Raw genomic sequence first — 224,000 nt, 5'->3', positions numbered from 1 at the left:
GGTCTGGTTGTGGGCCACATGGACCTGTTATGTAGGCATTCGGGTCCAGTCCCTGGGAACTTGTCTAAGGTCTTAACCACAAATGAATGACTGCAGGAAAGAGTGTGTGACCAAGCTAAGTGAGAGAGAGAGGCTGTTTCTGTGACTGACTGTGATGACCAAGCATACTGCCCCAGTCACAGAGTTAGTTCATCAGTTGGGGGGTGGAGGACATAGGCAAGAGCTCACAGCAGGGAGACAAAACATAGTCGTGCATACTCAAAATTTCACAGAGACCTTGCGAGGCACCTATAGGGGGTCCTCCCAGCAGATTGCAGAGTCAGAGGTAGTTCATTGGGTATTATTGATTGATGCAGGGGTTCTCAGATCACCTCTGGATTCCAAGTTTATGGAAAGTCAGTGGTCAAAGAATATTCTAACCATTGGGGGGGGCAGTAGAAAGGGAGAGTAGATGGTATCAAACACAAGCTTCCTTATCTATTTCCTTAAATATATTCAGGATCACAAATCCTTTGAGGTAGACCAGAAGTTCTAAGATGAATTAAAATGGCACTTTTGAGTTCAGTACTGAATAGCAACCTAACAATACAGTTGCCACCTCGGTGTCCTTGGGGGTCTGTCCCAGGTTCCCTCTGGGTTACCAAATTCTGAAGATGCATCAAACTGTCACATAAAATGTAGTGTTCACATCAAACCTGTACACATCCTCCTTAATACCTCAAGACAACTGGGAATGCACTTAGAGCATGTAATACAAAGGAAGCCCGTGAAAATAGCTGTGCCACTGTATTCTTGGGGAATGGCAGCTAGAGAATGGTCTCTACAAGTTCTGTACGGATGGAGGGCTTACTCAAATGTTTACAGTGTCATAATGGTTGAATCTGAGGGCATGCACTGACTATATTTTAATACAAAGAAAAGTTCAAAATTACATTATACCGGGAGTCAAAGACTAATACAGTAACCACTGATACCTGTTAGAAGAAATATTCTTTCCAGAATCTGAGTTCTAGCTTTATCTCCACTACTGTGATAAAAAAAAAAAAAACACTTAAACTAAACATGGGAGAAAAGAGTTTATGTAGCTTACCCTTCAGGTCGCCATCCATCCTTGAGGGAAGTCGGGTCAGGAACTGAAGCAGAAACCACAGAGGAAAGTTGCTGACTGGCCACTCTCGGGCTGATGCTCAGCCAACTTTCATACACAGCGAGGCTGACCTGCCCAGAGATGGTTCTGTCCACAGTGGGCTGTGCCATCCCACACCAGTCAAAATAATTTCTACAGACCTGGCACAGCAAAGTCTAATCAGGTGAATCTCAATTGATGTTCCCCTTTTACAAGTGAGTCTATGGCAGTGGTTCTCACCTTCCTAATACTGTGAACCTTTGATATGCTTCTCATGTTGTGGTGACTCATTCTACTTCATAACTGTAATTTTTCTACTGTTATGAATCATAATGTAAATATCTGTAGCACGAATCTTAAAAGGTCTTATTAACAAAAACAAACCAGAGCCAGGTATTGGGGTGAGTACTGAAAGATCAGAGAAGCAGAATAAGCCACAGCCATCCTCCCCTTACCAACTTCTCAGCTGTTCCTGTTTCCTCAAACTGGAATCCTCTGAGTCCACGTCCAAATGGATTCAACTGAACTGCTGCTAAAAGCCTAAAAGCTTAAAAGTCTCTAGTTCCTGGTTTTCATGCCTTATATACCTTTCTGCTTCCTGTCATCACTTCCTGGGATTAAAGGTGTATGTCACCATGCTTGGCTGTTTCCAGTGTGGCCATGAACTCACAGAGATCGATGGATCTCTGCCTCTGGAATGCTAGGATTAAAGGTGTGTGCTACCACTGCCTAACCTCTATGTTTAATATTATGGCTGTTCTGTTCTCTGACCCCAGATAAGTTATTAGGGTATACATATATCAACCACAAACATCTGTGTTTCCTGATGGTGTTAAGTGACCCTGTGAAAGTTGAAAGGGTTGTTTGAACCCCAAAGAGGGTTGTGACCCAAGGTTGAAACCACTGTTTTGTGGTGTCAATTTAGCAATAAAAGTTAACCATGACAATGTTGCGGTTGCACCCACGCTAACACCACCCGTTCATCATGTCCCAGTGAGGGGCTGTGGATTAAAAACATAGAGACAAGAAACAGCGAGTCATTCGCCGCAGCAGAATGCCGAATGCCCTTTATTGAAGGAGGGAGGAAACTTAAATACAGGCTTACAGCACAATGGAGGATCCTGGAGGGCACAAGTTTGCTACCCAATGTTCTACATTCTTGCATCTAAGCTGTTTACACCAAATGCAGGATACACAAACAAACAATCTTGGTCAGGAAGAAGGAAACCAGCAGGGAATCAGCATAGGTCAAGGTCAGCAAGCAGGCAACAGTTACTCAAATGGGGAGGCCAGGGCCCTACAGCACAACCACCTCTTGTCAACTTGATATGTGAGTTTTATATGTTCAATACAAATGAAATTATTTCCCCAATAATTTTAATCTGAGAATGGTTGAATCTGAGGGCCTGAACAGAATCTATGTTTAACACACACACAAAAAAAAAAAAAAAATAAGAGGGGAAATTTAAAAATCACACATAATACTAAGAATCAGAAGACAAGTGTAGAGAACAGTAATATGCATTGTATGGTATAGTATTACTCCAGTGTTTGGTCATTTACATATCTCAAAATAGCAGAATCTTAAAATAGATCAAAGCATATTAATTTCAAAACTGGCCTCTTTGTTCTTGTCCTGTACTATGGGGTGCTAACTTCTGGGGTGACTATCATATACATAACTAAGCTATTTCCCTTATCAGAGAATTATTTTTAAAATACAAGTAACAGATAATCCAGATTATTGACCCCTATTAGTCAAAAATAGATATTCACTGGGCTCAGTATATACTAGACTCTATCATGCATATGAAATAAAGAACATTTTCCTGAGGTAACAATGCTTATTTCTTTGTCATAAAACAAAATGTGCTTTTAACAAAGCATATAAAATACTGCTAAAGCTAATTAAGTCTTGATATATTCATTTAAAGATTAGTCTTTCAGAATATGAATGATATGAAATCCAATCTTTTTATCATCTTGAATAAATAAGTTAGAAGGGGAATTATTTTATGTTCTCAATTGCATTCAGTTTGTACTGAGAGAGGAGGCCTGGTAATTAGTCTTCTCTTATTCTAATCTAGAATGAGCAATGTATCCATTAAGAAAACAGGAGTCTTTGAAGCTTTGTCTTATGGAAGTTATTAGGATGTCATAGTCCTCTGGAATTTATTTTGTATGGAAATGTGTACAGTGGTAAGCTAATAACATCCTAAGTCATTTTAAGGTTTCTATTTAATCGGATTCTGCTATTTCTGCAAACATCATTTGCCAGATCTGTCTGTATATAGAATACCTGGCTATCCATCACACTTTAGTGAGACTTCCACATAGATCAAAATTTTTAGGTGACAGATTTTGAAACAGGAAGGAACTGAGCCTCTGAAAATGTAACTTCACAGGAAGAGCATCTTTTAAAATTTGTATCAAAGATAAATCAGATGGAAGAGGAGTGAATAGATTTCTACAGCTTTAGGAAAATAATTGGTTAGACACAGTGATGAGCCTTGTACATTTTCAAATTGCAAATAGAAAATTAGAATTTACCTCCTCAGCTACTCTGGGACTTTATGCCTCTTCCTCTCTCCATGCTTATATTTTGTCTGGCTGGGGCTCAGGTCTTACACATACTGCCACAATCCCTGTGGGTTCATGCATCCAGCTGCCAGCTGTATCTAGAAGAACTCTTTCCTTAGAGGCATCATCCGCCCCTGGCTCTTACACCCTTTTGCCCTTCCTGTTGGAATGATTTCTGAGCCTTGGGAGGAACAGATGTGGTGAAGATGCCCATTTAGGGTTGAACATTCTGCAGTCTGATGCTCTGCACCCTGACCAGTGCTAGGTCTCTGGGTTAGTTACCATCTTCTGAAAAGAGAAGTTTCTCTACCGAGGGTTGAGAGCACTGATCATGGCTATAATAAGTCACTGGGAGTCAGTTTGATGCTGTGGATACTGTGTCTGGTTAACAGGATAATTGTAGAATGTTCTTCACTAGCGCCTATGACCTTTCTTGCCACAGGTTTCTGATAGAACCCTTTTCTTAAAGTGTGTAGTAGATATGAATTCTGACTCTGTCCTTGGAAACCGTTGAGTCATTTAGAAACCTAAAGAGTTACCTACTGTTGATTTCTGTCTTCTGATTTGATATAAAGCATGGGCTGTGCAGGCTCTGCAGGCTGTTTGTTAACTTCAGTTGGCACATAGGGATCAGCCTCTTAAATCTTCACCCATTGAAGATCAGTGACAGAACCGACTGGAAATTAAGGCTGTAAAATTTCAGGAGGGAATTTGGTGTTCCTGCAATCAATACTTTGCAGATAGCGCTACCAGTTTCTTTTTCCATGAAATATGCTGGCAAGCAGGTGGAAAATCATACCTGGGGATGAAAAACAGGTGTCAGATTTGATAGGGACATCATGCATTTGATGTTTGCAGGCCAGAGGGTCCTGTCAACAGACAGCAGTAACTCTGTCAGGTGTAATATGTGGGGAATTAATGAAAATGCCAGAAACAAAGCGGTTTGGACAGCAAGCTGGTTCAACATAAACAAATAGATAGATAGACAGATAAAAATAAAACTAAGGGCAACATGGTTTCTTCCTCTTGCATCACAAGTGGATGTCTTACAGGAAGACCATGTAGTACAGACAGAGTAAGGTGTATTTGCGCACCGCACCGTCCTCTCTGATAGGAAGAGTGCACAGACCAGGGGGAAGGGGTAGTTGTGCTCCTTGGTTAAAGGGACTCCACTGAGGGTCTGGCGGGGACACGGGAATGTGTAGAGCAGTGCGATGATGCTATGACTCCACTGGAAACATGACCAAGGGCATGTATATGCCTTGCGAAGCACTTAAGAGAAAAAAGAAAAAAGAAGCCCACCTATGTTCTAATATGAAAAAGAAATGGATTCCCAGCCAATCCATATTAGGGAACTGATTGCTAATTCAAGAAGTTAGAGGAAAAGTAAGTATATTGAGGAAGGTCAACAAAATTGTTAGACTGTTGTATTCCTGGAAAAAGCCACAGGAAATAAATTAACACTGTTATGAGGCTAGAGACATACTAAACTAAAATAGATAAAGATAAAAACTAAAATATGGAAAATCGAAAATCAACAAAGCTGAAGCCGCATTGCTTGGATTGCTTGGATTCAAATGATGCCTCTATTGCCTATCCACCCGCTGTCTGAACTTGGGCAGGTCCATCCACATTTGGACTCAGTTGCTTCATCTGTATCATGGGAGTAAAACTAAATTACTCCATGCAAAGCCCAAAAAAGTACAAGCTACACAGCTAAGCACTGTGGGTGTGTGGCCTACCTGTTGTTACTCCTGGCTTTCCTATAACTGCACATAAAATGAAGACAGTCCCACTTACAGTGATAATAAAGTACACACACTTTTGCCAAAACGCACTAAGTTGTGGTACAATAAATGATGGTCATCTTCACACTTTAAAGATGTCAGTTCTCCAAAACATAAATGTAAACTATGAATGTAAAGTAGCTTCCATTAAAATTTCAATAAGGACTAAATATTTTTAAACTGTATTTGAAGATTATAACAATGTAAAACTAATTTAAAAATTGAAACAGAAGCTTTCAGAAGAGAGTGTTTATTCCCTAACATGTATTTCAACATGTCATGTAGTTACTCTGTTAAAAAAAAAATGCAGTGTGTATAAATTAAAAATATAACACATGAGCCATATAAAAAGTATTTCAAACCTAGGTGCACAATAATGTATTCCTATTTAATAAAGGGCTTGGGAGTCATAAGATTATCACTTGGAAAAAATACAGTTAGATCTTCAACTTCCGTATGCTCACGTATATTTAAGATAGATTGGGGGAGGGCCTGGAGAGCTGGCTCAGCATTAAGAGCACTAGCTGCTCAAGCATGAGAACATGACTTCTGTTCTTAGCATCTATGCAGCTGGCTCAGAAATACCTGTAACGTCAGTTCCAAGGGACCCAGTGCCCTCTTCTGGGCTGCATGGATACACCACATCCGCGTGTACATGAATGCACACAATTGTATGTTTATGCAAGGGGATGTTATTCTCTTACAACCCAGGGGCCGAAAGTCTGAAATCAAGACATTAGCATGGCTGTGTTCCCTTCCAAGACCCCCGGAGAGGATTTTTATTCTTCATTGCTGTGCTTTGTCTAAGGCTGTCTGCATTCCTTGCTTGTAACATCATTTTCAATCTCTGCCTCTGTCTTCACATGTTCTTTTCCTCATCTGTACTTCAGATCTCCTTTGTAAATTCTATAAAGGCACAGATCACTGGATTGGGCAGATGCCCATATAATCTAAGATGTTCTCTTTAGATTTCTAAGTTAATTACATCTGTGAAGCCTGTTCTTCTAAATCCTATCACTATTATCAGTCTGAGATACAGACATCTTTAGGAGTCAAAGAACCAAAGAGTAGCCCAAAACATTCATGGTCCTTCTGTATGCGGAATACATTTACCATAAGAGAACATCTGACAGAATCAGCCCTTATTCTGCACTATTCCTGGTCATAAGATATGGAGTCAACATGTGGCTCATAAAATAGTAGGATATTACTCAATGAGAGAAATGTAAGAAATCTTGTCATGTTTTTTAGCATCAAGAATACAAGAGAGGGGCAGTATATTAGAGGGGTGGGGGAAGCCAAACATAGAATCAGCAAGGATGACATATTTTCACTCACTTGGAGCAGCCAAAACCTTGATTTCACAGATGTAGATGCTAGATGAGTCATCCTAGAGGCTGCAGATGGTGGAAGGTTAGATAACCTTCATCACAGGCTTGAGCCCATTTAGTAATAATTTGAAAATTGGCGCTATACACCGTGTGTGAGAGAGAGAAATTCCAAGAGTTTTAACTGAGGTGTCTGTGGGGAATGATCTGTCCTGAACAGCAGTAGCATCCCATGACCTGGGATTGAGACAGAAGCAAAAGAAGAAAGAGAGAATGCCAGCTCAGTGCCAGCATTTCCTATGCTCTGCTTCCAATTGGCCAGATACATTACTCAGGTTTCTCTAGAGGAATAGAGAGGATGAATAGATATTAAATGGACCTTTACTAGATTGGCTCCTGAGAAGCAGTCCATATGAGGCCACGTGCTCTACAGTCCCATCAATGCTCAACATCTGGAAGATTCATGTAGGACTGCTGTTCTTCAACTCAAAAAAGCCAGGTTGTAATGTCAGAAAAGAAAAGACAGCAAGATGCCAACAGAGTAGATGAACTTGCCAGCACAGCATGAAGACAAGCAGGCAAAATCAAAGTTTCTTTTACCCTTTTTTATCCTGGTTGCACTGGAAAGTGCCAGACATATTTAGAGTGGGTCTTTGTGGGGTGGGGGGGGGTCTCTGCAAACACCATGGCCAGCATTGTCCAAGTAGGAGAATCAGAAGGAGATTCGGTTCAACATGACTTAATACCTGGTATTGGTTCAAATTTTGAGAATCTGCACTGAGTAGTTTTATTTTAGGTATATTTAAGCACAGCACAATTTGGAAAGAAGTTTTCTGGTGATAATTACCTTAATCTCATGTGTACAATAGAGCTTAAGACATGATTACATTGAAACTCTTGTAAAGTTCAGGTAACATCTTCCATAAAGATAGGTTCTACAAGATTAACTGAGTAAGAAGGCTTAAGGTAATCAATACTCATGATAAGGATCTCATGGAGGATAGCACTATATATTGACCAAGATAAACGTAAGAGTCTGGGGGAGCCAGTATGGCCTGACTATACAAATAGTACAGAGGTTACCAGGCTATTAGTCACATCCATTCCAGCCTTCTCGGCTGAAAACAGGTTATACATTTCTCTCTTTGAAGAGAGAAATGCATGGCTAACATTCCTGGTTTACCTAGAGTTATCTGTGAGCACAAGCACCCACATGCCTCCTACAGGTCTTCCATATCACATAAGCGACTGAAGGGAACCCTTCACAAGTGAGCCCAGCAGCTTGTTCTAAGTTGTCTCCAGATGTGGACAAGTTGACGACCAAGACCACCCATCACAGCCATGAACTGCATGAAGTCCCTCTAAATACTAGAAGTAGAACCACCATGTGATCCACTCACCACTCCTGGAGAGATGGCCAAGGAAGTAAATATGTCAGATACATAGCTGGCCGTGTCATCCACACAGCTCTTCATGGCATGCTTTCTTGGGACCAAGGGACCATAGGCTGAACCCTCCTCTGAATGGTGAATGAAGGGAATTCCTCCCTGAGTCCTTCTGCCCTTCTGTCATGTCACAGCAACAATGGTGAGTAACAGAGAGGAAGAGAGGAATTGTGTACAGTGGGTCTCAGAAATCTAGTTCAACAGGAATTAGTTTCTTAGGTACCACAGCACAATAAGATGTGTAGAGTCTACAGCTTATTGTATGTCTTGGAGGTAGAAAAGAGGGAGTCAGAGATCTTGATATACAGAATTGGTAAAAGTTTAAGAAAATAGAAAATGCCAGTTACCCCGGTATAATAGTCACACACTGTATACATATATCAAATTATCATGCTAGACACTGTAATGTGTCATTTAACATTTAGAGAATTTTAAAACTTATGAGCAGGAAAGTTAAAGATGCCTACGAATAATTAGATCTTTCTTAGTGACATTCCCCTGAGAATGGTGTTTTCCTTATTTTCTCTAAAATAGGAGCACTAGAAATAATAGTGTTAGAAATAAGAGCCCATGAGTCACAATCTGGGATAAACAGGGATATATCAAAAAAATGAAAACTTAAACAATAAAGGAGTCAGACTCTTAAATTTCTCTATTAAAGAAAAGCACCTGTGAGTCATGCAGAGAAAAATACCCATGAAAGGAGACTAGTTCTCATGCCAAGTGTTCTCAGCCATCCTTCCCCTCCAACAAAAAGGGGGGACACACCCGCACACACACACAAATGAGTGCAGAGACACTTTGGGGGGTAAAGGATGGATACACACATCTGCATACACTCAAGTTTATCATATTGTATAAAATATGCTGGTTTTGTGCCTTGGCTATCACTCAAAATGTCTGTTTCCAAAACGAAGCAGGGGTTCAAGGTAAGTGGATAACTGAGCTCTTTGAGAGGGTTTTAGCATCTTGGTGTCTTTATCCCCTCGGTGTTTATCCTGCTGGGTAACTGAGAAGGTATCCACGGCTTAATGACAAGGAGATGCCTAATGGGATGAATTATTCAACTATTACTGAAATACTGCTCACAGCAGAATGAGGTCATCTAGCCTATCAACTGAAGTTGGCTTTAACCCGTAGGCTTTAGCCTCAAGGATAATGGACTTCGTGAGGAAGAGAGGGGTGACTCTGATACGTGTCAGGATGCCTCCAGGATGCAGAAGAATAAAAACTATGTGTTCTCGCCTTGGAGGGAGAGTGGTTGATCTCATGGGGCTGTAGTGAAGGAACAAGGAAAGGGATGTTCTAAACTTTAGAATTTCAGCAAACAGAAACTGGCTGCCTGAGGTCATAGAACTTCTAGAGGCTTTTTAGGGGAGACTTGTGGCTTAGGTAGATTGTACTAACTCCTAATCCCCCCCAACACACACAAACCTTTTTTTAAAATACTAATAGAGCCAATCCAAGCTCTCAGCTCAATGAAGACTTTGCCCTCATTTAGTTTCTGTATTCATAGTAATCAGTTGGGTTTTTTTGGTTGGGTGGCTGGTTGGGTGGGTGGGTGGTTGATGATTTTGGTTTTTTTTGGCCTTTTTTTTTTCCCTCAGGAGAGGAAGTTAAGCTTGGGTTCAAAGTTACACAGAAAAGGCAAATGAATACTATTTGTTAGACTTTGCGATTGTAAGTCCATCACAGGTGGCTTTCTGTAGACAGACCCTGAGTGCTGACACTCACTCCAGTTGGCACAGACTTGCCTCTCAGACAGGTTGGTGATGGTGGCCAGGCTTCCTCTTTGATACCACCAAACTCTGCCTATCCCCGCCCACTGTCACCTGGGCTCCAGAGCATGGGAGGATTGTTCTCACTGCTTGAATACACTTAGGATGAACTGTATATATGCTATAATCAGATACTGATTTATTATATGGACAGTATGAAGATAGAGTTATCCTGCAGTATTACAATTCTAAGTTACAAGAACAGTTCTCTGGCTGGCAAGGACTGGTGCTTGAAGAATGGTCTGTTATCTTAAAGAACTAGGACAGTGGCCCCACTTCCGGCTTTATGAAAATATCCTGCGTAAAAAGAGTGAGACTTGGGACAAGAGCGATGGCACTAGGGTTAAGAGCACTTATTGCTCTTGCTCAGGATGTGAATTTGTTCTCAACACCCACACAGTGCTCACAGCTGTCCCTAGCTCCAGTTCCAGGGGATCCGGTGCCACCTTCTGACCTCTTCAGGCATCAGGCATGCATGTGATACCCCTACATCCATGCAGGCAAAACACTTACATATATAAAATAAAATAAATATAAAATAAGAAAACTTTTAGCCAAAAAAGGGAATAACCTGGACAAAATATGGAAGTACTATGTAAGTAAAACATGATGCTAAATCAAACATCTGGAAAAAACAGAGAGCTTCTTCTTCGGGGCTCTCTTCTTGGAATACAGGCTCTGTCAAAGTCCGTGTGTTTCTTATTCTGGAAGCTTTGTATGCTCTCCTGTTTGATACCTTCATTAGTTGAAATTATCACATCTCGTCTCATCTACTTCATAAGAAATAAATTCTTACATCTTTACTAATTTTCCCAGCTCTCAGAAATGTACTTATTAAGAAAAATATTTCATGCCTTAGATAATGGCTTCCTTAGATGTTTGAAAAGTTCCCTCTTTGCTTTTCAGTCATGATTTTACTATTTAATTTCTAAGGCAGCAAATGTCATTTTTTTTTCTATTGCTGATCCAACATCTGAAGTTTGAGAAGCCTAAATTGACTTAAAATGCAATTATTGAAAAATACCCATTTCTCTTGAGGAACTCGATGTCTCGTTTTGAGATATGAATTAAATGTGTATGTGAATAAAATAGTGAGTCCTCCACCCTTGTCACGGTTTCACTAATCTTTTAAGTTCTGAATCTCTGGTTACTTTTACTTTTCATCCCCAACTCACATTTCTGACACTTGCAAGTGGTGTTTGGCTATCCATCGGTGAGAAAAAGAACACCAGAGAAACCAACTGACAAAGAGTTGGCTCATGGTTTCAGAAACTTCTGTCCACGTTTGTGTGGTTCTATTCCTTTGGGCCTCTGACAAGACAAGATATCACATAGCAAGGACCATGGGACAGAGCAGTTCGGCTCACATCATGACAACCGAGAAGCAAGGACAGACAAGGACAGGGCCTGAGGCTGGTAGCTCCTCCTTGACACACTGCCAGCTACCCCCGCTTCCTCCCAGGAGGTACACTTGTAAGGTCCCACCACCTCCCCAAAGTGCCTCAGCCATAAGGACTTTGGAGACATCCAAATCAAGCTGTTAGCAGTTTCCTTAAGTTAGTACTGAGACATTCTTTAGGGACCAGTTTTAATGTTCTACTCCAAGGCAGGAGTAAGAGGATTGCACACTCCCAACCCCTTGCAGCATGTGGAGGTGAGAATGGGTTTTCATGTGCAATTCCTGCTCACTCACATTTCTTTGTTAATACTTTTTCTTCTTTCCTCCTCTTTATGTATCTTCATCAGACCTGGAACTTGATTCCTCTTTGGAAATTGTAGGATGGCTTCCACAAGCTCCAAGCTGCTGCTTTTCTTATTTGTATTCCCTGTGAGGGCCATGCTTAGCTGTCCACTGGCCCTTGGTATTGTTCTGTGTTCCAGCTGGAGTGTGTTTAGATTCACTTTGGAGACAGAACATATCACTGCGATTGGAGAATGAAGTCAGTTGTCGCACTAATCAGGATTTCTTTGGGTTCAGCAGGAAGCAAACAGCTGATGGGATAGGAGGAAACAAAGGCCCACATGCTTTTAAAAATAGCTCCCAGCTTTCTGGAATTCGGTTTTCAGTTAGTGCCTTGAGGTTTTAACAGGCACCCATATTTTTAATCATATTATAGATGGCAATAGCATAACATTTCCAGTAGCCCCTTAGCTTCCTGATTTATATTGTTTGAGTCTTCCTCCTTCCACTTCAATCCTGGGAAATTTCAGAATGACCAGTGCTGTGCTCATAGCTAGAACTAGGCTATCTAATAGGGTTAGTTCTAGAATATCCATGGAGAAGCATGCCTTGACCTCTTGAACAAGTCTAGATTTCTAACAAGGACCTTCTTCTAGGTTTTTTTTTTTTCTGTCAGAATTAAGAAACCCTGATATGTGTTACAATTTTGTGCAGCTCGGAAGTAGTTCCCAGATTCATAATTCTCTATCCAGTTGATTTCTAATATCTCCATTATGAGAATCCACTAGGTTTATGGTCTAGAAGCCAGCCTTGGAAGTTAATAAAATGTAGCTGTCTGTGTTGCAAAGCCTGGTAAAGCCTGAGTATTGTGTGCGTGTACAGGAAGTAGAAGAAGTTCAAAGTTCTGAGAACTTTTGCAGATGATCACATCTCTCTCCTCAATAGTATGATGCTTATACAGTCTGTACTTCCACTTAAAGTGAAGGAGAGGGTTGAGTGCACAGCATGCATTTGGTGTACACGATGCCTGGGGTCCATCACACCACCACAAAATATTCACTAAACAACACAAGGAGGCTGCATCTTCATCATAGAGTGAAGCAATTGTTTTGCATGATTTTTCTCTTTTCTTGGTTTTTAACAAGGTTTCCCAATGGAGCTTAGGCTGCCCTTGAGCCTAGTGTTCTCCTGTCTTGGGCTCCCAAATGCTAGGGGCCAGGTACCCCAGTGCCCAACTTAAAGGAAGCCCTTGCTGCAATTTTAGAATTATTACTTTTGTGCTTAATAAATCACTTTGCATAAGCATATGCTGTATGTGTGACTGTGTGTGTATGCATACATACGCAATATGGCACTTGCTATATAAGTATACAAAAATAATACTATCTTTAATGTTATTTAAAAATTAAGTACTTAATGCATGGTGAGACATGTTATTCAGCTTGCCCTCTTACTTTTCTTAAATTGAATTTTGCTTACTTTTCTTAAATTGAAAAGTAAGAGGGCAAGCTGAATAACATGTCTCACCATGCATGTTTCCAATTAAACAACAACTAGAGAGCTGGTGAGGCTGCTTAATAAGTAAAGGCACCTACCCTCCACCAAGCCTGATAACTTGAGTTCAATCCCCAGAACTCACATGGTACAGAGAACTGACCCCGCAAGTTGACTTCTGACCTCTACAGCTGCATTGTGGCACACTTGCACTCATGCATGCACACAAAAATAAAACAAAATGTATTTTTTTAAATGAAAACTAGGCATTGAGTCACCTGGTTATGGTCCCAACTACTCAATAGGTTGAGGCAGGAGGATCACTAAGAGCCCTGGAATTGAAGACCAGTCTGGGGTACCATAATGTGACTCAACCTGAAACAAAAAACAAAACATTTGGGCTTGGGTGTGGCTCAGGGATAGCGTCCTTGCCCAGCTTTGGTGCAGGCCTGGATTCAGTCTTTTCTCCATTGCAAAAACATGCAGCTGAGCAAACGAAGCAAAAATTCTTTAGGCTGTATCACAAACTACATGTACTGGATAGGACAAGTTAGGCTCCATCATTAAACATGGTTTTCACTCTCGGCTTTCCTGAAAGGAGGTCATTTTTATGAGGTAGAGGAAGTCACTGCAGGAGGATTTGATGAGTATGGCCCCAGAGCATCTCCTGTGCGGTGAGCAGTCACCCTAGCTCTGGTACCTCTCTACTCAGTTCCCACTCTCGCCCAAACGTGGGCCTCTAGAACCTCGGTGAGTGACGATGCATCAGATGTCTCTACTCCTCACTGCTGGTGCTTGTTTCCGTCTCAAGAGTGACCTGTTCCAAACCTCTGTGCACATGCCGCCTGTTTGGCATTTTTAGTGCGAATATTTTTGTTCAGTGATATTGAGGATTGAACCCATGATCTTCAACATGCTAGGCACATGCCCTACCACTGAGCCACATGGACCAGTTTTGTATCGTTGATACTGCAAGGCATGAATCCTGCAGCCCTTATTCTCTCCCAAGTGATCCTCCTATTCACCATTGTTTCCATATGTGAGCCATCCGTCACTCAGGATCTAGAGCCAGCTGGTCTATCTGCCTGTGTCATGGTTGAGTAAGAGGACAGGTGAGTGACACTGGGCTAGTGGTATATGTACACCATCAGTGTCATGTAGCATCACTTGATACAGATGCAACATTAAAGATTCTGTTCCCGCCAGGTGGCAGTGGTGCACGCCTTTAATCCCAGCACTCAGGAGGCAGAGGCAGGCGGATCTCTGTGAGTTGAAGGCCAGCCTGGGCTACAGAGTGAGTTCCAGGACAGGTTCCAAAGCTACACAGAGACACTCTGTCTCAAAAAACAAAACAAACAAACAAAAAGATTCAGTTCCAGTCCTAGTGGTGGGGTTTTTAGGAAGAAGAGCCCCTGAAATGTCTGAGACTAGTGGTCCATATTTCGTGTGGGGAATTAGAAAAGGAAGGTTTAGGCAAATGAGAATTTGAATCATTTGTGTGTCTGTTGCTGTGTAATCTCATGCTCTCAGTGTTCACTCCATGATTATTTTCTATCTTGTTGCCAGATGTTAGAAATGGTTAATATATAGCTGCTTGGTAAAAAGAACTGCCATTCATGCAGGGCCTGCATGCATGACAGAGTTAAGAGTTTATCTTACCATCTGCAAAATGTTGTTCATTTATCAGTTCCTGCATCCCAGAGTTAACTTGCCAAAATGGGTTTCATTTCGTGTTCTTGCTCAGGCTGATTATATTTACCCGAATCAGCCGTTTAGAGGAAAAATTAACTTTGCTGTTGCATTCTCTGGCAATATTTCCTTAGGGTGGATTGATAGGAGTAGGGAGCCTTAGCTTGATCAGAGCTTCAGCTGACGTCACTTGTGTTAATGCAATTTGTCAGGAGGTTGAACTGCTGCGATGGCCAGAAAGTCCCTCCCCATCTCTTCTGACTGATGTATCAAATACTCCATTTATTTCTGTATGGTGGTATGAACAACATCCATGCTTGTGCTTTCCTGGCAAAGACAGGACTGCCAAGTTCTGTGAAGATTCAGACCACACTTTATCATTGTACCAGGTGATTTTCATGGCAATCTTAGAAGCTTACACCAGGAGCATGAAGTATTTCTCAGGTGCACATCATAGGTGGGATTCAATAATGCCTGTTTCACCGTTTCACTCTTTCAAATCTTCAGTGCTAAATGGATATTATACATGTGGCACTTATTCAGGTTTGGGATTTGATTGGACACATCATTAAAGGCCTGGCCTCGAGTCCTTCTGCACTGAAATGCACTTTCATGACAGGACATGTGTCTGCCATTTCCCATATAGCACAGAGGGATCTCTTGCCTTATGAGCCCTGGGAGCCGACGCCTGCATTATGTCCTAGAGCAGCTAGTCCGGGGACTTCTGATGGAAAGTCAGTTGTGGCATTCCAAAGCCCGAAGTAGGAGCCTCAGCAACAAGCAGAGGAGGAATTGTGAGACTTCTCTTGACTCAGAGGTGTTCGGTGTCACCTGGGGTGCAATCCGGGCCATCTGTCACTGACACAGGATGAAGTGAAAAGTGTATGTCGGGATTCTTTTTATCTTTCATTTATCAGCTAGACGCATGTTTCTTTCATGCAAAGGGAAGAAAATCACAAGGACCCATGGCTTGTCTCTCTTTAGAACTCTCTAGAATTAGCTTGTCATGAAATGTAAAACTAATGTGCGGTTGTAGGAACTGCTGCCAGCTCCTTTCTCATTGCCGCCTGATGGCTAAGTAGATTTGGAAATGAAGGGTGTTATTATAAAGTGATTACCGAATAGCTAGGTATGTCATTTGGAACCAGCAGCTGAAGTCTCCCCGTTAGACAGGCAGTCTGTAGTCTTGTTTTGTATCATTCATATTTAAGACGTGATTTTGATTGTGGAGGAGTAATCAAGCACTAGGGGTAATTTAAGAAAAAAATATACTGGGTGATATTTTCTTTCATTCCTTATTAAAATACATTAGAATTTAAATGAGACATTCTGTGAAGTATACAACTAGTACATACATTCCAGACATAAAATATGAATACCAGTTGCTTTTACTTCAGAGTGGAAAATCCTGCACTTGATTTAAAATTTATGTGTTTTCCTTTAAAATTCAGGTAAGACTATTGGAAAATAATATATTGAGAGTGGCGTATAGCAAAGAAGGAATGGCCTAAAATTATAACCCTTAATATACGCTACTCTCAGCTCTATGAGAGGGCAGACATCTTCAAGAATCTTAAAAAGAAACAAAATCCAGACTAAAGATAAAATGAAATACAGCTCAGAGAGCCCTGCCGATGTGCCCCTTCTCTTTCTCAGTGTCTTCCTGGGATTGTCACCCATGTGGATGGCCTGAAACATTGTCCCACACCCTCTAAATTCACTTCCTCTCACTGTGCTTCCTCTCAAATAAACGGCATGTTGGATCTGGACATGGATGTCACGGTTTTTCCCAGGCACGACTTGAATCCATCTCTGCTAACTGGTCCCCTTCCATTGTCTTGACAACGCTGCCTTCAGCATGACTTGGATTTTTATTGGTCTTTTTTCCTGTTCCATGTCACTCACACCCTTACCCCATTGGACTTAGTCAAACAGGTCCTGTGCTGTCTGTTTCCAAACTGTTTGCCATGTCGCCAGTGGCCTGGCCCATGCTCCAACTCCGTTTGCCAGGAGAGTCTTAACAGGGAGAGAGGCCAGCCTTCCCTTTGATGTTGACTTTCTCTCTCCACTCCATCTCTGCCTCTGAAGCTCATCACCTCATCTAGTTCCCTGGAGCTCCCACCTTTTCTTCTTTCTGTGGCATTCTTCTGTCCATGTATGTGTGCTCCAATGCCGTCTCCAGCCTTGTACTGACCTCAGACTGGGAATACTTGATGAAGACCTATAACCTAGCACCTTCTACGCAATTGATGGATAGATCTGAACCCAGCTTATCCCTAGACCAAGCAACCTGACATGCAACCAGGTGCTAATCTGTTGGAGTCATTGACCATCTCCTCTTGCCCTGTGCTTCAGGTTGTCCTTAGATGTCATTCTAAGGCCGAGGGCAGTCACTGGTAAAATCCCTCAATGTTAACCTCAAGGTCTTCTGGTGTGACCTGCTGAACAGATTTCTGCACAATCACTGCCACCGTGTTCTCCGATGCAGTCTTCACACCTAGCTCAACTCTCCCTCTTCCTGCTATTTGATCGTGTGGGTAGGAGCTTTGGAATTCCTTCTCTCTTTGCTGCGTTGACTTTAGGGAAAAGTTGGTAGGAACTACAATTAATCTTTTTTAGTTGTGCTACTCAGGTGGAAATATTTTGAGTGTTATTTGCCTCTTGATCCATGCTGAGAAGAAAGCTTTTCCTACACTTAGGTGTCTGTAGAAAGTAAGAAGCCCTCCCCGGCCCCTGCCTCTCATCCTTGGCCATCTAATGAGATAAACAAAAGTGATAGGGATGCATTCTAATCAGCAATAACTGCAGCTGGGACTGTTTATAGCATTCACAGGACATTTTAAGAAGAATGGAGGTGTTAAGGGAGGGAACAAGGATTCTGGAGGGCCAGAGAAGTGGAACATGGTGGAAACTCGCCTCTGCTAATGCTCTCCTCAAAAGACCCTCCCTCTAAACTGGGAGATAGCAGAGCCTTTGGGTGGGTGCTTGATGTGACCAACAGCAAACTCTTTACAACCTTCAGTTTTTCGAGAAAGGGAACTAAAGGAGGTTGGGATCATGTCAGATAAATAGCCTTGAGGTATTATAAACCAAGTCAGCATCTGTTCAAATCTGTATAGGTTGAGGCAGAGACCCAGTCTAGAGAGCCCAAAGGGGCCTGGTAGAGTGTGGTGCAGGAGGACATCTTCCTCAACTCTCTTTGCTTCCCAAGAGCAAGGCAATTAGAACTGATGGCATCTGAGAAATGAATGGAAAGTGTTTTATTAACTTCTGGGCACTGCTGGAAAGGTACAAGTGCTCTTTTGTCTGTCCCAGGTATACTGGCCTACTTGAAGCAGAAGCAGGGGATGATCAGTTCTCTCAGTGAATAGACTTTAACCCAAGAGTACATTCACTGCACAGATGCAGTAATCGAGACTCTGTGATATGGCAGTGACTTGAAACTTTAGAAATAATTTTTCTATTACATTTTGGCCAATTGATTTTCACCGAGGGTTTCAAAAACTTTGAATGGGAAAGAATGGTCCTACCAAAAAAAATGGTGCAAAGAAGTTGATCCCCTACCCCCACACCACATGCAGACTCAAACTCAGAATGCAAGCAACAGCTAAAGGCAAGAGCTGTGAGTAGACACTTATCAGAAGAAAACCTAGGCATGAATCTTTGTGATCTTTGATTGGACAATACTTTTCCACATAAGACATCAGAAACACAATTGACAAAATGACAGACAAATTGAATGTAACTAAATTTGAAGTGTTGCAATTCAAGCCAAAGAATAGAAGAAATATTTTTTAAGATTATATATTTGGCAAAATAACGGATAGCCAACATATATAAAGAACCTTCTAATCAATAAGGCAAAGACAATTCCATGAAGAAGGACAAAGGTTTGAGCAGACACTTTTCTATAGTAGATACACAAGTGCCCTTGTAAGTACAGCAACAGAATCATAACATCTTTCTAACATTTCTATTAGAAAAAGGGGATTCTTTATTTCTAAAAGATAGAAAAATAAGAAACAGAAGTAACAGAGGTAAAAAGGACGGAGAAATTGGATCCCTTATACATTGTTGGTGGAATATAAAATAGTATCACCAATTTGAAAATCAAATGGCTAATATGTAGTCATTGCACTTCAAGTATGTGTTGTTAAGGATTGGCCACAACTTAGGAAAACGTATCTACACAAAGCATGTACATGAATGTTCATATCAACACTGTTTACGAAAGCCGAATAGGAAGAGCTCGGAGGTCCCTATCTGCTGATGAATGGCTGAAAGAAAGCCATGGAGTGTGTCTGTTGAGCACAGTATTATCTGGCAGTAAAAGAGAGTGGAGGCTGAGATGTGCCACAGCAGAATGAGCGTTCGAAGTATGCTAAATATATGGAAGGCAGTCACAGCAGCCCACTTACTGTGTGATTCCAGTTTTAGGAACTGTTCTGCTCAGGCAAGTCTATAGGAAAGGGAAATAAATTAGTGGTTGTCAAGGCTTGGGGTGTGTGGGATGAGGGCAGCCCTGGAAAATGGGAAGAGGTAGTGGTAGATGTGAAGACGTTCTCTGAGGTGTTGAAATTATTTTAAACTCAGGGCACGTTTGGTGATGAGCTAGGGACTTGGTGAATGTACCAAACACTACCAAATTCTGCACTTTCAGAGGGTGGGTTTTGCGGTCTATAAATTCCAACCCAAAGTGATGTTGAGAAGAATGGGAATCTGTAAAAATGAAAATGACTGTCATAGGAAGCTTCCACAGATCGAAGCCTCATTGTCTTCAACCACCTTTATTGGCAATGTGGTGGTTTGAATGTCACTGACCCCCATGAGCTCATAGGGTGTGGCACTATTAGGAGCTATGGCTTTGTTGGTGTGGGTATAGCCTTGCTGGAGGAAGTGGGTCACTGTGCAGACAAGCTTTGATGTTTCCTATGCCCAGAGTACCACCCAGTGTCTCAGTTGACTTCCTGTTTGGGGTAAGATGTAGGACTCTCAGCTGCTTCTCCAGTATCGTGTCTCCCGCGTGCTGCCATACTTCCTGCATATGATAGTACACTGAACCTCCGAAACTGTAAGCGTGTCCCCTCAATGAAATGTTTTCCTTTCTAAGAGTTGTTGTGGTCATGGGTTCTTCACAGCAATAGAAACCCTAAGACAAGATGACAAGTCTGGTGATCACATATTCTAACCTGGTGCTAACCACACTCAGTGAGAAGCAGCCTATTACCTCAGTGTGCTGAACCTCCTTTTCTTGGGACAGAGCTAACAGTACTTCCCTGATTCTCATCTGTCTTGCGTTTATTTTCTCTCCGGTATCAATCTACACCAGCACAATTGGTATTTATTTTTATTAGTTATCCCCAACTTAGGAAGGGAACCTGTTGGGGATAAAGTGGGTTATTTATCACCACCTCCCTCCCCCAGCCCTCTCTGTGACTGTTGGTCTTATTTGCCCATCTGGATGTAGTTTCCTTACTTGAATCTATCATCCTTGACTACACCTACCTTTCAGCCTTCTGCTTCCCACACCCTAGAAGGAGACACCTTCCAATATTCACAGTGTGGGTGAGAGGTTTGATCAGGGAGGTCATTAAAAGATAGGTCTGGCTGATAGTATTTATCAGTACTCTGTGCGATCAATCCCTGTTCCTAGGCAGTGGGGTCAAAGCTAAGCCACACCCCTTCTCCCATCTGCCCCGGCACAAGTACTCCTCAACCAGATGCCCACAAGCCTTTGCCACCAACTCTACAGGAAGTGTCTGCAGATTCATTCCCCCCTGCACACGCCAAGCAAAGATGGGAAGCCTGCATCTTTACAGAGAAGGAGACACACAGGATGAAAACAGCCGTGTCGTTTGGAAGATGTTTTGTTGTGTTTTATGGTGCCAGCACCCCAATATAATTGTTAGCTGTGGATATGGATGAAAATTTAAACTTTTCGCAATTGTATGAATGATGACCATTTTAAGCAGGAGTCAGCAGGAGTCACCAAGTGAATGTTACAGCAAATGGTGTGTCATACAGACTTCGGCTACTCTCAAATAAGCAGAATTAGCAGACAGGAGGACTGTACACTAAGGAAGTGAGGAATTAGCTGTGCACCAGCCCTTACCTGCGGCAGCTTCATAAAAGTTGGCAAGACTGTGAAAGAAAAGTACCACACAAGAGCAAAAATGTCTGTGACCGCCTGCATGTCCTCTGGAGCAGAGAACCAGGTACCCTTCCTCCAGTTATAACTGCTGAATGCCGGGATATAGGGGCGAGACAAGGAAGGTATCTGGGTGACAAGACAAGGACTGACTCTTTTGTGTCATGTGACTTCCTGCTTTCTTCATGCTTCTGGGATATGAGATGAAGAAGTCAGGAAGCTTTTCCAATGGAGTTTATAAGACCAGATAAGCTTTTATTTGAAGGAAAAGGTTGGGCAGCCATTTGTAAGTAAATGGAATAGGCCACTCTTGAAGGGATATGAAACAGAAGACAAGCACCTCGGTGGAATCAATGACTGTGAAACAGGAGCATTTCTTCCATAAATAATAGCTTTCTGGGATTCAGAGGAAACAATTGACAAAAATTCCCCATTGCCTTTCTACAGATGAGGTCAGGAAATTGAACTGTCTCCCATCACACTTCAGCTTAATGATAGGAGAGAAAAGCAACAGTATGCGCGAGTCTTCTGTCCATGGTGGATGCGTTGACATCAGACAAGCTTTAGGGAGGACAGTGGCAGGAAAAGACGGAGACCATGCCGAGCAGTCAACCAGTCTTTAAAAGGACTGAGCTTGAGGGCTTCGATGTTCTGTTGGAAAAAGCAGAAGCCATTTCAGGTTGCCCCTTTTCTCAGCCTTTGAAAGAAGAGAGCCTTTATTTCCTCCAGGGTTTCCCCCTTGCCCTCCTCCTGAGAACAGTGCTCAGCTGGATGCGCCACTGTGTCTTATCCTCTCTCATTCTCAAGTTCCTCTGAAAGATGATCCAGGCAGAACAGACAGATTTGGGCAGAGGATTCTTGTCTTTGGAGGGTGAGGTACTGAAGATTGAGGAGCAGGCCATGGAGTGTGTCAATCTCATACTCTACCACTAAGATGTAGGCCCAGCCCTCAAACCAGGGTTTCAACTAAAACCAATGTGTCAATCATTTTCTGTTTGAAACTGAGGAAGTCTTTGTTCAACAAGCTGTTTGATGGAAACACAGAAGACTAATTACAGTATAGCCGTCATTCCAGCAGACTTGAGTGTGATTTGTTGTAAAAATCCATTTGTCCAGATCTGTAAACAACTTCAAACAGAAAACTCTGTAATCACAAAAAGATTTTAAATACCAACACCGGAGAGTCTGAACATGGTAAATATTTAAATAACATCTATCTGCGTCGGAGTAACTAGAGAGGATGGTTTACCTATGGACAAAACTTAGAAGTAACTAGAGAGGATGGGTTACCTATGGGCAAAGCTGGAATGTCTTTGTCGATTCTCTGTCATTATCCACATTAACTTGAATTGAAAAACCTGAGTATTTTTGGTCCTCCTTTGCCACAGGCTAAATATCAGTTCCAAACATCTAAGGTTTTCTGTAGGCACCACAGCTTTATGAGGGTTAGAAAGGGTCAAAACCTATTCCAATCCAATTTCTGACAGTTCTGAAAATCATTTTGCCTCCTCCTGTGTTATATAGTCTGAAATAAATACCCAGGAAATCTTCTACCGAGTCTTGCTTTATTTTATACAGCAGTTTCCATGTAAAGTTGATCTATAGGATGAAATGTGGTTTGTCCATCCCATCACACCAGAACAATTCAAGATTCTCAATGAGTAGAATTTCAACTGTTCCTTTTATACTGTGAATGCAGACTTTGGTAATGCCCCAAGGATCCTCGGGCAAGATGAAGTTGTGGATGGTTGGGGCCACGTTTATAGTGCCTGGATGATTCCTTCAAAGCACTTAGCCAAACAGAGCTAGGAGGCACAACACAAAAAGCAGAAAACACCCTGGATGCTCTCTTTGCTGTTGCCAGTGATGGGAATGCATTGTGTTTCTACAGCGGACTCATATCCCAGTAAGCATGTAGCACATTTTAGTTAGCTGCCCATCCACAAGTCAGTGGTTCGTTTGGTGACCTCCCCTAGCAGGACTGGCTGGATGTCTCAGCCTGTGAACATGCTTGTAGTACAAGCCTGATAACCTGAGTGCATGCTCCAGAAGCCACATCAGAAGCAAGAAGCAGTGGCATGTGTCTGCAATTTTAATACTGCAATGGCAAGATGGAAGGTCACACAGAAGACTCGGGCAGAGGCTCATGGGCCAGTGAACACGGAGCGCAGCTCACCGAAAACGAGAGACTTGCCTCTTAAAGGTAAAGGAGAGAACCAACTCCCAGTTAGCTCTCCTCTGACTTCCACACTCAGTATTGGCCATGGCACATGCATACTCACACTTGCGTACAAACAACTCGTTTATAATAATAATTACCTTTAAAAAAAAACCAAACCGCCCATTTTGCCTATTGCAAATGATGCCTCAAAGCACTTGGGAGTACAGATGGTTCTTTGACACGGTGATTTAATTTCCTCTGGGTATAGATGCTGGAGGGGTATGGTGGCATGCACCTGTCATCCAAGCTCTCAGAAGGTTGAGGTAGAAGGACCACAAATTGGAACCAGCCTAAGCTACATAGGCCAGCCTCAGCTATGTGTATGTAGCACGACACTCTTATCAATGAAGAGACAAACAATAAAAGTAAAGATGGTAAATGTGGAAGAATTAAGGTTTTTTTTTTTTTCCCCAAAAATCAATTCATTAAAACCAAGTAACAGCAATATACTCATCATTATATTCTGTGTTGATGCTTGTTTGAAAAACAGGTCAGTTGACAAAGAGGCATTTTTCGAGGATAATGCGTGCTTTTAGTTGTGGAGTGAGACATGTAACTTGATCCTTCTCGAAACAATAAAGCCTATATAGAATCATGGTCGACATACTCAGAGATTTGAGCCATGTGACTATATAAATTATCTCTAGTTTCCGGTCATCTGCTAGAAGCTGGAATGGAATTGAAGGCTGTCGTTTCTTAGATTAAAGGGCAACTCTCTCTGCACGTGCGTGGGTCAGTCTGAGCAGAGATGAGAATTTTCCAGAGAAAGCTGTGCTTGAAGCACAGCAGACAGGTACCCTGGCTGGTATGAGAACAAGCTGCATTATACGATCAGTTCATTTCTATGACATTCTTGTGGAAACTTTATTTTTAATTTGGTTCATATGAATTTAAAAAATCAATTAGGAGTCCTTTGATTGATATAGCAGAAACAGTCTCTAAAGATTGTAGAGTATGTGGTATATGGATCTAAGTATAATATATATAGTATATATATTATATATATATATATATACATATGCTCAGGTATATATATATACATGTATATCAAGGTGCCTCTTTGATCATATTATGTGCACATTTTTAAAGCATATGGACATGCACTGGTACACACTGACTCATATTGTATTCAGATGTGCAGGTTTATACATGACATAAATATAATAAACATATTGTGCCCATTTATGGCATAGACATTGTATATGTATGCCTTTTGTGGTAGGTTCCTAACAGATGAAGCTAAACAGGGATTCAAGGAAGCTGATTTTTTTTTTTTTTTTTGGTGGGGTAGGTATTGCTAAATGGCACAAAAATACTGTGTGGACTAATCATTATCTTAGGCAGTTACCTGCTGGAGTAGTTTCTCCTTCCTGAGACAAATATCTGGAGTCCCCTTTAGCATCTGGCCATAAGTACCCTGAGAGATAACGAGATTCCCTCCTGTGTGGTCTAAGCATTAGAGTTGGGTTGTGCCCAGACCTGAGTCTCAGCTTTCACAGCTAGCTCAGCATTTGGATGTGAGATGATAAGGCTGTGGATATGAAACTGCTGTGCCTCTCAGAGACGCCTTTCTGTGGCTTTCAAGTCAGTGCATCCGAGCTCATGGCTACATCCCCGAATAGTGCAGGCCTCTGTGGCCTGTGAGCACTCCTCTTCCTAGCATAAGCCAGTATCTTTCTCTCATAAGAACTAATGGTGATGTGTCCAAGAGTTAACAATGTCTCTCACATACCCATGCCTTTCTAGAATAATAACCAACTAATACTGTGTAAAGTAATAATAAATATAAACAAAATAATACCTGTAACCTACATAACTTGGCAGCACAGTAATTGACTTGGAAAACATGTATTTCCAGAGCCTTTGCATGATCTTTATGGATCCCCCATCTTATCCTCTGCCCCCAGGCTGATACGCCAGTATCCTGAGTTCTCCTGTAGTGTTTGCCTTGCTCCTGTCTTAAATTTCTGCTTTTTTTTTTGTATTGTGTATGCCTGTGTTAATTCCCTTCTGTGTGTTTTCAGGTTTATAAAATTGCATCATCCTTGTCTTTGGAGACTTGCATTTTTTATTTAGTGTATGTGGTTTGGGATTCATGTTTGTTTCATTTGTCTGCTGGTCTCTGGAGCAGCCTATGTCTGAGCACTTTATATCATCTGTCCCTGTAGTAAAGGAAAAGAAATTTTTAGTTTCTGTTTGTTATTAATATGTCCAAATACAGAGAATTAGGATAGGAATCTCATATTTGGCCACCTTGCTGAACATCTGCTACTTTTTATACTTTGTGGAGCCCCTGTGTGTACTAAAACTCACACACACTGCCTGTATTCTATATAGTTCTGCAGATACAAAGTTGCATTTCATCCTTTTTTCATTCCCGCTCCTTTTACTATTTACTGAGTAGAATGACGGGGAAGCACTGCATATAAACAGAGGGCTGTTCGGCTTATGTTGCAGCCCAACTTGTTAATACAACGAACAATGCTTGCTAATCATGGTTGGGAAAGTAAGTACATTTTTTTTCTTAATTTTCTAATGCCTTTTAAATTGTGAATATTTTAGTGAACACTCTTTCTGGACCAATTGAATGGTGTGATGAATTACATTAATAGATTTTTTTTAAATGGTAAATCATTATAATTACTTTTGCCATGTACTGTTTCATGTGGTTAAGGATGGCTTTGAATATTATGTGTGTAATGTTAATGTCTGTGCTGGAGAATGAAGTACATTGCTCACACAGTCATTCATTGATGGTTTTGGTATCATGATCATCAATTACATGGGGCTGGAAAGATGGCTCAGAGCTTAAGAGCACTGACCGCTCCTGCAGAAGACCCAGATTGGGTTCCCAGCCCCCACATGGCTGCTCATGCAGCTAAGATCATACAGTCTGTAACTCTACTTCCAATGAATCTGATGCCCTCTCCTGCCCATGCATGCACAGGGTATACTAACATGCATGCAGGTAAACACTCATGTACAGAAAATAAAAAAAAAACTTTTTAAAAAGATGGTCACTTACTTTAGAGTGTCTAACACAGTATTATTATGTTCCTAAGAAATACCCGTCCTATGTCTTGATGAATCCATACTTTTGTCATCATATACTCAGTGTTTCTTTTGGTTAATATTTACTTTCAACTTTCTGTTTACCTATGGCTGAAAAGTATTATTTGCAAACACAGTATCAAGATATTGATTTTATATTGATTTTGCACATGTGTCTTTCTCTTGGGAAGAAATGCATCTACTAAATTGTCATTACTAACAGATCAGTTTTTTAATTTCTGCTACTTATTTATATTTTTTTAGATTTTTATTTTTATATTCCTATATTTTAGTCCTTGTTTTGTGTCCTATTATGCAATCAATTTTGGAGAAAGTTTCATGAGGTGATAAGAAGGTATATTCTTTAGTGCTTAGGTGGAATGTTCTGTACATATATGTTAGATCCATTTGATTTATGATACCAGTGAGCCGCAGCATTTCTCTGTTTAGTTTTTGTCTGGATGACATGTCTGTTGGCAAGAGCAGGGTATTGGGGTCTTCCACTATTAGTGTGTGAGGGCCAACATGTGATTTACACTGTAGTAATGTTTCTGTTATAAAGTTGGGAATCCTTGCATTCAGTTTGTAAGTGTTTAGAATCACAGTATCCTCTTAGTGGGTTTTCCTTAATGAGTATATCTCCCATATCTCTACTGATTTGTTCTGGTTTGAAGTCTGTTTCATGAGATATTGAAATAGCATGGGGACCTTTCCTTGGTCTTCACCTTGCCCTGTCTTGCCTCTATTCTTCCCATGGCCATGGACTGAAGATACGCTCTCATTTATATAGACTTTTGTGTGGGCTGGTTTGATGGGCAGGTCTTGTTCGAAATCACCACAGCTGCCGTGAGTTGCATAGGCTTGTGGGAAAAACAGTCATGTGCATAAAATTAAAGATCTGCCTTAGATACACATGTGACAAACACGTGCATGCACGCACACAAAACAGTCATACACCAAGATAAAGATCTATCCTTAGAAATACATGGTCTACGGGGGAAGTATAGCAACTGTGCATTGTTTTTCTTTGGAGAGCAATTTGACTTGGTGTATTATACTGAAAACATCAACAAATCATCAGAAAACTTCCTAAGTTCAACCTGAGAAAACGGTGGTCAAGACAACATGTGTAGAAGGATACTTTCTGTGGCACCGTTACTCACTAAAGGTTTGCCGCTACTAATCTCAAACTAGGGAGATGGATCCTTTACCATGTATTCTTTTAGTTCATGTATTTCAATGTACTTTAAAGGCTTCTTATTTAAATTTTTAAAAACTTTTTATAAAAACTCACAGAGGAATACTTCATGTTTAAAAGAACCATGGCTGTTTTCAAATTAATGCAATTCTGTTTCACAGTTAAAACTCTGTGTGTGTGTGCGCGTGTGTCTGTCTGTCTGTCTGTCTCTGTCTCTGTGTGTGTGTTTCTATGTCTGTGTCTCTCTGTGTATCTGTGTGTGTGTGTCTGTCTCTGTCTGTGTGTGTGTGTATTTCTATGTCTGTGTCTCTCTGTGTATCTGTGTGTGTGTATCTGTGTCTGTGTCTTTCTGTGTGTATGTATATGCATGCATGCTGCTTCATCTCACCTGTATTGAGTTAAACCTCAAGTTGTCAATAAGGGTAACATATGTACAAATATTCAAGAATTCTAGATAGTACAGCAAAAGCAGAAGGAAGGTAGAAAGAGTCTATGTGCTTTCTTTTTGGTTGTGTTCCTTTCTTGTGGTTCTCACATAGCCTAGGCCGTCCTTGATCTCCAGAGTATGGTATTTCATCCACGAGTCACTACACCCAGCCTGTAATGTTTTGTTTTTATTTCTTTATTTAAAAATTATTGGAAACAAACACAAACTATTAGCACTTGATTTTAATAGGCATAGTAGATGGCTAGGGAATTCTTTTAGTTCATGTATTTCAATGTACTTTAAAGCTTCTTATTTTAAATTTTTAAAAACTTTTTATAAAAACTCACAGAGGAATACTTCATGTTTAAAAGAAAAATATCTTCCAACTGATAAAGTTTATCTGGGCAGAAGAAAATCTAGTGACTACTCTTAGGGTTCAGTCTGTCCTCAGTGCCCACACTGCTTTCTTTAAAGAGCCTCAGTGGTACATTTTGTTTGCTCTTTCTTTTCTCAGTTCTCTTCCTCAAACCCATCACTTTAGAAATAAGTAACCGTAAAAACAAAAAAGGATTAAGAGAATTTACCATAGGATGTGTGCTGTGGGATGGTCTTTCTGTACGCTGTGAATATGTGTTATTATTTAGTTAATAAAGAAGCTGTTTTGGCCTATGGTAAGGCAGGATAAGGGCCAGGCGGGAAATTCAAGAAGAGATGCAGGGAGAAGAGGGTAGAGTCAGGGCAGACGCCATCAGCTAAGGAAAGAGCAACATGGGCAGAGCACTACCAGTGAACCACCAGCCACGTGGCAAAATACAGATGAATAGAAATGGGTTAATTTAAGATGCAAGAGCTAGCTAGTAAGAAGGCTGAGCCATAGACCAAACAGTTTGTAATTAATATATATGCCTCTGAGGAATTGTTTTATAAGTGGCTGCAGGACTGTGGGGTGCGAGAGATTTGTCTGGACTGTGGGCCCAGACAGGACCAAGAAACTTCCCTCTACAGACATGTATTAAGCATTGCCCAGGACCTAAGTTTTTTTTTTTTAAACTATCCAGCCTAAACCACCACCCAAAGTAAACACTCCATGGGCCACACCCTTCTCCCAGGGTCTCCTAACTCTGCTGGAAAAGACCCTCTAGTGAAGCGTAAATCTATTTAGTCTTAACACTAAAAACCCAGAGTCAGATATTAGGGTGAAAGCTGAAAGGTCAGAGACGCAGAACAGCCAGCACTAGAGACTTCTCACCTCTATATAATCTCAGACTGAACGGGGGTCGTCCTGTCTCTATGAGTCCCTCAGATTGAATGGGGTTGATATCCTGTCTCCACTCGCCTTATATTTCTGTCTCCAACTCTGGATTGTGGTAGGATTAAAGGTCTGGGCCTCCCATTGTGCTGGGATCAAAGGCATGAGCCTTCCAAGTGCTGGGATCAAAGGTGTGAGCCACCACCACCTGGCTCTGTTTCTTTTTTAAACTAGTTCAATCTCATGTAGCCCAGGGTAGCCTTGAACTCCTGATCTTCCTGCTTCGTCCTCGCAAGTGCTAGATTAAAGGTATGTGCCACACTGCCTGGCCTCTATGGTTAACTAGTGGCTAGCTGTGCCCTCTGATCTTCAGGTAAGCTTTATTTGTCAGGCTTCGCTTGTGGGCTGATATTGGAAGTTCTTAGGCATTGTTTAGTCCTTTGTCTAAGAAAGCCTCTGTTCCCAGCAGAAGGGTACATCCTAATCATATTCTATGTAATAATCATATTGCTATGTACATTCCCTAATCATATTGCTATGTAAAGGTAATTCTTCAAGTGTCTCATAAATATGAGTAAAAAATCCCAACTCTCTGTTTGCAGTTGAAATGAGAATGGCCAAAGTGACTGACACACGGACAGCCACCCGGGCATTAGACTAGTCACCTTACCAATCAAATGCTGGACATTGGCACAATGCCCAGCTGAGCCAAGGAATCGAACAAAATATTTGAGCCCGTGTGCACTTTCACCATTTATTCCTGCAGACAGCTGTTCCTGCTGTTGATGTTCTTCAGTCTCTACCATTACCCCCCTGTGAGCTTGCTCAGGCTGGCCTTGAACTCATCCTGGATCCCTAAAAGATCTTGAACTTGAGATCCCTCTTACCCCAGCCTCCAGGCAGCTGAAATTGCAGGCTGCATGCCCAGGCTGGACCTAAAACTAGGACCTTTGAAGCTCCGTTTGTTCCTTAGAAAACGGAATTAGTCTTCCTTTATGTGGGATGTTCATACGCTTTTAAAAACGTCACTTCAGGAGCATGTCTTCTCCCTGATGCTTGATTTCTCGTTATATTTGAGGACTTGATCATGCCATGCAGTGCAGGCTGGACCATGAACGGAGGCTCTTCCTGCCTCTCGAGCCCACAGGTGCTCTCCCGGTGTTCCACGGTTCTAATTGTGATGAACTGTAGCAGGTATTGATGTAGCATCTGTTAGTAAAAAAAAAAAAAAAAAATTCTAGCAGAAAAGATTGTTCTGAGTATAAAGTAAGTATAAAACAAGCTTGAATGCATCACATTGGCAAAATTGCATCCCAGGATACAGATGTCCATAGGGGAGTGTCAAGTTTAATTTATTTCAGAATTTTCAGCTTGTCTGGTAAAGATGCATTTTAACACTTTAAAGTACTTTGGTCCCAGAACCATGGCCATGCCACTTGCAGACTGTGCCATGGGCCTGGAATGGTGGCTGCTTAGGAATACTGAACCGCAGGGTAGGGCCAAAGTAGCAGGGGCTAATGGGACTTTGCTCTGATTTAGCTGAATAGTGAAGTAAATGAAGCGGCAGCTTTATTATGTTGGTTGCTCTCCTTTGTGAGACTCATGAGTAGAAACAAAGAGCTGGAGGTCCTAAGGGGGCTGTCCTACATGCCGGTGTTATTCCTGGTCTTGTAATAGACCCTGTGTGGTTCACGAAGAGGTAGGAAAGGAAACCTGTTAGCGGGAGCGTTGGTTGTAATCTATGTTTTTGATTATCGATGACAGGATCCTAAAATTACACCCAATATCTCTCTCACCGGTTCTTGAAATTGAGTTTCTGAAAAAGCACGGCAGAAGTAATAGGAGGTAAAGTGCAGAGTTCCAGAGAAATGAGCCTGCGAATTGAGCCTGCGATGGAAATTGATCCTATCAGTCAGCTTCTGCCCTTATTCGGAGAGAAGGGATGAGGGAGAAGGAGGCAGGGTGGCTGATTAAATAGGATACTAAGAGCTGGAGGCTAGAACTCGGGCTTGCTGGTCCTTGGGTCAGGAATGTAACTGTCAGGCTTCTCTGCTGGAAGCCGGGCTCAATCTGCTAGAAAAAGAAGGAAATGAAAAATGCCCTGGGCCAGTGTGGGAGTCACCTGAGCTTCCTAAGTTTCCTGCAGTGGCTGCTTGGTGTGCACCGGGACGCCTCTCTGGTTGCTCATCTTGAGCCAATGATCTCCTCATCGAAGAGCTGGCCATGCTTCACACCAATGGGGATCATCACGATGCCCTCTCAAGAAGGCAGGGTGTGTCCGTGAGTCCTGAGGGTTGGAGTGCAAAGAGAAATGGCCTCCGAATCGATTCCTGTTCTCAGCCCTGTCTTTGGGATTCGAGAGGAATGAGGAGCAAATATCCTGTAACTACTGGTCTTGGGTATATCGTTTATTACCTGTTATCTAACTGGAGGAGATCTATATTACTCCCATAGAATGGCACTAATGGCATGCTGAGGGAACTTGGTGGGTGCGGGTGCTATTCTACTGTACTCTCAGGAATGCAGTATATGTTCCAATTAGCCTTGCTGAAGCCCCACATTCCTGGTTATGGAGTTGCTACTGTGTGATCCGTTTCTCCAATGATGCCCTTCCGAGTCTTGAGTGATCATCAGTGTAACTCACTGGTTTCAGTGTCCCCTTGGAACAGCTTGTTCACAGTTAGCAAATATTTCTGCAGAAACTTTGAAACTGAAGGTGTCATAAAATGCTAACTTAAGATGCAAGCCTTTTTAAAGCATGGCTGGTTCAGATTAAATTTTACAGACTGGAGGGAGAAAGAGAAGAAGGTTACTGGGGGATGAATTGCCAAAGGCTCAGTCACTGGACTTGACCTAGCCACAATGTCATTAAGGAGAGAAAGCTTTCACAGGTGCTTGACAGCACACGGGATGCCATTCACATTCTGGGGTGTATCTGTCCTTTAATATTCGTTGTTCCTGTTCAGTTTAAATTTGCATATGGTTTTTGGTTTGGAGATTGCCCTTGGATCATCAGGTGTATATTCTAATACTTAGATCCTCTTACAGCTGCTGATGTGTTAGTATTTTTGTTTGGTTGGTTGTTTTATGTTTGTTTGATTGATTGATTGATTGATTAACTACCTCACCTTACTTAACTTTGCCTCTGGGCCCTAGCAAGAGAAAAGGAGAGTATCCCACAACAGTAGACCATTCAGTCATTAATTTGTTGATTCAAACTCTGTCTCTAGTTTTTTAACCAGTAAGAGAAGTGGCTGGGAATTAGAGTCAAGGTGACTTTTATAATGATGCCCTGTAGATAGGGTTCAAAGTTACCTCCATTGGCATTGACCTTGCCACAATGGTGTCAACATCTCTGTAGATACAACAGAGCTACACACCACTGATAAAAGCCTACAGAGAGTGTACAAGGAAATAGATGTGTCGTGACTTCTGATAGAATTGCTTCTCCATAAGCTGCAACTCTGAATCCATCTAACCTGCCGAGCACCACACATTAGCGACAGTACCCTATGGAGTAGCTGTGGACTCTCCTTCTGGTCACTGAGTTGACTGGAAGCTTTGCTTGATTGCTCTGCAAATAGGTACCCTGGGAAAGGACCAAAGTTCTAAATGCAGTTTCTCTATATAATGTGTGCCTGCTTTTGTTTCAACATGAAGTTAAAAAGTTACAAGGGGAGAGTTCTTTTTAAAAATATTTTTATTGGAGTTTTTTCAAGATTTCATTCAGAGAATTCTGCATTTTGATCATATTGACTCTCAACTCCTCCCTCTAACTCCTTCCAGTACATTCCTACTTCCCCACATCTTCCCATCCCCATGTCATCTTTTGCTGTTACTGTTTTTAATAACAATAATAATGTTTTAATGACTGAATCCAATCTGTTCTGCTCATATACTTCTAGGTGTTGCTCCTTTCAGGAGTGTGAGAGATATCCTTAATCAGGGAGAGTCCACTCTATTGAGATGCTTGAATACAATAGCTTTGTATTGGATTGATCTGGAACTTGATGAGGCTGAGCAGTGAGGACCAGCCTCCTCATCCAGGAGCTGGGGCAACACACCTATTGACTGTCAATTATGACTCTCATGACAATACTGCTTTTAGATACTTGGTCATGGAGATGTTTGATTTCCACTAGTGTACCAGTTTTCTTGGCAGATGAATGAAAAGCTTGAAACTTCATTTTGCCTTGCTGCAGTTCTACAGGGCACTAACAAAGGAAAGCATTCATTCTGTGAAAACTTTACCAGTAGACAGACAAAAAAAAAAAAAAAAACAACCCACAAACAAACAAACAAAAAACCACTTACCTTTATAATCCTGAGGCTTTGTGTATTTTCTTAGGTAAGGCATGAAATATGTACTGCATAATAGTTTTCCATTCAGATCAAATTAGAACTACACTGCTTATTTAATATCTAGGCAATCGGTCATTTAGTGCAGTGATGGAAACCTTGGGAAAGCACTTTAGGACAGTTCTTGTGGAGACGTAATAGAGCAGGAAGATGATGAAGAGATGCCTGCTCATTGTAAGAGATCTTGGGTTTCTTGAAAGGTTCCATAAACATCTGAGTGATGAAGCATCAAATAAAATGCAACATTTCCTTCACATTAGAAAAAGTTACTAATCCGGAAGAAGCCTCAGTGTTATTTCTAAGTATCTTATTGATGATATTTTCCTAACATCTGTAATTTTTAAAAGTGTAGCTGGAGTTTTCCTGGTCCTGCCTGGCCCACAGTCAGGACAAATCTCTCTCATCTGCCAGACCCAACCAAGTAAACACACAGAGACTTATATTTTTTATAAACTGTATGGCCATGGCAGGCTTCTTGCTAACTGTTCTTTTATCTTAAATCAACCCATTTCTATTAATCAATAAGTTGCCACATAGCTCGTGGCTTACCGGTATCTTAACATCTGCTTCTCATCATGGTGGTTGGCAGTGTTCTCTCTGTGCAGCCTTCCACTTCCCAGAATTCTCCTCTCTCCTTGTCCCGCTTATACTTCCTACCTGGCTACTGTCCAATCAGCATTTTATTTATACAGAGCAATATCCACACCATAAAAGTTGGTTTATAATTCTTATAATTTAAATATTTTAAAAAATAGTTCATCCATAAGGAATGTTCCATACGAATGCCACTTGGTTACCTGGGGCTGTTGTGGTCTTCTTTCCTTGGTCTCCACACAGGGAAGTTGCCATCTTCAGACACATACATTTCTGGCTCCCTCCAGTGAGGGTGGTTGTTATGCCAAGCCATGAGAGTCTGTTAAAGGATCTCGGGAATTTACTAAGTTATAAAATGGGGATAATGCACTCACAGATATGGAACAAAATAAACACCTCCACTCATTCAGCTGTTGTCATCCTCTACTCCACCTAAGGTGATGGGAACCCACCGTCCTGTTTCAGACCACCCAAGAGAGTACCAAAGCACCTCCTCCTCAGTTTTTAACCAGTCATGTATCCAGAAAGGGCCACTCCCATCAGGCTAGATAGCCCAAAGGTCATTGGTTGAACAGAATGAATGAATACCCACAGCACTTCCCCTTTTTTGTCTAAAAAAAGGGTTCTAAACCTAATACAAAACTATATACAATATAACAATTATCAAGTATTGTCCAGGAGATAAAAGCATAATAACATAACAAAAGTGGAACTACAATCAACAAGAACATCAAGTAAGAAACATAGGAAATGTCCAGAACATAGGTAAATAGCAAATTACAGAGATTACTCCAATAGCTGTCCCATCCTGAAGAATCTAACTCTAATACCTAATATGTTCTTAGTTAAGATACGAGAGGATTGTAACTATAGCTATCTAGTCTTCAACCCCATCAAAGACCTGAGGGGGGGAAAATATTACCTGAGTAAGCAGGAAGTGCAAGCAAGCAACTTCCAAAGTATGCAAGAAATGATAGACCAGCTGACTGCCTGAATAGTCACCCATTGTTTCTCTGCATTGTTGGGGCATCATCCTCTATTGGCTATAGGCTAGAATATCTTTTTTTTAATTGTCCTAACACTTTCTAAAGACAATATAGCACCTAAAGCTGGTTTGTCATTGAGGTGAGGTTGGCTGCTTCTGCTTGATGGCCACTAAGTAACCCATTTAAAGTTTGCAGTGTTGCAAAATGTAAGTTTTTTTTTCTTTAAGCTCTCAAGTCACAGTGAGAGAGAAATTGCATGTATTGAAGCTTAGTGCATGAAAAATGTAATAGCCTAGGCTAGAATATCTTACAGATCATTTTCAGAAGCAGGAAAATTTGAAAGACTGCCCTACCCTATCTTGGCAAGGTTCAGCAGTCGCTTTTCCTTGTGTCCTGCTTGTACAGATTAGACAGTATGCTTACTGTCAGCAGTCAAGGCATGGTGCAGTACTTTGCCCTACAGGACATATTTACCAAGAAGAACACAAACTCCATGTGGAGTGTCTTTGATGCCCATCATCCTTTCAGGAGTAGATCTGTGCTGCTAGGAGCAATAATGTCTCATGTCAACAGAATTCTAAGTTATTAAAACATTCAAATTCTATCTCCCATAGATTTATGAAGTGTTTGAAGATTATCTATCCATCTGAAATATATCTCTGTTTATCTAGAAAACCTAACTAACATGACTATAAGTTTAACAAGCATGGGTGACTATTAACCTGTAACTCTTATCAACCTACATAGCTTAAAGACTAAGGTTTCACATAATAAAATTAAACAGTCTGTAAACAGATGTACAGTATAAGGACAATGACCTTGAGTTTGGACAATATACAAAAATATCTTAGAGGTAGAAATGTACAGTGCAACATGGCAAAAATATCCTTTTGAATCAATCTACAAAATATCCTAAACAGAAGTAGAACATGCATACAGTCATACAATATGACATACAGTATGTCAAATATAATTTTACATTTGTATCATACAAAAATATTTTAAACAGAAGTAGGGACATATATCCAATATGACAAATATAGTTTTGACTTTGTATCAATATACAAATTATCTTAAATAGGAATAGAAAAATAATGTTACATTTGTAAATATATACAAAAATCCATGCTAATGCAAATTATCTAAAACTGAAAGTTGCTAATTTAGTTTACAAGTGAATACAATCATCTGCTTTATTTCCTATTCTACCTATCCCCCTTTTTTCTACTCCAAATGAGATTCCTGAGTCTAACTTTATTGTTCTGTCCCCAACCCTATAACAATTTATGTCCAACTCCTAACAGCTGATAATTATCCATAACCCTGAGAAAACAAAAGCCTGTTGGGAGGGGGGTGTCAATTTCTTAGATTTTCTTCCTGCTGTCCGGGGGCAAAGGTCTCCCTGTGGGATCCTGTAAAAATTAGAACAATGGTTAAGTCTCATGAAGACTAGCTGTAACATTTGTAACCAGTCTCAGAGTAATGGGTAAAGCTTATCTGAAGTTATGACTAGAGGTGTAAGATGGGGGACCATTCAGCTAGCCACCTTGGAACTGTCCGGAACAGTTTGCAGTCCAAAGTCAATCTTTGTGTGGTGTTTTTCAGCTCGTTGGCATTGTTGTAAACCAGGTAGAATCATTGTTTTGGGGCCCAATCATCTTTCTGGAGACTTTAGAAATGGCAGTTAGAAAAATTTACTGTTCGCTGTGGAAAACTTAAACATTATTAATATCAAGACAGAAAGTTTTAAATTTTAAGATAGTAATGTATCTAAAGAAGGTTCCAAAGAGTTGAACATAAGTGTGAATAGAAAGAGAATTGTGACAATAGTCCCTACATTTTTGGTTTTCTTCTGTCCACACACAGGGTGACTCTTACGATACGAGACAAAAACTCTTAGGTTTTTTTTTTAACAACATACTTAGACTTAGAGAAGGAGAGAGCCAAACTCCAACTCTAAAGCCAGCTTTGACTAGGACTTCAACTTTTTTGAGAAGTAAAAAGATAATGATGTTTAGGTAGTGAGCTTTTACCCCAATTAGAGTATTTGTACCATTAGGTCAGATTTTTCTTTGCTTGGTAATTTTTTTTTTTTTTTTGGATAGCTTTCCCTTCTTTCGATGGGCTAGTTGTCCAAGGTCTTTTGACTTCTTGTATTTCTGTTTTCCTGTAAAGACAGAAACAGACCCTTGCCCTGGCGCTTGTTTGGTGAGTTTTCCTTACAGCTTGTAGAGATGTCACATCAGTGGATGAACTATCACTTCTCCTTATTAAGAAATTTCTCCTGTTCAAATTGAATCTTTATTAATTTTGATGGTACCCATAGAGAGTTTTGAATTGAATCTTATTAATTTCAACGGTATCCATGGAGAACTGAACAGGAGACTGTGCCCAGGGCCTCTTCCCGCACAGGTTAGGAAGTAAAGGAGGAGATGTCTTCCTAGTACCCTGTCTCAAAATGAAACACACGGGATTGCTGTTACACATAGCATTCTTCCATCATGTTTAGAAATCATTAATATCCTGAAGCACTGTTTCCTTGTCCCATCAGAATCATAGTGCCACAGTCTAGCCTTGACTCTGACTAAGTCATCAAGACACAGAACTTAGATTTATGCATTGGGGATGGAAGCATCCAGTTCATCAAATTGTTTTAAATACCTAGTGAATCCTATCATTTCTTAAGTTTTCTAATTTCCTTACCAATTGTCATTCTCTTGCATTCACTATGGCAACCACACTTAAGGAAAAATAAAACTTGAAATTATCAATGAACCATAGCTCTAGCAAAGCAGAGCATTCTAGCTTAGTCTTTGCCTAACCCTGAAAGGGCCACCCTTGCAACATGGCGGGGCTCATGGTGTATTCAATAATGGTTGTATGGTTTGTCTTAGTGCCATCATTTCCAAAGCAAGCTTACTCTTTCTTTATATGTTTTAATTCATATTATTCAAAATACACATATTTCTTTGCATGTGTTTTAAGTTTCTCTGATGTACAGACTCCACCTTGTTAATTCTTTTCCCATGTGTCTTTCTACTCTTTCAAAATAGATCCCATGCGTGGCCCGAGAAAACTGGAAGTTGTAGAGGTCAAGTCTCGACAAATCACCATCCGCTGGGAGCCATTTGGATACAATGTAACTCGTTGCCATAGTTATAATCTCACGGTGCACTACTGTTACCAGGTGGGAGGACAGGAGCAGGTGCGAGAAGAAGTGAGCTGGGATACGGATAATTCACACCCTCAGCATACAATCACCAACCTGTCCCCGTACACCAATGTCAGCGTGAAGCTCATCCTCATGAACCCCGAGGGGCGCAAGGAAAGTCAGGAACTCATTGTACAGACGGATGAAGACCGTGAGTGCTTTTAACTGATATGTCTATGTGAAATATGTTCTTCCAAAACAACTTTGGTGTCTTTGACTTTTAGAGCTGCATGTTGAAAACAGGTGGCAGGTCGCCTTCGTGGAGCTTAATATGTCTGTGCCCCTACTCCGAAGCACTAATTAGGAGAGAAGGGACAGAGACCGAGGTTTCTCGTTTTTTATATAATTCAGTTTCACAGTGTCACACGTAGACACAATTTGTATTGACCATTCTCATCTCCCACAGCCCTGTCACTCTGTCCACCCTCCACGGTCCCTCACAGTTCTCTCCCTCACATCTATCTCAATTTGTTTTATCCATGATCCACTGAGATTAACCAGGGCAAATCTGTGGGACCTTGTGTTAGATGTCCATTGGAGCCTGGTGGCCTCAGCCCTGGACATATAACTAAAGATAGCAATTTCTCCTCTCCAGGAATCTTTCATTCTGAGAGTGTATATAGCTCTATCCCCCCTGCCTTCTTTGACTGAGTATTGAGCTCGTCTTGTGGTCTGCTATAGGGAACTACAACTTTGAATTAATGATTGCAATAGTTCTGTGAGTCCAGACGGTGCTATTGTATGACCCCTGACCTTATCCTCCTGACCCCTTCTGGAATGTTCCCCAATCTTTAGAGGAGATGGCATGGGCTTCTATTTAGTGCTAGGCCCATAGTCAGTGCTTACTCTCCAAATCTTATTTTGACTAATAAGTGGCACTTTTCTATATGGAAATTCTATAGTATTCTAAGTAGTTCTTAACATTTTCATTATCATGTTGGATTGAGATATTACATCAGTTCCACAAACTACTATCTGAACATCTTTACATGGCATTTGTTCTCATCGTTCCAATCAAATCCATCACAGACCCACCAGAGCCAGAGTTCCACCTGCATGAGCCTGTGATCACATGCCTGTGGCTTGCCCGGAAGATCTCCCTGACTTCTGGCTCTTACAGTCTTCCCACCCCTTCTCTGTGGTGTTGCTTGACGTCTAGAGAGCGTGCTATAAATTTCGTTTGTATGCTGTAACATATTATTATAATATGTTATCATTTACTTTTGTATAAACCGCCTTTAAGAATAAACCATTATTTTTCATCTGTAGCAATAATCATGCCCCACGATAACGTCCAAAAATACAAAATCAGTCCTTGCATGACATGAGAGAATGTTACTGATAAACACATAATTCCTGTTTTAACTAACACTGTTGTTGAGTCAACAGGACTCAATGTAGCCATTTCATCAAGACCAGATATGACTGGCAGAGAAAAGAAGTTGCCCAACTCCTTTGGAGTTTCAAAGTGAGAACCAAGTTAGGAATTCTTTGGAATCCTGTCAAAATGTCAGACTCGCTAATTTTGGATGTTTGTTTATTTAAATTATCTCACTAGTCTCAGGAATTAAGCCTTGTGTTATTTGCAAATAAAAACCTATTGTTTTGTAGCTCAGCAGCATTCAGCTAATTAGAAAAAACTATTATTGCAAATTACATTTTCTCAATAACCAACCAAACAAAAACCCACTTCAAAGAAGATGGGGAGAAGAAAGACAAACAGAATAATTGTCAAACAATACCAAGTTTGAAGAGAAAAGCAACAGTTCTTGTGACTCTAGTTTACCCAACATCATTTTGTTCTGGAATCACATGTTTATTGAAATGTTTAGTAATAGGAAGTGCATGGAAATTATCTTTTGATCATCATTAGCAGTATCACTGGACAGCATAGGTGATATGGCTACTTCCATAAAATCCAGAATTCTAGAATATCTAAAGCAAATCTTCAACCTAAATTCATTCGACATTTTATTTTCTCTATTAAGTCTTCTTGATTTAAAAAAAAAAAAAGCCAACTGTATTTTCCTGTTCTAAGCCTTAATTTTTTTTGGATGGGTCCACTTCAAACATTCTTTTTTATTACATCATTTATTGATTTTTGCATGTATCTACGTGACTGTATGTGTTGGTTCACATGTGCCATGGTGTGCATGTGCATTTCGATGAAAACTGGTAGGAGCTGATGCTATTGTTGCATTACATAAATCCCTGGTGTGGAGCTCTGTCAGCTTGGTGGCAGGTGCCTTCATCCACTGAGTCATTGAGTCATTTCGTCAGCCCCATGTAAGGTGCTTCTTCTACAATACCTTCACTTACCATGTCTCTTCCAAGGCATTTTAAAAGTTTGCTTTTTTTTTCCAATCAAGATGTCCTTCAAATCAACATAATTTGAATATATCCCATTCAATTTTAGGTTGATTTCTTGTTTCCTTTCTTCATTCTTGAACCTACATAAATATTTTCAAATGTAAACTATCATGCAGTAAAACATCCACCCATACAGCTGTGCTGATGCTGAGAAAGGGTGATGTCATAGGAAACACTTTGAAGGCAGAGAGGACAGGATTGGTAGCATTTCCTCAGGCTTGAACCAGCTGAAGCCTGGTTCAGCTTCTGGTTGTGATGAGCAGTCAAAGCCAGAGTCTGGAGTCGTGTTTCCTGGGAACTTACTTCTTAATACTATGTATACTTTGTTTCAACATAATCTTCTATTGATTTCTTCAGCCCAGAATGAGTGATTACTACCATATTATATATTATTCAGATGCTATACATTAGAAATTGACTTAAATCCAACATCATTTTAGAAATGAAGCAAGTGAAATCCAAGTAGGACCAGCAGCTGTCTAAACTGCATATTTTTAATTATTGGAGAGTCTTAAATAGAAGTCACCCCCACCCCATGCACATCAATAAAAAGCTTTTCTGTTAAATACTTGGCTCCATTTGGATTAAATACAAAAGCTCTCATTCTACCAATAAGCATGCCTTCAAATAAAAATGAGTTTCAAATTTGAAATCCTTCACTTTCTTTTGAAATTCCAGGCATCCGTCCAGTCTGAGACAGACTTGGTGACAATTAGAAGGCTATTCATATCCTTGCACAGTCTAAAACATCTCTCCAGCCTCCTTTTTAAAATCTTTATTGAAATGTTTATCCATTCATGTGTTGATGAACATTTGGGTAGTTCCAGTTAAGAATAATGCTACTGTGATATTTGGTACAGTCTTCTGAGTTGACCTGTTCTCAGTTATCTTGAATAATCAGTAGATATATTAGAGGGTGAATGGGTAGGTGGATGGGTGGGTGAGTGGGTGGTGGGTGGGTGGGGTGGATGGATGAATGGATTAATGGATGGAACAAATGAAGTGAGATAGATAGATAGGTAGGTAGATAGATAGATAGATAGATAGATAGATAGATAGATAGATAGATAGATAGATAGAGATAGACAGCAATGATAGATGACAGTAGAATGGCTGGGTCACATTGTGTATCTTTGTATATTGACTAATTTGAAGAACTGCCATGTGATTGTTAGAGTTACTGAATGCCTTCACATTTGCCAGTACTGCATTTGGGCTAGAATATTGTTTTGATTGACAGTTTTCAGCCAGCTAATGATGTTGAGGATCTTTTCATGTGCAACTCTGGCTGGTTTTAAACTCTCTGTCCTCCTGCCTCAGCCTCTTTAGTGCTTGATTTACAGGTCTGTGCCACCATTCCCATTCTCTGCATTCTGCGAGCTGGCACTACCACCCACCACTCCTTCCAGAACTCCTGGGAAGCCCTTGTGGCTACACATCCTCCTTCCTTCCTTCTGGAAAAATGGAAACAATTCATACAAAGGAAAATAAGTGAGCTTCGTGTAACTGACTCACACCTTACAGGGGAAAAACTGATTCAGTCATTTCACAAGAGCAGTACAGTTTAAATGGCTTTAGATTCCAGATTTTGAAAAGAAATGCAAATGTTATCTATAGACCATTAGGATCTGCAACGTCCATGAGTAGCTATGACTCCTTGGGAGGTTGGTTTATGACCCACCCATTCATCTCTCAACGTCTTCTTCAGTCCAGGTGCTGTTCCCACTGAATCCATCCAAGAAGTACCTTTGAGGAGAAGATATTTCTTCAATGGAGAGAGCCAACAAAAACATACGTGTCATCACTTTATATGAGGTACCTTACTTATTTGTTGGTAACTTACTTTTTAAGCATAATGTCTTGTGATGATCTGAGCTCTCTGGCATTTTAAGGAACATAATTTCATGTTTCTTTTGGAGAGTTTATATAGTCATAATAATTGTTATATTAGAAACAAAAGATGAAAAATGAGTTTTTTCAACTCCATAATTTCAAGATGCATATTTAAAATAAGTCAGATAATTGTGTATTATGTGTTACATATTAAAATACAGTATAACATCTTTTAGAAGTCACTTTTATTGAAAGTAATAAATACTTTGAAACATACATTGATTAGGAAGCAATCACTGAGTCACATTATTTCCTAGCTATGAACTATTTTTCCATTGATTGTAAAACAGCACTGATTATCCAATTATAAAGTCAATAAAAAATTGTCTACACAGTAACCGTGGAATAATCTTTTGGGGGTCCCTTCCCATCAGTGCACACTCCTTAGATTCACTGACACCATTTTGTCTGCTGAGGCAAATCAAACAGTTGAGTGATGATAGCAAAAGAGAATTTGATAAATTGTTCAAGGAAAAAAAATCATAGCAATAATTGGCGTGACAGCCATCTTCATGTCACTGTGAGCATCATTTCATTTGTGCCTGTTGTCATAGAAACAAGCAGGTACACTTCTTTTTTTTTAAAGTAGCATTTTGTTTGAATCAAATTCAACAAAATTATATGTTGTAAGCGTGCTAAAAATTCTGGCCGATCTGCATATGGATCTGCTTGAATTGCCTCTCAGCAGCCCTGACAGGAGCCTGAGCCAGGAGCTGTCAGCGATGATCGCCACCAGCCCTCTTGCTGACCCCACAGCCTCACACTGCTGCTTCCCACACCTTCCCAAAATTGGTATTGAAATGCAAAACAACAATAACAATAATAATCACCATCATCATCTAAATCAAAGTGAAGAAAGCCAAAAGAAAAATGTTGCATTTAGTGTCTGTTTTATTGTAAAAACATAAAGTTGCAGAAATCCATGGCTCAGTTTCTACGGAGGTGTTTTATAGTCAAGTCAGGAAGGGTCGATTTTCTTTTCCTCCACGGATGAAAATATTTCATATTTTGGTCCCTCTAACCATGTTTGGACATTGCTTTTGCAGATTCTAATCTAAGAATATCAGGACTTTTTACTGGAAAAGCTACTCTTTTGAAGTTCATTTTAAGACCCAAGAGTCTGCCCTGCCTGCCTGTCCCCAAAGCCACCGGCTGCTACTAGACAAACAGAAAACAGATAGCGAGTTTCTTCCTTTCTAATCCCACCAGACATTTATCTTTTGTGTGATAAGTAACTTCAGCATGAAAACAACAGGGAAGATGATAATTCAAAGGAAGACCCCATTAATCTCTCTGACTTAGTAACCAGGCTGTCTAGGCTGAACACTGATCTAAATGCAGCTACAGTACGGGATGTGTGGATATGCCATAAATCAAGGTTCTGGCAATCAGCTATTTGCAAGTAGAGCAGGTTGGCTCATTTTTCTGCAAATCCAAAGGGAAAATGTCAAATTTTTGAATTGGGTCTAAATGACTCAGTATGTTTTCTGGGTACCAAACCAGTCTTTCTCATTCCTGCCTAGTTTCTACATATAGGAAGGAAGAGTAGTTCCAGGTTCCTCAGAGCAGAGCTTGGGTGGCATCCCAGGAGGGGCTCTTCCTTTCCTGGGACCTCAGTGCTCATGAGGCATGGTTCACTTGCCTTATGTGAGTGCCCGGTTTCCTGCTGCAGCAGATGATCAGTGTGGTGCCAGCCTGTGTCCCCTCTCTCAGGATCAGACTCGTGTGAAACAGATGCCGCCATGCTATGAAAGCTAAGCAGTTGCCCCTAAAGAAGCAGGGACTCTCACAACAGCTGGCTGGTGACATTTTGAGTCTAGATTACCAGCGTTTGGTGAATGCTTATTCCCTGTGGGCTGTTAACATACTTAGATGATTTGAGGATAAAAAGAAATTAGATTGTCTGCTATAGATAAGAATACGGGATGCTGGGTTTGGTTGGGTTTTTTTTTTGGGGGGGGGGGCGTTCTTTTGTACCTTCTAAAATTACAACTAAAGCATTGGTGTTTGAAAAGCCCTAACAGCATTGTTTTTCTAAACTTGACAGCAGTACATGGTCTCCCATCCTTCTGTTCATTGTAACTTCCCCCATCCCCTCACTAATCTGCCCTTCTCCTTCTGTTTGCCTTGCCATTCATTCTGATCTAACCTCATAACCGCATTTCACTTTAGCCATTTCATTTTGTCAATTATTCTTCCGAAAAATCCAGGTTTGGTAATTATGTCCATCCTCAATGGCTCTCCTGTCAAATTAATACTGTTCTCCTGCTGAACCTGTTAAGGATGCCAGTGTTCAAAGTAGAATAAGCATCCCAGTTTTCTTTTAGAGTTAGCCACTGTTAGAACTGGAGGCAAGTTCAAATTTTTATAAGTCAGAAACTGCAGTGCAGTTTTTATTTATCAATTTAGATGGATGTCATTTAGTGTTAGCAAAAGCATGTTCGATTGTAATTGCACACACCCTGTGAAGTCACCAGCTTCCATAATGCAAAAGTAAATACAAGACACTTTCATGATTGATATGCAAAGTTAATCTCATGAGAACTCTCTAACAAAAAATTAGAGGAATGTTTGTATTACATCTTTCCAAACATGGACAAAAAGCCTTGGGAGACATGTGAACAAAGATCAGTGAATTTTGTTTGCATAAGGCTTTAAACTACATAATTATGAAAGACATGAAAAAAGTCTCAGTGTCAACAGAATGCTTGGAGTGTTCGTTTCCAACACTCATGGCATAAGATGGCTGATAGCTATGGTCTATACAGATTTAAGAGAGATTGATGAGCATGATACAAAGAGCCCATCAGAGGGAGACATGCAATGAGGAAGAGGATGCAGCTCAGAAGGAACTCTAACCGGCCTAGAAGCATGTGATAGCATCTTTGCTAAATGTAAATAATAATTGGAGAAACTTAAATAGGAAATAAATTGTTTTAATTTTGTATAATCTCAATTAAAAGTTTATCTGGCTTTATATGATTTCTATAATGTATAACTTGACCAATGGCATGGAGAAATGCGGACATATATAGACTGTTGGTGGAAAATATATGCTGCCTTTTCCGTAGGCAATGTGAGACTGCCTACAACAATTTAAACTTGATATTGTACCTATTTCTAAAGATCTATCAGTGAATAATACTCCCAAATGCATAACATATAGATACCGCATCTCACTAATTTTTTCTCTCAGTTGTCTGTAGTAATTCTAGACCTATGGCCAAGAGACTTACACATCTATAGGTTTTTTATCAGTATGTATAAGATCTCAGAAGAAGATAAAAAACCACAAAATGAAGCTCACCTTCTCTGCCTGAGAACTGTGAAAAAAAATTTAATCTGTGCCGTCCCCAGACTCTCAGTTGCATGTGAGACTTGCACAGAAAGTTAAGTTTGACACAGAGTAAAGCAGAATAGTCCCAAAGTTGCCTGCTGGTGGGGCCAGTCATATGTTAAGGGTTGAAATAGCTCAAGATCATGAGCCTGGATAACTGAGTGCACTTAGTTACCATTGTCTGAGCTTGGTAACCCTGAAGAAGAGCTGGAATTGAGGGGCCATGTTAGGAAGCTTAGCTTCAATGTTAAGTACCTGGTCAGGTTGTAACTGTAATAAATAATGCTTTCAGAATAAATGTAAGTTACAAAAGTATTCAAAGTAAAGCAACCTTCCCACTTTTTCTTCTAAGTGGTAACTACTAGGTGCTATAGAGATAGCCCAGTGGTTAAGAGCACTGCTTTTTCTTCCAGAGGAGCTGAGTTCAATTCCTAGTACCCACAAGGTAGCTCACAACCATCTGGGAACTCCCATCCCCGAACTGATCCCTCTTCCAATTCTGTGGGCACTGCATGCATGTGGTGCATGGACATATAATCAAACACTCATGCCGATACACACAAAATAAAAATAAATAACTCTTCAAGAAATCAAAGGAACTACAGCTACCCTGGATCTTATCCCAATTATTATTTATTAGTAGTACTTCTTGCATTTTTTTCTCCTGGATTTAATGGGCCATGGTCCTCAGGGTTTGGTTTTCCTCCAAAAGCCTTCTGAATTTTTCACACCCACTCTACTTTTTGCTCATGTGCCCCTGCCCTCCTTCAGCACTCACCCTACCCCCTCCTATAGTATACTCCTGCTGTTCTTTTAGTATTTCTTCAAATACTGTAGTTGCCTGTGAAGTACCTTGGCCCTTCTCACCCCTGAAATCAAATTTAATTATCCATTCCTTTGTGTTCACAGAGTAAATTGCTCAGACCCAATTAAAGACCTGTATTTTATGCTGGCTGCAATTACCATCAACTCATGCTCCCTATAAGATTTCAGCCCCCTAAAGGCTATTCCATTGGCTCTCTGTGAAACTGGCACCGTTAGAGTTGGAGCCTTTAAGGAGAAAGGGGAAGATAATTTTAGAAGATTCCAGGCACTTAACTGCAATCAGAAATCATCCAATATAAGCAAGTGCCCATTCCATCTCACCAGTTTAACACCTTTCGTCCCCACCACTTCATTCAGGTGTCACTTTGCTTTTGTCTGGGGGCATCCCATAAAATTACTGGACCCACCAGAGGGCAATCGGTGTTCTTTATAGTGGCTTCTATTAAAACGTTTTTCTGCCCTCAGCCAGCAATGTAGTACTGGTGTAAGAGCTTGCCCAAACTTTTCTTCTGGGAGTCCTCCCTCTGCTTTCTCTACTGCCTAGTGCCTAATAGTACTTAGTATGTACTAGCTGAATGACCAGCTGAAAGTATGAAATGCTGGAAGGAAGTATTATGTTCTGGCCTGAGCCTGGCGGGATACTGTAGTACATTGAATAATGATGCCCAGGCCAACAACCGCTCCACTGCTTTCAACCTCGGTGTGCAGGAGGCAGTTGTGGAGTTTGGCCACCTCCTAGTCCTGGGAAGCTTTGTAATTTCTGATGTTCAGAGTCCTATAAGTTTTAGGCGATAGGACATATGAACTTTCTGACCCCTTAATGCATATTTTTGTCTTCAGAAGTAGATAGGATAATTCATAATTTCGAGGAAGGCATGAATTAGAATTTACTTGTATTTTTATAAGGAAAGAGGAGCAGGGTCTGTAATTTTTACCAAATTATTAAAGGGTTGAAGCTAAAACACAGTTACAAATCCCTATCTGACTCCAGTTTGGTATAGCTGGAAGTTTTCCTGTGCCCCGCCCAGTCTTACAGCCACTCAGAAAATAAACACACAGAGGCTTATATTATTTTACAAACCATATAGTCTATGGCAGGCCTCTTGCTAGCTAGCTCTTATATCTTAAATTAACCCGCAACTATTAATCTATGTATCACAATATGTTCTGTGGCTTTACCTTGCCTCCCATTACATGTTGCTCCTTGGGCGGCTATCTTGAGTCTCTTCCCTCTGCCTTTCTTCTTCCAGTCTACCTGCTTGTATTTCCTGCCTTCCTCTAAGCTGCCCTGTCATAGGCCACACGGCTGTATTTATTAACCAATCGGAACAACATATATTCACAGTGTACAGAAAGACATCCCACAGCAGTTTGGGGCCACCTGGCGGTGGCCATTGAGCCCCTTGGTGAAGCCTTTGCTTAGTATGTGCTAGTAGAGCCAGGACCCTGCTTTGCCAGGATGTGAATGCTCACATGCTCTCAGCACACCTCTGTGCTCTCCAGTAGTCTCTTTTGGAAAATATACCAAGTACCAAATGATGACAGATCACAGTGGGACCCGAAAAGAACATTAAGACATCACTCGGTCCTCCAAAAGGCAATGCAATTACAGGAAATGTTCCTCTGCCTATGGCATATTTAAATCATGGTTTAAAACTAAACAGGTTCACAGCATCCAAGACTTTCACCATGTAAGGCTTATGGGCCAGCCTCAACAGATGGCTTTGCTGCTCTATGATTGGAAAACAAGACTTAGGACACTTAACAAATATGTAGATTTGAGGTTCTGGCCTGAGCACAGATAGACACAATTCTTAACTAATGTCACCTGAATTCTCATTAGAATCGTCATCCCCCTGTACCATCTTCATATCTATTCCCCAATTTCTATCCCAGCCTAGACCTCTCTCATACCCTACTTCCGTCATGTCCACAAGAGCATTTCAAATGTCTACATTCATCCTTAAATGCATCCTCATCCATCCCGTTCCCTTTCAGTGAGGAGATGATCCTTTGACCAAAATGGGTGGCTCCTCGGCTCCACCATGCTGGCAGTCCATCACTGTCTGCTGTCTAATTTGTTCCTGTTATCATTTTCTTCTTTTCTTGATGCCTCCCTCTCCTACTTTAGTCTGAGACATTGACTATATTCTATCACCCACACCACAGCTTTAGCCACTGATCCGACAACACTTCCAAGTGGTTTCTCTACTCCCTTTATTAACCCCTACAATAAAATTAAAGTCCTACCTGCCCGTCAAGAGGGTATTTTATTAAACCAATCAAATGTTTTGTTTCCATGCCCAAAATATTCAGTTTCCTTGTTGTATATATCCAAGTCCTTCATCTCAATGTACAGAATCAAGCACAAAGAGCCATGCCCCTACCCCCCTAACCTCCAGAGACCTCACAGGCCTTCTGTCTATTCATTTTTTGGGTCCCCAGCACTCCCGCTACAGGACTTAAGTCAGGTTCTACCCCCAAATTCAGGCCCGACTGTTTCTTTATAGAGTTCGGGCCCTCTCAGGTTTCTTAGCATCTCTTGCCTTGGAATTTTGAAAGGTTTGTGGAACTTTCTCCCCGACAAAGTTTCTTATATTAGCATGTGTTTGTTGCTTCCATAGTTAGTGTTTTTTAGCTGGTATGTTTTTATCGTTGAGTTCCTCAGTTCTACCACACCCAGTCCTAAAATCAGTTTCCGGTCCATCTGCTAGCCACAGCACATCATTCAATCACCATTCACGAAACCAGCAGGTGGGGATGTGTAGAGAACCCAGCACAGAGGCAACTCAGTCCTGTTCTAGGCAGGTTGGCAAGAGCAGTGTCCAAAAGGCCCTGTAAGTATCCTTGGGACCCTGCAGACATGTCACCTCACAGAACAGAGGACAGCATGATTGTCATGTCTTCACAAGTGCAGCTGGATAGGCAGGTGACCACAGAACTGAGGGAAGAAGCAAAGGGTCTGGGATTTTTCACATTTGCTTGCTGAAGTCTAGATGGTAGAGTTTACAGGAAGATGAACTTGTCCTTTGTACACTGTACTCATCCTTATAATTACATTCATCATAACTGAGATTGCCGTTATGTACCACCCTGCTTACCCTATACAGGGTAGTCCAGCATCTGAGTTACCAAGAAGAACCCCCAGAACACAGTGCTGGGCATGGTCGGAAGCACCCTACAAATGTTTCAAGTCTGTAAATGAATGAATAGATGAATGTTGGGGAGCGGATACACCTGCCACCTTCCACTCTGGAGGGGTTCAGGATGGAGAGCTAAGCTAGGAGGCAGGTGCAGAGGAGGCTCCCCCACAGTCCTCCGAGCTGCTGGGAGTGGAGCTGGTTTCTTGTCTTCTCAAAGTCCTCAGCCTCTGAAGAGCCATCAGGGAGAGGGTTAACAACAGAACTGCCTGACTTGGGTGGCACCACCCACTGCAGTGATTAATACACATGGCAAACATTCCTTGCCATAGCTCAGGTGACTCGATCTAAATATTCTTTCAAAGATCTTCTTAATTATAATGACATGGTGTAAATATAAGGAAAAAAAAGAATGTCAATTATCACTCCGCATAATAACAGTGTCAGTGTTCTTGCACATAAATTACAAGTAGGTTTACCTATTTAGAAGCGTGAAAAGTGCTCAGTTTGCAATTTAAAACTTCTGAATATGCCACATTTAAAAATTATGTCATTACAACCAGTAGAAGTTAGTAATCACCACTAAAGTGTGTGCTCTTGAGTAACTGATGAACTATCATACTGAAATCCTTTTTAAAAATCACTTGAAAAGGCAAAATTTAAAGGCACCTATGTTCCGTTTATTTTCAAACATTCCAGCCTCATCCAGAGCGAGAATGTCTATTCCATGGCAAGAGTTGTAAAAATACCTAGAGTCATACTCACTGGGGACAGCTGCTAGTCACTCATAGCAATTTAAATCTCAATTTTATTTGATTAAAAGTAAATGAAATTTTCAATTCCTAGTGTCAGTAGCCGTATTTCACATTCTCAATGGCCCCATATAGCATGTGGCCACTCTGTTTAATAGGAATAGAACATTTCCATCATGACAGACAGTTCTGTTGGACAATATTGCTCTGAAAAATGTCAATGACTCTGACCCATAATAGCTGTCCATTTGCAGCACCAAGACTTACTGGCATGCATCTCAGATCTATTTTTGGAGCAGACATTGTCAGTCACATGGATGGAAATACTTCAATGGGGCCTTGTTTGGGAAATACAAGTATCCTATCATGGCCAAATCAGATAATGGCCAAAGATTAGAGATGAGGCCTCTATTCTTGCCAATGCCTATCAGTCTGAGCCAGTTGCCAATTTGGATATGTTGTATTTTTTTTTTTCTAAATCAGCTCTTAGGACATATCGAAATCAAACAATTCCACTGTATCAGATTATGCTGAACCCATCGTTCATGTTCTAACCTATTGACTTTAAGCCCCTCCCTCTAGACAGGTAACAACTCAGAAGCTCGGGCTGAGTTGCTATGGGTCTTCATTGGACGTGAGGTTGGAAGTAACTAGAGAAGAACTTATCCGGACAAGTCCGACAATGCCCCCATCAGATAAAGATATTGTCGGATAAAGATGAGATCGACATCCAGCTTCTCGAGAGTCACCATCATGTTCTTATTCCTTGGCAGATCACCTACAAGGCAGTCAGTTCCTTTGACCCGGAAAATAGATCTATCCAACCAAAGCGAGAAGAGTCTCAAAACTAGGAAATGAAACCCATTTTCTCTTCTTTGGCCTGTATCCTTGAACCACATACTCCTTCACCATCAGAGCCAGCACAGTGAAGGGATTCGGACCTCCGGCAACAAACCAGTTCACCAACCAAAATATCAGGTATTGAACAGTGACGACTTAATGCCTTTCACCAGAAGTGGCATTTTGTGCCTTTTGTTGTTATTGTCAAAAAAGCAAAGATGAAACATAATGATAAATTTTATTATCACAGCTCTGGTGCCTAAAACAGACTCGGAGGCTAAAAATAAAATGCTATGTGTATTTAGCATTTGATGGCTTGGCCCTCCTATATTAGTGCATGGCCAGTGTTTTAGCAGTTTGCCTTGAAGGACTGGATTATAAGGCAGAAGTTTCTGGTGAGGTCCTCTAGTCCCCTCGGCAACCCTGGGTCACCAGAGCAGCTGTGTTGGAGAAACTCTGACGTAAACCATGAACTGGGCAGAAACAGTGTCTGTGTTCTGCTGTCCATAGGATCTATATTGTTGGTGGTTTTCTATCCTGCATGGAGATGGAAATAGATAGCATCCAACACTCGGGGGCTCCAGCTGTTTACAGACCCAGTTCCATCACCCAGCAAAAGATACAATTTGAAGACTAGATCTGGCATGTGCATCTGTGCAGAAAATGCCTGCGTTCCTCAGACAGGAGGAAATGAAGTTGCCATCTGGTATAGGATGTGTAACCACAATAAACAGAATTCCATGAACACTATCTTTTTTCTTCCTCCCCTGGCTATGAGTGGCGAAATATTTGGCCTTGAAGTTTCTGTAATGTGTTTTGTTAGTCATCCTTCTGTCGCTGTGACAAAAATACTGGAGAGAGAGGGGGAAAGAGTGGTGGACTTTATTTTAGCTCACAGTTTGGAGGTCTCGGGCATGGTTGGCTGGCCCTCATTGCTCTGGGCCTGAGAAGATACTGGGCATCCTAGGGAGAAGTATGTGATAGAACATAGCTGTGCATCCCATGGTGACTGGGAATCAGAGAGAATAAAAGGGAGATGCTGGGACAAAATGGACCCTTCCAAACCTCTCCCTCTGTGACTTCTCAGTCTGAAAAGGGCTTGCTGCTGCCTCCTAGTAGTCCATTCAGATTTGAACTCATCTGTCATTGATAAGATTTGCAGGCTTACTCAGAATCAGTAGTACCATATACCAAGAACCAAACTTTTAACATTTCAGCCTTCTGGTGACATTTTTTATATCTAAGCATAACAGCTATGAAGACGTAGGGGGGACAGCAGACAGGTTAACCAGCTCCAGGGCTACTTCAGTCATAGTCACCATGATTTCTATATGTATTACCCTTCATCGTTGGCTTTGTAAAAGTTTTGTTTGAAACAGAAGGAAATCAGGTGTCCAAAATAGAGTATTTTAAATGTTCTAGTAGCTTGAAGGAAGGGTTTTTAAGAAATTATAACTTGAGGGATATTTTATACACCATGAGGTGTTTTTGTGCACAAATTTGACTCGAAGTTTAATATACATGATATAAAGGACAGTGCAGAGAAAATAAGTTTTTTCCTGTGAGGTTAAAAAATGGCATAGATGGACAAACATATTCATAGTGTTATTGGGATTGGCTAAGAAAGTCTTCATGCTGGGATGATTTAATGTATTTTCTCTGATCTTAAGTGAATATATCCCTATTAATATGATACTACCTATTGTATCAATTTCTCATGGTGACTCAAAGAGGAACAATATGCCAATATGTATTACTTCTGAGTAAGTTTTATTATTTTTCCCCAGTAGAGATCATATTTCTATGAGTATTATTTAAGGAGAAGTTTCCATCAGAAAAAATAATTAAGCTTTCCATGTATTATATAAAAAATTCCAATGAATATGAGTCTGGCCACGTCAAGTTCATATAATTCTATCCCAAAGCAAAGAAACTTGACATTTCAGTTGCCCTATACAAGCTCATCAAAAGTAATGATTGACTTTTATGGTATTTAAACCACACTCCTATGCTCCCAGCTACTTGGGAGGCCTTGGCAGGTTTAGGTGGGATTTCAGGGCCAGCCTCAGCAAAAGAGCAAGATCCCGTTCAGGGCAGAGGAGATGGGAAGGGAGTAGGTTATATAGTTCCTGAGCCCTGCTCTCTGTTTTTATGAACCTAAGAGAGGAGAGAGCTACGCTTGCATAACCAACACACATGCATTTTGTTGTGAAGAGTTAATTCTTAGTGGAATTAGAGTTGTTTTGAATGCTTAGGAAAACTTAACAGATGTAGCTGATAAATAACTCACCATTTTTTACATAAAAGCTTTTTTCCTGTGTAAGACAACTGAGAAGTCTGCTCACACAGAAGGGGATCTCTAGCTGTCACATGGGGCACCTCTGCCACAATGTGGTTGAGACTGGTGGCTCCCTCGTCGTAGTTCCCTGCCAAGGGAAGTCTGTGAATCTGTCTGGAGGGGAATTACTGAAGTGTACAGTTGCTAGGCTATGCTGAGACACCAGTTTCTAGAAAAGAGAGATTGTCAGAAATGACTAAGCGAGTACATTACTGAGAACTGTTGATAGTTGATAGCTGGAGAGGAAGAATCATTCTTTTTGATTTATTTTTTTTTAGCCTGTGGCCATCAATAGATTTCCTGTGCTCTTGTGGATGGGCCTACACCCATACATGTATGGCCAGCACTAACTGAACTTAGTAGGTGTTGCTGTGAAGGAGGAGGAGAGTGAGGAGGAGGAGGAGAGGAGGAGGAGGAAAAGGAGGAAGGAAGGAAAAAAGAACATGAAGATGGGAAAGAAGGAGAAAAGGGAGGGAGGAAGGGATGGAGGGAGGAGGGGGAAAGGTGACATGAAGTTGGGAAGGATTTGTGAGGAGTTGGAGAGGGAAATACTGAAGTAGATATGGCCATGTTTCATTGTATAAAAGTGTGAAGTTCTCAAGAATAAGAAAAAAAAAAAAACTCTTCAAACATTTTCCCTGTTAGGAAGAACTCAAAAGTTTTTGGACTGTCTGGAGATCTGTCCTTTTGAACTGTCATAATTAGTTGCCCCTATTTTAAGAGATGCCAAACTAAAGCTTTCCAATTGGATTAATATACTTCCTTTTCCTTCGCTATTTTTTTTTAAACTCAAAGTCTATGTAGCCCAGACTGGCCTCAAATTCACTATAGAGCTGAGGATGGCCATGATCCTCTTGCCCTGCCTGATTACAGGCCTGTGTCACTGTGCCCCATTTTTGTGATGCTGGGGATTGAACTTGGTACTTTGTGTATGATGGGCAAGCATTCTACCTACTGAATTACAACTGTAGAAAATGAACCCTGAGAGGAAGTCAGGCCCACGCTGTTTGTTCTGCCTTCGTTTCTCATGCATTTCCCACTGCCAAGCTTTCCCAAGAGTCCACAAGTCATCACTAATTCACTGCAACAAGTCCCTCTGGCTCCCAGCATCCTCTTTAAACCCTTGGATGGATGGGTCTTTGGGACATGGAAAAACTCGACTTTAGTGGAGAAACCATGGCATTCGGTTTTTATGGTGCTGGTGACTACGCCAAAGATTCCATATGTGCCTTTAAGGCACATTGTATATTTCCATCACAGTACACATATTCCAAGATGGTTTGTTGATTTAAATAAAAAAAAAAAACAGCCTGCAAGCAGGTAACCAGAACAGAAATGGAAAAATTGAGGCTCACTAACATGTCATCAGTCCCTTCTGCCCCTTCCCATCTGCAGCTCAGGTCAGAGAGGTTGTATGACTTGAGCAAAATGTCCCTGTCACTTTGTGTCTGGACTCTATGGATGTAAACCTCAGGTGTGATCGATTGATAGCTATGATTTGATCTGTGTCCTTTGTAAAAAGAAGGGAAAAATCACTAAAAGAGCTAATGAGTCTCCCATCTAATCTTTTTTCCTAGCACCGTCCATGCCAGCGTATGAATTTGAGACACCTTTGAATCAGACTGATAACACGGTGACAGTGATGTTGAAACCTGCCCAAAGCAGAGGGGCACCTGTCAGGTAAGGGACAGAGGGAGGGCCACGCTGGCTCGAAGAGAAGGAAGCTCCAGTCATGTTCGCTGATTTTTCAAGTGTTTTCTAGGCTTTGCCATGCTGTTTCCTCTTTAGTTCTCCTTAAAAGAAACGACCGCGGAGGATGAAGGGGCCTCTCTGGAAGGTGTAGAAATACCGGGTAGTCTTTGGATGGTGGGGAAAAGCTCCAGCCTCCTGGCCAGGTGGCTTGACTCTCAATGGTAATATAATAGCCTACTGTGGTTCAGGCACCCAGGGGCAGAGGACATGTCTTCCTGAGCTTTAAATGGCTGGGGTTTTTAAAAAATATATTTAATTGACCCATTTCTCAAGTGTATATTTAATGTATGATTTTTTGAAAGGAAAGAAAATTATTAGGAAAAATCATAAAGTCTTTATTTGAAATTAAGATTATTACCAACATCTAGGCCCAATTAGTCATTCCATTATGTTTTATGTAAATAAGAAACTACAAAGTAGGATCCTCACAGTAAATGAATAAAAACAAGTCATTTATTCTTCCTAGGAAAGATACAAAATAATTCCAGGAGTGGACCTGTCCTTTGATCATGGGTCTCTATAGATGTAATGTCTTCTCCTTGCTTCAGTGGGATTTGGAGATTTTACCTCTCCCTATCTGAGCAGATACCATTCCATCAGTCTCTTATTCTGGATAGAATACCCCACCCCTATTGAAGCATCTCATCCCCATCATAGTACAGGCTGTGTGCAGTTTGTCACTGGCTCCTTTCGGAGAAATTGACCTGATAAGCCTTTTAAAACCTGACTATATGTGATCACATTTCTGCTTCCATATTACAAAGCAAATAGTTGGACTTTGTTCTGCTTGGCAATGCACACACAGGTCTATGGAGACAAAAGGTCACAATGAGAATAGTATTAGATTATTAGAATTATGGAAGTTTATGTTCAAAACAGCTTGAGAATTCTGTAAAAACAATTGGTGTTCTATTCTGTTGAATTACATGTCATAATCCCTCTTTGAGTCCTTTATGCTAATTCAAAGGAACGGCTAGCTAGTACAGTGAATGCAGACACACTCTCCTCAGCATGTATGCTGTTGCCACCGAGAAGGGTGACTTGACGCTCTATGGCTCCCTGAGCTGATTTTTGCACAGGGTGGAGGTCTGAATTTGATGGGCCCAAAGCACACATCATCTCAGGTACTGTCCAGGACACATGTGTTCTTATAACCATGGTCAGGCATTTTTCATTTCAAAAAGCTGGATTTCCATTAAATGAAAATGTATGCTCTGACTCAGCTTGGGAGCATCACTTATTCTGACCAAGCTAATTGATTTTTCCAGACTCAGCAATAATGAGCACATTTATTGTTCATTCTGTGAAGTATCACGGTCAGAGAGTCAGTGGTCACCAAGGTTCATGCCACAAATGGAAAGAAGCAAGGATGCTAAGGGTCCCTCCAAACCAGCTATCGCTTTCCCTTGTGTCCTACAAAGGCCTTTTACACATTTCCCATTATTGCTTTCTACCTTCAAACCTCTCACTCAGATTCCTACCCACATCACCACATGGATCTTTCCAAATCTATGCTTTGAAGTAGTTTCTCTTTGATCCTCCTATCTTTTTTCCTCTCTATTTTCTATTATTTTCCTCACTAAGTTCTTGTTCCATTCTTTATTTTTATATATTTTGTTCTGCTTTTGGAGACCTTAATGGTTAGTTCTAGATAACATATGCTTCTATTCTTATGTCTGTAAAACACACACACACACACACACACACACCACACACACACACACACACACACACACAACAATACTTATCAGAGTCCAACACACAGCTTATCCCTCAGACCTCATGTCACCTTCATGAAACCCAACTCTCTGACATACAGGAAGATTTGGGTTTCTACAGTGGTTCTCAAAATCATCAAGTTCAAAAGTGCTCTGACCACTGTGGAAACCTAAATCGTTTCTCCAAATTGACTGGGAGGATGCTGTCTTCAAAGGGGCAGATTGTCTTGGCACATATTTGAAAGAGGAAATGATCGCAGCCTCACCTGTCAAGGTTTTTATTCTTTGTTCTTTTATAACAGCAAATGTTCCCTTCAAGAGACTCATTGTATAGAACAACATAGTGGACTGATTATCCATTGAAAAGAGAGAAGACCCATATATCTGCAAAGACTGCTTTGGAAGAAAATTTCTGCAGTTCCCTCAAAATGAATAGGGTTTGTTAAGCTCTCCATTTCCCTTAATGTTTCGAGAAATAAGAACTCTGATTGAGAAATCATATGGACCCACAATATAAAGCCATTGTGTAGATTAAAACACTGAACACATCTGGAAATTTGCAAAATGCACATGAAATCATCAAGCTGCCATCCAAAAATCACCTCCCAAATGGTAAAACAAAAGCTAGAATGAAGAGAGGAAAGGGGGTGGGTAAACATCTGTTTGCTTTCCTGGGTTTTGAACAGTATTTGTGTTTCAAAAATACTATCATCGTGTGATTTCCAAAGTGCATTCTTTCCATTGATTTGATTTTTCTTGGATCCATATTCATCAGCGTTGGAATTCATTCCTCCTTCGTTGTGTACTTCACTGGGTGAGTTCATGGAGTATTGATTCCATCAACTCTCAGCTGGTTTAAGACAGATTCCCAAAATTGCACATAGCTCTTCGTGTAAATGATGGTTGTCTTTTTATTGACCGACACATCAGCTCTGTCACAGGAAATTATTTAAATCCAGAGATGGCGAAGAACATCCCATCACTCCAGCCAGTAAACTAGCACCCCAGATAGAATTAAAATGTCTATATATGGATTCAGTTTTTTCCTCAACCAGACAGGGAATGGCTTAATTTTCTTTTACTTGGTTAGAGTGGTCTCGTTTCTGCCTTCTCTCCATCATTCATTCTGTATAGGCATGATCTAGTAGAAAACAACTCTTGGAATTTGGCAGGAAGGAAGCAACTAAATAAAGGATAAATTGCATGTTTTCTTGTGCTAACAAGAATGCTTTATGGGTGTGTGTGTGTGTGTGTGTGTGTGTGTATGTGTGTGATGTGTGTGTGCATGTCAGTGCACACATATGTGTGTGCATGTATGCATGTGTGTGTACACATGCATGTGTTCATGTTTCAGGAAAGTAGGCAGTGAAGGAACTCTATGTACTTTCAGAAAACATGTCACACTTCCTGAAACTGTTTGATGTTGGCACTGTATGAAGAATGTCTCTCTGACTCCTTCTGCACGCCCACCAGCTAGTCAACAGATGTTGGTATCTGGTAAGGAAAGTCAGCACAAGCATGTCTGTGAACCTGGCTCACCTCAGAGAAGAGGTTCCAGGGCATGGCTATTGGAAGACAAAAGACAGGCAGGCACCTCACTTGAAGATGCTTCCCATGTTAGAAGTGATGCTGTTGACATGCGGGTGATGGTGGTTGAAAACTTGAAAGTTGGAAGTATGAACAGAGTGTTTTTAAAACAGTTTTCTGGCAGGAATAGCCCATGTGTGTAGTATGTCTCTCTGCCTGTGGCTCTGAAAGAATCTTTTTGTTCCATCAATACTATCTTTTTGGTGCCTGTAAGTGTATGAACTTCATGGGGTTCTTCGGAGGGTTAAGTGAGCTAGTGTGTTATAAAGCACTTCAACCATAGTCTGTCCATACTAACTGCCCCATAGTGTTTGTGCCTGTTGAGCATCTTCAGAACAATGGTCGCAGGCGCTTAGACTGGCCCTGGTTCTCTAGCCCTTTCTTCTGTCTCATTCAATCCTGAAATCAGAAAAATAGAATTTACATAACATTGAACAACTGACCATTGTGTCCATCAGCAAAATTATAAACACAATTTCTGTGCTTCTCACTTCTGTGATGCATCTTAATATTTGATGGCACGTGGCTCTTTGTGCATGGACAAGTGATTGGGACTTGATCTCATAAGGAACAAGTTCTCTTGTGTGAGACAAATTGCTAAATGGTCTTCTTAATAAAAAAAACTCAGAGTCAGATATTAGGGTAAAAACTGAGAGATCAGAGGAATAGGACAAGCCACAGCCAACCTGACCTTGCCAACTCCTCAGCCTCCACGGAGAGCTACTTCCTGCATTTTCACACCTATATGCCTTTCTGTCCCTGCCTCTTTCTTCTTCTTTCCACCCAGCTACATCACTTTCCTCTTTCAGCCCAGCTCTGTCACTTCCTGTCTGTCTGTACAGACCTCCAGACCTGTGGTTAGTGGTGGGATTTAAAGGCATGTGCCACCGTGCCTGGCTCTGTTCCCTGTGTGGCCTTAAACTCACAGACATCCAGACAGATCCCTGCTCCCACATGCTAGGATTAAAGGCATGTGCTACCACTGCCTGACTTCTATGTTTAATATAGTTTTAATATAGTGGCTGGCTTTTTCCTCTGATCCTCAGCTACGCTTTACTAGGTGCACCAATACAATATCACCACACTTCTTGACTCCATCTTTACATAGCAGCTCTTAAGGAAAGGCAGTCGCTGCTCCTGTTTCCCCTGAGCCACTACGGAGCTGCGGCTGTCATCTGCTCTGTTACGTGAACTCAGCTCTAGAGCAAGGGAAGCTGTTTCTTGGCTCTGCAGGACAGTAGACTCTGGATGAGGAGTGCCTGGGGAGATGACTCTGGAGCAGCTGGTATTCTTCTCCACCACAGTCATTCAGTTCCTGCTTCTTAAAGTGGGAATGTGTGCATTGCATCCCACTGAGCACCTTTTCTAGTGACATTGAAATCCATTCCCTACATCCTACAGTTTGTCTTTCATCAGTCTTGAGTTAAGCTCTAGTGTGAGCACCAGCTAAAGGAGACTGTTAGTGTTTTATTACTACAACTGACTCACCATAGTGTGCATCTCTGGTTGCACTTCTTGCTGAGTCAGCAGGTCTACAATCATCCTCACCTGTGGCCACAATTCTCCAAAACGCTCGTTCTGCTTGTGAGATACTTACATGTAGACGAATTTCTAAAAAATCTTATTAAATAAGAAACACAGAGCCAAATACAGGGTGAACGCTGTAGAGATCAGAGAAATAATGACAGCCACCAGCTAACCTTAGCTCACCTCACCATCATAGCTTCCAAGAGAACCAGCTTCTTCCTGTCTAACCTGTGCCTTTATTACCTTGCTGTTCTGCCTTCTCATTGGCTTTTAGCCTAGCCACCTCACTTCCTTGTCACTGCCCATCTGTACAGACTCAGGTCTCTATGGTTGGTACTGGATTAAAGGCGTGTTCATCACGCTTGACTGTTCCCTAGTGTGTCCTTGAACATACAGAGACCTGCTTGCCAAGTGATTAGATTAAGGGCACGTGATACACTGCCTGACTTTTATTATGGTTGGCTATGACCTCTGATCTCAGGCAAACTTTATTTATTAACATACAGATAAATATCACCACATTTCAGCACAAATAAAATATCACCACACTTACAAGTCAGAGTCTTCTGAAGATAGATCCCAGTGGCTCAGAGAGAGTAGAGTGTACATTCATGTCATTAGTATGAACTCTGCCACTGAGGTCAGACTGAGTCATGGTTTAAACCTCATAGAAAGGTTCTGTCTCTGGCTAAGATGATGCATGAAAGGACTCCACCTTCCAGTCTGCTCATCAGGGTGCATACTCACAAAGATCAAAAAGCCATTCTCTCATCAAACCTCACTTTTCAGATGCCAGAATTATCCTGTTTGATCATCATCCACTGTAGCTGAATCTCCTCAGCATGTGATCCGAAACTGATAATCCCCCACTGCCTACCACTTCCCTCCATGCATTTTTGGGGAGTCTACTTATATTAAAGACAAAACTCTAGATTCCTGTGTGCTGTCAGGATCAAAGGTCACTTTTATTAATGATGCTTTTTGGATGGCCATGTGAGTCACTTTTTTGAACTTTAGAAACAGTTCAGTCTTCAAGAGTCCTTTGTAAGAAGCTTTAAAAACAGCAGGGAAGAGATAGTAATAACAACAACAATAATTAATAACAATAATAATCAACAATCATAATAACAATGCAGATGTGTTGTGGCATTTTATACAATGAAATTTAAATTACCTCTGCCTCCAACTCTTATTTAATCGTGCCTTTATACATAAAAATATACCACAACCATTCCCTTTTCCAAGTTCCTTTTCTTCTACATAATCTTCCACATGGGGGGCGTCTGTGTATTTGATCCAAGATCCTGTCCCTCTGCCATGGCCTTCCTCACACCACAAGTCACCAGTACACATACTGTTTTGAGTTGGCCTTTACAATTTGAATGGATATTGAACCATATGCTAAATTATGAGGAATTATAGCCCCTAGGAGTTATTATGTGGGCAGGAATGATTCCCAGTTTGCCTGCAATGCTTCAGAGAGAAGATGGAGGCCAGCCCAGAGCACAGGCCTGATGGCAGGCCCTTCCCCCTACGTTTTCCAAAAACCATTCTATTCTTCAATTCGGGCAGTTTGAGTGTCTTCTATCTGGATTTCATACTCTTACAGAGTAGTTTCTGCCTGCAGTAGGCACTCTAAGAACTGAGTGAGAAAACCGTTGTCACTTTGAAGGCTACCTCATGTGACTGTAGGCTTCTTAGAGCAAATCTAGAATAGGCCCAGTCACCACTTTCCATCTGCCAAACTGACAAGGCTTCTCATGAATGACTAGTGTGAATGGATAATATATTTGCTACCCAAAGGCTTTGAATTCTGTGTTTGATGCTGGTTTGGCTGGGTGGCTGGCTGGCTGGGTGGCTGGCTGGCTGGGTGGCTGGCTAGCTGGATGGCTGGCTAGCTGGATGGTGGCTTGGTTGTTAGTTTTTAGAGGCAATTTCTCACTGTGTTTCCTAGGCTAGCCTCTAAATCCTGTGTCCAAGCCGGGCGGTGGTGGCATACGCCTTTAATCCCAGCACTCGGGAGGCAGAGCCAGGCGGATCTCTGTGAGTTCGAGGCCAGCCTGGGCTACCAAGTGAGTTCCAGGAGAGGCGCAAAGCTACACAGAGAAACCCTGTCTCGGAAAAAAAAAAAATCCTGTGTCCAAGAGATTCTTTTGCCTCAGTCTCTGAGTAGCTAAGATTACAGTTGTGTGCCATCATGTCCATTTCTGTTCTGTTTGTTTTGTTTTTATCAGAATTTTGGAGACATAGACAATGTATAAACAGCCTTTGAGTGTTATCAACAGATACAATGGCTAGACACTAGGTTCTGTCACAAGTCTTTAATGCACTAGTTGCTTCAAGATACCTTGATGGTTGGTAAACATTGACACCCCTGTGGGTCCTGTGAACTTTGTACTCTGTGCAAGCCCTTTTCAGATTCTTGTGTAAGAGTTCTTTCTGGTATTATCTGTTCCTAACTCCTTTAGACTGACCTACCAAGGACAGACAGGCCATGTCTAATCCTTCTCTATAGTCATTCCAGTGCCTGCATAAAACGAATGCATGGTGTATACTATGGAAAGAAAAGATGGCAGGAACGTGAGTTTCCCTCTCATTTACTGACATCACAGTTTGTCCAGTCTTGTGCTAGGAATAATGAAATGTTAGGCTTGAAAGGTACTCCATAGGCAACTGGTGATTTAGTGGCAAAGCTGGATTGGGTTTCCTATGGTTACTGGCTTCAGTGTTTTCTCAGGGACACCCTTGGGTTCATCTCTTCCTTTGGTGTCACATCTGAATTTCTGCTCATCTGACCCCAAACAGTGAAGCTCTTCAGAGCTGAAAAGAATCTAAATTGAGTATTATATAAGGTGCTGGGAGAGTATCCCTTCTTTAAAACATTTAGGACAAGCAAGGTTTCAGGATTTCGAATTTGAACAAATTTAGAGCTATGTGTTTAGAATACTGGTTGAGGACCCCTGAAATCCAAGATGCTGCAAAATTCAAAACTTTTAATACTTTCAGATTAAGAACACTCTCAACTTCACTTGGTATATATCTTCCTTAGTATTGTTTCTGTCCTGTACATGTCACTGGAGGTGTTTACTTATGTTCACTATGGCAACTGACCTTGAATTTTAATTTTTATATCATGTCTTGTTATGGAGTCATAATGATTGAATTAAGATAGCTTAGCTAAAGTAGGAAATTCGAAGGAAGATATCTTTGTTGTTCAAAGCACTGGAAAGTTACTCCAAAAGATGTTCTATCTAGGGCTCATTTACTCAGAATGTGGCTCCTGGGGTGAAGATTAATGGCAGGTGCCCTTTACAGAGCTTTGCAGCCTGCATCTAATGTGCTGGTGGCTTTTTATTATTATCTTTATCGAAACTTGCATAACTACAGGACTTCTCTACCCTGCCTTTGTTCACGATATGTGTCTGTAATTGGGTTCATAGTTTTCCTCCAACCTTTTAGCTGTAATTAATATTTTATTGTAGCAGATCTTATCCAAGTCCACAGAGCAGCAGGGCATTGGACTGTAAGCATGCGTGAGTGGGCACACTCACACCCAGAGCATGAGTGACTTACTAATAGCAGGGATATCATGAGTTATGGCCAAGAGATCATAAAACATGCACATGGAGGCCTGCAAAGCTCCACAGCAAACTGGAGCCAGCCTTCAGCTCCCAGCAGGACAAAGAGAAATTAGCACTGCTAACAGAAATCATACAACCCTTAGGCCCGTGTGCTACTTGCTGTCCACTGTCTGGAAAAAACTACCTGTCAGGTATCATTCTCATTGGACAATCAAGTTGATGTTAGTTAGATCAGTTGCTCCTGATGCCCGTTCTGCTTGAAGGAGCAAGGAATCCTAGTCAGAGTGACAGCAGGTTCAATTCTGATTCCCAGTTCTTCATTTCAAACTGGTGAAATAAATTTAAAACCCTTCACTACATCTTACCAGGTTGTGGAGAGTGCTTTTGTTCATTGTTAAATTTAGGAGAAAGTTATATCTGAACAAAAACAAATGGGATGAATGTAATTTATTGAAGTTGTGTGACAATAAACCTACATTATTTACTTACTATACACGATGTGCTTGTTTTGTGGAGAATGAAAAATTAGACTTCAGAAAGCTATTGATACATCGTTCCTCTTAAAAGTTTATATTGTGTTGTGTGTGTGTGCGCGCGCGTGCGTGCACACACATGCCCACAGAAGTAAAAAAAAAAAAATGGTGTTGGGTCCCCTGAGATGGAATTAGAGATGGTTGTAAGCTAGCCCTATGGGTGCTGGGAGCTAAACTCAGGTCTTCTGCAAGCATATCAAGAGCTCTAACCACAGTACCTTCTCCCAGCTCCTCTCTCCCTTTTCACATGTATAGTGTATATGCTCTGTGCCCTGACCTGCAAATGAGGGCAAACTCACTATTAGACACCCAAGAATGGTATCAGTAAGCCTCTGAAATGATCATAAGTGTCTTTTTTTAAGGACTCGGTCAAGGACACAATGAAAGGGTCATGACATCTCTTTGATCCCTGTCCTCTGCATCCCTCCTCCTTCTATTGACCAGCAGGGTCACCCCATAATGTTTTACAACAGGTCACCCACTAATGTTTCATGCTATAAGAAATAGAATCAGCAAATAAGAAAAAAGACTTCACAGCCAGGTGTTTAATTGTGAAATGAACTGGGTCAAAATTTAAAGTCAACTTCAAGGCTAAGGTGAGCTTCCTCTGAAAGGCCTCAGAGTTAGGGGACAGCTGAAAACATTGCATCACATTTGAACTCTCTAGCTTAAGGAAGCACATGAAAGACGTTCAGATGTTCTTCTCTGTGTTTCATTTCATGTGATATTCTATATAAATGCAGATTTCTTCTCCTTCTAAAGGCCTTAGAGTTTTGTTACAGAAAAGCCTGGCATAAATTAAATTTTTAAATTAAGTCTCTTTCCATTGGTAAGTTCTGATGCAATGATGTCACATCTTGGCAGATTCATTCTCACTGTGGGTTATACTTTAATATTGCAAATACTGTCGGAGGCTTTTTCGTTACTTTGAATTCCGGATGCATAGCGCTAGGAATGATGTGGCTTTAATAAACAAAAGGAAACTGAGTAATACATTAAAAGATAATAGAATTTTAATTCAGCTCGCTGAGCCTAGAAACTTCTGATCGACTTTCCAGCCTTGAGAATTTGCTGTCTTTAATCTTTTCAGAAAACCCATTTGAACAGTGAGATTTTTCAAAGCTAGATTCAAGATTATGATTAGGGATGGAAAGACGTTATGAAATTCATAAGTAACTTGATGTTATTCATACAAATTAGAAAATAGACCAGCGTGGTCAAGGTACCATTGACCTGGGACTAATGACATGTTAATTCCCATCAGGGACTGTAGTAGGCGGCAGTTTTGGCAGCCCAGAGGACTTGGCTGTTTTTCATTAGCACGAAGACGTTGATAAAGGGGAATAGAAAAGAGCTGTTTGACCTATGAGTGCTTAAATTATTAAAGAGCAAATAGATTTGAGGTCTGGCTGCTTGGAAATCTAATGTGTCTTGTGGACCAAGGATGAAAAGGCATTTGGGGTTTGAAATTGCTCCAGTCAACTTAATTCCTTCTTTAATATTTTTTAGAGATGAGTAGATGGTAGCCATTTAAGTGTGATGTACCTGGAGGAGAGTATTTGATGTAAGGTAGCCGCTAGCTGGCTAAAAGGGAGGCCCATTAAATGGTTGTTTAATTGTCAAATGTTCATCTAACCTCCATTCAATTGTTGCCTGAAAAAAAAAATTACCTTTTTGTTAACGTTCATGTAGGTGTTCGTCACACAAAAAAACTTAGTTTCATTAAGGAATGCTTCATTGGAGAATAATGAATTTGATTGTTAAAGAGAGGTAGTGCCTAGCACACAAGGGGCGGCACCTAAAACAGTTCATAAATGAGTGACTGCGCCCACACAGCACACGCCCTAAAGTGGGGAGTAAGATGGGTAAATGGCGGCGCAGGAAACATGCAGAGCTGAGTGCCTTGGGCTCTTTAATTGTGGGTGACCCAAGAAAGCTGACACTTAGCCCCATCTTTGCGCACAACTTTTTTCCTCTTGGTCACATCTGGTTCTTTTCACTTTTAGGTATTCAAGAAATGAATAAAAGTAGGATTGATAGAAAAGTTAAGTAAGGCAGAGAATGCCTTCAAATGGCAGTGATCCAACTATCAATCACAAACAACGTGTATTATGCTCACCCACATAACCTGGGAATCACTGCTGGATTATAGTATGCCTTCAAATAGCAGTGATCCAACTGTCAATCACAAACAATGTGTACTATGCTCACCCACATAACCTGGGAATCACTGCTGGATGATAGTATGCCTTCAAATAGCAGTGATCCAACTGTCACACATAACCTAGAAATCACTTCTGGGTTATATTACACCTTTAAAAATATGCACTTCTAAGACCGAAAAAAAAAAAATGACCAAGCAGTGGCCATCTTCACCCAGGATCTTCCAAGACTTGAAGGTAATGATCCAGGGGCACCAATGACTCCAACTCTTCACTGAAACATACTTTTGTGAATTTGGAGCTGAGTCAGGGCAGATGAAAACAACAGACTGGTCATAAGCCACAGGAGGAAGTGACAGAGGCCCTCTTTTAGGAGACACACTTCCCAGCCCCGCATGTTAGGCAGAATAGCATCAAATGTCAGACCTGACCCAGGCTAAGGAAAGGATAGAGACAAACTGGTTGTATCAGGTGAATTCAGGATCAGGATTTTAGAGACATGCAAAGTCAGAAGCATTCTGCTTGCTTTTCACAATAGGCTTTTCAGAATCAAGGGGAGCCCCTGAGATGGCTCAGTGGGTAAAGGGGTTTACCATGCAAGTGTGGAAACCTGAATTAGATGCCCAGAGTCCATGTGAAATGGAAACGAAGAATCAATTGCACAAAATTGTCCTTAGACCAACACACACATGCACTCCATAGCCAGTGTGTTTGCACACACACTCATCATGAACACATCATCATCATCTAATGACTTTCATAGTTCAACCTCATCTTCACCTTCATAGAGAGTTTGAGGTCATCTTGAGATACACAAGCCCTGTCTCAGTAAAAGGGGGAGTACTGTGGATAACTCGGAGGGGAAACATACTGCATACTTACTTGTAGCTAGAGTTTTTCTCACCGGGTCCCGCCAAGCCCCAGCAGTCCCATAGCCCACTTATAAAGTAAACATACAGATGCTTATATTATTTAAACTGCCATTAGCTCAGGCCTACCATTGTCTAGCTCTTACCCTTATACTCAGCCCATTTCTGTTAATCTATATGTCGCCACGTGTTCCGTGGCTTTACCTGTTGCCTCTACATGATACTCCCTGGATGGCAGGCTGGCATCTCCTCCTCTCCACCCTCCTGTTCCCTCAGTTCTCCTCTCTGCTAGTCCCGCCTATACTTCCTGCCTGGCTACCGGTCTTCAGGGTCCTCTCTCAGCCCCACCTTGTAGGCGTGACGATTACCGAAGCCTCAGTGGGGGTTGGAACTTCCAGGTCAAAGCTGGAATGGCTACCCACTACACTTACTACCAAAGGTAATGGCCTGAATTTTGATGCCACATGGTAGAACCGGCCCTCACAAGTGTCCCTCTGCTCTGCACACAGGCGCTGTGGCACAAATGTCCAAAAAAATAAATAATTTTTATGTGAAGGGTTTTATGTAAGAGAAATGAGGAGGCAGCAGCCTGGTTATTGAAGTCAGGGCAGAGTCCAGGAGAGTGCCTCCCTGGAGGTTGTTTTGTGGTACAATCCAGATGGAGGAAGGAGTGAGGTATATATATATATCCCTTGATGTAATAAAAGAGAAGGGATCTCCGTACAGTACTCAAAGCACTTTACTTTTGAACATAGAAGCCAGCTTGTATAATGCCTATGTCTGTAGGAACCAGGAAAAATCCTGTATTGGGCAGCTGGTTCACATGAGTCCTCCAGTAGGACGAAGTGAGCAAGGGCAGCAAGCATCCCTTGGCCCATAACTGATGAAGAGGGCTGGCTGTAGAGTCACCTTCCTGCCTACCCTTGGGTAGACTGGCACTTGGCATCTGAACCTGTTACACATCAGTAAGACAGGAAAGCGTGGGCTGAGGGTCCTCGAGCAGATGTCAGGTGAACTGATTTCAACCACATTTTCTTCAGCTGTGTCTTCGCGGTTCTGCTTCGTCTTGTCTATGATGCTTCCAGAAGCTGCCTTTAAATGGCGACCTTGGCTATCGTGTCATATAACAAATGAGCTGGAAAAGCTGATTCGGAAGGAAGATAGTGTTAGAATCCATTCTGTTGAGTGGAGAGGCCCTTTGTGACACGAGAATTATTATGTCCATTTTATAAGAGCAATTGTTATATGTGGATAAAATTTTAAATGTATACAATAAACATTAGAAATCCACCTACTTTTTCATAGAAAAGCCTAAGATTCCTCAAATTAATTTAAAACCTCAGATACTATCAGTGGTAGAATTAAAGTTTAGCCCAATTTACTTTCTCAATTCTCATCAAAAGCTGTCCAAGGAAAAGGAGAAACTTTCTCAGTGCTGTTTGCTAAAGAGAACACTGGGTTAAATTTCCTCCACAGCTGTCGTCTGCTACAGAGCAGGTGACATTTAGTATTTCACTTTGACCTTGACCCTCACTCTTGCTACTGTGTTCTTTGATGGGCCTGACCCACTTATCTGCAGTAGAGATAGATGTTCCAAGTCCTTCAGTGGCCTCCCCGAAACTTTGATTACTACTACCAGACCTGAGTGGATTATGTTTTTCCCTGTATACACAGTTATGATATAATTTCATTTACCAACTCAACTAGTAAAAAAATAGAACAGTGATAGCAATATATATATATATATACACATATATATGTATATATGTTAATATGCTTTCTCTATCCATCTTTCCTGTACTGACTGATTTTGTGTGTCAACTTGACACAAGCTGAAGTCATCAGAGGAAGGAGCCTCAGCTGAGGAAATGCCTCCATGAGATCCAGATGTTAGACATTTCTCATTTAGTGATCAATAGGGAGGGCCCAGCCCATGGTGGGTTGGTGCTGTCCCTGGGCTGCTGGTCCTAGGTTTTATTAGAAAGCAGGCTGAGCAAGCCATGGGAAGCAAGCCAGTAAGCAGCACCCTCCATGACCTCTGCATCAGCTCCTGCCTCTGGGATCCAGCCCTGTTTGAGCTCCTGTCCTGACTTCCTTCAGTGATGAACAGCAATGCTGAAGTGTAAGCCAAATAAACCCTTTCCTCCCCAAGTTGCTTTTTGGTCATGGCGTTTCATCGCAGCAACAGACACCCTAAGACATCTCTCTCTCTTTGAGAATCAAGACAGATAATGGGTGGGGATTATAGTTGGGGGAAGGAAACTAAGCCACCATAAGCAAACTTTAGCTAACAGATCTGCCTACTCAGTTTGATGTGGATCAGACCACTGAAAGATTTAGAAGCTGCAAACAATTGTGTTGTGCTGCACTGTTAGATCTGCACAGAGTGGGCTGGGATGCTCCTTCTCGGAGTCTCCCAGAACCCCCACACGTCTGAAGGCACAGCCAAGTGGCTTTTTGAGGTGTCTCACACAGTGTGCCCCATGACATTGCCTGTTGACTGGAACACCTCTGTGTGTCCCGTCAGCACCAGATTCAAGTTCCTTGACCCTATTACCTGGTAGCTGGCTTCCCAGAAAACAGGCGGCGAGTGTACACACTGTATTCCTTCCACATTCTCTTGGCCCCATGGGTCATTAGCAGGGCAACCCTCTCAACAAAGAAGTGTCAATGTGTCGACATTCACATATGTTTGTAAATCGGTGTGTGCACAAAGGTTTATAGGTGTAAGAAGTCAGGAAAAAGAGAGGGATGCAGGTTGGCCTTCTAGCCTTCTACTCTGTGTCCTGGCTTTAACACAAGGCTTGAGACCTACTTCCTTTAATATTGCCTCTATCACTCAGGCAATCTATGACATTTGGTAATGCCTTGTACCTAACAAGACCCAGTGGGAAGTCTTTTATGTGAAGAAGAGTTGACTCCTTCCCCTTCTCTTTTTTATCTGGTTTACATCACTGGTAAGAATCTACATCATCATCGCACCGTACCGCTGGGACCACCAGTAGGCACAGCATCACTCCGATGCTCTAAAATAATTGATTTTTAGTTAGACAGAATTGCAGGCTGATGGCAGCATGCGTTTTTATGACTGTAATAGAGTGTGTTAAGTGGTTGTGTTCCCAGAGGTACACAGATTGGCTGGCTGCAGACTCAGAGGCCACCAGGTGAGACCAGCAGAGGCTGCCCCCAGGAAAGTGGGGTGGCAAGCATTCTCCGGATGCTTCCCTCAGCATTCATGATCATGTTGTTCTGAGCACCTCATGATTATCTTGTTACTCTAAGGAATCACCATACCTTTCTAATACCACAAGAAAAAGGTGTGTCTCTTTGCCTGGAAGGTTTTTTTTTTCCATCTAATTTTGATTTGGTTTGTGAAACCTGTTCTCTCTCTCTCTCTCTCTCTCTCTCTCTCTCTCTCTCTCTATCTCTCTCTCTTCTCTCTCTCTCTCTCTCTCTCCTTCTCCCCCCCTCTCATTTTTTCTCAAGAGGAAATACTTTTCCCTTCATAAAACTGCTTCATATGTTCATCGTTCTAGAGGCTACAAATACCTTAATTTTTCAAAAATGCATCATTTCAAGATCCTCCATTCTCCTAAAGTTACTTCAATATTTGGGGCTCTCCAAGGGGTGCCCTGTTACAAGGGGTCTCTCATTCACATCATCTGGTCTTTACGTGTAACTCAGATGGTATTGTTGATGGTTTCTCTTAGAGATCATTTCAATAGCGCAGCCTCAGCTTAGGAGATTCTGACCCCTAGTCTTCTTTAGACTTATCTTTCCACTGATGGCCAGGGCATGGGATGTAAGAACAGATGGGAAGGAAGATCTTCGTCAGTATTGATCACTTCGCCTTGTGTTTTGTGACATGTAAAAACTTCACCCACATTTTATACAGATATAATTCAGGGGAATGATGGAATGATGTGTTAGTTTTTTTTTTTCTTTACAAACCTAGAGTTAATGTCATTTCATTTATCTGAGTTAATTCTGAGCAAACTGATCTTCAGTTACACATGAGACAATGACAATCGAAATTGTCCAGTTACTTTTTAAAGTTTTCAGTTTTGTTCCTCTCAATAAGTGTGTGGTGGGGGGAGGGGGGGAAGTCTGTAAAGTCCTTGCCGCATGTACACCAAGATTTGAGTCCAGCCCTGAGACACCTTGTGAAACGCTCGGAGAGGTGACTCACACTTGTAATAGCAGTGCTGGGGAGACAGGAACAACCATCCAGGCCCAGGTCCCGGTGAGAGGCCCTGTCTCAAAAAATTTAGGTGGAAAACTCATGAGGAATGGCAACCAGGGCTGATACCTGGCCTCCAGAAGTGTACACACACGTGTGCACAGGTGCCTGCACATGCACACGTGCCCCCACACATTAGTTCATTCACTGTGTTAGAGGAACGGCTAAGGAAGAGCATTGAGCAAGGGCCGCCATGTTCTTTGTCCAGATGTGCCCGAATTCCTGGCAATCGAAGACCAAGTGGATCGGTTTAGCGACGTGAAGTATCATGGATGCTTCTCTTTGCTTTTTTTCTAGTGTCTATCAAATAGTGGTTGAGGAAGAGCGCCCTCGGAGGACCAAGAAGACAACAGAGATCTTGAAGTGTTACCCAGTGCCGATTCACTTCCAGAACGCTTCCGTGCTGAACTCGCAATACTACTTCGCGGCGGAGTTTCCTGCAGACAGCCTCCAAGCGGCACAGCCCTTTACCATTGGTGACAATAAGACATACAATGGCTACTGGAACACCCCCCTTCTCCCCCATAAAAGCTACAGAATTTATTACCAAGCCGCTAGTAGAGCAATGGGGTAAGTGTGGAAGATGGCCATGTGTTGTTAGGCTCTTGCGTTATTCATGTAAACACAGGTTAAACGAAACAACAACAGTGAAAACAAAAACCAGCCACGTTTTTGTATGCTTCAGTTAGAAACATTTTTTTTAATATTTTTAAAAATCATTTTATCAAGAGAAACTTATGGAAGGAAATGAGTATGTATGGTTTTTATTTGTGGTTTAGGAAAGCATATTGTCAACATGATAGTTATTATTTTCCAATTTCCTTATTACCGAAAGTTGGCTAGTCATTCTGCTTAGCTGACTATTTTGCACGAAAATGATGTAGCTACAACACATACATTCAGCTCATTTAAAATGTTGTGAGATGCGCAGCATCTGTCTCTGAAGCATATTCTGTCCTGTTGCCTCAGCTCCGAGACTCCATGCATCCTGTAGCTGACTAAATTAGGCATCTTGTTTTTCTCAAGAGAAAAGAGCTTTAGAAAGATGAGATGGGAGCAAAGAAAAAACAAAAAAACTATTATTGGGTCAATCCTGAAATTGCCTGTTTTTCCTGTTCAGACCAGCCTAGGGCGCAGAGAAGATTGCAAGCCTGAGCTGGAAGGCAATGCTTCTAGCTTCCGACCCACGCTCGCTGCTTCACAGCTTAGGTCCAGGTCTCAGGGCCACTGACCTTTGCCAGTGTGAGGCAGGGAAGCCTGGGATGCGCAGGAGCAGGGACAGGGCTGGGAGTCAAGGGCAACCAGGTAGAGAGATTGAAAGCATCACTTCTCCTTTTGTGGCCCAGAATGTCTACTGTCTCAATCCTCATAGCAGAAAGCGCATCTGGTCATACCTCAGTGAGAAAAATCCACACTTGACATGGTGAGATGTTTCCTTAGTAGAGCTCACTGACTGAGCTACATTTCCTTGATTTAAATACAATCTGGATAATAATTTCTCCCTCTTCATTTGATACAGGAAACCAAAATTGACTGTGTCCGAGTGGCCACAAAAGGTAGGTTGAAACTTTGAGATAGTCTACTTGTTTGTGTTCCTGAAGTTGATTTTATACTGTGTTTGAAAACATCTGAAAAATATATTGAGAACTTTACTAAAATAAGTTTATGCATGTGTATCAAGTATGCACATACATGCATGTGTGTAGGCATTAGGATCCTATGGTAATGATACCACTTCATGTAGATACCTTTTAAAATAAGTTACACTGGTAGAGCCCAAGTAGTTTTCAATGGTTATCTTTATTAAAGTTATTTTAAGAATATTAATTTTCTGTGATGTCAATATACATGTTTTAAATTTAAGCATATGGTAACTGGTAGATATATATGCAGTGAATCTTCATATGTAAAGGAGCAAAATACCACACACACACACGCCTTTTTTTAGATGGATCATCACTATGATGCCCAGACTAGATCCAAACACCCAGGCTCAAGTGGCCCTCCCGAGTAGCTGAGGCTATAGGTTCAGGCTGCTGCTCTTGCCATGACACCCACTTTTTAGTGACGTGGTTGTAATGTCCTTGTAAGGCCTGGGCTGTGTTCGCTGATGAACCCAGGAGCCAGAGGATGCCACAGTGGGTCTTCTGTTTCTTGGTCCTGATGGTGGCTAGAGCTCCTCCCAGCACACATTCCTCACAGTCAGCCTCCTGAAGAAGGTTCAGACATGTGTCCTGGCACTTGTGTGGCAGGGCTCTTCAGCCTCATGTTCCAGCCACCATATACAGGAGTGTCTGGGAACATACTCCGAGACATACAAACGCTGCACTCAAATGAGGCCTTATACATTAACCCTTGTCATCAAGCACACTCTTTCAGACCACCAGAGGAACCATGAGGCGATAAAGAGGTTTGGATGATTTCGTTAGACAGGAAAAGAAGACGGTGCCCTTGGGCCTGTGGCTTCAGATCTAATCAGATCAGAGTGGATGAGTTCTTTGGATAAAAGTACTGTGATACTAGCATTGTCCAACCTTAGGAGACAGTTCGAACATGCTGAGATGTTCCTGAATATTTTCCTACTCCTCATGCATTCTTATTTTGTGAATACCCATGGCCAATCTAGAGTTAACCAATGCTTCCTGGTTGCACATGATGTAACAAGCTTTAGGTAGAAGGCTCAGCTCCCCATTGGTATTTTGTTTGTCCACAGGGGTCTGTAATTTCTATTCCCACCAATCTGTTTATAGAGATTTTTTTAGGGACTTTATTTTTTTATGGTGTCTTACCTGATTGACACTATAATAGATTAGTAGTAAATGAAATTATGGTTTTCAGTATATCTGGCAACTGCCATATGCTTTCAGCAGATAATTTACCATAGTATTGCAAGGCCCTTGAATCAGGCAGCCACCATACTCTAAGGTATATAGCCCCTGCTCAAGAGGAGTCCTCTGGAGAACCACATTATTACATTCCACTTAGCCTTGTGGTCTGAAAAAGTAAATCCATTTCAGGTGGCAATCTATAATACCTTGTGTTCACAGTCACGGTCACACCTTTCACAAGACCTTTTGAATATTCCCTCTCAGCCATTTCATTACCATTGTATCAAGAAGAAAACAGAGGCAATTGCTTCTCTAATAATTAAGGTGAAGAATGTGTGGGCTTGGATGGAGGTGAACTGACTGACGGGGACCACGCCTCTAACTGTGTGAAGGGTTGACCTGCAGCTTCTACACTCCTTCCCTAGAACCCCTTCCAATGCCCTGCTAGTTTTCTACCCAGCAGAGAATCTGATGGATGGTACTTGAATAAAAATGTCATCGTCTGACCTTCTCTTTACCAGAATTGGGTCACTGCCCAATCTAATGTGTTCATTCGCATCATTAAACAATTATATAAGCAACATCCTAGGAAATATGGAAACCTAACAAGTTTGCTGTCTTCACAATAGATTGAATTAGATGGTGATTTGATCATTTTCTCCCATCAGCTAGATTTCATCAATATTGTAATTTGTTTTTCAATTCGCCAAAGGGTGATTAGGCAATCAGATGACCTGATTGGCTAAATATTCCCACTCATATTTTCTGATCATTTGCAAAACATTTACACAGCAGCAAACTCTATCCAAATGTCCTTACGGGGGGTGGGGGGAGGGAGGGAAACACAGTTGACTATTCACTATCTGACGTATCACTGCTGTCTCCTGAAAGCACAGTCCAGTACACACTCAGGAGACAGTCTCCCTCAGGCGCATGGCATGGTTTTATGTTACTTCAAGACCTGTCAACATGACTTCAGTAACTCCCTTCCGGGACCAAACTGATGAGTCAGCTCTTCCACAAGGAGAGCCATTTCCTTCTTTTACACTAAAATATCCTTTTGTAGCCCAGGGTTCCATCTGAACTGTTAGGTCAAAACAGAGAAGTCAGTGACTTGGTAACTTTAGTGTCATGGATAAAGATGTTTGAAATTTAAGAGTTCTAACCCCGCAAGGGTGCTTTCCCACACATTGCTGATGGGATGGTTCACACTGCTTTCCTCAGTGAGCTTGTGAGTGTACAGAGAACTTCAAGCTCCCAGGAAACCACTGCTGACAAGTGTCTTCACGGAGGAGGTCTGGAGGTGGATTTTGTTTTCCCAAAGAGCTAGTTTTGTAACGTCGAGTAAGAGGGGGTGTCTCTTAAGACTAGATTTCATACCATTTATAAGTTTAATGCTGTGATTATTTTAATCATGTCCGAAGATGTATTTTGACATTCATCATCTCGGATATAAAGACTTATAAAAATCAGACACAGGGAAAACAAAGCTAAGGTGTGTTACCACAGACACCCCTGTTTAGACAGTTGCACATTTTTTTATGCCTCTTCCTTTACTTTGTGGATCCAGGGAAGAGTTGTGTTGGTATGACCTTAGTTTGATTGTTGATTATAGATAAATGCATTACAGACTCTCCTCTCTTGAATATTAAAGAAGGTGCCAGGTAACAGGATCTGCACGACATTTGCATATAACCCTGCCAATTCCAGTATGTACCATGGGATGATAGAAGAGTTTCTAACTATCTTTACTTCTCCAAATGTTTATTATGTTTCACAAATCATACTCAAATTTTTATTAGTCCAGTTCTTTTGAATCTCATTTGATTCACATCTGAATAACTATAATGTATGTGCTTTCTTTAACTTTTCTATACTGTACGCTCCTTTATAAGAACAATAACCGTTAGAACCTAGACCTTCCCACATGACTTTAGAAGGGTTTGTAGATGAACAGCCCTGAACTGACAAAGCACACTTAAAAATCAAAGTCTGTCTTATAAATAAATTGTTCTTCTGAGTTAAATGAGGCATATTCATTCTAATTGATGCAACGTCCAGCTTAAGCTGCACATATTAATCTTCCATAAGATAAAATTTTCCATACTGGAATGCAATTATGTCTCTCCTCGATGATATGGTCATTGGAGCTTTGCTGTTTTCTACTTCTTTTAAGAATTATCTGCTGCTTTCTGTGTGTTGCCTATAGAGTAGTCTGTAAGCTCTGAAGACTAGACACACAGACATAGCAATTTGTGAGGTTTTTGAGCTGATAAGAGTTTAGAGATTCTTAGGTATTGGGCTTTGATGCATGGGGAAGGTCATAAATGTTAACTTTTTCCTCTCCTTGCAGTGCCCTCGCTAACAACAGGGCAGCTAGGAATCAAAGCCAAGTCTGCATAGGCAAACACATGCTAAATTCTTTCCTAAGCAGCTAGAGAAGTCAGGCTGTCACCCTTAGACGTGAGGAGAACAAATTATTATTCTGAGATTCAGTTTTTAAGGTGAATGTTCTATGGGGGAAATGCTTCGCTGTTTGTAAGTTTGGTGTTTTGTTTGACCTGAATTTATACCGAATGTGAATGTGAATGTGCTTTGCTGGGAGACCTTGAAAAAACTGAAGGATTTCTATTGTTTTGATACAGTTTCCAACTGTATTCAGAAATGTGAATGTTTTCTTTTTCTTTTTTTTTTAAATCACTAGGCTGTTGGAGAAGTTTCTCCAACACTCTTTTTCTTTTCATTTTTGTTCAAAGAAATGCCATCCTTTCTAGGCCATCATGCTACAGAATGGAAGTGTGCTGATAAAAAGAACCCAGAGGAATGTCTGTTGAGATGTAAAGCTAATTAAGATTCTTTTTAATTACTCACATTCATTTCAGGAGCAAACAAAAGATAGAGCAGGGCACTTGCATCTGCTAATCCACCATTGTTCGGGCTCAGGCTATGGGTTTAGCACTTGCAACATTCAGCATTTTGTGAAGAAATATTTTCATTTCTTGATCTAAAATTGTCTTCATAATATAAATCAGGAGTGTCTTAACCCCTGAAAGGTTCTAAAAGATAAGAAGCTCAACAATCCCATGTGTCCCAAATTCCTCAGTCTCCATACTCATTCTTCATAAGTCATAGAAAATGAAGTATGGGAAGCAGTGGTCCAGCAAATTCCAGGTCACTTTGCATGCGACCTCAGTGGCTCTTCAGAGACCTAAGCCTTTGTTGTCTCTATGTCCCTGTGCACATCCACACCTTCAGCAGAGCCCACAATAACCATCTAGTGTTTCTCTTCAAAGGATTGGATTGCAATTTCTGGCTTAATTTTGCCAAATTTAATAATAATCTCTTTTATAAATTAATCTTACTGGTATGTTAAGGTGGAGTCAGAAAGCTTTTAGGATCCAAGGTCAGATAATACAGATTTTAGGCTGGGACTTATATAAACTCAAGAATAGAATACTTTCTTTGCACATGCTAGACCCTGAGTTAATCTCCAACACTGAAGATAAATTAAAATATTAATTATTGAGTAGCTAACTAATCAAGAATAAATATTTTTTAGGTTTCATAGATGTGACTTTTCTGTCACAAGTAGTCTCAGCTCTGTCTTGGTGGAAAGAGTGGCCGCAGGTGACGCCTGAATAATTGAATTTGGCTGTGTTCTGATAAAACTTGTCAAAGCAAGTGCTAATCCTACTGAGAGCAGTCAGATGCTTTTACTGAACTAAATCCAGCAATCACAAATATACTCTACAAATCAGGAAACAGACCAGAGAGCTATTCCCCAGTGCTCATAATGTACATTTTGCATAAATGAGCCTTGTGTCGGATTATAGTTTTAATTCTTCTTGAATTATGAATATCTGCTGTTCACAGCTACTTCCAAGTGTATTTGTTTCTTAGAGTCACTTTTTTGATAATAGATAAGTGTTCTGTTAAATCATCTTTTCTTTTAACAAACATAAAGCAGGTCAGATGTTCCTATAAGTAATCCAAAATGTATGAGAAGTGTACCAGTGGTCTATGCCCAAACAAAAACGCCAAGTATCTAGCACCCCAACTGGTGCCAGTGTTGCTAGAAGCCCCAGAAATAGCGTTTTAGAGTATGCAACTACCTACAGCTATCTTCCAAGATGCTGCATGGGTCAGGCCCGGGAAATGATCTTGGAATGCTTTGAGAAACTGTGACCCAATAGTTTGTTTATCTCAGAGGGTACAGCTAGAATGCAGTCACTGGTGGTGTGAGAACAGCTCTCCAGCCTTGTCCCAGCTCAGTCACTATAGTCGTCTAGCTGTAAGGAGCAGCGCCATTTGAGTGTTACAGAGGGATAGCTGGAAATATTATGCAGCCGCAGTTTGGGGTTTAATTGTCTGCAGATGGTGGATGATCTATTTCCCTTATTCGCTGTCACATTTCTGATAGTACCCAAGCTGCTCCATGTAAATTAGTAATCTTTCATGCAAGCCTATTCTTAATTTTCCAATATTTTTTCCCTGCATCATTTTCCAGCTGTATCATGTTACAACTGATGTTTTAATTTTCTATTTTTTTTCTTCAATATCTGTGTGTTATAAATGTTAACTGCTTAAACACAACTGCTAAGCTGTGTAGGCACACCAAGAGGCCAGTGTGGTCCACTTCAAAAATCTTAAATATTTCTTTGGGCACATATTAACTGTGACAGTGACAGCAAAGGCAAGTGGGAACTTTATTGTGTCCTTGAGACAGGTGATTTTATTCTTTGGGGATGGGGATGTTAAAAAGGGGTCCTCATAGAAAGCTACGTGAAACTTGGTTGTCAGAGAAATTACATAAAAACGTGTTTCGTGAAAGAATGTGGTTTTCTATACCATGGTGGTTATGGGGCAAGGGGAAACACTGTGGCACAGCCACCTAGTTTTAAGTGACCTAATAAGATTGAAAGATCCAGAAGGGTTAGCAAGGAACTCTCTCACACAGTCAGTTTGGACTGGATTCAACTGTCAGCCTTCCGTCCAGTGCAGAATGCACATTTCGGAGTGGAGAGGGGGTGTGGCCTTACTCGTTTTCTATTCGGTTGATCTATCCAGGGTCTCAGGCAAAGCATCACTTAAGCCGACCACACGGCTTAAGAGAAGAGAATTCAGAAGATGAAAACCTTGCTCTGTGTGTGTGTGTGGTTTTTTCTTTCTTTCTTTTCTTTCTTTTCTTTTTTGCTGTTTTCGGAACAAAGTTGAGATGGTTTGCTGTACTGATGGGAATTCTTCTTGCTAGCCTAGCTTCAGTCTGGCTTTTTTTTCCCTCATGCATGCTGACCTGGGAATCCTCCTTTGCCTTAGCTGCGATAATCGTGACTCAGCTTACAACACCATACATTCGCATCGCCCCTGCTGCAGGCGACGGCCAACTAACAGGTCAGATGTTCAAGTATAGATGAGTCATCTTGCCCATTTCCTGCTCATTCTTCTCAGCTTCCTTTCCCCTCTACATTTCCTCCTTTGCTTAAGGCCTGTTTAGAATGTTCTAGACCCTTGGTGCAGACCTTTGCTCGCATTAGCTTAAGTGACATGCTTGGCCTCTTCTGTGTGCACATTTATACCCATGCATTAAGTCCAACCCTACTGCATGCTTCCATTGTGTGTTTGGTCTGTTGGTATGTTCCTTTCTATCCTAATGTTAAATAGAAATGAAATTTTGGACTTGGAATAGCAGTGACATCAGTTGATAGGATTTCAAGGAAAACACTGGAAAAAAAAAGTATTTCCATTTTTCCAAATTAATTTAAAAAGGCACTGAGATGAGAACTAGAAAGGCCTATTTTTTCATCTTTCGGGATTGAGTTTGCACATACGTTAGCAATACGCAATCTCATCTGCCAGCATTATAAAGCAGAGCCACCCTGAAGCTGTTTAAGGATGCCATTCAAGCAGTCCTTTGTGGATGTGCCATTGTTGCTGAGCTGATTGCATTCTTTCCATCCTTGTTGCAAAGCAAAGCACTTATATAGAACAGGTCACATCTGCAAGTGAAGTGTGCTAAATAATTCAGCAAAGTTGAAGAAAATTTGAACGGCTTAGAGTCCTGGATCCCAACCTGGTGCTTACCTCTAGCATAAGGAAGTAGCTTGTTCACACTCACTAGCTCCAAATTCAAGTGAGTATCCCTGTATGATGATATAGAAAAGTCCAGTAAATTACTCCAGATGAAGGTGAGTGCTTAGTGAGTTCTAGAATGCTTCACCCTGCAACAATGCAAGTCATGGTCAAGATTGCTAATCAAGTCATGTGGTCAGGACTCCACCATCTGTTTTCAAAGGGCCCAGATACTGTAGGCAATTGTTTGTGTGCAGGCATTACTAAAGCTGACTAGGAAACTCACAGCGACTCCTCATCTAATTTCCACTTCAGCATTTGTTTTTATAGATCCAGAAGAATCAGTAACATTTATTGAAGAAACATGCTGCACTTAACTCATCATGAGAAATCACAACTGCCTAGGTGGTTGTATTTTGAAAACATCAAGCAGCTGATATTCCAGAAAAAATATTGATTGATAAGATAAAGACATGTAGACTAATTCTGCCTTCTTCTGTATTAGAAGTCTAAATGTATTTTCAGCTTTCTGTTCTAGAGCCCAGAGCTCTAGGCTTATTGGGCATTTCTCTTTCTTTCAGGTTGCTTTTAAGACTATTTCTCTTACCCACTCAAGTTCTGCTTAGTAAGACTCTCCCTTCTCCAACTCTTCTGATGTGCCCTCCCACCAATCAAGTGACTGAAGGACAGACAGCATCTTTCTTAGCATGGCTCCTCTCCTCTCCAGCCCTTACATTTAGGGATTGACTAGGGTGGTTCCAGTTAGATGTCAAACAGAGGGCTATCTGGAATCCCCGAGGAAATCGAACCTCCTTTCCCTGCGACATATGACCAGGCACCAGCCTTGTATGCAAGTCATTAAAAATGAGTTGACTCCAAACTAAAAGGGAAACCCAGTTATGTTGCCCCATTCTCTATCTTTCCTGCACTCTTCCACCATCCAGTGAAAGGTGGCATTTACTAACCATGAAGTCAGTGACACTGCACAGCAGAGCTCCCTCTGGGAAATCTGTGATTAACAGGACACCCAACAAAGCCACTCTCAGAAGTAGTGCCTGTTATCATGAATTGTGGTAGGAAGGACACACATCACTGCAGTGTCCGGCCACCATCCCTCTCGTGGCTGCAGGGGGACTGCCTACATCGTTTACTTCATGAAGATTTAAAGCAATAGTGGGTCAGGATAGCTCAAAAACCAGGAAGAAACAAAAAAACTCTGTATTTGTTGCTGATCTAATGGCGATTTGGCTTATCCAGAAATGTATCTCACTGATGATTCATTTCCCATTTGTAACAGCTATCAGACTTCGCCAGTAGCCACACTAAGTTTTCCTGTAGATTTATTCCCAAGCCCAAGGCTTCATTCAATCATTTTATGACAGGTATGGAGCCCTTCAAGGTGCCAACTGTAGTCAGACAGTTTCTCTGGTCCCACTCGGCCCCACAGTCCCCTAGCCGCTTATAAAATAATCAATTACTCAGAGGCTTAATATTATTTACAAATTGTATGGCCTATGGCTTCTTGCTAGCTAGCTATTGTAACTTAATCCATTTCTATTTACCTATAAGTTGCCATGTAGCCATGGCTTACCGGTACTTTTACATCTTGCTTCTCCTGGCATTGCTGGTGTCTCTCTAGACTCTGCCTTTCTCCTTCCTGTTTCTCTTCTTGGATTTCCTGCCTGCCTCTAAGCTGCCTTGCCATAGGCCAAAGTAGATTATTTATTAACCAATGGGAACAACACATATTCACAACTTTCAGAAAAACATCCATCATCATTTCCCCTTTTCTATCTAATAGAAAAGGAAGGTTTTAGCTTTAATATAGTAAAATTATATATAATAGAACAGTTATCAAATAAGAATTACAGTTACAATATCTAGTCTATTTCTATTTGGCAAAATTAAAGAAAATATTTTATCTATCCTATATTTGTGAGTCTAAGGTTTCATATCTAATTTATCTTTCATCATGACTAAGGAAAACTATAATTTATAATTATCTAGTCTTCAACTCTATCAAAGATCCCAGAAGGATATATTACCTAAGTAAATAGGAAGTGCATTGTAAGCAACTTCCAAGAATCTAGAGTAACAGAGACAGCTGGCTGCCTGGACAGTCACCCAAAGTTCCTTTGCAACATTGGGGCATCCATCTTCAGCCTATAGGCCTAGAGTTTCTTAGTTGCTTCTCCCTGTGTCCTGCAGATTTTCTGGCAGTCTCCTCTATGAAGCAGAAACCTAATCTTGCCTTGTTTTGGCTAAATTTAGTGTTCATTTTTCCATGGGTTCTGCATATCCAGTCGATAGAACATTGTGTCAAGCAGTCCAGGCAAGAATAGTTTCTTGCCGGGCGGTGGTGGCACACGCCTTTAATCCCAGCACTCGGGAGGCAGAGGCAGGCGGATCTCTGTGAGTTCGAGGCCAGCCTGGGCTACCAAGTGAGTTCCAGGAAAGGCACAAAGCTACACAAGAGTTTCTTGACCAAATGGCTAACTTTTGCAATAAAGAAAGCAAACTGCATAAGGAGTTTTTTTTTTGATGCCCATCATCTTCTTTGAAGTAAATAGGGTGCTGCCAGGAGCAGACATGTCTCATTGTCCAGAAAAATCTAAGTTTTTAAAACATTTTAAATGCCATATTCTGGAGGTCTTTGAAGTGTTTGAAGATTACCTACCTAATTGAAGTGTATCTTTCTATATCTAAAAAATTTAATTATTATGACTATAAATTTGATTATCATAGATGACTAAATATTAATCTCTTTCTTAATTATATACTACAATTTTTAAATGAGCTATACAAACATAATACCTTAAACAAGAGTAGAAATATACATACAGTATAACAAAATTAACTTTAAATTTGTATCAATAAACTAAAATCCATAGCAACAAGTTGTTGTTCTTTAAAAGTAGATTCAATAATCTACCCTTTTATCCTATCATATCTATACTATCCCTTTTTCTTTCTTAGAAAGAGATTGCATTTATAATTAACCCCTTTTAAATAAAAATAAACATTTATAAACAATATTTTGGGAATTTGGGCACAGCTTTTCACACTACTGTTGGGGGTACTAGCCATCTTATGGGGATCTTGAGAAAATTAAGAATTATAGTTAAATCTTGCCTGTAGTCTGTGAGGATAGATGGTCTCAGCCAGTTGCTTTGAAGCTGATTCTGGATGTTGGGTCATCTAGGCCATGGTGTCATTGGAGACCTTTCAGAGGGTCTTGGCTGATCAAGCCATATTAGCCCGGATGCAATCCACAGGTTCTCATCTTCTGTGGAAACAAAAGCAGAACCTCTTTTCCAAAGCAATGTATTCTTAGACATACATTTTGAAGTTAAGATACCTTTAAATATACATATTGGTTTAACTCAGCAGCTTTTACAATCAAATGTTTCTCTCCAGTTAAAAATCTCAAAACAGTATAATACTATGCAGTATCCAAATTCTTTGTGTGATTTCTATCTTATGTGGCTTATTTTTATATTGCTTTTACTATCTCTTAAAAGACTTTATTTTTTAAAATTATCTACTTCTGTATATAACTGTCTATCCTCTTTTCCTCTCTCTTCCAAGCCTGTGTACATTTTTACATATAATGTAAAGCATTTGGAGGTTTATTCCATTTGAATCTGTCTTTTTGTGAATCTGTTGCTTTAAAATGCAGCATGGCCAGGACTGAGCCGGCAGCCTTGGCTGCTGACTCTGCCCACTTCAGGTTCCCAACATGGTGGCAGTAATTCACCGCCAGCTCTGGGAGCCATGCTCTCCACTGACTCTGGGAGGCAATAGGTCTATGCCTCTATCAAAGATCATGTAGCCCAGAAACCTTTTTTGTTTGTTTGTTTGTTTTGTTTTGTTTTGTCTGTACTAGCAAAGGCTAAATCCACCATGCAGTGTGCTGCATGGCTTGGAGACACCTCTGTGCACGGCAGTGGGAACCCGCCATACTGTAGCTCACTACTTACCTGAGACACACAACTAGGAAGCTGCTCTTGGCTCCATTTTAGAACCCTTTTTTCAATTCTCTCAGGTTTGGGGTGCAAACTCCTTGCTCCACATTGGGCAGCCAAATGTAGCCAGAAGTTTCTCCAGGCCTGCCTGACCCCTCGCAGTCCAGACAAATCTCTCTCACCCATAATCCTGCAGATGCTCCGACCCAAGTAAACATAGACTCCATCTTTCTCCTTCCTGTCTCTTCTTGGACTTCCTGCCTGCCTCTAAGCTGCCTTGCCATAGGCCAAAGCAGCTTATTTATTAAAACAATGAGAACAACATATATTCACAGCATATGGAAAGATATCCCCCAGCAGCCCAGGATGGTTCCACACACTTAGTCGTACTTTATGTGTTTGCCAGGGCATCTTGGCACCAGGGTTTGTTGTATTAGTAGCAACAAAAATATTTCCTACGCACATTTGTGAAAGGAACATGAGCCTCCTACAGGTCAGGAAGCAAGAGTGAGAGTTAGACGGCAGGTCGGGGAGACACGTTTCTGCACCCTCCTGTGAGGTTAACGGCTTAGCAGTGAATGCTTAGGAAGCCGTCACTCTAATTTTCCTATCTGTGAACAATTGTTCTGTTCACTCTGTCAGTCCTGACTCTTCCTGAAGCCAACAAACCTCAGCGGACAGTTGCCCTCTGAAGCGCCTTCTGCCTCCCTGTTGTCCATTTTGCTCTACCATGCTGACATTGTACCCCTAGACATCCTGGTCAGTGCTGAAAGCCTACTGGGAAGCTCTCACGAGGACGCAGCCTCTGACCCTTGGGTCTTACTGTACCAGTGTGCATAGCATGTCAGATATGCCTTGGTTTATGCAGGGCCGTCTTGCTCACGTAACACCAGAGGAAACAAACCTGTTAGTGTCCTGACCCCAGCACTGGGCACTGAGTTGGAGACATTAATCTTGCTCCTTGATTGGACATATTGAGTGAGTGACACAGAGACCAGGACCATCCAGAAAGGGGGCTGGGATTATAGACTTGGATGGTGTGCCATAAACAATTGTGGCGTTGCACTAAGGAGAGTATCTTAAGCCTCTGTCCTCAGCCCTAAGAACATGTCATCAGCCAGTACACTTGTACATACACACATACACACACTCGCAGTCACATACACGCACACAGCCACATATATGCACACACACATATATACACTCACAATCACATACATACATACACACACAAACACACATATTCATAGCCATACATACACACACATACAATTACACACACTTCACAGCCACATACATATGCACATACACCCAGCCACACACAATTACATACATACACACACTCACACACATACATACTCACAGCCACACACATACACACTCATAGCTATATACATACACACTCACACACATGTATATACACACACATACACACTCACAGCCACATACATACACACACTCACAAGTTTAGTTGAAATGAATAGAAAACTATTTTCCAACGCCACTCACTGCCTAAGATACAGGCAGAGCATTTACAGTCTATTCTTCCTGGTTTATTCTTTTAATCTATTAAATTAAATTCATCTCCTACTGGTGGGTTATAAACCCTAGGAATATAGAACTGTGTTTGGAAGAATACAGAAAATTAAACATGCTAGAAATTTTCTGTAAGAACTTAGAATTAATTAACTAATACGGTTAGACTGTTTATATGAAGATTTGATTTATGATTTAATTACCTACACAACTCTGAGGTGCTGTGGAGAATGATTTCCTTGAGCAAATTTTTATCATCCATTTGCTTTGTTCATACATCTAATACAGTAAGGCCTGTGGCCTAAAATACTTCCAAACAAAATGACTTCTGGGGCCAGAGGACAAATGAGATGTGTGTGGGAACATAGGACAGCAGTGTGGGAGGGAGAGGGGATTTTTGTTCTAGTAACTTCTCTCACTGTGTGAGAAACACCTGACTTTAGCAAGAGTCTGCTTTGACTGATGGCATGAGGGTCCCGCCCCTCACAGTGAAGGAGTCATGGAGGCAGGTGCGGAAGGTTCTGGTCCCATTGCATCTGCAGTCAGGCACCACGGTGGATAATGCTGGTGCTCAGCTCCCTTCTCCTCCTCCTTCACCCTGGGACCTGGTCCACGGCATGGCACTATCCTTAAATCTTTACCAGAACCACCCTGAGACAGACCAAGTTGATTCACTGCTGGGTGTAAGTCCGGTCAAGTTGGCAGTGAAGGTTAGTGATCAGAAGGGAAGGGGCATAAGAGCGTGAACTAGACAGTAGTTACTTCCACACAGTCTCAAGTTCTGAAACCTGTATGGGGCTCACGTGTAAAGTCAAAGACTAAACACGGCCAGATGTTAGAGCAGCGAAGATAGATTTTACCCAGTGGCTACAGATGTTCTGATTTGCAAGGTGACTAGCCCTTTAAAGAGAGATCAACGAAACAAGGAAAGGTGGTGGGGTGGGGGACTATGAGGAGTAGGAGATTGAGAAAAGGCCTGGAGACAGGTTGGTCCATGAGAAACCCATCTGAATTGTTGACTAGACCCAATTGGATTGCTACCCCTCAGGCTCTGTCCTGGGGTATTGGGAGAAAGAAATTAAATCCTTCTGGAAGCCTTGCCTTTTCTCAGGCAAGCATGTTAAGGGGCTTAAGCTATTGGAACCCAGGTGGCACTGACTCACATCTTTGTACACCATGGTGGAGACCCAGTAGAGAAGAAGGCCCACAAAAGCCCCGCTTGAGTTTGGTCGGAGAGGAAACTCGTCTGTATAGAGAAAAGCTATCTTGGATTTGGCTCTTCAAATCAGTACAAATATTTTAAACAAAATGAAGCAAAACACCCCAAGTTTGAGACTCATAGCCACTGAATTAGGTGTTTACTGAGGAGAAACTCTTGTGCTGTGATGTAGAGCTGGAACCTTCTACCGGCATTGTTCACCAATGCCTTCCTATAACCTCACGAGGGAAAAATACCGCCATATCTTACGCTGGGACTCAGAAGCGCAAGGGGATGACACTCACAGGCACAGACTCCAGAAGCCGCCCCCTGTAGGCAGTCAAGTCAGGAACTTGGACTTGACCCCAGGCTTTGTGAATGGATGCCTCGGGTCCTTCAGGCTCCTGCCAAGTCTCACTTGGTTCTCACCCACCACTGACACTGTCAGCCTTTTCCCTCAGGTTCTCACTGCTCCCTGGCCACCTAGACTCCCTGCCACCTTGGCCTTCTGCTGCCCTTCACGCTTATCCACAACCCGAGGAACTACCATCACCTGCTCCCTCTGCATTTTTTACTCTAGCTGGAGAAATGGCAGACTGATTCATGCTGTGGACTCCCTTATGCTCAGCCCAAACTAGGTGCCTCCCGCTGATCACCACATGTCTTTTGGGATAGACTTCCAAGCCTGCTCTCAGTTCCCAGGGTATGCACCAACACTCTGAGGTCACCTGGCCCACCTTCCTTTTCTTCTTTCCTGGCACAATATCTCTGGGAACCTTGGAACTTTAGACCTTCCTTCTGATCCAGGGGCGTGGCAGCTACTGGGTCCTAGATGAGGACAGCTTTTCCCAAAGAACAACACAAAACACCAGTGAAATACAAGACCTGTAAGACCGAGGAAGTTCCTGGAAATGATGCTAATGAGTGTGTCCTTATCAAATTTCAAGCATAATCAGGCTCTGAAACCAGCACTCTCTCTCTAAAGCCCAAGTTTGTTGCTGTCTTTACAGCTGAGGCCAAGTATCCAGCCAACCCCAGGCAAACACTGGCACTAAGCTGGGAGAGGAAACTGGGCCCTCTCAGTGAAGTGGTGATTTGAAATTTGGTGTAGAGAGAAGGTCACCTGGCACATTGTGGAAACAAGAATCTCAGGTCCCTCAGCCCATAAACGCACAACATCTACCAGACCATAATCCTTCAGAAGTGCCTTGGAGCGGTGTGCTGGGCTGGCTCAGAACATCTGTGGCTAGCAGGGGCAGTCATTGGGCTTCAGAACCAAGCTGCTCCAGTTCGAATCCCAGCCCTGTCACCCAACAGCACAGTGACCTTGGGAAGGGATCTAGTATCCCAGCAGCTCACCAGTTTGAGATGTGGGAGTCATACTGGTCTCTGCTCATGAAGCTGGTGTCAGGATTCAATATGCAATTTGAACATCTAGTAAACCTTCAATAAGTAGTAGTTGTGGTTAGGTTTCTACCTTAGTCTGTTTTATCTTAATTAGGGGAAATTTCAAACTGTTTCTGTCCATCCTGGCCCACTGACCACACCTGTTCTTTGCCTTCTTCATGCTAAACATTCAATAGGCTGCTGGTCTTAACAGTGACCCAAGGAGGGGAGGATCAGTTAGGGAAAGTTTACCCTGTGTCTATACTAACACCATCACCAAAGTCTAACCAGAACAATTTCAGACCTGCCACAGCTTTCCATGAATGTGAAAATGTACACACAGAGGGAAGCTTTTCACTCTTCTTTACCGGCATAGCTCTCTGAGACATTTCCCACTTATAATATGCCATGCAGTGACCAAGCCAATATACATCCAAGTTGGTCATTGTACTGCTTAGCTGTCTGTCCATCTGTTGGGTATATTAGGATCTGCCCTTGCCCCTTGATGATGAGCAGATACTCAGTTCTCCTTTTACTAACAAGCTGGAACAAACAGTCTTCCACATAAACTTTCAGTGAAGATTTCTATTTCTGGACAGTTCCCAGATGTGGGTCAAGGACCAAGCCCTCTTCTTGTGTGTAGAACTTGGTTGTCCTGTTGTAGCTGGTGACCCTGGAACCCAAGGTCCAAGTGCCCCATTGTCTGAAGTGCCACCTTCACTGCCTGTGAAAAACCCGGGTTTCCAGGAGAAGGCTGGAGATGGTGTTCAGCCACGTGTCCTGAATCTGAGTGTCTTTACCTGCGTACATGCTGTTTCCATTTCATCATAACTTTTTTCTCCAGTTTCCTTACCCATCTGCATGTTTATTATCATTTTCAGTATAAAGAAGTTTCTGTTTGTTGATGGTCAAATATTCTGAGTTTCCCCAAGTTCTTTTTTCCTGCCCCAACCACGCCGAGTCTCAGGTTATTTGACTGTAGATTTCTTCCATCTTCACAGTCTTCTCTACATGTCTCTCTTGAATTTCCTCTAGAAGTTACTGTTGATAGAATGCGAGGTATCACTTGGCAACAGATCTAACTTTGGCCCACACAGATGATAATCCACCAGAACAGCATTTCACATTCATGGAAAGCAGTGGCAGGTTTGGAAAAACTGTTAACTGCTGTAGGGTTTGATGATGAGATTACTGTAGACACAGGTTGAATAACTAACTTTTTCTTTGCTTTTATGGCTGAAATGCCCAGGAGCCGAGTATGTATTGGTGGTCTTTATCGAATGACCAGTTCTTCCCACAGAACCATGATGGCTGCAGTGTCACATGTGAGGCTCTCGTGTGTGAGGATTGCTCACTTGGGATTGCTGATGACACTTTGTCCGGAGTCCCCTGTGCATGGATCGCATCCTCAATTGCAGAGGCTTCTCAATTATATTTTGCTATATGATACAATTAGAATTCTCTTATTCTTTGTCAGAAGCCATAACTGTTTATTTCATCATCATACGTATCGTCTTTACAGGGGCCATGATCCTTCCTCCACAGTCACCACTTCTGAAATCCCTCTCATTCCTCTCCCTCTGCTTCATTCCTTACCATTACACTCCCCTCTCCTGGGATTCTTTGAAAGTATCAATTTCTTGTCACTGTTCATTACTATTGCAAACTACCTAAGATAATCACCTAATGAGGAGGAAGGATTGCTCTAGCTTTTAGAACGTACAGACACTTGTCTTGTGCTTTGGACCTGTGATAGCAAAGTAAATAATGACGGAAACTAATGATGTAGGAGGCCTGTTCAACTCATCGGGTCAAAAAGCGAGAGTGGGAAGTGGGGTGGAGCCCTGCTAATCCCCTTGAAGAACATGTCCTGAGATAAGGCAGTTACTGAAGTCTTTCAAGAGTTTGGTCTGTAGACTCATGAGCAGCTGTACCAAAGGAGATTGTTAACTGCATTGCTGTGTATGTAGAAACAATTTAGAAATAGTTTTAGGTTGTATTTTTATAAGAGACATATTGTATATATCATTAAACTTCTCATAGCCTGTCTCTCGGGACTGGAAAAATAAGACACTTGGGTACCAGCGATTATTTTCTAATGGAATGAAGTAGTTTATAGAGGAATAATGTCCTTGAAGGCCTATACTAAATTCCAAACTAATTTTTTTTTTTAGTTTTAGTTTTATTTTCTGTGCATGAGTGTTTTATCTGCAGGCATGTATATGTACCATGTGCATGCAGTACCTGTGGATGCCTGAAGAAGGCATTGGATGCCCCGGAATTGGAGTTACAGATGGTTGTAGCTGCATTGGGTGCTGGAATAAAACAAGGTCCTCTAGAAGAGCAGCTGTGCTCTTAACTGCTGAGCATCTCTCTAGTCTCTACTTTTATTCATTTATTTTTAAGTAACATCCTGCCTAGAGTGCTTACCACAGTGACTGTAGGGGATGGATCGGATTCTGGAATGTTCCCTAGGCTAGGGTTCTATCGGCACCTCCTGCCTGCTTCCCATCCCATATTTTTCTGACATGTATATCATTCTGTTGAGCAAAAGTAAAATGTGGTGTGTTTACTCCTGAAATAAGTAGCTAAAGAGGATAAAGACACTCATAGAAGTGTGATGTGATGTGTGCTCTTGGCTCTCAAGGAAGCTGTCTTTCTGGCTGCCATTAAGATCAATGTAAACAGTTTAGTAAGTTTATTGCAGTGGTTCCTCAATAGTTTGAATGTTGTCATGTTGTCGCTGTTCTGACGAAGGGCCTCTTTATATAGACCAGGCTGACCTTGAATTCATGGGATCTACTTGCCTATCCCACGGGCTTGGATTAAAGGTGTGTGCCACCACACCTGCCCTGTTTTGAGCTGTTAATGATCATGAGTGGATAATGGAAGAAGGGAACATGCTGCCTGGAGTTGACCCCTAAATCTTGATTTCTGTATGATGCTGGGGTTGTTTTCAGTGTGAGAAACTTCAATCTGGTGTTTTGAAAAAAATGGAGTAAAAGTCAGAAGGCTGTGTCTCCTCTCTGTTAGTAAAGTGGCTGAACTTCTTCATTTGTACTGACCAACAATTGGAAATGGTCACTGTATTTAGAACTATCATTGACCACTAAATTTTGTTAGATGCAACATCATGTAAATATGGGTGATCCAGGCCTTACACAGCCCCTGTACATTTCATATTAAATAGCAAAGGGTGGGATGATGTCCGGTCTTTGGCCACAGAGGCCATCATAGACTATGGGGCAGGATTTGATTGGTATTTCTGGTTTTTTTTACCAAGTTTGCCGGAGGATTTTGAGACTTCCTTTCTACCTAGAAAGAAAGTAATATGAGGGGACATTCTTCTTCATGTGACTTGGCTTTAATGGGCTAGTGTCACAGTTGACTAAGTGCTCCTTTTTTTTCTTTTTTGTGTTGTGTTTGTCATTCTGCTTTTGGCAGTTTCCTCTAAGACAGCACAGTTACACAGAACATGGAGAGAGGATGCCGGGGTGCTATGGGAGACTCGGTTCCTTTTGCCTTGACTCTGGGTAACTACTGAGTCAAATGTCAAGCATTTGCTTTTAGAAAGAGTGTGTTTTAAGAGATGTAGATCACACTGAAAACATTTCTTTTTACATTTTTATTACATGAACTTAAGAATTTTTCTGTAAAATATCTTCAGTATAGAAAAGTTTAATTTTTCAAGTTGTTCCTCCTGTCAGCAGTGTGGTAAAGAAAAAAGCCACACCATATATTCAGTTTGTCTTTCACTTGCTTGGTGCACAGAGTTTTCTGGCTTATGAAGCATGGGTTGAAAATCTGTGTCTTAAGAGCGTTTCCCTTCCTGTTAATATTAATCTGGTACATGGTGCTTCTCCACAAAGAATGTAGAAAGGGAATCTTTGAGTTCACAATAGCCACCTTTGGTTAATGAACAAAATAGCAGCATTTTACCTTGATAGAGTTAGAGTTAGGGTTAAGGTTATGTTGTCAATCAGGAGATATACGTCTATCTGATAATGGGATTAATGCTTCCTTCATAGCAAGACAAAATGAGCAAGAGTGGAGCATTCTCTGGATCTTGATTAAGGCTGAGTGACAATCTTCTGTCCCCAATGACTGACAGGTCTCATCCACACCTATCAACAGACACTGTTGTGTTAGTTTTACATTCATCCCTTTATTACTTAGGGGGAAAAAGTATTGCTACAATTGAAAATCTAAAGTCTGCAGATTAACCCTGACATTTTTATGTCTAAGCATGAATTTCACTCAGGATTTATGGTCCAAGGGTTATGCTGATTAAATTTTGAGTTGACCTTGGCCTACCCTAGCCTCTCTTGTCCATATATTTTAAGTGACTACAAAATAACTAGCATTTAGGAGAGTGCTTTGGGCTTGGTCCAATCTGTTTAATTTAATGAGGATGGAAAGTGAGTCAGAATTCCCTTCATCATCTTAAGATGGTAAAAATGGAGGGATATGGCAAAAATATGCAGGATGGATCTGGATAATTGGGGTTCCTTTCCAAAGGGCTGTTATTTTAAAACTTCCACCGAGCTTAGGAATGAATGGGGGAAGGGAGGCCTAGAGAGTGGGGAGGTAAAAGCCCAGGCCTTCTTGGTGAGGCCTCATTTGCTCAAAGCCAGTTCATTAAGCCGGGTCTGGTTTCACAAACCTGCAACCACGGTTCAGTTCCTTTGGGCTGAGGCCAGCGGATTTTTATGAGTTTGAGACCAGCCTGGACTTCTTCCTTTACCTGGAATATGCTCTAAGTGCAAAGAAAGGGGAAGCGTGCCCTCCACCGTTGCACTATGCCACCTTGCCATCATCGATGATGGGAACTGTAAGGAGGAGGAGGGATCCTCCTTTCCCTGAGGATCAGTGATAGGAGCTGATAGGAAGTAGAAATAGAAAACACTATTTTTATTTATTTATTTATTTATTTATTTATTTATTTATTTATTTATTTATTTATTTTTGGTTTTTCGAGACAGGGTTTCTCTGTGTAGCTTTGTGCCTCTCCTGGAACTCACTTGGTAGCCCAGGCTGCCTCGAACTCACAGAGATCCACCTGCTCTGCCTCCGAGTGCTGGATTAAAGGCGTGCACCACCACCGCCTGGCTTGAAAACACTATTTTATTTCAAAGAAAATGTATTATGGAGTTCAAATGCAACGTCGTTCTTGTCTGAAAAATCTCAAACATCAGATTTCAAAAGCATGTCAAGTTTGCGGTGGTCTCCATGGGCTCTTATCCTTTCCATCCCTCCTCGTGGGATATGTGAGGAAGACATGGAGGGCTATGGCCTCCATTCCACCAGCTTTTAGAGAAGTTCAGGTTCATAGGTGGAATCTGCACTACTTTCAAACACCCATGGCCCGTTTCCTGGGCGGATTTCAAATGTGTCAGATAGGCTTCTGCACCTAAAAATAGTGTCCTTGGTTTGGTATTTTTATCCGGTTGGTGGTGATATGCATCAAACTCAAGGTCCTGCCTCATACTTGGCAATTGCTCTAGCATAAATCCATGCCTAGCTCTAGGTTTGTTAGCTTTCATTTGGGGTGTTTCTTTGTTTGTTTGTTGTTTTTGTTTGTTTGTGGATTCTTGAGACATGTCTCATGTAAGCCTAGGCTGCTGTGGAACTCGCTCTGTACCCAAGGATACCTCCATCTCTGTCTTTCTGCCTGCATTGCCCAGGTGCTGGAATTGCATGGATAAGCCACTACAAGCAGCTTCGGCACATGAGTGTTTTGTTTTTAAGACTGAGCTCTTTATGTAGCTCAGGTTGGCCTTGAATTTATGAAGCATTCCTGGCTAGTCTCAGCTTATGGATCCCCCTGCCTCCATCAGCCAGGTACTGGGTTACCATGCACACTGCCATGCCATGATCTTCTGGTTTTAATTGATTGTTCACTCAGAAGTCCATAGAGAACATAATTTAGGATTTTGTTCTTGAGAATAAATGGTAGTACATTTAAGTCAGGCTCCTGTGTAAACTCTTAATTTCTTAAAATACCATATTCTCACAGGGAAAGTGATATGCCTCATATGAGTGTGCCATGTCTTGCCCCAACAGGGAGAGTACCATCTCTTACCTCACAGGGAGAGTGCCATGTCCTACCTCAACAGGGAGAAAGTACCATCTCTTTCCTAACAGGAGAATGCCATCAATTACCTCACAGGAGAGTGTCATATCTTACCTCACAGGGAAAGTGTCATCTCTTACCTCATTCAGGCTATAGAACAGTTAATACACAAAAATTTGAGCATGAAAGTGTCTCAGAGTAGGCAAGGTAGGTGTCCTGTTTTGCCTTTGCTGCTGTTACTCTGTAAAACAGCCTTGCTGGCCCTTGAGTCTTTCATGAGAATCAATCGAGACCATTGCCAGTCACACATACACCCTGTATCCCTTCAGAGTGCTCAAAATTGAGCTCTGAGAGATTGATCTCTTGATGGTGCATGCAGTATTATTTACATGGGCACTATGTAGGTTCTAGGGTCTTCGAATGCACGGAGCAGGGAGAACATTATTCTGTTACACCCACTCAAGACACAGGAGAAGCCACTTGATGAAGTCAGATTACGAGTGCTTTCTTTGCCTGTGTAGACAGCAGGCCCATGCTGGAGAGAAATCTAAACCTGAAAGCCAGCAGGATAGGGTTTATAACCCAAACCCACAATAGAGACAAGCCTGGGCAGAGTTTTCCAAAGTTTCCATTCAGTTGTTAAAACAAGTTTGTTTCATGTTACAAAACAGCGGGGCTCAGTGAGCTGTATGAGAATGTTCAGCTCTTCAGGGTGTGGGTGCCTGGCTGGAGGCCGTTGGTGAAGACAGTTGTCCTACCATATGTCAGACCGTAAGGACCCCACGAAGACACTTCCCTTTTCCTGGCTTTGAGTAACAAACCACATCAGTATGCCCAGCCTGTTATGTTGCTACTGACGATGATAGTGATGAAAACTATATATATTATATATATATATATATATATATATATAAAGTTCCTGTGTTTTCCAGTGCACTATTTTATTGAAAACAGTAATGGCCCAGAGCAGTGAATAATGCATTGGCATACTTTCCTTTGTTGACCTTGCCATTGAGATTACTTTGTCCTGTTGGTGTCCTGGCTTAAATGGGATCATATTTGTCTTTCAACCAAAGAAGACACTTGATTGTCAATCAATTCTATAGGGAATTTTTCTGTATGTGTCTGGGATGAGAGGTTAGGGTGTGTTGTGTGTGTGTGTTGTGTGTGTGTGTGTGTTGTGTTGTTACATAGAGTCAGAGGACATTATTGAGCAAGTCTCTTATTGTGTTCCACTGTGTACATCAGGCTAGCCAAACAAGATTTCTAGGGATGGTCCTATTTCCACCATTTATCTCCTCATGGGTTTCTGGAATTACTGATAATTGCAACTGGCATTTACACAGATTCTGGGGACTCAAACTTTGGTCCTCACGCTTATGCAGCAAGCATTGTACCTCCTGATCACCTAAGTATGTACCGATATACTTCACTAGACCCCATTAAAGGCAGCTTAAGAATATCTCACTGCGTAACTTCTTCAAAGACTGCACAGGAAGCTGGGAATCTAAAGCCATTTGGAGGACCAAGAGCGTTGGGCAGGATGGCGCAGGCCACCAACTTTCTTCACCACATTGTATTTTTAGAGTGATCCATAACTACCTCTGAGACACAGTCTTTGAAAATAAGCCTGACACCTGCTTTGCACTTAACAAGTGGTATGTACCAACCTCGTCTTCCGTATCTGATGAGCTTCAGATTCTAGTAAATATTCCAGAAACCATCGCCAGAGCCATGCATTGGTGTCTACTGTACCTCCTGCATCGCTAATGATGTGGCTCTGTCCTGCAGCTGCTTACTGATGGTGGCATAGTTTATCACATCGGAGCTCTTGTTCAAATGAGGCGAATAGGAAGACAAGACAATTAAGAGATGGAAAGGAAAAAAGCCTCTGTTCTTGAACTCAGAAACCTCAATACAGTTGACAAATCCAGAGTTCACTCTAGAAATCATGTGTCTGCTTCCAAAAACTGCCTCCAGCAAGAGTTTATCTGTGACAGCACCTTTTCTCTTTCCTAAATCTGAACAATACACCCCATGAAACTACCCTACAATTTCCTTACCAAGGAAATTCTTTAAGATTAAAAAAAAAAGGAAATGAGCTTATATATGTTTTACTTAGTTTTTAACTTTAACTTTTAAATTTTAATGTAGCCCAAATTCTCTAGTCTGCCTTGCCAGCAGTCAGATGAATCTCTCTACCGTGTCCATAGCTTTATAAAATAATCAATTAATTACAAACTGTATGGCCTATGGCTTCAGCTTCTTGCTAGCTAGCTCTTACATCTTAAATTAACCCATTTCTATAAATCTATATGTTGTCATGTGGCCGAGGCATTACCAGTCGGCTGGCATCTTGTTGCTCCTTGAGTGGCAGCCCTCATCTCTCCTAACCCCACCTTTCTTCTCTCTGTATCTCAGCTCGGGTTTTCCACCTGGCTGTAAGCTTCTTCCATAGGCCAAAACAGCTTTACTTATTATCCAGTGGGAGCCACACATATTCACAGCATACAGAAAGATGTCCCACAGCACTTTAATCTTCAACCTGCTCTACAAAACACATCCTGAATGCAAAGTACCTTTAAATGTATGAATTATGTAATGCAGCAGTAGTAGATACCTAACTGCTGCTTTCTCTCTTGAGAGGGCCATACCCATGTCCCAGATGGGTACCGCCCTTTCTTCTGAGAGCGACTGTCTCTACATGCCAATGTGTAAATTATCTACACTGCCTCATAGCCCTTAATAACTCCCTAACTTTGCTTCTTCCTGACTTGTCCTGAAATTCTGTTCCACAGAACACTCAGGAGTCCAACTTTACTTGAGTGATGATCTCTAAGGAGGGTGGGAACTCCTTGGACTGGGAGTGACAGAAAGTGATGGGCTTGTCTCTGCTACCATTGCAAGAGATGTATTACATGCCAACTTTCTCTGAGATTTTGTGTAAATGTTGTGATTTAGCTTTGTCTTTTTTACTTGGGATATTATGTAGAAGATAGATAGATAGATAGGTAGATAGATAGATAGATAGATAGATAGATAGATAGATAGATGATGGGTGGGTGGATGGATGGATAGATAGATAGATAGATAGATAGATAGATGATAGATATCTTTGAAAAAACTATGACACAAAATGATTTTATATGTATATTGCATTCAATGGATATTTACTTGTGTGTGGACATGCAAGCACATGTGTAGACATGTATGTACATGCATGTGGAGGCCAGAGGCAAATATGGATGTTTTCCTCCATTGCTCTCCAACTTATTCTTAGAAAGAATCTCTCACTGAACTCAGTTTCAGCATTTGGTGAGCCTGCTGCCCAGTGAACTCCAGAGTTTACTCTTTCTCCCCACCCCTAATGTTGGCATTTCAGACTTGCTGCCTTGCCTGGCTTCCTTGTGGGTGCTGAGGATCTAAACTTAGGTCCTTAAGGTCATGGGCCAAGCAGTTACTGATTCTTCGGTCCTAAAAATTATCTTTGACCTTTGGTGGGTTGCCCTTATCTGCCATGTAATTCTTTGATACTGTTGTGTGTGCATGCACAAAAGCTACACAGTTAAAGGCATGTCAAAGGCAGCCACCTGTGCCTTTAGCTGGCGTGGGCTTAATAAAGATGAAGTTCGTGTTTCACCTGTTTCTTCTAAGTGATGAAGAACTCTGAAAATAAAATGCTGTCATGGCAGGATGAGAGGCAGTAACCATTTTATTAAATGAAATTATTATTAATAGTTTGATCCATACGACCATTACTTATCAAATGTCTCTCCACATTTTTCCTTAGCAGAGACCCCAGGCCGTTGTAATTACAATGGAAATGATTTGGGCTAGTTGAGATTTCTAACCAAATTTCCTATATAAGCATGAAAAATGGCCTGTGCCCGCTTAATTGTTACATAGGAATTGCCTTCCTAGGCTTTATTCTTGACAGCAGCTCATTTCTTGTCTCTCTGTGCAGACCCAGTTAACTTGAGGTCACTGACAGCACACACTCCACTGCCGTGGGTGCTGCGGCTCTGTTTGGCACAGTATTTCTGTCCACACTTTCTTTCTGTTAATCTCATTATACCGTTGACTAAAGTTGGGTAGTAATTTTCCTGCCAAGGGTTCCTCATCTCTTCTTCTCTGGGCTGTCCCTCGGAGCCCATGTTCAGTCACTCTCCTCTCTTGCACATTGTCTCAGATCTATGGAAAGGCCTCTGAGTGGAGCGTGTGCCCTTCCTCATTAGCTCCTTTCTCAGTCTTGAGAAGCTGTGAGCAGAGGCAGAAAACAGGACCGCCTGTGCTGGTTACTTCTTTTTCCTCCTTTCCTGTTTCCTTCCTGCCGTTGCCCAATGTCTGGGGCTTTAATAGAAAGAAGGAACAGTTATGCTCGAAAAAAGATGGCAGATAGAGGGACAGGAAATTAGAGTGAGCGTGACTGTGACAGAGCTTTGGACTCTACAGATTTGGCCTTACATGCATACTGCATACATGACATGATGTGGCTGGTCACTTCAAGGGAACACAGACAAATTGAACCAGTTTTGCCCTAAAGAACATATAGCTTAGCACAGAATGAAGAGAACTCACCAGAATCACTGACCTCAGGTGGAAAGTGTAAGTCTTACGCACGTGCTCTCAGAGTCTGGAGAATGCACATTGCTATGTGGTCAGAAGTCACGGTCGTGCTGGAATTATGTGGGTGTGAGTGTAGAGGAGAGTGGACTACAGAGAGGGGCTGAGGAAAGCTTCCTGGAGATGGAACAGGGCCAGGAAGGGGAACCTGCTTGGGGCGGGGGGGGGGGGAGTCTAACATCTCCATTCTGAGTCCAAGACGGTGGATGCAAGTGAGCAAGGAATAAAGTTAAAAAGAGTGTGTGGGAAGTAGTTCAAATGGCTTGACTGCCATCTGAAATATGCCTTGAAACCTCTCATATTTGTGGTTTCAGTTTCATAAAGAGTGACCCAATTTGGGTTATTATTCAGGACTCGGTATGGCTGCAGCACATCATAAAAATAATTAGATAAAATGTATATTTGGAAGCAAAGGTTCAGAACTGGAGGTAAAGCAGGGCCTAGGTGGAGGAACGTAGCAGTGATGAGAAAGGACGTGGCATCATTTGCATTCTGGAAGTTGGCAGGCTTATCTATGTGTCAGGGCCTCTTCTTCAGTCTGGGGCCAGAATAAGTCTCTTTCGTATTGATCCCACCTCTGTGAGGTGAGGGCCAAATGTTTTTTCTGTATGGCCAAGGTTCATTGACTTGCTCTGACTTTGAGTACCTGTTGCATTCTGGACACAGCATGTGAAAATCCCCTCTCAGGTTTCCCCTGTAAGACTTCCTTTCATGCCTGTATATTCAGTAGTATTTTCCTGGACATGGGTGGAGCTCGGTGATAGAGTGCTTCTACAGTATGAACACAGTCCTACACTCTCTGTGCTCGGTACACCTTTCAAGGTCACATGTGTGTAGCTCTTGGGCATGGAGAAGACGCTTCCCATCCCAACCTGCAGATTCTTTGTGCATTTTGAGGCCCTCGGAGTGTTGATACTTCTAGCAAGCATGTTTAATTTATTGAATGTACTGGCTTTCAAAAGAATTAGTGTTTGAATGGGTGTGATATGGGGTGGGGTGTGTGTGTGTGTGTGTGTGTGTGTGTGTGTGTGTGTCTTTGTTTATGTCTGTGTGTGTATCTGTATGTGTTGTCTGTGTTTGTGTGTGTATGATGTGTGTTGTGTATGTGTTGGCGTATTATGGAGATCGGAGGCCAACTTCAGGAGTTGGTTCTCTCCTGCCATGTGGGTCCCAGGGATCAAACTCAGGTCATCAGTTTAGGTGGCAAATGCCTTTACCCACTGAGTTACCTCATTGACCCTAAATATATTTATTTTTGATAGAGTAATAAGAAATTTCAGAAGCAGAAAGGACTTGGGATGGGAGAGTTGTAAACAATACTGTGTGTAGGAAGCATTTATATTCTTCCTGCCACAAAAATCATTTTTAAGGGCTGAACATAGGCTAGACCGTGACCCAGAAGCATAAGCTCTGACAGAAAACGTGACTGACAACAGATGGTGATTTGAATACCTTCAGAATTTAGCTCGGTGTCTTGGGATCCCCCCACACCACACTCTTAACTAACTCATCCTCCAAAAAGCCTGAAGCAGCCGCTTAGATCCCTGTTTTTGATTATGTACTTTATATGAAAGGTGCGCACGGCTGATGACTTCGTATTGACAAGTTGATTCCTCGTTTATGACTCGATCGTGATTCAAGAAATTCAAACGGGAAGAAGAAAGTATTTCATCAGAATAGTAATAGTGTTAATAATTCTCTCAGAACTTTTAGAGTCCAGCTAGTGAGTGCAGAGTTTTGATAAATCGTCTTCTCCACGGGGTGTCAGCCACATCAATAAAGGGGAGCAATAGCTGCCATGAAATTAGAGCCAAAACAAGAGAGAGAGAGAGGAGATTAATTTGAGGGGAAGATGTACCTTCAAACAACAGAGTATCTCAGCTGTGCATGAAGAACTACATATGCAATCATTACTTGGAAGTTGTGCACGCTCTGTTCGCCCTACAGCGGAATCAGGGGGCAGGGGAAAGCTATAAATTCAAAAGCATAATCAGGTTACCCAGAGTGTGAGCACAGGTTATTCTCTGAGTCGTAATTGACTATTCCTAGGAAGAAAGACAATACTATGTAATTTAGATGAAAAATCTTCGGGTTGTCTTGCCATTACATATAATATTAAGGTACAACTAAAAACAAAGTAAATAAGACTGCAAAGAACTGTAATACTCTGAGCAACGAGACATGGAAGATTGGTCTCACAACACTCTTTTAAGCCTGGATGTTCCTCTTTTTAAGGAAGAGAACAGAAAAACCTGTACAAAGGGTCAAGAGGAAAAAGGCAAAAATTCGATGATGACTTCCACGTAGTCAGAAAAATGCTAGTATGAAGATTGAGACTAAGTCAGTTGACATTTAGACTTTTCTTTTTAACCCGCTCCTCCAAACATTTGGAGGGCAGGATGTGTTCTCAGATGGTAGAGAAGGCAGAGTACTTCCGTAGTACACCACAAGGCCCTGGGTTTGAGCTCCAGATCTGTACAATCCCTGTGTAGTGCTGCGTGCCTGTGGAGGCAAGAGAACCTCAAGTTCAGGTCATCCTGGACCACAAAAGGAGCCCAGGCAGCCTGGGATTCTAGTGCTTCAACAAGAGACATTCCCACCTCCGTTCCCCTCGTGTGCCCTTTGTTCCGGTTTCTTCCCTGCCACCCCCGGGGACCTGAAACCAAGAGGGGAGATTAGGGTACTGGTTTGCACTGGATACCCATGAGCGTGCTGTGACAGTCCTCAAGTGTTGCCTGGGTTGAGTTCAAATGCTGAACCTGGACACTCTTGTCCCCCTGGATTAGCAGCACCAACCCCTCTCCCCCAAGGAAGACTCAAGCCAGGAGACTCAGCACCCCCCTGTTGGCAGTCAGGTGACTTGAGCACCCCCTGCTGGCAGTCATATGTATCCCTTCAGTTCCTGCCCTGCTTTGGTTTGAACATTGGGGATCCCTGTCTGCTGTAATGATAGCCTTCCTTTTCAGCATGCTCTCTAATCTCCTTCCTTTCCCTTCTTGGTGGAACTGGTGGGTTCCTACCTGGTTATTCTCAAGGCCATTTCCGTCATTCTCTGTGGTTTGGTGTTTGTTTTCTCTAACTTACAATGCTCTACCTGTGGGCAATGCCTATGACAGCACAAAGCCTCGCCTCCAAGGCTCTCCTAGACTGTTGCCAACCCTGCCTGGGCTCCAAAAGCAAAGCTCTTCTGTACTCACAAAGCCTTCTCTGCCTGACACCCTGGTACACGCTGTCTGCCTGTCTGGACATCTGTCAGGCCACTCACTGCTGCTTCTGGCATGGAGCCTTTCCGACTCGGTTCCCTGCACTGCACCAAGTAGGTTCTGGAGCTCGTGGGCGTTTACCACGGTTTCCTGTGTTGTTGACAGTGACCAGGTCTCTGTCATGAGGGCATGAGGACTCAGTGATCTGCCTCCTCTAATTCCTCTTAGTCACAGGACCTGTGCAGAAGAGGGACTTACTAGAGAGGCATTGATGTGAACCCTGGGTCCCAGGAACAAACGTGTATTCTGCTGCCCTGTGGCTGTTGTACGTAGGTGATGTGGGACATCCAGGAAAGGCATCTGCACTTCCAGGGGTGACCAGTCATCCCTCTGCCACCTTGGAAAATAGCTCCAAATGTCCATTCCACTCTGCGTTTCACTCCTCCTCTTCCTTCACTCTGGTTGTGAGGTGGGAAGAAATCCTCCAGCTTCATGTACTTTGGGTAAGTCACAGCCCAAGCCGCCATCTTTCCCCCGTCTTCTCCTCTCCCCAGATGTCACCGCTGTCAGCATCAGGGCTAGCTCCACCCCACACCCCCTCCCACCGCTTTCCTTCCTACCACTACCCCTTGCCCTCCTTAGTCACCTGCCCGGTTCTCTGCCATTGCTCTCAGGGCTCGGCTCTCACCTTTGGCCACCTGCAAAGCCTGTGCCGCAGTGGCCTCCAGCCTCTTCCATGGACCCTACCTGTCCCACGCTCTTGCTGCCTTTCTCCCACCTCCGACTAACCTTCTTACCTCATCTCCTTCCCAACCCCTCTGGCTGCTTTCCTCACAGGCAATCAAGCCATTAGTGGAGACCATTTCAGTGTTACACTCCAAGACCTCTTCCACATCTGCCAGCCATCGTAACAGCTGCTGCTCCTCCTGCTCCTCAGGACACAGTGACTGCTTCCTGGCCTGGGCCAGCCCCACCTTCTGGATACTTACCCTGACCTTTGACTCTTCTAAGACATCAGCCCTGCGGCATTTCTTTCTCCCCCCCTCCCCGCCCCCTCCTCCCTGACTTTTGCTTCTGTTTATCATTAGCATTTGGCCTCAGGGATGCTATCAGCTTCCCCATCTTTAATGCATGAGAGACAACATCTCACAGTCCCCACATCTCTCACTGAGCAGGCTGCAGAGACTTTCCCTCTTAACCTTTGCTCACCTTGATGACCTTCTTCTGGCTGATTTCTCTCCACACTACCCTGACAGACTCACCTCTGTCTTCATCTTCTCAGTGTCCCTGAGTAGACTTGTGACTTTCCACACTGTCATTTTTATGGCATTTCCTAAGTTGGTGTCTCATACCCAGAGATCTCACCTGTCCCAACTGCCACTTGGTCTCTCCTTTGGATGTCATTAGCGCGGCATCCTAAGGAGTCTACAACTAAGCTCCTGCTGTCCCTGTCTGAGCCTACTTCACCCACACTGTCAATTTGAGTCAATGACACCTTCAGGTCTTCTGTAATGACTTCCAGAAACCTGAGTGTTGGTTGTCCCGGCCTACTGAAGTTCATTGGCAAATACCTATGACCGCCCTGGAAGTATATGAAGTTGAACGAAGCATCACCACCTCTACTACTCCCATCATAGAATCAGTCTGGGTTGTTGTGATAACCTTGCTCTTGATGTCCCCGTTTCCACTGTGGATGCCTTACAGCCTTCTCTGCAGCCAAGATAGGGCTGTTACATATAAACCCGATTGTATCTCCTCCACTCAGAATCCTGCTGTGGCCCCATCTGAAGCAGAATTCTCCCTGCTCTTGGTGAAGTGACCCCCACCCACCAGTGCCCTGGGCCATTTTCCCGGTTTGCTACACTCCATTCCTACCCAGTGATGCAGTCTCACCTTAAGTGAGGTCAGGAGGGTCAGGCCATGCCTCGCTCTCCTTCCTCCTGCTAGTCTCTCCAATGGATGCTATTGTCTTAGTAATTTCTTCTTAGCTCTCACTGCTTGGCCATCACCCCACCAGGCCTAGCACCAAGAAATGTGTGGCCCACAGACCTTGTTCAAATACTTTTCTATATTTGCACAATGGAGTATAAATTCTGAGCTCCTTTTTTTTTTTTTTTTGTCCATATGCTCACTGCTATGTTCCTAATATATAAGAAATGTAGCAAAGTGTCAGGAAACCACTCATTAAATAAATGAAGAATATTGGTGATGTTTTCTTCTGTGTTCACAGTTGCCCTGGCAGTAATCAGCTAAAGATTTTGTGGTGTCGTTATACCAGGCTATCCCCCCTCAGCTTTCCCAAGCCTGGCAAAGGAAGCCATTCCAAGTGCTTTGGACAGGGTGGTCAGGAGCTCAGGTCATCAGCATTGGCCTTCATGGCCTCCTGGAAAAACCCATACAGCCAGTTCAGTAGTCAAAAATTGGGTCCAGACCTAAAGCCAGTGGCTGAGCACATCATGTTCTTGGTCTGGCATGCTGCTGTGATTTAATTTAACATTAAGCACCAGGCCAAAACTCTGTTTTCTGCCAATTTGAAACTAATCAGATGCTGTACTGAACAGACATTCCCTGGCTTTTGAGTTTCTCTTTTTCTTCCTATTAGACATTGTATCAGAGACCTTTAATGATGGTGTTTAGATGCACTTTTCTGTTTTCATCAATAAAAATAGTCAATGCCATTACATTCATAGATGTAGGGTGTCTTAGTCACTGTGCTATTGCTGTGAAGAGACACCATGACCAAGGCAACTCTTAGAAGAGAAATCATTTAATTGGGGACTGACTTACAGTTTCAGAGCTTTAGTCCATTGTCATCATGGCTTGGAGCCCGGCAATATGCAAGCAAGTGCTGGAGCCATAGTTGAGAACTATGTCATGATCCATAGGCCAAGAAAGAAGAGACTGGATGCAGCGTGGTCTTTTGAAACCTCAAAGCCCCACCCCCAGTGACACACCTCCTCCAACAAGACCACACCTCCTAATCCTTCTAATCCTATCAAAGAATTCCACTTCCCTGATGACTAAGGGATCCAATATATGAGCCTGTGAGGACTATTTTTATTCAAACCCACATAGGGTAAAAAGGAAATGGGAACAGCCCAATGTGATTGACCTAATCCTGTGTTTCCAAATAAATCAGAGAGGGAAGAAGACCACCCACTCTAAGGAACCCACACAGACTGGTTCCTGGAAGGGCACAGGGGCCTCATACCATGTAATGACGGCAGGACTTGCCTGTTCTGAGAGGCAGCCCAGCATCATGGATACCCCCTCATCAGGCTGTTGGAAGCTAGTACCCACCTAATCTTGACTTGGTGTTTAAGTTTTTCTGCTTCTCCTAGAAGCCCACAACAAGCAGCCTGTGTTAGCCAGGTGGGTGGTCCCAGGCAGACCTCCACGTCCTTAGGGGTCGTTCTTCTGCTTCACATGATAGCAACCGTGATCAATGTTGCTACAAGGCCACTCAGGGCTCCAGAACATTTCATTTTCTTGACCTGCAAGGAGCCCTAAGGAGGGGGGATGTTGAGCTTCTGCTGGGTTGCATAGCAATCCTTTTGTGCTTCCCTAAAAGGACAAAGGCTGGGTGAGCAGCAATCTTTGTCCTGGAAAGGAATACCCATTCAAAGCTGCATCACAGCCAGGTAATGCTCAAGGAAAAATACCTGGTTACTTGGCAGAAGCAAGCCCATACCTTTTAGTGGCCCTCTCTTTTCTTAGAACTTACAATGTGTGAGTCCAGATCGTCTTATTTTTTTTTTTAATGTGAGAATTTTTTAAACTGAAATAATTTTTTTCTAAATTCTTTTTCAATTGGTGTATTTACTATTGACACCTCCCCCCCCAAAAAAAACACCTTAAAATCATTTGCTCTATTGAAAATATATTTGGAGAACTAGTAACCACTAGCTAGCAAAATAAATAAAAATGGCTGCCAGCATTCCAACATTTGAAAGAAAAACAAAAGGCTATTTTGCAAATTACACATTTAAAATTGGAATTCAATAAAAATAGAAATGGTTGGACCTCCATTTCTGAATTTGCAGGTTACGTTTGCATTCATAAAGTTTTTATCCTCTTATCATGTATGCATTTTTCCATGGATATTTTTTTCCAAAACAATATATTTAATGTAACAGTTTCTTCTGCATCAGCCACCTGGTGCTCTGCTCCCCCCTCCCCACTGTCCCCAGTCTAAGCAGTGAGTGTTCTTCAGATGTAATTACTATGAAATAATTATCATTAATACTTAACATTTCACTAGACAGCAGTTTGAGGGCTACCCATCAAAGAAAAAATAAAAGGATTTTCTGTCCTTTTGACATTGTCAAAAATAAAATTAATAATATAATAATAATAATAATAATAATAAATACTCATCGGAAGTTGCTCCTGAAAGCTTTTACTTACCGTGTGCATCGTTATCAATAATGAAGGAAAGTGCATGGCTAGAAGGCTCCTTTTTATTAAAAGCCAGTAACTGAAGCTGGCCCTAAGAGGCAGTAGACAGGACATCTGGGATGGTCATACTCCCTTTGTAGGGGAAAAGCATATGAGGGTGGCCTGGGGTCTTCCATCTCTTGTCTCTCCTCTAATCTACACCCAGCTTCACCAGGTCAGGTTACAGCCGTGTTCTCTCGAATGAAAATTGTAATATGAGTGTAGTTGGAGAGAAATAGGGTCGGTATGCTTCCAAAGGAGCGAGGAAACCCGGCAGCTGTGGCTCACCTCACCCGTTCCCCACAAAGATGCCTGCTAAGCTGTGCTTGTGGGCACAGAGGCAGGACCAGTGCAGTTTTTCAAGCACAGAGGGACACGTTGGTGGAAAACACACTGGAAAGGGAGAAAGAGCAGGCACAGACTCTCACTCTTCATTACATTTTGACCAACGAAAAGGAAAAAAGATCCTAGGATGAGAAGTTTGCACATAACATTGCTTCATTTAGGAAGGGTGGTAACCGTGTTATTCCGAACACCAAAGGCCGTCACATCCTGATGAGGCCAGGAGAAACCTCTTTTAAAAAGTAGATGCTGTTGAATGAATTGGACATTACACTCCTAATATTCTTGGTCCTGAACTCATTTAGCAGAGGAAATGGATATTTCATCAACATAGATTTGACATTCCATCACATTATACCAGCAGCGGGACAAACGGTGTCTTGGAAACAGGCACACAAGCGAGCCGAGACGTGGCCACCACTCTGAGGCCCTGGTTATCTCATTTAAACAGATATGAACCATGGGTGCCGGTGGCGTGATCGCCAGCTGCTGCCCACTTTGTGAATTAATTGCTTAGAAGGATCCTTTTGGTTCCCAGATGTGACCTAGATTCAGATTGCCAAAGGCGGGAGGTCTCTATTGTGTTTAAAAAAAAAAAAAAAAAAAACAATGGCTGGTGAAAAAAAAAAAAAGCATGGTAAATGAGCTTATCTCACTTTTCCAGGTGTTTGGGCTAATATGTGATGGAATTGTTGCTTCATTTATGAAAAATAATTGAGGAAAATGCTCCAGCAAATCAAATTTGGATAAAGGCTTAGGGATAGCTCATGTGCTGTTAGCAAGTTTTTAAATGGAAAGAAGAATGAACGGGAGCTAACATAGATAATAAAAATATTTAAAAGTGCGTTTGAGAAGTCTCTTAGAAAAGGGTCAGACGTGGGTGTGCTGTGGAGAGTGAATGCTGAACAACAAGAGCAATTACAATGCTTTCAGCACCTAGGAAAGCTGCTTAAAAAAAAAAAAAGAAAGAAAGAAATCAAAGCCTGTCGGTCTGCTGGCTCTGATAAGTTGTATTATTCTGTTAAATGCAGGGGGAGAAATTTAAATGTAATGTCTTTATTCTGTCTTACCCACTTGCTCTCCTTTTCATCTCCAGGGCCGTTACCCCAAAGCCAGTCCCCGAACCTGAGAAACAAACAGACCACACAGTTAAAAGGAGTGATTGCAGGCATCTTGCTCTTCGTTATCATATTTCTGGGAGTTTGCTGGTCATGAAGAAAAGGTGAGCTTGTAGCTGGGTGCCCAGTGTGGAGCTGTTTGTCACTGTTTGCCAGGTCACTTTGGGGGTATGATAAGATCCAGTTGCTGGGTAGACCATGGTGGCCAAGACACAGCTGAGACTGTGATTGTGAACATTTTTAATCACGTAGTATTTGCAGTTAGGGGGGCAGAAATTTAGAGTAAATGCTTGGAGATTTTGTGAATATGAAAAGCATATCATGCCAAAAAGAAATATAAGAACTTTATTTCTTCCCATGGGATAATATAAAAGCTATGTGAAATTGTTTTATCCCCTGACAAGTGTTTGGTCCTAATGTCTGACTTCTTGTACTTGATGCTCCCAAGCATGTGAGGAGGAAGATTTCCCTCCATTATAATGAAACTATGAGGATGAATTCCCTGAGCCAGTGTATCATGCTGGAGCAGCTAATCAGTACTGTACCCCACGAGAAAACAATCTCAAAAGATCAGACCCCAAAGTTAAAAAAAAAAACCCAAAACAAACAAAAAACCAAAACAGGGCATCCACATGTGAAGGACTAAGTCATTAGAGCCAGTTCAGAGTTATGATACGGTTCTGTCTGGCTAAGGGATCATTCATTGGTGGAAGAGATGAGGAAATCTGACTATGGTAAGTGATTCTTTTCTTCCCTAGTTGGAAAATATTCGGTGTCTGCCTTTGTGCGAGCAAGTTTTTAAAAACCCAACTTAATAATAAAGTCGTCAATTTATATAAAATGACAAACGAAAATATAGATGGCCGGAAGCAGTGGGATAAATGGTCCCGAGCAGAGGAAGTGCAGGAGGCATGCTGCTTCCCTCTGTGGTTAGGAGCAGTTGCAGCCATAGATTGGGGGTGTGGTCATGGACAGAGGAGGTGAAGCAGCAAGCTGGCCAGAGTCAGATCCTGAAGGTTATGCGGCCGTGGAAGGAGGCTGGACTCCATCATGAAGTCTAGCTGACGGTGGTATTAACGAAGTTTTGTGTTCAGATGTGAGTGTGGCAAGGGAAAGCTCTTGTATGGAGACTGATTGAATGGAGAGGGGGTAACAGGAGATGCATTTCAATTTGGAGGGAGAAGGAAAAGTCTAGAAGAAGCCTAGTTCTTGCAGCAAGGCAGTGGTGATGACGACACCGTTCACCTGAATGTGGAGCAGAGAAGGACTAGAAGACACCTGATAGAAGAAAGGAGAGTTCAGTTCAGGACACTTGGAGTTCAGGATTCTGTAACATGGATATTCCCCCTGTGTACATCCCTGGTGCATGGATGTGCCTTATGGACTAGAAATAGTCATTCTGACTCTAGAGCCCTTCAGTGTGAGCTTGTAGAGTCCAAGGAACATCTCAAGGGAAAATAAGCCTTGTGTTTGAGCAATATATAAGTGAGTTCACATCCAAGCACGTGAACCCAGCCAACGTCGTCTTGCTTTTTCCATGTGTCCTTTGTCCCTTGTCCTATGTCCTTTGTCCTACCCTTCCCTTTCCTACCTCATTGTTCTCTTCATTTTTTAAATTCTTTGTTTGCTTGTTTTGTTTTGTGAAACGGGTTTCACTCTATAGCCCCAGCTGGCCTTGGACTCAAGATCTTACATCCACCCCTTGGGTTCTGGGGTTGCAGGCATGGGCTGCCTACCACGCTTACCATTATTTGCTTTGGGTCTTCATTTCTCTTTCTTCTTCCCCACATTTCATGCTATTTTTATTTTGGTGTATCTCTCTTTTCTTGTCCCTCATCACTTATATTTTTTTTTCCTGGATGATCTTTGCTTACTCCTCACCTCAACATTTATGTAGGTATCTATGTGGGGACATCAGTGGTTTTTGTATTGTTTTTAACATGTACCAAGGAAAATCTCAAGTAACAATTGGTACTTTATGCCTAATTATTCAAACTGAAGATTTCTGAGACTTAGTTTAAATTTAGACTATATTGGAGCTTCGTGTCATCCAGCAAGCTCTCTGTGAGGAACAGCTTGAAATGTAGTAATCCGGTTGCCCTCGTGACCTCAGCTAAATGATAACTAATCCTCCAAGGGTCTTTCTCTGCTGGATTGTTCATTTTTCTACCTGGGTCTCTTAGGTAGACACAGGGTTGATGCCATAAATTATGCATTGGAAGAGATTGCCTCTGGTAACATATGGCCTTGATACAATTTTAGACCAAAGACCCATAAGTCACGTCAGATTTTACATGATTATTTACTACACAGTAATCTTAACAGGGCTGTGCACAGCATGCATTGCTGTATTTGCCTTCTCTGAAACAGAGACTGTGTTCTCCATAAGACAAATTAGTCAACACACTCTGCCTATAAATGCGACACTTTAAAATGTAGGCTTGTGCTACACGTGATAGAAATCCTTAAAACTTGGAATTGTTCGGGGTTTTCTGCTGAAATTCAAGTTTAAATTTTACAAGCTCCATTTTTAGACAGAATAGTTAAAGCGTTGCATGAATCATGCATCGGTTGCCAGAGTTTCACTGGTGTGTAACAAGCATGTTTCATTATTTAAGCTACCCAGTAGGCCTTCCAAACATCCTCTTTGTTCAGTCACTTTAAGCCCTGTGATGTTGGTCGCTGAGCAGCTGATCTTTCAGCCACATTTCTCACTGTCCCACAGAAAGCCTTCAATAAATAAGGAGAAGCCAGCAGGGAATGAGGAAAGAGACAGAAGGAAAAGAATGGCCTTGGGTGTGGACTCCTACACAGAACCAGCTACTTTTTCTAGGTAGAAATTAATATCATCAAACTTTGTAGAGTTTTCTGCTTGTGCTACTAGCCCGGCTTTCCTCTACTCATGGATTTATTTATTACTATCTACATATTATCTACCTACCTATCATCCATCCATCTATCGTCTATCTATCGATCACCTATCTATCGATCATCTATTTACCGACTGTCTTAGGGTTCTATTACTGTGAAGAGACACCATGGCAAATCTTATACAGGAGAACATCTAATTGAGGTGGTGGCTTACAGTTTCAGAGATTTAATCCATTATCATCATGGCGGGGAGCATGGCAGCTGTGCGTATGGCAGCATGCAGGCAGACATGTTGTTGGAGAAGGAGCTGAGGATTCTATATCTTGATCCAAAGGCAACAGGAAGTGAACTGACTCACTGGGTGTGACTTGAGCACATATAAGACCTCAAAGCCCACCTCCACAGTAACACACTTCCTCCAGCAAGGCCCAACCTACTCCAACAAACCCACAGCTCCTAACTGCCACTCCCTTTGGGGGCCATTTTCTTTCAAACCACCACACCTACCTACATACCTTCCTATCTAGGAGGGTACATCCATGGCCATATCACAAGAGAAAGTAGGAGGTTGAAACTAATTTATCAATATTTCTGGTAGTGCCTCTGGAAATGGATACTGCAAAGGATGAGCTCATTGTCTGTGAATGCTCAGCACTCCAAGCTAGTTAGCCTGGAGCTAGGCACGGGTCTGGCAAATCTCAGCACTGGTGCATGTCTTAGCATTTCCATAAGGAGGCATGGTTAGTTACTAACTTGGTGAACGTCATCTTGCCTTCTGAAAGACAGTCCTGTGAAACAATATTTGCTGAAGAAACGTTAAGCCAATCCATTCATGGAACACTTTAGCATATTGGCAATAGTGACCAAAAGCAAGCATGGCCGTGAGGGGTGTGTTACAATGCTCTATGACTCTCACAGATCTGTTAGGCTTTGCCTGGACTCATGACATAAAAGCTTTGCAAAAAAAAAAAAAACAAAAACAAAACAAACAAACAACCTTTGGTAAGGCCCAAAGGTTTATTTTATCTGTGGGCAATCAGTATCTTCTGTCCCTGTCCCACCTGGCATGTGCCTCTGACGGCACGGTGCTGGGGCAGCAAGTGCTGCGGAAGGCCGTAAGGTGAACTTCTAGAAAATGAAAGCTTTATGCAGGGCCTCGTGGCAGCATGCTCTCATAATTAATTTACAATAATGCAAATGAGAGGTTTTTTTTTACCCATATTTATCTACATCTAATTTAGTGCATTTGTGTAAATAAAAATACCTGCATTTTCAACATTTTCCATAAGGAATAATTTATCTCAATAACAGTTTGACAGACTTTAGTGTATCACCGCTGTCGATTTTTACTGTGATTAATTATATTTGCTGTTGTTTCTAAAATTGCTGTAGATCTTACATAAGTTTGAGAGCATTTGTATTAATTATAATTATATTCCTGTCTAAGCCACATGGTACATAGCAATCTTAACAGTCGTGACTGTTGAAACATAATTAAAGAGATATGAATTATTATGTAAGATAGCGAGCAGGAGCTATTCTTTATGGAAGCTCCTGTTACAGATACACATAACTATCTTGATGTTGAAATGCATACCCCTGTCACCTGTCTATGATACATTTTACAAATGAAGCAAGCTATAAACATTTAGTGCCCATTCTATTGTGTTGAAGCCATGCTAGTACTACTGAGAAGATGTCTGCCATAGGAAAAAAATGGGAAATATTTCTGCAGACATCATGAAACAAAAAAGATAAGAGGGAAAATTTGATGAAAACCCTCTTTTCAAAAGAGACGCCTGATGCGTGTGGCTAGAGGCAAGCTGATGTTTGTTGACTCTGGTTACCCTGCTCTGCCTTTTTACAACCCCGACTGTAGCTCACTGTGACCTGGATATGGGAAATACCTTAAGTGTGGTGCTTAATTCAAATCCCAGTTTCAAAAAAAATCACACATGATGCAAGGACATGGAGAAGTATGTACGTCAGTTCTTTCTTTCTCAGTTTAGCATGGACTCATCTAAATAAAGACAAGATATAGAGACTTTGTACTCTAGCACGAATCGGCATGCTTGCCCCAGGATGGATGTGCACAGGAGTGTGTTTAACCGGGTCTGTTGATCACCTCCTGTCCTCCGGGTTTCCTGGAAGGTCAAAGGAAAGACATTCTTTACCTTCTAGGATTCATTATGCAGAAGACCCTGCTGGTTGGTGGGAGGGCTGGGTAGGGCAAAAACCTCTCTCTGCAGAGAATTGGGCCAAAGTGGCTGAGGCTTCAGTGTTGATGTGCCTAGGGAAGACTCTTGAGTCTCAGCAGGTTCTACATAGGCTTGGCTGTGGCATTACATATGATACTTTAGGAATCAAAACCTTCCAGAACAGACTCAGTGGCCCACCTGCCGGGTGGGGACAGATGTCCTCAGTTTGTACTTGCAGTGAGTCCCAAGCCCTCCTTCAGTCCTGCTCTTCCAACTGGCTCAGTCCCAGGAGGTTGGGACAGGCTTCTGAACGATCTTAGTGCTGAGTCCTCATGCCACTATGAGGCCAGGCACCTCAGGGTAACCATTATCCTCCTGATTCCTGGTGTTATGGCCAAGCACTCTCCAGCTCAGCCCACTTTTATGCGTCCATTAGCACAGCTTATGTGTGAAAACATAATTCCCTGCACCTTACCTCTGAACCAAATGCAGCCAAGGATTGTTAAGGGAAAACATGACTCCTCTTCACAGTGACTGTGTCCAGATCCAATGACTCTTCAGTCCTGCCACTGTTTACATTGTCTAGAGAGCATGTGACTATTGGGGCTGACATGGCCTCACCTTCTATTAGTATGAGAGAGCACACCAAGGCTGTGGAAACAGGACATTTTATTTAGTATGATTGTTGAAATGTGGGTCTCAGAGAGTCCCAGAAGTCAAATTTCATGAAATCATTTCATTTCTTCCTCATTTTATTTTAGATTAATAGGTAAAAATAGCCATGGATAATGCTCAAAATAGAAGAAAACTGCATACAATAAAAAAAAAAAAAAATAGGCCAGTTTCCAGTTTGACTTTAAGTTGTATGTGTGATCCTTGTGGCATGAATTTCTAGAATAAATCTGAATTTCTTTTTAATAGGAAATGGAGTTATAAATGGACTCTTTCACTTATGTCCATGTATAGTATGGGTTTTCAAAAGAGTGAAGACCTATTGTGTTAATTAGAGGACACATTTGCAACAACTCCATGTTGCCCCCGTAGACTGTGCATTTTGATCTACTGAAAGAAGTTTGGGGCATTGTTATTTGAATTCATACCCCCTCAAGCTGTTCGGACACTGCTCTGGTGGCACTGGCATGAAGCTTTTTATAGCTCTTGCTGCAACAAGTGAAAATGGACTCTTGTATTGAGTTCTAAATATACTTCTGCTTTGTAAAAACAAAGCAAGGACAAGCATCCAAAAGATGCCTGAGGTCATCCTTCCCTATGAATGGCCCATTTTCTCTCTCCTGGGCCTCACAAGTTTCCAACATGAATTACATTCCTCTGGCGTTGCACGCAGCACCTGCCTGAGTGCCCAGTCCCAATGCAGACACCTGGTTTGTGCCTTCCTCCATCCTGACCTTGTTCCCACACTGGTGTCCACTCTCCTCAAGGCCACACTCGGGAGGGTGGAGCCCTCTGTTTCCTCTGAGATGGCTGCAGGGGGGCCGTGAGTCGATCTCTGGTAGCCAGGCTCGGCAGCTAGCCTTACATCTATCTGTCACAGTGTTGTCCAGAGCAAGTGTACAGCATGCCCCCTCCTTAAAGGCAAGCAAAAGTACTTCTCCAATCCAAGCCTGCAGAGTAGAGTATTTGCTAGTATGTACAAGGCTCTGGCTTCCATCACTGGTACCACAAACAGACATACAGTGCAAGCCATTGAATTGTTTGGGCATTGAAAAACATGAGGAGCCGGCGGTGGTGGCACAGGCCTTTAATCCAGCACTCGGGAGGCAGAGACAGGTGGATCTCTGTGAGTTCGAGGCAGCCTGGTCTACAGAGTGAGTTCCAGGAAAGGCACAAAACTACACAGAGAAACCCTGTCTCGAAAAACAAAAACAAACAAACAAAAACCATGAGGAACATGGTGCTTGTTTCAGCAACAGATATACTAAAAAGTCTCATAGTATCACATTTGGTTAACTTTCCTGTACTATAAATATTCTAATGGACAGAGTCCCCGCTTGGAAGGACTGTTTTAAAACTTGACTATAATTCTTTGCATTCTTAATTTAAAATTTGAAAATGATTGATTTGATGGATATATACTTAATTTCATATATGGCTTAATTAAAAGGTAAATTGGCTAGTCCGTCATAGTTAAGCTATCATTTATTTGTTAAGTTTGTATTGCACGTGTTTTAACTGATAGCAGTACGGATACATGCTATGGGGCACAGTGCCTGGTTCACTGTGTGTCTAGGATGTATGTGCAGTGATCAGGTCAGGGTAACTGACACAGCCTTCACCTCAGATCTGTCCCTTTCTTTCTTGGAAACATTCAGAGTACGCTTTACATTCACTTAACCGGTGTCAACAACAGTTTTCCTACCCTGGTACAGAATGTCAGATGTCCCCCCCCTCCGCACCCTGTGCCTCGTGTCCTCCCGCCCTCCTCCAGCCCTTGCATAGGCTCTGGGAACAGCTACTTGGCTTTCATGCCACCTTTGAAACACACTTTTATAAATAGCTTATTTTCCTTTTTGTTCACAAGTAACGTGAATTTAGATTTAAAATGAATAAACAAATGGAGAATGAATTTTTCTCTATACTGTAGGCATGGATCTTAAAATATTAGCTTTCCAAGTCTTCTATTCAGTGCCTTTACAATGGAAAAGTCTAGATTTCTGTCTGTGGTAGCAGTCACTCTGGGATTCATTAAGGCTTCTCACCCTGGACAGCCTTGCTAACCACCTACCACTTTATTGTTATAGGCTCCTGTTCCTAGAGCGTGTTTAATAATGAATTTGTGCCAGACTTTGGCTCATTGACCCTATATCCAAAAGAAATATTAATAAAAACAAATTTAGGAAGAAGACATTTACTGAAATGCTTAGCAGCAAAATGTCCTATATCTGTGACCTTTGATCTGCATAGTCCTTCACTGCTTTGGCTGACACAGACACATGGAGCCCTCATGGCATGTCCAATGTGCCCACTATCACAGTGTTGCTGCCTTCCCTCAACCAGCTCCAATCCCTCTTATCCACTGACTGTGCCACACAGTCTGCCCCTGTGACCAGGCCAGGCCACTCCACCTTAGTTCCCTGTCTGTCAACTGCTCACATGCCTTAGCCGAATACGTTTTGTCTAGGATCAAATGAATTCTCTGCTCTTACAATGGTTTTGCAGGTTCTTAGGCTCCAAGAACCTATCCATTTGAATCTTCAAACAATTCTAATTCATCCCCTAAGATCAGATTGGTTGTGTACTTTTTTTTAAGCTGGAATTCTATAGAGTCCTAACATGATTCATGAAACTTGACCCCCTCTGGCTTAGGCCAAGCTTCTTGATGGTCCTTCAAGGAGCGACGCACTTGCCAATCCTTAGCTGGCCAGTTATGACACCAGGCTGCGTCATCCCATCAGTAGTCGACAGTGTCCTTTGCCTTATAAAACCCTGTTGCCCAAGTTATTGGAAACGCTCCTCAGAGAGGTCAGCCTAGGGTGGGCAACCGGGTTCCAAAAGAACATGGTATGAATAACAGCGCCCAGACTGAAGTCAGAAGTATCTAAGTAAAAGGACCATTCCTTAGTAGAGGGAGAAGTGCCACGTGAGGAAGCGCTTGATGAATGAGGACCATTAAGAAGTTCACTGTTTCAAAGGTCAGAATTATAGATCCGATTACGTGCAGAGCAAACACTGCTCATTGATTTGGGGGGCCCTATTCTGAACATGAGACACAGGGACGTTGCTCAGGGTTTTCTTAAATACCATGTGTCCCGTGATTTATACAATTTTGCATTCTCCAGAACGTCTTTAATTACATCCTGACCACTGCATTAGCTTCAGCCTTTTTAGTTCAGTTGAGGGTACTCGGCAATCACTTCTCCTTCAGACGGTGTGCTGCTAATTTGGGTGATAATATGTGAAGAACTTTCAACAATTTAACAGGAGCTCTGAACAAATAACAAATCAAATTAAGCTAAGGTAAATGAAATAGCTCTGATGAAAGAGCCATAAATTAAGAGACAAACTAAGCAAATGAGGGAAAAAACAAATTAAAATAGATTTTTTTTTGAGGATTCTGAAATGTTTATCACTGTAGCGGGAGGACTCCATCAGATGAGGCTGTTAGCCAGAAGTCTCTTACCTAGTTCATTTTTGTGCCTTGGCCAAACTCCTTTTTGGGGGGTGTGCCTCCGATGCTTAAGGTGCTACCCTGGGGCTCCACAGTGCATCCTTCCATTCTTAATTATAAAAGGGAGTCTTTCTAGGTTATGGCGCAGAAAGAGTTGAAGGGTCTTCAAGGCTGACTTAGTCCTCTGACTCTCCTGTGGCCCCACAAGCCATGCTGCCCCTCAATAGGAAGAGGGGGCTTGGTATCAACATGGAGTTTACATACCCATGCTCATAGCACAATCATTCACAGACTCTAAAAAGTTAGCGGCCGCTCAAGCACCTCTGGCAAATGAGCAGATATACAAAGTGTGGTGGAATAGCATTCAGCCCTAGAAAGGAACCTTACCTGACCGTGGCTACCACACATTAAGGCTAGCTACTAGGCTAGGTGAAACCCCAAGTTGCTGAATGGTAAATGCTGTGTGGGTCACTCCTACGAGGCATCGAGGGTAGTCACTTTCCTGGGATTGCCGAGGGCTGAGGAAGAGGCAAAGGCTTGGTGTATAATGGGACAGAGTTTTAGTTTAGGGGGATGACAGTTTCCAAGGTAGCTAGCGGTGACAGTTGCAGGGTTATGTGAGTTAATAAATGCCACTGGACTACATGTTTTAAAGTGGTATGCACCTTTTCACAGAAAAAGGTCTTAACGTTGGTAGAAAATATTAGAATAGTTTGAGTTCTCGTCACCACCATCATAGTCTATCTCAGAGCACTGGTGACTGTTGTCATTGGACAAGGGGTTTGTCTCCCGGTTGGACTAATAGCGCTGTCCTGGTCTGGCTAAGAGAATCCTGTTGTTCAGATAACAGGAGGAGAATATTTGTGTTAATTGGTACTATTCTTGAGGCCATGGAAGCACCTGAAGCCATGTTAGAAGCATTGTACCTGTAGTCATCTGGGATCTTTACCATCTGCAGATCAAACTGTGAGCAAACCAAACTGCCCTCAGAAAGCACCTTCTGCCCCAACTGGATCAGGCCCTCTGAATAGGTGAGGCAGCTGATTGGCTTGATCTGTTTGGGAGGCATCTAGGCAGTGGTACCAGGTCCTGGGCTCATTGCATGAGTTGGCTGTTTGAAACCTGGACTTATACAGGATGCTTGGCTCAATCTGGGAGGAGAGGACTGGACCTGCCTGGACTGAGTCTATCAGCTCAATCTCAGTCCTCAGGGCAGGCCTTGCTCTGGAGGAGGTAGGAATGGGGGGTGGGCTGGGGGGAATGGGAGAACAAGGGAATCTGTGGCTGTTATGTAGAACTGAATAGTATTGTAAAATAAATAAAATAATAAAAAAAATTGGAAACTAAAGATAGAAAAAAATAAAAGGATTCTCTCTGAAAAAAAAAAAGAAAGAAAGCACCTTCTGCATTGTCAACAGCGTATCCTCAAGCTAGACAAAATGGCCACTGAGATGGATCCAGCCAGCACACGCAGGCTATGGTTATCAGTGATGGCCATGGAGATAGACCCAGCCAGCCCATGTAGGCTATGGTTGTCAGTGATGGTCATGGAGATGGAACTAGCCAGCACATGTAGGCTATGGTTAATCAGTGGTGGTCATGGAGATGGACCCAGCCAGCACATGTAGGCTATGGTTATCAGTGATGGCCACTGAGATGGAACCAATGAGTAGGCTTGAAATAGACTGCAATTGAGTGGAAATAGAACCAGCTGCAGTGGAGGTCTCAGTTTCTTCTTTAAATGCATAGTTTTCCAAATCAATGGATTTCATGTCATAAAGCCCCTACTAATACTGAAACTAATGGGTCCTTGAAGCATAAAAGCTTCCTGCTTCCTACTTCCTGCCTCCTGCTTCCTATTTTAGCATTACATTGAATTTGAAAGAGCTGTAATGATCCTAGCCTGTTCTTTCTGTGGGTCCCAAAGAGACAGAGCTCTGTGCCTCCAGCATTGTTCTTAGCCCACTTGCCCCATGGCCAGCTATGGGTCTCTTCTTTCTTGCATGCATACTTGTTTGCTTCAAGACAGAAAGGATAGGCTGTGCAAGCAGAGGGAGCCGGCAGGCACTGATTCTATCACTCTTATACCTCTGTGGACCTGGGACAGTGAGGCTCATGCCTGGGAGGATGGCAGCTTCTGGTCCAGAAGTGGGAGCCCTCCTGTTACAAGCGAAAAGGCATTATGCAGATTGAGGTTGAACTGTGGCAAGCCAGACACAGTCCCCTCGAGGTGGGTTGGAGCCCCCAACTTCAGGCAACAGGGTCGGCATGTGGCTCTGACATGGGAAAAGCTGAGTAAAATGGCATAGAGAGCATTGTTGGGTTTACCCTAGTGACCCACTAGGGCATCAGACACTTAGGAACAGCCGGTCATAGCCTTCTGTGACTTGTACCATGCTATTTTAGATATTAGGGCTGCACCCCAAGTTTCATGACAGCTGCCTGTCCTTCTTTTCATTCCCAGTCACAAGTATTTTGCCCTTGGATTATCTCCCTCTGAGCAAGAAATTGTCTCTACTTCTCAACTCTGGACAACGCAGTATATTTCTAGCACTCAGCTAAACAATATTTAGTGTCATTCACACACTGTCTGTCATATGTTTCAACTGTACTTTATACTATTAGCATTAGTTTGACAGACGTGTCCTGAAAGCTACTAAATATTTTTGAAACACTTTTTGACAGAACGTATTTTCATTCTTGATGACAGCTAATCTCACATTTTTGCCAAACCATTTGGTTCTCTCATTAAAACTTGATCTGAAGACCGCTTGCTAGGCAATACCAAATAACAGGAAACCATAGTAAGTCTTTATGACAGCCTTGGAATTCTTACAAGGTACACTTTGAAATTTCATCATAAATATGGAAAATTAAACTAATAAAAGCTGATGCATTGGTCTGTGTTCAATGCCTACATTACTGGCTTTTAATAATTTTCTTCTTTAACAAATTTGCTAAATTTGATCATTGCAGACTTTTTCTTCCATTACTGAGACGAAAATAAGTCAGTTCCATATTTATTTTTCTTAAAATTGCTAATTTTCTAAATTTTCCTTTATAACTAGATGAAGTATTTATTTATTAGAGGAGAGAAAATATCCAGATATGACAATAGATAATCATAAATTACTTCTATGTTTTAAAATTTCTGAATTTGACAAATCAAAGCTAATTTATGAGCCATTGAGTCCTGTTTTCCTAAATTTTATGGAGCGTGGTGTGAGCACTGCAGTGGAGTTTCACACGTGAGGCCTTCCCATCATGCACCATGACCCCACAGACTGCCATCAAGATACATTTATAAAAGCAACATTTGCTCACCCGAAATCTAGATTCACTCTAATTCCACGCATGTTAAAGTTCTGCCTAGACTCAGCAGAAAAAGTTAAGTAAAATATATTGCCTTCTGGTTTGAGTATGGAATTTCATTTCTCTATAAATAGCATGTCAACGCTCTAAGAGATAGTTTCTTGAGGTAAAGAAATACCATGAGTATACGACCATAATGGAGACTGAAAATGGCCAAGGCCACCAGTGTGTCACCAGGAGAAGCAGGACTCGTAGGAGGCAACAAGTTCATCTGTTCCCTCCTGCATTGTTCTACTCCTTTTCTTTCCCTTCCTCTTGGAAAGGGAATTGAGTGGGCACCTGTCATGGTGTGCCATGTGTAGATGTTAAGCAAATGGCTGGCCCAGTGCCACCTCTTCAGAAAATAGCCAATGGGGAATGAAATTACCTAGCAAATTAGTAAGAATAAAATTGTCTCTGTTGGGCTGTGAGAGGTAAATAAAAGTGATAGACCTATGTCTTAGTTATATCACTGTAAAGAGACACAAAGATCATGGCAGCTTACAGGAGAAAGAACTTAACTGGGAGCCCGCTTACAATCTCAAACAGTTTAGTCCATGATCATCACGGCAGAGAGCATGGCAGCAGGCAGCAGATGTGATGCTGGAGTGGTCACTGAGAAGCTTACATCCTGATCTAGAGAGAGAGAGAGAGAGAGAACACACAAGCAAGAGCCTGAGATTGGGCCTAGCATGGGCTTTGGAAACTTCCAAGCTTACCCTAGCGATAGACCTCTTCCAAGGCCATACCTCCTAGTCCTTCCTAAACAGTCTACCTTACCAGGAACCAAACATTCAAATATATGAGCCTGTGGGGGCCATTCTCATTCAAACCACCAGACTGTGTTTCAGACATCTTGTCTGAGTACATTCTCATAAGGTGCCTTCATGTGACTTCTTCAAAGAGCAGTGATTTAGACAAAGTTTATCAATGAGGAAGATAAAGGTGATACTATCTACTCTTGATATCCTGAGATCCCATATAATTCATTAAAGTAAAGACTTTCCTGAAGACATGAACTTGACATGTGATGTGTGCATATATGAGTTTTATTTCATTCTTCAAGAAATTGCTTTAGGTTGCTTCTAATGTGACTACTTTTCATGCCAAACATATATGTTCATATGAGCCAAATGGGTACTTATTGCCTTGAAATGCAGCAGGGGTAGCTTGTTTTTTTTCTATGTTGATCCATTTATTTTCTGTACTTCTTTTAAAACAACAGTGTGATCTGGAGGTAGGATTGAGCACACAAATATTCACTTTATATCCCTGACTTTGTAGAATGCATTGGGTGTTCGTGATGTTCCATTTAAACAGTGCATGAGATTTCAAGAGCTGTAGGAAGAGTGATTTTAGACTCCATCTCTCCTTAATCCTCATTTCATAGAGCGAGAACAATCTAAGCTAAGTTAAACACCTCGTCGGGGAGGGAGACAGCAACAGCTGTGACTCCTAATGTACAGTTTCTGCATAAATCACTTCCATGTGACTTTCCTGATGACTGCTAACTGAGTGACATCAGCTACACTGATTTCATGGTACAGCAGTGGCAATTCACGGACCACACAATTCACATTGAAACTATCTCATTTCTTCGAGTGTGGCTAGGTAAACTCCCATAAGCAAGAAGTCTTCATCTGGGACCAACTCTAGAAGCTTGGAGGAAGTAGGTCCTAATATGATCAATTGCTCTGCCAGCCAAACAGTCACTAAGAGTCTTGGCTCCCTCTAACTAGCAAGCAATAAATTTGTAAATGGGCTAAGCATGCTGTGGTTATTAAAGCTCCATTTTCCTATTCTCCCATGCAACACATACTTAATGCTGTATTCACCCAAGGGCCAAGAACCCCTTGAGTTACCGAAGGGTAGTTTTTAGCCTGTAGTTAATCTCTTTTGGTTTGTTTTAGTTAGGGTTTCCATTGCTATGATAAAATAGCATCATCAAAAGCAACTTGGGGAGGAAAGGGTTTGTTTCAACAAACCCTTATATTCCCCTGAAGGAAATTGGGGCAGGAACTCAAGGTGGAAACCTGGAAACAGGAAGTGAAGCATAGGCCATGGAAGAGTGCTGCTTACTGGCTTGTTTAGCCTGATGTCTAATACATTGCAGAACCACCTGCCCAACCATTGCCCACAGTGAACTGCCCCCCCCCACACACACACATCAATCCTAAGTCAAGGCAGTACCCCACAGACTTGCCTACAGGCCAACCTCAGGGAGACATTTACTCAGTTAAAATTGCCTCTTCAGCCAGGCATAGTGGTACATGCTTTAATCCCAGCACTTGGCGGCAGAGGCAGGGAGATCTCTGTGAGTTCAAGGCCAGCCTGGTCTACAGAGTTAATTTCGGGACAGCCAGAGGTACATAATGAAACCCTGTCTCAACCTCCTCCCACCCCAACCCCCCCCACACAACAAAAACAAAAAACTCTCTTTCCAGATATGTCTAGGTTTGGGTCAAGTTGATGAAAACCAACCAGTTAAGGGGTCCTTATAATGATATAAAAATACTTGTCCTCCTTTCTAGTAAGTTTAAACTGAGGTCTGGGTCAGGAGGAGGAACTCATTAAAGTTGCAAATAAAAGGAGATTCCCCCCCCCAAAAAAAGGCAGTTTAATTTTACCAAGCACGGATGCTGTCATTGTCACTGAGGGGAAGGCATGGAGGTCCAGATGATCACTGTCATCAAAAGTGCCAGGCATCCAGAACTTGTCACGTTATCAGCTACATTTGAAGGTGGACTCGACTGAGCACTGACAGTCAAAACAGGTCCAGCATGAGGCTGTACATCCAGCCTGCCTAACTCACAGATGCCCTGCAGCAAAAATAAATTAGCTCTAAATTTTCCATTAGGCACAGACTTCAGTGTGGCTTTCTTGTGAATGTTCTTCTGTCATTTGCTGAGGGACAAGAAAGAAATGCAAAAACAAAACAAAACAAAACAAAACAAAAAAAAAACTGGGCTCCAGGCATGGATCCACACAAAATTCATCCCAGTGAGAAGACTCAAGATTCATCCCGTGGGTAATTAAGACACAACATGGGAATCCTTTGCTCCAGACCCAACTAACCTTTTTAGCTAAGGAGTTCTTGTTTGTTCCTCTCTTCAGTCTACTGTTTACCATCTGAGGGAGGTTTAGAAAGGTTATGTTTCATGCATCCAGAATGTGCAGAAACTCCCGGCTGTAAATGTCCCCAGTAAATGGCCTGTGCTGTGCGCTCCACCGCAGCCTGCTAGGTAATTTATGTTGCTCAGGGTCCGTAGTTTTCTAATAGATTGAACTGTTAGGTTTCAGGAGGATTTAATGAAATATTGAACCAGATGCCACCGTACTGCCACAGATGTGGGACTGTGAGGAATGAGGAATGTTGCTTTGTAAACAGCTTGGACTCTTGCGGGTGAAGGAAATGCTGGGGTCTTGGGAAGAGTGTCAGAGCTGGGGAAGGAAGTATGGGCAGGCCCTGGGCTTGGGTGGAATGCAAGGTAGGCAGGCCCTGGCTCTCAATTACACAGAATTGTCCGGATCCGGAAGCGAGCAAGAAGATCTGAGATTTCTCTGGGTTATTGTTGCGCTCGGTGTTAGTCCTCTCCACTCTCCTGTGGCCCACAAGCCATGCTGACCTCAATAGGAAGAGGGGCTTGGGATCAACATTTCGGTTTCTTCCAAATGAAAGGAGAATAGTTTCAAGTGTTTGGGAAAGATCATTATAGAAGTACGCCTATTCCCTGTAAGCAGCTATTTAAAAATACTTTTTTTTAAAAGCTTTTGCATATGTGTTCACTTAAGGTTTCATATTACTTAAATGTGCTTTAGTTGTCTTGTTTTCATGAAACATTTATTTTTATGTGTGTGTATGTCGTGTGTGGTGTGTGTGTGTGTGTGTGTGTGTGTGTGTGTGTGTGTCCCTGTGAAGACCAGAAGAAGGGATCGAGCCACCCACTGTGGGTGCTGGGACCCAAACTTGGGTCTTCTGCGCTAAGTAGTGTGGGGCTGAGCCATCTCTCCAGCCTGGTTGTGAAGGGCCCTCCCAGTTCTGCTCATCCTGACCCGGACTGAGAGCACTCAGTGGAGAGTCGCATCCCCAGCTGGAGTGAGGCAGATCTGGAATAGAATTTTAGTTAAGGGTAGGTGTACCGACAGGATGGTGGGTGAAAGAGGAGGTGCTTCCAGACTTAAACACATGCAACTGGAAGCTGTCACTTCTTCCTAAGAACTTCTATACAGAAGCGAACAACACTCCACACACAGTAGTGGTTGCACATCTTGCTAGTGTTGGCTCACCTAGCCTTCGCGGGCAATCCTTTGCAACTGGTCCTGGAAAATAAAGGCTAAAAGTCAAAGGAAAAGAGAGGGGTCTGCCTGTCAAGTCTGTGTGAAAACCACAGCAGCTGCTGTCTGTCTGTCTTGGAGGGTAGTCATTACCAATGTCAGATCATTCAGGAGACTCCTTGAAGAGGAAGAATGCTAAGATGCTTCTGAGAAAATGCCAGCTCATGTTGTTTGAAGGAAAAGTCTGGGGCTGTGTCCAGGGCCTGGGGGTGAGCTGAAGCAGGTTTCTGAAACCAGTCTTTTGGGTAATGACCTCTGAAAAGTCCCATCTTCGACTCTCTTGCTTGATAAATCCGAAGATCACCAGATAGTGTCTAAGGTTCCTTGACAGGACTAATGTTTGAGCCAGGCATTTTTCCAACTGTGAGCTTTCTAACAAATGACTCAGTTGGATAAACTAGTGCCTGAGTTCCCTTTGTAAGAACTTGTGCGGAGTGCTTTGATTTGTCCATTTCCGTGGTGTGTGCTCCAGCCTGCCAGAAATGAATAGAGAGAGCCATTGTCATGTTCGATTGTACGTGATGACTACAAGCACAGTCTGGAACCTAGTAATTTCTGTCGTGCGTGTACTCTCCACCTCGGCTACTCCCTTCTGCGTGATTAGGACTAACATTGCCTAAGATCATGCTTATCTCCCAGCCTTATGGAAAAATGGGACTTATAAACAAAGGGTTGTTTTCATGTGTCCTCTTGTCTAAGAATGATGATGGATAGACGATGACGGGCAGCAAATAAACTTGACTATTCCTGTGTGACATTTCAAGGTTGCACTATTTTTCTTTTCTTTATACCAACTCGCTCCCTGCAACATTTGATGTATACATGCTTTTGCTACTGCTCTCATAGCTTGTTAGTAGCTTCAGCACATCAGGACATTCATCTTTGTGTGGATGGAGTTGTGCCAGGACACACTGTCTACCACAGTCATTTGGAGGCTCAAGACGGTGGCTGTCTCTTAGTCACGCCATGGCCTGATGGATTAGAAGGTGAGGCAGGTGCTCTGTTCTGCCAGTTCCCCATGTGATGTTGGTCCTCTGGGATGTTTAAAAATCAGTGCCCCAGAAAGTTGGTAAGCCAACTTGCTACATTTCTGTGTCTAGCGGAATCCTAACTGTGATGATACATGTGAACCATAGAGAGTTGGCTTAAACACAATAACACAAGTCCTTGGAAATTTTTAAGGGGACCTAATTCTGTGGCCCTGATTCTGAAAGGTGCTATGGAGTGCACGAGAGCAAACACCTTTTGAAAGATTGGTGAATGAACTGACCTGTATGGCAATTATTAAATTATAGTGTGTTAAATGCCGAAAGCAAAGTGTGTGGATGCTTGTTTTTTGTATACTTAGTTTGTTGTGTACAGAAGACGTTATCCCTCTTAAAGGGCTGCGTTCAGCATTAGGAATTAGGAACAGGAGGAACATCACTTCATTCTATGAATATTTGAGCGTACCTCCTTCTTCAGGACCCTGAGGTGCTATGGCGACAACAAGTATCAGGCCACCCCAGGATCTGAAGAGTATGATAGTCTAGAAGGAAAAATAAGCTATGGCCATAAAGACAGTCCAAGGGTGAATATGAGAAGATGATTCAGGAAGCACAGAGGAAGACTTTAAGTTCAGAGGGAAACCGGCTTCCTGTAAGGAGTCATGAGAGCTTCCGGAGGTGGGAAGGGGGGCAAGTTTGTTGAAAGTTCTACATACAAAAAATGGAAAGCAGGTGGTAAGTACATCCATGCTGTTGAAGTGTTCCCCTTTCTAGGACGTGCTGTTGCTATAACGTTCGCTAATACCTGATATCAGCAGAGTCCCGGGCTCTTCATTTCCTGTTGGTGCCAGAGCTGAGTTGAGTCAACAGGCAGGTAGGTCAGCAAACGCGGCTCACAGACAAGGCTTATCGGTCTGTTTCTAGAGCAAATGGAAGTCTGAGCATGATTTGGGAAGTAAATCTAAAGACCAACGCCAAGATAGCTGGCTTTGGTTTTAAAACAAGTATTGGGGAGACGCTATGGTTATTTTGATGAACGAAATCATCGACCAAATGGTAGAAGCACTGTCAGACAAAGTGGGGGAGTCGGATTTACCTCAGGACTTGCAATTCAACAAACATGGGGAGGACACAGCTGAGGAGAAAGGATGATGAGCTATCTCTCATTAAAATTAAAAAAAAATTGCCTGCTACGCAGGTAGGAAAGAAGAAACATACTTTCCTATTAAAACTACCTTTGTCTGATGATTGCCATGGCTGTTTTGAGTCATAACTTCCGCAGCTACTTTCATTCAAAAGAAGCCATTAAACTCCCATCCTTCCTGCATGTGCCCAGTGTGCAGAAGCTTAATTAAATCTACAAGTGCAGCCTTAGAGGAACAAGAATCAAATTAATTGCAACATGGGCCACGCATTTGTTTCGCTGACAGTCCCGGCGCATTGGAGGAAAGGCAATCTGTGCACCCTTATCTGAATTAGTAAACTCAATATCACTTTCCATTAGCATGGCCGGCCGGAGCCATGCGTCTTCGTCCTGACACTGCTTACATGCTAATGCCCTCACAAATAGAGTCTGTTCCAACTGGTTGCTAAGGACTCCAGAGTAGTAAATCCAGGACTCAGGATATGCTGTCTTCTGCTTTCTGCCTCACTGGCTTTTGTGAGTTCTCTAGATTGAGCTCCATAATTAGACTGCAGAGTAATTAAGGAAAATTCAGCTCATGCAAATAGAGCGAAAGATTTGCTGCTAATTACGGTCGTTATAACCATAGTCGAGAAAATTAATTTGCAATACTATTATTCAGCTTTCCAGTGACCTGTGTTAATCTAAAGTGAGGAAACGTCTGCATGCTGCTAAAGATTTCAATAAATACTCTTCCACAACTGGAGGGAATTCAACAGATAAGCGACATATTTAAAGTTTTGTTTGTTTGTTTATTAAAAGTTTTAACAAAAAACGGGAGGATTGTAACTCTCTTGTAGAAGCTTGGTGTGTGTATTAACTTGTTTCTACTTCTCTTTCCTTTTTGTAGCATTTTAAATGCACCCACTGACAATCTGCAAATGCCCTCTTGCAATTTATAGAGTTCACAACTGGGCTTTAATTAGACAGTTATATAATTTTCTTGTTTTAAGATTCTCACATATGCATGCCTGAAGCCAAGTGTTTAATGCCAGTGAACTATAACTGGGATACTCTGCCCACACGAAGCAGATCGCTTGCGGCAAGGCCACCTCACTCAGCATGGAGGCAAGACCTTGGAGTTACTGGAGGTGGTTGCGAGTGGTTTCCAGTTAGAATTGCAAAGTTATCTACTGTGAACACTCCCAGGACCATCTCAAAGAGAAACCAATTGTCTCGCTGAAAATGGAGAAGAGACCCATCTGTGGCCTGTTCACCCTCTTGCCTTGTGCTTTCTTAGCATCTTCTCCTTCTTAGATGCCCAAGGGTAGAGGACAAGCCCATGTTCCTCTCTGCCTACAAGAGAAAGAGCTCTTTGGAGGACCAAGGCCCCTGCATGCTAATGAAGAGAACCGTGCTCTCTAAGTACTAAAAATTAAGGAGTCAGTCCATCCAAGGTCAATTGGAAATTTAAAAATGTATGAGGTCATATTGTTGAGGGTTTGTCCTGAGGGGAAATCCATCCTATATTAGGAGCAACTGATGAATTGGCTTATTGTATAGCAGCATAATAAAGAGAGACACTGAGTAGACACACTCTTAAGGTTCTTAAAGGAACAAGGTTAACAAGGACCCTGTGGTCTCCGGCTGCTGCAGCCTCTAAAATTGGTCAAATAAGCATCTCCCTTGGTGGTTGCAGACTGATATGCCTGGAGGCAGGGGCTGGACCTGATAGTTCTGAAGACCCTGACACATCCTCTCTTCCATAATTATTCATGTACTATAAGCACAAGCATTGGGAATTTCCTCCATTGAGGATTTTACTGTGTGAGAAATCTGTGAGTATCTAAGATTCACTACTCCTTTTCATCAGACAATGCTATTCATTTGTAGCTTAACCCCAAAGAGCTGTCTGTTAATAAGAACAGCCAAAGCGCCCATCATCGTCCACACAGTGGTCATTTGTGATGTACTTTGAACATCCCGATGACTGTTGGAAAGAAAAGCGAGAGAGCGGGAGTGTCAGTGGTTGCTGCTGACAAATTCTGCTCTGATTAAGCACCAACAGCCAGCCGGAGGCAGGGATCTAGGTCAGTGACCTTCCCAAATGAAGCCAACCTCAGTAATCAACAGAGCCTGCCATTCCCGACAGGGGCACTAAAGCCATTTGAACGCTTTATTAACAGTAGCCTATGCTGTGGTGAAAGTATAGGAACGGGCTGATGAATTTTTTGTGGCTCAGATTGAGATGAAATATATGTTGTCTCTTTCCAGTTTCTTTATTTAATTTTCAACCTGACAGGATCTAGAATCCCCTGGGGACTCCAGGTGAGGGACTGTCTACCTTGGCTGGCCCTTGGGCACGTCTTTGAGGATTCTCTTGACTATGCTAAGTGGGGAGGGAAGCCTGCCCACTGTGGGTGACACCACTCCCTGGAGCAGAGATCCTGGATTGTGTAAGAATGGAGAAAGTGAGTGGGCATCCGTGTGCTTACCCCAGTTCACTGCTCTCTGCTTCTTTACCGCAGATGAGGTGGGAGGGTTGCCTCAAGTTCCTACCTCCGTGGATGTCCCGCGATAATGGGCAGTCCCCTAGAACATGGGCCGAACAAGCCCTTTGTCCTTCAAGTTGATTGTGTCAGGTATTAAAACAGCAAGAGGGGACACACTGCCCATCAGCTTCCTACCAATATGACAAAATACCAGAGGTAACTTAATAAAGGAATTGGTTTGTTTCTTGGCTTCAGAAGCCTCAACCCGTGATCAGTTGGCTCGCTGCTGTGGGCCTGCCATCATGGTGGAGTGTGTAGATGGCGACTTCCCTCCTGGTGCTTGGGTGTATCTCCTAAGTGTAGAGCCCAATAACCTCATTTGCTCCTTTTGGGTTTGAGAAGCTCCTTTGTGCATCCATGGGCCAGGACTCTGTTTATTTTATCCAGTCGATTTTTTTTTTGAAGAACCTACTGTCCAATTAATAACTTTAGACAAATCAAATCTAGTAGAATCTAATTGAACAGAAGATGAATCGAGAATCAAGCAGCTAAGAAGCCGCAGGTGGTCAGAGCTCTGCTCTCCTCTGCCTTGCTCTCAGCTCCTCTCCTCTCCTCTGCTCTGCCCTGCCTGGCCCTGCCCTACTCTGCCTGCAAGGTAAGCAGGCCGTATCTTTGGACGGAGAGCAGAAGAAGTAAAGGTAGAGACAGCCTCCGTGCTTTAGACTTGGTTTGCTTTATCTAAACCAGCCGATTAGTTGGCTGCCTGTGGTATGTGACGCTTGGGTTCACGTTAGAAAAGTAGAGTCCTAAAAGTAGAGTTGGGCTTTCAGCTAGTGAGCCTAAGTGTGTGCCTTTATCTGCTACAACAAACAGCCCCGCAAGTGTGTGCTTACAGAGAGCTGAGACTTATTACCCACAATTAACAGTGCTGGAAAGCCAGGATAGAGGAGGACCTCCTCATCTAGTGAGGGCTTCTATGCCTTTCCATCTCATGACAGAAGGGCAAGAGAGAACCCAGGAGACTGGGTAGGGGAGACCAAATTCACCCTCTCTTGGAAACCTTGCCTTCTTCATGAAGGCAGAGCCCTCGTGACCTGCTCATCTCTTGGAGGTCCCACCCTCAGCATTGCTTCACTGAAGATTCAGTTTCAAAGACATGAGGTGGGGACATATTCAAGGTAGCAGTGGGGTTGCTGCTGTCACTAAGGACTGAAAGGAAGGGGACATACTCAGGCTGGAGTCAAATCTAACACTCCATGCCCGACACTGTTCTAGGCATCATGAAAGAAAAGAAACACATTTTTGAAGTTCGAAGTTACATCAAATTATTTTCCAATGAATCAACAAAGAGGAAAACAGGGCTTGGGGGTACTTTTGCCCTCCCCCAGGTACACCCCAGTCTTTACACTGAGAAACTTTGTCTAAACGAACATTCGGGTAAAACAAAGGCTGTAAGAAGATGATTTCAGGAGCAGAAGTGAGTCTAGACTTCTGTAGGCTGCAGGGATAAAAAAGGTGAAGAGAGGAACTGGGAGCCGACCTCAGTGGACAAAGTTCCGTGCATGAGCCTGCCCCTCCAGGCAGTGGCCAGGACGGGGTGCAGCTCGCTGTAGAATGCTTGTGCACACCCAAGCTCTTGCCTCAACTCTCAACACCTCAAAAACAAACAGACATCAAGGATCGCAGCAGGGCGGGGGTGGCCTTCGGAGGGAGAGCATCCGGCCATCTCAGGACCACAGAGTAAGAGAGATGAGGCAGAGCTCGACACTGGAGAAGGCAGGGCCGGTGGAGATGGACCAGCCTCAGGCAGCTGTGCCCCTGCCCGTGCCCGCAGGACTCTGGGAGGCACCTTAGAAGAGAAGAATTAATTTTGAAATCTCTGCCCTGTGTTTCTTTGACAGTCCTTGCTGCAGACCCTAAGGGCCCCTGAGGGAAGATGTACCTGCGCGGTGTCCCTGGCCAGTCACTCAGAACCCACTTTCCCTCATCAGAGCCGACGTAAGACAGTTCTTTGCTGAGGCACCTGCAGCACTCAGCCTGGTTATACTTCTTTAAAGAAGATCCGGAACTCTGAAGAAGCCTATTCCCCTGGGTTTGGAGAGAGGAGATAAAGGGCCATTCTTGGGGAGCTTCAGAATCACAGGTCTCCCGCTCACCTGAAACCTCCTTAATGTTCTCAGTTCTTACGGAAGCTAAATACTTTCCTGCCTGTCACTATAACCATGACAGAAAAACCCTGGGGAACCCACCATGCTATTCAATGTGGAGCAGAATTGAGCATAAAACTATATTTACAATTGCTGAATACATTAAAGAATCTTATGTATCTCATTTATTCTAAAATATTCTGCCCTACTGTGTACACTGAACAGTAAGTAATAAATACATCATGTTCTGTTACATTTGTCTTGGGGATTTTGCAGATGCAATTTCAAATGTATGCATTTGCTGTCTTTTATTTTCTGGTTCCTTTCCAACCATTCATAAAGCATATAACCTTTTTGTTCCATGAATTAAAAATGTATTTCACTCAATGAGCTGAGGAACCATTCAGAATTTCTCCATTCCTAAATCCAGAAATTTTAAATTAATTTTCTCAGATTAATAATCATTTCTAGCTGCTTGTGAAGGGGTAAAAAGGAAATATTGAACATAGTGTCTTATTTTCAAGAGATAAGAGCAAGATTTAAACAAAATGCCAAAGGCATGCAGTTGAACATCAAGCTAGCTGTGGCTGTGCATGAAATTTGAGTACTGTGTGGTGAGAGGGAGGGCCCTGCTGCACTGGATAGGAAGATGTGCACAGCTGTTTGTTCTCCAGCGGTGGCAGCAGCCAATGTTGGTCTGCATTATGCAACACTGTACAACCCATAATTTTGAAGGCAACAATGTAGCGAGATGTAAAATGCCCAGTGCTGGTAGTAAAGCGGCTGCCACAGGCTCCCATGTAATAAGCAACGCAGTGCCTTGAGTGTAGAAAAGTCTGTCGTAAACAGTGGCCCACGATGCTTACGACAGTGTTCGCATCCAGCCATGCAGTTTGGGTAAGCAGAAGAAAGACCATTAAATTGATAATCATTATTGTAAAATCTCTCCTAGTCTCACCATAACCGGTTTAATGGACAAAGCAGATAGAATATGCATGATATAATTCCTTTGAAAGGAGGGTGTGCATCTGAATCCCTAGAATACTTTTTTCTTCTTTCTTCCTTTTTTTCCCTCTTAGAACAAAGACTCAGGTTCTATTCCAGACTTACCCAGAATCCCCAGGGATGACATACAAGCATAAATATTTTAAAATTGTATTACATTAATAAAAGATAATATCACTTTTAGTTTAAAAGTCCTGGGTTAAGAAGACAATAGTGGCCGCATCCGAGGAGTTTTCAGAAAATGCCTTCTGAAGCATACTGGCATGAATTATTTTTTGTGTATTATTCATTATTCTAAGACCCCAGGGTTGAAAGATAAATGAAAAGACAGAGACCTAGGATTGAAAGGTAAACGGAGAGACAGAGACCCCAGGATTGAGAGTAAATGGAGAGACAGAGACCCAGAAATGACAGGTAAATGGAGAGACAGAGACCCAGATTGAAGGTAAATGGAGAGACAGAGCATTCATGTCAGAATACTCTTTACTATTAATTACTTACTTGAAAAATAAAGTGAGCAATGTTTTATTTAAATGCATGCTCAATGCCAACTTTTATGAAAATTATGGACAGCTTTACTGTTTTTTGTTGATAGAGTACTTAAAGGTTTTAATGACAAAAGTTATTTATATAATATATGCTCTGAAATAAATATGTATTGTGGAATGGCTAATCCAGCTAATTAACATATCTGTTACCTGATGGGAGAGCATGCAGAATACCTACACTCCACTCTCAGCAATTTTTGGAAATAACCACTGTGGCTTAAAGAGACTTAGAAGACTTAATAAGATGCTATGTATGAGAGCCCAGATTTTAAAAAAAAAAATTAAAAGCAGACAAAAACATTTGGCAAGGCTAGGGAGACTTCTCAGGAGTTGAGAGTGTATGCTGTTCCTTACCCCAGATTTGGTCCCCAGCATCCATATGTTGGCTCACAGCCACGTATAGCTCCAGTTATAGGGATTTGATGCACTCATCTGGTTTCCATGGGCACCAGATATACATATGTACACATGCATAATACTCATACACATAAAATAAAAATAATTAAATCTTTAAAAAATCGGTTTGTATAGAATATAGATTATATGTTAAATGCTCTTTTAAAAAAAATCATTCTGCCGGCGTGGTGGCGCACGCCTTTAATCCCAGCACTCGGGAGGCAGAGCCAGGCGGATCTCTGTGAGTTCGAGGCCAGCCTGGCTACCAAGTGAGCTCCAGGAAAGGCGCAAAGCTATGCAGAGAAACCCTGTCTCGAAAAACCAAAAAAAAAAAAAAAAAAAAAAAATCATTCTTTCTTACTTATATAGTATACAGTTGCATAGTTTTTATCTAAACTCTTGGGACCAGACATGGATTTGGGGAAAGGAAGGATTTGAAAAATATTTGAATAGGCTTTTCTGGCTGAGAATCTATAATTCAAATCCAGCATCTAAATGCTCCAAAGTCTGATACTTTCCCAGCCTCATGTTGACACTCAGTATGTTTCAGGTCTTGCGGCAAGATATTGGATTTCACATTTTATTTAATTAGGCAGGGCAACCTGTGTTTTGATTGAATAAGAATACGTGCTGAACTAGTGTTTAGGGTAGTAATAGTACCTAAAAATTTCACATGGTTCAATGAAGACACATGCATGCATACACTCACAACATGCATATACACACATATATATGTATACAGAGCAAAGAGAGACAGAGAGAGAGGAGAAGAGAAGAGAGAGGAGATGAAAGAAGAAGAAGAAGGGAGGAGGAGGGAGAGGAGGGGAGGGAGGGAGGAAAGCAGCAGAGGTAATATTTCTTTCATTCCCATAGAATTGAGAATTTTAATGTAGAAAGTTGTGGGAAAGAAAGCTATCAAGGACTATGGTAAAATGGCTGACTTTCTTTTCGGCTTGGAAGAGGTTGATGTTATGTTTGTTGTAGTCTTTCCAGCTTTGTGCTTTCCAGAAGAGTCAAGTCAACAAACTACCCAAGACCTCCCAACGGCCTTTAAAAATGTTGATTAAACGACAGCTAAGGGTTTTCTTACCCCGTGTGAGCTGTGGTCAGCTGACTGAGTGTAAGCTTGTCCCACAGCCATGGCCAGATGCCTTCCCCAGGGATCCTCTCCTGCAGACTCAGGAACACTCACAGTTGAGTCCAGCATGTGGGCACAGAGACTCAGAGAACAACAGCCAGTGAGCAGCTGGCAGCCTCTTGTTGGATTAAGATGCAGACTGGAGAGGAGGCCAGTGCTTCCTGGGGGCAGAGCCCACCAGCTGTCCACACACGAGTGGAGAGCAAGAAGCTGCCTATTTCCATACGAGCATGGTACCACCCTGACCTGTGGATGCTCCGCCACAAAACACCGTGCTTTGGCCTGTCTTCTTACAAGCTGTGTGTTTTCTAAATTGTCTTCAGGTGTGCAAAGTCCAAACTTAAGTATGAGTCCTAATGGAAACTGTGTTAAGGAAGCACCAGTCTTACTGTCCATACTTGACTGAGCTGTATCAGCACTGGATACTTTCTCTCAGGGATGCTCTCTTATGTCACATTCTTCCTGAAAGTTCATTTGAAATGGACTTTTATCTCTATGGACTCACCTTCGTCTTTCCCCTTTATTATATGGGCATCGAACACCACAGTTCGACATATGTTTGGAATCTTATTTGAAACTGAACCCCATGGCCATCCTCTCCCCTCTTTATCAACTGGTTCATCCACCATCTGCATTGCAGTCCTCCTTTCATATCGGAACACACACTGATCATTATACCATGGGGACTCAGTTTCCCTCTTTCAAAATCTGGCTGAACCCATTGTGGCCACATAGAAACCTGGACCAAATAGGCCACAGATTTATCCAATGAGTAGTTCTGAGTTTGATAGAAAAGTAATTATGAAAAAGGTGTCATGATGAATACCATGGGGGTGGGGAATGAGACCATTAAGAGACTTTGTTCTGTTTCTTAGAAAGTTCTTTGTGCAGAAATTATTCAAAGAGCAATGCTCTCCAGTCCCACTACAAAGAACTCCGAGAGCAGCTGGACTCAAGACTCGATATCAAAAGCTGCCTCCTTCATGCCTAGGAACTTTGTACCCTCCGTGGTTGGCCTGTGGGATTGTGTTTGCATTCACAAGGCCTTGTTTTTTGTTGTGACTTCAGGACCAGTGTGATTTATGGCAGAGGCAGTCTGGAAATAATATGAAACAGCAACAGTGAAGCCACAGCTATTTCCAGCCACCGTCTCCTATCTGCTCAGAGAAAAATGTAGAAATCCAATTCTCAGTGACATTTCTGTGCTTTATTTTTTTTTATTTTCTTGCTTTTAAAATACTGCGTTGTCTTGTACACTCGTATCTGGACTGCCGCGTACTTAGAATGATGTAGTGCTGGCCCAGCCGAACTTGGTCCTTTTCTCTGTGTTGTCAATCTAAGCTGCAAGAGTCATTTTCCCATTCTAAGTGTCGAGCATACTATTCTCCCATCTCGGAATTCAAGAAGGAACCTTTGAGGAATGATTCTCTCCAGACACCTGATAGCCCCAAGGCAGGATCCCACATTTGAACAGACTTCCTCTCGAAAAGGACATTTCTGCCCAGAAACCTCTCAAGAGCCTGCGGTATCATTATCCATGCTTTGGCCGGCCAAGGGAGTGGGAAAGAGCCATGAGGAAATGGAGTTAACATTTTCAACTCACACAATTTCATTTTCTTTCTGTTCTCAGAAGCCCAGTTATAGAATCCTTTCATGTGTGCTCCAAGAACTAATTCAGACCTCTAGTTCAAGTGCACAGCTATTTTGAGGTTCTATCATAGGAGACTGACATAGTTATTCAGTGATGGCTGCATATAGAAAGTTTAGCAATTACTGGAATGTGTAGACAGAATCAGCCAGCACTCTGGCAGTCATCCTTTTAGATGGACAAAGGGACAGTAACAGAGAAACATAAAATCAGTCCTGACATCATGTGAGAAGGGAAATGGGAAAGACACCTGATCCTTCCTAAGCTTGGTTAGCAGTTTTGTTAGTACAGGCTGAGCACCTACCCCAGCCCACTTACCCAAAATGCTCCTGAGCAGAGATGCTTCATTTTCAGAGCTTGAGAATTATTTCTTGTACATATTGGCATCCGTTGGTAATGATTCCAAGGTCTAAACAGGCAATTCAGGCAGGGGAGAGTAATTCTACATGGTATTCTTTTTTAGGGCACTGGAGGTTTTACTCCAGCCCATCAAATGAGGACAGATGAGTTCTTACTAAGTAGCATTATGTCCATACACAGCACTGCTTGAACTTTGTAGCATTTTAGATTTTTCAATCTTGAGAGCAAGATGCTCAGCTTGGGGTTGCTAGTGTTCTTCAGTTGAGCACGTGACCAGTTGATGGCCATCTTCTAGAAAAGTCATCAAGAGCCAGGCATTGCTAAGCACCTGTCATTGTGAGAGTTGAGATCTCTAGAGGAGGAACAAGTATTCTCAGATGGAGAGAGCAGCAGCCAGATAGCAACTGAGTTCTGTTACTTCAGCATGTTACAAAATTCTCGCTTTGGACCTGGTACATCAGTGCCTTCCAGCAGTGTAAAGTAAGCCTAGCATACATGCCTTAGGATAAGACAAGGGTTTTTTGTTTAGTTTTTGGTTTGACTTTTTACTACATGTAGCTTAAGCTGTCTGGCACCTTTTCCTACCCGGTGAACTCTTATACTCTGTTCCATGCTGCTGTACCTGTTAGAGAGCTGAGCAGCAAAAGAGCAGACTGAAGCATGTTTACCTCTTTGAAGAGAGTATAGTGTCGCTGTGAGGAAGCGGGTGCAGAGCGAAACGTACCAGCTCGCTAGTTCTACAACAAATTCAGAAACTGTTGCTGCATACAGCACTGCCTGCAATGTCCGGCCCTCTAGGACCACGCCACTGGAAGGGATGCTGCAACGGTCTTGTCGTTGGCATTCAGGTTAGTTTTCAACAGTGGATGACAATTAGAGTTTATGGCAAAGAACTGTTAGATCATGCCAAAAATCAATCTGGAGAAATGCCCACCAATTAGAGACTGAAGCACCAATGGCCCTCAATCGCCAGAGACACTGGCCAGTTTCATCCTGCCCGGGTTCTGTCCTGACTTCCCCTCTCATGAACTTGAGTTAGCAACCACTGTTGCTGGACCATGGGTATCACCTCAGGCAGCCCAAAGCACTCAGAAATGCAAAACTGCATTAAGGGATGGCGGGAATGCAAATCCTCCTTGTATGTCAATATACATCTGAGCAACACCTGCCCAGAGGTGCAGAGATGGGTGCCCCCGTGGCTGTTGGCCGCTCTTGATTTTGATTGCCTCTGAGTGGCCCATTGGAAGTGGTTTCATAGAAACTGCCCAAAAGTCCTCATTCCAAGCATTCAAGTTAAGAAAAATATTTATTCCTGCTGTGTTTTAAGAGATCAGAAAAATTTGTAGACATAGTGAGTGATATTTTTTAACAATACTTCCGTGGATAGCAACATATAACACAACTGCTAATGCCTTTGTGAGCTTCAGAGTAGCGTTCTATCTAATTACGTGATATAGTTAAGTCTTTGGAAGTATTTTAGGTGATAATATGACCAGTCACTCAGAACATCCTTTTTTGAATTTAGAGTGTCATACAAATGCTGTGTCAGAAAGCCTAAATGTCTATGAAGCATGTTGATAATAAAACTCTAACTGGTTATTACAGATACATTTTATTTTGTTTTCCATTACTTTAAATTGTTGAACGTCTCTATTCATAATGAGAAAAAAAAGGTAGGAAAGAAAAATGTGTTCCTTTTCATCACTGTGAGATTTTTTGAGTCACTCCCCTGGAATGTTGGTTTCTGTTTGTAGGAGAAAAATAAAGTTGTTGCTTATGAAGACAGTTTTCAGCTTCTAGGCAGTTAGTGCTGGCTCTTCTTAAATGGATAATCAGTATTATGTTCCAGCAATGTGGTAAAGCTGAGTCCATTAAATTAATCAGGCCACACACTGTCCTTGGCTCCACTAATACAGTTCTGAGTGACATCAGCATTCTTCAACACATCACACACAGAAAGTCTTACAGGGCTGTGCATGTGTCCTCGTGGCAGATGTTCAGCACAGTGAAAGAGGAAGGTTGTTTTTCTGTCTGCCTGGTGAGCAAGGCAGTGTTCTCTGACCGTTGATGGGAAGCCAGTGCCAGCAACTGGCTTCAAAACTGCTCTCACTGACTTCAACGCGCCTCTGAAAGCTCAGCCCAGGAATTCTAGGCTCCAGGGTTCACTGTGGCGCCTGAAGAAGAATGTTGTGAGTCCTCTGGGTGGACACTGCCATCTCTGTGCATGCCCTGTTCTTCTCAGTGCACATTCTGTTTCTGGATGCTTAACAAAGAGGTATTGTACTGAAAGGTTGATCTCCAGCTCTAGACCGTGCCTTGGAAAAGATGTGAACTTCAACCACTGAAGCAAAACTTTACCATTGATCCTTACATTGAGTCATAGTTTGAACCAAGATGTGCTGTTTTTAAATTAAAGATATGAATGAGTCCATATTTATTTTAAATAATAGGATTGGAGAGAGAGCTCATGGTCAAGGGTGCTTGATGCTCTTGCACAGGACCCGAGTTTGGTTCTCGGTATCCACAATGCATCACATCACAATAGCTTATAACCCCAGCTCCTCTGCTGCCCTCCACAGCATCTGCACTCACATGTACATACCCACACAGTCACAGACAGACACAAGCATACATAATTTTTTTCAAATAAAAATAATTTTTAAAAAGTAAAGAATCCAGTGCAATTATCACTCTAGCAGATGTTCACTGGGCGTCTGCTCCATGCTGCTTCTGCAGGAAGGGAGAGAACATTCTAAATGCACAGGATTGCAGAAGCTTAAGTGGCACTTTCTGCATGGTCCTGCAGATATGCAGGTAGAATCTTATGTCCTGTCAGGCTCTGTCAACTCAATAGGTGAATCATGACATTCCCGTTAGGCTGAGACACCGGCAGTCCCTAAAATGTCATGTGTTACTGTACTCCTGAACATACCTCCGCACAGCTCGGTAAAAAAAGACTTTAACAGTTGAGCATCCCTTATACACAGACCCCAGGGCCGTGAGATGACCATTGGGCAAGGTGCTTGTTGCCATTCCTCACAGCCTGAGTTAGCTACCAGCACCCACACTGATGGAAAGGAGAGAATGCAATACTGAAGGCTGTCTTCTGACCTCCTGTCCATGCCATGGCACACTCACATACACAAACACATGCTTGTGTACATGTTTACACATGTACACACACAAGAAAGAGAGACAGGGGGCAGAGAAAGAGAAGAAGAAAGAGTCGAATTCAAACTGTTTGAAAAATCCAAAGCTTTTTGAGTTCCGGCATGACACAAGTGGAAGAATTCACACCGTTGGGGCCGACAGTTGACCCAGAGGGTAAAGAGCTCCCTGTGCAAGCCTGCGGACCTGAGTTCAATCCCCCGAACCCACATAAAGGTGAAAGGAAGGAATGGAATAAACTAAGTTGTCCTCTGGCCTCTAGAGTTGCATGTGACATATTCATGTACACACACACACACACACACACACACACACACACACACACACACACACACACACGAAATGTTCCTTTACACTTGGATCCCATCCCCAGGATAGCTCATGATGTATGTGTAATGATTATAAAAACTGGAAAAAAATCTCAAAACATTCAAGCCTTAATGGATAAGGTGTACTCAACATGTATTGTCCTTAAATTACCGTGGGGAAAATCACAGTGCACACACTTTTAGTAGCTGGCAGATGGTCAGAGAAGTAGGGAATGGAGTTGCAGAGACTCACAGCAAAAAATGTGACACCAGAAACGGGGCCTCTGTATCCTGCTTCGTGGATCCTGGTTGGTAACAGAAGAAAGACAGTCACTGGGGGAACAACATAGGGACAGTTGAAAGATCTGTTAGCAGAATCATGAGTAAGAGTCAAACCAAGGACAATGTGATTCTGTAACAGAAGACAACTCAGGGCCAGTTCTCGAGGAAATGTGCTGAGGAGGGTTACCCAGGAAGATTCATTATTATTGATTTAAGTAATTTATCACAAGGACAAGACTCATGAAAGCATCTCATCCAAGAAGTTCAACAGAGAAACAGTGAGCACAAACGAATCTTACAAATCCCCTGTGAAGGGAGCCATGATTGATGTACCCAGTGCCAAATGCACAGGTCACTGAGCATGCTCTGTGTCTCTTAATGAACTTCTCTACCATGGTTTGTCTAGGTTCTTATTTTTTCTGCCTCTATACCTTAATTGTTATTTAAAAGAGAAGAAATAGCATTCTGCCCATTCTGAGTCAAAAACCTGATTCTTAGTGATGAAGCATCTTGGTTGTTCAAGTAACATTATAGGTGCTACTTTGTCTCGTAGATATTATCATGTGTGTCCCAAGAATAACTTGTAGCCAATGAAAGGCTGGTCTGCAGGCCTAGTCACTGTTTGAGAAGGCCCTGAAATGGCCTTTCAGTATGGGGAGGGGAAGTTGAACCCCAAAGTGGGGAGATGAATGTGCAGGTGTCTTCACTGCTTCATTGTTGGGCAGTGTTCTCATCTGTAAATCCTAAGTTGTAATTTGTATCTTAACCTGAACTTCTTATCTTCAAATAATTTCAACTCACAGAGTTATATGAATAGTATAAAAAATCCTTATATATTTCTCCACTTTCTCTAATAATACCAAAATGCAATTATGAAGCTATTATTTCTTCCTTCATTTGTCTGCTAGAATTTGCATGAGAGAATTGCCATAGACTGACACACCAACAGCTATGAATGTCCTGAATGGGATATCTTGAGGACCAGGTGCTGGCCAGGTCCTAACTGAAGAAGGGATCCCTTGCTGGAATGTAGTTGGCCACCTTCTCACTGCACCCTCATATGCAATGAGAGCCCCTTTCTCTTATAAGGCTGCCTATTCCCTGGGTTAGAATGCACCTAGTGATCTCACTGAACCACGTTTCCTAGAGGCCCCATCTCATAGTCACATTGGACACAGCACTTAAATGTGGTGCATGATACAGGAGTCATAGTTCAATCCACAGCACACCATGCTGTGTTTTTCGTGTTGATATATTGGGTTCCCTTAAGCGAATTCTACCTCTTTGAATGTTTTGCCTTAATGAGAACCTACAATGCTTCCTCCTCTATGCATGTCATCCAGACTGGTGTTTCAGACTCCCTACACCCCTGAAAAAACTCAAACCCAACAACATTTTGGACACATTATCCTGAATATTAAATTAGATACTTAATGTGCAAGTAGTCCAATTTCAAACAGGGCCTAACCTTTATTTATGAGAGGATTTTCAGAACTTTTGGGTTGCTCAGACTAGATTATTGTGAGATCTCACTGAAGAGTTACTTTGAAGGGAGTAAAAAGCCAAGACAAGCCAGTCAGTCCCACTGCCCCAGCACTCCCATGGCAATAGCTGAAGGTCATATGTTATAATCAAATGCAAACCTGTGTCCAGTAAATGTATACATTCAAGATGGTGCTACAACGAGGAGCCTCTTCTTCTGGGGTTCATCACCTTTCGTGATCTCATCAGAAGGCAAGGTGGGGTGACTGACCTCTTGTAAGTAGGTCTGAGTACACACTGTGGTGTCCCCACATTAATGAAAGCATCTGACACCATTTCTCCAGACGTACTCCCACTGTTAGTCATGTGAGGCTATATTATAGGGACAGCGAACCATGTCTTCTAGACACATGCATGTCATTCCTGGTGTCCTCTGAGTGAGTAAAAGATGGGCTCTACAATCAGCTGACCCGCCTCCCATTCCCTGGAAGATTGCTGTTCCATGCTGTACAGAAATCTAAAGGGGGTGGCAGTGGAGAGGCAGGCCATAAGTGCTTCTCCTAATGGAAGTGTGCAGAATCCAGGCACACAGGGTCCCCAACAACTCCACTGGGTCCACATGTGCAGATTCAGGTTAGAGCTCGGACTCCAGCACCGGTGTGAACGCTGGACATGGCAGGGTACATCTGTCCCCTAGCACTGGGACAGAGACAGGTGAATCCCTGGGGTTCACTGCCAGTCATTCTAGCCAGAACAGTGGGGTCCGGGTTTAAAGAGAGACTCTGTCTCAGAAACTGAAGTGGGTACGTGATTGAGGACATCCCAGCATCAAGCCTTTGCTTTTACATGACACAAATGAACCAACAGCATGCTGGCAAGAGGTTTGTGTGCTGTTTGTTGGGGAGATGAATGGAAGAACTTTAAAATCGTTTCATGTGGAGGGTGCCAAAGGGCACCGTCCTCTGGTGCTGTGAGAGGAAAGGTGGCTGAGAGCTGCTGCAGCTAGTTCAGCATCCTCTTGCTGGAAGAAGCTACCAGCCTCTGGTCATCCCTAATGTGGTACTTCTTCCCCATCCTCACTTGCCTTCCTGTGGGTGTGTTTTATCTTCTCCTCTTTGTGCTGAATTGTACTGGGGAGTGAATTAAGCCCTTGACGTCTTGCAGCAAAATGGACCCTGTTTCTTTGTCAACTCCTCTGTTGTTGAGCGAAATACTTCAATTGGTTTTTCTTTGAAAGATAAAGAGGGAAGATTCATTTGAAAGTATAATAGAGACTTAGAAAGTATGGGAGGAGATAGAATAGGGAAGAGAGAGGAAGCCAGCATCCTGGGCTCATCGGAGCCCCAGGGAAGAACTGATTCACCTCCCAGGGGTGTGCCATCACCACCGAAGAATGGAAGTTCTGCACTCGCCGGCCACTCCTCCTATACTGTGCTCTATTAAAGAGCTGTTGGAGGCTGCATTGGGCATGGTACAGAAAATGAATGCATTGGGAGTTCTTCTTCAAGATGAGCAATATTCATATGATGAAGAAACGCTTAAGACTAAAATTCAAGGGGTTTTGCATCCCTCACTCTAGTGTGTCTGGATTTGCAATCCTTCCTACCGGAGGGTAGAAAGAATTTAGGTGTCTTGCACATGAGGTGTCTGTTAGTCTAGTGAGCATCTGCAACACAAATAGCACTTTATTGCTTAAGTGGCTGCTGTATACTTACACTCTTTAATAGAGATCCCTTAATACTGCTGGACAAACGTGTAACTCAATGATTTCAGTAGCCAGTTGGCTAGGAAACAGCTATTCTATCCCAAGGAACAAGACACAACTGTGAAAACAATGAGAACGTGACTTAGTTCAGAAGTGAAGTGTTAGGCCACTTACTTGTATACATTGTACAAGCATCGCTCACTGTGCAGAGGAGCTCTCGGGCTCAGTTTCTGTTTCTGCTGGTCCTAAGGAGGACCATATATCAACTTTAACCACTCAGTTGTTGCCCTGTCCAAAAAGTCTGTCACCTTTCCCTGTAGGCTCTCCACACAGCCCCATTTCCCCTACGTGCATGTGTGCTTCAGACTAGGTTTGAATGATGTCATTTTCAGAAATGTGTCTCCACACTGAATTTTTTCCCATTGCTGAGAATACGCTTCATGAGGGATGCGAGGTGGCTCAGTGGCTAAGGGGGCGTAGCGCTCTTCCAGAGGCCCTGAGTTTAGGTCCCTGTACTTTAAGCAGATAAAAAACACCTGTGAATCTGGTGCTAGGCTCTGACTCACCCTTCTGGCCTCTGTAAATGTATGTACGTGTGCACATGTGCATACATGTATGCACACGTGCACACACGCCACTAAAAAATAAATCTCTTGGAAATAATAAGCTGCACTAACTTAGGGAGGGGGTTTACTGTTTAGTTTCTTGATAGTATGCTTAACTGATCATGTGCTGTATATCATTCAATATTTTGGTCTTTTGGAATGCAGCAATATGCTGTATTGCTGTGATCCATATACAGTTACGCTTGAGTTAGAAAAATAATTTGACACATCCACTACCAATAACACATGTTCGGTGATATCATGTCTGCCAAAAAAATATTTCCATTTGTACAGTGCTTGCTTTCCTGTGTCGTTACTTACTTGTTCATCCTGGATGTAATGTCAGCTTGTGCTATGTCATATAAAATAATCTCATCTGTAATGCACAATGAGATTTATGTTAGCTAGAAGTTGTTTCTGATAGCATCTTCCTTCTTAGAGGAAACACTGCAAACATTCTGAAAGTCAGCACAGACCGCCTTGGCATCACAGTGTAGCTGGTGTGCCAGTCAACAGGTTGTCATCGTGCCAATCATATCCAAGACGTGTAGAGAAATGGTTTCTTAGCTCGCAGATCTCCTATGGCTTTATACATCTAGGATGGTAATTAGTTAAATAAGCAGGACGGGGTGCTGGTGCAGGTGGCTTTACAATGCAGACAAGAGTGAGGTGACTGTGGACAGAAGAGAGGGAGGCTGTCGGGGCACCGAGGCTTAAGGTGAGAGGGACTGTGTTTTGCAACAGATGTGAGAGCCAATGTGGACCTGGAGGAGGGAGGCTGCTCATTTTAATTAGTGGTGCAAATGCTGACTGACTTCGTGTCTTCCTGGAATCTATTCACAGCCTGACTGTTACATACAGATTTCAGGGAACACTGGAAAGGGGGCACAAACCTGTTCATTTATAGATGAGGAAACACTAATGATGGCCATGTCCATCAAGAGCTGGGCAACTTCATTAAAAATGTGCAGGACAATGCTTACACAAGAGTGCTATCGGAAGCATCTTTGGAGCAGCCAGCAAGTGGAACGACCCCAGGATGGAAAATATCACAACCCAAGTCTTATGAACATATCCTTCCCAAGCAGTTTTTAGACATTAAAGAGGGAAGGACTTCATCTATGGGCTAAACCTATCGAAGGCAACCTATGACACCAGGAAAGCTTTGCTCTGTCTTGACAGTCTTGGTTTGAGTTTTATTGCTGTGAAGAGACACATGACCACAACAACTCTTTAAAGGAAAACATTTCATGGGGCTGGCTTACAGTCTCAGAGGTTCTGTCCATGATCAATCATGGTGGGGGACATGGTGGTGTACAGGCAGACAAAGTGTTAGAAGAAGGAGCTGAGAGTTCTCCATCTTGATCTGCAGAAGGAGACACGGTGTACTGGGCATAGCTTGAGCATAATATGAGACCTCAAAGCCACCTCCACTGACACATTTCCTTCAACAAGGCCACACCTAATAGTGCCACTCTCTAATGGCTAAGCAGTTAAACACATGAGTCTGGGGGCGGGTGGGGGAGGGGACATTCCTATTGAAACACCACATTGGCAAAACTTCTGATATTTGATTTCTTACTTGAAAAGAAGGTGTGGTTCCCAAAGGCAGATGCCATCAGGTGGTTCCTCTAACCATGGAGAAGGAGGCTAGGACTTGGTCTAGGATGATGGTCGTGGAGTCAGAGCAATGCAGTGTTTTTCTGGGACATGTTTGGAGCCTCGCGGCTGGACTTCTGGGCACTGCCTTCAGAACTTCCAGAAATAGCCCAGTGATGTTACTGCCGGTGGTGAGGTACCAGAATCACTTCAGGAACTGGTTCTAATGTATGTCACCTTCTCTAAAATTTGGAAGGCACCATAGAAGACCTTATGTGACCAAAAACAAACCAAACAAACAAAAAAACACCCCAAACAGTAAGGTGCAACCACTGTAGCAGACAGTTTAAGGTGCCATCATCCTGCAACCCCCAAACAAGAATACATCACACCATTGCTGTTACTTGTATCCCGTGTACACCACACAAAAACAGACTTCCAGCAAGCCTTGCTATTCATGTAGCTACATACCACATGAACTGTTCAGGACCATCAGAATCAAGTTCACCTAACATACCCGAGCACATCCTTGCCAGGCCTCACAGAGAGAGATCACGTGCTCCATTCTTCCTCAGCATTCTGTGACACTTCACAAATGCCAGGGGCCAGCACAACAGAAAAGTCCTGAGACTGAGATGTTTAACTTCGCCCAGTTTACATTTTGACTGGTTACAACTTGGTGATGGGATTAGTTATATCTCATTATAAATCCAGGCCAAGAATGAAGAGTAAAATGAATTCCAGAGCCACGGGGATTCTCGCACAATGGAAATCCTAGTTCCACCCACAGAGAGTGGACAGTGGCTTTGGCACTTGGCAGGAGCTGGGGATGTCAGGGGAGAGGGGCCACAGTGTCTCTTGAGCATTACCAGAAGCTCCCATTACTGCGGGAAGCTGATCTTACCATGGACACTGCATGGGACCATGCCCCAGATTCCTAAGAGAAGAATCTGCTTCCGTTTGCCTTTCCGTTTAGAAGAACACAGTGACAACATTAAGCACCAGTAACATTGTACCCTGGGTTCTGCACAGCAGCTTTGGAAATCTGAACAGTGATTGTTGACAGGTTCGTTTGTGAAACTGTCATTAAGATTTGTTGACGATGATGGCAAAAGGGTGCAGATTGCATGGGTATGATTCTGCATTTTGTAGTGTCTGTGTTTCCTTTACTAGTGGGTGTGAGATGTGTGTGTGTGTGTGTGTGTGTGTGTGTGTGTGTGTGTGGCGGGTGTGCGCGCACATTTCTGTCAGGACCTAATCTCTGAACTCTAAATCCAGATTTTAATTGAGTTTTCAGTGTTTGGTTTTGTGTTTCTCATATGAAATTAAAACATTCCTATTAATGATTTAAATGCAGTTTTACACAGAACCAGGCTAGATTTTTTTTGATTAGTATCAGTGTGACTGCATTATTAACCCCAGCAATAAATAAATAAATAAGTCATAATCTTTAAAAAAAAAAAATACCTTCTCAACCTCCAGAAATGGTTCTCTAGAAAGCCATCTTAGGAAGATTCATGGTGAAGAAGACTGAAACACATAGGAAAAGGTGGCCTGTGACCTCAAAACAGGTCTCCAGTCCACCCCATGGAAGAGTGATGCACCAGATAAACAGGCCATCAACTGTATAAACATAGGACCACAGTTGCAGCTGATGTAATGCAATTTTGATTACTTCCTGACCTTGACCAGTGGGTTGTCTTCAGTGGCAGGGTCCTGAGAGAGGGGACCAGGAGATAAGGAGATAGAGAGGAGAGGAGATGAGAAGATGAGAAAGTTTGGGATTGGGAGGTCTTGCACAACATGTGTCTTCTTATCGGGCAAGCTCATTAAGGAGTCCAGCATCTTATACAGTATCTCCATAGGAGAAATGGGTCAGGGTCAGCAGACGCTACCATACAATGGGATGACCTCAACAAGAAAGCTAATCAAACAATGTCACACTAGAGACACACAGAGTGTCTCAAGAGCATTATAGTCCTGGCGCACAGAGGCCTAGGTACTATAACTATAGTTCCTTATATTGGGAAGAGGTGAGTTCTCAGGATCAGAAGCCACAGCTTCTTGAAGTCCCTGCTGCGGGCCATTCCCAGCTCTCCCTAGCATGTTCCTGGTTTTTGAGACAGAGCTCTGTTCCTTCTCCGTACATCAGGGTCCCAGGGAAAGCTTCAGGTGATCAGTCTAGTCCTCCACAATTTTGTGTATAATCAGTCCATGCCTTGTAGAAATCAAAAGGTCTTTTCAAGATATTTCATTCCCTAAATTTCTCAGAGACCCTTGCATTTCTTCTCTTGAGAAATTTCATGTTATTTGTGAGTTCCTGGCCTATCACAAATCATCTTCCTGTATGTGTGGTATGACAAATAATTTTTATGGCCTTCCTGGTTGTCTGTGTGTGGTTGTAGGCAGCACTGATGTGGGTATGGTGATTTACTCCCCTGGACCTGGAGCCCCTAACTGTGATCTGTGCCCTCAGTAAACTAGTTGCTGCTAGTTTAACTCTCAAAGTTCATCAAGAGTGATCAAATCCTTCTCCAGGGGAACAAAAAGGGGTACTTGGAGAAACAAGGTCTTCCTTTCTAAAGAAGATCAGAGGACAGAGTTCTCACACTGAATGAAAGGAAAGTTCGATATTACCTCTGGAACTGTATTGCTTTGCAAATGGTGTTAGGTCAAGCATTTGGCTTTTGCTGCATATTCTATCTTAGAAACATATATTTTATATACCTACATACTTTTCACACTGTGGCAAGGTTGATAATATTTGTACACACCCTCACCATTGTTGAGAGACAGGAGTCTAAGTTGGGACGCACCGGCTCGTCTCAGTCTAAAGCGAATCGTTTATCTTTGGTTTAGCCTGAAATTGCGGCAGAGAGCCTGCCTCCTCCTGGGATCTGAATGTAAATAACTAAAGCAGATTGAACTTGGCAGTGACTAATGGAGTCCTCGTGCAGAAGTTGGCAAGTCAGTGGGTTTTCTGCATATCAGGAGGAAGAGCAGAAAAACCAGAGCCCACTTTGAGATCCAGACCTGTCTTCTCCCTGCATGCGCCTGGCTCTCTTGGGGAGGGGACTTCAACACAAAGATCCACTACTTGCTTCCTAAAACCATCAATTCAGAGTATACAAATTTGTTACATTACTGATAATTCCCAGACAGCTTCCTTGTTTAATGAGCCGTTGTAGCTGCCTGGAGGTATGCTGTATAACAATAATTTTAATCAGTCACATAAAATTTATGAAGCTGGTGCAAACTAGCATGAATTAGAACAGTGGTAATGTTTCTTTGATAACTCCATCCTGGCTGGCCACCATTAGTACCTGGAAGGGCTCCCTGTCATGGGGAAGGTAATAATGATCACATTGGACATCACTGAGTCCTAGCATGTACTAAGTATAACTTCCTCTTGTTTTATTTTGTCTTGGTCTGTATCCATGTATTTCCACATATCACTTGCATGCGTATACCTTTATTTCAGATACAATCAGAGTAATTTCTTTGCTTTTAACGTTTTAGTTTTGCCTGTAGTTTTTTAACCTCTAAAATGATTTTAGGAATGCCTGGTATCGCATGGCTTCCACGCATAACGTGATGAATCTGGAATATAAGTTTTGAAAGATGATAGTGATTGTGCCCTGTCTTCAGATCAACTCCCCCTGCCCATGCCCACCCTGAGTGGCAAGATTTTGTGTTTTCTAGCTCATTAAACTGACAGCAGAAATTAGTTTGTGGTATTAAAAACTAAAACGTTAAATTACAGCTACATGTGTCCTCTCTGCAATGGGGCGTGCGGAAGATGTTTGATTTTAATGTTTGCCATAATGGAGAATTTAAATTACAATGTTTGTCAAATCTCTAATCTTTGTTACAGAGCGGAATATTAATTACGCTTTTAACTATAAGAGGTAAATAAAATGAGCATCCACTGCACGCCCAGGGGTAAATTGCAGATTACTGACAACTTGACATAATGCTCCAAATGTCAGTTTTGTCAAACAAATTTAGAGGAACGGTTAAACTATTAGCTTCCCGTTGTTCCCGGCCCCCTTTCCTGCAGCAAACAAGGGTTCTGAGCAGCGGGAACGCTGCGCCTTGTGGAAGACGGAGGGAGTTAAGCAGGATAAGCAAGATGGATGAGGAGACAAGGCCGCAGATGCACTCAATTAGTTTATAACTGTCTATTAACTTCTGGGGGTGGCTTTGAACAAACAGCAGATTAACTCTTGCCCATCTGTGGGGTCTGCAGAGCCTTGGGAAAGGCTAGTGGTGCCCAGGCAGATGGAAAGGGCTCGGCTCTCCTTTTCTCGGCCTCCTGCTTTGCTGGTTGTGTGTGTGAAGCATTAGGAGTAGCTGTCGGAGTTTTGTGCAGGCTAAAGGGGAAAAAGGGAGTGGTCTGGGGCCTGGGGCATTTTCTAGAAGAACCCTGCATGCCATGCTATCTGCCAGTCACCAAAGAACATGTCCACTTTGGTTGCTGTGGCTGCTTTTTTCAGAACCTATCCTTGGGAAAAGGAGCGAGTCTCACCTTTTTTTGAACTTTTTTTTGAACATTGAACAATAAGAAATTAAAAATCCTCCCTATGTGACTTATCCAGGACTTCCTCCTGGAAAGGCAGTCTGTGCCGGGGCACTGGTAGTGCTCTGGCCTTACAGGGTGTGGCATGGGGCCTCACAGAAAGTCACTGGGGGCTGTTCTCAGTACTTAAACTCCATTCTTTCCTTGCTCACCTGGCAGAGCAGGAAGAAAAGAGGATATGGTGTGATCGTTAGGTTATCAGGGCGGCAGCATTCCCTATGAAATCGTTAAAGACGCAGAGAATTCAAAGGGATGGAATCAATTAGAAAGGAAATGCAGAGTAAGACTAGAAAAAAATGGTTCTGAATTTTGGCCTTCAATTTGCACACCAATTGCTTTTATTAGGCACACAGGTATTATGTGATATAAGCTATCAGAATTTCTTTATGTCAGTCAGAGTGATTGTAAGACCCTCATGTATTTATATGAACACGCACATACATACATACACAGATACATATACATACACATGCATGCTTACACAGACCATAAAGGAACTTATTTATCCTTTACTATTGTCTTAGTCAGGGTGACTATTGCTATGATTAAACAGAATGACCAAAGCAAGATGGGGAGGAAAGGGTTTGTTCCCCTTACACTTCCACAGCACAGTCCATCACTGAAGGAAGTCAGGACAGAAACTCAAACAAGGCAGGAACCTGGTGGCAGGAGCTGATGCAGAGGCCATGGAGGAATGCTGCCCACTGGCTTGCTTACGTGACTTTCTCAGTGTACTTCCTTACAGAACCCCGGACCACCAGCTCAGGGATGGCACCACCCACAATGGGCTGGGCCCTCCCCCATCAATCACTAATTAAGAAAATGCCCTACAGGCTCGCCTATAGCCACATCTTATGGAGTCATTTTCTCAACTGAGGCTCCATCCTCTATGATGACTCTAGCTGTGTCAAGTTGGCATAACACAAGCCAGGATGACTGTATTATAATGGCCAGGGATTTTAGGCATGATGTTCCCATTGCAGGTTGAGACATCCCTGTGTGGACCTTTCCCATATAAAACCGACTAGCAACAGAGAATCCAGAATGAAAAGTAAGATGTACATTAAATGGACCCAATAAACAAATCATTGGTTTTTGTTTTGTTTTTCATTTAAGAGTAAGACTCCTTTGAGGAAAAGAACCAAGACTCAATCTAACTCTTAGGTGTTTGTTTGGGCAGCTGTGCCTTCGGATGCTGGTTTACATTATCAGAGTGTTTTCTTTCATGATCCCCTTGAATTGCCCATCCCAAGATCCTTGGTGTTTTAATGTTTGTTTCTCTGGACTAGACACAGCATTTATGTGCCAATGAGTATTGCTAAATTCTATGTCTCCTACATAGTCACTATGTGAACCATCAGAGTGAGGGTGGTTTATTCACTGACCCCAGTGTACCCTACAAAACCCTTGAAAATCGAGATCCCAATGAACACAGTAAGCTAAAAGGTGAACTAAGACTCCAGTGGTTGTCTTCGCAAAATAAGACATTAGGCGCCTCTTAGACTTAAACATTTTCCTTCAGCTACTACAGAATTGAACAGGTGTTTATTTTACAAGACTAAACTAGAAATGGGCATGAAGAAAATCCTTTATCAAGCTGGGTGTGGTGGCCCGTGCCTGTCATCCCAGTATTTGTGGGGTAGAGTCAGGAGGATCATGCATTCAAAGTTACATACACATACACAGCTGGACTACATACACAGCAAGTAGGAGACCACCCTGGGCTGCATGAGACCCTATCTCAAATAAACAGCCACAGCAGAATCATCATTCACGTTGTAACTGCAGGTGACCCCTTCCTCTCCGTGTCCCATGCCACTTGGCTGTCACTGTGGCTGATGTTTGCTGTTTTCACCCACCTGGCTATCCCAGTCCCCTTGGAATTTTCAGAGGCAGTGGCTGCCATCATCACCCTGTAATCCCAGTACTTCACGCCATGTAGGATTTGTAAGGGTGCTTTTGGAATTCGAATGCGTGAATAGTGGGAGAGAATAAGACATCTGAACAGCTTAGCTATGTGTATGTGTAGTGGGGGTGGGGATGGGGGGCAGGTATCAGATATGTCTTACAGGTCACGAGGCTGCAGAGCAACGGTCTGTTTTATTGTTACCCCTGTCTCTGTAGTCTTCACCGAATATCTGCACCGCATATCTTCTCATTTAATCATCATGACCACAAAGGAGGAGATTGGTCTCCCTGTTGTCCATGTAGGAAAAGTAAGACTTTGATGTCAGCGACTTTGATACGGAAAGCGAGAACTGTCTGGTGTAGAGGGGAGAATCTCCTCTCATCACTGTTTTCTCAATGAAATAAGTTTTTATCTGAAAGGAGAGGGAAGCTAATGGAAATAGGAAGAGATAAAAGGCAATGGAGACTTAACTTCTCTTGAATTTAATGTCTATCTCACTATTCCCTCCTCTCCATGTCACTCTCTTGTCTAAATTTATATACTGACTCCCCAGCACTGGCTTCTAAGGCATTCCACAGATAACAAGTCCTGTCAGGGGCTTTCTGTAGGCAGCTCACATCTTCCTTCTTTTTCCAAAAGTCGATTGGTGAATTCTGAATAAACACTGAAAGGTATGGCCATCTGATAATCATTTTAAGAGCTAGCTCCTACATCTTGTCAAAACAGGAATGTTAAGTCAACTTCAAGCTGGTAGCCTAGAGTTGAAAAGCTACACAAAAGGTTTTCAACCCTACAACTTCCTATGAGTCAGTCTCCCATACTACAGATACTTTTCAAATAACTGGTTCCGTTGAGTAAGGCATGTTCAGAAGACACAGCACCATATCCCGATGCTCAACTGTGGTGCCTTCCAAACTTCTGTGAGACAAAAAAGAAATTTGCGTCCACTTGATGATGAAGGGAGTTCGCATTCACCATTTTTACTCTAGAGCAGTAGTTCTCAACCTCCCCAATACTGTGACCCTTTAATACAGTTAAAGGGTGACCACCCCCAACCATAAATTATTTTCATTGCTACTTCATAGCTGTAATTTTGCTCCTGTTATGAATCACAATGTTAATATCTGTGTTTTCTGATGGTCTTAGACAACCCCTCTGAAAGGATCATTTGACTACCAGAGGGGTCATGACCACAGGTTGAGAACCACTACTGTGTAGACTCATCTGTGTTCAGACTGCTCAGAATAGAACTTGACACAATCCAAGGGCTGTGTTCCATGTCAAGTACCAAGTATATGTCTGTTGTCATGATTTTTACTGTGGGAAGGGGCAGGTGTTGTAGCAATCAAGCAAAACTCTAAATCTCCTCTTGGTGTGTGTATTAACATTTTATAAAATATTTATAATGATAAACATATAAATATATTCCCATGCATATATCATATTCTAGAAAGCTTTCAAATTCTACCACCTGGTATTTGTTCTCTCTTAGTGCTCTGGTGTAAGTGGAGCATCCTACATGTCTCAGGTTTGGGGACAGGAGGTTGGCGCCCTTCCCTGTGCTTCGGAAGTGAGAAGGAAGCATGGTGCCTGCTGGTCCCCCGCTCTGAGTGATGCCAGTGCTGTTTGCAGGCATCTCCAGGGAAGCAGATGGCTTCTTTAATGATGAACCTAATTTTTCTAAAATGCTAATGAGTTAGCAAAAAGATAATTTGAAAGTCTGCCATACATTGCAGGAAATGTCTTTTGTGTCTCTGTGCTATGCTTCTGAGAATCATACAGCTACCGTCTGTAGGGTGGGATCAGTTGCTATCTTAAGTTCTGTTACTCTGATCGCAGGAAAAGGAGAAAGATAGTTCACAAGAAAAAGGGATCATTCTGGATGAAACAACCTATTAACATTAAAGCTATTTTTTATTTGCAAAGACTAGGCCTTAGAGTTGCTTTTTGAAGTCTGTTTGGAATAGGCTTCACATGGCACATGCGTTTCCATTTCTCTACCAATTGCACTGAAACTCAGAGAACGTTGATCTGACTATGAGCTTGCCAAGCCAGAGATCTTGCCCAGAATATGCTAGAAAAAAAAGAGAGAGAAAGAGAATGAAAATAATGAAGATCTGGAGTTCTGTTTGGCTCCTATACATGATGTATTTGTAACACAGGGCACATCCCTGCCCTTTCACACAATCTTTACTGCAACATAGGATAATATGGCCCAACCTTAGCATATTTGTTTGTTGAATACACCATGCCAGACATAAAAATGCCCCACATTCTGAACTTGGCTGATATATAGTCTTTTCATGTCATTTCACACATCCCTTTGGTATCCGTATTTTCTGTGATCTGAAGCTCAAAGCTGGAGCACATGGGGTTCTGATATCTTGTTTGGGTTTGGACAAAGTCTCACTTGCAGCTGAGATTGATGAGAGAGGTCTGGTTCTGCCAACCTCATCTATCTGTTAGCAAGTTCTGCAGCAGCCTTTTACTACTGAGGTATTTTAAGCCACCAATGATGGTGACCTAGGTCCATTACTTTATGAACGGTATCAAAAGGTGACATCACAATTTTGTCATCTCTTCTGTATTTAATAAGTGTTGTTCTTGGCTCAACTGTTTGGTTGAGCTCTGGAATGCAACTATCATTCATCACCCTAATTTTTATTTCACAATGAATCTGTACCCTATAGCTTTTTTCTGATTATCTCATTGCAAACTTGTGGGCTTCAGTGTATGTCATTGGTTTGCATGGAATTGGTGTTTGAATGGTCAGAGCATCTCATTCTTGGCTAGCAGGAACCCCTTCAAGTTGTCTGAGGTTCTCCTGACATCATTCCTAAGGTCTGAAAACTTGTAGGCCAGTAGACTCCTCAGTTTATTGTGAGCACCATCTGCCTTGATTGGAGCCATCCATCTCTTGAAGAACCCTTGGTATGGCAATTAGAAAGCACAGTATAGCTGTAAGGAGTGACCATCGATCAGAGTTAGTCATTGTTTCTAGGTTGATATCAACCACTTTACCATTTTTTACCCTGTCTCGACTCACCTACCTGCCATAGTCTGACGGGCCAGGATTCAACTCTTCGCCTTTCTTTTGCTCACTAAGAAGAAAAAGGCTGTGGATATGTAGTGAAATCTAAGACAACATAAACATGAGACATAATCAGTAAATTTGAATACTTCAAGATTATAAACTTCTGCATACCAAAAGACACCGTGAAAAGTTTAAATGGAGCTTTAAATTGGGCAAACTTATTTCTTACATGACTATATTTCAAAGTACTAATGACCTAAGTATAAAGAATATGTGAATATGAATATCAATAAGAAAAGATCAATAACCCAATAGAAGAGTGAATGTAAAATATAAATATTTAACTCTATAATAGAAATGCATTTATAATATAAGACAATATACAATATATAGGATATACTATAAGTCATATATTTGACAAGTTTTTCAATCTTATTCATAATCAGTTATATGCAAGTGAATGAAAAAATTGAATATTGTATAATGTGTGTATAGTATATGTACTTGTTAATATGTGTGCACATGTGCATGCATGTAGATGCATGTGCATATATGTATACATGAATATGAAAGTCAAAGGTCAGTCTTTTTTTTTAATTCTGGTCTTTCAATATTCAACTGAAGCCTGTTTATGTGACTGGGCAACCCTCATAACAGTACAACTTTCCTGACCCTTTTGAGGTTCATTTTGGTTTTAGGGAGGGTACCCCTTCTTATCCTGCATCCCCATCCCACACACCTTTTTAGCTCTCCACAAATGGCAGACACAGCACAGGTTATTTGATTTCTGAGGACTTTATTAATGAGGAGCCTTTAGTTATGAACCAAATACCAAAATAGCAAGTTCACCTTTGTTTGCCTCGAGACCTTACTTGTGAGAAAAGAGAAATTTGTATTTTCATAGTCAGAGGTACAGTTCTTTAAAGTGTGGGATTTTTTAAAATATTTTTTCCAAGGGGTAATTTTTTAACAATAAATTTACTATTGTTCAGCAATTTAAAAAGCCAATAAAGATTGTATATGACTTAGAAAGAGGGGGAAAGGGGAGCGGGAGAGAGAGAGAGAGGAAAGAAGGGAAGTGGGGAAGATCTGTGTTGGGAGAACTCAGAAGATCTCTGGATGGTGTGGTGGGGTCATAGGAATGCCCATATGAGATTCATTAAAAAATTTAGAGCTGATATATGCCATTGTGTTTGGCTGCACTGATAAGTTGTACAAAGATAATGGCTTGAAACACAATGACCTTACAGTTTTGGAGGTGAGAAGGTACCCACAGGGTTGTACTCCTTTCTGGAAGCAGCCGAGGTGAATCTGTTTCCTCACCATTCTCCTTCTCTAGAAGCCACCCACTCTCCTGGGACTGTGGCTCCTTCATCCTTAAAGCAGCCAGCGTGCCTTTGGAGCCTTGGCCACCCCATCACTCTGACCTCACGTTGCCCCATTTCCTGAAGTGCCCTGCAATTCTGTGGGCAGGGAGATGGAGAATGGAAGCCTGGTCTGATTCTAATCTTATCAACCATGCATTCCAACAGCCTCCATTCTTGTAGCCATATAACATACAGTTGCAGGTTCCAAGGTTGGGAGATGGGCATCTTCCAGGACCTTTCTGCTTAGTGATGAAAGCATCCCTTCCTAGGTTAAACTTAATGCCTCTCTTACAAGGACCCCTTGAGAAACAGATTGATTGCATGTTCCTGCTTACATCAACTCACCACCCATTACATTTTGGCATTGGGAATACAAATCTCCTTTTTAAACAGTTTTGTTATGCTTTTAAATTTTCATATAATTATAGACTGTGCCTTGAGCATATTCCCTACTCTTTACATTATTCTGCCTGTTTATGAAATTAGTTCTGTGTATCCAAAGGATATACTGAATTTTAAAATGTCAGTCCTCAAATTAAGATCCATAGTAGGCAATTTTATTGAGCCCTGTTTTCCTGTGTGTTGATGCCACTGATGTGCCCTGCTTTTATTAGGCTGAGGCCTTGCAAGGCTTTAGTGAGCTCAGTAAACATCAAGGGAGTGGAGGTACAACTCCAGTGTGACAAGCTTTAAATTCCTGCTTCCTCGCTTGTATTTACAGCCCGGGAGGACCAACAGTATACCAGTTTAGTTTTTCTGCAGAGTGACATTTTTGAAATCATTAAATTTCCATAATGTGCACGTGTGGAATTGGGCAGCCCGAGTCGACTGCACAGGACTCTCTCACGAATGTCACTGGATCCCACTAATGCTCTGCTGTGGAGCGTACCAGTTTCATATTTCTTGCGGCATGGCTGGTCCTGGTCCCTCCAGACTCATATCGCTCTGATGTGAGATATAAAGCTAAACAAATATTACTAAGCATGACAGATACTGCATCTATTATTTTTATGGCTGGCTCTTTTTTTAGTGTTTAAGAATCTTCAGCTGGTTTTGGAAATTACATCCGGGCGCTCAAGTGAGCTGTGAGTTGCTCCCAAATGGAAGAGTTTTTTTGTCAGGTGGGAATCTATGAGCAGGTGATCTTGAAGGGCAGACTGCGTGTGGAGATAGCATTTTTACTGCAGCACGGGTTGGGAGGCTTCAAGCCTAGTCAAACTGTTCCAAACCAAGACCTCGATGTATTCAGAGTCCGTACGCTCAAGAGGGCATGAGAGGCGTACACGATTCACAAGGCGTTTCCCTGGGAGGAAAGACAGCTTGGAGAAGATGCCCCAACAGAGTGGTATTGAAATGAATCTCGGGATTGGCCCAAAGGCTTCCCTGTAAGGTTGTTAAGTGAATAGTACTGAAGCTCGAGAGAGAATGTGAAGAGAATGTGTGATTTTAATTTCATCTCATTGCACTTTCATCCGCTTCTGCTGCTACATCAATCCCACAAAATAGGCGGTTTAAAAGATGGAAGTTTGTTTCTCCACAAGCTTCTCACCTAAGTCCAGTATTGATCACTGGCTCCTGGTAGGAACCTTCTTATTGCATCGTGGCGTGGTGGAGGATGTCATGCTTACTGGGGAGTTCTCCCTTCTCCTTTCTCTGCTAAAGCAACTGATGTCATCCTGGGTGGTATGATCTCACCTAATCCTAACAAGATCCCGAAGCTCCTACTCGTATAAAACCATTACCACCTGAGTTTAGGAATTAAGTTCCCAGCTCATGAAATTTGGGAAGACGACTTCAAACCATATCCCTTACACAAGAATCCAAGACAAAATGTCTGTGCCCCTGAGATAATTATGTATTTTCAGCTGCCAAGGTTTTTTGAATTCTTTCAGTCACTGAAAAAGATGTAGACCATGGGATTTAAGCATGTGATATATAGTCACCAGCAGTTCCTGGGCGGGAGCCCAGAGTCACGGCTGAACACCGAGAATCACCTCTAGCCAGCTGTGACATTCTTACATGATGCTTACCATTTGGTTTTATAAGGTATGATCGGTTAGGCAGTCACAAGTATAGCAGCAGATATGTGGTGTATACATGCCACATGCCAGATACTGGTTATTTTTGTTTCATTCTGTTGCTGTGACAAACACCAAGAAGTCAGGCAGGGCCTGGAGGCAGGAGCCACGGTTTCTTGCTGGCTCTGTTAACTCATACTCAGTTCTGTCAACCCATGAGTGGCCATATTCTCTTACAGAACAGGATTGCTGCCCAGGAAATTGTGTCTTTCACAGTGGGCTGGGCCTTCCTTTATCAATTAAAGCAATCAAGGCAATTCTTCCCGGACCGGTCCATAGGTCAACCTAATAAAGCCACTTATTTGAGGTGTTCATGGCACTCTAGGCTGTGTTAGTGTTAACTAGAACACTGATCTGGGAAAAGAGACACCAATGGGAACACAGCCGCATGTAATTACGCTCATGCTCGTAATAAGATACACCTTGGGCTGGAGATGGCTCAGAGGTTAAGAGCACTGGCTGCTCTTCCAGAGGACCTGAGTTCAATTCCCAGCAGCCACATGGTGGCTCACAACCACCTGTAATGAGATCTGGTGCCCTCTTCTGGCCTGCAGTCATACATGCTGTATACATAATACATAAATAAATCTTTAAAAAAAAAAAAAAAAAAAAAAAGATACACCTTAGCCCAGAAGCGAAACAGTAGCTTCCCACCTATAGAAAAACAGTGGTGACTAATCAAAGACCCCTTTGAAACTCAGTAAAAGCAACTTTTTAATCAATTAAAAAGGCTAACGTTAGAAAATTTGATGTACTTCTCCAGGAAAACAGCAGGGTCTGTTGTTTACTTATAAACTTCCAGAAACACAGTTATTTAGTATGTGAGGTTTATTAGAACTATTGTTAGTCTTTGTCTTAGTCTTCTGTTGCTGTGAAGAGATATCCTAACCAAAGCAGCTCTTAAAAAAGAAAGCGATGAGCTAGGGCTTGCTTACAGTTTCACAGGTTAGTCCATGATCGTCGTAGTGGGAAGCATGATGCTGGAGCAGCAGCTGAGAGCTTTACATTCTGATCCACAAGCAGGAGGCAGAGAGAGAGACACTGGACCTCATGTGAGCTTTTGAAACCTCAAAACCCACCCTCAGCTACACATCTCCTTCAACAAAGCCACACCCACTCCAACAAAGCCACACCTCCTAATCCTTCCAAACATTCCTCAACTGGGACTAAGCATGCAAACATCCGAGCCTACAGGGGCATTCTCCTTCAAACCACCATAGTCTTGCATGGCAGCTTAATTTAAGATACATGAATTTCATTGCAATAGAGTGACAAATCACAGTTCTCTTTAACTGTTATAGAAACAACTGTCATTACGGAGTCAGACATGGTATTTGTGTTTTGAGTTGGAAGTGATCATAGATTATAATAGAATGTCAGTCTTCCATAGATATTTCAACTTGTAAGTTTGAGAAAGACAATTTTATTGCATTTATAGAGGATGGCTCAGTTTTAGCTTCCGTAGCATAAACATACATGTTCATATGTGTGAGCGCACATGTACCAAGAGAGACTCACACCAGACTGAGGCATCCACACCCCTCTTTGCCTCTGTCCAGTATGTGCTCCTTTACAAACTACCCTCACATGGCATTTTCACTGCTAGGTCATGCAAAACAAAACATAGCCCCAAATGACAGGGTAGTAAAATTGGCTCTCCCTCCTCCTGTGTCAGGATCGGAAGATACATGGCCAGTCTGCCTGTCTGATTCATTAGCCATGTCAAACTGATGCTCCATCAGCTAGTATTTTTTTTATATCTTAATTTTAACTGATATACAGTGTACATATTTGGGGGCTTTAGGTGATTTTTTTATTTTTTTATTTGAGAAATTTTTCATACATTTTTGTCCTATTTCACTTTCCCTAACTCCTCCAGATCCATCCCCTTCCTACTCACCCAACTTCGTTCTTTCTCTCAAAAAAACAAAACAACAAAAAAATCAACCCAAACAAAAAAAATCAATAAGACAAAACATGCTCAAAGACAGCAAAATGAAACATAAATTCACCAAACACACACACACACACACACACACACGCACGCACGCACGCCACGCACGCCGCACGCACACACACAAGACAAAAGACAAAATAAAAATAAAATGAGTTTATTTATTTATTTATTTATTTATTTTGGCCAGCGACTCCTGGGCATGGGGTCTGCCCTGGAGTGTGGGTGATGTACTCAATGACCTGCATTGGAGAAAACTGATTTTTTCCCCCTTTGCCTGCAGTTACCAATAGCAAATAGCTCTGAGGTCAGGGGTATGACTTTGGGTCCTCTTCCCTTTCAGTGCTGTGATTTTGCCTGTTTTGAACCTGTCTGGTTACCATGAGTGCTGTCTCAGTCCTGTTGTGTCTGGAAGACACTGTTTTCTTGGAGTCATCCGTCCCCTCTGGCTCTTACAATCCTGCCCTCTTCCACATAGACCCTAAGCCTTGAGGGGAGGGTTTGATGAAGACATCCTCTTTAGGACTGAGTGTTCCCAAGTCTCTCAGTCTCTGCACGTTGTCCAGATGTGGGTCTCTGTGTTAGTTCCCATCCACTACAAGAAAAGCTTCTCTGATGACTGAGGCCCTGATGTACATGTCTAGCAGTGTGTCCTTGGAGCCATTTTATTGTTATGTTTCTTTAGCATCTTAATAGTATTGTTTTCTCTGAGGCCCGTGACCAATTATCTAATCTCAGGTTCTTGGCTGATTTACCAGTGTTGGACATGGGTTCTACCTCATGGAGCGACCTTAGATCTAATTTTAAAAAGTGGTTGATTGCTCCCTAATGTTTGTGCCACTGTTGCACCAGTAGACCCTTTTATAGGCAAGCCCACTATTATAGGCCCCAGGGTGTGTGAGTTGGTGATACTGAGGTGAATCTATTCTGCACTTCTTAAGGAAAGTGTCACCCTGATTTCCAGGGTGCCAGTACCAGTCTGCACTGGCACCATCAGTGGTGAAGTGTTCCCCTTTCCCTGCTCTCTCACCAGGGTTATGGGTCTGTTTATATTGTTTATTCCATCTTGATGTAACTCTGGTAGGTCATATAAATCAAGAAATTCACCCATTTCTGTTAGGTTTTTCCTAAAATGCAAGTAAATAACATTACAGTTGAAATGGGAGACGTCAGGCTAGACACCAAGGACATTCTTTAAAAATATGTAATAACACCTTTTCTGTCAATCTTGTTGATCATCTCAAAGAACCAACTATAGCTGGAAGTTTCTCTGGCCCCGCAGCCACTTTTGAAATAATCACTCAGAGGCATAATGTTAATTACAAACTGTATGGCCTATGGCTTCTTGCTTCTTGCTAGCTAGCTCTTATACCTTAACTCAACCCATTACTATTAATCTATATATTGTCACATGTTCTGTGGCTTTACCTGTGTCCCATACATGTTGCTCCTTGGACGGCAAGTTGGCCTCCCCCCAACTCTGCCCCTCTTCTCTCTGTATCTCTGCTTGGATATCCTGCCTGCCTCTAAGCTGCCTTGCCATAGGCCAAAGCAGTTTATTTATTATCCAGTGGGAACAACACATATTCACAGCATACAGAAAGACATCCCACAAAAACCAACTCTTTGTTTCATGATTCTTTGTATTGTTTTTGTTTGTCTGTTTGTTTCTGTTTTATTGATTTCAGCCCTGAGTTTATCTCATCCCATTTTTTCAGGTATGGCTTCTTGTTTTCTTAGAGTTTTCAGGTGTGTTGCTGTGTTACTGATAAGAGGTCTCTCTACGTTTTTGTTTGGTATTGGTTTTGTTTTTTGTTTTGTGATTTTGTTCTGTTTTGTAGTCACTTGCCTCTTAGAACTGCTTTCATTTGTGTCCATAGTTTGGGGTTATGCTGCATTTTCATTTTCATTCTTTCTAAAAAGTTTTAATTTCCTTCTTGATTTCTGTCCTGGCCCACTTTTCATTCAGTATTGAGTTGTTCAGTTTCCATGAATTTGTTTACTTACCCTTGTTTCTATCCTTATTGATTTCCAGCTTTACTAGATGGTGGTTAGATAGGACTCAGGATGTTACTTCAATTTTCTTTTATCTATTAAGACTTTAATTTCCTAACATGTTTTCAATTTTGAAGAAAGTCCCATGAACTGCTAAGAAGAAACTATATTCTGTAGTGTTTTGGTGGAATGTTTGGTAGATGTCTGTTAGGACCATTTGATTTGTGACATTATTTAACTCCCATGTTTCTTTGGTTTTTGTCTTGATGACCTATCTATTGGTGAGAGTAGGGAATTGAAGTTACTCATTATCACTATGTGAGAGTTGATATGTGGCTTTAGCTGTAGTATTTCTACACTTATGAACTCAGATGCCCTTGTTTGGGTACATAAATATTTAAAATTGCAATATCCACTTGCTGGATTTTTCCTCTAATGAGTATGCAGTGTCCTTCTCTATCTCTTCTGATAGTTTTGGTTTGAAGTTTATCTAGTCAGATATCAAAATAACTACACCTACTTACTTCTTAGATCCATTTGCTCAGAATAACTTTTTCTATCCTTTTATGCTGAGGTGATGTCCATACTCAATTGTGACGTGTATTACTTGGATGTGGCAAAAAAAAAAAAAAAAAAAAATGGATCCTATTTTCTAATCAAATCAGTTAGTCTTTGTCTTTTTGTTAGGGAAAATGAGATCATTGATATTGAGAGTTATTAATGAGCAGTGCTTATTGGTTCCTGTTATTATGTTGTGAAATGAATCCCTCCTTTTGATTTATTGTTCTGGAATTATTTATTCCTTATGTCCACTTGGTGTTGTTAACCTCTTCATACTGAAGCTTCCTTCTAGTACCTTCTATACAACTAGATCAGTGGATGGAAATTGCTTAAATTTTTTTATCATGCAATTTTTTTTTTATCTATTGTAATTGATAGTTTTGCTGGGTATATAGTAGTCTGGGCTGGTGCTTGTAGTCTCTGAGTTCACAGAACATCTTTCCAGGCCCTTCTGACTTTCAGGGTCTCCATTGAAAATCAAATGCTATTGTAATGGACTTGCCTTTATGTATGACTTTGTCTTTTTTCCTTGTAGCTTTTAATATCTTTTTTTTTGTTCAGTACATTTAATGTTTTAATTATTATGTGTTGAGAGTAATTTCTTTTCTTGTCCTATTTGGTGTTCCGTATGCTTCTTGGCATTGATAGGTACTTCTATCATTAGGTTGGAGAAATTTTTTTCTATGATTTTGTTAAAAATATTTTCCTGTGTTTTTCTTTGTTAAATTCCTCTTTAATGTCTTTAATAGTTTTCATTATTTCATTTTCACAGCTTGTGTTTTCATGATCTTCATTGAACAATCTATTCATAACCTCTTTAAATTCCTTGAACATATTCATAATTACTATTTTGAAGTCCTTGTCTTATGCTTCAGCTAAATTGCATTTCCTAGGGTCTGTTGCATTGTGTTGATGGCTTCTTGAGAAGGCAAATTGTCTTTGCTCTTTGAGTTTGAGTTTTTGTGCTGGGATCTGTAATCTGCTGTTATGTTCAAAGTGTTCTTGGTGTGGATGACTGGTCTCTTCTTCATTGGGTGGGCATTCATCTCTTTGTTTGCTATTGCCCACTCTGGATCCTAACCAAGTGTGGTGGCTATGGAGTTCCTGAGTCCCAGCTTTGTGTGGCCACTGGGGGGTACAGTCCCTGCTAGAGACCAGTTCTGCAGATCTGGCAGGTGTTGTAAAGGAATGGAGATGGGCTGAATGAAAGGCTGAAAAGGGCCTTGGGAAAAAAAACTCTGATATTTCAGTATATGGATATTGTATGAAATAATCAGATCAGAGTAATTAAAATATTCATCACCCCAGCCATTTATTATCCTTTGGTATTAGGAATATTAAAATCATTTCTACTCTTTTGGAATTACAATGAATTATTTCTCCACTGTAGATACCCCATTGTTGTGTAAACATTAGAAGTTATTCCTCCTATCCAGACACACTGCTCTACCCATTAACCTGCCTTATCCCACCTGACTCCCTCTCACCTTTTCCTGCCTCTGGTAGCTACTGGCCTGCTTCTGTGGTAAGCTTTCTCAGCTTTCACATGTGAGTGAGAACATGTGCTCTTTGTCTTTCTGATCTCACTTTGATCACTTGACATGATGTCTTCGGTTGTGTGCAAGATGCTGAAATTGGCATCTCATTTTGAGTGCTCATCCCATGGGTACATACAGCAGAAGCCCAACATAAACAAAAAACTATGGCTTGTCTGGAAACAGAACTATTCTTCAGGAGAAGTATGTGTCTGCTAACTAGTCACTGGAAACGAAAAGGCTTCTGGTAGGTAGTGAGTACTCTGCACAGTATTGTGTCCAGGAGAGAGAGACTGAATGGACTTCAGTGAGGTGCAGTTAGTTATGGCAGACAGATGTTTCTGCCTCAGTTAAATCCAGAAAGCTCTGCAGGGCAAAGGTTAGCCTGTATTCTAGTGTGTCCAGCTGGAGCAATCAGTGTGGTTAGCTGTGATTTGATGACAGTTTTAGAGACAAATTATATCTCTACAGGTGTATGTGATGCACAGGCCAAAGTCATCCTGCCGTGGTGCCTTGAGCAGCTTTCTGTGATGGATCCTCAGTTTCCTTCTCTGTACAATGAATTAATGAAAGCAGTGTCTTCCCTGGGCTGTTTAAGGGGTTAATAAATGACGTAGCTCTCCCAAATCCCAGCTTCTGTGATAATCATTTTCATTTGTGTTTCTATCAGCAGTTGTAGTGCTAGTCAAGTTGAAATAATTAGTTATCAGACCACTGTGGATTTTACTCCTTAAAATTTTAACTTTGAAAACGTTATGGGATACTTTGAACAGATCTGTCCTTAAGGTGACAGCTCCTTATTCAGTTAGGTTTATTCAGCTGGACCCAACCAATAGCTATTTCATCCCTACTGTGAGAAAAATTAAAGACTTCTGGGTTCCAGCCTCCACCCCAGCTTTTAATCAAGTCTAAACACACACATAATTATACAAGCCAGGACCAGAAAGCCATTTGTTCTTTTAGTCTTCTGTCTGTGTGTGCTTTCCATGTCTGTAAGTTTGGCCTCCCCTGTAGTACTTAATTGAAAGATTAAAGCGAAGACATCCTTTCCCCGGGCTAAGGTCCAGGTTGGGCCTGCAGACTTTTCTATCCACTCTCTTTGTGGCAGCATCTGTATCAGAGAGGGGCTGGGTGGTGAACTCGCCCTTCATCCCGAGTGGCAGTTGGACACATTCATGGTGGAGTTCTCCCCCTTTGAGCCCGCCGAAAATGTCCTTCCATGCCACAGACGCCCCCCCAGCACAGTTACAGAGAGGAAAGGGGAGGAGCCATGCCTGGTTTGCTTCTGCTTTCTTCTCCTAGGTGGCCACCCCGCCCCCCAGTTCCTCCACAGGACTTTCCCCCAGCAAGTTCATTCTTCACTGGGTTTTCTTTGTCCGTTGTGATTCACACCTGTCTGTGGATGATAACATGCCAGGAAGTTTTTTCTCATTTCCTGTCCCCCCTCATGTGTGATGAGCCTGGACAACTGTCTCTCCCTCTGAGTAGCTCACACGTTGCTCTCCTCTCTCTCCTTCATTACTGTCTGTACTTATGGTGACCATTTTTTTTTTCCTTCTCTTCAATTTTTCCCCCAAACAGTATTGTAATCTTTAATATATTATTCGATGTTCCTGTACTGTGACGAACTGTCTGAGAGACTCGGCACAGAAAAAGGGTAGTTTTGTGTAGGCTAACAGTTTCCGTCGTGCTCAGGTGGACTCATTGCTCTGTGGCCTGTGGTCAGGCACGTCACAGTAGGGAGAGCCTTGTGAGCAAAGCCATCCACCTGACAGTACTTGGAGGCAAACAGAGAAGAGAGGCCGTCTTATAGTCTCCTTATACTCCAGTGGCCAACGATCTTTCACTTGGCCCCACTTCTTAAAGGTTTCTCTACCGTCTAGTGTTGCCAGGCTAGAGTTGAAGTCTTTTACACGTGCTTTTTAATCTTCCAATGTTGGGAATCTGCAGCCATCTTTATGTTGTAGATTTTCATCTGAAATATGCCTTATATATTTCCTTTCCTTTAAAAAAAGTTTAGGTGTATTTTACAGACCCAAATATATTCTGCATCTGTGAATATGACCTGGGAGTTTGAAAAGGAGCTATGTTCGGCTGTTGCTATGTGAAATAATATTCTAACAATGTCAGTTAAATCCAGCAAATTGGTTGAGCTGTTGAATGGAAGAATGCCCTCAGTGATTTTCTGCCTCTCTGATTTGCCCACTGCCAACAAAGGGATGTAAGTCTTCAACTATATGAATGGGTTCATCCAGTTTTCCTCCTGGTTTATTACTCTTTGACTTGTATGTAAGCTCGATAGTTGATCGTATCATGAGATTTTTTTTAAGTCTGTTTTGAGAGTGGACCTTTTTGTTTTAATGCAACACTACTCTAATCCATGGTGACTTGCCTTTCTTTGAAGTGTTGTGTCGGATCAGATGCAGCTCTTTCTGATTTCCTGTTGACTCTTGTGACTCACTGTGTCTTTTTTCATCCCTTCACTTTAATCTATCTGGTCTTGGTACATATGGTAAGTTTCTTATGGATGATATTAAGTTGGGTCTTGTTTTTTTTAATCTACTTTGATAGTATCTGTCTTTCAGCTTATATGTGTAGACTGGGCATTTCCACTGGTCATCGATATGTACTATATTAAAGCTAGCATATGTTTACCATTTTGGATGTATTGCCTGGTGCTTTCCTTGTCTGTATATAGTTTGTCTCACTCTTTCTCTTTCTACATTGTGTGGAGTATTTTGTGTTATTCTGCTTTCCCTTCTCAGCATCTCTGTCCCTTGGTTGCCTGGAGACACTAGGCACTCACGGCTAATGCTAATCTGCCTTTGGATGACTTTATTCTGCTTTGCAGGTACCATGTGCTCTTCTAATGGCAAAGTGCACTTTTCTTCCCTACTCTCCTATCTCCCTTAGATCTCTCTTATCCATACTCAGGAGCTATCTGATACTCTGGTGGTGTTTCAACAAACTTTTATCTGCTGGATTAATTAAGAATTTATAAAAGATATGATTATCACCTCAATTATTTCTTCTCTAACATTTTCCTTTTTATGTACATCCAAATGTATGATTTAATGTCATATCACTTCTCTCTGAGATTTCTCTTTCCACATTCATGATTTTAATTTTCTACTAGACATTGTATATATTTTCCCTTGCCCTTTCCTTTAAGTTAATGTGACAGTTTTTCCATAATAAGCCACTTAAAGAGAAGCTTTGGTTAAGAATGGAATGAAGTAGCAAAGGCAAACCACATCACAGACACCAGCTCTCTTAAAGCAAAGCGCAATGACTATAGGGAATGTTTTTACAGGCTCCCCTTGCCGCTGGTCTTCCTACAGATGGCAGAGCCACAGGTAAGCTGCAGTTTGTCATGCTGGGTGCCGGAGGCTCCTTATCTCTGTAATATTTTGGAGATCCTGAATGGGTCTTGGAACCCTAAATTGTGTCTCCATGGCTGCCGCTCATACAAAGTTTCCAGCTGTCTCACTTGTGACTCTCACAAATAGATGTTAACAGAATGCTGTTATGGGCAGGATCTGTAGACGATAGATAGGAGGGTCTTAGTTGTGACCCTCTTGTCCATATTGTAGGTGACTTCCGGCCTCTCATAGTAGACACGCTGTGCTGGGCTCTGTTTTAGAGTGTTGAACCTGTTAAGTGACCATGTTCACCATAGTTAAAGAACATGAGACAAGTCATGGCTCTCCACTACAACCCGTTCTCTATAACCCGTTCTCTGAGGCTAGCAGTACACCTGGAGCATCCATAACTCGGTTTTCAGAGACCTGCATGCTTTCTGAAGCAGCAGGGATCCTGTGGCAGACTCAAACCAGGTGGCTCCTAGTGGTGGAAGAGGGACTCAGCTGCCACTTCCTAAGCCACCAAACTGACATCAGCTGACCAAAGGCATCTTGCTACACAGATGCTCTAGCTGGCTTCTCATCCTCTTTATGGTAGACAGGCAGTGGGGCCACATGTGAAGAGACATTTGCTCCAGCTGCCAGGAGGCATTGAGATGCCAACCCTGGCTGAGTGCTGGGGAGCAAACCTGTTCTTCACTGTGCTTGCTCCCCCATAAGTCTCTCTTAGACTCAGTATTACAAAGTGGACTTGTGCTCCACTTCCCACAGCAAATTGCTCTCCAGGGGAGACCACTTCACAGAAGTGATTGTGCAGTTGTCCTCAGGATCACCAAGGTTAGCTTCAAAAGAGGCCATCTTTCTGATTCCAGAAAAGGGCAATGCCGTCTGCCCTGCCCTGATGATTCATTTGGTAGCCCAGTCAGGGTTGTGATGGATCCACTGTGCTCCTTGCGTTCATGAAATCTGATCCACCAGCACTCAATTTGTGTGTGTGTGTGTGTGTGTGTGTGTGTGTGTGTGTGTGTGTGTGTGTGTGTGTGTTGGTAGTTTTTTTAGGCTAAGAGCATAGCAAGTATTTGGCTGTAGTAAAAACTGACTCTTGGACACTGTTCTTAGGAACAGTAGATACTTTGTTTTCAGAAGGTAGGCTATGACACTCAAGGTGGTCTAAGGTAGCTTGAAGTTGAGAATGGTGAACTCCTCTCAGTTCATATAAATAGGCACGGTCAGGGACCAGTGCACAGACAGGGTCCAGGCAGTGGACCAAGACACCAAAGAACTTTTAACGTTTTCTGTAAGGAGAGTTTGCTATCAAAAATCTCCTAACTTTCACATGTCTGTCAAGGTTTTTTTTCCCCCCTCTAAAGGATACCATGATAGAATCCGGCATTTTAAGTTTGCCCTGTTCTCTTCACTACGTTGATTATTTCATCCTCTGCTGTTATCCAAGTGGTTTCTGGGAAAGCTGACGTGGCTCTCATCTTGTTTCTGTTGTGAAGCATACTCGCCCCCTTTGGCTTCTTTTAAGATTATTTTTGTTTCAATTTCTTTTCTGCCATCTGAATATGATAGGCTTAGCTGTAGATGTTTTGGACTTAGCCCCCTTGGTGTTCCCTAGGTTTCTTTAATGTGAACTTTGGTATCTCCCCTTAGCTTTAGGGAATGCTCAGTTATTAGTACTTCAAATTTTCTGCTGTGCATGTCTCTTTTCCCGTCCCATCATGCCCTAGGGATTGCATTCTAGCCCTTAAGCCCTGTCCACACTATAACCCTGGCTGCTTATTCATGACACAATGTATTCCTTTATTAATTCATTATTTACATCTATTAATTTCACAGGGATTTTTGCACATGTACCTTCACTCCTTTGAGTTGTGAGTTCCACATTTGCCCATGGTCATCCTGCTTGGGGGACAGTGGTTCCCCTTGTGTCCTCAGCCCCCCCAGTCAATCTAAAAGAGTCAGTTTGTGCACTGTCTTGCTTGGGTTATTGTTTGGAGAGAGTGGTAACTTCTGACCCCTTCCTGCTGCCAGGAAACTCTGCAGACGCTGTCTCATTTTTAAAAATCATCTATTTTATAGATATTGATAGGAGCCTTTCTTTCTTCTTCTTTTTAATTACCCAGGACCTTTGAGATTCAGACAGCACAGGTTTGGAGATTGGCAATTACAGTGTTTCAGACAAACCATTCTCTAAACATTAGGATGAAAAATAAATTTACTCATCTTTAGATAAGAGTATAAAGAAAATTGTTTCCAGTTAAGGAGTATATTTCCATAAAGGATATTAAATTCAGAAAGTTTTTCTCATGGTTTTCAACTTAAGAAAATCAACCGATCTGCAGCACAGGTGGTAAAGGAGAGACAGACAGACAGATAACACACATACACAACCACACACACACACACACACAACACACACCACACAACAGTGGGAGGGAAAAGAGAGAGACCAAGTTGTCCAATCTTAAGTGAACCTCAGTTCTAAATCTAACTTTCTCAACCATTTGTGAGTGTTGACAGGCACTTCTCTGCCACATATAAGAGCAAATAACAGACCCTGGTATCAAGTCACATCTCCCATAACTGAAGAACCTACCTTGAATAACTGAGTTGTTACCATGGTGGTGAATGATTCCATCCATCGGCATTTTTGCATGCCACTAGCATCTTGCAATGCATGCCATGTCTCTTTCTCTGACTTTTCAGCACACAGTGTTTACATTTGGGGCTGTAGAGCATTCATGCCAGAAAGCCCTTTGGTAATGTACAAGGCAAGCTGCCTTGTTTGGAGTCAGAGAGTTCTAGGCCTTGGCTCAGTTCTACCGTTTGAGTGAGTAGCTTTCCTGAAACTCAGTCCTCTCATTTGCAAAGTAAGAATGGAAAATAAAAGTCTCCCATGGGTGCCAGGATCAGAGGAGATAACACGTGCAGGTGCTGACGTGCTCTGGCTGTGTGGGGAACATCAGTTCCTTCTCCTCTCCTTTCTAACACAGTTCAGCCTCTAAGTGCTGTGACGACATGTGGGGGCACCAGTGACAAAAGTGTACTTTATTTGGGCAACACAGTGTTTTATTTTACATTTAATTATTGCTGTGGTGGCTTCCTACTCCCTTTACACGGCCATTCTAGCTACTTCCTTCCTTCCTCGTCCCCTACTTCCCTAGACATTAGCTTGTTAACTCTCTAACTCTTCTTACTCCTCCGCTGGATCTTTCTTTCTGCTGCATATTGATCTATCTCCTATCTTTTCTTCTTCTCTTCCTCTTATCTTAGTTCCGGCTTCTTTTTTACTATTTTTTTTCCTCTCTCCTTCTAGTTATTACAGCTATTTTACTTTTTCCTATTTCTTTCTTTTCTCCTTTCTAACTTACTTATGTTGTCTAAGTTATCCTCTTTTTCCATACCCTTCTATTCCTTCAGCCGCTTTTTTTCTCTATCTTTTCTCATCTACTTTTCTCTCTTTTCCTTAGTTCTCCCTCTCGCCTCCTTACTTTCTCTTCTTTTTTTCTTCTGTATTCCTTTCTAGTTCCTTCTCTTACCTTCTCCTCTTTAGTTTTAAGATCATTGATTGTAATTGATATAGTTATGTACCCCAATAAACTGATCTGGGGGTCAGAGAACAAACCCCTATTCATTAAACATAGTTTAGGCAGTGGTAGCACGCACCTTTAATCCTAGCATTCCAGAAGCAGAGAATCTCTGGATCTCTGTGAGTTCAAAGCACACTGGAAACAGCCAGACATAGTGACAAACACCTTTAATCCCAGGAAGTGATGGCAGAAGCACAAAGGTATATAAGGTGAGGACCAGGAACTAGAGTCTTTTTAAGCTTTTAGCAGCAGTTCAGCTGAGATCCATTCGGATGAGGACTCAGAGGCTTCCAGTTTGAGGAAACAATATCAGCTGAGAAGTTGGCTGTGGCCCATTCTGTTTCTCTGATCTTTCAGCGTTCACCCCAATACCTGCTCCGGTTTGTTTTTATTAATAAGACATTTTAAGATTCGTGCTATACTTGATACAAGGTAGAGTTATCTGAAAGGAGAAAACCTTAACTGAGAAAATGCCTCCTTAAGGTTGGCTGTAGGCAAGCCTGTAGGACAGTGATTCTCAACCTATGGTCATGATCCCTCAGGGGTCACATAGCAGATATTCTGCATATCAGATATTTACACTGCAATTCACAGCAATAGCAACATTACAGTTATGAAGTAGCAACGAAATAATTTTACGGTTGGAGGTCACCATAACATGAACAACTGTATTAAAGGTCTCAGCATTAGGCAGGTTGAGAACCACTGCTGTAGAACATTTTTTTAATTAGTGATTGATAGGTGAGGGCCCAACCCATTGTGGGTGGTGCCATCCCTATGCTGGTGTCCCGGGTTCTATAAAAAGCTGAGTAAACCATGGGAAGCAAGCCAGTAAGGAGCACCCCTCCATGGCCTCTGCATCAGCTCCTGCCACTGGGTCTCCTGCCCTGTTTTGAGTTCCTGTCCTGACTTCCTTCAGTGATGACAGCAATGCTGAAGTGTAAGGCAAATAAACTCTTTCCTCCCCAAGTTGATTTTTGGTCATGGTGTTTTCATTGCAGCAATAGAAGCCCTAAATAAGACATTTGCCAAGATTTAAACCCTGAGTTGACACAACATCTAGTGTTGGGCTTCTGAAACTTGCAGTGAGTGGACTCCCATGGGCATTCATTGATGGAGTCAAGTCTGTTTCTCCTCTTTGTCTCTAGAACTCACTACCCTTATTTTCTGACCCTGGCTTCTTTCACAAGATATTTGTGCTGGGCATTGAAAACACAGATAAAGCAAGAATCAATGAAGGCAAGCTGGCTGAGGACACTGGGAGCTAACTGGGCTTTGAAATGGGTTCATGGGCTTAAAGTACTTGTCTAACAGATATAAGCGTCAATGTGGGTTTCTGACTGGACCTCCATTCAATCTGAGCATCACCTGCGAATCCTTAAAGGGCTTCCTTTGTATTTATAGGTCAGGAATGAAATGTTTAGTGTTGGTACTCTGAAATGAATTCATACAGATAAAAATTAGAAAGGAAAAGGTATTTCCAGTACAAGCCTAGCCTTTGTGAGGGCTGCATGTCCCCCATCTGCCACCATCCCCCACCCTGCCAGCAACAATGCAAGAGGTTCCCCGTGAGCTGTTGTTTTTGTAATCTTTTTAGAGGAATTCAAACAGGTAAAGGTAGAGGGGAATCTGGGAAAGTTGACTAGGCCACTCTTTTTAAGTGAACTAAAGGGGAATGTTGAAGCACTTATCTGCATAAATTAGTCCATAGTAAATCAAAGAAATTCACACCCAACATGAGCATTTTGCTGAGAGTCTCAGTCTCCACTTCAGTGTTCCAGGGGAGACCTGGCCTAAGAATTTTTCCAGAGGCTGTGGTGTTGGACAGCAACAATAAAATAGAGCTAAAGTGGCCCCTGCCAGAGCGTTGATAATGGCAGGCCTAGACGCTGGCTCCCCCACAGTGCAGCTAGCCCGGAAGGGGCTTGCAAAGATAGTCATGTCTGCACATAGAAAGAGAGGTGCGGGTGCCCAAAGAGGTCAGACTGGCTGGCCTCTTACCCTGCTCATCATTTCTCCCTCCAGGAGACATTGTAGGTGATTTTCACTCATCCGTCTTAAATAAATGTCTTTTTTCCACTAACTTTTAGCAATTAAAAGGGCAAGTTAATCTTGGGCTGTTCTTCTTTCAAAGCAGAGAATTAAAAGATGATTATAACTACAGGCAAGAAAGCATTTGGATTATGCATCATTTAGAAACGATAATAAAGATTATCCATATGTCTCCTGTTCCAGCACCCGCAGTTGCATTAGCAATCACCTGACATGGGTGTGGTTGTGACTATGTGGCTCATTTCAGTTCTGCTATGTCCTAGGTCAATCAGTGTCAGGAACATTGGCTAGAAATCACCGCCATTCTTGTTTTAAATGGTAGTAAGCACTTAGGCAGAGTTTGAATGTTTTTCTTCTTTTTCCTTTCCTTTAAAAATGTTTTATATTATTTTAAAAAACATACGAAACAGAACTATATCACTCTCCTCTCCGCTTTCTTCCCCAGTCACTGGCATGTCTCTCCATTCTCCAGTTGCTAGCCTTTTTCTTTTCTTCAATTATTATTGTATATACATGTATATGTATGCGCAAATATAGAAATGCAGCCTGCTGTGTTCATTTTGATAGTGTGTATTATGGTTTCAAGGCTGACTATGCTGCACTGGACAAGAAGCTCATCCCTGGAAGAGGCTGATTTCCTCCTAGTATTCATCTGTTGCCTGTAGTTGTCTGTGTATGGCTGGGACCCCAGGAAAATTCCCCTTTTCCATGTTAGCAGTCTGTTGATCCTGCCATTGTTCTGGCCATGTTCATGAGCCATTTCCAGGAGAGACTTCCACAGCAGGCTTGGTCTTCTAACACCTTCAGGGCATCATTTTTCCTATAGTGTTTTGAATTCCATCCTTGTCTGTCTTGGGTACATAATCACTCATGATAAGATCTGCAGAAGTGTGTCTTATCTGCTTTTTTTTAATGTCATTTTCCATTGGGCTTTCATATAGGTAGCTGTCACTTTACATAATGGGGATACAAAGGTCTGTATCCCTCCCAGTTCAGGACTTCATCCCTGTTCAGGGACTTTGTGCATTTCCTTCTGCCAAGGAGAACTTAACCTGTTGCAAGTTAGGTTGGCTATAGTCCACGTCGTTTCGACACAGAATAATTGCAGTTCACTGGTGTAACCCTGTCACAAATTGAGAACTTGTAGTCCGATTTTTCCCTGGCAAATATGTATTAGCATCTACTTTTTGACACTGCATCTCAGACGGTTATTTAATATGAAGCTAGTAACTCTGGGAGCTTAGCAGCTGACAGATGATGACAATCTTTGGGTCATTGGTGATCTGGGGTTTACTGTTGTAGACAAAGCTCTGTCTCTGTTGGTGGTTGCTGCTGCTGCTGCTGTTGTTATTGTTGTGCTGCTGCTGCTGCTGCTGTTGCTGCTGCTCTTGTTGCTACTGTTGTTGTTGCTGCTGTTGCTGCTGCTGTTGTTAAGAGAGGAAGTGATGTTTTCTATTTCTGTGTGTGCAGCCTGGCAGGATACCTCACACGACATGGAAGGCATACAAATGAACGCAAGAGTGAATGATTGATGTGGTAGAGGTTATTCCTGAACATGAGTCCGTGTTTGTGCCACAACTCTGTCTTCCATCCGCATGCACGTCTACATGACTGAACTCTTTGTCCCAAGGAAACTGGCCAAAGAGGAAGGAGACGATGAGCAGCACCCGGCAGGAGATGACCGTGATGGTGAATTCGATGGACAAGAGCTATGCCGAGCAAGGCACGAACTGTGACGAGGCCTTTTCCTTCATGGACACCACAACCTGAATGGGAGATGTAAGTGTCCGCACTGCCTGGCTTTGCCTGTGTCTGCTGGGCTACACAGGCTTCCAGTAGCTCTGTGCGATTAAAACCCAAATCCTCTTACAGCATTCTCACACAGAATGCTTTTTCCAGTCTCTAGGCCTGGAGTTGCTTAGTGAAGGTGTTTTTCTAAAGATACTGGGACCTATGGCAGTGAGCCCAGGGATCCACAGTGACATGTCTTTCAGCCCTTTGAGCTCCGTGACACAAAGGCCCCCTCTGAGGCTGCACCTGCCGCCCCTCACCCTTTTGTTGTGGAGATCCCATTTGTGAGCCAGCCAGGTGTGGAACTGCACCCGGAAGTCTGTTGGAGACAGGTCATTAACTGGCAGTAACAAGTTAATTGTTTGTTTGTTCAGCCGACAGGTTCTGCCTTTATTATAGGGCAATTAGTGGCAATTAATAAATTAAAAATGTGCTTCAGCGTATCTTAAGCTTCCCATCAGGTGGGCTAACGGTGCCCAACCAATGCCTACCTGTGCTATCACCCGTGATCCCTGGACAGGCAGTATTTTGAGAGATCATCAGTTCAATTGATTATACGAGCTGCAAAACTGGAGCCCTTTCCCATCCCCGATTGTGTTGTCAATGACCGGAGGTAAACCCCACAGTTGGGCTGATGTCATGGTTCATGGCACACACTCATCAAGTCCAAAGATAGGGTGTCTTTGTGTGAAATCCATACATACAGACCACTGCAGGGTGTCATCAGCACGTGGGCGCAACAGCACAGCTGACCAGAGCAGTGCACAGAAAGGCTGGCGGCGGGCCTCACGACTGTGAGAAGCATGGAGATGGGGTTTAGGGGATCACTGGTAGCTGTGGACCGTGTCTGCTGGCCGGCCACCTGACCACACCTCTCGGCTAGCGGATGCTGGGCTGCCAGCCTCTCCTCTCTGAGGACCGTGGTATGCTCACTTGCACCTGCTCAGGAGCCTTGCACGCCTTTTCCACTCACTTAGCTTTCACAGACTGCTCCTTCCGTTTGTAGTGGCTACCATTACCCTACCTTTCCTCCCCCTGTTTATGTATGTGTTCCCTCTGCATCCCCAGCCTGCTAGACTTGCTTGCAGAAGACACTTCTCTGACACATGGGAGGGCAGCGCTTTTCAGTTTGGGTTCTTGGCCACCAGCCTCTACCCTTCTATGACATTCAGTGGAGGCTGCAGAACTGTGTTTATAATAGAAAACATTTTTAGAAAGATTGTCAATGCTTTTTTTTTTTTGTAACAAGAAGTTACTTTGTTTTTTCACTAAAAAAAAAAAAAATACATAGTGTACATAGTTCCAAATTAAAGTACCCAGCCTTGTTTGTTGTGAATTAAACCTAGGTAAACACACACACACACACACACACACACACACACACACACACACACACACACAAACCTTTGAGCTCATACAGAGTTGGAATTTGTACAGTAGTGGCCATCCTCTGAGCATCAGTATGTAAGGGGCCACACGGGGCTGGGGGCCACAGCTCGGAGGAGGAAATCTACCTAGCATATATGAAACATGTGAAACCCCCAGAAGACAAAAAACAATGGAGGAAAGAAGGAAGAGCAAGCTCAGAGATGTTCTCCACGTTCCAGGGTCACCCATCAAGGTTCCAAACTTCTATTCCACAATTAGTTTCTTCAGGAATACATTTTCTTGAAATGACTCACTCCAAGAACAAGAACCGAAATTACTAGTTATAGGATGTTTCAAGTTTGAACCCCAGGGAGAACATCACTTCTGGACAGGAAGTCTAAGTGGGCAGTTAGTTCTGTTAAGGTCTGTGTCTGTAGACAGGCAAGGATGCTGATGAGCATAGGTTTGCCACTAAAGCCTCCCTGTCTGACCCACCGTTTGGAATTCTTTGACCGTCCTCTTCATAAACACAGAAGTTGTCCCCTCTTGCTCAGTTAGCCATGAGAGATCTCTTACAGTTTCCCTGACAGGGATCCCCAGTGGTAAACATTTTTCTAGTATTCTATTCATTCCCTTTCAATAAAAGCTAATAGAGAGCCGGGCGGTGGTGGCGCACGCCTTTAATCCCAGCACTCGGGAGGCAGAGGCAGGCGGATCTCTGTGAGTTCGAGGCCAGCCTGGGCTACCAAGTGAGTCCCAGGAAAGGCGCAAAGCTACACAGAGAAACCCTGTCTCGAAAGAACCAAAAAAAAAAAAAGCTAATAGAGAAGCAATCCCAGGAAAGTTTACAGACACCGGGGCTATAGCATGCACACATGTAACACACACACACACACACACATACACACACACACACACACACACACACACACACACAAATATACATATCTGCAAGACATCACTCAAAAAAGTTCTAGACGCTGTGGTGAGTCCCTTTCTAAAGTATATAGTAAGAAAAAAAGAGACTGAAGAATTTAAAAGTAAGCCAGAATTCATTATGGGAGTGGAGAATAATCTGTCCACCACAGAAAATATGAGCTGTGCCTTCTACTTTAATACCCCATAAAAAGGGGGGAGTATAGAATATGGGGAAAGGAAATGGGCTCAATATGAGTAAACATATTTTAACAAAAGGTGGAAATAAATGTGGTCATTTTGTACCTGCCTTGCACACTTTAACGAGCATGTAAAAATGGCTGCAGGTGAGAACATGGCCTTGTGCTCTCTCCCTGAGCAGTTTATATGTGGAGGATTTTTTAGTTCCTGTTTTCATCAATTGCTGCTTTTCTGGCAACTTACTGGAATCATGTATAAGTGTGACCCTTGTCTGTTTGGGAGAAACAGCCAGATAAATGACGGGAGCCCGGATCCCTCCTTCCGTCGTTGGCATAGTTGCCATTTGAAGGTAGGAACACATCATCAAGACAATTACAACCCGAGGAATCACAAGGATCCAGGGCACTGCCAGGGATAGGATGGTGCAATTGGTATATGTATCTCCTTGGGAACCCAGCATCAGATAAACCCCTGAAGTGCTTAGGGGAAGTGTAGGCATGGGCCATTATATTGAACTACCTTGAGCACACATCAGTCATTGCGTTTTAATGAAGTGAGTGTTTTTTATATTACAAATCAATTAAGATGTAGAGAAGAGTTAGCATTCAAAATGGCAAATCCCTATCTTCAACGGAATCAGTTAGAGGGTTTGACTTTCCCTCTTAGCAATGGAGACAAAGGGATGTATGGTGGTTGTGTGTCCTTCAGAGAAATAATCCAAAGAAATAGAAGCTTTTTTCAAGTATTTAAAGACTTAAAAAGCATCATGGGGGAAAAATAGTTTCATTTCCAATATAGCCCAAATCAACTTCATCTTTACAAGCCAAGTTGCAGCAATCCAAATTTTCAAAAGATGAGGAACTGGGGCAGGGATTTTTAGCAGAGCACCCAAACACCGCTGTTCCCACTGCTCTTCAGAAGCCATGCATTGGCTTGTTCTCACAGTTTTGAGTTGGAAACTTCAGCTCAGAGCAGAAACACAATCACAAAGGCCAAGGTTAGAAGTCCAAGGGACCTCGTGGATTTCCTTATTCAGTATGGTGGCTATCTGTAGGTATTTTCCATTATAGGATGAGAAAAGTCTTGATCTGATCAAGAGAGCTTGTTCCTAGAAAGGATGAGTAACTACCCAGAGACCACTGAGAATGGTGGTATTTGCCATGTGGACTTCAGTGAATCCCAAACAGTTCTCTGTAGGAGCCGTCTGCCTTCAGGGAGTGCTTCCGTGATTCCAAACTGAGCCTGTCTGTGGCCTCTGACCAGCCTCTCTTTTATTCACAGCTGTGTCTTCACCATCATCCTTCACGATGAAAACAAATACGCTGAGCACATCGGTGCCGAATTCCTACTACCCAGGTAACAGATTCCTACCGTCTCCCATCCTCACCACCTTTGGCAGCTCGTGGACGTTTTTTTGCTTGATGATATCATAAAGCCAAGGCTTCCTATGGCTTTCCTGGGGAAATTGGGGGACCGTTCATCAATCATTTACTGTTCTTTCTCTTTTTACTTTCTCTGCGTTGCCCTGCTTACGATGTATGACAGACCCATTTGTGCCAACTGCAATTTAGGTGAGAATAATCCCTCCCCCAAGTTTACTTCAGGAGTGACTGAGAAAAATCAGCATCACTCTAGAGGAGACTGGAGTTTTAACTGTGCATATGATACCATGGCTAGAAGCGGAGCATGGGGTGGAATGGGGCCAGGGCATGGGGCAGGGTGATGTGTCTTCTTCTGACGTCTCTACTGGTAGGAAGGGTTTGCTGCATGTGGGGGTATGGCAATACCAAAAAGGTTTCAGGGAGCAATTCCAGCTCCAGGGCTCTCCCTTTCTGTGTTCAGAATTGAATGTTAGTGCTGGTCCCAGGGGAAGACAAATGACACGTCACCGCTCAGCTGTGTACTTCCAAGAGCTGAATTCTGTCCAATATGACAGTCATAAAAGTGAAAATAGCTTCTCATTATTTTCACTTATCTCTCTAAGCACCGAAATTGCCAGTTTCAAAAAATAGCATTTTCCTAATGACGCCCCCCACGTTATGTAGTGTAGTGATCACAGTGGGGTCTAGACCTCCCACCCATCCGCCCAGGGCACCCCTCAGCAACATGTCTGTCACACAGTGGAATTTTAAGGGAACTGATGTTCTGAACAGCGGAATGACAGCGGGTGCTTTATCATCGTGTGGTTTATTACGTGTCAGATGCCACAAGAAATGAACTGAAATGTTAGCCCAATGGGGCAGAATGCATTTAAAATATGAAATATTCCCAGCAGGGGGTTACAGGGGAAGGAAAAAAAGAAGTCCTGCTTGTACAGTTTAAGAAGGGTGAGGAAAAATGACATTACCTGCCTGTGATGAGCAAATAAGCATGGGCTGCTGTGGCATTTGAGACGCATAAGTAACCCAAGTGTGTCCGTCCGGCTGTGTCCTCTTTCTACTACTAACCGTGCGGAAGGGAGCACACCCAAAGTGACTTCCAGGTATAGAAGGGTTCTTGGAGTCAGAGCATCATCCTCCCTTCCACTTCCTCTTCCTGGCTCTCTTCACTAGGCCTCAGTACCCCCAGCCAGGACTCCCCCCTGTGCTTCTCAGTTCTCAAAAGTTGTTAGATTTCCAAGGAGAGGGTAATTTTCACTTCATCCCAGAGTCCTCTGGGCTTAAGCAAGTTGGTTGCCTCCAAAATGAACTAAGATTACGTATGGAACAGAGTATTTGAAGTGAGATTATCCTGAGGTCCAGTACGGCCCCCACACAGGTTTAAGCACCAACCATAAAGGGGGACGATCTGCTTTATCCTTCTCACAGGTGAGGGACACAGTCTCACTTCATGCACACTGACATTCTGATCTCCAGGCAGAGACATTTGTGAAGTCACTGGGTAGGCGAAGGTTGTGATGTCTTTGTGTTGCTGTGGCATTCACACCCCAGGTTTCTCTGTGGATGTTCTGATCCTGAAGGAACTGTGGGTAGGGAGGGCTGAGACATGCATTGTCAAAGGGAGAAATACATTCAGATTTCACAGCAGGGTTAAGATAAGCTTATTAAACAAAGATCATTTCTCCAAAGGCACTGCCTTATTATTAGGAACATTAATGACATCCTTTGAAGCTGGCTAGGCTTCTTTTCTGAGATAGTATGACTGGGACAGTCAATTCAAGTTTCAAAATGGTGTGAAAAAAATAAGTCCGCCAAATGCACAAGTCACCATTTCCTGGTATAATCTGTGTAGCAGAAACCAGAGGAATAAGTGACAGTACATTGGAAACCATGGTAGAGTCCTGTGATCTGGTGCACTGTGCATCTGCGTATTGCTGGAATCAGATCAGTGAGGTAGGTTATCCCTGGAAGCCACAGGAAAATGAGCTTTGTGTTTACCCTGGTCCTTTGCAGGGATGGGAGCCATTACAGTTTACATGGAGACAAGGACTGTTTTGTTAGGAGACAGAGTTCAGCACAAATAAAGCTCCAGTGCCTTAATATTTCTTTTTCACTTGCAAAGACCTGTTCTCATGGAGAATTTAATTATATCTTTGCCTCATTTGCTTACAAAGATGAAAGGATGGATGGATGGATGGAATGGATGGATGGATGGATGGATGGAGCCAGATAGATAATAAATGATTAATCCTCCTCCATCTCAAAATACAGCATCCATTCCAAGTAGGTATTTTTCAGCTAATTCATTAATGAATATAGAATTGATTTTTAATTCTCATAAAATCATCAGAAGTGATATTAAGAAACTTTCCTTTCTGATTCTTACATCTAAGACATTTTTAATTTTAGAAAATTGTTGGTAGGTATTTTTTTAAGTATAGGAAATGGGTCACATGGGATACTGTTTATCAGTAATAAATCATTTCAAGCAGCCAGAGAAAAATGATTGACAGCTCATTTTAGTAGGGTCAGGAATGTCTACCGGGAAAGGTGACCCACTTTCCTGACAGGTATGGTCCAAGATCCCTTAGCTCCCCTTGAACACATCTGTGCTGGACAACAGCTCTTTCTGGGAGGGAGGATGTAGTTGTGTGTAAGTGCTTGAAGAGGTATTCCATTCTAGAGACGAGGCCAAGGTGTCATCGTGCAATGGAGAAATATATACAACATTGGCAGTGACTGTCGCTCTGTGGCCTTAAAACTCTTAAAAGACCAGGCCGGGGATCAGAGCATCCCTAGGTTGCTGGTACATCACTTGAAAAGCCTGGGTCCTTTAGGTGGTATTCCATTCAGCCAGAATGAAAGGCAAATTAATTATATTCACTGCTCAAAATATAAAACGAAGAGAACAAGAGAGGCACAGAGGGGAAACTAATTAATGTTCCATTTCTTTTTAGTATTTATACAGAACAGAGCTTTCTCCTAGAGAACTAAGAGCCCACTGGGTTGAGTACCTCAGCAGGGGTCCTGCCACCCGCTGATAACTCTTGGCAGTTGCCAACAAGCAAATCTGAGATGCAAATTTCCAGGGGCTGTATTGGTGACTATTAAAATGGGAACGTAGACATTGCTAAATTTCAAAGCAATCCAAATGAAAAACAAAAACAAATCATAAACTCAGCTTACCACCCTTTTTTTTTTTTTATTTCGTTTTTGTGTCTTTAGCCGCCTTGTGATTGGGGTGTCATTTCAGCAACAGCGACATAGCTCCACACCTGTGTGCCACCCTTCATACCATGCATCCCCAGGGGCTTTGCCATGCAGACAGAGCAGGGTTGCAGGACAGGCCCAGCTCACCAAGTTCCTCAAGACTGAGCCTTTCAGTAGAACAGTAACAAAAATCATTAGCGACCACTATGGCTGAAATACCTGTGAATGCAGAATCTGGAATTCCCATCCTTTCTCATCTGTTTTTATTATTTATACATGAAATTGATTTGATATCTCCCTTTAAATGGTTTTTAGCATTGTGATTTCATAAAAAAAAAAAAAAAAAAATCTTCCCAGTTCATGGAACTACTAAAGGGATTCGGCGTTTTAAAGAGTTAACCCATAGAAGATGAAATTCATAATTGAATAGCCTTAATTGAACACATGTGCCTCAATATTTTAATAGATAATATTTCTGCAGTTTATTAATCTAATTTGCTAGTCATTGCTCATTAAAGCAGAGCCTCTTTAGGCTTGTTTGGCCAAATTTTGACATTAATTTTCTAGTACAATTTGATTGGCTTTGTTCAAGAAATTTAAATGACAAATGAATTAAATACAAATAGCCTTTTTTAGTATTTCTTGGTTCATGGGGGATGAAAAGCAATTACACACTAATTTTAACCTCCTTTTTTGTTGAGTGCTTAACTGAAAACAACTCCATCCTACCATGATGGGAGGGTTAAGGCTTTGCCGCCCTCTGATCACCTCTCAGTAGACAGTTTCCCTGAAGACTGACAGACAGCCCCAGTAGAAGTGCCTGTAGTGATCTGCACAGTACTGTTGCTTATGTCCTGTTTCCTTTTTCTCCTCTCTTTCCTCCTGATATGTATCCGCTTTAAAGTGCCAATCAATGGTAAGTTCCCCAAACTCGCCCCTTGGAGAAGCTGCGGAGGGAGCGGGGGGGGTGTGTCTTACCGTAGACTTGACGGAGCCAGTGTGCCACCCTGTGCTGGCCTGCATGTTTGCTGTCATAGAACGTTCCGTGTGTGACGCGTTGGCCCACGGTGTTTTCGTTGAGCTTCCGGATCCCAGAGCATGCAAAGTGACTCATCCCAACATTCCCAGTACAGTTCCCTCTTAGTGTTCCTCTTCCTTTGATTTCCTGTACCCAGTGCCCATCCATCCGCATTGCTAGCTTTATATGCCAAACCATTTTTGTGCACTTTTCTTTTGCTCACAGAACATTTGTAGAGTTTATTTACTCCATTACACAAATTAATTCGCTGACATTTGGATGTGGACAAGCCTGGTTTGGCGCCAGGTCTTGATGAAGTTTCGGATTGAAACTTTTTACCAATTTTACCACTGAAACGCCGGAAGGCTCCTGTCAATGAGCTTTGCAGAAGCAATATCTCGTTTGGACTGCTTTGTAAGAGCAAAGATTCCCACCTCATTCCTAGCAGTATTGCCAATCCCATTTAAAACGAACGTGCAACGTTTGATTTCTGGCTGAGCCGTCCTCGAGTGAGGGATGTCATCAGCCAGCTTGTTAGCATTCTGTGGTCCTGACTCAGCCTGATGGTTCACGCTTCTTTTCTCCATCTTCCTTTCTAGATGAGACCCACACAATGGCCAGCGACACCAGCAGCAGCCTAGTTCAGTCCCATACATACAAGAAGCGCGAGGCTACTGACGTGCCTTACCAGACTGGACAGCTTCACCCGGCCATCCGTGTGGCAGACCTCCTCCAACACATCACTCAGATGAAGTGTGCTGAGGGCTATGGCTTCAAGGAGGAGTATGAGGTGAGCCTGGGCTAGGTGATGCCTGGCAACATATTAAACAAGCTGCATGGATCCCAGAGATGCCAGACGAGGCCCAGACGCGGCATCTACTGGTGTTTTCCCAGGTGCTGGTGAGACTTACTACCAAGTTCATATGTGTTCAGCAGGAAAGGAAAAACATTTCCCTTTTACTTCCTGGTTATAGAAACATGTGTTGGCCATAGGCTGTCGTTCCCCTCCTCCTGCTCAGCCATTTTCCTAAAACTAAGTTCAGTGTTAAATCCCAATTCTGAAGCTGTCTCAGGAATCGAGTCCTCACTTAGAGCCACTATAGATCCACCAGTGAAGTGACACTGTGAAGAGTCAATGGAAAGGGGCTGGCGGTTTGTCACAGCTCTAGCTGCTCCAGAGTGCACGCTGCTGTCATGGGCGCCCCAGGGGACACCTGCCAGGGCCTTTTCTGGGACCATAACATCTTTCCTACCATACATAAATGCAGGATTCTCCTCTTCCTCAGCTTTAGCATCAGCAAATTCTGCTAGAATCTCATTCTCCAACTGGGGGAGCATTCTGACTTTGAGAACTTAACTCAAAGCACACTCCCCATTGAGCATGTGTGCAGGTGTGCTGTGCAGGTGTGCTGTGCAGTGTGCTGTGCAGTGTGCTGTGCAGGTGTGGTGGAAGAAATAGGAAGATTGGTTGATTTGTTTGTTTGTTTTGTTTTTTGAGACAGGGTTTCTCTGTGTAGTTTTGTGCCTGTCCTGGAGCTTGCTCTGTAGACCAAGCTGGCCTCGAACTCACAGAGATCCGCCTGGCTCTGCCTCCCAAGAGTGTGTGCAGGTGTACTGTGCAGGTGTACGCCACCACCACCCAGCTGCTTCTTTATGTTAGTAGAATAAGCTTGGGGTCATTTTTGAAGAGCATGACTTCTCGCAATAGAAATAGAAGTATGCAGGAGTGTATTTCTAAACTTTGGGATAGTCTTTGAATCAATCCCTTGTCTGTAGAATCAGCTCACATTTTGGAACCATCTAATCTGGAACCAGAGTATTTTTTTTTCTTTGTTAATTGTATCCTGACTTGTTATATTGTAGTTTTAACAGTGCTTACCCATAGTGCCCAAACAGAGTGGTCTCTAGTCTGTCTCCATGTTGCTAGCTTTAAGACCCTCGGGTTCTGGCTGAATAACTTGGTGGAAAACAAAACACTGCAGTTTCATAGACTGCTTCATCCAAGTCCCAGCCTCCACTGTTAGCAATTGTGAAGCATTTTATGAGTCAAGTGGTGTGCACCACACACTGGAAATGTGGGAAAGAATAGCGGTAAATGGATATAAGCAGACTTTATAAAAGTTGGTGCCAACTTTTGGAGGAGATAATGCACGGGATTAATGATTTCATGCTTTGCTTTTTTTAAAATTAAGAAAACATTTCATACAATATATTCTGATCATGCTTTTTCCCTCTCCTGGCGGTTCTCAGATCCTCCCCACCCCATCACCCACCCAACTCTGTGCCCTTTCTCTCTTTCTTAAAAAAAAAAATAAGCAAAAACAAGAAACATACACACACAAAAATGGAAAGCAAAATCTATCAGCAAAAGAACAATAAGATAAAAATTGTCCAAACAAAACAATATGAGAAAGAAACACCATTGAGTTTGTATTGACCAACTATTACTGGGCATGGGGTTAATATATCCAGTGAGATGCCACTGGAGAAAACTAGGTTTTCCTTTGTAAGCAGTGTCAGTCACAGACAACTTCTTGCTTAGGAGTGGGAGCCCATGTCTACATCCCCTTGCAGCCCCGGGACCCCAACTGGCTTGGACCTGTGTAGGCCCTGTGCATGCTGTCACAGTCTCTGTGGATTCATACGTATCTGGAAGATATGGTTTCCTTCCTGTCATCCGTCCCCTCGGGACTTCCAATCTCCCCACCTCCTCTTCTGCATAGCTCCCCGGTGAAGACATCCGCTTAGCGCCGAATGCTCCAGAGTTGTCCAGCTGTGGGTCTGTGTGTTAGTTCCCTTCTACTGGAGGTTCTCTGTTGCTGGCTGAGCCAGGCACTTAAGTGTGAGTATAGCAGAATGTCATTAAGGGTCATTGTGTTATTATGTTTTTGTGGCAGCATGTTCGTGTTTGTTTTTCTTCTAGGCCCATGGTCTATGCAGTCTCAGGTTCTTGGCTACTCTGACAGGGTCAGAGGTGGGTTTCATTGCGTGGAGTGGGCCTTGAATCCAGAGAGACAGTAGCTGGTTACTTCTACAACCTTGGAACTAGTGTTAGAGTGTTATAACCATCAGTTGCCTATGCGTGTCAAGCAGTGCTCTGTGTCTCACTCTTGGCCACTCACGGTTCTTCACTTTGGACCCAGTGCTGCTTAGCCTTAGGCTGAGCTCTCTGTCCAGCTTGATTATCGAGACCCACCGCACATGGCACCAATAGCAGCTGAGGCACAGCTGCTCTTAAGCATAGACCCGTCGTCCAAAGCAGACATAGACCTGCTGTGCCCAGCCAAGCAGTCGCCACCTGGTCTGGTGCCAGCAATCTGAGATCAGAAGCCTGCAAAGCCACAGGAACCAATCTCAACTGTGTCCCTGGAGTTTTGTTTCATTCCAGAACACTTTCAGATGAAGCTCCACATTTCAGCAGCCCTGAAATTCTCAGCTTACCCTTAGCGGTTCAATGTATAATTCAGTGAAATTGACAGCCTTTGCATATTGCTTCATGCACTTTTAAAGGGTAGCTTAGGAATTAATAGGATTAAGAGTAAGACTTCCAAAAGCATTAATATCTTATGAAAGACAAAATTAGGTTATTGAGAAAATATAAGCCTAATGAATAGAGATGATGTCTTAGTTCTAGCCAATTCTCTGCATGCAGATATTGCTCAAATGTTTATTAAAGATGTTAATGTCAAGAGATTAGTTATAGGCTCAAATAACAATTCATAAAATAGCTGAGTCCAATTTTTCATGGACTATTTAAAAATACCTACCTTGTGACTTCTGTAACAAACTATGGGCAATGCATATCTGAATGTATGCAAAATTACTTCCCATTCCAATCTCCTGAAGACATTTGATCTGCAGGTGCAAACTAGGATGTCTTACAGCTCACTTTAAACATTCTCTGATTGACAACTCATTAAGATGTGTTATACCTTAAAATAAAATGCTATTTGTTGATGCATTTAAAAAAAACTTACTTTTTCATGCAACCCATCCAGTGATCATGGAAGATGATTTTAAAGCAAATACTCTGAGTCTCAAATAAATAATAATTTTTTTAAAAAGGAGAAAAGAAAATGTGAAATATATGAAAAGAAAGCAAAGGGAAAGGAGCTACGGAGCAAATACAAAATGGAAAATTCCATTAGGAATAATCCCATGCCCCAGTACCTCACCCCTTACCCCATCTTTCATTACAGAGCATGCTAGCATTGGTCCGGAGCAATGGTATTGGGTAGATGAACTTATACAGTTTTGCAGGGGGAAATGCCTTCTAAGTATCAGCTCACATGAGGCCTCAGGTCCTGGCCATCCCTCACTTTGTCTCTATCACCCGACTACTTGAGTTTTGTGGCCAAGTCTGTAATGTGAGTAAAACCAAGCTTTAGGAAATTGAGAATCTGCTGAGAAGGACTGCTCTGCGATATTCTTGTTCTGTTTTCCCTAAACCCGGGCAGTCTTCATCCTCGTGCGGATAAGGAACATCTTCAAATGGTGGCTTTTTAAATGCAGTTGCTGTGCTATGTCAACTTGACACAGGCTAGAGTCATCACAGAGAAGGGAACCTCAACTGAGAAAATGCCTCCATAAGATTAGGCTGAGGGCAAGCCTGTGGGACATTTTCTTAAATAGTGATTGATGGGAGAGGGCCCAGCCCATTGTGGGTGGTACCATCCCTCATTGGTGGTCCTGGGTTCTATAAGAAAGCAGACTGAGCAAGCCATGAGGAGTAAGCCAGTAAGCAGCACCCCTCCATGGCCTCTGCATCTGCTCCTGACTCCAGGATCCTGCCCTGTTTGAGTTCTTGGCCTGACTTCCTTTGGTGATGAACTGTGATATGGAAGCATAGCCAAGTTGACCCTTTCCTCCCCAAGTTGCTTTAGGTCATGGCATTTATCATAGCAATAGAAGCCTGCCCAAGACAGCTAGATTTAGAACTGTGACAGGATTTAGCCCCCTCTCTCATGCCTTGAACTGTGTGTGTTTCCTAAGAATCTTGAGCAAGTTGTCTATCCTTGGCAGCCCTCAGTTTCTTCACCCATAAAATGAAGTTACTCCGATATCAGCCCTATGAGATGTTGTGAAGATTTAGTCAATAATAGATCGTAAGAACTAAAATTCTATCTAGCATACAGTAAACATTCATTTGAAGTATTAGTGAGGTTAAGAAAAAATAACTTTAGTAACAAGATCCAAGAGAAATTTACATTGTGTTCTTTATACAGAAATTGTATTATAGTAGGGTTTGAGCCCATCTCTGTCATATTCTTTTAACATTTTTGTTGGCATATTTTCATTTGCATAGTGGTGCAAGATATTTTCATTCAAATATATCTGTGCATTGACCATATTTGCCCCCTGTGCCCTTTTCTTTATCTCTCCTCTACCTCTCACTCATTCCTTTCATTTTTCCAGATGGTCATGTTTCTATGTTCAAATATTATACACATATATGTGTGTATATATGCATATATAGGATCCACACATAAAAGACAAGAGCTACTTGTGTTTCAGAGTCTGGCTTATTTCACTTATCACAGTGATCTCCAGTTCTATCCTGGCATTTTCCTATAATTTCATTCTTCTCCATGACTTAATAAAACTTCTAGGTACACACACCACGTTTTTATCTAGTCACTTGTTGGTGAACACCTAGGCTGCACCTTTCACTCAGCTGTCATGAATGGTACAGCAATAAACATGGATGTGCAGGATCCCTGTAGTGCTGGCTTTGAGTCACCCGGCATAGTCTCAGGAGTGAGGTGATGTAGCTGGATTATATTGGTGATTCTACTTTTAGTTTTTTGAGATACCTTCATACAGATTTCCACAGCGGCCAAACTGATTTGCATACCACTGTTCAAGAGTTTCCTTTCCCAGAATCCTCACCAGCACATTCTCATCTGTTTCTTAGTGACGCCATTCTGCTGTGGTGAAATGAAACCTCTATACAGTTCTTTTTTCTCTGTTTTTCTTTTTGAGATTATTGTATAACTGCATCCTTTCCTCCCATCAAACTCTCTCATACATCCCTCCTTGCTCTCTTTCAAATTCATGGTCTCTTTTTCTCATTAATTTTTGTTACGTGCACATAATATATAATATATATATACTAATATATTATATACATATATATATTATACATGCAGATAGAGTCATAAATATAGCCTGCCTAGTCTGTATAATGTTCTCATATATGTGTTTTCAGGGCTCTCCACTAGGTATCAGATCACTCACTGGCATGCTCTTCCCTGGGAAGACTGTTTCTCCCACTCTCAGCGTTCTTGGTTGCCTGTAGGTCTTTGTGTAGGGTTGATTGAGACCTAATGGGCTTCCCCCCCAACTCCCGCCATCTACTTTAGCACATCTGTTGGTGTTGTCCTTGTTCAACTCACGTTCGAGCTGTCCTGTTTGTGAGACCATGGGTGTAGTTCCTGACATTACTCCAGGCACAAGCCCACCACTATCTCTCTGATGCTCTGGCTTTTCCAATTGCTTCCCCTTCTTCTACAATGTTACCCGAGTTTCCTACATGAGAGATATAGTGTAAATGTATCCACTGAGAATGGGCTCCACAACTTGATGTGTCAACTAGCTATGGAAACCTCACTATACCATGATCATCTCTGTCACCTCTTGCATTTAAAAGTCAGAGAACAGAGTAAACCAGGACTTGGAGCACCGAGACAGAATAAGGTACTTTGCAGAAAGGTGGCAATATGTTTTGCTAAATCTATACAGCTAGATGACTTCCTTACCCCTTATCCATATTTCCTACTAAATCATAACTTGAAAATAAAAAGTTGTGGGATCGATTCTATGGATGAAGACTGTAAAATCCAAGAACATATTTTAAAATACATGCTACACCTCTTATTGCTAAAATAATGTTTTTGTTTTTTGTTTTTTGTTTTGTTTTGTTTTTTTTTTTTTTTTTTTGGTTTTTCGAGACAGGGTTTCTCTGTGTAGCTTTGCGCCTTTCCTGGAACTCACTTGGTAGCCCAGGCTGGCCTCGAACTCACGGAGATCTGCCTGCCTCTGCCTCCCAAGTGCTGGGATTAAAGGCGTGCGCCACCACGCCCGGCTAAAATAATGTTTTTATGTCCAAGAAAAATACTAAGTAATGATATTGATTATAGACTATAGAACTCTCGTCTGAAAGAAAAGCAGGGAACAAGGGAGAGAGGGAAGGGAAAAATAGATGAAGGGTCACATTACTATCTTCAGCAAAGTAAGATTTCAGGGAGTTTAATGTGATAAGTTATTCACTGCCAGGGATGCACAGGGGAACACTGCATTGCCCCCACCCTCTGTAAATTCAGTGTGGTGACAGAGCTGGGGTATAACAGCTGCAGATCTAGTAGAAAAGTACATGACCCAGACAAATATTCAGGGGCCTATGAAGAACTTGGGGACACCTGAGCCAACCTGGGACAAGAGCGACTCATCTCTAAAGCAAAATGGGAGTTTCCCCAAGGAGGTGAAGAGAGACATTCCATATAGACACAAAGCAAGAGAACAGACATGTTCTGGAGACATGCCTGAGTCATAGTAGGTGTTAAAGGATAAGATCTGAGGGTTACGAGAAACATCTAATGGGTCATACTATGTGAGAAGTTTAAATGTCATGTTGTTTTGGAAGTGGGGAGAAGCAAAGAACACTTCAAAAGTAGGGCTATCCCTCCTGTGTGGAGATGGACCTATGTCGTATAAGCAGTTTGGTTTTTAAGTTATGTCTCTGAGACACACAGAAATAACTAGAACTCCAAAAAGCAAATGAGAAAAAGGAAAAGGTTATTTGCCAAGGAAGTATTCCAAATGTTCTGGAATGTTTGGCCTCCAAACCTACTGGAGCATAGACGGCCTTTACCGAAGCATCTCCAGGACAAAAGGTTGAGAATCCTCAGCTACTGCCCTGAAGTGCTATGCTCAGGCATTTGGTCTGTCTGCTTTTGTCCAATCCACAAGGAAAACTCAGTTGCGTGCTTTGTTCAAGATTCTCGGAACGGTGGGTTTTCCCCTGCTCCTCTGTTCTAGCCAATTCTCTGTGCTTTCCAAGTCAGCCATGTCTGAGAATTGCCCGAAACCCAGGGAGGCTTCATTAGCAATCAAGTAGCCCACAGAAATGTGTCCAAACAAAGGGAAACGTGCTGGGGGAAGGGACACAGAGCCATTCTCCATGCAGGTTCTGTATTTGATTTTTGTTCTAACAAGAAAGTCATGTGGCACATCTCACCAGGGAGATATGATAATTTGACTCAAAAGAAACTCAGACATGAATCACAGTGAAGAAACGAGCTTGCAAGCTTGGACAGAAGATGGTAGATTATCAACAGCAATTGGCTCAAACCTCAGGAGAAAGGCCTCTGGGAAGGGCAGGTTTGCTTATGTTGCCAAGAGAAATAACCAGATTCTTTCTTCAGAAAGCAAAGGCCAATCCATGCAGACCCCCCAGAGCGAAGCCTGTAGAGTTCCCAGAAATGGAGAAAGGGCATGATTGCACTCCGGGGGGATGTTGTGGGGCTCACCTACCCAGCTCTGAAGACCTAGTGGTCTCTAGTTACCTGGACTTGCAAGGGAAGTGTGTCATGGCCCTGAAGCTCCGCCTTGACCACGTGGCCCCTGTGGGTGTGCTTGGTCACTCACCCTCTGTGACCCAACACTGAGAGTAACAGGGTGCTCAGTACTATGTTGGGAACAAAGCAGGCATGGCCCTGTGCAGTCAGAGGTTGGCCTGCTGGCCCTGGGCAGTCAGAGGGTGGCCTGCTGGCCCTGGGCAGTCAGAGGGTGGCCTGCTCTCCCTCTGTGCTTCCCCAAGCAGAAAGACAGTGACCTTCCATAGGCAAGCAACATACTATTCTCAAAGAGTATACACTGATGAATCTGTACAATTTAGATGAAAAAAAAAATACCCCTTCCAAACGGGACGTCCTGGGATGCACAGTTAATAGTTTCACTCTGAGACAAGGAAGTTTATTTTCATATTGCTAGAACTCAAACTTAGGAGAAGCATAAATAATTCTTTGCACCTTATTCTTCAAAATAGTGTGTTGATACATCTCACTGTATTTAGGAAAACATTGGTATATCCCACTTATTTTCCTCATACGTCTCTCTCCAGGGTACAAACTCTGGTTGTTAATTTAATTTAATTTAATTTAATCTAATTGAACATGGAGATTGTTGGGGTTTTTTTTCGTCAGTTTGAAGTGGGGGAGTAGAAAACAGCATGTCAAATTCTCCAAGCCTAAGTAGAAGAAATGATAAAAATTTCTCTCTGAAATTTTGAGATTGCCTCCAGCTCTTTGGCTAAGTTAGTTATATGTGTGTTTGCAGATACTGTGTATTTCTAAGGAACTTGGATTTTCTTCAAATGTGCTAGCTATTCTATTTTTAAATATTTGAGTTGTCTCTCTCTCTTTCCCTTTCCCTTTTCCCTATTTTCTAAGTAAAATAGTTACATTTGTTAAATACAAGCACGATATTTTACATGATGACCTGGCAGCCTAAGGAAGAATTATCACTGAATGTCTCCCTACCTAACCTATGCCTGAGTTTTCTTTGCTTGGCTCCCCACTTAGAAAAGTCAGCAGATCACCACTCAACCTCTGATCTCTGCAGAGATAAAGCCTAACTTCTCACCTCCAGATGCCCCAAGCTGCAGGGGATGGGGGCGGGGGAAGGTCCCTGGGTCCTCAGAAGGCCCAGCACCAGACACCTGGCTCTGGTCCCTTGGGTTGACCTTCAAGGTGAAGTTCAGGCAGCTCCTTTGTTGGGTTCTTGCCCAGACAGGAGCAAGTAGAATGCAAAGCATTGTGTGTGACTCAGATGCTGGAACCCCTTCACTCAGTGACTGTTCACCATCCCAAGTGGGAGTGCCTGCTGTCCCCTCCAGCCCACACACTTCTCAGATGGGCCTTTCAGTTCCCATTTCATGTTCCCCGGCGCCAGCTGAGTCCATTAATGGCCACAATCAGAACAGGTTATTCTCTGTCCCACAGGATCCTAACCGCACAAAAAAAACCATTGAAAGCTGGGGATGGGGCGTGGGGACAGGGGTTGCTGGCAGACCCGGTAGGTACTTCAGGAGTGGCAACAGCTGCGCCCAGCGCCAGAAGCGGCCAAGTGATTTTTTTTGACAAGTTCTGTTCTTTAATGACTGTGTTGATGGAGAGCCAGGTCCGTAAGGAAATGATAACAATTTCCCTCTGAAATTTTGAGATTGCCTCCAGCTCTTTGGGCAAGTTAGTTGTGTGTGTGTTTGCAGATACTGTCTTACTGGATTTTAAAAAAAGGAAGGAAGGAAGGAAGGAAGGAAGGAAGGAAGGAAGGAAGGAAGGAAGGAAAGGAAGGAAGGAAGGAAGGAAGGGAGGAGGGAGAGAGAGAGAGAGAGAGAGAGAGAGAGAGAGAGAGAGAGAGAGAGAAAAGAAATCTGTTTTCTGCTTCCTGCTTGTGAATTGCTTTGTGAGTGCTCAGCTGTTCCATTTGCTATGTCTGGCTGCTGCCACACTTCCCTGCTGTGATGGTAATGGACTCTTATCCTTCTAGAACAAGCCCAAATATTTTCTGCTATTTAAAAAGAAATCTACATTTTTTTCGCATGTATATGTGTACTGAACTACTTCTGAGCTTGTCGTCGATAGACTATATATGTTGTGTTTCAATGCTTCGCCGATCTGAGTGTGTTCCTGATGGGATGTGTGCTCTTCCTACACTACTAGTTGTGTGTAGTGGATAGTATAGTTCGCGCTCGCTGATAAGTGCACATGGTTAGGCAGCACAAGTAGACCTAGAGTGAACTGCTTCTGTGCAATACACTCGCAATCTGATCACTCTGTGACGCTTACATACCATATATGAGGACAGAGGTGAGTTACATCTCCATACTCCCAAATCAACTGAAAGGATGGAATTGCGTAGAGCAGACCTGCCCACAGGTGCCCTCGTGAAGGTGAGTCCATCCTCCTTCTCTGTACCCCCCTTCCCAACATGGCTGGAAAAAAATATTATCCTAGTGAGGGATAACCCAGATTTACGGATGAGACAAAGTGTGTGACACAGCCCTACGCATTGAATTGTATGTTATTTTAGTGTGTGTCAGCCTCCTCAGGACTGTGAAGACTTCAGATTCCTCGATGCTATTGACGTCAGCAAGGGCCTGCTTAGACCTTACTCTGACTCGATACTCACTCCCAGAGGCCCCGTGAAGTTTTTATTACAATATCACTCGCTATGGGAGAGAAGCAAGTTTTTAGTGTAGACTCCGTACACTTAGTGATATTAGTTTATGCGAGAGGTAGTAGCTGTGTAATGCCAGACAAGTTGTATTGTCACCTCTTATTTTGATATCATATCTGTTTATATGCTCTATTGCTTCCAGTGAAGGGGAATCGAATAGATGGGTTAGTGCTTATGATTGTGTTCTCAAGGCTGATGTGACTTCCAAAGTCGCTTGGGTGTAGGATCACCTTTAAGCCGAATGACATACCTGAACGTCAAATAGTAGGCAACTTCACAGGCTTGAGGGACAGTGCCTCAGGTTTAGAGCAGATTGTAATGTTTACATCTGAGTGGGGCTATTGATCCTTGTATATGCCTGATAGTTTCATGGCAAGGTTAAACATATTTCTCGTTCTCTGTTGAAGAGCATTTCTCTCCTTTAAGGAAATAGCTGTTCTTGGTTTATCCATTTTGTGAAGCTGGTTTTAGATGATTATTCTTTTGTAATCCTTACCTGATGAAGAGTGTAACGCGAAATTATTATAAACACCATAACTTGTTATCAAACAATGCTTCTTAAGCGTACATAGAGGTGCGCCATATGAGACCTCAAGAGATACTTCCTCCTCACAATGGTCGAGCCATGGCCTCCCGGTATCGGTGGAGGCGCATTGGTAAGAGAAAAGCTTCCCAGTGCACTAGGGCGTCAGCTTCAGTGTCTCATATTCATTAACATTGTCTTACTCATTTGCATGCCTTTTGTTTGCTCGCTCTTGAAAGATGTAGAGCTTGAACTCTAGTAGTGTGTCACTCACACAACCTCACAAAAATAGGTCGCACCGAGGCTGGCCTGGCCCCTCGCTTCTGCTCCCAACCGGACAACTATTCGGCAGCCTAGCTCGTCCTCTCAGCGAGGCTCCATTATTGGTTCCCCAGTAGACAGCATATTGCTACCTCATACCACATTTTCTCCCCAAAGTGTCTGCTCACATCTCTGCAACTCCCATTCGCTCCTCGACTCCGTACACTTCCAATACTTTGGTGTGCCCTCACCCAGCAGCGATAATCCCCTCTTCCGTCCATATAGTGACTCTAGTTGATACGTTGTTAGGGTTACAGGAGGTAGCTCTGGTGAGGGCTGAGCCTCAAAACCCGCCAAAACACTCTTTATTAGACGTCCCCGCGCTCAGCACAATCTAATGTATCCCATACTTCTTGCTACTTCGTACCAAAAGGTCGATCTACTTCTGTCCCTTGCTGTAGATGATCAGGTCCCAGTTTTCGTATGGTGTGAATAGGACCAATATATGGCCTTACACTTGACTAGATGTTCTCGAGAACACTATTTTGAAGCTCTTTCAAAAACAAGGAGGCAGTGTAAGGGCGGTCCGTATCAACCACCCACCTCTAAGCATATTGGGTCTTTGGGCTCGAGCGCTTCATATGTCTCTAATGCTCGACTTTGTGAGTTGTTACTAAGACACTCAGCCCTGATATCCTGTCATCACTCACGTTTTTCTGTTGACCGAATTTGACTTCGTTCCCAGAGATACTCCAGGAGCGAACACCATTCCGGGAGCGTGACCTCGTGACTGGGCCAAGAGGACTCCTACATGAGTTTAGTGGCCCTCCTACTGTTGTGCGATGGCGAGTGTATCTCCTCTGTCAGGAACCTTTGTTATAAAACATACATGAGTCTAGAATTTTGTTCCTCTTCTCGACGTAGCCTTTAGGCTTGGGGTGAGCCCTCACTATCCGTGCCAGGTCAACTTCTTCTGATGGGTATCATCTCCCAGTTCTAGATAGACTGGTGATGTTCTCATGTTCTCATACATAAAACAATTTCCACACAGCTGTGCTTGTATAGAAAGGTAACAGTCTGAGAGTAAAGATCACAGAGCTAATAAGATAAACCTGTAGCTTACTAAGACACAAAGTTAGTAGGAAGAACCTAGGTTATTAAGTTGTGATGTAGGTTTTGAATTTGGGTGATTCTAGGGGTGAGACTGTAGTCCAGTAAGTATGAAATATATTGCTGTTGCTGATGTGAAGATTGATTTCTCAGCCCTGATATAGAAGTGTTGAAAGGTATCATAAGGATCTACTTTAGTTAGAGATTCGGCATAGCGATCATGCATGCTGAATAGACTGGTCAATCATAGTGCTCATCTCTCAGAATACTCAGCCATCTAGAGTAGGCACTGTCGTGAAGGTCTTGCAGTTCGAGAGGCGATAGGCAGTGACGTACGAGACTAAGCTGCATAGAACTAGAGTGCCTAAGACCGTGATCTAAGCTTAGGGACAGTTATGCTCGGATTCCAACTTGGACAGTATATAGAGATATAGACAGGTGGGCGCTATGGATGGAAAAGCGCTAAGAGAAATCCGCCTACAGGGGAAGCTCTAAACCACGATCATCGGAGACGTAGCCCAACAAAACACAGAGTACTTCGCCATAGCCGTGGTGCGTCACAAGACTCCTTCAGATAAGTGTGTCGTGTCCCCCGTGGTCAGTATGGCATCTAGGATGGCTTTCAATTTCCAGTAGGCGGCGTGAGCCTTAGAGCCCTTCAAACATGTCTAGTGATAGGGCAGCCGCGTAGAAATGCAAATGTGAATAAATCATGTCTTGATTTAACATGGACCTCCAGTTCCCAATACATATAGGAAGTCCTTTCTATTACAGATGGATCTAGTGCCTACATATTACATGGCTTCATCATCTCTAATCTGTTCTCTCTCACACATACATCTAAAAGAAAGGAGCAAATTACCCTCATGATACTTACATTCCAGTCTAGTAGACTATGGCTCTAGTTGTTGGATACGTGTTGCCTAACTGTGAAGCGATCAATTTGAGTACGTCCCACACACACCCACGAGTGAACCAGGTGTCCGGACGAATATATATTAGCCCCGATAAAATGCCGATTGGAGGATAACCGAACCAATTTAGGCAACTGCCAGCATCCATAGGGCAAGCAGTGAAGAAATGCAAGATAGTTGGTCCAGAACAGTCTCTTAAGTTTCAATACCACTAGGGAAGATAGGGCGCAGGAGACCCATCCCTTGTCCCTGACATAGAAGAAGGTGCCAAGGGGCGCATCACTTAACATACATAATATTGGAAAGTCCCAAGGCCAAGCACAGTGCCACGTGTAGTGTCTACGAAGTGAGGAGACCACACACGAGTTGGCACGAGTCACTAGACGCCTCTCTTACAATAAGAAAGTAACTCACCCAGGGAGCTATTCCAATAAATGCTCCTACATATGGAGATGAGATCCAGCTGCGACGAATCTGCACCATCAGGGATACTACATTAGGGAAGCTACCGAGCGCCATTTACCTTGTGTGTCTCACTACTAGCAAGAGGCTCCGATGTGGCCTATTCCTTGTTGCTAATCACTCTTAAGGAAGTCGCAGGGCTTTCACTTGTCTTTTGTTGTTGCTTCATGTGAGTCTATAGGGTGAGTCCGGGATGGGTGACCATTCAACGGTTTGGGTCTACATAGAGAGTCCAGGAGCCATCCTTGTCTACGTACTTCTTGAGGTTTATCTTTGAGCGGTCTCGTCTCTCGGAGTCCTTCACAGTGTTTTCAGATAATTGCCAAGACTCCCATGCCTCTGCACAGTCGTGTGTGTTTATTTATGTGCACTACTTGTATTATTTTAGGCCTAAGTATAACTTGGTGAATTTCTCTTTTTTAACCACTAGCTCGTACGTGTTGTGTGCCATGCTCCTCGTATTGCAAGGCTCCTATGCCCTAAATTATCTCGGGTATTTTGCTTCGTTACACCAGGACAAGGCTGCACAGTATTAATTTCGGCTAGAGTGGGTCTTGTAGTAGCGGTATATCTGGTGCCCTTCTTCTCGTCTCCAGTTCTCAGCCATTGGATTGGGGCGAAACATCCTTCTTTCTACTCCTTACCTCCTACCACCCTTCATGCATTATTACTGCTCTCTAGCACTCAGTCAGACCGATATTAAACTGCTGTCTTGCTCCTGAGACATGTCTCAAAAATCTGCTTCAAGTACTGGGCCGACGTGTGACGAAAGAGAATGCACATATAGTGGCCCGACCACAACTCAGCAAAAAAAGACATATACTGTTTTATTCATGAATATTTTGAAACTTTACTGAAAAAGGCTCAAAAGAGCGCAATTTCATCCAACTGTACCAATCTGTCAGACAATTTACTGTCCCTTACTGTCTGCACAGCCGCTGCTGCTTGCTGCTGCTGACTGTCTATTCTTCTGGGATGGAGGCCCATTACAGGTCAGTCACTAATGACTGCATAACGAGGAATTGAGTGAGACTATCGTCCTACTCTCTCTCAAATGGGCCTAACCATTGCAATACAGGAGAGTGACACTCCAGCCGCCAGCTTAAAGTAAAGTCTACTGAGTTTCTGTGGTGGCCTGACTTCTGTATACGACCCAGCGACAAGGGGAAGAGTTGGGAGCATTTATCCTACAACCACAAACATTTGATTTGGGGCAGCGCCCAATTTCCACAGTCTCATGTGTAAGCATGAAGCTTGTGATGTGTTGGGTCGTCACAGTCTTTTGACTTCTATATTCCTTGTAGTGACCCCTCTACTGTGCTAGGATCATTCTCTCGATGGTGTGAGTACAGCGCACCAGCTTGCTGCGTCTTTTAACATGTCATGGAGGGGATCATCCCTTAGACCACCTAGTGACACTAGATCCTCATTTCGCAAACATTTCCTTCCACACTGATTCTACAAAGGAGAGGCGCGGCACCTTCAGGAGATCGCAGACAAGAAGTCAGCATGCAATTCCTCCGTGAAGCTATTTTCTTAGGCGCTCCACCAGAGGTGATTACAGCTCCAATCGCGCTGACCGTGATGATAACTCCCATCATTTGGCTGTAGGTGTACCTCTGTAGCGTTATAACAGGAGAATACTAGCGTGGACCCTTACTTTTGAGCGTGGAATACAGTTCAATTGTGTCATCAATAGACATCCATGGTGGAAGACCAGCGGCGAGGAGTCGGGAATAGAGCATCGTCTAATCCAGAAGTAATCGGCACCATATTGCTAGTCCCATAACCCCAATATAAGATTGTATTGGTTAGTTTCACGAAGAGGGAGAAAAAACATCTCGATGAAATGACTTATATATTTTTATTCGAGAGTAGAGAACTTAAACAATTTACAACTAAGTATGTGATCTAGACTCACGATTTCGATTTTGAAAGAAGTGAGCGCATCAAATGTACTCTTTCCAATGAATACCCCCAACACTAGTTCATTATGCTGCTGAAGAAAACAGTTTTGCTGCATGTTAAATTACTGGTAGTATATATGAAGAAGGATTTGGGGCCTTGAGAGTGTATCCTATGCCTGCCCAACGACACTGACACTTCTGAGAGAACGGAGACTGATAGAAGGACAGCTGTGTAGAAACGATCTTCATGTGGATGATTAATAACATCAATTTATCTATGCTTAGATATTGATAAGTTTAGCTGAAGGAACTGTCCAATATAATTGTTAGCCTTCAGACAAATATTATGTATACTCTACTCTGCCGGTACTAGAAGCATATTGTGTGAAAACCCACAAAATTATAACACCCTCACAAGCTTAATTAACTCCACTTTTTGTCCCATGACTCTCGTGAAATCTAGGCTCCATCTCCGCGCGACTGAGTTCATATATATCTCTTTACTTACGTGTTAGACAGTTGTTCCTTCATCATATTACCAAGAATGATACCAAAAGACAACAATGTTGAGCTTGAACCTCTCTCTATGTACGATAGTGAGTAATACAAAACACATGGAATGAGAGGGCGTCTATGGGAGAAACAGCTCTATGTCCTGTGTTTATAGATGCTCTATGGACTTTGTAACGTTTTGAGTGTCGAATAAAAGGTGAAGTTTCCTTGCTGGTTAGACTCTGCTTCCCTAATCCTAGGATTTTGGGATCGTGGTTGCTTTCTTGGTAAACTTGTACAACTCTAATCAGGATCCAACTCTTAAGACTTCATGGTTGAATGTGCGGCAACACACAGAACCCTATGTTCTCTACATCCCAATGTGGACAGACCTGCTATATCCCATGCATCCATAGACGTTAAGTAGAATATCTGAATGCAAATATTTAAGGTATTTCTTAAGTCCCTTAGTAAACGTAGATAACAAAATATAGATTATTGATGTGTGAGCTCTAGAGGTTTCAGGCAAAATATCCTGAGTAACCTGTTCAAAGGAAAGCCCCAAACCTCGTCACATCCAGTTTGAAACCTTCTAAATGGAGAATCTGTAGCAGGTTGCAAGCTATCAAACTGTAAAAAGGTCTGGAAAGTGACCAACTAGTAGGTTCTTGAATCTCAAGACCATGTTGATAATGATTGACATGTCCAGAGTACATACTAATATATGAGCATGAAGAACAGGACGTTCCTGATAAATCGCCATCACCAATGCTACAGGAGTATCATCAGGAATTGCGAGAGTGATATAAGCTCAATAACTCTCCAGCCATCTAATCTTCAGGTGGTACCTCAAGTCCTTGTTCTTCCCACTTCCAACTACATCGAAACTTCCTGGAACCCCATGCCTAGTCAGAATATAGCACACAAATAAGCAATGCCACACCTAAGATGTTATTATTGATTTTGTATGTTGTGGTCGGTCTGTAAGGCACAATGGAGGTAAGTCTTATCTCCTGTCTGTGCTTAATGGTCTGAAGCATTGGTGGGGAATTGAACTAAGCACTTCCATGGTGTGTAGATACTCTTAATAGTCCGCAGCTATATCAATCTCGAAATACCATATTCAACATGATTAAGTGCTTCTACCCAATTAATATTTCTGCTCCCTTTGAGCTCAGAGGCACATTGCCTCAACTATCTATACCTAAGGACGTGGTTTTCCAATTTGTCTGAAGATCACATTCATGATAAAAAATTGCCTCCACTCTCTGAAGTATGCTCTATCAGCTGGCTTGGTGCTTATCTTGAATAATGACCAGTTACATTAATCCTCCCAAATCAAGTCAGCCGAAGTGAATTTAGGAGATAAGACAACAATTTTACATATATATAGAACGCGTTCCTTTGTTCCCAGGTTTAGGCGATGCTCCACCCCCAAATCTACTAGAGAGGGAAAAAAAAGAGAGGACTGAATACATAGAGAATACTTGAAAGGTTGTTATATATGAAAAAAGAGAATCAAGAAAATCTATATAAGAAGATAAATAACTCCCTATTAAAGTAGTTGGGATATTTAGTAAGTGATGTGGCAATGTGAGTGAATCAGTTGAATTAGACTACCTGTGTTAGCTTTTTAATAATTTCTAGATACTCTTCTCACAATCGTACCATAAGACATTTTTTTCAAAGCCATGCTTAACTCTATGCTGACATCATATGAAACTTATAGACAAAAGTTTTATAGCCTCAGTACGACACGGAAAGTCGAGTAATAACTTTTCAATACCAAGAAGCACAGTTCGCATGTATCTCCTTAAATTTACATGGACAGCCTCGGAAATCGGTAACAGAGATCACCCAAGAAAGACATAAGGTACCACTTACTTTGTGTGCTCAACATACATAAACTCTGTCAGTTGACGCAAACTTCTCTCAGCTTCCATTGAGATCAATGGATGCGCGAGTTGAGAATCATAGTTAACCATTCAACAGCCCATGTGATAGTGCTCGCATCGAATGGATGTCAGCTCAATTTATAACGCAATGTTTCATCTCACAAAAAGTTCTCGCGCTGTAGATGTAAACATTATGAGTAATAGCTCCAACATCCTAGACAAAAGGTTCATTTCCTACCATGTACGAGTAGCTACAATAGGCGGCATTCTGGCCAGGTGTACAGACTCCCCTTGGATAAAGTTTCAAGTTAGTGAGTAGAAAAACAAAAAAATTGGTAGACGTGCACATACATGGAATATGTGCACCTCTAGCCAAGAATTAGTCTCGACCATTGTTACATGTTTTCTGCTGTGAGGCAGCGGTCTTTGATTATCGTCTAGCCCAGGTTTGTTAATGAACATTTGCTTATTCTCAATGCTAAGGTTTCTTAAATGAGTATCGGCCCCCTTCCTACTCCACTCCATGCTCTTGTTTCCTTCATTGCTTCCTCGCAATTTTATACCCCGTGCTTCTGGCTCTTTCATGTTTCTGACCTCTTCCCCTTACCTCCAGAACACTTAGACAGAGACGGAGACTGCAGTGGTGTGGCAGACTATGAGGAGAGAAGCCACCTAGAAGAATGTAGCCGTAAAATCTAGTCATGGTGTCAATTACATCACTCCCCGGATGAGAGCGAAACACAGTGGGGTTATGAAATCGGCGGATAAGTCTAGGATTATTAGTATCTAATTAATTCTGTTTCTTCTAAACTCCACTAACTTGATTTTCAAGGATGAATCATGTGAATGTATGGATGAAATGTTTGGAATTACTTAATTTATTTCACATTTTAAATTGTATAAATTCAGTGTCAGACATATGGTTCATCAGACCACAGTAAGGTTAGATTAGAGATCATGGTGGTCTTGACCTGTCATTGCAAAAGGAGAGGGGGCATGCTGATTCTTCTCACTCCTTCTACTGCATGTCTTGAAATAGAGTAGTTGTATGTCTATGATTGAGATATATAGCACATAGCATTTATCCATGCTATTCATTATCCTATAGATTTTTTAAATTTCTTCTTCTCTTTATTTTCTACTGTTGCCCTTTAGGGAGACATGGAAAACCTTTTATCTATTTACTGCAGGGAAATTATACAAGAGATACTGAAATTATAATGTATTCAGCATTAATTATAAATATGTAGCATATGTTTTATATGTATTGTATTTATATGCTTTAGGTAATTATGCATTTGAGTTCCCTGCCAATTTTATGGCCAAAATATTTTACTTGGCTGATTACTAAGTATATTTTAAGCTTACTTCTTGAAACATGAAGTGAATATACTATAAATCCAATTAACATGATTAATTTGCCTAAAGAGACTGCCTGCCTTTATTTCTTTTCCCTGTTTTAATGATGAAAAACAGTTGCAAGGACCCAAAATAACTTAATTTGTTTTTAATGCTTTCTAAGCCCAATTTTACAGTTATTTTTCTTTATAAGCAAAATGTAATGTTTGGAACATATTGAGCATATAGCAGCAAAAGACAGTTCAACATTGCAGTTTCCAGAAAGCCTTTAACAGAGTAACACATTTGGATCTTAACACAGCTTCAAACCTTATTTTTCCTACTTATCTTAAAGGTTTCCTGTGTCTTTGTCATGAACACCACTGTAAGTAATTTTTTTGGACTAAGTGACATTATTTTCTGAAGGTATTTTCAACAGGCAGAGTAGAGTATAAAATTATTCAGGCTTACATTATATTGACAGTTTACTTTCATGAAAGATTAAACCAATTCACATTTCCTTCATCATTCTGTTTCAGTGTTTCTCAGAATTCACTAGCACTAAAATTAGCATTCATCCTTCTTTTATTGTGTGCCTCTGTGATGGACTGAAAATGTGCCCCTTGTTAGCACACCTTCTGAACACACATCATGTTTTCAGCACATGGAAGTTTCCCTCGGTGAATCTTTCCTAACGTTCCCGGCCTTTTCCAGAGGGTATCATAGGGTGTGTGAGAGCTTCTGTGTGTCTCCTTTGTTCTCTCCTGTAGAAATGTGTAAGAAATCTGTAGTCTGTGTGTTTCCATGATGTGAAGAGCACTTTGTCTACCAGAATATATGATAGATTTTAGCCACACAGCTTCATGAAAAATCTGCTACCATTTTGTTGGAAACTTGTGGGATCAATTCATAAACATAGGAAACCTGGTTTCTTGGTAACAGGTAGGTTAATGAGTAATTAACCTACCCATTAATGTGTTTCATGTCTTCATTTATTAGAAATGTCTTTAGCTTTTTCAGTAAAGTTTCAAAAATTCATGATAAAACCCAGTATATGTCTTTTTTTGTGTATGCTTTTTTCTTCCCCCCCTTATTGAAAATATATCTTATTCTCACATAATATATCAAGATTTATAGTTTCCCCTCCATCTTTTCCTCCAGTTCCTCTCCACCTCTTCTCCCTTCTGGATCCACACCTATTCTGTCTCTCATAAGAAAACACAGGCTACTAAGGGATAATAGTAAAGTATAATAAAATCAATATAACAAAACAAGACTGACATCAGAGTTGGACAAAACAAACAGGAGACCCAGAGAAGACGTAAGAAACAGAGACCCACTTATTCACACCCCCAGGAAACCCATCAGAACACAAAAACAGGAAGCCATAAGATGTACATAACGGGCCTTGTGTAGACACACATATGCGCTGTGTTCCCTGTGTCAGTCTGAGTTCATAGGAGTTTTAATCGTGTTAATTTAGAGGGTCTTCTATTCTTGGTGTCCTCCATCCTCTTTTGCTTTTATATTATTTCTTCCCCCTCTTCTTCGGGGTCCCCTAGTCCCTAAGGGGATGGATTTAACAGACACATCCCATTTAGTGCTGAGTGTTCCAAGGTCTCTCACTTTCTGCATAAATGTCCGGCTGTGGGTCTCTGTATTTGTTCCCATCGGATATAGAAGGATGCCTCTTTGATGATGGTTGAGCAGTGGGTATGCAGAATGTCATTAGGAATCATTTTATTGCTACTTTTAAAAATTCTGTAATAGTATTACGTTGTTTTTCGTTAAATTCGGTAGCTGCCTCGTAATCAACTGCTGTCCTAACAGGCAATTGCAATTCCACAGCTGCCAGTAGTGATTTGCACAGGTGGTGGCCAGGCAGGAATTCTGTTCCCTCAGGCACTAGCTCTATCATTGCTGCTAAAGGGAACTTTACTAGATCTCTATCCTTCTATAGAACTCAAGATTTAGAGATTGAGGTGAAATTCTGCTCACTCAGAGAGGCTGAATAACAAGTAGCTAACCTTCCTTCTAGCTCGCTGCTCTCCAAAAACAGCACATCCTTCTGCTCAGCCCCCACTTAAGAACCCTACCTATACATGGTTCTTCCCTACTACTTCCTGTCAGCTAGTTGCTGACTCAGCCTTCTAACCCCAGGTTAATTTTATTTAATCAAACAAATGTAAAACATCTTTACATCATTAAGCAAATATTCCACAGCATAAACAAATGTAACACATCTTACATTAATATTCCACAACAGTAGTACTTGATTTTGCCCCAGGTCCCTGGACTCTCTAGTCTCCAGTTTTCGGTCACCCAAGCAGTGTCAGGTATGGGTTCTATCTCATGGAGTGGACCTTAAGTCAAGCCAGATATTGGTTGGTTACTCCTATAAGCTTATTGCCACCATTGTCCTAGCATATCTTTCAGGCAAGACACCTTTGTAGATCAGATGGTTTGTGGCTGGCTTGGCGTTTAAGTTTTTTTTTGGTAGCCTGCAGAGTACCTTCCTGTACTAAAGACACTAGAACATAGGGACGGAAGTTCTGTGGAGGCACCAGTGTGACTTCTCCATGTTCATTGAGTTGTGTAGGTGTTGTCTACAGCAATGGAGCCTCGAGGAGAGCAGCCATATTCTTGGCAACAGCCTGGGTTATTTGGGGTTACCTATGGTTCCCCTTTGACCAACAACTCAATTAGATGTAAGCCTATCCTAGTACTGGAAGCTTCATCTGGTGACAAAGGATGACCCATTGGGGCTCTATCTCCCCCATTATCTGGTGATTTTGTTTATATTGCCTTCACATACATATATATATATTTTAGGAAGCTCCTATGTATTAGGTTTCCATAATTCTTCTCAAATGGCCCTTAGTTTTAACTGTGTCTTCCCATATTCCCACTCTTACCCCCAACACCATCCATAACCATCTATTCGATTTCCCTTACCTAATGGGATCTAACAGTTCCCACTGGTCTCTTACTCTATACCTAACTTCTGTGGTTCTAGGAATTGTAACTTTGTTATCATTGACTTAACAGCTAATACCCACATATAAGCAAATACATACCATTTTGATTTTTTGTATCTGGGTTATCTCACTCAGGATAATTTTTTTTTTCTAGTTCAGTCCATTTACCTGTGAGTTTCATTCACTGTATAAATGTACCTATTTTTTTTCCCATTCTTCTGTTGAAGGACATCTAGGTTATTTCCAATTTTTGGCTATTATGAATAGAGCAGAAATGAACATGGTTGAACAAGTGTTTCTGTGGTAGGATGAAGCATCCCTTGGGTATATGCCCAGGAGTGGTATAGCTGGATATGGAGGACCTCAACATAAGGTCTGATTCACTGAACCTGATAGAAGAAAAAGTTCCTCATCTTCCAAGGAACCACCACACTGATGTCCATAGTGGCTGTACAAGTTTGCACTCCCACCAGCAATGAATGAGTGTTCCCTTACTCCACATCCTTGCCAGCATGAGCTGTTGTTTTATTGATCTTTGCTATTCTGATGGGTGTAAAATGAAATATCAAAGAAGTTTTAATTTGCATTTCCTTGATGGCTAAGGATGTTGAGCATCTCTTTAAGTGTTTCTGAGCCATTTGAGTTTCCTATATTTTGAGAATTCTTTGTTTAGATCTGTACCCCATTTTTAATTGGGTTATTTGTTTTCTAGATACTCAGGGTTTTGTTTTGTTTTTTGAGTTCTTTATATATTTTGGATATTAGCCCTCTATCAGTTGCATAGTTAGTAAAAATCTTTCCCCTTCCTGTAGGCTGCTGCCTTGTCCAAATGGCAGTGTCCCTTGCTGTGCAAAAGCTCTTCAGTTTCATGATATCTCATTAATTAATTGTTGATCTTGGCATCTGTGTTAACAGTGTTCTGTTCACAAAGTCTTTTCCTGTGCCAATGAGTTCAAGGCTGTTTCTACTTTTTCTTCTATCAGGTTCAGTGAATCAGACCTTATGTTGAGGTCACTGATCCATTTGGATTGAGTTTTGTTCAGTGATAAGAATGAATCTATTTGCATTCTTCTATGTGCATCCATCCAATTTGGCCAACAGCATTTATTGAAGGTGCTATCTTTTTTCTAGTGTGTATTTCTGTTTTGTTTTGTTTTGTTTGTTTTGTTTTTTTTTGGTTTTTTTTTATCAAAAATCATGTCCAGAGGTGTGTGGCTTTGTGTCTGGGTCTTCAATTCAATTCCATTGACCAACATATCTGTTTTTATGTCAATACCATGCTGTTTTTATTACTATATCTCTGTAGGACAACTTTAAATTTGAGATGTTTTACCTCCTGCAGTTCTTTTATTATTTAGACTTGTTTAATTATCCAGAAGTTTTAGCATTTCCAAATGAAGCTGAAAATTGTCATTGAAAGATCTGTGAAGAATTGTGTTGGAGTTTTAAGAGAGATTTCATTGAGTCTGTGAATTGTTTTTGGTAGGATTGACATTTTTATTATGTTAATCCTACAATTCATGAGATGGGAAATCTTTTGATATTTTTCTTCAGTTCTTTCATTAATGTCTTAAAGTTTTATCATACACATCTTTTACTTGTTTGGTTATAGTTACCCCAAGATATTTCATATTACTTGAGGCTATTTTGAAAGTGCTGTTTCCCTGATTTCTTTCTTTTGTCGTTTGTATATAAGAGGGCTATTGATTTTTTCTAAGTTAATTATGTATCTAATTACTTTGCTGAAAATGTTTATCAGCTATAGGGTTTCCTACTGGAATTCTTAGGGTCACTTATGTATACTATCATATCATCTACAAATAAATATACTTTCGCTTACTCCATTCCAGTTTGTATCCCCTTGATCTCCTTTAGTTGTCATATTGCTCTAGCTATGGCCTCAAGTACTATATGGAATAAGTAAGGAGAGAGTGGGAAACCCTGTCTTATTCCTGATTTTAGTAAAATTGCTTTGAGTTCTGCTCCATTTAACTTGATGTTGGCTATGGATTTGCTATAAATTGCCTTTATTATGTTGAGGTATGTACCTAATCTCTCTAGGACTTTAATCATGAAGTAGTGTTGGATTTTGTTAAAGGTCTTTTCTGTATCTCATGAGATAATCATATATATTTCTTTTCTTCCAACTTGTTTATATGATAGATTACATTTGTCAATTTGCATATGTTGAACTATCCTACATCTCTGGGATGAAGCCTACTAGTTCATGGTGGATGATCTTTTGATATGTCCTTGGGTTTGGTTTGCAAGTGTTTTATTGAGTATTGCATCTATGCTCATAAAGGAAATTTGTCTTTAATTCTCTCTCTTTGTTGGGTCTTTATGTAGTTTGAGTATCAGGATAACTGTGACCTCATAAAACAAATTGGCCAATATTTTTTCTGTTTCTATTTTGTGGATTAATTTGAGAAATATTGTCATTAACTCTTCTTTGAACATCCATTTGAATTCTGTGCTAAAACCATCTGGCTCTGGACTCTATTTTGTTGTTGTTGTTGTTGTTGTTTATAGATGGAAGTTTTCCTATGTCCTGCCTGGTCCTAAAGTCGCTCAGACCCAAGTAAACATACAGAGGCTTATATTTATTATGAACTGGATGGCCTATGGCTCCAGCTTCTTGCTAGCTATATCTTTAACTTAACCTATTTCTATTAATCTGTAAGTTGCCATGTGGCTGTGGCATTACCGGTCTGCTGGTCTCTTGCTGCCCCTTGGGCAGTTTCTGGCCTCTCCCTCACCCTGCTTTCTTCTCTCTGTATCTCTACTTGGATTTCCTGCCTGCTGTAGCTTTCTTGCCATAGACCAAACAACTTTATTTACTAACCAATGGGAACAGCATATATATATCCCACGTGTTCCGTGGCTTTACTATGTCCCATTACATTTGCTCCTTAGATGGAGGTTTGGCATCCCCACCACCACTCTCCTTTCTCCTCTATCTCTCTTGGATTTTCCCACCCGATCCATCCTGCCTGCCATAGGCCAAAACAGCTTTATTTACTAACAATGGGACAGCATATATTCACAATGTACAGAAAGACGTCCCACAGTAGTTGTTATTTGAGAGACTTTTATTTGAATAGCTATTTCACTTAGAAGTTGTAGGTGTGTTTAAATTGCTTATCTGATTTAACTTTGGTAAGTGGTATATATGTATAGAAAATTACTCATTTCCTTTAGATTTTCCAGTTTGGTGGAGTACAAGTTTTTAATCTACGTTCTTATGATTTTCTGAATTTTGTTGATATCTGTAGTTATGTCCCCTTTTCATTTCTATTTTTCTTAATTTGGACATTCTTTCTTTGCCTTTTAGTTAATTTGCATAAGAGTTTGTCAATCTTACTGATTTTTTTCAAAGAACCAACCCTTTGCTTCATTGATTCTTTGAATTGTTTTTGTTTATTTGTTTGTATTTATATTTGTTTCTATTTGATTATATATTCATTTGTTTTTATTTGATTAAACTCTGAGTTTGATTATTTCTTCATATTTTACTCCTTTGGGGTGTGCTTTCTTCTTTTTTTCTAGAGTTTTCAGATATACTGTTAGGTTACTAGTATGAGATTGCTCTAATTTTTTTATGTAAGCATTTAGAACTTGCCTCTTAAAACGACCTTCATTGTGTCCCATAAGTTTGAGAACATTATGTATTCATTTTCAACTCTAGAAAGGCTTTAATTTATTTATTAATTTCTGTCTTGACTGTTGTATGAATTGCTAAATGATCCTTAAATAAAAAAACCAGGGCCAGTTATTGGGGTAAATGCTGAAAGATCAGAGAGACAAAGGAACAGCCACATCTTACCTCTAGGACTCCTCCGCCTGAAAAAGCTCAGCCGATAGACCCCCTAGTCAAATGAGTTTCCTCAGCCAAAAGGCTCCAGCCTAAAAAGCCTCTAGCTGAAAGGGACGCTTCTGCCCAAAAGCCTTTAGTTCCTGTTGGGCTTCTTCTCCTTCCTCCATTCCTGTTATTATTATATTTGCTCTTTTCACAGCATCACCAGATTTTCTGGATATTTTGTGGCAGGATTTTTTTTTAGATTTAATATTTTCTTTGACTGTAGCATCAATTTCTTCTATCATGTCTTCAATTTCTGAGAGTCTCTCTTCCATCTCTTGTATTCTGTTGGTGACACTTGCCTCTGAGGTTCCTGTTCAAGTTACTAAAGTTTTCATTTCCAGACCTCAGTTTGGGTTTTCTTTATTGATTCTATTTCCACTTTCATGCCCTGAACTGTTTTATTTATTTCCTTCTAGGGTTTGTTTATGGTCTCAGGTTTCTTTAAAGGTTTTATCCATTTCCTCTTTAAGGACCTCTATCATCTATATGTTTAGGGTCTTTTTCTTGTGCTTCAGTATGTTGTAGTAATCAGACCTGCTGTGTTGGGTTGCTGGACTATACTGGAAACTATTATCCTGGCTGTTACTGTATTTTCACACTGGTTTCTACACATCTGGGTTTGGGAAGATTATAATTGTAGATGCTGATACCTGGTCTTATCTTTGTTGGGTGGGTGTTTTATTCCTTGGTCTCTGTTGGCCTGTCTGTGTCTTAGGAGAGAGTGGTGGCTGTGTGTTGCCTGTCAGGAAATTCCTCTGGGATCTGATAGGTGTGCCTCCTAATTCCTTGGCCAGAGTAGCCTATGGATTCCCAGGAAAATACTGTATGCTGAGTTTTTTTTTTATGGAAATGGGGTCTTTTTGAAGTTGCCTTTTATTTTTATTGCAGGTTTATATGGTAGATATGTAGATACACTCATACTTTATCTTCACATGGTGCCAAGCCTAATGTGTAAAGTCAAATATGTTTTTACCTCATTTGTTTGCATAGATAAGTAGATGATAGATGATAGATAGATAGATAGATAGACAGATAGATAGATGATAGACAGATAAACAGATAGATAGATGATAGATAGATTCATAGATAAATTATTGATAGATTAGGTAGATGTATATAATATGGACATGTATATATAGATATGTATACATTATACTCTTTGTATGTTGCTCCTGTGTCCAGAAATATTGTTCATAGTTTTTATTTCAATCATTTGTCTGAAAGCTATTTTGGAGTTGTATGTGTGGAATCATGTCAAGTCTCATTGATGAAAGTTTGCCTCATCCACATCCCACATTTTTTTCTGTTTCTATTCTAATGCTGTCTAGAACCTCCTGTACAATGCTGAATAAAACTCAGTTTAATATTGATTATAGCCAGGAGCTCTAGTGCTTTGCACATCCTAGCCTGCAATGCCATCCACAAGGCCAGAGCCATACCACCATGGAAGCCTAGTAGTGAACCCCAGCTTAAAACAAAAACAAAGCTACCAGTCCCACCAGGATGGAAACTAGCAACCCTGCTCCAGCACGGGTAAACTCACTGGCTCCATTCTGTCAGGGCACATAGCCTTCAGCAGTGCCCATGCAGACGTGATAACAGGCTCAGCATCCCTACCTGATCTCAGTGCACACCCAGGAGTCTCCTATGACCAAGGAAACAAGTGTGTCTTCCTGCCTGCATGCAAACTCTCACAAGCATACCATCCCTCCTCTGAGCACAAGTCCCTCAAACCTGAGGCACCCAGGATTCCCATATGTAGATACTGCCAGATAGCTGAAGGCAACCAACCTGGACAGCTTAAGAAGATCTGAATCCTTGATTTGACGCCTAAGGAACTTAACCTGAAGTGGTGTAAAGGGAAGTGGTGCCTGCAGCATGAAACTCTCCAAAGGAACATGGGGTGGGCTCCTGGAGCACAGACAACAGAAACAAAACTAGACAAGAGGACAAGGAAGAGGCTTCCATGCCATGGGTAACACACGGCTCCTGACTCATAGAACATCCTTTCCATAACAGACATTTACTTTACTTTGGGAGTATCTTATTAATGATTTCTTAGTGAACCCACAGAAGACATCTTTCTCACACTACCCTCTGTGATGTGATTCAAACAATACACCACCCCCATGGAAAAAAAGAACATTATCAAAAACACACACAAAAAACAAACAAACAAACAACAACAACAACAACAAAAAAAAAAACCCAGACCCTCCAGAGGCAGAGATAGCCCACCACAGCCGCAGCCTTCACAGCTAGCGTCAATGAAGCAAGTGTACTGTATGGACTTAGCAGCCATTAACCCCATCCACAGGTAGCCTTGCTGGTAATGACCTGGTGAGGGCTTGTCCAGCAGCCAGAATTAATTAAAGTGATATGGTGTGCTGAAGAGGCCAGCAGCATTTAAGAGTCCTGGCGGTTAATTAGGGTCTGGAAAGGGTTGCTTTCTGTGTCTAGCTCTGCTCAAGACGGCAGCTTTCAGGCCTACAAAGGCTTGCTCGTTGCTGACTTTCATACCTCTCCCATTTGCATCCCCATCCTCAACAAAGTGTACATTTCCCGAGATACTCGTCTTTGAAAGAGAAGGGCTTTCATAACCCTGTGGAGGAGTCTGTCATACCAGGATGGCTTTCAAAGAGCTGGTAGAAAAAGCCCTTTGAAAAAGATGTAATGGGGCTGCTGTAGACACAAACACACCTAGAGTGGGCCAAAAAAAAAAAAATAGGTCAAGAGAAGTGATTAGTCAGGAGAATTGGGGATGTTGGATGGACTATTGGGATTTTGGGGCCCCCACCACTTCTTTCCTATTGCATCACACCACACACACACACACACACACACACACACACACACACCCTGAGGCCTAGATTCCAGATTCACAAGGATGGTGTCACACCACCCTTCTCTTATTTCAGCGCGACATGCAGTTTTCAGCGTCCCCGAGAACTTCACATGAACTCCTAAGCAATTACAGTTCACTAAATGTGTGATGTGATCAGGTCTTTCATTTATTTATTTTTTCATTTTGCCCTGCGCTCACTGATGGCTGCGGCAACCCTCAATCAGAAGTGAAGGGCGAAGACTTAATGACTTTATATATAATTTAGTTTTCTGCAATATGCTCCTTCACTTGATGCTTGCATAAGCTTGGGAAAGGATGGCCATTTATCAGATCTGCGAGGATACCACAGATTTATAGACATCTAAGTGCCACCTTTTTACCTTATAACTTCTTTCATGAGAACATGCACTCAAGTTGAATTAGCTGCTGTAAAGTGTTTTGAAATCTTTTCTTGGAGCGTGCAGATGCCAAGGGTAAAAACCACTAAAATCTTGCTATGTAGCCTTGTGTTTTTATCTTTGCATTAGGCTGCATTTGAGACTCTCCAGGGCACACTCCTAGAATGTACATGAATCGGTACTGAGACCAGCTATAGTGGTTGACCAGAAAGCTAAAGGCACTGTTGTCTCTGTTTCAGTATTGACAATCCTGAAACAATTTGCTGCACATTGAGGAAAGAAAGAGGCTCCCACTTTGTAAATGTGCTTATACGCTTCCATCATCCCCTCCCAGTTCACATGAGTTTACAGGCATGTGCAAAATGCTTGTTTTTCCTTTGAAATCATCACTACTTTAGTCTTGTATAAGAGTCGACTGCCAGATACCAAAAACACTGAAGGCATGGACCTTTGGGCGTGTATCTGTGTTGAACAGTAGAATACTTTCCAGTTTACTGTGCTCAAAGAACGTTAAACAGAATACACATCTACAATGAACAACGGGCTTTTACAATGTGGTTCCTTTAGCTTTGTTTTAACCTGAGGTTTAACTAGACTTTTGAAGTTTGTGTGGCTGGGAAGCTGACTTTTAAATTTATGAATTTTGCCCTTATATTTGTGTATTAAACACTGAGATATAATTGCATTGTCTCTTCTTCCCTGGTCCCGTCCTTTTCTTGAGCACATATATTCCCCTAATGGGACAGAGGGAAGTAATATAATGCATAAGTGGAATATGACTTTGAAAAGCCAACACCAAGCAAGATGGTTGGCCCACCTCTTCATTTCCTTCACAGCACTGGCTGAGGCAAATCTATCTAAGTCTGACGCTCACACATGCAAATAAGATGAAGATTGGGTGAGGCTGAGTAATGCCCAAGAAGGCTGAAAACACGATAAGTTTGAACATCAACATTCCATGCTCATAAGTCAATGAATTAATTTTCCAGCATCTTCCCTATTTCTTTACATTTAAGGAGAGATACAAAAGGTTTTTTTACCAGGTCTATAAAAACCACGCTTTGAGAGTCTGTATTCTCTGCTATAACACTGACAGCTGCCCTGCTCCAGTTATCTCCCACTGTTCTCCACTACTATGGGCTCTAGAGGTCCAAGGAGTATTGGGGAGGGAGATTCTACTTCCATATTGCACACAGAAGACAAGAGACACTGCAATACATAATACATACATACATACATACATACATACATACATACACACACATACACACACACACATATATATACACATATACATATATCAGTTATATTCACATGAGCCCAGATCAGCTGCTTCATGCCTTGATGATGGAGCTCACTGAGGCTCAGTTCCTCATGTCTACAGTATGGAGGAATCCTTATATGAGATACTGCACAGAAAAGCTTAGCTCATTGTCTGGCCTATGACCAGTGTCTAATAAATGTTAGCTGCTGTTACAGAGACAATTAATTACTCTCATCACCACCTGAAGATGTCACATGGTATTATCATCCTTTAGACATGAAACTATGATGGTTAAACTTCTGCACCGTTGGCTTATGTGGACAGATCGTCCTCAGTCTAGGAGGAACGCCTGTCTGAAATAGTCATCTCCAGTGCCCACTTGGCGTTAAGATCTGGCACCACAGAAACCACACTAAGGAATTGAATGAAGCCTTCCTATTTGGAGAAATGTAGTCATAAGCCATGGGTACAGAGCAGCAAATAGAGGCAGTGCCACCTCAGGACACACAGAGGTCATTCAGACAGTGTCTCTATGACATAGCTATGAACTCCTCCTCTGAAGGAGTCAGAGGTTTGAGAGGGCATCCCAAAGGAGATGGCAAACTTAAGGCAACCACAACCTAACGTGCCCCAAATGCAACGAGAGGAATACCAACAAATGCGTAGTGATGCCAAAGCCTTCTGAGTCTTCCCTCCAGATACTCTAAATCAAATGACATGACTGAAAGACAGAGGCGTTGATTGGCATTATGTTGTGATCGCCATTTTAAAACCTAGTGAGCAATTTTATGTGCTCGCTTTTTTTTTTAATTTTTTATGTGATGCATATGTGCATGTGCACACATGCATGTGCTAGTATGCTCACCTCTGCAGATATGTAGAGGTCAGAGTCAACTGCAAGTATCTTCCCCTCCCTCACTTCCTGTTGAACCTAGAGCTTGTCGTTTTGGGCTGGATCGGCTGGCCAGTGAGCCCCCAGGATCTGCTGGTTTCCACGGACCAGTGCTAGCGTTTCAGTCAGGCATGCACCACACTGCCATGCATGACTTTAACGGGTGCTGGGGAGCAACCTCAGGTCCTGAGGCTGTGCAGTGAGCAGCTTACTTAGCAAGCCATTACCTCAGCCCCTCTACGGGCTTTCTTACTGTGTCTGCAGATGGAGACAGCAGGAGGAAGCAAGTTCCCCACCATGCCTGTGGCCTGAAGGAGGATCACACGGGTCCTATAAAAGGAGGAAACCCTGGCAGTCATCCTTGGACATGTGATGCTAGAATAGTGTCTGATGTCAATCAAATTCCACTGAGGTCCATAACGTCTGCGAGCTCTTAGTCATGGCAGTGGAGGAATGTTTCCTGAGGACAGAGAAGCCCGCCTCTCATCTTCCTCCAATGTTGAGCTTTGCTAAACGGGGTTCTGGTACTCGCAATATTGCCTGAGCCATGTCTCAGAGGCTCCAAGCATAAACAGTACTGCTGGAGTTCTTGTGAGAAGAGCGTTAGGTCTAATTATTTAACAAATGCTTAGGGACTGTCATTCTGAAAAATGGTCTTCGAAGAGCCACGCCAGTGCGGCTCAAGCACTGATTAAATCGTTTTGACATAATTGCCAGTTCACAAGAATCATGACAGCCGCTACTCAAACAACTCGGGAGGGGAACTATTGGAATGTGCCGTGTGGGGCAAGTATTGGAAGAGCAATCAGAAAAGAATCGCTTATTTATTTTGTGGGAACACTGATGCTAAATATTGGCTTTTTTTTCAAGTATTAAAGTTATCCAACTAGCGCCGTTAGTCACAGCTAGAGCTCAAACACATAAATTTTTCAAGTTTTTATTTAGCTCCATATTCTGAAGCCTCCCTGAAGCTCTTTTAAATGGCTACGAGTCAGTAATAGTAATGAATTCTGTTCAAAGCTATGAACAGAAAGGTCCATCGTGGAAACTGGATGTCAGAATCCTGTAGACTATAAACTACTGCAGCTCCATGGAAGATTGACCTTCTACCAACAAGCATGGTCTGACTAGGAACAGTGCCAGTGAGCTCTGCCTCCAGGAGAGCACTCTAGAGCACAGTGACCATGGTTTTTGTGCCATTGGGAGCAGGTCAGCTGCTGTCTGAGTACAGGATCTCTGTGGGGGTGGGACCTGAATGTCACAGTGCATCCCTGCATGGTGACAATCAGACTCACCATGTGGGGCATTCCAAAAGAGGAAATGAGCAACTCCATGAGCATTCCATGAAGCACTTTTCCTACCATCTTTAAATGACCTCTCTGGCTTCATGTTTTCCCCTCCTTTGTACTCACGAGACTCACGAGGTGGGTGCATTTGTTTCTTCTTGGTGGTGGTCTGACTTGCAGAGGCAAGTTATGAAAGCTACCTGCCAGCACCTCAGACTTGCAAGGGCCGCTGTGAGGATCTTGTTTCCATGGGGAGAGGAGAGGAGAGGCTGCAGAGAGAGATGCGGGCCTGACTGATACCCAGGCTGGGCAGTGACCAAGAGGAGAGAATGATGAAGAGTGAACCCAGGCTGGCAGGTGATGGAGCGCAGGAGCCCATGCTTCCCAGCCCTGTGCCGCACGCTAACATTTCCATGGTGACAGTGAAAGGAGAGAGAGTAGAACCCCAAAGTGATGTGAAAGCTAGCACGGTGAAACCATAGAAAAAAGATGGCGAGGAAAGATGAGAGGATGAGAGAAGAAGGCCTGGAGGGATGGATATGTGGGTTAAGATGTGAAATCGGCCCCTTCGATCACGTGGTGAAGAGAGTCAACTTCCTGCAAGTGCTCCTCTGACTCAGTACAACACACACACACACACACACACACACACACACACACACACACACACACACACACACATACACGCACGCGCAAGCATGCACATGCATAAAGTTGGTCCTTAAATTACAAAAATGAAACAAACACAACATAAAGCAATATATCTTCCTTCACTATATCAATAATTTCCTAAATAGCAATGAACTAAGTGGAAATATGGCAGCATTTAATGGTAAAAGCCGTAAGAATCGGTTGGAATACAGTCTGTCTATGGAAGCCCACCCCCCCACCCCCACCCATTGTCTGTGGCTTTGCTTTCTGTAATTTCAGGTACACCAGTCAGATGATTACATTAATATAACTGTTACTGAATATTGTTAAAATAATTCTATTATGTTGTTAATTTCTTACTGAGCTAATTTATTAATTTGCTTTCATATATGGATGGAGAGATAAACTGATGGATGGATGGATGGACAGATGGATGGATGGACGGATGAATGGAAGGACAGACAGATGGAAAATGATATAGTCTGTCTAGGTTCTGATTTTACCTGTGGTTATCAGTCTCTGCATGGGCTCTTAGAACCTGTGCTCAACGCATAAGCAAGGACTGTGATGTGTGCAGTTTAGAGGAGAGACATCTTACAGAGTCTTTGGAAGTTTATTCCAGGTAAAGACTGATTAGAAGAGAGATCGTAGTGTTATATTAACCTTAGACAAAATCAAATGTAGCACAGAAACATGAGTCAAGGCATCACTGCTGCTCACTAACATGATGCTCTGTTCACTCAGAAGAGATCATTCTCAGCTTAGGTACAGAAAATCCTCCCGGCAAAACCAAATGCTTTCTCAAAGAATACATGGAGCACTGTTCTCGACAGTGCGGTAAAGGCTACATAAGATATTGAGAAAGCTGACAGTGTAGAAATTTCTAAGTAGCAGTCACATATTACAGTTCGCTTTTTATGATTCTAATTCAGTCAAGTTGAAAATAATAGATTAAAATATTTTTAATTCACTCTTCTAAGTAATTCATTTCTCAAAGAAGATATTATAATGAAAATTCTAAAATATTTAATACTTTGGCAAGACAATATAAATTCTGTCACAACTGGGTGTGGGGCCATTGTTACTTAGAGGTGAATCGAATGTTCTTAATTCACTGCTTACACTAGGAAAAAGAACACTGAGAATTCATGTTTAGCAAACCATTTAGGGAGAAAGAGCAGAATAGCTCAAAGAAAGTAAAAGAAATCAAGAAAGAGCAGAAATGAATATTTCTATGGGAAGAGCATTAAAGATAAACAAAAACAGAAGTTATTTCTTTGAAATGAATAATAAAACTGGAAACCTGTAGCAGAAACATTGAATAAAAAGATAAAAGGCACAAATAATATTTACTGTGACATTTCTGAATAAAACCAAAATATGCAAGTTCCTATGAAAACATTACATATAAAATAACTCAAGAAAAACTAGAGGCCCAGAATGCATTCTAAGTACTGAAATGAAAATGAGAAACAAAATTTTAGCAAGAAGTGGTAGGTAGCACGCATCTTTAGTGCCAGCACTAAAGGAGCACAGGTAGACAGGTTTCCGTGAGTTCTAAGCCACCCAGGGCTACAGAGCAAGTTCCAAATAAAACTTCAGTGAGACATCCTTCTAGCTACAGTCAAGGTTTACAGGAGAAAGAGGTCAACAGACATTAAGATTAAGTGCCTGGAAGAGGCAGGTTTGAGCTGAATTCAAATGCAGTTACTTAGCAATACAAGGGAATTAAGAGATACCTGGTGACATCACATCCACGAGTGTGGCCCTCCTACGATGGCAGGACTCTGTCCTGTCCGATACGGGAGCTGCTAGCCACTTGCGCCTTGATGAAGGCACTGAGCAGCATGGCTGATGCCCTCTGGCTTGTCTTGGGATTTGGGGATGAACCACAAACTGATAATCAGCAACTTCTGTTGCTTTTGGAACGTCATAGCAACACTGAGGTTTCTCTGAGGGTTTAAGAGGTACTCATGACCATTGGGTATCATTTAGACAGTTTCAACTGTATTGGGCAACTCAAGTTTACTCATCAGTGGGGCCAGGGGTTGCTTTATCGAACATCTCAACAAAGACTTTTTGGTCAGAGGTTAATTGAAATCTACCTCAGCCCTCCCAAACAAGAAATAATATTTTCTTAGTGTTGTAGAATGAGTTTTGTTGATTCCTTCCAGGTCACTCAGTTAGAAGTAGAGTAGGGAATCAGGGGGAGGGGAGGATATAGCATGGTCTTTGTATTGCATTTTTTTTTGTTATAGAAAAGAAAACTAGCTAACAACATGTCATGTAATACTAGTCATGAGAAGGGATGAACTTCAATGTACAACAGCTTGGATAGATCCCCAAAGCATCGTGTTGAGGGAAAATGGAAATTCCTTATGTTCCCACCTAGAGATCCTGTGTAAACACTACAGACACTGTAAGCCTAGATGGCAGGAGTTAGGGCAGAGAGATGGCACTGAGAGTCTCTTCAGGGTAGGATGAGTCTATTACTGCTTAGGTAATGTCTACACAAAACCTACAGTGGAGATGGAAGGGCACAGAGCAGCGTATACAGTGTGCAGTCTCTAAAAACTTACCCTTTGATAAAATCTAAGAGACCCACAGCCAAGCACTTGGCCAAGATCCTGGAGTTCAGTTGAAGAGAGGGAGGAAGGATTATAAGAGCAAGGGGGGTCAGAATCATGATGGAAAACCCACAGAAATAGCTGCCCCCAGCTAATGGGAGCTCATGGACTCTGGACTAACAGCTGGAGAGCCTGCATGGCCCAAACTAGGCCCTCTGAATGTGTGAAAGTTGCGTGACTTGATGGGTTTGTGGGTCCCCTGGCAATGGAACCAGGACTTAACTGAGGTACACAAACTGGCTTTTTAGAGCCCATTCCCTATGGTATAATGCCTTACTCAGCCTTGATGCAAGGGGGAAGGCTAGGTCTGGCCCCAATGTGGTATGCCAGACTGTGTTGACTGCCAAGGCGATGAAGGTGTAGGTAGGGGAGAAGAGGAAGGAGCGGGAACAGGGGTTGGTATGTAAAGGAAAGAAAAAAAATTTAAATAAAAAATAATTATTTCAAAATTATTATTTACTAAAATAATGAACGATGAAGTGAAATTTAGAATATGCTGGAGTCAACTTCAAGGAGAATGGTACAGCTCTAACATGAAAATTCGGAGAAAGGGTTCATGTCATTTCACGCTGGCCTCTCTGAGGTACTTTGGTTAAATTACTCAGTACAGTGTAGGGACACAGTGAGTGTGCTGTGCTGTCCTGGGCTATTACCAATGTGGCCTGCTGTGCCATTACCACTGAATACAGAGTTTATTGTGATTAACATGTTTTTTTTTTTTTTTTCCCTGATGGAAATATTGAGCCTTTTCTTTTTCTCTTATGTAACCTCTTGGCAAAAATTCAGCTTTTTTTTCAGAAGTATTTTCTCCTGAAAGGAGGGCCTAGATAGAATAGGAAGGGTCATCCTGCTGTAGAACAAACCAAAGCACAGGACCCCCAAGGCCTTAGAGCCCTGCCCTTCATTTCAAACTCATCCTTGGGCACACTTCCCATTTGCTTTCAACTCTGCGGCCTTCACAAAGACATTCTAAGGCCATGGGCCTTGCTGCATGCAGAATCTTGGCTCTATTTTAATCCCAGCTTTGGAAATGTACGTTAAACCACGCAGCCTCAAGCTTTTAATATATTATCTGTTTCCTTGTAACAAGACCAATTCCTCATGTTTAAAAAGAGAGAGAGAGTAGCAGAATGTAAATGTAACTGTTGGCTACTTCCTTTTAGCATCTAACCTCAATTCATTTCAAGTAACTCTAATCCTGACCTCGGACCATAGTTCCAAGGACAAAAAAAACCCTGTACTGGGACGTTACTCTCGCAAATATAATGGTAATTTATTTAAAATTAGACAGGATATATGCACATATATTGTTTCAATACAGTGTAGAAAATATACTTTATACCTCACCTCACTGTTTATATGTAGCAGAGTTTTTATGTCTATTTATTTATATATCAAGGACACTTAGATTCTTTCTGCATGGTGGCTATTGTGACTCAGGCAACGGTAAAGAGAGGGTGCAGCAGTCCCTTTGATATGTTAATTTTATTTCTTTGAGCTATCTATCCAATAATGGGATTGCTTTATTTGTCAATTATACCTAAGAAGCAAGGCAATAAATGAATGCCCAATATTATTTCTTGCTGTTTTGTTTTGAGAGTTTTATGTTAACTCATTTAAGATGCCTTGAACTTGTTTTGAAATATTGTTATTAATTCCTTGAGAATTTCATACAGCGTATTTATCACATTCACCCCTCGCTCGTCTCCACAACTCCTCCCAGAACCACCCCTGCCTTGCCTTGCACCCCAGCTTAAGTGCCCTCTCTCTGGTTTTTTTGTTTTTTAATCCACCAAATCCAGTTTGTGATGCCCATACACTCCTGAGTATGGAGCTACATAGACCTTAAAGACAACAGACGTTATGTCCCAGAAGTCATCAACTGTCCATGGCTCCTCAGTTAGGGCTGGAAGCCCAGCAGCCGCTTCCCTCTCCACGCTGGGAGTTGACTGTCTTGATCCTGTGTAGCTACTGTGCGTTCATGAGCACAGAGGTCCTGTTATGTCCAGAAGACACTGTTTTGTTTGGGTCCTCCCTCCTGGTCGTCCCTAAACTCTGCCCCCTCTTCCGTGCTGGACCCTGAACCTGGAGACAGAGATGTGATGGAGACGTCCCATTGTGGCTGGGCACTCTGTTGACACTCTGACCGGTTATGAGTTTCTGGGTTAACCACAGCCCACTGAACAAAGAAATGTCTCTAGTGACATCCAAACACTACAGTAACTTATGGGTAGAGAGAAAGGATGAAAAAAAAAATTGATGAGTAAGAGTAGTAAGTTCTCCCCAACCATAGATTCTTGACTAGATTTACAATACCAAGCATGAGTTTCTCCCTGTGGATCAGGATTTAAAATCAATTATAAAGTGGTTGGTTATCCCTGTAACATTCATGTCACAATAATATGCAGCTTTCCAAGAGCCAAGCTTCGAAATAATGCATTGAATAATATATGAATAAATAATAATAAAATAATAATATGAATGATATATGGATGCCCTGATTGACAGTGGCCACTTACTGGTAGTATCCCTCATAGGTCCCAGGTGGATATCCCATTCTAAGGGTGCTAAGTGCAGAAAGGCTAAGCATCTTCTCTTTGGGGGCTGGGAGGGGTATAGATATCTATTGGTGCCTGGCACGCTTTGTGCATTTCCCTAAAAGTTCTAGAAGCTCCATACTACTGTA

The 224,000-nt window shown here is 42.2% G+C and overlaps 1 pseudogene; it reads left to right on the top strand.

Moving 5' to 3' along the window:
• Positions 1 to 38,168: 38,168 nt before the first annotated feature.
• Positions 38,169 to 185,290, top strand: LOC114704080 (annotated as a pseudogene).
• The last annotated feature ends 38,710 nt before the right edge of the window (positions 185,291 to 224,000 follow it).

This window comes from Peromyscus leucopus, unplaced genomic scaffold (assembly GCF_004664715.2).
Source record: "Peromyscus leucopus breed LL Stock unplaced genomic scaffold, UCI_PerLeu_2.1 scaffold_630, whole genome shotgun sequence".
NCBI classification, from domain to species: Eukaryota; Metazoa; Chordata; class Mammalia; order Rodentia; family Cricetidae; genus Peromyscus; species Peromyscus leucopus.
The sequence above is the reverse complement of the archived record's forward strand: the minus strand, read 5'-3'. Positions and strand labels throughout refer to the sequence as shown.